At 39.1% G+C, this 258,655-nt stretch overlaps 5 protein-coding genes across 5 annotated transcripts; 2 read left to right on the top strand and 3 right to left on the bottom strand.

The window, feature by feature from the left end:
• Positions 1 to 24,070: 24,070 nt before the first annotated feature.
• LOC108673725 (homeobox protein DLL-4) lies at positions 24,071 to 27,128 on the bottom strand. The gene is made up of 4 exons (XM_047885183.1): positions 27,119 to 27,128; positions 26,742 to 26,985; positions 25,982 to 26,057; positions 24,071 to 25,214 (listed from the first exon to the last, which is right to left on the bottom strand). The coding sequence occupies exons 1-4, from the start codon at positions 27,126 to 27,128 to the stop codon at positions 24,543 to 24,545; spliced, it is 1,002 nt and encodes a 333-aa protein (XP_047741139.1). The 3' UTR covers positions 24,071 to 24,542.
• Positions 27,129 to 67,427: 40,299 nt separating this feature from the next.
• LOC108673724 lies at positions 67,428 to 199,571 on the bottom strand. The gene is made up of 7 exons (XM_018161591.1): positions 199,438 to 199,571; positions 129,734 to 129,885; positions 107,598 to 107,675; positions 92,296 to 92,470; positions 83,894 to 83,965; positions 71,424 to 71,489; positions 67,428 to 67,704 (listed from the first exon to the last, which is right to left on the bottom strand). The coding sequence occupies exons 1-7, from the start codon at positions 199,569 to 199,571 to the stop codon at positions 67,428 to 67,430; spliced, it is 954 nt and encodes a 317-aa protein (XP_018017080.1).
• Positions 199,572 to 214,530: 14,959 nt separating this feature from the next.
• On the top strand, positions 214,531 to 215,838 carry LOC108673723 (eukaryotic peptide chain release factor subunit 1-like). The gene has a single exon (XM_018161590.1). It carries the CDS (start codon positions 214,531 to 214,533, stop codon positions 215,836 to 215,838), a length of 1,308 nt encoding a protein of 435 aa, XP_018017079.1.
• An 8,503-nt stretch (positions 215,839 to 224,341) lies between these two features.
• On the top strand, positions 224,342 to 249,644 carry LOC108673722 (outer dynein arm-docking complex subunit 2). Its single transcript, XM_047885182.1, has 13 exons — positions 224,342 to 224,506; positions 225,054 to 225,209; positions 227,910 to 227,990; positions 228,738 to 229,530; positions 229,892 to 229,998; positions 231,237 to 231,340; positions 231,578 to 231,824; positions 232,380 to 232,531; positions 233,260 to 233,404; positions 233,660 to 233,851; positions 244,837 to 244,946; positions 248,293 to 248,404; positions 248,642 to 249,644. Exons 1-13 carry the CDS (start codon positions 224,342 to 224,344, stop codon positions 248,780 to 248,782), a joined length of 2,505 nt encoding a protein of 834 aa, XP_047741138.1. The 3' UTR covers positions 248,783 to 249,644.
• Positions 249,645 to 254,712: 5,068 nt separating this feature from the next.
• Positions 254,713 to 258,275, bottom strand: LOC108673720 (serine/arginine repetitive matrix protein 1-like). The gene is made up of 7 exons (XM_018161586.1): positions 257,762 to 258,275; positions 257,113 to 257,280; positions 256,496 to 256,593; positions 256,044 to 256,199; positions 255,655 to 255,777; positions 255,095 to 255,144; positions 254,713 to 255,013 (listed from the first exon to the last, which is right to left on the bottom strand). Exons 1-7 carry the CDS (start codon positions 258,273 to 258,275, stop codon positions 254,713 to 254,715), a joined length of 1,410 nt encoding a protein of 469 aa, XP_018017075.1.
• Positions 258,276 to 258,655: the final 380 nt, after the last annotated feature.

The following is a 258,655-nucleotide window of genomic DNA, read 5'->3' as shown; positions in this document are numbered from 1 at the left end:
CCTTCACGCATGGGTAATTATGTACGAGTATAAGAATGGATGTTGTTTTGGTTGATTTATGTAAATGAAAAATATTCTTCATCTCTGAATGAGATTTTCCCCAGAGACTTGGCAAAGTATAAGTGCCATACAAATACCAAAGGCATAGTAAATATCGGGCCACACTTATTCCAAGGACCCAGTAATGACTGGGCCCAAGGACGTATTGAAGTCTGGGCCTTACTAATACCGAAGACTTTGTAGAGACTAAGCAGGGTGGCCCAGTGGTTACAGTTCAGAGTGCCAAGATTGGCGCAGAGAGGCGCGGGTTCGAACCCAGCTCTATGCGCTAGTTTCAGGTCAGAATCGGCAAGGGGGCCGGGCGGTTAAGCGCAGCAGAATTGTAGCAGTGAGTTGTGAGTTCGAGACCGCAAAATGCTGTAAATGTTCTGCGATGTTAAGAATCGGCGACAGGCCTACGGCCTAATAAACGCTGAAACCGCTATTATTATTATATATTATTATATGCCTTCGCATGGCCTCATATGGCCTCATGTGAGGGCATGTGAGCACTTGCCCTCATGTGACCTAACATGCCCTCACATGCTCTCAGGGGACCTCACATATCCTCAAATTACCTTCAACGCGTCTACTAACTACAAGCCCTCATTGGTAGACTGGTACCGCACAAAATGCGTTATATATATACGAGAAATATTAGCGAAGGTCTAACCTAATTCAATTGCCGCCCTCAATGTGCCTCCTCCGGATTGATCTGCCGGATCAATTTCAATGATCCGCTCCTCCGTAAACCTCGGACGTTGCTATTCACGCCAACTTGCGGAAGGCGGGTAATGGATCGGCGTCCGGAGCAGTTGTCACATACGTCCGCAGTTTTCATGCTCACCCTCGTCTCCCCTCTCCTCGCTTCCCTCTTTTTTTCTTATTGAGGCTTTTCTCTTCATCATCCCGTTTTTCCCTCTTGTTTCTTTCATTTTCCCTATAGACGCTCCTTACTTTTCGGTCACTTATTACCCAAACTTGCTCCCTCATCGCTTTATCCTCTTCTTCCATCTATTTTACTCAGCTTGCCTTCGTTCATATTTTCCTTTATTTTCGTGTTCCGTTTTATTTTTTTCCAACCTCACATGATTGCATCATCGGTCACCTAAAAAGGAATTATGTTAGACCTTCGATGATACTCATTTGATTTATAACTTATCTTGTCCACCACAAGAGCGTTTTCTGTCTACACATGATAGCATGATTTGTTGGCCTGTGAAATTTGGCAGTATTGATAATTGATTTTTTATAACCCGACTAAAAACCAACGATGCAGCACCAATATTATGAACCAATTAATTTATACAATTTATGCCTTGCGTATTTCCTTATACATGTCGATTGGGGATCCGCAGTCCGCGTTGGAGGCCATCATGTGATGGACAAGCCATGTTCCCAATGATATCATCAGGCGATGGACAAGCTGTGTTCCCAAAGATAACAATAAACAAAAGCTACTCGATAATCGGGATCAATTGCGCATGCTAATGCTGGGGTCGTTACTGCCATGTCGGCCCAGAGCTTTCCCGTGTCCATGTCTGCCTTGCTGTCTTATGTTCAAAATTATGGCCGATGTGTCGATATGTTGAGTGTGATATGTTGCTACGTGAATGGTGATATGTTGCTATATTCCGAGTGATATCTTCCAGTGTTGTGGGCAACACGCCGCTATGTTGTGGTCAACATGCCGTTATGTTGTTGCCGATATGCCGCTATGTTGAAGGTGACATATCTGCTATGTTGTAGACGCTATTTTTAACCTTCCTCCACTCCTGGGGACGAGTCGCTGTCACGGCGCCCTGTCTCGTCGTAAACGACGTTACTGAGATTGCATGTCGTTAATACGCCGCAAAAACGAAGCTAATCTTACGACAGATCTAGCGTTTACCGACGCATGGCCGCTTATAATGCGCCTCTTAACTCGCATCGTAAACTGGCGTAAACTGGCCTGCTTGCGAAGGTGTTCGGTGTGATATTTTTAATTTCGTTAAGATATATAATAGTTGTATATCTTATTCTCCGTCAAATATGACATGTCTTCCTCATAAAGTTATGTTTTCTATACACGAATAAGCCACATAAAGAGGATATGTCATATGTAGTATATCACAACTTAATTATATGAATAGCTCGCTTTTTAACTAGTTTTCTACTCTTTTTATCTATTCAGAGACTACTTATAAGTAAGGGAATTTCCAACATTTATTCTACTTGACCCTCTAAATTGAGAGTTTTTACGGCACTTAGATATTGTAATTAATTTATTATTTTTATTATTATTTCATGCATATTAACATTTCTACGAGGCTACGATATTCTATTCACAAACTCACTGGCTGCACAAGACGGCGTTGAGGCACAGGCGCCTCATCAGCGGCCGGCTAAAACGCGCCTCTCCTGCCGCGCCTGCTACACGCCGGAACCCGGACTCAGGGACACGGGAAGTTTTCTGTCCGCGTTTTGAAAAGCCAAGAATTTCCGCCCCAACTTTAGCCCTACGGAGGGGTGGGGGTTCATAGGTTCTTGCAGGGGGAAAACACTCAAAGAAATATGGGTGACCGTAATGAGTTGTACGAAGATCGTTGCATGAGATCCTGCGTCTGGAAATGCAACATATATAAGCAATAGGTAGATCTATAGGCTATAGCTAGGTTGGTCTATAAGCCATAGGTTGGTATATAGGCTTTATATGTAAACTTTTATGAAATGCCTGTTGTACTTACGACGCGTGAGTGATCGTAAGTTCCTATATGAGGCGTATAATAATAATTATGAGCGTTATGTTAATATTATAACTATCGTACAGACCAAAAAAAAATGTTATTAATAAAGTAACAATAAAAATTCAAGCTAGTGTATACAAGTATCTTTTTTATATTTAAAAACGACTTTGGAGATACAGAAACATGGACAATCGAAATAATGTAATTAATGGAAAAGAAAGAGACATCGAAGAGAATAATTGAAATAACATGGAAGAGAATAAAGTGGAACGTTAATCTTGATGAAGGAACGTCGGGTGATAACAATAAAAAACTTGCCAAGATGGCTCGGTTCTTTACGCTCTTCATTCAATGGGAAAAGTTTGGACGCGTGAGCGACGCTGCAACTATTGGGGGAGTTGCGACCTAGGATCTCTAGAGCAGTTATCCTACTAGAGCACCCAGACCTCCTATAGAGAACCTAGGCGTCCTAGAGCACCCAGACCTCCTAGAGCACCCAGGCCTCCTAGAGCAGCCAGACCTCCTAGAGCACCCAGACCTCCTAGAGCACCCAGACCTCCTAGAGCACCCAGACCTCCTAGAGCACCCAGACCTCCTAGAGCGCCCAGACCTCCTAGAGCGCCCAGACCTCCCAGAGCACCCAGCTTGTTTAATTAAAATGACATTAACGTACTTTTAATGGCGTACCTTAAAAGACGTGAATAAGTTCCAAAACGTGCGTTTCATGACGGACCTTTTTGGGCGTGCGTTTTATAGCTTGCGTAAAACTGTAACTCTAGTCAATTCGTTATAAAATTGAAAGCATCGAACGTCAAATTGTGTTTCAATTTTGTTAATTGAGACGCACATAAAATTGGTTTCCACTATAATTTGCCAAAAATGTCAAGGAAAAATATAGGATATAACGGAGCAGTTTGGCATTTAAGTATTATTATGAGTTATCGTTGAACGAACATGCAGTGCACCATGGCGTCTTGAATAATTTCTCTTACATTGAAATGAAACATGTATAGCTTGCGCATTAACTCAGCAGATGTGTTGGTCTTTTATTTAATAATCGTGCGTAATCATGTGTACTATATTTAATAATAATGTGTAATTATGTGTAATGTATTCAGTAATCATGTAACCAACAACCATGTAACCATGCAACCAAAAACCATTCAACCATGTAACCAGCAACCATGCAACCATGCAACCATGTAACCAGCAGCCATGCAACCGTGTAATCAACGGCCATGCAACCATGTAACCAACAACCATGTAACCATGTAACCAGCAACCATGCAACCATGTAACCAACAACCAGGCAACCATGAAACCAGCAACCATGCAACCATGTAACCAACAACCAGGCAACCATGAAACCAACAATCATGCAACCATTTAACCAAAAACCATGCAACCATGTAACAAGCAACCATGCGACCATGTAACCAACAGCCATGCAACCATGCAACCATTTAACCAAAAACCATGCAACCATGTAACAAGCAACCATGCGACCATGTAACCAACAGCCATGCAACCATGCAACCATGCAACCAACAGCCATGCAACCATGCGACCATGTAACCAACAGCCATGCAACCATTAACCATGCAACCATGAAATTACCACCCCACCAAACAGTCACGGTTGGCAGCACCAGCCGCCGCCGTTTTGGGGTAATTTCCCCGAGTTTGGGGTATTACAAATACGTCGCTTGCCCCAATATTGACTGGTGTGTGTTGGTCGTGACGCAGTCAATGGCAGCACGACACGTCTCCAGAGCCTCATTAAATATTAGTGCGTCTTCTAAGTCTCATTAAATATTAGTGAAGAGAAATCCCGAGAAATTCGCCGCCTCGTCCAAACGCTTCATTGAGAAGCTCGCATCTGAGGTGCCGCCGCGCGCTTGTTTGCTTGGGGCGGCCCTTTTTTCTTTATACTTCAGTGACAAAAATTGTGATAGTTATTATCAGTGTAACTGTTTCGTTAATTGAACTTTCATTTAAATCGGTCATTATTAGCTGATATTATGTGTGAGCTTTCATAATGTGATTCTTCAATATTAAAATTTAAGAATAATATATGATAATGTTAAATATTCGAATATAATATAATTCTTCAATAATATAAGTTTCATTATTAGTTTCACTAAATGGAAAACATACTGGAATTGACCAACAGAGGCAACTAACGTAAACGGTAAGAATGAACTTCGCTTGCCAGGGTTTTTTATTTATATTTTCGATGCCTTATCCTCTTGTGTAGATAATTTTGTTGAAAGCGACAACGATCGTTGGAGGAGAAGTTTGGAACTGAACGCGTCTATCATGGAGGAGTCAACCTTGTTTGTTTTAACAGATATTGATTATTAATGCTCCGAGTTAAATAAACGTTGAATTAATTTGGAAAGTCATCACTTAATTTCCTCAATCCATAATATGAATCGATCAATGATATATATCATTCCATCAATGATTTCCATCAATCCATCAGCGATTACCGTAAATTCAGCACTAACATTCATCAACCCATCAACAATCTCTGTCAATCCGTTAATGACGTCCCTCAATCTGCCAATAATATCCATTAATTCACAAATCCATCAATGATATTTATCAATCCATCAATGATTTCGCTGAATTCATCAATGACATCCATCAAATAATCAACAAAATCCTTCAGTCCATGAAAAATATTCATCAATTCATCAACGACATCCATCAATTCATCAGTGATATACATCGATCATCAACGATGTCCATTAATCCATCAACAAAATCGATCAATCCATCAATGACATCCTTCAATAATATCCATCAATGATATCCATCAATGATATCCATCGATGATATCCATCAATGATATCCATCAATGATATCCTTCAATGATATCCATCAATGATATCATCAATGATATCATCAATGATATTCATCAATGATATCCATCAATGATATTCATCAATGATATCCATCAATGATATCATCAATGATATCATTCAATGATATCCATCAATGATATCATTTAATGATAGCCATAAATGATATCATTCAATGATATCCATCAATGATATCCTTCAATGATATCCTTCAATGATATCCATTAATGATACCCATCGATGATATTCATCAATGTTTTCCATCAATCCGGCAGTGATATGCATCAATTCATCAATGATATTCATCAATTATATCCGATAACTCATCGCCGATACCCATCAAACCGTAAATTGAATCCATCAATAGCACCAAAATATCGTGCCGGTTATCTACAATTATTTTAGTAAATGTAAAAAGTATTTGTCTTTGAAATGTAATTAGGAATTCAGAGCCGCATGAGCCGCAGGAGCGGCTATATTAGGAATCCAAGACGCAGGCAATTAGGAGCCGCAGTTTCAGGAACACAGGACGCAGGCAGGGCGTAGGATCAGGAACACAGGATGCAGGCAGGAGCCGCAGGATTAAAAACACAGGACGCAGGCAGGAGCCGCAGGAGCCGCAGGAGCCGCAGTACCAGGACCGCAGGACGCAGGCAAGAGCCGCATGAGCCGCAGTATCAGGACCGCAGGACGCAGGCAAGAGCCGCATGAGCCGCAGTATCAGGACCGCTAATGCCGGAAAAATTATAGACGCATCATCGGAGGCCACTTAATGCCGGAAAAATTATAGACGCATCATCGGAGGCCACTTAATGCCAGGAAAATTATAGACGCATCATCGGGGGCCACTTAATGCCAGGAAAATTATAGACGCATCATCGGAGGCCACTTAATGCCAGGAAAATTTTTGACGTATCATCGGAGGCCATTTAATGCCAAGCCAGGAAATCAACAGACATGAAGCCAGCGGATATTTGGTGCTAGAATATCGTGGCATTCATGCTCTTGATGTCCATACAATTAATAATATTTGGTATTTGGGGACCAGTGATCAAAATCGTGTTAATTGAAGTATTATATACGTGTATTTCCCATTACACATTTATAGTAAACTGGCGGTAATTTCAGAATATATAAGTTCTATTCAATATACTGTTTTTTCCTTTGTTTTTCATTGTCTTTTCTCTAAAAATTGGAATTTATGGAAGATTTGTTGGTCGTTTCGATCGTTGGTTTCCATTATACAATTCTGGATAAGAAAAAGGATGTTCGCCAACTTTTTGCTGAGCGAGTTAGCAGCAGCGTCGAGGCCATGATGAGGTAAGGAACTTGTCACGTGACTTGCTTGTCGGTACCCTAGAATAATCTGAATTTAACGTAATTATCATATACAATATTGTCAGTAAATTCTTGTTCTCGTCTGACCCAGTGATCTTCAATATTTCGTGCACTATATTCAATAACTTTTCAGAATTGCAGCTGGAGTCATTGTTATCTAAAACTACCATTGTGGGTCAATATTTTACCGGAAACTTTGCCAATTCTAACTATCAAGGCAACGAAATATAATATATTTAAACTATCTAACGATTTCAAAATTATCTTGATAACAATATATTCCATTCGAATCATTCACACCGCAATGTAAAGGCCATCCAAGTACAGGACCAGCGGCCACCTGAACTTGGATTTCGGCCCATAGCGCGACGGTAATTTGTTGAAGATAATTGGTTTAGTGGGCCATCCGCTGATGACTTAACCCTCAAGGGTTTAACAGCGGCTCAAAATAGCCCGTCAACTCAGAGGACAGAGGCAGCCATTAAAGCCTCTCTACTGACTTGCTGAATACCGCTCCCCCGCACTGCTGAATGCAATAGTTAAACATTAATTCTAGAAATTTTATTGAAAATGTTTGTTTCTTTTGATGGAACGATTGAGTTTTGTTCAAGTAGGTAAGATGAGTGAACACCGAGAGTCGAATATCAAATTTCAGGTGACTTCAATTACGATCATCGTAAGTTCCAGCTCTCTACATGGGCTTATTGTCCCTAACGATCGTAAATCCCAGCACTCCATATGACCATGATGGTCGTAAGTTGCTGCACTACATGCCCACGATGGTCGTAAGTTGCTGCACTACATGCCCACGATGGTTGTAAGTTGCAGCACTACATGCCCACGATGGTCGTAAGTTGCAGCACTACATGTCCACGATGGTCGTAAGTTGCAGCACTACTCACGATGGTCGTAAATTGCAGCACTACATGCCCACGATGGTCGTAAATTGCAGCACTACATGCCCACGATGGTCGTAAATTGCAGCACTACATGCCCACGATGGTCGTAAGTTGCAGCACTACATGCCCACGATGGTCGTAAATTGCAGCACTACATGCCCACGATGGTTGTAAGTTACTGCACTACATGGCCACGATGGTCGTAAGTTAGTGCACTACATGCCCACGATGGTCGTAAGTTACTGCACTACATGGCCACGATGGTCGTAAGTTAGTGCACTACATGCCCACGATGGTCGTAAGTTACTGCACTACATGGCCACGATGGTCGTAAGTTAGTGCACTACATGCCCACGATGGTCGTAAGTTACTTCACTACTCACGATGGTCGTAAGTTCATGGCTAAGGGGCTCAGTCTTATGAGTATTGTGGCTGCTCACAGTGAAGGGCCCTTGTGGGGCCCTAACCTCTGTTGACTGAGACCTATACCGGTCATAATCTCGCTGAAGGGCCGAGGCCTTTTGAAGAATGTGATCGTCATGTCGGGGCCTTGATATGGCGGCACTCGACACGCCTGGTGCCGTAATCCTGTACTCTGATCCTACCTTCGATCCTACCTAACTTTTAGGTCGATTATAACTGATAATGTTCTTAAAGTTTCATGATGATTGGGAGTTTGACCTGAATTTTATGAGAATTTTGCTTGAAATTAGCAGACATTACCAAAGAGCTGGGGAGGGCATTACTCAGTGCGTATCATTTTACGTGAAAATAATTTAACTAGTCTGGTTAGACCTAATCTAATTATATTTGATCATAGGTGTAAACTCTGCGTAACATGATAAAGTTAAGTAATTCACATGAATTATTACGTGGCGTAATTTGCCCGCGAGTGAAGCGCGTAAAATCAAACCACGAATATAGCGAAAATCAAGCCATCGAGTCTCGGGTCTCAAGAGCAAAATTGAAGCCTGAATTTCTTGACTGTATCAGGTGCACGAGCGAACCAAGTGACTTTCAGGCGCTCTCCTCGTCGAAGTCTCAAGAGAAAAAGATCGCGGCTGAGTAAATATCGGTCAGTGCGCAGGCTTGTTTAATATCAGACTCATGGTAATGAGCTTCTCGAGCCCATGCCGTGAGCGCTCGAGTGCCGTGCTCACAGATGCTCAGGCTTGGCATTTTCATTTCGGATTTGTCATATGCGCGATGTCACTGCTCATGAAATTTGCCATATACGCGATGTCACTGCTCATGAAATTTGCCATATGCACGATGTCACTGCTCATGAAATTTGCCATATGCGCGATGTCACTGCTCATGAAATTTGCCACATGCGCGATGTCACTGCTCATGAAATTTGTCATATGCGCGATGTCACTGCTCATGAAATTTGTCATATGCGCGATGTCATTCCACGTGAAAATTGCCACATGCGCGAAAGTAATGCAGGACTGTGAAGCAACCATGTGAAGTAACCTTGCTGCAGTGAAGTACCCTTGTGAAGCAGGGCTGGTAATCATGGCAGTGAAAAATCCAGTGAAACTGGGCTGTGAAGCATGGCTGTGAAGCAGGGCTGTGAAGCATGGCAGTGAAGCAGGGCTGTGAAGCATGGCTGTGAAGCAGGGCTGTGAAGCATGGCTGTGAAGCATGGCTATAAAGAAGAGCTGTAGGGAAGTGTTGGAGTGTAGAAGTGTGGGTGTATGACTGTTGTTGTATGACTACTGGTGAATGAGTGTTGAAGTATGCGCGTTAGCTCCATAATGTATGCGCGCGCACGTTTCGTCCACCACTGCATCACCTCTCACCAACCATGCGTACGAGTTCATTCTGTTGTTCATAATGCTATTCCTATCAGAATGACGGAGAAGAGATAGCAGGAATACCAGATAACCTTCATCAATATGCAATAAAAAGCCGTCAATGCTAAAGCTAAACTGAATTAGAAATATTTGAGAGAAAAATCTCGTTTGCTGACAGATTTTAACATTAACGTTTCATGCCTTCTAATCTTCATTTGATTTTTAGGGAAGTTTTGGAGAACTTCATCGAGCGAGAGTCTCAAATGTGCTCTTGAATTGCTATAATTAAGAACAATATCATATCATATCATATCATATCATATCATATCATATCATATCATATCATATCATATCATATCATATCACAGTAATGTCGGAGCTGAAGAGTAGGCCTGATGTGGCCTGTCGCCGATTCTTTTCCTTTTCGTGCCTTGTTCACAGAAGATCTAAAATCGTGTCATTTGACCGGATCTTTTCATGACTGACGACAGTTTGAAGTAGCTACTAGACTTCCACCGGGTTCTATATGGTGCTAGGCATTTCAAATCTGAACATATATTTTTCCATAGCTTTATCTAGTCTGTTCTTGAACGCGTTCATACTCGGAGCGCCAACGATGTAATAAGGGAGGCTGTTCCACATGTCGGTGACTCGGAGCGAGAAGAAATGTTTTCGCGTGGATGAGTTGCAACGCATTTTTTTTAGTTTATAGCCGTTGCCCCTGGTGTTGGTTCTTGTTTCAAATTCTAGTAATCCTTCGGGGACCTTGTTTAAACCGTGGGTATATACATGTGTACTTCAATGAGATCACCACGCAGAAGTCGATAAATGTGTAAAAATTTACTTGAAATTTTCAAAAATATTTAAATCTTAGTCTTTAGAAAATAGTAGATTGACTGGGAGCAGCAGCGTACTCAGGCTATGAGTGTTCCAATCGTGGAGGGTTGCCATTTATAGTTTTTGGCATTAACTGTTCCATGCGTGAATTGTTTCCAGTTATAGTTTTACTGGCTATAACTGTTCCATTTGTGGAGGGTTGCCAGTTATAGTTTTACTAGCTATAACTGTTCCACGTATGAAGGGTTGCACGTGTAAACCCATGCCTTTGTACGGCTGCGCCCACACTGACAAAGGCTGCGTTTGTGTAAGGGAGACTCGCGTAATTTGTCAAGCGCAGCGCGCGTCTGGACAAAGTTTTTCAAGTGGCGTCAGTGAAGCGTGTCGAGATTTCCGACTGAGATTGTGTGCTTAGATTTGAGTCTATATTGTGTTCAAAGACTCCTTGCTAATATTTTATGGGAGTTGTAGTAGAAATAATTTGTTATGGGAATGTCCTATTGCAGTAATTTTTTATTTATTCGCTAAGTGGACTTTCTTATGACGATAATATTACACATGTTTTCCTGTACGCTTACAGACATTTTTAATCTTAACTTTTAAAGCCTAACTTTAAAATAACTTAACTTTAATCGCGTTCGTTGAATTTTCCTTCATATTTTTGTGCCTCCCACACAACAACAATAACAGCAAAAACGTTTATCAAAAAAGTTTGCCGTGAATACATTTTTTGGAAATCCAGATTTTGCGTCAACTCTCCGTGTGCTGTTTTTCTTTCACTGATGACGAAAGCGTATATTTTGTTTAAAGGATGACGCGTGCAATGGTTTGAGTCGCCTTGAAAGGCAGGTATTACAGCCCACGCTATTGTAGTTACCCAGCCAAATGTGATCACTTAGCACAACGGAAGCTCGGTAACGGTAACGTAAACCCACACACCAAGAAAAGATTACCGCGTCAAAGAGTTTCTTTTGTACAACAGCTTGTCACTCGCGCCTCTGTGGTCATGGTATGAGTGTACGTACCATGATATATTATTATTTATGTCCTTATATACTATATATGTATATATTGTTATTATACTTAATATGGTAGGTTATTTGTCATACCTTCACTACGTACATGAGTTGCAGGTTCACCACCAAAAATTAATGCAGGGCTGGGGAAGAAATTCGTTGCTATTGTTGGTTAACTCGCGTGAAATCAACGTACAATTGCACTGCAATATTCTACCATTGTGGGCATTTTCCGGTAGACGGGCCACACTTCCGGCCACGTCTACCTGCCACGTCTACCTGCCAGGTATACCTGCCACGTCTGCCTGCCACGTCTACATGCCACGTCTACCTGCCAGGTATACCTGCCACGTCTTTGCCACGTCTACCTGCCACGTCCACCTGCCACGTCTTCCTGCCACGTCTGCCTGCCACGTCTACCTGCCACGTCAGCCTGCCACATCTACTTGCCACGTCTACGTGCCACGTCTGCCTGCCACATCTACATGCCACGTCTACCTGCCACGTCTACCTGCCACGTCTGCCTGCCACGTCTACATGCCACATCTACCTGCCACGTCTACCTGCCACGTCTACCTGCCATGTCTACTTGCCAAGTCTACCTTCCACGTCTACCTGCCACGTCTACCTGCGACGTCAAATGCTGAACCACTGACGACAAATCTACCTCTTCTCTATTAAACTGCTTATTTCTCGCTCGTCTATTAACTTGCAGCAGGAATTGCATTGAACAGCGATTTTTAAAGAATAATTCCAATACAGGTAGAAATAGTATTATGAACATTTAGCTGCTCGCTGAAGCCTGTAAATTGTAAGCAATTGTAGTTTGATCACAAGTTGTGCAGTACAACACTCAATGGCATTGCCCGCAAAATTAAGCAAGGTGTTGATAATATCGAATCCAATTACTTAAATTTTACGAATTTCTCACAATAACGTCAATTAAATTAACTCAAATATAAAAAAAGAACAATTATTTCAGGTGTGTCTACCATTTCACAAAATTCACACTCAAGTTGTTTTCATATCGCAAAATTAATCTAAACTGTTCTCAGTTCACTATAATTGAATAATAGATTCTCTACGTAAAGTTAATTAAGCTGAGGTTGTTTCAACTCGCAAGAGACCAGACGCGAATAGCCTAGTTTAATTTGTGCGTATAATACGCTGTCGACTTTATAAGGGGAAAGCAAACAAGGGAAAAGGCTTGTCAACAGCGACTAAGGAGAGCCCTTAGTGATGTGCACGCAACCCCGGCCCTTGCATGCCTAAACCCTGATAGATATAGCCCTTGTACCTGTTACAAGCAGCCATTAACCCTGCTACAAGCAACCCTTAACCCTGTTATAAGCAACCATCAGCCGTGTTATAAGCAGCCCTTAACCCTCTATAAACAGCCCACAGCACTGTTACAAGCAGCTTTTAACCATGTTAAAAGCTGCTCCTAATTAACCCTGTTGCAAGCAGCCTTTAACCCGTTTATGAGCAGCCCTTAACCGTGTTATAAACAGCTTTGACCCTTAGGAATAGCCATTTTCATCACTAACATCATTCATTTCATCACTAACTTACATTGTTAACCATTACTCTGTACTTAACTTTTTCCTCGTCTAGCATAATATATTTGTCTAACTTTTGTCAACATATAAACAAGTGTTCATATATTTTAATATAATTATTCATATATACTGTATACTTTACCCTGCCCCTCTAATTTTATTAATAGTTCATTTAATCAAACCAAAAACTTTTTACCGTAATATTTGGGGGTCCTTTAAGATTCAACTCCAGCAGCCTTTAGAATCGGTCCCACTTTTAGGAAGGAGACTTTCATTAATGCATGTTTCATTAAAAATAATGCCTGCTTTGCTCAAAAATTTATTATTAAATAACTTTAATAGGTTCCTAACCATGAGGGCAACCCCACCAGCCCTTAGAAGCAACCCCAACAGCCCTAAGGGGCAACCCCACCAGCCCCTAGAAGTAGCCCTACCAGCCTTTAGAATCAGACCACTAGCCCTCAGAGACCACTCTTAAGCTATTGGATTTCAGCCCTGCTCAGTTGAACCCTTAACCCTGTTCAAAACAGGGATCTAATCCCTATCAGTCACGCCCCTGAATATTGTGCAAAGGTTAGTCCTTGAACATATTAGAAATAACGCTTAGCCCTGTAAACCTTGAATTATTAACCCATTTATAATGATCCATGAAAACTTACTGAATTACTTAATTGATTCACTTTAAATACTGTATCTGAAAAAATCATGATGTTAGCTTACTCATTTAGAATTCAATTCCTCACACACAACATTCCTATTTCTTAATTTTTCCCTGGGCCAATACATGTTATATGTTCTCGCTCTTTTAAAATAATTGACATTTATCCAGTAAAGAAATTATTGCGATGTGTTCACGTTTACGTTCCATCCTTCCGCTCGATAAAATTCTAGACCAGATCCGCAGTCCGGCAAATGTCCTCTTACATTTAAGTGATAAGCCAAGAAATTTCTCACGGCCAAGAAAAACTTCTTGATTTATCGAGATAAACGAAGAGATTTCCCGTGACTCGAGTCCATGAAGAACTTCTGAAGCGGAAACATCTTTTCTCTTTAATAAAGGCTGGAGTCTAGCTAAACCATCAGCTTAGGGTAAAGATGTGCCGCACCTACCCTACAAATGGGCTGTTTTTACACTCCCAGTTGTTTGAGGGCTAATTTTACAGTTTAACGTAGAATTCTGACTAGTTTAAACGGTAAATGCAGTTGTTTTAGCGATCAGTGGGTAAATAAAACAAAAAACCTCGAAGATTTTCATTTTAAGGATTTCTTTTCCCAAAGTATTATATGAGAAGAAGGTTAAAAAAATTTAACGTAAATAATTTGAACCCGTAAGTATACGGCCCATTTCCGCCCCACCCGTGAGTGTACGACCCGTTTCCGCCCCACCCGTGAGTGGACGACCCTCCCGCCCCACCCGTGAGTGTACGACCCGTTCCCGCCCCACCCGTGAGTGTACGGCCCGCCGGTCTGCCCGCGGGCGTTCACGGTCCATAAGGCCACAAAAGACGCCCCGGAATCACACCTTGTAGGTGAGGGGCAGCTTCTGTATGGCCGTTTAGAGATGCTCTACTGTCCTCTTATCAGACTTATTCCTTAGACATTACTGTACAAAAGGCTGTTCACAGTCAGCCTTTGACTGATCTTCTGACTTACGAGTGATCTCGCGACGTACGACGAGCTAAAGCGGATCTTAGTTTTTATTTCCGTGGCCTAAAAAAATGTCTTCTAAATAAAAGTCTTTTAAAAGTTGATGAATTGATAGAATGATGAGGAATTGTTAGAATGACATATGTCGCCGATGACTAAGTCACAGTCTCGAACTCTTGAATTGTTAAAAAATATAAAAATTAAAAAACAAAGAGTTTTTACAAAACACATTATTTAAAAAATCTTCTTACTGGTTTGAATGTCTAAAATGTATTGAAAATTCGTGAATGAATTCGTAAATAAATGCGTGAATGAATTAGTTCAATGGAATATAAATTTCGAAACTGTCGGTATTTTAGATCATTGTGATTTCTCTCAAGATTATTAACCATTATGATGATTTACGATCAATGGAGTGGGCGAATGTTAGGTTATGAATGAAGCTCATAATGATTGGTAATTCAAAAAGTGAATATTTTTCGTATTTTGATGTCTAACCAAAGAATTTTAACTCGGTTGAACTTAAATTCATTTCTACAAAAGACACATAGAAGAATATTTGAAAATCGCCGAATACTTAAAAAAAATTTAAATCACCGAAATATTTGAAAATCGCCGAATTTTTAGCATTTTTCTTGCATTATTTATTGATTGGCAATCATGGATCGAACACATTGCATCAAACCGTCTTCCTTGCTTCCGATAATTGATACATCTAAACTCTAAGGCAAATTTAGGGTGATCTACTTATTATAATTACCATTCAAACTCTTTAGTTTGTAGAGTACTCTCATTGAACAAATCTCTTATAATTACCATTCCAACTCTCATTCAACAGAGAACGACCTTGTCTTATGATATGAAAGAGAATAAAGTTTTCTCATTGAAATATTTCATTTTGTACAGATTTTAATCAAAAATTTATTATGATCTGCAAATATTTTATCATAAACAAGATGTACGAAATATCCCGACATGTTTATATCTTTAAAATACATTTTCGAATATCTACCTTCATATTTCTAGCAACCGGTCGCAAAACACAACAAGAATAAATAATTTTAACAAATTATGAGAAATATCTATAGAGAAATGTAGGCATATATGCATGGTTATTAATGTAGCTATTCATAAACGATGCGTTGTTACTTTTAACATGAGTTAATGTATCCAATCAATTCCCTCATTCAAATAAATTTTTTTCTTCCGTTTATCTAATATTCGAATTAAAGTCGACTTTATTTACCGATGGAAATTTATAACAAAGTTAATAGAATCTTCAGCTAAATTCCCGTAGACTTTCACAAGAGATCGTCGCAAGTTGTAACTCGTGATGCACGCTCAATTTTCACAGTTTGTGGACGTCCTCTACGTTAACTAAGAACTGTCATTATTATTTCATTCATTTTTTTCATAATATTAATAAACTTATCGCTGGATTGATATTGGAAGCAATCTTAGTTTCTCGCATCTCCACACGGTTTTTGAAGTTCCGAATACAGTTAAATCGTATAGATGATTATGGAATCTTTATTACAGTAATATAGAATATATATTGCTGAAATATAAATACTATTGCTGGTCGGTAACTAATAATGCAGCCAGACTTAGATATTCAGGTCTCAGTCAATTAACGCAGTAGTTATGCAGTACTCAATACTGCTTAGCACTGCTATTTTTGTACTGCGCTTACGTAAGTATTTCACTAAAAAATCTTCCATCAATTCCTTAATTCGTAATAACATTTCATCATTCTTATTATTAATTTGTTTTTTATTTATTCGGACCATTTATGCGTTAAACTTGAAATTAATCGCATTATTATAAGCTTCGTGAAAGTTGTAATTGCTAAGTCTTGATTTTTTGGAACTCTTGATTTTAAGCGCATTAGAAGGATAAAAATAATTTAGAATTAGAAGAAATTTGATCATTTATGGTAATCTTAGAGTTCTCTATACTGCAGATATAATTCCTAATTTAATACGTTGAGACATCACGTATTTACCTAATTTTTTTTTGTGCGTCATAATAAAGGTATCATGCAAATGAAAGCATTAAATATTGCATACTAATGCAATGGTTACTAATTGTATAAATTTATAAATAACAGTTGCAAATAGGAACCCTTAAATGCAAGTGAAAAAATTACGATGAATTCTCATATAAAATTTCACGCCGAGAATTTTACCCTATTCAAAAACATAGCATTATTTTTCTTTTGTATTGCTGCTCTTTATTTCAAAAGGAATGGAAGGGGAATTTATTTTGTGATAAAAAGAAGGAAATGGAAACCCATAGAGCGGAGTGCCGGCCAAATCACTCGAAAGTTTCTTTGAAGTGACGTAAACTGAAGCAGGATGCCTGCTATAAGAGGCGACTTTAAAAAGCTTCACTGGGTCTTTATTGCGTCAAATCTCATACGGAATGTCGTGCGTACACGGCATGAAGTGAGTTGAGTTTGTCCGTGCCGTGAATCGGTGTTAATTCTGTTCATTTCAGAATGATTTTAACAGCTGACTGTCCAGACAGTAAGACATAGTTCGTTAAAATTGCCTTATAGTTGACCATTTAAAAATTGGATTGAAATATTAAATTATTCATTTACCATTCTTCAAATTTGAAAATTAAAAATCTTATCCAGTGATTATTCATCAATTGGATTAATCAACTAACTTATTATTGCTTTGTGGACATCCCGAACTTTGGATATGGATATTTTTTCAGAAAAAATACTTCTTTCTAGTTCAACGGTCTTTATATTGCACTTTCAACCAATTTTCAAATTTATTCATTAATATTCAACAGTACGAGCTTCTGTAATGAGAATCGAGCTCAAAATGAAACATATGAACTCATTTACATCCAGCCAATCTACTCCAAAAACAGTTCATAAAATTTCCGAAAAATACAGACATTCTAACCATAAAACAACATACTCAGTTCCAAATGTATATTTTTATTGATTTTAAAATGAATATATATATGTTACTGGGAAACGTTCAATATTTTTGGCCATGATCGGGCAATATTTTAGCAAGAAACGACCATATTTTTAGATGGGTATTGCCATAGGTTCACAAGGGAAGCAAGGCATACAGTATAAGCAGTACCCATGGCATGACTGGGGCATGTATCATAACACCTCCTGGGCACCATACCCATTGTGCTATTGTGCTCCTATTACAACTGCACAATGTGCCCACCAACCCTAAACACCAAGTGAACTGCCAGCCTCCCTCAATAACTCCCTGCACGCCTCCTATGGAGCATATGGAGCACATGGAGGGCATGGAGCATATGGAGTACACGGAGCACATGGCGTGCATGGAGCATATGGAGTACACGGAGCACATGGCGTGCATGGAGTGCATGGAACATATGGAGTACATAAAGTGCATGGAGCATATGGAGTACATGGAGTGCATGGAGCACATGGAGCATATGGAGTACATAAAGTGCATGGAGCATATGGAGTACATGAAGTGCTGGAGCACATGGAGCATATGGAGTACATAAAGTGCATGGGGCATATGGAGTACATGTAGCGCATGGAGCATATGGAGTACATGGAGTGATTGGAGTGAGTGGAGCATATGTAGTACATGGACCACATGGAGCATATGGAGTACATGAAGTTGATGGAACATATGGAGTACATGGAGCATATGGAGTACATGGAGTGCATGGAGCACATGGAGCATATGGAGTACATAAAGTGCATGGAGCATATGTAGTACATGGACCACATGGAGCATAAGGAGCACATGAAGTTCATGGAACATATGGAGTTCATGGAGCACATGGAGAACATGGAGTACATGGAGCACACGGAGCATATGGAGTACATGAAGTGCATGGAACATATGGTGTACATGGAGTACATGGAGCGCACGGAGCAAATGGAGTACATGAGGTTGATGGAACATATGGAGTACATGGAGCACATGGAGAACATGGAGTTCATGGAGCACATGGAGCACATGGAGCACATGGAGCACATGGAGCACATGGAGTACATGGAGTGCATGGAACATATGGAGTACATGGAGCACATGGAGCATATGGAGTACATGAAGTGCATGGTGCATATTAAGTACATGGAGTGCATGGAGCATATGGAGTACATGGAGCACACGGAGCATATGGAGTACATGAAGTGCATGGAACATATGGAGCACATGGAGAACATGGAGTACATGGAGCAAATAGAGTGCATGAAGCCCATGGAGCATAGGGAAAAAATAGAGCGCATGATGAGCTTGGAAACAGACAGTAACACATGGAACACAAGGGCATATAGAGCATATGAAACAAATGGCGCACATGGAGCACGTGGTGCACCCCTTCGAGCACATGGAGCACATGGAGCACCTCTTCTAGCACATGGAGAACTCGGAGCACCCCTTCTGGTAAATGGAGCACATAGTGCACCCCTTCTAGCACATGGAGCACCCATTCTAGTACTTGGAGCACATGGTGCACTCCTTCTGGCACATGAAACACATGGAGCACATGGAGCACCCCTACTAGCACATGGAGCACCCCTTCAAGCACATGGAGCCCCATTCTAGTACATTGAGCACATGGAGCACTCCTTCTAGCACATGGAGCACTCCTTCTAGCACATGGAGCACTCTTTCTAGCACATGGAGCCCCCTTCTAGTACATTGAGCACATGGAGCACTCCTTCTAGCACATGGAGCACTCCTTCTAGCACATGGAGCACTCCTTCTAGCACATGGAGCACCCCTTCAAGCACATGGAGCCCCCCTTCTAGTACATGGAGCACATGGAGCACTCCTTCTAGCACATGGAGCACTCCTTATAGCACATGGAGCACCCATGATCTGCGTTTACAAAGAGTCTTTCTCGCCTTGAGCCTCCACCATGACAGAAAAATTGTCAGAAATTTAAAAATACCGAAACTCTGAAACTTTCTGTACCAGCAAATATTTTTCATTTGAGATTCTCGTCGTCTCTGGCATGTCGGGCATATACCATGAACATTTTGCGTGTATGAGTAGCAGGATGTTTAAAGTGTCGAACACATTTTTTCGCTTTGTAATTTTTGTCTTCACTTCCTCCCACACTCTACTTACAGTGATCAGTTAAAGTGTTAAACTGATCCCTTTATTTTATCCCAGAAAAATATTCAAGTTGAAATTCCCGTTGAACCGTAGACTAGTTGCAGATCGTCGTATGGATGTTCTTTATAACTACTTATATTTTTAAGTAAGCTAATTAGATTAGAGTCCAAGTTCATGTCACTTTGAAATATAGAAATATTTTGGTCTTCTATTGTTTGTGATTGCTGGTCGCTATAAAGGTTTCTGTCAAAGGTGTTGTGTTGGTTATGTGGCAATTCGTTTGTCAATCAAGATTATCAGAAATCTTTAATACATGTAACTGGCCGCCAATTGTTGGAGCTGGATTTTCACGCATAAATTTATTAATGTATCTCATCTCGTTTTCCGTTGTATTAGGAGGTAACTTAAAAATTACTTTAATAAATTAATTATATTCTCAATCCATGACCTGCAAATGACCAACTGGGGGCCACTGACTCTACACAAAAATTTTCGATGAGTAAAACTAAAATTGCATAATCCTGCCACTGTCTTATTATACGCGACACGGTCGGCCAATCGTTGGCCTCCCATGTGACACCCATGATGTTTGGCTAGAAATTTCCCTCGAGGCGTGTGGACGAGAAGTGCGTTGACAGACTTCATTTTGTGTCATCATCGGCGTGGGAAATTTGGAACAGTTTTTCCCAGGGATTTTGCACGGAGCTTAGCAGCGTCAGAGAGTTGCTGAGAGGGAACGGGGGGGTGGGAGGTGTGAGTGACGGGTTGATTCAGGCGAGAGTTGAGTCAAACGGTGAGTAGAGGGTGATTCAGGCAAGAGGTGAGTGATACGGTGAGTAAAAGGGTGATTCAGGCGAGAGTTGAGTGATACACGGAGTAAAAGAGTGATTCAGGCGAGAGTTGAGTGATACGGTAAGTAACGGGGTGATTCATACCTGAGTTGAGTGATATGGTGAGTAGGAGGGTGATTCAGGCGAGAGTTGAGTGATACGGCGAGAATAAGGGTGATTCAGATGAGAGTTGAGTGATACGGTGAGTAAAAGGGAGATTCATGCGAGAGTTGAGTGATACGGTGAGTAGAAGGGAGATTCATACGAGAGTTGAGTGATACGGTGAGTAAACGGATGATTCAGGCGAGAGTTGAGTGATACGGTGAGTAATAGGGTGATTCATGCGAGAGTTGAGTGATATGGTGAGTAAGGGGGTGATTTATGCGAGAGTTGAGTGATACGGTGAGTAATAGGGTGATTCATGCGAGAGTTGAGTGATATGGTGAGTAAGGGGAAGATTTATGCGAGAGTTGAGTGATACGGTGTAAAGTGTGAAGATGTAATTCTCATCTACTTGAATAATTAATGATTAGGAGGTGATGGAATGTATACGGTGGAATGTGTATAAATGAGTGATGAAGAACATTGTGAGTACATTCACGTTTGTTTGATATTTTAATCTAATGGAAATATAAATAACTGACCTCAAATAAACTCTCATTGGTTATGAATTAAAGAGTTATTTATTAGGCGGAGATAAAATTAGCAGCAATTAAGTGCTGCTCATCCGGTCCCATACTTTGGAATAAATTTTTTCTATGGCCGACATATTATCGGTTGCTCGTTTAATATTTTATTTTTCATATGGAAAATCAGGCGGATAAGTATTGATAATATTCCAATATTTGTAATTAGTTGTCGCAAATATCGTTACACTCATTCGCGGCCGTGACTTGTTCTATTCGTGATTCGTTAGCCAATAATTCTTTGCAGTCTCAAATGATTCGTTCGTATTCGTAATTGTTTTCTTTGTAGATGGATTAGTGATTACGAATGGCGTACACGATCTTCAGTACACACGTACGAACAGAGCACATTGTGCAGCACAACTGAACTGTGCACCGCAGTCACACCGCACCATTGTGCACTATTGTACTGCGGTGCAGTTATGCGTATAATTGTGTACTATGAAGAATTATAAAGCGTGTCATTGTACAGTGTCCTGCATCACTGCGTGTCATTGTACAGTGTCCTGCATCACTGCGTGTCATTGTACAGTGTCCTGCATCACGGAGTGTCATTGTACAGTGTCTTGCATCACACGCTGCGTACATGAACATGCGACGCCTCACGCACACAGGAGGCGCACAGAGGCCATTGTGAGGCGCTTGTTACACGCCTAATGCGCCTTTAGAGGCGCAATGACGCGAGGCGCCGCGGCGGCGGAAGCGCTAAAGGATTTTCTTCACGGACGCGTCTTAATCCGCGGCCGCGGCGCGGATTACCTTCTATTTAGCGCCTTTTAAATACACTCATTTCCTGGGTTGGTGCTGGGTTACCCATATCGATTACCAGCTTTTTTATAGGAGTGATTAGGGTACTGAATTCCAGATACTGGATCAGATACTGGGGACGGTATCACGAGTACCGTTACTAGCTGCCATTAGTATCGGTACCGCGAGTACAGTTACTGTCACTAGTATCGGTAGCGCGGGTACAGTTACTGTCACTAGTATCGGTATAGTATCGTTACTGCCACTAGTATCGGTGCCGCTAGTATCGTTACTGCCACTAGTATCGGTGCCGCTAGTATCGTTACTGCCACTAGTATCGGTGCAGATCGTTGTTGTGGAGTTCATGTACTAATATTTATTAAATGTTCTAGCCCTTTACTGCTATTTAATGGATTCTACGTCATTTCTTTATTCGTATCTTCAAATATTATATCGTCTCTGAAATCAGTTTTAAAGCAATGAGTTTTTCCCTAACTGTTAAGTGTAATTTTTTCCCATAAAAAACGTGCGTAAAAGCTCGCTTAATGCTTATATGCGTCAATATTATTCAGTTTATATACAAGAAAGGGTAAGTAATTAAAAAGTATTTAACCATTTGCTTCAATTAAATTAAAGGCATTCAGTTTACAATTTTAAGCAGGATAATGAAATTATTTCCAGAATTGAATATTTTATTGAGCGGCTAAGCGGTTAACAATAGATTGCGATTGTACAAGAGAGCTAAGCTTACATAGACTAACGACTGTACAATTAGGGACATCAACCGACTGTACAATTAGGGACATTAACCGACTGTACAATTTGTGAAGAAATGTGCAAATTCTAATGCAAAGCAAATAGGAGCTCGACAATTTCACCCCACGTACGTGCGTGTTTTGCAATTTCAGCAAATGTTTTGAAGCGTTTTGGATTGTGCAAAATACCGCTCACATTTTCAGCGAGACGCTCTAACTATGATCAATTTTATGTCGAAATTTCTTAATTCATCGGCAATTTAATGTCAAAATAAAAATTTATTTTAAAGTCTCAATGTCAATCTACATTTTTTTCACGTGTAAATTGGCAGTGCTCCCGGAAACGAGGCAGTATATACTGGGATATGAATATTATTCTGGGAGTGTATATACAGGGCTTAATTAGAATGTTTTTATCATAGGTGCATTATATACCGAGAAAAGATCTATATAATAGTTAAGCAGTATTTACTGGACTTTGGATATTTACAGTAATGGTGCATTATACAGTGAGTTTGGAATTTTTTACAATATTTTGCCAATATAAACGTGGCGATGGATATCTACATGATTAGAGAAGTTTTATTCCAATAATGAATGCAGAATTTATCCAGTATTGAAGCCATCAACATCGACGCAGACATGGAAACAAGTCTGCCTTCACCATTTTGTCATTTTTAAATTATTGTTGTACTATTGTTATAACATTGTCGTACTATTGTTCTATTATTGTCACTGCAAATCAATCAGCAAAATAATGTAAATTTTTATATAAATTCATATCCATTATCCACCATTATCGTTCCTTTACCAAAGGCGTTATCAGGAGGTGGCGTGAAATTCATTTTAGGTAATGACTGACATTTACCCCACAATGTGCCACAACTCGTAAAATGTGTAACACTATAAAATATTTGTCACGCATCACTCTTCATGGCTAAGAGTTCTTAAATACAAATGCTGAAAAATCTTTAATAACGCCAACGTGTTTTGTGCACCAAAAAAAGATTCTGCGCACCATTTCATGAAAAAAAATATTAGTGATGGCACAATATTAAATATTATAGAGGAGTTCATACATTTCTGATGTATAACGCATTCTCACAAAAGAAAAAACTTCCTATAACCACATAGCGTATAATTTCAGCGGATATTGAAATCATTTACATTGCCATTATTTGAAAAATAAAGTAAAACTTTAGTGGCTTGCAAAATTTTCCTGAAAAATCCGGCGGAGAATTATAATTTTTTGGAGAGATTATAGATGAGCTTTTATTTTCTCATTTTTGTACGCCGTTGCGTCCAATTCCAATGCATGTGTTTCAAACTGGCGGCTCACTTTTTCATTGAAATTACTTTTTCATTGACTTTTAACAACAATTTTGCAGATACTTTTCAATAGCTCAAACTCCTTTCACTGACAAAACGTTCCTAAATATTCCGAAATTTCTGAACATAACTTCTATATTAAAATTTACATTTGCTAAAGATCCACAATAAAATTTTTCCTGAGCTCTACTGCGGCATTTAATAATCTTTTACACAAATCTACTGATTATATTGTGCATATAAAATCTACTTCATTTGCACAAATATTATTTTAAAAGTCAACAGAATTTACAAATTATGAGATGATTCCCATGAGCATCTTAAAAAGTGAAGAAATTCAAGAAGGATTTTCATCTTCAGGCGTTAGGGCGTCCTCTTGATGTCACCATTTGGTTGGGGAAATTGGTCGATCGCTTGGGGAAGAAGGGGAGGAACATTTAATGGGAGTGAGTGCTTCATTGCACGTTTCCCCAGCCGATGGGGCGGTTATGTTAAGGGAATTCGGCAACGAAACGCAACTTTGCAACGTGGACGTTAAGAGTCTGGAGGACGACGACGCCATCGAGCAGACGGGCGTGAAGAGGTTTTGCGTTAACGAAGAAGGGGAAGGACAAGATAACGAAGAGAGGGAAGAGGGAGGCAAGGTAGCATGTGGTAAAAGATGATGATGGGGGAATAAAAGCGAAGCTGCTAAAGCAGGGTGTAGCCCCGTAACCCCAGGCAACCCTGAAACCGATAAAGGGGAACAGTGACGCAACACCGGGGAACCAAACAACCCTGAGAGTAGCCCTGGGAACCCTACAGGGGTCGATTGTAGGGACAAGGATGAGTGTAAACCTAGAGGGTTGGTGTCTGGGTGGAGGCTGGTGCCCAGGGTTGTAGGGTTGGGGTTACACTGAGGGAGCCCTGATGCCAAGCGGTCCCTGACCACAAGGGGTAACCGCCTTAAGGCCAAACCTGAGCTCAAGTAAGGGCTGTCAAGGCCTGAGGAAAAGCCTTTTTCGCGGAACAGCTTCTTGGTTTTGTAGCGGTGGTTCTGGAACCAAATTTTAACCTAAAAGAAAAAGAAGATTTTTTTAATTAGTATTTTACGCAGTTTCGTTGAGATTTATTCAATTATTTAATGTTAAATCCGATTAAATATATTAGGGGTGAATGTTGTGAATCGTTTACTCTATGACAAAATTACTTACTAACCAGGTCGAGGAATTAAGAATTGATTAATATTTTAAAATAATATTGTGTTAAACAGGCGTATATCCTGACGCAGTTAAAATTTAGTTTCTTCAGTCATTAAAGACTTTACAGACTTTAAATTAATAAAGGGAAATTAGCGGGCCTTCAGTAATTAATTTCGTAAAATATTAAGAATTAAATCATTCATTCATGACGGGATTAGTTATTATATGATAGAAGGATGACGAGTCCAATAATTTAGGAATGAATAATCACTATTTTAGAGCTCGATAAATATCATTAAATGTTAAATTATATAATCTAAGAGGGTTTAGTCCTTCTCAAACAATTATTTTCTACGCCGAATTAATAGGGATTAATTCGATTAATTGACAAGAATCAAATCGTTCAGTCATAAAGAGATTAATTACTTTGCATTATAAGTTTGACCAGTCAAATTATCAGGTACTAAATAGTCAAATAACTATCTGCCAGATAGCTCAATGGTTAAGGGCTCAATTATATATCTATTATAATATGTTAAATTACATGAATACTTAAGGGCTCAAATAATCCATTATAATATGTTAAATTACATAATCTTTGAGGATTATCTAATTGTAAATCCCCAAGGTAGCAGGTTACCTGCGTGGGCGTCAGGTTAATCAGCGACGCCAGGTGCTCCCGCTCGGGCGCTGACAGGTAGCGCTGCTGTCGGAACCTGTTACGGTGAATACCGGTAACGTGGTGAGTGAAATACCGGTAATGTGGTGAGTGAAATAACGGTAATGTGGTGAGTGAAATACCGGTAATGTGGTGAGTGAAATACCGGTAACGTGGTGAGTGAAATACAGGTAACGTGGTGAGTGAAATACAGGTAACGACAGAAAAAGTGTGTTACTATTCGGTCATGATGACCCTTAAATTTTCTGAACTTAGGTTAGTGGCCGCAACTAGCAGCTGGAAAAAACTTATATTGTGAGTGGCAGTGGAATGACAGGTAGAGTACTTCTTTTCTTGCTAATAGGTCTGCACCATAACTTCATAAACTATACCAGACTTTACAGACTTCCTCTCGAGCTCGAATGTCTGCACCACAACCTCACTATACCAGACTTTACAGACCTCCTCTCGAGCTCGTAGGTCTGCACCACAACCTCACTATACCAGACTTTACAGACCTCCTCTCGAGCTCGTAGGTCTGCACCATAACCTCACTATAGCAGACTTTACAGACCTCCTCTCGAGCTCGTAGGTCTGCACCATAACCTCACTATAGCAGACTTTACAGACCTCCTCTCGAGCTCGTAGGTCTGCACCATAACCTCACTATAGCAGACTTTACAGACCTCCTCTCGAGCTCGTAGGTCTGCACCATAACCTCACTATAGCAGACTTTACAGACCTCCTCTCGAGCTCGTAGGTCTGCGTCTTGCTGAAGAGTATGCGTCGCTTGCGCTTGCGACACCGTCCCTCCGTGTCCAGCTCGCCGGCCTCGTCGTCAGTCTCGCAGAGTTCGTCGTCGTGCATTTCGTGATCGTCTTCTTCGTGGAGTTCGTGGTCGTCCTCCTCGTCTTCGTGCTCCGCGTCACGCTCCGTGGAGTCCGCGGCAGCTTGCACGGCTCCATTTGGAGATAGCAGCTCCTGATCTGGAGCATGGAGTTCGAGTTTCACGTTATTGTCTCGCGTTGGTTTATTTTAAGCATCTTAATTATGGCTATGTTGCTTCATTGTTATATTATAGTACCATGTGGTGATGTCATCAACACACTTTAGTGTCACTGGATATCATCATAAAGGTGATGAATAATGATATTCATGTATGGCAACGACTATTACAATCACACTAGTCCCCCGCTAGTCCAATAGTAGTCTCACACTAGTCCCACACTAGGTCCACACTTGTTCCACACTAGCCCTATATCCCACCTAGTTCCCCTAGGCCCCGCTAGTCCCCCCAGTCCCCCACTAGTCCCCTGTTAGTCGCCCACTAGTCCCGCACCAGTCCCCCGCTAGTACCCCGCTAGTCCCACACTAGTCCCCCGCTAGCTAGTCCCATACTGGTCCCACACTAGTCCCGAAGTAGTCCCGCACTAGTCGTCCACTAGTCCCGCACTAGTCCCACACTAGTCCCGCAGTAGTCCCGCACTAGTCGTCCACTAGTCCCCCACTAGTCACTGCCCAGTCCCCCCTAGTCCCCACCTAGTCCCCCCTCATCACGTCTTCCCCACGGGCTGGGGAGGAGGAGGAATATGAGGATTAGAAGCATTCAGTGATGATAATAATGTCATCACGTCTTCCCCACGGGCAGGGGATGGGAGGAATATGAGGATTAGAAGCATTCAGTGATGATAATAATGCCGTCACGTCTTCCCCAGGGGGATGCGTGGTATAAAATTATACTGGTATCATGACTCCCTGGTCTACCGTCATTACTGGCCCAGTGTTTACAGTTCAGAGTACCAAGATTGTCGCAGAGTCGCGGGTTCGATCCCAGCTCTGTGCGCCGGTTTCTGGTCAGAATCGGCGAGGAGGCCGGGCGGTTAAGCGCAGCAGAATTGTAGCAGTGAGTTGCGAGTCGAGATCGCAAGAAGCTGTGAATGTTCTGCGACGTTAAGAATCGGCGACAGGCCTACGGCCTACTAACGCTGAAACCGCTATATTATTATATTATTTATATTATGGCTCACCTATATTATACCAGTAGGTATAACGTTATACTGGTATCATGGCTCTCTGGTATAACGCTATTACTGGTATTACGGCTGAGCTACATTATACCAGTATACTTTATACTGGTATAATATCATAGCCCAGGAATGCGAGGTTCAGAATGTGTTGCTGTAGTTGTATTTTCCGTGCGGGCGAAGTTTTGTTTCATGGGAAAATAGGAAATTGCAGAGAATGGAAGAAGAAAAAGAAAAAAAGAAACAGAATTAACAGTTGATGAGTACTGATAAATTTTGTACATTAATCTTCTCACCGGTCTAAAATTGACATTATATATAACATAATCCATGGAAATCTGTCACACTCCGAACAAATTTGACACCTGAGCCCAAGCTCCCTTTGAAAATAAGAACAGTGAACTTATCATTCCCGTAGATGATATTTTTCACTCAAAGAATTCAAGAATATCATGTGTTATAAAAAAGAAACGAGGAATTTAGCCATACTGTGCGTTACTGTTCACGAGACCAACACAAATGAGAGCCTCATAACAACGAATAATTAGAAAGTCACATGTCGAAAAATAATCCAATTTCTTCAGCTATTATTAAAATAATTGAAATTGTCTGAATGATTATCAAAACAAATATAACTCTCAATTACGGTGTCTAAAAATTTCTTGCCGCTTACAAACCAGCTGTGATGTACAGCGAAGTTAAAACTGTCCTTCAAAACAAGAAGCTCTCTTTTTTCAATTCTTAAATTAAATCTTAAAGGAAAAATAGCTGCACTAAAATCTATCGTTTATAAACCGCGACGTATTAAGAAATGGTTTGCCTCATTGCAACCGTTCGTCCGTTTTTATTAATGTTTCTGTTGTGGCGCTATTCAATATAACTTCTGCGAGTGGGTATGTTCGTATGACGTCAAGAATGAAAAAGATTCACTCAATATAAACGGTTTAATGTAGTGTAATACGTTTTTATATCAATCTGCCGCATCTCAACTCTTATGGAGAGCAACGATTTAATCGCGAAGCTGTTAAGAAATTTGCGAGCTAAAACCATTTTTCTAATCACGTCGAAATTTAGTATAATATAATATAATTTAACAGTATAATATCATGTATGTAAATATAATATAATGTAATAATCGTGTAACACGTGCGTATATAATATACTCACGTGTTACACGATTCTTTCATCAATCGAGTCCGGCATCATTAAAAACATATCGGCCAGGCGAAGTTAAAACATTACAATGTAAATAAGGTGTGAGCACAGTATGAAATATGATGAGGTAAAGATTTAGTTTTAACCGGATTTTAGATAATGTGCCATATTTTCAAATGTATTTGAATATTTTTCAAGATTCAAGGAATGACTGCTACTCCTAAAATGGATATAGTAACAAATTCTAGACGCTAGAACAAATTCTGCACCTATATTTCACGCAAATATCAGTCCAAGTTAGTGTGTTTGAAGCTTGGTGCCGCTGGACCTGAAAATTTATTCATAGTGGGAGAGTATGAAAGGATTGTAGTAAAATGAGGGGAAAATTATAACAAAAACTTGAATTTTATATTTAAATTGTTATATGAATTTGATTTGTGAGAAAAAAAGAGAACTTTTCACATTTTGTAACGAGAATCTCATAGGAATTTCGTGGTGAAGAAAAATGTGAGACTGTAAAAGTCTTGAATCAATTATATTGCATATATCAGTTTTATTATAATTAACGGGATTCTTAACTGTATAAATTATCGATCCCAAGCCACGCCTGGGACAGAATTTTTATATATGTTAAACATTTTCGTTGAATTTAAGCTTTATTTTGTGTTTCTTATACCTAGGTACTCTATGAATTTTGAAAGCTGGCATGTTTTATTGGACAATGGTTTATAGTGATCGTCTCATACTAGGATCAAATAAAATTTGATATGATCGAATAACTGCCACCGTCTCTTATCCCCATGGAGCTTAATCGTTTAAATGGACCTGAAAGTTTGAGGACATCAATGCAAATTAACTAGAGGGTAAATTTCAAGCGAGGGTTCCCTTAATACCCTCTTTTTTAGCAAAATACTGTAATCATTTAGAGATTTATGCTTAACTTGGTTTTAGTTTAACTAGAAATTTTATAATTCTCTTATGGTACGTAGTGAATTTAAATTAACATTTTTTAGCAAGTTAGATATATTTGTCACAATTTGCGTTTTGAAAGCTTCCGGCGTATATATGAAGGGGGGACGATACCTATATATATCGCGCCATTATATATCATGTGAAGTACATTTTTTCGCAGTGGAGTTCTGTGACCTTTGTAGAGGAGAGTTAGTTTAAAATATTTAAAGTGATCTTCATTTTCGTAGTTATAGATTTTACCTGAAAATAAAAAATTCAATTATCCATTACATTTTTAATAAAAATTCACTACCTAAACGGGAGTTTCATTTGGATGTAGGTATATGAACGTGTTTTACTTCAATTACTGTAAAATTCTTTTCAAATTATCAATTATATCCGTGATGATGCGGACCAAGATGTCGGGATTTAGAATAACGGAATTTTCAAGTTACAAGCATTAACATATCCAGAGCATGCCTGGGCTACCCTCCTCATAAAATTATAAATAAATAAATAACAATCAGCAATTGCACATTGTGTGAACTTCCATGATTGTGATTTGTGGCAGCAAATAACACTGTACGAGGCACTTGGCAAGAACAACTTGACCGACAAGCTAATGTCAGGAGAGTTCAGTAAGGCTATCATGCTAACTACTACAACTGGCCTACTGGCTACTGGCCTCCCCATCACACGTACACTGGCCTCCCTATCACACGTACACTGGCCTCCCCATCACACGTACACTGGCCTCCCCATCACACGTACACTGGCCTCCCCTCCCCCATCACACGTCACTGGCCTCCCCATCACACGTACACTGGCCTCCCCATCACACGTACACTGGCCTCCCCATCACACGTACACTGGCCTCCCTATCACACGGCCAAATTTAGTCTTCATAAAACACGAAAAATATTACTGATAATTCCTGATAAAACAAAAAGACTGACTCAGTCAAACTTGAAGTGTTATTGAAAATTAAAATTGAATACACTGAACCGAAATTAGATATATAAAAATGAAGAAAACCATTCAATGAAGCAGAGAATGAATCTAATCGAACCAGAAGATGAAGCGCAAGGCAATGATAAATGTCGACATCATGAAGATGGTCTGCATTAATCAGTTATTTGGTCATAACCCATGTTGCCCTCACCCATGTTGCCCACACCCATGTTGCCCTCACCCATGTTGCCCTCACCCATGTTGCACTCACCCATGTTGCCCTCACCCATGTTGCCTCACCCATGCTGTCCTTACCCATGTTGCTCTCACCCATGTTGCCTCACCAATGTTGCCCTCACCAATGTTGCCCTCACCAATGTTGCCTCACCCATGTTGCCTCACCCATGCTGTCCTTACCCATGTTGCTCTCACCCATGTTGCCTCACCAATGTTGCCCTCACCAATGTTGCCCTCACCCATGTTGCCCTCACCCATGTTGCCTCACCTCATGTTGCCCTCACCCATGTTGCCCTCACACATGTTGCCCTCACACATGTTACACTCACCAATGTCGCCCTCACCCACAGAAAAATTAGTTCCCACTTGCATGTTCTATTAATTAAAAATCGTTTTGTAATTTCATGTTTAAAATAATCAAATTTTTGGTTGTGATAAAAGTTACACTAAACTAACCATCAACCACAATTGTTAATCGCAACACTATAACAGAGTCGAGCAAAACTGCATTATTGTATATCTATGTGGAATATCTCATAGTTTCGACAAATGCTGAGTAAACACCCGTTGGAAATAATTGTTGACGAGGTACAGTCTTACCATTCGAAATTTAACCATTTGCGAAAGGAAACATGAACATTGTATTTGATGCAATCACTTTTATTATTATTATATTATCACGAAAGTATAGCCTTGTAAACTTGAAATAATGAACATCATTTAAGATACTTTATCATAGAGATATTATCATATCAATATGGCTTGGAACCAAGGTCTAGGATATGCCTAAATAAACGAGATTTGTGCGTTTTGGTTGAGGACAAATCGTCCTGAAATATTGATTTAAGTAATATATCTTGCCGTCGTGACCACATAAGTTTTGAGACGATGTCAAAAATTTTGAAACGGTGTCAAAAATTTTTAAGCGATATCAAAACTTTTGAAACTATGTCAAATATTTTGAAACGACGTAAAAAATTTTGAAAAGATGTCAGAAATTTTGAAATGTCAATAATTTTGAAACTATGTCAAAAAATTGAAACTATGTCAGAAATTTTGAAAGGATGTCAGAAATTTTGAAACGATGTCAAAATTTTTAAAACTACGTCAATAATTTTGAAACGATGTGAAAAATGTCTCACGATGTCAAAATTTTTTAAACGAGGTCAAAAATTTTGAAACGATAAATTCCCATGTTAGAAATGCATGCACACTTGCTTAAACTTTACATGAGCAAAACATTCACCATCAAAATATAATTATCAAATCCCTCTAAATTATAATAAAAAAAACTGTAGCCATCATCAACGCCCTCGTTGCACGGTTATACAATTGTAGATGCAAGCACATGCTCTGCCTTGAATGCCTTTACTATAGGGCGTAAATGTCTTCACTAAATACCACAAATTATTTCAGTATATTTCTTGAATGCCTTCATTAAATTACTGCAATGACTTCAGTATATGCCTTCCATGCCTTCACAAAATGCCTCTAATTAATGACTTCAGTATATGCCTTGAATGTCTTCACTAAATACCTTGAACGCCTTCAGCTATGATATCCTTCCATGAGCGAACTATCACATATTTTGACTATTTTCTAAATCGGGTGAAGATTATAAGTTTGTATCTATTTTTTCGTATGTTTTATGTTTGATTTGCTTGATCTGATGCTGCATCGGGGAGACCGCTTCAAACTTGGAAGCTGATTTTTTAACAATGTTTAAGTACTATGAAGTACTTTATCCTATATCGCTTGTTAGTCCAAAGTTGCACCCTGGGCTCGAAAATTCCAACATTTTAGAATCCCGTTTCCACTAATCTCGCTATTCCCGCAATCTCTGATCTCGTTAATACCAAACCTTGTGTCACTCAACAGAAATAAGACCCTTTGAAACCCGCATGTCTCACAAAAGACTCCCATTTACTCTTTCTTCAAGATTTGGAAATAACGATTTTTATCTGTAAAATTAAATTTATATTAACTAATTTCGAAATAAAATTCAATTTTCGATCAAATCCTTTTCTCCTTTTCCTCTTTTGATCCAATCCAAAATGAATAAATTTTCAGGCCCGGGTATAAGCCCCTGCATATGCGGCACCAGATTTCAAATACGCGCACAAATATATAGTTATAATAAGTATGATTATCTTGCAGCAATACCTGTCAAATATTTTTAAGTCGTATTGAGCTAAATTTTCGGAACAATAAAATAAAATTACTAAGCACAAGCATCAACTAAAAAATATCCGCGTTAAGCCGCGGTTACGAGTCGTGATCGGGCAATAGATTCCGACGTTACATTGGAGTGGACATGCCATTGTTTTGGGTGACACTTAACTCCATCTTTTGTTTTTTATTTCACCACCACCGTCCAGTTTTTGACCAAAAACCCCGAAGAGTGCCTAATGGGCAGGGTTAGTCCACCGTGACGAATGGACTCACCATTACTTGGATGTGCAGCGCCGTGCCGCCCCTGAGGTTAGCTTCACTCGTGGGGGGCGAGGAAGTCTCCATGGGGGCATTCGAAACTAAGGGTTTCGCTATCATAAGCGTCGCATTTGACACTAAATGACTAGATGCGTTCGTTATTAAAGTTTTAGATGCATTTGTTAGTATGGGCTTCGTGACACTCAACGAGGACACCACAGCACAAGGCGTCTCAGACACAGGGTTCGCCATGCCCGCCGCGGCTCAAACTGGTTCCAGGGCTGGGCGGTCGAGCCGACATCCTTGCCGACGCTTCTTCCAGGCGGGGCCAGGACCTCGTGAGGCGGAGCTTCGGTGGCTGGAAACCCTACACGAAGAGGGAGGAGGAAGAGGATGAAAAGGATCTGTTTATCCTTTGTGAGGGATGTTGAAAGCATGAAGCTTAGTCATGAGGATCGCTGGAGCAGAGCCCAGAGGGCTTTAGAGCGCCCGCCTGAGAGTCTCTGAGGAGAGGAGAATCTGGTGCGAAGTGGACCAGAATTGCCGACACGAGAGTTCTCTTCAGAGAGAAGAAGAGAGGAGCCGAGGATCGAAGAAGAAGGGACGAGCTGCCGACTGGCCGAGGCTGGCATGCGCCATTGTCTCAACATTGGCTCAATTTTGTCCAAGTTCTTAACGTTATCGCGAGTTCTGTTATAAACTTTCGATTGCCGTTTCTGCTTCTAAATCTGCATCTGTTATGAATATTTTCATGAAATTTTTGGGTGAATTTCCTGGTCGTCAAGATAAATTTTGACAACCCTCGGACTGGCGCTGGCAACCGAGGGGAGACTTCAAGAAACTTTGCAGGCTGGGCGGAGGAAGCTGTAACGTTGCTGCCGTTGATGATATGTACAGCAGACAATTGGGTCTGCTATGCGTACAGCAGACCATTGGGTCTGCTATATGTACAGCAGACGATTGGGTCTAGCCGACCACCTACCTAAAAAAGGATATCTGTTTCCAGATAACGGCGGCTGAACAGGAGCGTTGCATATCCCTACAGTTGGTGACAAGTTCTGTTGGGCCTTGAGGTAATTAAGTGGCAGAGCGGTCAGTTACGAGCATACAGTTGGGCCTTGGAGTAATTAAGTGGCAGGGCAGTCAGTTACGAGCATTTTGATTGGGCCATGGCCCGGGAGGTAATTAAATGGCAGTTACGAGTGTTCTGAGGGTAATTAAATGGCAGTGCAGACAGTTATGAACGTTCTGTTGGGTATCAGTTAGTTACCAAAACTGAGCGGAACATAAATCCATTTCATTTAACTTTAGGAAATTACGAACGTCCATTTACGGGCAGGAGCAAATTCAAAGTAATTTAAAGTGACAAAAAAATAAATTCGTTAAATACTACTACATGAAGATACGACAGTTCTATTATGCCATCGAATTCTTTATGTACGAATGTAGAAATATACGAATGTTCGGTTTTGCGCAGGGATTCGAACGCTCTGTAAGGAATACAAATTCGTTGGCTGGAGCTGCGGCACGCATGGTAGTGAGTTTGCATGGCGCCATACACGCAAGCAATAGACATTTGTTGATAGATAACGGATAGCAAGATTAGATTATGGCATCTATATTAATTTCATCTGGCATGTTCTTAACGGTGATTTTGAGAAATGTATTTAAATTTTCGGTATTTTTTCGCCTAAAAAATGTATATGTCCCAATAGCAGAGCAAATTGCGATGAGGTCAACCTGAGTGCAGTGTACCACGTACAACATAGAAATCAGCTTGATAATTTGAATTTATTGTAATTTTGATCTATTTTGGTGGTCTAATGAAATAAAAAGAACTTGATTCAAAATACATGTCAAAATCAAACCTAATAATTGCATAATATTAATTTAATAACCAATAATGCTTCGAAAATTAATGAAAGTAAGCTTGGTTGGCTGAAATTTGAAATAAGTAAGGAAAAAAGAACCCTTGTCAAGCAGATTTCAGGAAAACCTCAACTTGATTTCAATAACACAATACAAACCCCAGTGTATGTCAGGTTCCACAATCAAACCCCAGTATACATGAGTACGGATTGCGCAAACCAAAATATAAACACGAGAAAAGTTCAAAACCAAATCCCAATATATGAACAAGGTTCAAATCAAACGCATGTGCCTGAGCTAGGCTCAAATCCAACCCATGTATATAAGCAAGGTTCAAATCAAACCCCAGTATATAAGCAAGGTTAAAATCAAACAACTATATATATGAGCAAGATTCAAATCAAACCCAAGTATATAAGCAAGGTTTATGCAAGTCAAACCCATACAGAATATATTAACAGGATTTCAACCACTAGAATAAGGTTGACACAAACCAAAGATTTCTACTCTAATATGAGCAAATTCAAACCCCACGTCACGATGACGTGGAGAGACGGCGGCTCTGACGCGCGTCCTAATGAACGCCTGTGAGGTGTCAGCGGCCTGCAAGCGATCTGTTGACCCGGCGACAATACACCGAAAATCCAACAGATCCGACGGCCGCGGCACCAAAAAATTACATTCGAGTAGAAAAAATTCGCTTAAAAAACACACATGAATAGTTTGATGAGAAGAAGAAATTGAGGAAATACCTTCAGATTTTTGAGGTCCAAATTAAAGCAGTTTTACCGATTTCGTTCCTTTAGAAATATTTCCTTAATGATTTAAAAAGAGTTTGATCTAATGACAAAGCGACTCAATGAAACAACATCGGAGAAAAACTTTTTGAGTGTTCGCAAATAACCGAAATTGATGACCATTACTATACAAGTGGCTTCGATAATTATTTGCCAATTATAGAATGAAATCTAATGTAAAATACGAGCCACTAATGCATGGCTGGGCTGTTTACACCATGTAAATCATCAATTTTATTGTCTTCTGCCACAAAAACCCTACTATAATTATACACTTACTTTGCATCCCCGGGACCACTAATTGCAGAATCTCGTCTATTTTTAGTTTATCACTTGGGCACTAATTCTTGACCTATTGGGACCACCTGGGCTACTAATGGCAGGCTGATTTGCACCACAGTGCCAATAATGGCAGGCGTTGCACCACTCGAGTTATTACTGGAAGGTCCATTGCATCAGCTGGGTTTATGATGGTACCTATTGGTACAACCTAAGCCACTAGAATTGGACTCTTTGCACCACCTAAACCACTAATGGCAGGCCCATTTCCCCACGTGGGCCACTAATGGCAGATCCATTGCAACAGCCCTGAGCGGGCAGGCTGGTGGCCGCAGGATCAATTACGTTCGAGTTTGTCAAGTCAACAGAGACAAACACCGCCAAGCTCTTCACTCTGCGCCCAAACGCAAACTTTCCGCCTCAAACATCGCTGCTTCGTCACGGTGTCTGAGCTGGGCTGTGGTGTGCTGTGCTTCTTCCAGGCTGTGCCGGCCTGTCCTGGGCTGTGCTGTTTGTGCCGGCCTGTGCCGGCCTGTGCTGTGCCTGTACCGGGTTGTGCCGGCATGTGCCGGGCTGTGCCATATATGTGCCGACTGTGCTGCGTCTGCACCGGGCTGTGCCGGCCTGTGCCGAGCTGTGCTGTGCCTGTGCCGGGCTGTGCCGGGCTGTGCCATGTCTGTGCCATGTTTGGACCGGGCTGTGTCGGCCTGTACCGGGCGGTGCCGGGCTGTGCCATGTCTATGCCGTGCCTGTACCGGGCTGTGCCGGCCTGTGCCGTGTGTGTGCCGGGCTGTGTCTACCCCGGCCTGCGCCGTGCGCCTTACACATTAGGTGCGTCAAGTGAACTCATAATATACGCTTGACGCAGATAAAAACGCACTGCGCACAACGCAAACTATTAACAACATGCACGTATAATAAGTCAGACACACCCACACACCCGCACTTACCACGCCACAGCTAATACACCACACCACACACCACACAGCCAACATGCCACTCACGCGCCATGCATCATACGCCAGAAGATAGCGCCCACTGTCGTGCTCAGCGGACCGTGCTGCTGATAAGGCGAGGTCAGTGCCACACCCGCCACAACGCCCCGTACTGCCGCCACAGCGCCACGTACTGCCGCCACAGCGCCACGTACTGCCGCCACAGCGCCACGTACTGCCGCCACAGCGCCACGTACTGCCGCCACAGCGTCACGTACTGCCGCCACAGTGGCACACACTGATGACAAATGCCACACTCTACCGTAAATAACATCGTTCCAAAAGTGTTCATGTGCGGTTACTTGTATGCTCAAAAATGTGTTTTTGGAGTACGGCTCCTAAACACATTCTACCTCTCGGTAGAAAGTGTGAACACCTATTATAACATAGACAAGCTGATACCGGGGCTGTCTCATTCTTTTCTTTTTAAGTAGTGAGGCAGAGACAGACGATCATGGATTATATACACAGGATACCGTCAAGTCTACTCAAGGAAACACTCCTCACCTCGCAGCTCCACAGAAAAAAAGTTGAACAACCTCATTCCCTTGTTGAGAGTGATCCCTCCTGTAAAGAAGAACTCTGATCATAGCACTGATGTTCAAAAAAGGATATTCCGCATAGTCGACGTCTCTTCTGACAGTGAAATTTAAGAATCCTATAGGCTTTGTTTACATATAGTTCTTGACCCGAACGGTTATCATTTTCCTATGGTACATGACGACATAACTTACCCTACTCTTCATTGAGTAAAGTCAAAGGTAGCTTATGCAGGTAGTACAGCTCCTGTATTCTGAAGATCCTTGACGCATCAATATGGGAAGTACATACGGGAAGTATTCGGGCTTAAAGAATACGATAAATAAGTTTTATTTTCGCTGTCCCGCTACTATACTTTCCCTGCGCCGTGACTACATAATGTCTAATGTCCCAGCGTCAGGAGAAGGAAGCCCAGCGCTGGGACAGTGACATTACAGGAGTGCAAAAGTTCTCTTGTTCGAAAAGTCACCTTAACCACTTAACCACCCCAGGCGTGGTCTTTATCTTGCTGCAGTTATCGTACATGTAGTCTTATGGGTGAATTTAGGTGAGTAAATGACTACGGTCATTAAATTTTTCAATTGAACCAAATGCCCACATATAATAATTTGTGGGAATATTCCTGCGTTATTCGGAGTTTTGGTAAGAGTTTACTACACATTTAGATCATTCGTGAGTATCAATGGTTAAATCATTGGTAGAAGCCATTTGTATGTACCATTCGTGCCGAGACTTCGTGTGGATGATTTCTAAAAATAATCAAATTCGTGAGCCTGGATCATTTGAATGAATAATTATTGTGGTATAGCCTTTCTTTAAAGATAATACAAAATAAGGAAAATTAAAACTGACTATGGTTGCCTCGAAAGTTGTCAATTAAAAATGAGTTCAAAATTTTAGGAGGCTCGTTTGCCAGGAATGTCGATTGCATCGCACGACCCTGATAAAACTGAGGGTTACCCTCACCCATACCCTCACCCATACCCTCACCCATACCCTCACCCATACCCTCACCATACCCTCACCACAACTGAGGGTTACTCACACCATGCCCTCACCACAACCGAGGGTTACCCTCACTCATACCCTCACCACAACTGAGGGTTACCTCAACCATACCCTCACCACAACCGAGGGTTACTCACACCCATACCCTCACCACAACTGAGGGTTACTCACACCCATACCCTCACCACAACCGAGGGTTACCTCAACCATACCCTCACCACAACCGAGGGTTACTCACACCCATACCCTCACCACAACTGAGGATTACTCACACCCATACCCTCACCACAACCGAGGGTTACTCACACCCATACCCTCACCACAACAGAGGGTTACTCACACCCATACCCTCACCACAACTGAGGGTTGCCTCAACCATACCCTCAAAACAACTGAGGGTTACCCACACCCATACCCTCACCACAACTGAGGGTTACCTCAGCCATACCCTCACCACAACTGAGGGTTACCTCAGCCATACCTTCAAAACAACTGAGGGTTACCCACAACGCAAAAAGGCTATTTCAACGCACCAGATCCGTTCAAAACATTCAATTTTAGCACGAGGTTTCAGAAAGCCGTTCGTTTCTTCCAGGCATTAGGCATACCATTCGGAAGTTGTTACAAAACATTTATAAAAAAAGAATATCAAACATTCGAGAAAACCTCCAAAAATACCTCTAAGTCACGTCGAAAAATCTCTTAAACGTCTCTTAAATATATTGAAAGACCTAAAAAAATCATGAATAAAAAACTTTGTTCATCGCAATAAATATGTTTTCTCCCAAATATTTCCGAAACAATTTCCTCCTAAACCTCGCACAAGGAGTGCCTGGAAACGAGTAAAATCAATACATAGATCGCGGGTCATCGTAAAACCGACCGCGTTGTTTTTTGCAGGACCATTTAAAGGAATCCGGTAGTTGTCGAATTACCGAGCTTACGTTAAAGTGTTGCAGAACGCGCTGCAACTGTTGAGTTAATTCTACACTGTCACCACGAAATCATGAGTAGATTTTATCGATACCTTCTCCGTATAATCTATATCTTGTCAATCTATACCTTGTCGAATTTATTTTTATACGCCACATTCAACAAAATTTAGTGTAATTTACGTCCGCTCGTGCTGTGTTCTGAATGAATAATTTTGAGATTTACACTTGATTTCAACTCAATGAAAAATCGTCTACAAAACTCAACTATGAAACATGTGGGGATGTTTCATGTGTGTATGGTGGGGAATATCGTATTTAAGTAACGGCCCATCAAGCACTTATTGAAAGGTATAAAATATTCGTAATTTTGATTCTTGAATTTAAAAGCGCAATTTCAGCGATCGCAGAAACAATTCAATATAGGTAAGTTGAACCTACGTCTGACAAGCATCGCATTTTCAACCCAAACGCGACGATGCAGTGACGGTAATCACCGGCCAGTCTCACACGTCCGCGTGTCGAAGCCGTAATTCCGTTTGCGCTAAAATGTTTGCCCACAAAAAACCAACAAACATTTACCGGGAGTTTCTTTTTCTGCAACCATCATTGTTTTACGACTATGCGGATTGCTTATTCGTGTTTACTCGCGTGCCTGGCAATAATACAAAGTAATTCGCTGTGTGAATTGCAGTACAGCTAAATTGACGTCACACATGATAAGTCTTGCGGAGACACGCTTTTCTTTGCGGGATCAAACGATCATATAATTAAATGGCCATGCGATCCGCGCCGTGCAAACTTCCGTGGAGTTGTGCAGGTTTTGTCAGCCGCGTGACTTGCATGTATAACTATAAACTTGCACTAACGTTAAAATAATGTGGTGCGAATAACATTGTTGAGAAAGTATGAATTTACCTACGTTTTATGTTATATATGAGTGTAGGAATAATGTCTTTATTTCTGTTCATTATTTAGGAGCCGAGACAAAACATGCCGTGAGCATATATCTAAATCATTTTCAATATTGAAAACGTTTATTCCCACTTAAAAGAACATAACTACATAACATTATCTATGAGACAGACAACACCGTCATGTGTTATCTATGAGGCAGACAACACGAGCGACATAATATCCCGATATTAATATGATAAATGCCGGCATCGTGGCGATAGCGATGGTCATGTGTTCAATGGACAGGAAGGACGCGTGCTCAATGTTATCTGTCCGCCGCGTGGCCGCCGCCGCTGTCCATGGCCATAAAAACCTCTAGGCCTCGGCCAGCGTGTCATGTTCAGTCATGTCCATGCTGACGACGGATTTTACTCCTAATCATGTTTATGTTGGCATGTTGTTTTTAGGTCATACTAACAAGACACCTTTACGTAACCAGTATTATTTCAACTAGTGCTATAGTAACTAATATTCTAGATTGCTTTCATTTTTGCCCAATAGATTCACTTCATATTTTTTATAAAGTAGTAAACGAAACCTTTTTAGTATTTACAGTAAGGCATTACATTAGAATAATTTTATTAGTTTTGGCGCTTCTTCATAAACCAAATTATATTTTTACGTGATATGATATTCGTATAAATAATTTCCATATTAGCGGGAATTTTGAATATATCTTATTCAATAATATTTATCAATACAATATTAATTAAAATTTATATATTGCTGCCGTGTAAATACCAGGCAGCAAAAGTGCTGCACCACATCTTCCAGTATTCAAATATGCATCGTTTAAAGATGACGCAGAAATGCCCTAGCAATTATCGGACACTAATTAGAGGCAATTAGCCGTGCTTTGTTTAGTGCAGGATAATTGACTCACTACCGGGAAGGTGAGTCAACAAATCTGCACGTGGCAGTTAGTGAATAAACGCAGGGACGTTCACGCGATGCACGCTCGTCTGACTCATGTGGCAAACGATGAGTGAGTCGGTGAGTCATGCTATACAAGTAAGTTAATAATTGCTTAGCATTCAATTAGATATTAAATTATTATTATAACTCATGGCACTGAATTGGTGAGTGAATTAATTGCATCTGTTCGTTGATGCAAACTTCTAAATGGTTCGGAACGTCGATGTATACGTCTAAATTTATACGATGTATATGTCGATGTCCATACGTCTAAATGGTACCGTGTCCATACGTCTAAATGGTACCGTGTGTCCATACGTCTAAATGGTACCGTGTGTCCTTAAATGGTACCATGTGTCCATACGTCTAAATGGTACCATGTGTCCATACGTCTAAATGGTACCGTGCGTCCATACGTCTAAATGGTACCGTGTGGGGCATTCTTGTGCCACGTTATTTTCATACTTTTTTATTTATCTGCTAATCCTCTCCTTTTCGCTGGTTATTGAGAAATTTATATATATTCAAAATAAGGTATTATTTACATACTGCAGGCGCAACAAAGTGAAACTTTCCATTTGACCTAACTAAGGCAGATGTCTGCCAATTTTATCTTCAATGATATCTATTTCATAGCCCACTAATGAAAATCGTCACCGACCCACAGTCATTTTACTATTCTTCAAGTCAACCATTTATTATCCCTCATGCTGGTTTACCCCTAACCATCACACTACATATTTAGACACCCTCGTTATAGACAATATCTTCACACCGTCGGCAGACTCTAATTCGGCTCTGCCTAAAGACGCACGGCCGCATTAAGGCCGCGCGCGGCCCTGCCGCGGCCAACCGCGACATCGCTTAGTTAGGCTAAGCCCACACGGGGGGGGGGGTNGGGGGGGGGGGGGGTTGGTGGCGACAACCCCTCCGTGGTTTTGCGCTCCCCTCTTGGGGGGCTGGGACTGGAAGCTGCAGGTGATGCTTGGAAATGAGCACCAGCACCCAGCACAAGCAACAACTCCCATCATCCTACACCAGCACCAGCCCCACCAACATCCCCAGCAACCAACACCAGGAACAACCTCAATCAACCAGCACTGGTAGCTCTAGCTAGCTGGTTCACTCACAATTGAGTGAATGTTAAAAATTGATGCTTTGGCTGGCATTTTTGCTTAAATGTATATGAGTTTACGAACCATTCACGTAACTCAGTTAAATTCTGAATAATACAATACAAATAGAAATACAGTAACAAATAGCATTGTTGTTTCATAAAAGGTAAAATTGATATTCATAATCAATATACCACAATTGGCAGAAACATTATTTTCCCGTCAACAATTCACTATTATGGAACAAGCAACATTATTCTTCCGTCAAGAATCAACATTCCTGTTCCATCGATTATGACCACAAATAACATAACAAATGCAGGACACATAAAAACATAACAAATATATCGGTATGGGAGATTTTTTGACAGTTGAAAATATTGGAGTTTTCATTTCAATTGAAGCTCTAATACGAATCCACAGTTTGTTAATTCAACCATGGAATATAAAGAGCATATAATTTACAATTAATACAGGCTTGAAGATACAAGATCCTTGTAAGTTGGCCATACCGTTTATTGTTGCGGCAGCTCTGTAGGATGTTTATCATGTATCGCCAAGCATTGATCACGATTTATCGCGTGCGTCGCGCCACTGATGAGTATCGTATGATCGATGAGAACGATGAATCGCTGAGACGTTCCCTCCGACCACACCCACCCACTCATCAGAACCTGGCGCTTGATTTTACCCAAAAAAGTCCCATACTGTGTGTAAGATTATAGTTTTTTGTTATTGCCGTCAATCGTTCGAAATTGAAATCATGTTGGTATAGCTGGAGCGCTCAGTATAGTTAACATTTATTGTCTGAATTGTATTTTAACAACACTTCTCTTTAAATTCACTTCTTGTTGTTTGTTTGTTTTTTTTTGTTTGTTTGTCTGTCTGCTACAAATCTTATAACTGATATTTTACACACTTCTACCTCTCCAATCGATCGGAAAATTTCCACAGTTGCGTAAAGTCGGAGGCAATGCATTAATTAATTGATAGAATAAATAATTTTGAAAAAAAAATTATCTTTTTATTTAAAAAATGGAAAAATTAATTTTTGTAATATTTGATAATAAAATTAGAAATTCATTGTACATGTGTAACATCGGACACAGTGTATTTTTAGAATTGTTGTCATTAAAAAGTAATTTTTAAACGCATATTATTCATTTTGCACTCGCGCCAGCTTGGAGCGTGTTTCACATTGTATGTTATGAGCTGGCAGCAGCATTTGAACTGCATGCTGCGAATGCAATGGCAATGGATGGCTGAATATTAAGTTTTGGACGTATTTTGGTAGTGTTGCTGTGAGGGCAATGTTGCTTTGGGGGCACTGTTGCTGCGAGGGCAGTGTTGCTGTGAGGGCAGGGTTGCTGTGAGGGCAGTGTTGTTGTGAGGGCAGTGTTGCTGTGAGGGCAGTGTTGCTGTGAGGGCAGTGTTGCTGTGAGGGCAGTGTTGCTGTGAGGGCAGTGTTGCTGTGAGGGCAGGGTTGCTGTGAGGGCAGTGTTGTTGTGAGGGCAGGGTTGCTGTGAGGGCAGGGTTGTTATATCAGCGATTGGATTTATATCGCCTCACCATTTGAACTAGTTAACTGTTTTGGCATCTATGTACATTTTTCAAGTATAGTTGTTTAAAAAATTTACTGCCTTCGTTGAACTTGCTCAACATTGCAACCATTGATGAAACGAAGCCGATGTGTCTACCATTATTTAGTATGTGAAACCAATATCGATCATCTGAAACTAATATCTATTTTTAATATCGAAAATATTATCTAATATCTAAAGTATTTTCCTATCAATAGTTCATAATAATAGTTTTGCTCTAGATTTTCTCCCCTGATTACAGAAATTAACGTTCTTCTTGTTGTATTTATTGTTCAATCACTACAGTACTTATTCAACCATTGTTTTTGTGGCACAACTTTTTAATGGCCAACGCCCTTCTTTTCCCATCAGGTTTAAGATCAGGATAATATTATCGGTGGCCATTCATCAAAAAATAGGCGGCCGCCCTGGTTCGCCGAAGTTTTTAATGTTAATGATGCATATCTTACGCGGGCTTTGTTAGACACACTGAACATGCGAGGATGAAGCCAACGGGCGGCGTAGCTAACACTCATGAGTGTGAACCCTGATTGTGGACCCTGATTGAGAACCATGATTGCGAACCCTGATTGTAAACCCTGATTGTGTTGTTGCTGGTGTTGTTGCTGGTGTTGTCGCTGGTGTTGTTGCTGGTGTTGTCGCTGGTGTTGTTGCTGGTGTTGTTGCTGGTGTTGTTGCTGGTGTTGTTGCTGGTGTTGTTGCTGGTGTTGTTGCTGGNTCACCTAACCTTCCCTCACCTAACCTTCCCTCACCTAACCTCCCCTCACTCAACCTTCACTCACCTAACCTTCCCTCACCTAACCTTCCCTCACTTAACCTTCCCTCACCTAACCTTCCCTCACCTAACCTTCCCTCACCTAACCTCCCCTCACTCAACCTTCACTCACCTAACCTTCCCTCACCTAACCTTCCCTCACTTAACCTTCCCTCACCTAACCTTCCCTCACCTAACCTTCCCTCACCTAACCTCCCCTCACTCAACCTTCACTCACCTAACCTTCCCTCACCTAACCTTCCCTCACTTAACCTTCCCTCACCTAACCTTCCCTCACCTAACCTTCCCTCACCTAACCTCCCCTCACTCAACCTTCACTCACCTAACCTTCCCTCACCTAACCTTCCCTCACTTAACCTTCCCTCACCTAACCTTCCCTCACCTAACCTTCCCTCACCTAACCTCCCCTCACTCAACCTTCACTCACCTAACCTTCCCTCACCTAACCTTCCCTCACTTAACCTTCCCTCACCTAACCTTCCCTCACCTAACCTTCCCTCACCTAACCTCCCCTCACTCAACCTTCACTCACCTAACCTTCCCTCACCTAACCTTCCCTCACTTAACCTTCCCTCACCTAACCTTCCCTCACCTAACCTTCCCTCACCTAACCTCCCCTCACTCAACCTTCACTCACCTAACCTTCCCTCACCTAACCTTCCCTCACTTAACCTTCCCTCACCTAACCTTCCCTCACCTAACCTTCCCTCACCTAACCTCCCCTCACTCAACCTTCACTCACCTAACCTTCCCTCACCTAACCTTCCCTCACTTAACCTTCCCTCACCTAACCTTCCCTCACCTAACCTTCCCTCACCTAACCTCCCCTCACTCAACCTTCACTCACCTAACCTTCCCTCACCTAACCTTCCCTCACTTAACCTTCCCTCACCTAACCTTCCCTCACCTAACCTTCCCTCACCTAACCTCCCCTCACTCAACCTTCACTCACCTAACCTTCCCTCACCTAACCTTCCCTCACTTAACCTTCCCTCACCTAACCTTCCCTCACCTAACCTTCCCTCACCTAACCTCCCCTCACTCAACCTTCACTCACCTAACCTTCCCTCACCTAACCTTCCCTCACTTAACCTTCCCTCAATTTAACTCACGCCCTCTTTGCCACGCCGTTGCCAGCGGGTGGTCGAGGGGTGAGCCTAAATGAAGTTCCCATGAGGGAGAAGAAGCAGTTGCTTCCTAACATATTGGCAACACAGGCTATTGGCGCACTATAATCCATTCACTAATACTTCTAGTGGGTAAATGATCCATATGAGACTCTGTGAATAAATTACATTGTATGAAAGTGAATACCTTGCCCCGTTATAAAATATTCTAGAGGGGGAATTTCAGTTAAAAAACGCTTCATGGCGGTTACATACTCTGCCCACTCATGACCGCCTCATCCCATACCCCATCCGATATCCCTCACTTCCTCATCCCTAAAACCCGAATCTTCTCGCCCCATTCACCCTCATCATTCAACACCCTTGCACTGTTAGAAAAATTACCGTTAACGGTATTACCGGCGTTTCAGTGGCCGGTCGGCACGTGAAAAGAAACACCGAGTTGCCGTTTTTATTCTAATTTAACACTAAAAATCCGGAAAACATCTGATAAAAACGGCGAAACAGTTTATTTTCACGGGGCGACCGGCCACTAGAACGCCGGTGGGACCGTTATTTCTAACAGTGTGCCAACCTTCCCCACTCTGCTCGCTCTCCGCTGGTCCATGGGGAGGGAGGGGAGTCCCCAAGCCCCACCAGGGCTGCAATCTCCCCACAATCGCGCGTCTGATTTGTCGTCAGGCCTGCAGACGAGCCCCAGGGGACGTCGAGACGCCACCCTTCGTCCCCTGCGTTCGCCGACGTTACCTACGTCCCCTACGTCATCGACGTCCCCTATGACCTCGTCGTTACTCATTTCACCTACGTCATCTACGTCATCTTTGTCCCCTATCACCTCGTCGTTCTCACATCAGCTACGTCATCTACGTCTCCGACGTCCAATTACCTAACAGTAAATGATTCATACATCTACATCAGTGCAGTGTACTACCGTTGCTGTTTTATAGCATAACACATCAGTAATAATGATGAATGTGGAGTCAACAGCGGAATTCGTTGGTTTAGCCTTCGGCGCGAGCCAGTCAGCAGTGACTCATTGATGGTCTTTACTTGAACTTCACTCTCATCAGTAATACGATTACGACTGTACAACGGCAACAACTGTGCACTGTACAACTACCACGGCAGCAACTGTGCACTGTACAGCTAGTTCAGCAACTGTGCGCTGTAAAACTAGCACGGCAACAACTGTGCACTGTACAACTACCACGGCAGTAACTGTGCACTGTACAACTACCACGGCAGTAACTGTGCACTACGTACAGCTAGTTCAGCAACTGTGCAGTGCGCAACTACCACGGCAGCAACTGTGCACTGTACAACTACCACGGCAACAACTGTGCACTGTACAACTACCACGGCCGCAACTGTGCACTGTACAACTACCACGGCCGCAACTGTGCACCGTACAACTACCACGGCTGCAACTGTGCACTGTACAACTACCACGGCCGCAACTGTGCACTGTACAACTACCACGGCCGCAACTGTGCACTGTACAACTACCACGGCCGCAACTGTGCACTGTACAACTTATGACCTTATGACCTTATGATGAGTTTAGGACGTCGCAGTCCACGGTCACGCTGATGCGCCACGGTCACGCAACTACCACGGCCGCAACTGTGCACTGTACAACTACCACGGCAACAACTGTGCACTGTACAACTACCACGGCAACAACTGTGCACTGTACAACTACCACGGCCGCAACTGTGCACTGTACAGCTAGTTCAGCAACTGTGCACTGCAAAAATCACAGTTTCTGTGAATTTTTTAGCTATCCAACAGTAAGATTTATCTCAATCAATGACAATAAACAATAAACATATAACGGTAGGCATTCAATGGTTAATGAAAGATATCAATGGTTAATAATAAATCAATGTTCAGCATTTGGCGCAATTAAGTTCGCACTTTTTTAATTAGCTTCTAAAATATTGCAAATCTTCATTCTGAGTCCTGCTTTGAAAGGCTTACACGACTACGAGCAATGACTGCGGAAATTAGTTTTGTTTTAATAATGGTAATTTGTGAAAGACCCAGACCCGTTGAGTTTTTGAAAGCCTTTTCTCGAACAGTTCCATTCATACATTGATGGTGATAATCCTACGTTATAGTTTATTCTGGATGATGTTTCCACGTAAAAAAATTTGCACAACAGGATAAAAGCCTTAGCATGTTTTGCAGATGGAATTGATATCCTAACTATTTTTGAGACTTAAGATCAGACGTCAAGTTTTCCTATTTCCATCAGAATACCTCAGCAGATTTTCGTCTTGAGATCCGTCTAAATTTTGCCGCACGCTTCATGGGCTTCGTGACATCAAACGTGTACGCTTTCCTAGCTTCTTTCAATGATTTGGTCGAAACATGGGCGTTTTATACGCGGCCAATTGATGCCAGTCGCCTCTCTTTTCCAGCTTGAATGACGCGGTGCTGTTTGCCCTGCTAAACGCAAGCTAATTTGCCAACAATCTTCACAAGTCAAGTGACATCAAACGTATACGCGATTTCAATGCTGCCTTTGGCAAGCCTATACCACACAATTGAGCTTTTGTCCGTTATGCACAATATACGCGTCTCGGATACGCGTAAATGCCTGCACGAATGTGATGACGTGGGCTTCTCTGTGTTACAGCGACTGTGAAATTCGTGCCTGAATTGATGTGTTGCTTGCATTATTCCATCTTGTCGGTTTATACCGTACGAATAACACGGCAGGAGGAAGTATACATGCTAACTCGATGTTTGTTTTCATACAAAATATTGGATGTGTTATGCTGTTCGCTAACGTCAAGGTTTCTGAATATGTTTAGACATTATTCAGTAATTTTTTGCGGTAATATTTATGTTTTTTCGTTAATCTAACAATTGAAATAATGATTAATGATTATTTTCCAATGAATTACTTTTAAACGATTTTCCAGTTCAATCAAGAAGCGCTGTAGGGAGGACCAGGTTTCTGATGACTCTGTGTAGTTAGGCATGTATGAGTTGTATTGGATACAACGTATGAATAAAATATGAGGCTGTATGGTGAAAAAATTAATTTTCATTTAAAAAAATTCAAATTTCATTTCTGTAGGAAAACACTGAACGAATTCAAGCTGCTGAAACTCAGATCTTGTTCTGAGCTTTGAAGGATGGGACTTGCTGGCCGATAGCAGACGAATAGAAATATAACTCTTAGTTGAGTTCCTTACGACATAACATTAGGAGAAAAACCTAATCCATTAAACAAATATGCTTAGTAAATATGGCGAATAAAAAATTTGCTTTCAAGAATTTAAAGCAAAGAAAAGGCCAAGGGAATACACCATATAATCACCTTTTGATGAAGATATGGTGAATTTTCATCGTTTTTAATTTTGTCGGCATGTACGTATACTGGTCGTCTGCTGCGCTTTTAAATTCTCAGTGAACTTACGCTTCAAGACGACTCAGGAAATAAATTATATTCTATCATAGGAAAGCAAAATAAATGTATGTGAGTTGACATAATTGGATTATCAGATTTGTTGGAGTTATGGGTGAGAGTGAATGGAGCTATTGAAGGCGAAGCTTGACTTGGAGCGCTGGAGTGGAAACGACGTCTCCAGGGCCGTTCAAAAGAAGTCCGTCTTGCACCAGTCTTCTGAAGCCCGTGGGAACGTCGTGATGTTCGGCCTCCACACGTACGTATGTTTCCGCACGTATGAACACGCAGTTACATTTTTTCGCAGGAAGCTTTGTTTTAATCAACCAATGTTTTTTGGTTGTCAACTCACGGATCATTTAAATTTTTTATAAGGTTTAGTTCGAATCAATCTTCCTAATATCGCTCATCTACTCACGTTTAGTCAAATTAATTAATTAAATGTAAGACGCTTCAGAAACACCGATCCCTAAATGACTCTTGTAGCTTCATCATTACGCCCCATAAACACTGTACCCTCAACAACTCTTGTAGAGTCATTGTTATCATTCATAAACACTGTACCCTCAACGACTCTTGTATAGCTTCATTATTACTCCTCATAAACACTGCACCCTCAACAACTCTTTTAGCTTCATCATTACTCCTCATAAACACTGTACCCTCAACAGCCCTGAGGTTTCGCCGAGATCGCTGTATCTCGACAGCGCCGCCCCACGGCCGCCCCACGGCCGCCCGACGGTCGTACCAGCCTCCATCACGACCCCGCCGCGCACCCGCCCAGAAAATCGTTACGGCCGTTGGCCTGCATTCAAATTCAAATTCAAATCTTGGTTACAATCTTGCCAGGGCTATTTCCGGTCGAGGGCTGGAACACGACCTGCTTCCCGTGGCTGTGCTTTCCCTACGGCTTAGCTTGGTATACGTACGAGGTCTTTTGCATAGATAACGCCTTAACTTGCTCAGGATAATTTAATAAGACTCGAGGGGAGCGCGTGGAAGAGGGGAGAGTCACCCTAAGACTTGATGGATTAAGTGGTTAGGCCATAATTGAAGATCAACGCAGGGGGAGTTTTATTAGATGACTTTATTGACTGAGAAGCGTGCGGAGCGACCATAAAACAAGATGTTCTACAAGTAATGCAACGAATAAAGCTGTTAGACTACAACGGTCACGCTCCAGCTCCCGGTAACTGCAATCTTGAACTTTGAGATCAGCATAAGTGCATACGCAAGAAGAGTGAATGCTTCTATATAGAGATACGGGTTGTGCATCTCATTCGCCCAAAGTTAGTGTGTGCGTACGAACTATGAAGTCTTCTAGGTTCTATAGACGGCAGACATACTGTAAGTTAACTTTGATTCTACATAACAAAGGGCATATTGAGTTTTACCGTTGATTCAATTGGCGAACATATGGAGTGCATGTTACCATTAGTTCCAATGCAGGCGTATGGAGTATATGCTTGCTTTGATTCTATTGTAAAACATCTTGAGCCAATGTTTTGCATTAAGCACTTTTAAGATAAAATAATGAATAAGTTAAATGCAAAACACGTAAGTTGGACTAGAAATGATTAGATTCAACACGTGTATTTAGGGACTAGTAGTTAATTCAAACAACAAAATTTATTTCGCATAAACAATACATGCATTTTGGGTTGAATGTATGAATCTCAGGAGTATTTACAATTCTAAACTAGATCGATGTATGCACGAGTGTGTTGACTTACTCAGATACGAGTAACTCCAACATACAATTAAAAAAATAATTGAGAATGTGTCCAAATAGCGATGCTCTTCTCGCCTTTTTGTGGGTCATTCTGAGCCAGTTTGAAACAAAAAAAAAGGCCATATGAGTGCTAAGTACAGTAATTGTGTTAATATTTAGATAATATGGCACACGCATTTTCCTGAGTGTAACACGTCCGATTAAATATGTAGCAGTTCCCTCTTTGTGATGCAACCAACCAGGGGCGAGTTAAGGTCGGCCACATGGATGGCCCCCGATAAAAAGACGGAAATCTTCATAATATGAGGGGAGGATCGAGACGTTTTTGTTGAGGGTAACCGGTGGTGATTAAAGGTAATTATCTGCTGCATTTCCTGTCATTATTCTGTTAACATTTCCGAGGGAATTAGAGGGCTCTTTGGATTGAGGAATTATCTTGTCTGCGAGGGATAAGAGAGGTGTAGATCATGGTGACATTTATGGCTGCACATGGAGATGGCTTACCTATGTAACCTGTTATAACCTTCCATATGTAACATGCATAGTCACGGCTGTATATGGAGACGGCTAACGTGTATAACATGTTAAAACCTTCCATATATAACATGTATAGTCATGGCTGTATAAGGAGAAGGCTAATTTGTATAACCTATTAAAACCTTCCATATGTATCATGAATAGTTATGGCTGTATATGAAGACGGCCAATTTATATAGCCTATTATAACCTTCCATATGTAACATGTATAGTCACGGCTGTATATGGAGACGGCTAAAGTGTATAACCTGATAAAATCTTCCATATGTTTCATGTATAGTTATGGCTGTATGTAGGGATGGCTAACTTGTATAACCTATTATAACATTCCATGTGTAACATGTAATAATTAAGTGAACTTGTTCTAGTGAGAAAAACTCTAGAAGTTTGAATATAAAATAATATTTTATTTATTTACTGCGATAATACAGAGATAGGATGGCTATCTCAGTACAATTAAAACTTTTTGCTACTGAATATCATGAAAATGTATCAAAAAAGGTGATTCATGACAATATTACTAATTAATAAACCCGCTTAGACCTCTGGTAAACTAGTTAACAGTGGTGAATACTGCATACTGTAAGTATCTAAACTCAGTATCTAAACTTTGATAATACTTATAAAAACATTGCATAACGTAGGAAAAAATTCAGTATTCTATTGAGTATCAGGTAACATATTAATCCCGACGTTGCTTTAACAAATTAATAAATAATCCCGATTATTCAATGTTTACATAGCAGTGCTGAAGTGACTCGTTCAGAGGAGATAAAAAACTGGTCTCTCGACCAGATCTTTTTATAACTGACATTGCATGGTTTTTGAGATAGCTACTGAATTTATAATTACTCAGGCTGTATATATATGCTCTCGCATAGCTTTATCTTTGTTTCCTTTGTCGACTTCGCAATCATAATTCTCTCGTTGCAACCATGTCTATAGCATGCCAGCAAGTAATAAAGGAACTACCTAATGCAACTCGTATATTAATTTGAACTCTTAATCAAACCGAATCTTAAACATGTATGAAATGTAGTTTCATTTAGAAAAATTAATTTAATGTGCAAAATTCCAAGTTATGTTGTATTTATTTCTTGTTTGCATATCTCGGTCATTAATTCTTCAAGATTCTATAAAAAATCATGTCCATATGAAACAAACTGGTTTTTCTGAGGCTTGCCTGAAGCGCCCTTGTTAAATGCAGCAATATATTCTTGTAACCTAACAAAAATAGTAAATAATAATTAATAAATAAAATGGTCAGCACGACGTAGCTTGTAGCAGATGATCATTAAGATATCCTATATATGCATTCATCGAATCTTCTTCAGAAAGCTAGTGAACGTTTTTATTTAGAACATAATATAAATAAAGAAATATAATTTATAAAAAAGTGTATTCACCATGCAAACAAAGCGGTATCAGAATATCACCAAGATAATTAGGTATCAGAATAACTGATAATAAAGTACCAAAAGAACAAAGTAAGTCCGTTTGTCCGGATCTGCTTCAAAAGTATACTGCTTTCTATATCAGCCTGTTAACTTGCTGCTTTACACTTTCCACCTACCGAGCTACTTTGGGTTAACCTGCAACATATTACACACAACCTCTAAAACTAAGCCAGGTTAACTTGGTCATTACGTTATCTAACATAAGGTTAAGACGCCAAGTTGATTTTTTATAAATAATTACAATCAGTAAAATTATTATTATAGGCACTTATTTATTATATATTAAAATAGTCAGATTACTAATTTAATTAAATACAATTATTAAAGAAAAAAATTAAGTATTTATCAAATGTCTTTAAAATAATTAAAGATTCTATCATTCAAAAATGAAAATTATAAATTAGCAAATGTACCAAATATAAAAATAAAAAATATAAAAATTATTAGTATACACGTCGTGCCTACACGCGCGACAGGCAGGCAAGTGCTGTGGTGTGAGCGTCGCTCTGTTGCTGCTCATTGCTTTATGATCCTTGCATGTAGTGGTGACTAGTGACGGTAACTGGCTGTACGTGGTGACTAGTGACGGTGACTAGCTGTACGTGGTGACTAGTGACGGTGACTAGCTGTACGTGGTGACTAGTGACGGTAACTGGCTGTACGTGGTGACTAGTGACGGTGACTAGCTGTACGTGGTGACTAGTGACGGTAACGAGCTGTGCGTGATGACTAGTGACGGTAACGAGCTGTGCGTGATGACTAGTGACGGTAACGAGCTGTGCGTGATGACTAGTGACGGTAACTAACTAGCTGTGCGTGATGACTAGTGACGGTAACTAGCTGTACGTGGTGACTAGTGACGGTAACTAGCTGTGCGTGATGACTAGTGACGGTAACGAGCTGTGCGTGATGACTAGTGACGGTAACGAGCTGTGCGTGGTGACTAGTGACGTTAACTAGCTGTACGTGGTGACTAGTGACGGTAACTAACTAGCTGTGCGTGGTGACTAGTGACGGTAACTAGCTGTGCGTGGTGACTAGTGACGTTAACTAGCTGTACGTGGTGACTAGTGACGGGTAACTAGCTGTACGTTATGACTAGTGACGGGGACCAGCTGTATGTGGTGACTAGTGACGGTAACTATAGCTGTACGTGGAGACTAGTGACGGTGACTAGCTGTACGTGTGAGTAATGATGGATAACTAGCTGTACGTGGTGACAAGTGACGGTAACTAGCTGTACGTGGTGACTAGTGACGGGTAACTAGCTGTACGTGGTGACTAGTGACGAGGACTGGCTGTACGTGGTGACTAGTGACGGGTAACTAGCTGTACGTGGCGACTAGTGACGGGTGTTATGAAGGATGAAGATTATGAGGGATTATCTAGCTACCGTACGAATAGTGGCTAGAACCCTAATCCTCCATAGTCGCAGTAGTTTACAGCAGTTTGATTATCTCATGAAAGTTAAGAGCAGTAAGATTATCTCACGGCAATTAAGAGCGGCACGATTAATAATCATGCTGCTCGTATAATCATTGATTATATCTCAGGGTAGTTGAGTGCAGCGTGACTTGCAGAGCTGGCCCCGCGATGAAGCCATCACGCTCAGTGTGAGATCAAACACCAGCCAACATCTGCCCTGTACAGCTCATGCTTGGTACGGTTCTGGTTGTTACATTCGATGGGGGTGGTTGTGTGGTGGTTGTGAGGTGGTTGTGTGGTTGTTGTGGTGGTTGTGTGGTGGTTGTGTTGGTTAGTGATGTTGTTTGGTTTTGATAGGTACTTGATAGTGGTTGTTGTCTAGATGCTGTAAATGGTTATGTCACGTCGTGGTATTTTATTTTTATTTATTTTTGTGGCATGCGCTTAGCATGCGAATTTCCAGGGCTTAAAGGTTAAGGTTAAAATAATAGGGATTAGACGTGTTGTTGTTGTGCGGCGAGCACTAGACGGATGACAAGCGTTGTCCGGGCGTCAAGAGTTAGACAGATGGCAAGCGTTGTCCGGGCGTCAAGCGTTAGACGGATTGCAAGCGTTGTCCGGGCGTCAAGCGTTAGAAGCATGGCAAGCGTTGTCCGGGCGTCAAGCGTTAGAAGCATGGCAAGCGTTGTCCGGGCGTCAAGCGTTAGACGCATGGCAAGCGTTGTCCGGGCGTCAAGCGTTAGACGCATGGCAAGCGTTGTCCGGGCGTCAAGCGTTAGANTATTCGTACGGTAGCTAGATAATCCCTCATAATCTTCATCCTTCATAACACCCGTCACTAGTCGCCACGTACAGCTAGTTACCCGTCACTAGTCACCACGTACAGCCAGTCCTCGTCACTAGTCACCACGTACAGCTAGTTACCCGTCACTAGTCACCACGTACAGCTAGTTACCGTCACTTGTCACCACGTACAGCTAGTTATCCATCATTACTCACACGTACAGCTAGTCACCGTCACTAGTCTCCACGTACAGCTATAGTTACCGTCACTAGTCACCACATACAGCTGGTCCCCGTCACTAGTCATAACGTACAGCTAGTTACCCGTCACTAGTCACCACGTACAGCTAGTTAACGTCACTAGTCACCACGCACAGCTAGTTACCGCTGTCTCTTATACACATCTAGATGTGTATAAGAGACAGGTGCTGTGGTGTGAGCGTCGCTCTGTTGCTGCTCATTGCTTTATGATCCTTGCATGTAGTGGTGACTAGTGACGGTAACTGGCTGTACGTGGTGACTAGTGACGGTGACTAGCTGTACGTGGTGACTAGTGACGGTGACTAGCTGTACGTGGTGACTAGTGACGGTAACTGGCTGTACGTGGTGACTAGTGACGGTGACTAGCTGTACGTGGTGACTAGTGACGGTAACTAGCTGTGCGTGATGACTAGTGACGGTAACGAGCTGTGCGTGATGACTAGTGACGGTAACGAGCTGTGCGTGGTGACTAGTGACGTTAACTAGCTGTACGTGGTGACTAGTGACGGTAACTAACTAGCTGTGCGTGGTGACTAGTGACGGTAACTAGCTGTGCGTGGTGACTAGTGACGTTAACTAGCTGTACGTGGTGACTAGTGACGGGTAACTAGCTGTACGTTATGACTAGTGACGGGGACCAGCTGTATGTGGTGACTAGTGACGGTAACTATAGCTGTACGTGGAGACTAGTGACGGTGACTAGCTGTACGTGTGAGTAATGATGGATAACTAGCTGTACGTGGTGACAAGTGACGGTAACTAGCTGTACGTGGTGACTAGTGACGGGTAACTAGCTGTACGTGGTGACTAGTGACGAGGACTGGCTGTACGTGGTGACTAGTGACGGGTAACTAGCTGTACGTGGCGACTAGTGACGGGTGTTATGAAGGATGAAGATTATGAGGGATTATCTAGCTACCGTACGAATAGTGGCTAGAACCCTAATCCTCCATAGTCGCAGTAGTTTACAGCAGTTTGATTATCTCATGAAAGTTAAGAGCAGTAAGATTATCTCACGGCAATTAAGAGCGGCACGATTAATAATCATGCTGCTCGTATAATCATTGATTATATCTCAGGGTAGTTGAGTGCAGCGTGACTTGCAGAGCTGGCCCCGCGATGAAGCCATCACGCTCAGTGTGAGATCAAACACCAGCCAACATCTGCCCTGTACAGCTCATGCTTGGTACGGTTCTGGTTGTTACATTCGATGGGGGTGGTTGTGTGGTGGTTGTGAGGTGGTTGTGTGGTTGTTGTGGTGGTTGTGTGGTGGTTGTGTTGGTTAGTGATGTTGTTTGGTTTTGATAGGTACTTGATAGTGGTTGTTGTCTAGATGCTGTAAATGGTTATGTCACGTCGTGGTATTTTATTTTTATTTATTTTTGTGGCATGCGCTTAGCATGCGAATTTCCAGGGCTTAAAGGTTAAGGTTAAAATAATAGGGATTAGACGTGTTGTTGTTGTGCGGCGAGCACTAGACGGATGACAAGCGTTGTCCGGGCGTCAAGAGTTAGACAGATGGCAAGCGTTGTCCGGGCGTCAAGCGTTAGACGGATTGCAAGCGTTGTCCGGGCGTCAAGCGTTAGAAGCATGGCAAGCGTTGTCCGGGCGTCAAGCGTTAGAAGCATGGCAAGCGTTGTCCGGGCGTCAAGCGTTAGAAGCATGGCAAGCGTTGTCCGGGCGTCAAGCGTTAGACNGCCTCATTGTGGCGTGAGACTCCCTCGCCTCATTGTGGCGTGAGACTCCCTCGCCACATTGTGGCGTGCGACTCCCTCGCCTCATTGTGGCGTGCGACTCCCTCGCCTCATTGTGGCGTGCGACTCCCTCGCCACATTGTGGCGTGAGACTCCCTCGCCTCATTGTGGCGTGAGACTCCCTCGCCTCATTGTGGCGTGAGACTCCCTCGCCTCATTGTGGCGTGAGACACCCTCATGACCTTCATAACTAATAATCTTCATCCCTCATAATCTTCATCCCTCACAATATTCATACCTCATAATATTGATCGCTTATAACCTTCATTCTTCATAACCTTGATACCTCATAACCTAAATACCTCATAATCTTCATCCCTCATAACCTTCATACCTCATAATATCCATAACTCATAATCTTAATCCATCTTTATCTTCATCCCTCATAATCTTCATCCCTCATAACCTTCATACCTCATAATCCCTCATCCACCATATTCTGCATACCTCATAACCTTCATACCTCACAAAACTATCGTACCCTCCTTTCATTACCCCAATCATCATTACCCACTAACGACCATCGATAACCTCTAATAATCCTCAATACTCCTCTGACCCCATTGCTTTTACTGGTACAAAATCTCCTAATAATTGAAGACAAAAATAAGAAAATTCCGTAAATTCTTTAAATTTCTGCCATTACTTATAACCCTCGAAGACTGTTCATAAAATGAACTATTCAGTTAAGTCTCTAGTTTCAGCAAAAAGGAGCCTTATAACATCATTTTTCTCGTCTCTTTCATGACTACCACAACCAACAAGAAAAATAATAATCATGTAATCACCTTTTCATTAGCACCATCTTGACTTCAGTAATATATTCCAACTCAGTAAAAAATCATGTCCTTGGACTCCTTTAATTAATGACTCTATCATTACATCTTCGCGACCCTCGCAATCCTGAAATAGACAAAATTTGTACCTCGAATCTTATAATTACCTACATGTCTATACAACTATGTAATCAAAGTTATAAGACAAATTATCTTCTTCATAACGAAATAGCTCGTTATATAGATTATAACCAACAAAATTCTATTCTAAGCCTTACTCACATCTCTGACAATCCTGATTACCATCACGACCATTTAATGCAGCCGTCATAACCTTCATTGCCTCGTGACAACGTAATCCCAGTCCTAATAATCCTCGTAACCCTGAGATCCTTAATAACCTTTATGACGCTCAAAATACTGGAACAATACATGGTAACTCACATAAATTCAACACCGAATAATCCTCTGATGACTCCTCACCATCCCCTCATAACCCTTGAATAAACCCGTCATGACCCCTTCACAACCCTCTGATAACCCCTCATCACGATATCATGACCCATCATGATAACCTCTCACAGTGACCCTCATGACCCTCCTTTATTATGACGGTATTCTGATGACCCCTCACGACCCCTCATAACCCTCGGATAACCCCTCATTACCGCCTCGCAATACTCTGATAACCCCTCACATCCCTCCATAACCCTCGGCCAAACCCTCAGAACCCTCAACCGTGCGCTAATCGCGCCGCTATCGCGCGCAGCGTAACATTCAGCGCCAGATTTACGATGTTCGTATCTGTGACGCGCTACTACATCGTATCTCACGACGCACGGTACATCATGGCACCCTTAAGCCCTTGCTGCAACCCTTTAGGGCTCAGTCAGGGTCCTTAATCGAGACTTATCGTGTGGAAGAAGCCTTAAGGTTCACGCAGGACGAGGGTTGTAGATGCCTTGTGATGGTACGACAAGTTTGGCGGTTTAGACAAGACTTGAATTACGTGAGTTTAATCGTTCGATTTGTGCAGATCTTTTAGGTGCCCGATCAATACCGCACCATTTTAGGAAGAATAGTTGCATGCTTTTATGGTGACGGTATTCAGGTAAATAACTTTATTATAACTGGATTCGGGCAAGTCATTTAGTATAACGGTATTCAGGCAATTCATTTATTATGACGGTATTCAGGCAAGTCTTTTATTATGACGGTATTCAGGCAAGTCATTTATTATGACGGCATTCAGGCAATTTATTCATTATGACGGTATTCAGGCACGACATTTATTATGACGGTATTCAGGCAAGTCTTTTATTATTACGGTATTCAGCCAAGTCATTTATTATGACGAGATTCAGGCACATCATTTATTATGACGGTATTCAGGCACATCATTTATTATAATGGTATTCAGGCAAGTCATTTATTATAACGGTATTCAGGCAAGTCATTTATTATAACGGTATTCAGGCAAGTCATTTATTATGACGGTATTCAGGCAAGTCATTTATTATGACGGTTTTCAGGCAAGTCATTTATTATGAGGGTATTTTACATTACTCGTGCGCACAGCACTGAAGTACTTTGACGTTATCGTAGAACTGTTATGGTCAGAACTATAATGACAGAATTTATACGATTTTTATAAGTGTGTTTTTATTTTTGATTTATTTTTATTTTTGTTCATTTGACTAAATATTTCAAGTATCGTTGTCAATGATTAGTGCGCAGAACTAATTTGGTTAAATGCAAGACCAGTATAACACAGTACCTACAGGCTCAGCACAAACATGCACTAACATGTACAGGCTCAACTCGAACATACACTAAACATGTACAGGCTCAGCACGAACTTGCATCAACATGTACAGGCTCAGCACGAACTTGCATCAACATATACAGGCTCGTCACAAACATGCATCAACATGTATAGGCTCAGCACGAACTTGCATCAATATGTACAGGCTCGTCACAAACATACACTAACATGTACAGGCTCAGCACAAACATGCATCAACATGTCACGGCGCCAGCGTAACATGCGTACGCCGCATGAGTGGCGCTTAGTCGCAGATTGTGTGGCCTGATACGCACGGCCGGCGGCGGCGTATCGCGCCGCTGTCGCTAAGCGCTAAATTAGCGTTGAGAGTTACGCGCACGGTGGTGAGGGTGGTGAGGGTGATGAGGGTAATGAGGGTGATGAGGGTAATGAGGGTAATTTGGTTACAAGGTTAATATGGTTATGAGGATAGTGAGTGTAATGAGGATTATGAAGATTGTGAAGGCTACGAGGGTAACATGGTTTGAAAGTAGTTTGAGTGATGAGTGTTATGATGGTTATGAGAGTAGTTTGAGTGATGAGTGTTATGATGGTTATGAGAGTAGTTTGAGTGATGAGTGTTATGATGGTTATGAAAGTAGTTTGAGTGATGAGTGTTATGATGATTATGAAAGTAGTTTGAGTGATGAGTGTTATGATGGTTATGAGAGTAGTTTGAGTGATGAGTGTTATGAGTGTTATGAGAGTAGTTTGAGTGATGAGTGTTATGCTGGTTATGAGGTTATGGGGTAATGAGTTTGCGTGTGTGAACTGTTTTCGAACGAAATTAGATGATCCTGAGATGGATGAATATCGTTCCAAGAAGCTCTCTTCACTCGCAAACAATGTTTCTGCACGCCGGAAAAATACCGGAAAAAACACATTCGTACCGACATGAGAAACTTTGATACACAGTCACGTAATTGAAATGATTAAAGCGCGAGTAATGATGGATTGAGCCAAATTTATTGCTAAATTTTACCTATGGCCTGACACGATTCATATTTGAGACACATTAGCCAATGATCAAACTCCGGCTCAACAGCCCATCCATATTTCAACCCATATCAACACTCCGGCTCAACCGCTCTTCCATATTTCAACCCATATCAACACGCCGGCTCAAAAGCTCTTCCATATTTCAACCCATATCAACACTCCGGCTCAACAGCTCTTCCATATTTCAACCCATATCAACACTCCGGCTCAAGGGCTCGTCCGTATTTCAACCCATATCAACACTCCGGCTCAAGGGCTCATCCATATTTCAACCCATATCAACACTCCGGCTCAGGGGCTCGTCCATATTTCAACCCATATCATCACTCCGACTCAAGGGCCCGTCCATATTTCAACCCATATCAACACTCCGGCTCAAGGGCCCGTCCATATTTCAACCCATATCAACACTCCGGCTCAAGGGCTCCTCCATATTTCAACCCATATCAACACTCCGGCTCAAGGGCTCGCCCATATTTCAATTCCATATTTCAACCCATATCAACACTCCGGCTCAAGGGCTCGTCCATATTTCAACCCATATCAACACTCCGGCTCAAGGGCTCGTCCATATTTCAACCCATATCAACACTCCGGCTCAAGGGTCGTCCATATTTCAACCCCTGGTCCTGGATTTGACAATCAGAGGTTGCGTGTCGCTGACCATAAGATTGGTCCTGCAATCTTGAGAGCGTGAACACCGGCATATGGATTAGGCATAAACGTGACACAGCAATCGCGTATGAACGCAATGAATGAGTGCGTGTAGAAATATGCGCAGCTAAAGAGTGTGTGTGACATCATACGCAGCGTAGGAGTGCGTGTACAATAATACGCAGCTACAAAGTGTATGTGATATCATACGTGCTAAAGATTGTGTGTAAAATCATACAAAGTATAGAAGTAGGGGCAAATAATGCCCAGCTAAAGAGTGTGTGTGACATCATACGTAACTAAAGATTGTGTGTGAAATCATACGTAGTAATAGTGCGTGTAAAATAATACGCAACTAAACAATGTGTCTGAAATCCTACAAAGTGTAGGAGTGGGTTTAAATAACGCCCAGCTAAATAGTGTGTGTAAAATCATGCTTAATTTAGGAGAGCGTGTAAAATAGTACACAGCTAAATAGTGTGGGTAAAATCTTGCTTAATGTAGAGCGTGTAAAATAATACATGGCTAAAGAGTGTGTGGGAAATCATGCGTAGTGAAGGAGAGCGTGTAAAATAACACGCAGCGCATTCGTGCGTGTGAAACCATGCTCAGCGTAAGAGTGCATGTGAGGCTCGTAAGAGGCTTGCGCAGGAATCGGCCGGCGGTTGGCCGACCTTAACCCGACCCTGAACTGCCAAGCCAGCCGCGCGATCATGCAGAGGCTTCAGCAGCCTTCAGTCATGAAAGCAGGTCATTTATAACTTTGTTAAATGAAAGTGATAGAATTAAAACAATAAAATTAAGTGATAATATTAAAGTAACAACATAAAAGTTATAAAATGAAACCAATAAAATGAAAGTGATAAAATCTAAGCAAGAAAATGAAGTGATAAAATGAAAGTGATATGATGAGTCCAAAGCAATCAGCAAGATTTTTATTTTGCTGTAACTGCACAGATTGTCTGAGAAGACTCGTCCAATAATTCCGACTTAATGAGATTATTACGAAGTCAACAAGCTGCTTTACGGTAACAAATCACCATACTGCGTCACGTTAATGGCCTCATTAATTACCTCATTCATCACCCTCTTAACCACAACAACTTGGCTCTCAACAAGCCCATTACGTGCAACTACTTGATTGTCCTTCAGCGCCCGTCCCACTCGGGACCACGACGTCATATTTAATTGTGGTAGCTGACGTAGCGGCGATGGCAGGACGTCAGCCTAGCTTATGGTAGCTGACGTAGCGGCGATGGCAGGACAACACTTTAGGTTATGGTAGCTGACGTAGCGGCGATGACAGGACAACAGTTTAGGTTATGGTAGCTGACGTAGCGGCGATGACAGGACATCGTAGCAGCGATAGCAGGACAACAGTTTAGGTTATGGTAGCTGACGTAGACCCTCTTAGTCTAGACTCTAGCGTGTGGCAAGGACATTTTTTGTGCAGCGTTATCGGTGTTGGTGCCGTACACTTCTAAGTGAAATATATTCAATACTGAGAGCTATATCTCCCTATGTTAGTGACTTGGTTTTGTTATATTAGTGACTTAGTTTTAGGCACCTATATGTAGTAGCTGCATTAGTTTATGACTCGTCATAAAGATATAATATGAAATTATAGCTTCGACGGGATGATTTACGGATCATGTTTCATCTTTCATCACGGCTGGATGCAATGGACAATAATCTTGGCTCATCGAGAATTTCACAAAAATTTATCGAGGAACATCCAAATAATCATTTTGTGACAAAATGAAGCGAAAAGACCAGCCAAAATCCACTTTGTGAATGACAATTGTATCAATCTTAAATTTTTACGGTCGAATTGTGCCGGCATTGGCAATATCATAGGCAAAATTATAAAATCGCTTGCAACATAGGGATATAAGTACCCCAGCCCACCTCGGTCCCCAAAGGGGGGGATTAGGGGAGCAGCTGCTGCCCTCGGGACCCCGCCTGTACAGTTAACACTCGCCTTGCTTAACCTTTACTCGATCGTGATTATTAATTTCATCTTGTATCTCAAATTTCAGCGACAATAATTGTGTTTTGATGATTTTTTAAGCATTTCAGCGACAATAATTGTGCTTTGATGAATTTTTAAGCATTACTTGTGTGCCGAGAACCATTAACTTTGCGCTTTGGCCTTTCAAAATCAAAATTCTCATCAAAATTTCATTTTGATAGGCGGTTAGGCCTATCAAAATTGTCAGCCTTCATTCATCTCAGAACCTCTCTTTTGTACGTAGTATCGCAATTTTGTTTAGTTTCCGACCCTCGAAGAGCAACGTAGTTATGTTCAGCCGCTCAGCTTCTTGAATCATTTACCTATTGTTCTGTAAATTCCTATACGTTTTATTTGCTTTATATTCGTGATATGTCAATCTGTCAAAGTTTGGTTGGTCCGATTTACTGTTTCCATTATTGTATATCGTTTTCCTGCACTCTAGGCAGGTCCACGGATTAATATTAAAGTAAATTCCAACAGCCACGAACACTGCACGCTTTTTATCATAAGCCAAAATGGCGTTTACAATGCCTTGGCATTGCCATTTCTTATCCTGACATTATTATAAGATGTGTTACAATCCTCAATACCCCAACTCAGGTATAGAATTATCGTATTCCTCAAGCAAGTTATTTCATTATATTATTTATATTATATATTATATTATTATTTACCCGAGGAATAAAAAGAAAAGATTCCCTAAAACACCAGAAATTACCCTACTCCACTCGCACATCATCCCTATATCCCCCTTCAATAATTGCCTAAAACACGGCGTTTGGCCTAATCCACTTAAAGCAGTCTATGTATGTATAGTTCCGCGCCATTAATCTGAGGTCGTTGTTCACTAATCCTATGATGGGCTCCCCTCTCTTCCCCTCTTTTCCCTCTAACTTTTCCAATATGTTGCCGCAAATAAAAGCCATTCTCGACCAATTTTTCTAATGCCGTCAAGACGAAGTTCGTGTAATGCGTTCTGTTGACATCGCCAGATTGAATACATGGTTTGGGGGTCCCATAAAAACGGTGTAAGCAGGATGTTTCATTCACTCACTCATAGGAATAGCGTTAAAAAGGCAACAATTGGTGTAGGTGATCTTGGCTCATTGAATATTCAGAGCAGTTTCTGGTTTGCTGATGCTACAAGGGAATCGGGTTTTGACATTCAGGTAGGAATAGCATTAGAATGGTATCATTCGGCAGGCTGTCTGCATTACTTACTCGCCCGTCGGAATGACTCTATTTCCCGGCGCTAAATCACTTGCAGAAAAACACGGACGTCTTCAAATTGCTCAAGAACTGCGGACGATTGAAAAAACGTATTTTTTCTCGGTCTGCCTAAGGCAGGGAAGTGTGCATCTGACATTCATTATTGAACTGATGCTCTATTGCCGTTTTTTACTTAACGAAATTAGGCTTCGAGCTTTTTGCTATATATTTCTGACGTCAAGACGTGCCTTTAAAAAATATTTCACCTCTACAACCTCACCATGTTTTCATCCTTCAGTTGTGTCCTCCTCAACACATCATCCCTCAGTTCTGTCCTCCCCAACACATCATCTCTCAGATCTGTCCTTCCCAACACATCATCCTTCAATTTTCTACTCCCCAAAACAGCATCCCTCAGTTCCGTCTTCCCCAACAAATCGATCCTCATTCATTGATTTCTCTCATAAAATCATTCCTCAGTTTCCTCGCAGAACGTAAATTATTCCCATCCTTGCCCTCATCATCCCACTGTTCCATATTTTACAATAAATTCTCCTTTTATTCCAAAATTCCTCTTCAAATCCTCATTCCCCTCTTCCTCAGACAGCAGCCCTCGCGCTGGGACTGCACGACGTAGGAGGCGCATCCTCCGGGTGGCGGATGGAAGGTACACCGTCAGGTGACTACTAGCTTGGGCCAACGCAGTCTAAGGGAAATACACCCGGACAGAAAACCACTGGCCCTCCAAGCCTGGGGGTTGGGCAGAAGGCTAACAACCTACTCCCAGAAAACAATCTTCTTACAGAAACAACGGACGGCATATTGCAAGTAAACCAGGGTGGAACAGTGGAACAGAGGTCGCCAATATTGGCCCTACCCTATGACGGCGATGGATCAAAGCCTTAGGGAAGCCCAGCGCCCGACAAGATCTCTAGCGACACCCAAAAATATTTTCACCATCGGTCATTGGAATGTGAGTACAGGGAAGTAGCTGCAGCACAGATCGTAAGCGAGATGAAAAAAATACCAAGTGGATGTGCTGAGAAAAGGAAATACCAAGTGGATGTGCTGTGAGAAAGAACAGTTCTACCAAGAGCTAAAAGAAACATTAAATGGATGCATCAGGAATGACATCACCATCATCATGGGAGACCTCAATGCTAAAATTGGAAATGACGACAGTGGGTACAAGAGGACTATGCTGGCGTTTATGGACTGGGGATGCAGAATGATAATGGAGAAAGAAATGTGAGTTTTGCCAGCTTAATGGACTTGTGCTAACAGGTGAACATGCTTTAGAGAGTTGGTTGCATTGGTTGCTAGAAAAAAAGGCTCCCAGTAGAAATACGTGCAATAAAGCATGTTCACCTAGGTTGCCCTGGATATAACTGTTATAAATAAGTTCCGTAGTGATTATATAATGGTTCTATAACAGTTATATCCAGGGCAACCTAACCTACATATATTATTCACCCACAAGAACGTCCACAAAGCAGCATGGGTGTCGGCAGATCAAAGAGTAAATAATCAGATCGACCACCTCCTGATCAACGGTAGGTGGAGATCGTCTGTCCTGGACACGCAGTACAGAGGAGAGGCGCTGATATCAATAGCGATCACTACTTGGTGAGGACACGCATCATGCTGCGCCTCAGTGGTGAGGACACGCATCATGCTGCGCCTCAGTGGTGAGGACACGCATCATGCTNAAGGCTCCAAGTAGAAATACGTGCAATAAAGCATGTTCCCCTAGGTTGCCCTGGATATAACTTTTATAAATAAGTTCCGTAGTGATTATATAATAGTTCTATAACAGTTATATCCAGGGCAACCTAGGAGAACATGCTTTATTGAGAGTTGGTTGCATTGGTTGCTAGAAAAAAAGGCTCCCAGTAGAGATACGTGCAATAAAGAGTGTAGTACACGTCAACGCGCCCACGCACCTGTACCGTAGTGCGCCGCGCGGTCCGGCTTTGCGGGGCGCTTGCCCGGCGACGGCGACGCGGGCATCGCTGCCCGCGCCGCGCCGTTGCCCCTGAAGGATGGCGGGCATGGTGGCGGGTGGTGGGCGCTGCCCGGCACCAGCAGGCTGTTGTGGTTGTAAGTGATGCAGTTGTTGTTGTTGTTGTTGTTGTTGTTGCCAGTCTGGTCGACGAGCGAGTCAACGCTGGCAGAGCGACGTGGGGTGCCAGAGAGGTATTTTCTGAGGGTAGAGCGAGGGTAAAGTGAGTATAGAGCGAGTGTAGAGTGAGAGTAGAGCAAGGGTAAAGTGACAGCAGAGTGAGGGTAAAGTGATGATGGAGGGAAAGAGAGAGAAGGGAATAAGAGGGAAAAGTGATGCTAGAACGAGGATGGAGAGGAAAGTACGATCGAGTGGTGGTAGTGAGGGAGTTGAGTGGTGCGGGAGCGAGTGGTATGATGATGTTTGATGGGGGCAGAGGATTGCTAGTTACGAGTTAGAGTGGTGATGAGACAGCGGACGGTAGTGTAGACGGTTTGAGAGAAATTCAAAACTTATCACAAAATAAATGAATTGAATCATTCAATCAGGTAACTATGCAGGTTTTTTTTGGTCCTGCTCCATGCTACGATTAGAGGGTAAGGCAACAAGTAAGGTTATATAATCTAGGGGCCTTGTAAGTAAATTTATAATGTATTCTGCATTGTTTGTAGCGTATGAAGTGAGGGATCAATTGACGTCTAAAATGCTCATGCAAGGACTGAAGTCAGGGCTCAATTAACGTCTGAAATCGAGGACAACGACTACTCTGTTTATTACAATGTTTTAAGTTCGTACACAGTTAATTCCAGCATTATTTACGTCGCTGTCTGAAGTGAGAGGTCAGTTTACGTCTACAATCATTAGAGTAACGTCTGAAGCGAGGCATCAACATCAATGTCTACTTTGTTTATGACAACATATAAAGTTAGTGCTACAGTGTTTATGACAACATCTAAAGTTAGTGTTACATTGTTTATGACAACATCTAAAGTGAGTGCTACAGTGTTTGCGACACAGACTGAATTCAAGGACACGATTTCCCTTCAACCGTCGAATCGTTGACCGACGTGTTATAATTCAGCGTACATTTTTCCGTTAAACCAAAGTCTTTTGAACGATTAAAACACTTCTTCATATTATATACCATTATTCAAGCAACGAAAAATTTACTATTGGGCAGGTGTTAATGCATCTAAATTTTGAGTTTTCATGTAAAGTTCATATAATGGGAAACAATTAATGACATTTTATTAAATTAAAATTTATTGGATTGAAAATTTTAAAAGCTGCAGTTCCCTCGCACACGTGCACCAAGTGATACGCGATGCAGCTAACAATCTTGGGGAAATAAATACAGGCTGATATATCAGAGAAAGAATTAGGTCCTATCATATTATCGCAGTTAATCCTTTAAATTTACTCCACAGGATTCAAAGAAAACATGTCGATGGCAAACTAAAATGGAATGTTTTCGATGTCCTCTTCCCGGGAGTTCATGTACATGTGAATGGGAGGCGGAGAGCATTAAAATAAGCAAGCCAAATAAAACGTACATGAAACAAATTGCATTCGGAACTTTTTCGAAAAACTTATATAAATAAATAGTAAATTGAAAATCAAATCTCATATAAATTCATTAAATTTGTAGGTAGGTTTAGTTGGGAATGCCGCGGCGCCTGAATTAGGATGAGTTAAAGTGTTAAACGAAGAACCGTCAGCTGAGGATAGCTTGATCATTGATTAAACCATCTTTTAGGCGGCAACTCTGGTCGAGTAAGACTACACAAAAGGAAGAAAATCGGAGAAAATCGATCGAAATTTTTACTTGAACACGCATTGAAGGAAAAACAAAGAAGTTAAAAAAATTGTTTAACTTAAGAGGAAGCAAATGAACGAGCACGAAAACAATTGAATATGTAAAAACAAATAAATAAACAATGGTTCTTGATAAAAAACTAAAAGCAAATGCCAACTTATAAGATAACAAAGAATGTTCTACAAAAAAATGAGTGAATACAGGAATAGAAGCAATGAACAACTCCCACGGAAAAAAGTCAAGCAGGTCAACTCTGCAAGGACAAGCTGGCAAAAACTAAAGCAAGTGTGGAATTAGAGAAAAAAATATTTACAACATGCTAAGAGCATTCCAATTGTAAGGAAAACTGCAGTACAAAAACTAAAGCAAGTGTAGAATTAAAGGGAAAAATATTTACACATGCAAAAAACATTCCAATTGTAATGAAAATTGCAGTACATGCATACCGAAGGAAACCGCACTGTAATTATCTCATAGTTTACAATAATACATACATTAGTGAATAGGTAAATACGTACAAGATTCAGTAACTAAAACAAGAAAACCTGGAAAGAAAGTGAAAAATCATTTCATAATGAAATCCATTGAGCGCCAAAGAACCGAACCGGAGTAGCAGCAGCAAAGGTCTTTTTTAGGTGCTGAGGAGGTAACTGAACGTAAAGATTGTGTGTACTGTAACTTGAAGATTTGCAATGAACTATCGAAGAAAAAGTATATTCGATATCTTTGAGTATTTTTCGATGGTTCTCACAGTATCGCGTGGAGAGAGGTTAGCAAGTATGACAATAAAAGGAAGGCGTCTCTGGAAATTCAAAAATAATTTCGTCGGACGTACGTAGTACTCACTCGTTCGGCTTGTCCTGTAACATGATGGTACTCACTTGCTGGCCATAACTAGGTTATGAAGCCATAACCTCGGCTCATGTAAAGAGATAATGCCGGCCACAAAAAAAGAAGCCGGGAAAAATTGTCAACAATTGAACATAATTTTATAGATAGTGGTTTTGAGTGAAATTCTATTCCTAATTGAGTCATTAAAGTGGAAGTGATGAAGCTAACCAGAATAAATATATTTATATATGTCGTTCCACTATTATAGGCTCATAATAAAAGTTTATTTGAATTAGAAAAATGGTCGTAAAAATTATCGTGAAAGAGACCGCTCAGTGACGACAATAAAAAACACAATCCACGGTTCGTGCAACATGCGAACAATGGAGCGAGCAACAGAGCGCATTCGCGAACGTAAACGGCGAGTGACATCACAGTCAACATGCCGATGACGGTCTTCTGGACGACTGGACGAGCGATGGAAGGGCGTTAATAGAGAAACTGGAGTTGCAGCTACTGGGAGAACAAATTTTTCTCGGAACATTGATCGAGAAGGCGAGGGTGGTCAGGAATGGAATAATAAAATAAGCTAATAGGATGACAAAATAGGTCATTACTACTACTAGGCGGATTTTTATTTGAAATATCAGAAGTAAATCTACAAGAGGAGCATTCACAATTACCAACATAGCTGTAGTTAATACTGGGATTGTTTAGGAAACAAACATCCCCAAGCGATGGCTCAGCCCCCGCTCATTTTACATGGACTAGAGTCGCTATTTTCTAGAGCAATAGCAATTCCTGAGAAGGCAATCTTGTTGTGAGGTCTTATCTCTGCGCTAATGGGGCCTGGTGTGTCACCGCCTATACTTCGCAGTAGGCATTTTATTGCGAAAACGTTCAGGGGCGTAAGGAAAAAAGTTGCGCAAGAACAACGGAGTGCTAAAAGCTTCTCGGAAATCTAATATTCATAGAAAAATATTACAGAGTCGGCTATTCCCGTGGGTGCGTGAGGTGGGACTCAATAAACAATAGCTGGAGTTGTACTTGGATCAACACGAGATCTCTGGTCAGAGGTCTGTGCAGAAGGTGAGGGAAGTCACCTTAACTAAGTAGCTTTTTTTGCAGAGTTATTAAAAAATATATTAGGAAAACTTATGGACACTAAAGATGTTGAGAAACATCAGGAGGAGCAGTATGTTCTGTGGAGGAAGTACATATATTAAATGAATATCATAGGATGGACAAGTAGGAGAAATAATAGACCACACACCCGCTGGAGGCGTCCTTCCAATACAGCTGCTGGTGGGAGGGCAGCTCATTGAGACGCAGGGACCTCCTGTGGGAGGAAGGCGAGCTCAGCCATGAGAGGTCATCGAATGTGTCAATTAACAGTGCATGGAGAGGTCATGAAACACATCAACTCTACATCGTGGGGCCAAGAATTACATCAACTCAGCCTCGCGGAGTCATTACACCCATTAAATCAGCCACATGTATTCATAAAATACATAAACTTATTGACCAGGTGCCATACTTTCAAAACTCGCTAAGTGAACGTAAGTACTTACGCTCTATTTTCTTGTCTACGATTGGTGGATTTTGCTTGAAAGGCCGTCAATGATTGGCTGATGAACTTACGATCTCTTACCTTTTTTTGAAAGTATGGGCCCAGTTGAGCCGAGATTTGGATGTTTGCTAGATTTTGTGCCGTAGTTAACTTGTTGATTATAGTGTTTCACGTGTTTCGTTACACAATGCAAGAAATATTTTTCTGAATTTTGCGATAAAAATTTTCAGTGTCGCCCATGTCGCCAACTGTGAAGTGTTGGATGTGTACGGATGTATGCACGGCTGGGGAACGATGCTCAATTCAGATTTAATTCGTTAAAAAAAAAAACTTGCAAAAGAGGGTCGAATATATTCATTTGAATCCATGTCGATGCTACCGAAAACAGTTTTTGAATGGGAACGCTGATGAACGTTAAGTGCTCAATTAAAAAATGTTTGAGAGGTCGTCGTAATAGAGCTGGCTGTACATCGGTGTCATGTGGCGTTGTTTGCGAGTAGGTCAGGCATCGCGGCCATTTCCACTTATTGATGCATTTCAAAGCTCATATAATTATTATGTGATGTTCAGCAATACCAAATAAGTTGTACATTGCCAACACTCAACGATGATTAGTGTTTATGAAGGTAGTATCAATCCTAATTGTTCCAATAGTAAACTGTAAATCGATCATACACGTTCCATGACGTAATGCATCAGTTATCAGAATGCAGATAATCACAAAGATTGCACTTGTTGATTGTAGTCATACAGTTAAATGTTATTTATGACGAACGTTATCAATTTAATTGAGGTGGCGGCTGGTAGGCAAGATAGAGTGCGGCAGAGTTTGCTGCTAATTGGGGTGCGTGACTTCGCACTCATGAGCGTCTATCCCCCGCCGGGACTCAAATCACTTCATTGTTCGAGTGTCGTGTGTCTCAGTGGGTTGCTAGGCAAAAGTGGGTCAGAAATAGCATCGAAAATATAATAATATATAATGCATGATAATAATTAGGGTGTACAAGTACAAATCTTGTACTTGATAATAATAAGATTGTCTGATAGTATTTTGCCTTCATGTTATTTATTTTGGGGAATACTGCGAGTTTAAATTTTTAAACCGAATTTCTATCTAAATTAACGTATGAAAGTTTGCTGAAAATGAAATATTGTAGCTAATTTTTCTAGTAAGCAATAGAATTTTGCTTATTGAGAACAAAATCAGCGGATGAATCCGCTATTATAGAGACGCGAATGGTAATACTCCGTGCAATCGAGCACGCTACATATCTCAACAGCGGCTATGAAGGGAAACCCGTCATGGAGTTCCGTGCAATGATCTGGGCAGATGAGGTCGATTAGCGAGGCTAGTACGCTGACCTTAGCACCGGCGATCACGCTCGGTAAAATCGTTACAATGAGTTAGCGTTGCTAGCAATCACCATGTAAATGTCTGGCTTCCTTTGAGCCCGAGTGTATAATTGTCGATATTGGCTTTTTTATTGAACAGTGATAATCAGATAATGCAAATGATGAACTGTTTGTCTAGATGAAAGCTTCAAGGAAAATATATGAATCACTGGTCGCTTAGTTGCGTAACGATAACGAGAGGAGATTATTTATTTTTAGTAGTTAATTAATGACACTTTCATTAAAGAAAGTGTCATTTACTACAGGTGACGTATCGGTTCTAGCCTGGGATCTAGTATAATTAATTAGAGCATTCAGTGTACACGCGAGACTGTAGAAATTACACAATACTATGTAAAGTTTAGTTATAATTAAAATAATTTAGAGCGAATAATCAATTACAATTTTTTTAATTTGTGTCAAATTATTAGCGTATTCATCCGCTGATTTTGTTCTCAACAAGCAAAATTCGATTACTTACTAGGAAAATAAGCTGCAATTTTTCATTTCCAGCAAACTTTCATACGTTAATTTAGATAGAAATTCAGTTTAAAAATTTAAACTCGCAGTATTCCCCAAAATATAAATAACCTGAACAATAACTTTCCGGATACATTTTTGGCATTATAAACATGATCAAATTTGTCAGTGTTACATCGCGTAGTTCTCGACTAGGAATTTAATTATCCTGCCGTACTGAGACAAGGCGGGCGCTTACAACGTCTGTGTTCATTTGTTTGGAACGATTGACAATCAGTCGGGGGTTTATAAGAAAGAAAAGAGAAGCCGGGGGCTCGCTAACTCGGTTTGACAGACCACCATTAAATCTGAGGAACATTTAGGTTCAAGAGTTTGTATTAGGACAGGCTTCCCATGAACATGATCATCGTATCAGGTAGGTATAAAATATTTAAACACCGTGTGTCTAAGTTTGCAATGTAGAAATGAACGGATGCCATTGTGTATAGTTTCGAAAAAGTGTAGGCCATGAAATTGATGAAGTGTTCGGCATGGGTGCAGGGATGTGCATTTACTTCATATATGGTGGCGGCTCATATGGATATGAAAATGTTCAATGTAATGTCTCAGGGTAATCCAAGTAACATTTACTGCACATAATGAGGATTTAAGTAAGGTTTTGATGAAGTATTTGGCGGTTTTTAATTGATTGATCACGGTGTTATGTAGTCAAATTGATCACGATCAGGTAAGCTTAGCCGTTTGGAATCTGCGCGTGATATTTGAAAACATGGATTTAGTGTTTTTTTTTGGTTTTCTCTTAGCGGTTAAAAGAAGATTAATAAAAATGAGGGGTTATATTTTCGACTCGTGTTGATGCGACTAAATTTAAATTTTTGCGTGACGGTCCCCTATAGCGACGTCACTCTATTAGAACGACATTATTCATCAAGATTAGAAAGTATTGTTCGTTGAAGTTTTCCTTAATTTTTCTTAATACATCGCAGAATACGTGCATTGATTCATAAAAAAAGAGCAGCGGTGACTCGACCCTGGGTACCTGTGAAACCGAGCTGTCCGACACTTATATCAAATAAGCCTTTTACAGCATCGTTCAATCTATAGGTTTTCACATTTGCGAGTCCAAGATCGACTGTTGATCATTGTATTAACCTTTTATTTATTTTGGCATCAATTTTGCATTATATTTTGTTTGGATAGAAGTCAGGTAAACGTGAAACTTATTAGTTCATTTGTTAACCCTGGTAACATAAATGAAAGCTGAACTAAATCAGAGAGCATTTAAAATAGGCACACTTATTGGATATTCGGAATACAGCGACGCATGAAAATAAACAATATTCAACAAACAATACACATAAAATGAAACCTTATTACGTGCAGAAAACCTGAAGGGAAAATTTATATTTTGTAAAAACATCCGCTCTGGGGCATAGTTACCTCTGCTGCAGTGACGTTATAGGGAAGAACCATATAAAATAACACAACAAAATGCATGTATGAAAATGCCAATGCAATTACATATAATTTAGCTTTATACTTAATTAATAACATCAAAGACACCGAATACTTTCTTCGACCTAAACAAGAGTTTCAATACAAAGCTTAAGTATTCATTTATAATATACAATAAACATTAATTAGCCCATCTATTAGGGTGAATGCGTTGCGCAGCGGATGTGCAATCTATTTATAAGAGTAACATAACAACAGCAACAAGAGTTTAGCTTGGCCCACTTACTCAGCAGCTTCACCGTGTAAAATACGTGTATTGTAGTCCTACTGGCGTGCGCTTTGAAGTAGCACAAAGGTGACTGTAGCTCGACCTTAATTAACTATCATGACTTTGGTATTCCGCACTCCATAGTATAGCAGTGCCAGCCAAATCTCTTGCTTGGTTGTTATTTTGCTCAAATACGAGTATAATTTATACATACATTCACAGTTCACAATCCGCTAATTTCTACCTTAAGTTAGTGCTTCTGGACGGGTCACATGCAAGTTATGATGAGTGATACAAATATTAGCAGATGAAATTCTAAGACATACAAAATGGAGAAAGCTAGCGTCATTATATCTTGCTTTAAAGTTTATGTAATGCATCGTTATATGCTGTTTGTATAAGAACTTGCAGAGGCAATTCGTGTTGAGACGTCGTACGAAAAAATAACGTCAAAGTTCGTGGCTGAACACAGAGAAGCAAGACATACAGTTTACCTTTGTACACATCAATGGGTTTAGGAAAAATAATGGTCGCACCGAGCCACAGAAAAACCAATATTACAAAGCCACGACCAGACAAACAGCGTTCCATAGAGCGCATTAAGAGGAACAAATATTAATTGTGATACTACATTATTACCGAGTATTATACTCAGTACGTGATCGAGTTGCACGGTTTGGTTCAATTTCTGGTTGTCAGCAACGCGAACTGGTTTCGTGTTTTTCTGGCGACCGAAAACTGAGCTTAGTTACGGGGCGAGAAGGATTCGACCAATGAGGTCACAGTGTTAGGGAACGCGTTTCAGTATAATAATTTCATGAATAGTTAGATTACGTGTACTGTCTTATCGGTTTTTGTGTGAACTATTACGTGACCTCGTGTAGACCCGCCATGTGCCTTGTCATGGCTGTGTGATCTACCACGGAGCGGTGCTCCGAACCTAGGACATGATTACGAATTAATAGGCAAGGGCTAGAAAGACACACGGTTTAAATTTTGTTTTATTTAATATAAAGCTCATGTATTATTATGGTTCTTTATTTCTCAATTTGATTAATCCTTTATTTTCGATCATCGGTCAAATGTTTGGGGTCACTGAAAGCATATTTATTGATTAGTCCTTAACATCAGGAACATTCTGCACTTTTTTACTCCAGTCAAATTAACAATTGTGAACGGATTTTAAAATTTCTTCTTCGAATATTCGCTTTTCGACTTCATCTCTTCAAGGATATAACATTTATATTAGAATAATATAAATTTTCATTAATATCATTAATTGCAATTATTGTTACATATGAATTCATGTTCCAACGTAAAATTGCCTATCAGTGAAGAGAACAAATAGAAATCAAGCCAATCATGTATATGATGGAATGCTCTTTGTTTCTTTTTTTTTCAATTAAGAATTATCGTTAGAACCTAGATTCAGTTTGGGTGAGTGGCTCAATGCCGCGTCATGGTGAGATAATTATATTTTTATTAACAATACGCTCGCGCCACCGCAGGCACCCGGGCTGTTTTTGTATTTTGCGATATCGTTTGAGAGCAAATAAACTATAAAGCTGAGTCGCCAATAAAATTGGCAGGTTGAAATTTCGTTGTGAGGGACAATTGTGTTTGAGGGACACGTGTGCTGTGAGGGACACGTGTGCTGTGAGGGACACGTGTGCTGTGAGGGACACGTGTGCTGTGAGGGACACGTGTGCTGTGAGGGACACGTGTGCTGCGAGGGACACATACTTTATCAAGTTTAGGGATACTTTATCAAGTTTAGGTAAATATGAATGTATTGTGTAGGCAGCTATACTTTTGTCGTAGACTTGCAGCTGCATGGCGGTGTTGCGATTATTTTAGGCGAATATGCAATCAACTAATGGAGAATAAAACAGCTATTAACGGATGATAGAACGCTTATCTATTAAATTATTCTGGGAAGGCATCAAAGTTTTGAGGCGAAGGGATATAAATGAAATAAAATAAGCACTCATCCAAAGTTCTACTTCCAGGTCAGATAACAATTGAGGTAGTCTCTCGAGTTTCAGTTTATGGAAGCACGGGCATTCAGCTCATGCCCTTGAGGTACGGCGGCCAGTGCTCGAATTTAAATTTTAGAAATTGAATTATTTAGACACTGTCTGAATGATAAATATTCAGACATAATCTTCTCTGACGTACTTTGAACTTTCCGGAAATTATACCAAAGAAAATATAAAGTGCATCACAGAAAGATTTTCTTTTGCATATTTTCGACAGTAAACGGTTATTTTACTGAATTTATTTATTTGTTAAAGTCTCTGAGAGTTTTTAAATATTTTAAGTACCCATTTTTATAAAATCTCTAACAATTTCTGAGATCATTCTGATCAGAATGCTTTCTACCACTTTGCGTGCAAACCACCATTATCATTATTGCTTTCCAGTTGGAAAATAATGCGATTGCTTTCAGTAAATTATCTTTTAAACTTTTACCATGATGAACAATTTTGCAAAGGAACAGAATTGGGAAATAATATCAGCACTGCAAAATAAAACGCTCATGCTCTGTCAGACAAAGAGCTGGACAAGCGAATTGAATAAATGTGGGCAATAGAGTACAACAGTAGGAATCTCCGAGTTATTCATTAATCATCTGAATGGACCTATTTTCCTTAAAAGAAAGTATTTCTAGGGATATATAATAACTCAGACTGGTTCTAATTTTAATTTTCAACGCTTCTCCTAGAATAGAAACCTTTGTATCCAAGATATGAAAATTCGTGAATCACCTGATTTGAGTAGGTATCCAACATTTGAGTATCCAACGTGATTTGAGTATCCAACATTTGAAAATTCGTGAATCACCTGACGCACGTAACCAGAACCTGTTAAGGGTCCACTACAGAAGTGAAAAAAAGTTGAACAATTATTTAATTTCTTAATTAAAGCAAGATCAAAGTGTACTGTCTGCCAGTATCTGCAGTGCAGAGTGCAACGTCTTCAATGATGCAGTGCCATTGCGCTCCGAGACTCTGAACTTTATTCTGCTGCTCCAACTTTGCAATCCTCTGAGATTTAGAATTCAGTGAATTATTCAACGCTACTGGTGATACAACTCGGAAAATTTCGCGTAACAAAGCATCCGTCATTTGCTTAGGAATAATTTTTGTTGGAAGTTATGGAAGGCGAAGATTGCTTTGATGCGCCGGATGAACGCCACCTACGAAATAAATATTTACCGAGGTGCTGTACTCTGCTAAAAAAAATATCATGAAAGTCATGACTTTAGATCTCTAATCTGGCTACGAGCGCCAAGGTTCCAACTTGTGACTTAATGAGCGAGCTTGGAGAGCTTGAGTTGCGTTATTATGAATACATTTGTTAAAAGAAAATCGGATTACAGTGCAGGAGAAGCTGCATATCTCAGAAACGAAAATCAGGAAGTGTTAATGTTACAATATTTATCATCTTGGATATGCAAGGGAGCTGTAGTAAAGAAATAATTCGTGCAGCGAAGATATACACGTTATTGTGAGGAAAATGACTTGAAAAGGTGTACATACCGGTCTATATAGTGGTGAGATTGTGCAAGATTTATGATGCAGATTTATGAATTTGTCGAGATAAAAATGTGAAATCTGCCCTAGAATCTAATGGTAAAATTGTGCAAATGTCATCAAAATATGGCAACAAAATTGCGTAAGCTGCATCAGGTTTTGGCTATGAAACTGTGCAATTATCATGAACAATAGTAATAAAATGGTGCAATCTATTTTGGAATATAGTTATACAGTTGGGCAATCTGCGTCGCAACAAAATGATAAAATTGTGCAATATGCATCGGTGCATAGCAATGGAATTGTGAATACTTCATCCAATTATAGTGATACAATAGCGCAATTTACATCGGATTTTAGTTTTAAAACTGTGCAATATGAATAGGAATATAGCAATTAAATTTTGTAATCAGCACTGTTTTCTGGTTATGAAATTATGCACTTATACACTGTTAGAAAAATTGACGTTAACGGTATTATACCGGCGTTTCAGTGGCCGGTCGGCACGTGAAAAGAAACACCGTGTCGCCGTTTTTATTCTAATTTAACACTAGAAATCCATAGAACATTTGATAAAAACGGCGAAACAGTTTATTTTCACGGGACGACCGGCCACTAGAACGCCAGTGGGACCGTTTTTTCACCGTTTTTTCTAACAGTGATAGCATCGGAATATAACGATGAAATTACGCAATCTGTATCGAATCATAGTGATGAATTAAGCAATGTGCATCGCATTCTTCGTATCAGAATATATAAGAGAAGCATTCGTATCTCATTTGATAATAAAGACTACTAATTGGCTGAGCTGGTTACTGGATAATTGAAAATGTACAATTATTATTTGTGAATAACGCGCTGCAGCGAAAATGAGCCAATTTGTATAATTACTTGTGTATGACGATTATCGCCAAGCACTAAATGATTTAGTTATTAGTTAATCATGACTGACAGTACACAAACTGGAGGGTAAAGTAAACTTGTAAAAAGTAACGGAGAACACTTCCAAAGTCATGGATACCCTTACGATCGTTATGGTGGAGAGCTGCGCACGGATCACATTGTAAATTAAGCATAATTTATTTATTTATTGTAATTTTAGTGGCACGTAAGGAGACCCGTTTGTAACGTAGTATAGGTTCCTCTTATTTCATCAGTCCATTCTGCGAGCTTTGATGTCAACTTTGGCATTAGGTTGACTCAAGTCTGAAGGTGATAAGTTTTTTACAAACAAGAGGAAGAGGAACGCCAAATAGCTGAAGATTGACTTAAATAGATAATGAAAATCGTATTGAAAGAAACACAAGAAATGTATAATTTAATATAGAGTCTTCTAATAACAACACAACATAAAATCTTATGTAGATGAGAGACTGAATTTTCACAGAAGCCAAGGCATTCACGATCGAAAAATAAACGCTTGTTTTAGATATCTAAAACAGTATAGTACATTAGAAAGTTATACAAAAAGACAAACACGTGATTTATAAACAATTTAAAGTGAAGAACATGAGTTTAATTCGAATATCAACCATTTATAATGTTTCTCTTTATACCAACTTGAAATAGGTGAATGAAATTAAAATAATCAATTGAAAGTTTTTTTCTGATCAACTAAATGTCCTTGAATAACATTAAAATGTTTGCAATTAGATTGTAAATTATTAACATCCTTTAAAAGTCTCGTAAAATTTATATTACCCACACGCGTTCCAATACCCGGCGAGATCAGGATGCCTATACATGTTCTTCACTATAAATATTACAGACTGTACTTTACTGTAAATGGGAAGAAAAATGCAGTGATCATTATTTTTTCGAAAAACGTTTAAATTCGGACGAAAAGACGTAATACTTCATACGGAGCTAAGAGTGTTTGCTAGGAAAATTGCTTGAGTGTCGCAGTGAAGAGTTAGTCACATAATAGAATAGAATAGAATAGAATAGAATAGAATAGAATAGAATAGAATAGAATAGAATAGAATAGAATAGAATAGAATAGAATAGAATAGAATAGAAACATATATACGTCAGTGGACAGAGTAAAGGATGGGAGGATGAAATTTTGTAGGAGAAATGTGCGTAGTATTCAACGACGGGTCTTGGATATAGTTCACAAACATTAGAACCGTCTAACATTAAACAAATTTTAAGACAAAACAAGGATTGTCGAAGAAAGTCTGAAAATATGGAAGACATTCGACAAAAGATTTTTGGGTCAGGCGCCCCCCAAGGAAAGGTTGCTCGCTGATGGAGAAGCGAAGAGCCTCATGAATAGGCAATCAGAATCGAACGACGAAGACATATATTGACATTAAAAGTCATGGAAAGTCACGTACGAATATAAAAGTAAAAATTATGATTTTGCAGAGGCCAAAAGTCATAGGAGTCAGCAGTTTAAAGGGCAGTAAAAGCATGATGTTAAAGAACCCATTGAGTTTTGTAATTAAGTTTATTACTCGGATTCGACTGACTGTTATATGTTAGGTGAAGTTGAAGTTTTATGAGTCGTATATGAGGCGAGATTTAAATTTTTATCTGGATGAGGTTGGAATAAAATTTAGCAAGGCTTCGGTCATTATATGAGACGGTAAAAATTAACGATAGTTAAATTTTTCTTCACTTGATATTTAAATATAGATCGAAACCGCCAGCGGTATAATTTCTAAAAAATTCTAAGCGGTTTGTTCAGTATGACATTTTGAGTCTGTTAATTTGGTGCTGTTGCAGGTTTTCAGCTCAAGTATAATAAAAGCAGATTGGCCTATACCTATTCATTTACTAAGAACATGTATAAATGTAATGATTTTTGGAGCCACGAGCAAATTTTTAGAATTAGTCATTAGATAACTATTGACCAATTAGCGGGCCAAGATTTCTGATAATTACCAGTCAATGTAGAAGAATAGACAGAATTTTAAGAATATATGAATTGTCACCGTAAGAATTAAGCGAGATTTTTTGCCGCTGTGCACTAAACCAATATAAGAAGACCGAATCTGATTGTTGAGCCCGAATCTGTTGTTGTTGAACTGATTGTGATTTGTTTTGAGCACAATCAACAAATCCCAGGTGCCTCAATCATCAAACCTTCAATCATTTCCCTGAGAGGAAATGGGCACGGCTTCTGTCATTTGCGTCGCTAATCATGAAGGCGACAAGAAGACAACCTGAAAGATCTGACGAGGGCTGCACTGTCGCCCCCACGACAAATGAACTGCAAACAAGGGCAAGTCAATCACATGAAGACGCTCGTCTGCGACGTGAGTGTCTCTTACGAATGCGTTCATTGAAGTGATTGGATGTAGGAAGGAAATGAGGTGCCACCCCATTTTCTGTGTTCATATTCAGGTGCTTGAAAGAATTTGTTGAGGATTCCAGTGATGTTTCCAGCGAATGGCATTGAATCTCAAGTTTAAACTAAAATGAAAAAATTGCCTTTAAGACGAGATGTGACAGGTCAACTAAATTAACTAATGAGAGTTTGTTCGGATAAAAGTGAAATGCACTTGCGCATAATGAAAGCAAATACGAGAGAGGGTATATGATGAGGGCAGGAGAGAAGAGTTTTGAGCATTGGATCTATTGTGTGATGACACAATTTTAAATTTAAATCGGTATTGTTGTGCTACACACACAATTGAGCACAAGAGAACAAATAAAGGTAAGAGGACGGGAACCGAGTAAGAGAAAATGGAATTCCAAGAACGCGAGTTTTTAATCTAGAAAGCAAGAGAAGGCAGAGCAAGGGAGGGAAAATAATGCGCATGTAGGGCAAGGGGAAGGGCTGAGATTTACAGTCCGTTCGAGCGGACTGGTTGGAGTGATGGGCCGGAGTCACACTACGCGACTGGGCTAACTTTGCTCCTGAACTTTCTCGAGAGAGAAATAGTTGCATTTTATCCTTGTCGTACTCTTAACTAATTTAGAGAATGTTGAAGAACCCGTACAGAAACTGAACTGCGTAAGGTGTTGGAGGAAAGATATGGGGTACATTTTCCTTGTTCCAGAGCCGGGCAAGGGGAAGTAAAAAAAAATTGCAACTAAGACTTCGTCTCAAACTAATATCAAATTTATTCTTGGTTCAAAATTGTGCACTTTAAAAAAATAACCCAATCTGTGAGAGAAAAATACTGCTTGAAAAGCATCATCAAATTAATTCAGCCTAATTATTCATATCAATTCATTGATGCCATTTTGATGGGCAAATATATTATTGTGAGGTTATTAGTTAAGTAGCGTCGAATTTTTCATTTTAGTCAATAGAGAAGAAACGAGGCAAGGATTTGAGAATGCATGCAATGTGTGATATCAGCTACTAAATTGATACTTATAAGAAAAGAAACGCAAAATTAGCACTTATGGATATATTGATTTCTTTAAAATTTCAAAATGACAACGAAATTTGGTATTTAAATTGAACATTCGGATGAATGAGGATTCTTAAATTCTGGATTCATTAGCACGTCTTTGCCCTATAGGGGTCTAAAAAGCTTAACGGCAATTTTTCATTGCGATTATATTGTCCAGTTTGCAAGATTTAGTTCTGTCTGATGGAAACTGCTGATAAAAACTCATGTTCTACTTTGACTGACGATAAATTTTAACGTTTGCAACTCAAATATCCTTTTTTACCTCATCAATATTAGAGTAGATCGGAATGAACTGCTGTAACGCAACACTATGGGAATTTAGTGCAGGATAGCGAGAATTGTTCCTGCTACAAAGAATAATGATGATAATAGGAATGGAATGAATGAAATTATGAATAATTTTGTTTTGTCAATCAGTTGGAGTCAAGTAAGATTTGTTGTGCGTCAGGGAAAACACAGAGCGTGAATTCAGCTCAAACGAAGACAGATCTGTAGGGGCCATTTCGGGTCAAGAACATTGTCATGAAGATGGTACTGTTGAAGCATAAGTATGCCAGAATACTTGTGCAGTTTTGCAAATCCTACGTGGACAAAACAAAGGGTGGAAAGCTCAAGAAGAAAATACTGGGCGGTGAAAGTGCAGCAAATACATTCAGCGGCACTTCTGACCTTCTGTCCATCGAGAGAGACACTAAAAGTTCCTTCATGCTGGACCGCCGCGACCCGCTGCCACCTGGAGTCCTAATGGGTAACACATTTGGCTCGTCAGTGGGCGGTACAATAGTAAATTTGTTCTCAGTCCAGCCACGTGAGTCAATAATACAATAACATTGAGACAGAGTAGCACAGGGCGGTACAATAGTAAATTTGTTCTCAGTTCAGCCACGTGAGTCAATAATACAATAACATTGAGACAGAGTAGCACAGGGCGGTACAATAGTAAATGTGTTCTCAGTTCAGCCACTCGAGTCATTAACATTAGGACAGAGTAGCAGAATAACATATGGCTTACAGCTAAGCCAAGTACCTGTTGAAAAATTGGCGGGGTAGAATTAATGAATTATTAGAAGTTCCTTGCAGTATACGTAGTGATGCATCACTTTTGAATTAGAAGTCAAATAAAGGGTGGACGTTTCAAGTCAACGCATAATACACAGCGTATACGAGTATACTTAAAATCATAAGGAAATTTTTATCCCAGACCACCAGCCGGATTATGGTCTGTAATAATCATCAAATGATTCTCTGTAGAGAATCATTGCTTGATGATATCCTGAGCCGATGCCCTAAGTGATGACCGCGTACACTTTCGATATACTGTAACATCAGGACTACATCTTCAGATGAAGATGTCGCTGAAGATGGCTCGAAGATGTCGCACCAAATCGTCATTTCGCTGCGTAGGAGAGTAGAGAAATTCCTACTAAGATGTTCATCCTAACAGGTTAACCGGTCATCCGCTTGAGCTAACGCTACAGTATAATTACTTACAACGTAAGCATATATAATTACTCTTAATGTTGCATCGCAACCCATGATAAAATCTACTATCCGAGCCCGTACGTATTGAAATGACTATTCGTTTTCAGGTTAGTTACGCTTTTGGCGTCGCCTGAGATCAAGGTTTTACAATCAAGCGTTTTCGCGTGTTATTGCAGTAGCCCATTAAAACAAGTCGGTACCGTATTAAAACGATTCATTGTTCAGTGTCGCAGTAATTTCACTGTCAGGCAGGAATATCAAAGAATATTCTTCACTACCAAGCGACAAAGTAAAAAAATGTCACAGCAAATGTTTATATTATCACAGCCAACGTTTAGAGTACAACGAAGATGAAAACTGGAACACCGAAACACAACATCGATTACCACAGAAGTTCTAGCGTTCACAATCTCTGGCAGGAAATTATTCAAAGTGGACGAGGCTTGACAAGGAACTCGTTACATCAAAGGATCCTTGGCACGCACCGAGCAAAAAATAATACAAATAGGTGCTGGAGTATTGCCAGTATTTGTTGATATTTAAGTTAGGGTTCTTAAGAGAAATAAGCACCATGAAAATTTAAATAAATTAAAAAATTAAGGTTAAACTCGAGTTGGTTCATTACATACCGTAATTCTTAAAAATCTATTTTAAATTCTCTCCTGTGATGTTCATAGCGCGTTTCGTAATCTTGTTTTGAAATGTCATGGACTGGATTTATGTAATAAGAGCACATGTATGCTTCAACCTAAAATTATGTACAAATTAAAAGGAAAAAGCCAAAAAATCAATATCCTCATTGAGAAAGATTTGTAGTTCAACTCTACCTTCAATTCCGTAATTATCGAATACAAGTATAATCAATTTGCTCAACATTAACTCAGAAAGTTACTGCTGAGAGGATTGCACACTAAACTGAGAAGTGTAACAAAAGGCAAGTCAGAATACGAATATGTAGAATAACATATCTGCTTAAATTTCAAGTAGATAAGGATAAAATATGGTTATTAAACTAGTCTTCCGCCAACCTCTGAGTAATATGATTATAAAGAAAGAAACACCGAAAGTGCAAGCTAAATTTCTACTGAGATTTCTACGCCGAGCAAAAGTACGTTACACTGCTCGGCGTGAATGCGTACTGATGAATGAGGAGGATGCGCAAGTAGGTTTCCAGTACGATAACTCATACTTCAATGCTTCATATTCTATAATAGAAGCTGCTTGACACAATACCGACTTACGCTGATGTGTTCCGCACGCCAATATTTATAGACCAGAAACCATGACAACAGAGACACAATATATTTACACCTGAAAAAAGTATTGAGTTTCCAATTGTTCACGAAGAAAGCCTGAAGATTAACATTCGGAAAGTATTTAATGAATAAAAGTTTAAATTCCTCTAACAAAGTCTCAGATGCCTAGTCAAAGTATAGAAATTAACAATAAACCACGTTCCTAATGCAGGTTAGACTCGAGACCATTTTATCACATTACTTTGATATGAATTTATTCATTTGAGAAAATATCAGGCGTTCAGAAAACCACGAGCAAGAAGATATTGCGCAAAAATGTCAAATTCAGATTTCAAAGCATAGAAAGTAGAGCAAATTTGAAAGCCGCTGAGCATGAAGGCTTGAATCTTATCAACATAAAAGAAATAACAAGCCATGTATGCTGATGCTTGAACTGATAAGCGCCAACTTTCGGACAAAAAAAAAACAAGCCTTCAAAAGCCTTCAGATTTAGTGGCATAGGGAACAATAAATAAATTACTATTGTTAGGTGCTAGTTCCATGGTGAGTTTGAAACACTTTTTTTGAAGTTGAAGTATTATTAGCTTTCAAATTTAAAAAATGGTTCTTTATTTACGCGTATAATGTTCTCCCTGTCCATAGATTTATGCGACTGTCTGTAGATTTCACGTGAAGTTAATCTCAACGCGCATCAGCGTACGTGGGTACAACTTAACTCAACTTGTATCCAAGACTTGCATAGCATGAAGGTAGCAGTTGTGCACTGCCTAATTGTCCTCCTCATTCAGCCTAACCCCCCCTAAAATTTTGATGCGTGCGCGGCTCGAAAATAGGTGCCGTCTATGACTCGGGGAGCACGTAAATCAGCCGCTCTATGTCCGCTTCGGCTTAGGGTTTCGAGAGCAGCCTCTGGACGCCTTGCCAGCTCGGTATGAATCGGCTCGACCTACCCTGCTCATACTCTTAGACGAAGGAAAAACCAAGCAGACCGAGAAAAAACTTTGCGCTGATTGTATAGCGACTATTTGACCGAAGCCTAGGTGGTCCCCGAACATTTACGCTAAGCAGTGGAACTTTCCTGCGTTCTATTGTGACTTCAAAAAATTTTTGCTTTGACTTTTGTCGTTTCCAACATTCCAAATTTCAGAATACCTTCATATTATCAAACACACGCATAGTTTAATACCGTATTTAGTTCCAGTCTATATGCGATGGTCAATGGTAATTCGGTCTGCTTGTGCAAATTTTCAGTTTCCATGGTTTTGTTGTGGCAATTAATGTCTCCTTCGTAAATTTCGGTTGTGATCATTGGTTGAACTTGTGCTGCAAAATTTCTGAACTGCCAATGGATCTTACTTAAAAACGATATCAGTAAATATATAATGAACTCTTGCGGCATTTTCTTTGCTTTGTAATTCTCTGTAAGCTATGTTATTTTAGTTAAGTTTAGCATTTTAGTTGGACCCTGAAAATATCCTGAAAGTGTCATATAAGATATGTTGTTCTCTAGCTTCTGTGACCTAGAGAATTCGTGTGAAGATCAAGCTTAATTTATATACATACTTTTTATTTTAAGTGAAACGGACCAATTAGTAATCTTCGTTCGCGCAAATAATTATTGAGAGAGCACCATTTAAACATATGCATTTAAGCACACACTTATATTAAACACATCCTGGTTAATTGGATTCAATTAGTCCTCGGATATAATATTGCTAATGATAATTAATTCTGCATGATTCTGATGAATTTCTCTTATTCTAGTTATTCACCGTGATCTGAAGCGTATTGTTTTTAATTTAAACCATTTAGATTCTTTTGAAATCTAGTATAGTGATTTTATTTTGGAACTCTTGCCAGCAAGCGACTGCTGTGAAAACACAATAAAAGATAAAAAAATGAGAACTTCTGATTGAGCTGATCTTACAAAATAGTTTAGGCCTGTCCAGCTCATATTAATTTTGACCACGAATTCCTGACCTATGAACGCTGTACTTATACAATTACATAATCCTCTTGTTTTACGCGAGAATAAGTGAATTTGGTCTTCACTTCTCAATACACGAGGCTCATCCGATCTCTATATGACCTGGCGATAAAATCACGGAACGACCAGCTTGCAAGAGGGTGCCGGCAAGTTAAAACGCCATTTCAGCACCTGCTATAAGGCGTTTTATGGCATTCATAATAACTTGCTTCAATCACGCATCAAACTTCGTGAAGATGGAATAAATTATAGAGCTACTAGCTACTCTGTGACACGATGTTGATGCACAGTTCATACATGTTAACGACACTGATGTTTTCTTCTCACATTAAATACTGGCTTTTGTCCAAGAAATAGACCTGTAAACTCTAAACACTGCTAAGACAGAAAGCCCAGTGATAAAAAAGCTCAGCCATAGCTACACTACACCAGAGTCGGGCATTTTTCCAGGCACAGCAATCATACACTGTAGTGATGCAAAGGAATTTGATGAATATAATGCTATAGTAACACTTAATAATGAACATCAAGCCGCTCGTGAGTAGAGGAAGTTACTGCTTCTTCTCATCACTAACACCATTGAAAATTATAGTCGTGGTTTAGGTGGCCACAAAATGACCGTGGCATAGCTATTTCTGTTTCGATTGTGGATTTCGAATTCGTGGAGCATTGACTAGCTGAAGAGCGCATGGTTGTTTTAATGAATAATGATGTTTGTTTCTTGTATCAACTTTTACTATTTTTTGAAAATTTACTGCAGTGTGGCAAAATATAAAAAATATTCCCTGTCTTTAAGTTGTGATCACTTCTGACTTTTAGTCGCACAAGTTCGCGCCGTCTCGTTAGTTTTGATTATTGCTCATTGACGTCGAAATGAAGTTTATTTATGAGACATCTTTTTTTGCAAAGTATGTGGGTCTCTTTTCAAAATTTCTGAAAGTTTTCAGTGCTTTTATCGACAGCGATACATTGAATAGCTTTGGAAAATTTAATTTTAACAATCAATTCCGTCCATTTGAAGAAGTTTGGATGTTTTATTATTTTAAAGAAGTATGAGCGTGTTAATGCAGCTTTATTGTCAAGTAAATTGATAATACGCTGGCATAAATCGCAAGCGATGAAAATTACATAAATATCTATCATGGATATTACATTTTATTTCACTATGATTACGGTTTTTATTGAATGTAATTGTTTATGTAGACGGTAGTCTGTAATCTATTTTGAAAACATCACCGGGACATTATATTCAGAGTACAATTGTTTTTGAGAGACGTTACAGTTCACAAAATCCTCTCGAACTTTCCCAGTTTACTGACTGAGCATTACTTCACTAACTTTTTGAAGCGTCATTTCTCCCGATTTAGTGCCGTTTTGTTCAACTAAGTTCAATTTATTCACTTTCTTCATTTTTTCAAGTTACTATTCATATATACAAATATTCCTTTGAGCAGTCCACAACGAAATTACGGGCAATTTAATCAAAATATTCAATTTCCCTTTACGTTGCGATGAACTTTCATTTAGGTGTGGTAGGCTGCCTATATGTGCTTTTGGATGAGTTAAAGAGTTTACGTAGCGAAAGATATTCTTACATGATATCCTAAAGCAATTATGCATACATTTTACCGGCAGAAATCGACTGCCGGTAAATTGGTGAGTTTTTGGTGGCTAAACATTAGTCATTTTGCTGCCGCCTGCAACCCGAACAATATTTTCAAAGAGCAAAAAGAAAAATGAAAGGTTGTGTATGAATCTAAATTGCTGTAGACCAGGAAAATGCGTGGAGAGGCTTAATAAGATTAACAGAGACTTGATGAATATGAAGTCATGACATAGACACGGATAAGAGAGATACCCGGTACCTGGCGAGAGCCTTCCTAGCCTTTTGGCTGCGCCTGAGGGTTGAAGCCAGGGTGAAAACCGAGGGAAAATAATAATAAGAATGAAATAGAAGGTACGATTTTCGGTTCAGTCATAAATCCGGACATAAGAAAATAGACATTCGAACATCAACTTCTCATCCGAATATTAGGTAGATATAAGCTTCTCTGGACCAATATCTATAATCGGTCCTGTTCGATTATAAATATAGTCTATTTATTACTGAAATTTACTTTCACTCAGTCTATTTATTACTGAAAAAATTCACATGGAAAATATACCGGGAAATGCATTATGAATTTAAGACTTGAGTGCACATTTCGTCGAATTTGTTTCCTCACACTGTTGAAGCAACCAAATTTAAGTACAGTTTTACAGTAATATCCCCCAGTCTTCAAATTATCTAGCCCTCACAATTAACTTCCTGACTATAAAACTTTTCAGGAACGTGCACCAAATTCAATATTAATTAAAAAAAAACTAACTTGAATTATAACATGAATGAATAACACGTTCGTTGAATCGGTCTAGCTGGTTACGTTCACATGCTCCGCTCAATATACTATCATAATCATTCAAAAATTATTTTGTTACGATCATAATCTAAAGGATTCGAAGCTAGGGATTAGTGAGTTGCATTCAAGTGATGATCAACGCACTCGAGTTTATGTTTCATCATTCCCCTTAGAATATTTTCACTGGGAACCTTATTTCTAACAGTTATTTCCAAGGGAACCTAGGGGAGCCATACTTTACTGCGCGTATTTCTACTGGGACCCTTTTTTCTAGAAACTAATTCTCAATAAAATAGGGTTCCCTAGGTTCCCCTGGAAATAACTGTTAGAAATAAGGTTCCCCTTAGAATATTTTCACTGGGAACCTTATTTCTAACACTTATTTCCAGGGGAATCTAGGGGAACCATATTTTATAGCACGTATTTCTACTGGGAGCCTTATTTTCTAGAAACTAATTCTTAATAAAATAGGGTTCTCCTAGTTTCCCCTGGAAATAACTGATAGAAATAAGGTTCCCCTCAGAATATTTTCACTGGGAACCTTATTTATAACAGTTATTTCCAAGGGAACCTAGGGGAACCATACTTTATTGCGCGTATTTCTACTGGGAGCCTTATTTTCTAGAAACTAATTCTCAATAAAATAGGGTTCTCCTAGTTTCCCCTGGAAATAACTGATAGAAATAAGGTTCCCAGTGAAAATACTCCATCAAACATCCCCAACGATGTTTCAAGTTTATCGCAGTGACGGGTAAATGTTACAACAATCATAACCATCATCTAAAAGGCGACAATGATCTTATCGTTATTTTTAGGAAATTATTACAATTATGTTTACTATATCTTGAAATGTTATTTCTAACATGCCAGTCAATACTTAAACCTTTTCCTGATTGAACATTTAAAAAACATTTTGTAGCTGACGACGCTCCAGTTATAACAAGCAAAGCCAATAAACAAAATATCTACAACGGTTCAAAGCGAGTCAGTTAATTAAGACATTGAAGTTTATACAAGCGGCGTGTAGATCCAAGTCTTCAAACTTCAAAGTTTTAAGGAGTCGAACAAGCTCGTGTGAATCATACAAAGCGCAGAATTACGAAATATTTGTGCAAAGCATTATTTATAATTTGTGCTCAGCTAATGTTGCATTAGACTCAACAAAATTATTGTTTTATTTGCAAATGTTTTGGTTAACTTTTGAATGTCCTGCCATTTGGGGCTTTTATTTATATAAGGTTTATAAGTATTGGTTTGATCTTAGTAATTAAAAAATAATTAAAAGCTGTTTTTTAGGTCATGATAGTCACAATTGAGAAAGTTTTATAAGCAGAAAGAATCGCTGCAATATAAGATAAGAAACAAATATTGGGAAGGGTCTCAATCAAAGGGTCAAAGGGTAAATGTGTTATGTCCCTCAGTTTGGTCTAAATCTAGTTAAATCTGCCTAATCCAGCCCTACATTACATGAATTTCATAGTCAGATTTTAGACTAATTCTTTGAGGATTCATTATACCTTCAAACTGTGAAAACAGCAAGTTAAGCATCGTGTCATACTTATTATGTCCATTAGTCCTCTGTCAGTCGATGCACTTATTTCCTGTTCATTTGAAATAATGTGATGTTGTATTACACCTCCAGACTTCCTCCCCTCACCTCTCGAGGGAATGCAAGCTCTCCCCTCCCCAGCCTCCCTCCCCTCACCTCTCGAAAGAGTGCAAGCTCTCCCCTTCCCCAGCCTTCCTTCCCTCACCTCTCGAGGGAATGCAAGCTCTCCCCTTCCCCAGCTTCCTCCCCTCACCTCTCGAGGGAATGCAAGCTCTCCCCTCCCCAGCCTTCCTCCCCTCACCTCTCGAGGGAATGCAAGCTCTCCCCTTCCCCAGCTTCCTCCCCTCACCTCTCGAGGGAGTGCCAGCTCTCCCCTTCCCCAGCCTTCCTCCCCTCACCTCTCGAGGGAATGCGTCCTGCGCCTGTACTCGCCGTCCCGGCGGGGCTCCTTGGTCAGGAGGCGCGTGAGGCGCTCCATGGGTCCTGCTGAGGATGAAGATCCTCTGCTGCTGGGGGCGCAGTCTTCCTCGCCCCCCACCAGCACCCGCATCTCCCCCTCCTGCCCGTCTTCACCTGCAACAGACAAGAAATGTTGAAGTGTACTATGAAGCCAGCGCTCTGAACGCTTCCTGAAGAAACTCCACCTTCACCTGAAAATCAGAGGCCATACTTTCAAAACTCGCTAAGTGAACATAAGTACTTACGCTCTATTTTCTTGTCTATTATTGGTGGATTTTCCCTTGAAGGCCGTCAATGATTGGCTGATGAACTTACGATCTCTTAACTTTTTTTGAAAGTAAAGGCCCTGTACAGCATCTTAGCTTCAGTCTTCATCAAGGAGGGTAAAAAATAAATGTTAAATTGATGAAGCATTTCGTAACCTATCTTGCAAAATCATACCAACACACAGAAAAGGTTACTACACAGCTGAAAATGTTATAGTTAGGTAGTTGTGAAGATTAGAAGATTGCTCTGAAGAAAGTAAACGCTTTGAACAGCCCCCTGTCAAGAGAAAATTTTCTTTATACTCGCTGATGAGCCCGTGAAGTTTTCTTCGGCGTGCTGTTTGCATGAGGCCTGTATGTTGTTTGCTTCTCCGTGTGATTCAAGCATAAAATTCATGGAAGTAAAATGGAGAGTAATGTCAATTTTCCATTTCGGCTTTGCATGAGAATGAGTAAAGTATGATTTGTGATTTTTAATGCCATTCATAGATAAGAACTTCAGTAGTGGATTTTGTGAAATGATTGAGCTTTATTCACAGCGTGGAAGTTCTAATTCCGAATTAGGTTCAACGAACAATTAACCGTTGCAAAAAGTCCAAGACGGGAAGAAAGGGATTAGGATGCTACACGTAAAATTTTACCTCGAAATGAATAAGTCGTAAACTAATACCATCAAGTGCATATCAATAACGGTGGCTGCCAAGACACGACGGTTACAAAGACATAACAAAACTCAGCTGAACTTGTGGACTCATATAATTAAATAGAAACTTGCCTGAGCTTGAACACAAGATTTGTTGCTTATCTTTTAAGATGAATAAGAAAACACGAAACAGACAAGTTTTAGGTTTGCTCCAGCTAGATGTCGTAGTCGTTTTAAGGAAGAATAAAGCTTGTCAATTAGCAGCAAGACTCACTGTATAATGCGGCCGAGTGCTTCAATTTCTGCGACCTAAACAGGCTCTTGAACAACGTAGAATACGACGAAGTACGTTTATTTTTAGTCACATCATCACTCAGGCTTCGGCGCGTCAACACTTCGAGTTGAGGGGTGGCGGTTACGCCGTGGTAACTATCCGGTCGAATGTGGTCACTGACTGTTACTACGTAGGAACTATTCGGTCGGAAGTGGTCACTGACTGTCCTCCTCCTACTCAACGAGCCTGATCTACGTCGGGAGCAAGGTTTTCTGACGCTTTGGTTTCGACACCTAGCATCGTAAGGATCAATAGAGTTGCAGCGGCTGAGCTGGACAGAACCAGTGTTATGGGGAGAACTACGAGTCGCGTGGGCGTTTGAATCAGGCAGAGACTTGAGGTAATTCTTATCAGTAGGTGGCACCGACATTTCCCGCAAGCTGCAGGATTGCTTTTCCGTGACGGAGCTTTGAGTTGATTCATATGCCTGACTAGCGGGTGTAATTGAATCGGTTCTGGACGCAGGGCGGTCCCTCCTCGGCCGAGGAGGATGAGAAGAACGCCGAAAACGGTTATTGTTACCTCGACTTGTGACGTCATTAGACGGACTTGCGACTTCAGATGTACGGTGGTCAGAACAGATACTAGTTATTGTCTTATTATCAGTTTCGAAAACATCATCGCTGAGATATGAGTCAGCACCATTGACGGGGATTGCGATAAGGCATTTACCAATGTTCGCGCGTATGCATTCATGGTTTTCTGGTTTGCAAGAAATTTCACGCCTATCATCGTTATTGTCTGCGCTATTATTGCGGTTATAAACGCTTTTGCTATACTCGCGAGTCCCATCACTCTCATAAAAAGCCGATTTGGCTCGCCGCAGGTATGGGTACGGCGGGCAAGACCGAGGCGATCCGTTGCCTTGAATGCTGCGGCTGTCCTGAGTTTCCGAGTATCTGTGTGAATCTTTAGTTCCTGAACGGCTGCTCGCCATCGTAGCCTCAAAGTTTACTCGTGGTTCAATAACTTGAAACTGAAAAAATATAAAATAAAAATGGAATGTGGTAGGTAACGTAGCTATAAGACACGCCAGTAACAGACTGCAGGCACCCCTTCTATAAACAAAATCACACGTTCGCACTTTATGATAGGGCGCTGAAAGATAAAGGTTTGCTGAAGTTTATTTATCACCCAACACCAGGTTGAAATTTTACTTTGGATTTGTCAAAAATTCTCTATTGATCACGTCTTTAAGGTGAAGCCAGCTGACTTTTTCATGTTCTGCACAAATATCTGTTTCATATTTAATGCAGAGTTTATTATGTGCATTCTGCACAGGCGTTCGAACATTCGAACGTATTTATGCCCACCAGAAAATGCAAGCAAGGTACAAGACCATATCTGCTTGTTAACTGCTCCCACACGTTCGAAGGAGCGAAGAAATTTATCTTATCTAATTTTATGATAGGATATTAATCCATTTCCTTACGCACGAAATATATTATCAGATTTACGCATATCGGGACAATAATGATTCTCAACTGAAGTCTAATCTATATGATAAGATCGTGATAGCTGATAAGCCTCTACTTGTCGCGTAATGATAAATGGGCTGTACTTACATTCGGGGAAATGAAATTATAATGAAATTATTTACCAATACTGACGTAGACCGAACACGACTTGAATTCCGCATTGAAACAACGTCGATTTCATTTATAATAAGTTAGCAATTTTTTCACCATTTGTTCAACGTTTACATGTATGCCAAATCCATTTTGTTGCGCTATAATAAAATTTAAATGTGGAATTTACTGATATCCGCTTACAAAAATATTTTTCAACATGCAATGTTATAGATAAATTTCGACCACATTTCAACGTAGCTCTGATTTCAGCAGCACTAACATATGAACTTGACTACTGAAAGCAATTCAATGCACAAGAACCCAAACATAATGTGGTCCGATTAAGTGCCCGATTACGAAAAAATTGTTCAATTTGCTTTATTTTCATACAATTACAGGCTGAAAAGATAAAGCTAATATAGCCAGAGGAAAAAAACTGTCCTTTATGCTTTGCACCAACAGAATTGAAGTTTGATAAACATATTAATATATAGAATATAAAAATTCTAGAAGGAATGAGGCAATGTATAAAGATCAAGTTAGGAGGGTCATATACATGCATTCAACCAATGTAGCCGCCATGAAAAAAAATCATGTGGTGAAATTGACTTCTTAAATATCGCCATGAACCTCCTGTATATTGGTACCTACAAATAAACATCAACTGAGGCTTTTGAATTCATAATTCATCATATCCTTTATAATTTTAATTTTTTTCTTCGCGCCAAACTTAAGAGAAAATTTTTTGGTTTGAAGGAATGGATGTTATGTCGAATTTTTTCCGAGCCTATTTATTACAATATAGTGTTAAGTAGCAAACAATCATTAAAATATCATTCCAATTGCATTATTTAAAACGAAAATTCATGCTATTTCTAAAATAATCCACACAATTTTATATGTTCTGCTTCATTTAACTATGTTTTCAGGCTAACTTTTCAATGAATAGATAAAATTGAGCTATACTCTTGTTTAATAGAAAATAAATGTATTAAATTTTTAACGTAATTAATACGCGTTCGTGGCAAATTAAGTACAATATCTTTTAATGATGATATTAGATATTAAAAATATTAAAGAATAAAAAATACTTCAGAACAACTAGTTTGGACAGTAGTGTTAACGCGTACGACTTTTGTACATCAAAAAGAGTTAATCCATATCTAAACACTAAAGATTTATGGATTGACGGAAAAGTTGATGTCTAGGCACCAATAAATAGATTTAAAACATGAAAGGTACCAGGGCAAGGGTTACTAAATTTATTACCGTCCTGTTGAAAAATTTCATTTGTTATAATCAAGACAACAGATCGACGTGGAATGTAATAACACGTTATCTCCAGTTTTAGAATGAAAACAACCAACCTTCAGCACTTCCACTGAATTTGTTATAAAATGTTTGCTGTTAAACTTAATTTAATTGATTAACAAAAACGGGATTATTGTTTTTCTTTAATCTTATCTGGGATCGAGCCATTTGAATAAGAGATACAATTAATGCTTCCTTGAATAATAAACATGTTTCCGAGATACTCTAAAAAATCCTAAAAGTGTGGAAAAGATTTCAGGTTGTTGAGTATTTGACGCTGAATTCTCTGATCACAGCATATATATTAAAGTATTAAACCTAGTCGCATCATCTCCTCAAGAGGAAAAAGACAGAATTTGTACGGAACCTCTTGGTGACTTGGTTAGACAAAATTGTCTGAATATTTAAACGTTAGGCTTTGGATTCATAACTATATGGCTATCCTTTGATTCCAGTTTTTAGAGTCGTGTTTTGAGAACCAGGCTGCAAGAGTGTCGATCCTCGGTCCTCGCATATTTAAAATAAATTATAGCAAAATATCTTTTCCGAAACAACAAATATATAATAGGTTTATAAAATCAATGCCTGCTAATTTATCACCTATTTTCATTACCCGATCTTCTAGTAACAAACAAAGTAAACTACGTAATATCAGATGTTCCTCCGCTCTGATATTCCTTGCAACCTTCGCATTATGACATTTCTCGGTTCCTAATTCGTCCTTCTTGTTAATCTTTACTCCAATCCTTTAAGATGAGGATTTCCGCTCGTAAAAAAATAAAGCAGCCCATCTTTCGTGCCCGTGCAGTCAAAGAAGTCTTGATCGATTGAGGCACAGAACATAGGCCAAAGCTACACATGATACTTTTTCCCTGCGGTTTAAAAGTAATAAATACTAACAAATAATAACAGGAATGCGTCTTTTTGTTTTTTTTTACTTATTTTTTTGATTGAATGAATAAACTTGAGATTAAACGAGTTCCTGCTATTTCTTGTATTTCTTTTGGCCCCACCAAATTGCTTGAATCAACAGACGTATAACTATCAACTCATCGCACCCTTCGTATATTATGGGTTAGAAATAATAGGCTGATATACCAAACAATTTTCTCTTTTTTGACCTTTTTTATCCTTTGATCCTCACTATAATCTGCGTCGTTGCAAACTTCACAGTTTGATCGATCAAAATTCTATCTAATTCTCCCTGTTTACGTGATTATTCGTTGTTTTGACATAGATTTGACGAGCAACATTAATCAGACGAGGAGTTTTTCATTTGTGTTGTTCACAGAGTTTTCCTTGGTATAAAATAAGCCTTCATTTATTATTATCTCAATCTGAGGGTAAAGGTAGAATTATTTTGTCGGTGTAGACTGGATAGCGAACTTGAAGCTGAGAGTTTAAAATTCACATGATAAAACTGAAAATATTACCTAGCTACTCAAGACGTAATGTCCTGACGTATTGATATATATGGTTGACATTTGCACAATAATGTGACCTCGTCGCTTAGTTGTTTTTTGGGTCATGTCAGGCTTCGACTATGTGAAATCCTATCACTGGAAAATAAACTTGCCGATTAGCTTGTTGCCGATATTTCACATCAGCTAAAAATATTGTTATTTACAGTTGTACTTAATAATTATAGGGCTTAACATAACAACTTACTCATGTAATTTGCTGTAAAATTGGTGTTTCTGAATATACCAGATGAAAGTGAGTAAGTTGACTTTCGAGTAACTTACTTAAGCAAGTAACTTACATGGGGTAAGTTGCTCTGTGGTTGATAAAGACAACCTCGTTTACTCGTGGTCAAACATTTCTGCACTGAGGATACGAGGACCGACGAATCCCTTGGACTGCCGAGTTACTGAAACTAGAGTTGTGAGGTAAGATATTTTGTTGTTTTAGTGATTACATTTATACTGGACCAAGAAATATTAAAAGATTTGCTTTTCTTGTCATGGTGAGAGTAACACAAAGGCGATTACGAATAAATTCTATCCAAAGAGGGACTCTGTTAGCGAACGTGGTGGGATATTTAGTTTTGTTAAGAATAAATTAAATTTCGCATTTTGAGATTTAGTTCGCTTTGATTGACGTAGCCTCGTTGAGACACTATCAGTGCATGATAAATTCATTGTTTCGAGATCCGCCACAGAGGCACGTGTTGTGTGTTGACATTTTGTCGGCTAATTTTGCGATGAGAATTATGTGTCAATACAGCGGCAGGTTTTTATTGGTATTGGTGTTTATTTATTTTATCATGAATGCTATTATTTATACTATGTCTATTAGGTGAGGTGGATTACAATGAGACACGGGGTACATTGGTAAATGTCAATTATTTTATATATTCAACAATTAAATTGGACAGCAGTAAAAGGAATTAATAGCACACAAAGTTAGTAAGTGCATTAGTTGACGTGGCAGAGAGACGGGTTGCCCTGTCCTGCATTCCTGAGAGAGCAATATTTCATTTTAACGTAATCTAACTAAATGTTTTTCTTTACGAATAAAATGTAAAAAGAGCGTCTATTATGTGAAGTAAAGCTTGAATGTGTGAATAATTGTTATGTTATACGTTCGAAATTTAATTACTTAAGATAAATAGTCACTTGGTTTATTAATACAAGGATGGGCTGGTGGCCGAATAATTTTAGACAATTCGTTTGGGGCACACTGGGACAGTGTCCACGGCCTATAGGTCCTCCTCAGTCTGCAAGCTAGGACCTTCCAATCTGAAAAAGAAATTAGCCGTTCGCCACCAAATATACGATGAAAAATACCAGTATCATCGTCATCTTCGTCAAAAGGATAATTCCGTATTTTACGTAATTCAACTAAAGCAATAGACGAAGAATTACTGCTAGGGAAAAGTTCAATATGTCTTTAAACCACGCACAAAGAGAACCACAGCTCCGTGATTACGTTCTATAGTAGAAATTGGTTTCACGGCGCCAAAAACATATTGTAGGCACATAGTCAAAAGACGAAAATGATGAATATGCAATATCTTCTTGCGTCTTGGAGAAATCGGAAATTGTTATATTTCATTATGCAGCAAATTTTGTATCAGTCTATATGGTAAACATTAATATCATTATCAGCAACCCTTCAAAATGTGGAACAACAAAAAGAGAAAATTCTTACCTGAAATTCGACTACAATTTCAAGGAGTGTAAAATGTCCAAATGTATTTATATTCTATTGTATTTTGTATTTATATGATTTTTAGCCTATGTAATAATTCCAATCATTGCTGAGATAGTTAGACATGAAATCAAGGATGGAATCCATTTAGCATTTCGTATTTTAGAAAGGAAAATAATTGTGTAATTTTTCAGTGATTTTTTGTTCCATTCTACCACTTTTTCCCCTAGTTATTTTTTTGTTTCTCGTCATAAACTGCTTTTCTAGTTTTAGACACAAGTCATTAACAGGATCTATTATGCGTTTTTCAGAAAGGCTCAAAAAATAGGACAGGATCCAAGGGAACATACGGTTTATATTTTTGCACAGAGTGATTCATGGAAACTTTCTGTTCTGTATTTCGCGCCAAGCAGTCAGATGTTGTAGGAAAAGGGCGGAGAGTATTTCATATGAAAGGCAAAGTCATAAAGTTTTGTGTCCTGCTTAATCAGTGGCCACTATGCATTGGACAAGTGAGAAGCGTGCGTTTGCTGTCGAGGCGTACTTTTCTAATGTCCGTACCATTATCGCTACTCAACGAGCATTCCGTTCTCGGTTACGAACTCATCCTTCTGGTCAGGTTTCTGATCGGAAATCGATTGTTACGTGGGTGGAGACATTTAGGGCAAGTTTACAATGACTGTACAAGGACCATAGCTCGTTTGAAGAACAACATACGCAAAGCAATCGCCAACACACCCGTCAATATGCTTCAGCGTATTGAACGGAACTTCAAAAATCGACTAACTGAATTCATTGACAATGGGGGCCCTTCAATTGTTCGATGTCATCTTTAAAATCAGCGATACAAAAATCCAGGTAATTTCTTGTCAATAAAATTTATATTGTAATGATATCTTTACTATTTATTTTTTTTTCATTGAGCTTTCAGATCCGGAAGTTTCCGCGAATCACCCTGTATTCAGAATTGTTTATTGTTATAGTTTTGTTCGTTATTTTCATTTATCCTTTTTCATGATCAATGGTTATAAAATGTACAAAATGTCGTGAGAAATAATAGTCAACTTTGATGTAGATCCTTTGGTGAAATAATTCGATTTGAACGGAAAGCGCTACTTGTGTCTATGAAAAGTACTATAGGCATTGTATCGCATTTCGAGAGGTCGTTTCTTTTAATTATTACTTAAAATGTGCTCTTCGGTTTGAATTTTACTTCGCTCAAAATTCGTGTAGCTCTAGAATTTCAGTCAACTCACAAACTGAGAAATTGTTGAGAGACGATAGCAGAAATATAGAAGGAAAGCAGTGTGGAGATTTTGTTGGGAGCTGTGGGGAGATTTTGTGTGCACCGAGTCAACACTGAAATGAAAAACAAGGAGCGGCTTCCGAAAAAGTGGAATGCCCGGAGTTTCTGCAAACTTGGGCAATGACAAGATTTCAAAGAATTTATTACTGTTATGCGAATGATTTTGTTTTAAAATCTTAGATTTTAAACATCACGTGCATATATGCACTTTATTTCATTTCATTTTGTTACATATTTATTTTATTCTTTCATACGTACAAAGGCCAAAAATTAATTACGTATCTCAAACAAAATTAGGGATCCTTCTGAAAAATGACGCTTCCATGTCCCAAACCAAGACCTTTTATATTTACAAACCTTCCATTCAAACTTAATGACGACAGAAATATGTATGAATGTTGGGTACAATTAAAGACATCAGGTTATCAAGAATAAATTAAATCAACTGCTTGAAAGGAGATTGCAACCTTAAACCTTAACGAAGTTATCCTCATTACATTATGAGCTTCATTTATGAAATTTGACTAGCTGATTGGCCGCTTCCAATTTTAAAAGTCAACTTGGTTTCATAGGTCGAACTAAACCATGAACATTTGAACTCTGGAAGCTGATAATATTTATTGGCTCATTTTCAAAATTTATGTTCATAGTTTACGACATAATCTTCATTTTAAACGGAATTCGGGAAACCTCAATGCTGATAAGTCGAGAAGAAAATTCTGCACTCGACGCGATCCACGAGACTTATTCAGCTAAACAAACGCACGGAAGCTGAATAACTCTCTGAACAAACGCGAGTCATCCAGCTGAGTTACCAAGTTATTGATGGTCTTTTCCAGACTCTGATACATTTATTGTATATTTTACATGATTGTGAACCCTTTGAATCAGTTTGTAGTTGAAATCATAAGCTCCCGTGCAGAGGTGGGCATTATAGCGCGCTACATGTAGCGGTAGCGGTAGCGGCGCTATATTTAAGCAATTGTAGCGGTAGCGGTAGGGCCCGCTACATATTTAAGTAGCGATACGAGGTTTTGCCGCTACAGCGCTACCGCTACATATATATGTAGATAAAGCCTTTAGATTTTACTTAATAGTATAAAAATATTATTTAAAAACTAGCATGATACATAGATAATATAAATTAGAGAACAAAACTGTACGAAAGATTTCGGTGTAGTGTGGTCAACCTCAGCCTGTTACTAGTGTCAACATGTTAGTTGTTACCAGAGGTGGGCAGTAGCGCGCTACATGTAGCGGCCGCTACATTTTCAGTAGCGGTAGCTGTAGCGGCGCTACATTTAAGCAAGTGTAGCGGTAGCGCCCGCTACATTTAGAGCATGTAGCGGTAGCGGTAGCGGCCGCTACATTTCAAAGTAGTGCTGCCCAGCTCTGCTCTCGTGCCTGTAGCTCATGAAAGCTACATTAGAGCAAGAGAAGATGAAAATTGTACGAACAACTGTACTCGTATTTCACAGTAACTGTTCCAGAGTCGGCCATGAAAAGATGACATGAGGAAGAGGCATGATAATGACTTGACCATGGAAATTAAAATGAGAATAAGCTAAATTTTACCGGATAAATGCTAATGAGGCTGCTAGACTCACGAAACAGTGGCCAACTATGATATTTAAAATAGAGAAATTATTGCTGATGGCGTTTACGATGGAAATCATATGGCTAGTGATAGCGTGTTCATCATTTACGATGAGGCTCGAATACGGCGTGCTTACCCTAAATATTGTTGGGAAAGAGCCATAGCTCAGAACGGATAATTTTTCCAGTTATTTCTTCTGTGAAGAATTGAATCGTAAGTCAACTGTTTTAGAAATAGACGCGGATCCCATGTGACGGATTAACCTATAACACTCGTGGTATACCAGTGTTCTTCATTTCAAATAATCTCAAGAATGAATGCAGTCTAGCACAATTAACTTATCAATTAATTTTCATTTCAATTAATTGTCAATCGGTTTTTGTTTGAATCCTATTTAATTAATCAAAATATAGGGGGAGGTATTTATGTCTTGATTTTGAAGCTGAGTGGTAACAAGTTCATTCTGCTTCATCACCCGAGTTGTGATACGTGGTTTGGACGTAGTTATTTTCTTCGTCTGTTACAGCGGCTGGCAAGTCATTTTGTGTCGAGCTGAACTTGTGATGTCCAATGACATCACAAGTCGATGTAACAATAGCAGTTTTCGGCGTTCTTATGCGAATTCTAAACGATGATTCATATAAGCGGGATTACATATTATGGTGCAATTGCTTCAAAACGACGTTGCAAGCATGACGCTGCATCATTAGTAAACCTATCATGGCCCCCATGTCGTGAAAATTTGTTGTTTTTGTTGATTCTGACACAAAATTCTACTTCTATCGCCTCATTTTCCTACGATTCGATACAAAATTTAGAGTTAGGAACCTTTTTGAAAAAGCTCTTCATCATGCTAACGATTCAATTTTATCGCTGAGTATTAAGAACTAAACTGTACAGATGAGGCATAGAAATCTATAATAATCCAAATAAATACAATACAATTAATGTTCTTACCATTTCACGAGGTGGTTTGGCCGAAATGATACCGTATACGTATACCGCGATACCGTATACGTATTCCCCCAAGAGTGGGAACTTCTTCCCCATTCAGGCAGACGTACTCATAGGCTTCATAATCATAGACTTGCCAATTGCTACTGGTTCTGCCATATTTATATGACAATATCTAACCACAATACATTTGCGTAACTAGCATATCCTACAGTGTCTGCGATGAGTATAAAATGGTCAATAATCATTGCAAAACCTAAGAAGTTACTGAAGTGATGATAATTCCAATTTGAATTACATTTTGATATTAATGTAAGTCAGGTGAAAGTCTTCTCGTTTCTCTAATAGAACTCGCACTAGTAGATCGTGACCCAATTCAAAACCTTAAAAGCAAATTCATGTGATTTAAATTACCAAAACAGAGTTGATTGGACTCCTGCGCTTGGTATACTTTTTTCCATTCGAGACGAGACGAGACAACAGGGTTTGTCCCGGCAAGCAATAAAAACTGGGACAATTTTCAACACTCCATGGGAATTTCTGAATAATACCGAGACGAGACGTTCCAGATAAAATAGGAATTTCAAAATTTCCCGGAATTTTCATGTTTAATAACGAGACATGACGAGACACAACGGACATACTGTACAAGTTAATCCTTAATATATAATTAGAAGAGTATATTGTTTCAGACATTATCTTGTCAACATTTTGTCTGTTTACAACGTTACAGGTATATTACTATGTAAAATGACATCGCTCATCTAGCAAATTTGACGGGCCTGATCGAAATTGAAGACATAAATAATTGTTAGAAACAAGCAGCGAGAGGAATTATTACAGATTTCCACATCATTTTGTTTTCGATTAAAACAAAAGAAAGTACGCAACTGAACAGCTCCCAAGTCCCTCAGCTCTGAAGGGATTACATGTAATTTAAAACATATCTAATTAATAGCCAGTTCCCCTCAAGGAATCGACTCAAATTTGTGCGTGGCTTCGTTTTCGATAAAAACTACGGTCTGTACTACTCTTTGGTGTAAAATTAAATGCCCGAGAGGTCGACTGAACAAGTTCGGAGAGCATTAAATGGCGCGTTCTATACTTGGTTGGGACTATTTACTCTCATCTGCGGTAGCCTGCAGGTGGTGATGGCATAACAGACTTTGTCCAATCATTCACTGGGGGGTTAACTTTGGCTTTGGTCAACCGACATAAAGATTTACGACGTATTTGTCTACTATTCTCATATAAGTTTCGACATTTGAAATTCAATGAAGCCTCAACTTCACTGCAGATGTTCTCAAGTTCGTTAATGCCATATCAGAGTCTGTTTCAGCCGGCATCTTTTCTCCAGCCTGAGAACCATCCAGCGTCGGCACGAAGAAGGGGTCTACGCATGACCGATGTGAGTTGTGAGTCCATTTTTGACCTTGTTGATATCGCCAAAATGTTTGCACCGGGTATTGGACTGGTTAATACCTCGGCCATCATAAGTCTCGCCTGTACTTTACTCCTCAAAATATTTCTAGTTATCACTTCTGATTCGTGGCATCTTGCTGGTCCTGTGAAAGCCCATCCCAACTCTATAATACACCTAGCGGCTGACCCATCGACACTGCGTAGCCAACTCGCGATGATGCCATTAAGCGTACAGAATTCGTGTGGTTCTCGTCATATGCTCGATTAAAAGCGCAGCAACAGCATCATTCACTAAGTATTCAGCCATACATAGTCAAATCTGCACACTAATTCATCTGCCAAATTAGTTTGGCAGCCAAATGTCGCCGAATCCGCCCATGCCTGGCCAGTGCTCAGAGCATGATGGTACATTATATCCGGGGCAGTTGTGGTCTTCGGCAGGCGACCCCTCAGGAACAATCAAGGGCTAACGTGGTATTCCTTAACCACGCGGTCGCAATGTTTGGCTTTGTTTTCGCATCGTAAGGAATATCTTGTTTCGCCCTGAATATTTAAGACATGCCGTGTCTCGTTACGTCATGTCCCGTTTAAAATATATCTGTCTCGTATAGTTTCGTAAATACCGGGACACGAGTTTTAAAGTTCGGGACACAAATCCGGCCCGGTTCATCATTTGATGAACAAGGAAATGATTGTTATTTTATATAACCCTATGTCTCGACTAATTTTATTTTCTGTCCCGTTATTTTATTCCAGGTGATTTTTCGTTTCGTCCTGGTTGTTCCGATTCATTTCGAGCCAATCATTCCGAGACGCAAGAGTCTAAATTTGATCGTAGCTTTTCATGCTCGTGAAAACGAAAATTAAGATCTGATTCTGAAATACGATTTGTGTTCAAATTTGGTTCCTGCACATGGCCAGGGTACAGCTAAGCCAGTTTATTTTCATATTATATAGATAATTTCTTATTTTCCTATCGCTGGCTTCATCAAACACGATTCCCATAATCACATGTCGGCATGAATTATAGCGGAAATTATAGGAGTAAATTCTATTTTAATCCATCGGAGCGAGATGAACTGAAAACGCGACATCGATGACAATTTCCCGATTGCGGGCAAACGAATAATTTTTTTACGATATTCCAACGCAGTGAAGGGTGAAATATAGGTGGATGTCAATGGAAGAATTGTTTGCGATGGCGAGTAAAGGTTTGGAAATTCGTACAACTTGTCATTATTTTTACAACACTTCCCTTTAACTTCACTTCTTGTTGTTTGTTTGTTGATCTGCTACAAATCTTATAATCGAAATTTAACACACTTCTACATTTCCCATCGATCTGAAATTTTGCGCACTTGCTTAAAGTTGGAGACAATGCATGAATCAATTGACAGAATGAATAATTTTGAAAATTAATTTTCTTTAAATATTAAAAAACAAATTTAACAATTTTTTTAATATTTGAAAAAAATTAGAAATTCATTGTACAGTGTAGTAACAACAGAGACACTGGATTGTTTCGAAGTGTTGTCTTTAAAAGGTAATTTTTATTTAAATGCATATTATTAAATCTCAGTCTAGTACTCATTGCAAGAATTAGAGAGAAAACTTCGCATCAAATACTGCAGGGAAATCAGTTTCAGAAATTCGATCGCTATTCTTAGGTATAAGGCTTAAGTGCTTCTGCGCTACAAACATTTTCTCGTTACAGCTGTATGATCCTTCTTGTTACAGCTGTAGGATCCTTATTGTTATAGCTGTATGATCCTTCTTGTTACAGCTGAAGGATCCTTTTCTACACCTTTAATGAAAACTTTCCTGTGGGCTACAGTGAGAAGAGGTACGTCCTTAGTCAAGTGACGAAATAGTATTTTATTGATGCTTTAATGGGCCATCGAACACATTTCAGTCTCTAAATTCATAAGCATGGAAAGTTCTAGAGATTCTAAATTAATTGAAATGCCAGAGAACAGACTAATCAATAACACAATAATTCAGCTCATTTGCCGAATTGATGGTGGCAAAATTTTGACCGCTTATTTACATCGTCACACATCCAATATGGCTTAAACAAGACAGCGTTATGTTTAGTGTTACGCTTTAGTTTAGTGCTATGTTTCGAGTCCGTTACTGCTATGTTTCGTGTCCTTTAGTGTTATGTTTCGTGTCCCTTTCTGCTATCTTTCATGTCCGTAACTACAAGCATCGTGCCCAATCAAGACTGAAGACATATAGAATGGAATAGAATAGAAGTGTCGGCACTGAAGAAATAGACCCATGGCCTGTTGCAGATTCTTATACCTACTTATCTTGACTTGATTCTACAAGGGATCCGGTTTTTGGAACCCGATCTTTCCATAACTGACGATGGATTTAGATAGCTGCTGGACTTATTGCAACGCTCGTAAGGTGCTAGGCATTTCAAGACTGAACATATGCTCCTGCATAGCTTCGTCTAGTCTGTTCTTGAAGGCGTTCAAACTCGGAGCGTCAACGATGCTATCATGAGGCTGTTAGCTTATAAGGTAGTAAGCTAGTAATTAAATGGAATTTGCATAAACATGGATCTCGAAGGATAGGATAAGTTCTTTTTCGCCTTAAAATATATAATAATAAAGGAATGGGGATATGAGAGGAAAAGTAAATGAAGTGTTCGTAGGAATAGCATTAGGAGAACTCACAGTCTGCTGTGACAGTGACCAGAGGGCGCAAGAAGCAGTCAGCGGGAGCAACCCGGTGAGGGGAGGAGCCTTCCTCGGCTGGGAAGAAAAAATATTATTATTATTATTATTGTTATTATTAAATTATTATTTTATTTTAAAAATTATAACCAAATTATTATAACCAGAGATGAAGTGAGGGGAAATAAAAGTTCTGCGAATTCAGTAGAAAATCTGAAAATAAATCTAAGGATAGATTGCGAAACATGCTACATTGACAGAGAAACTTCAACTGTTTGAAAACAGTTGAAGTTTAAGCGCAATTAATCATGCTGATATTTGGGTGGAAATTATATTTGTCTGGATTAAGTAACTTTACCGTTTGGATGATGTACCTGAGGTGTAGAAGTAAACAAGCGATTTAAATTTTCTTCGGAAATAAAAATGATAGACGCTTAAATCATAGTCATGATATAATAAAAGTTTCCTGATTTAGTAATTGATAGAAAGGCAACGAGATAAACCAGCTGGATTTTGACGATCTTATAAATGAGGGACCATTGCTCGTACAACCGTATAATTAAAAGGGTAAATGAAATTTTATTCAGAGGTTGGCAGATATTTTCTGTGATGAATAAATTTTCTGACATTTTTTACAGTGCGTACTATGAGATTTTTCAAGCCGCCGGTCTGTAGGTTTTAAAAGGTGATCAATCAATAACGAAAACATCTAGTGTAAAACAGACGAAGTATAGGTTGACCCACTAATGTTTACCGTAAATATGCAGCATGTAAAATATTAGATGGAAAATGTCACAGATAGAAGCAATTATTAATAACAGAGAATATTACTCAGGATCATCACAAAGCTTACGCATGTAATTTGTTGTTTTAGGTTACAGGCTAATATTCTATGAAAATAGCATCGTACTAAATCCATAAAAAGAGCGATGTATGTAGTGAATGATGAAGTTAGGTATCAATTTTATGTTATAGCAAAAACGTTCAATAAAAATAAAAAATGAATTGAAATGAACTAGTCTGGCGACTTCAGAAAACTTGAAAAATATAACTCAGTACTCACTGCAGTGAGTGACAGAGAGCGCATTTTCTCGTCGACGAAAACATGAAGTCGCGGACGGACAGACAGACGGGCGGACAAACGGACATGGCAAGCACAATAGTGCATTTTTTTCTTAAATGAGAAAATGCGCTAAAAATCAGTCGCCCAAGGCCGCCCAAATAAGGCCACCGTTACAGCTCTCGGGGAAGGACCACACGAGAACGAAGAGGCCATCAGAGAGTTGGCCTAGGACGTTCTTTACGAGAATTTTGCGATGCTCTCCTTATATACTTTCGATGCAAAAAGCAAATTCATCCGAGGGAAGGGGGCCTCCTCTTCTATCGGATCTTCATTCACGAACAGAAAATTTTTCGTGTAGCAGAATTTTAAAATAACAATAACCAGATTTAGCTGCAGTTAGTTCCTCCATCCAATTGAGCCGCATCACCAAAGTTTTGGGCCTCCTTTACTAAGTTCGGACTAAGTTTACCGGACTTCTTGGAGTCAATAATTGTAAATCAACGAAAACAAATTTCATTCTGGCATTAGACTTGCAGTCGAGGAACTTTGGCAAAGGTCATTACTGAAATAAGCCGTACTCGTTCCCGTTGGACGATTGTTCCTTTTCAAGGAAAAATTCCACCCAAAAATGGCTCGAGTTCCTTGTTCCTTCCCTCATATCCTAAAGAGAATAATTACCATCGCTAGACTTGACTGTGACCTTGGCCTGTTAGGAAATAAGCTTTCCGGTTTTCCACGACAAGATCAAGAACAATTGAAAGCAAATTTAAAGTCAGTAATTGAGTATCCTATTTCGTACTAGTAGTTTGCTTCGAATTCGATTACATATCTACCATCTCTGACATGGTGCAAACATTAGTTAGAGACGGAGGAATTGATTGAATATTCTCAAAATATATGTTTTCCTGATAGTTTCTTCGAGCCCGACTCTAATATTGCTTTCTAATTATTTCTATAATGAATGGAAATAAGAAGAGATAAAAAGCTAATTTTCAAATCTATAAAGAACATTAGGTAGTTTACTTAGGAAGTAGTGAGAATTATATATGAGCAATCGCCCTCAAAAAGAATCTATGATTATGTTTTCTTTATGGTAAGTAGTGTTTACATGTATAGCATGTATAGAATAATAATGATTGTAAAAATTACATCTGCATAGTGTTAGTATACGAGTTGTATGCAGTTTCATGGATTACGATAGTTGTGCTTCTATTCATATTTGATTATGTGATTCTGTATTTGACCTCGTTATACTAATTATATTTTAAGGTAATTTAATCATCATGCTTTTGGTATACTTTTCTCGAGTTGAACTCAATTAATCGTGATATATTCTCTGTTAAAAAATGTCCTTGGTCGTACTAAGCTACCGCCTTTTGCTGCGGTTAGCGGTGAGGAACACCGCAGCTTATATCTTTTATCTTCACAAAACTTAAATTTTGTGCAGCCCGGTTATTATTATCGCGAACTTTCCTACCCGAGGAAGAAAAAATATCTCGTTATATCATGCAATTAAAATTTATCACATCCAAAGTAATTTCTTTGGCAATGACGAGCTAGCCATCAATCCAAAATCGACCGTGTCCAACTGACGTAAAATGAAGTCAAGCTCGGCTATCGATGCCGACTCAACGACTCAGAGATCGAGCTTAATTCTTATTCCTGTCACGAAGCACGACCTCTATTACCAATGACGAGGCTTGACAAATATGAGCAACAAAAGAATTCAAAACAGTGTTTTATGTTTTAAACAGTTACCTTATAGGCTTAAACGAACGAGTTATTGTACGATAAAAAATATATTTTACAATGATGCGTATTCACAACACTGTGGAATGTGATAAATACTTGACTTCTTGACAGCAGATTATAGCAATGTGTGTGACCTACGACTAATGACACGGTGCAAAGAATAATCCTGATCTTTATTGTGAATTTTCAACTGTTTGCAACATGTCCAATATGATAGGCTGTATTATTCAAGTTCCGAAGTCTGGAAAATGCATTGATCGTATACTCCAGAATTAATTAGCTGAGTTAATCAAATTGTTACTGTTTGGCTGGGAAATGTTGATAAGCAAGAATCTAAAGCGAAGAATTCCATATAAATATCGAATCCGTCGAATGCTCAACTGAACGTAACATTATTTTAATAAGCCTCATTTTTGGGGTTCATATCTGTAGTTAAACTACTAGACGTAAATACTACAAGACGCAAGTATTACAAGACGTAAGACGTAGTAAGTTTAATCATTGCGGGTGAATGGTGAAGCAGAATAGCTAGATTCATTCGTCGAATTCGTATAACAGACTTAACTTGAGATAGCAATGCGGCTTTTGAGTGCTGCTAGTACTTTTATTGAGGATTCCTGAACACACTGCGATCGGATTTTGTAAATTTTTGCTTTCCATTTTTTATTCTTCACATCTTGATCTGAAAATTTGAATTTTGAAATTTCCCGGATGAATATCGAGCATAAATGCTAAGCAAGAACTGGGATTTGGGAGCTGATTTGAAATGGATGTAATATTGCCCGGAATAGCGGACGCTGAATTCGTCTTGCTCAGTTGTCGTTCGCTTCAATTTTTCGCTTTAATAGCGCTTAAATTTTGGCTTCAACATCGCGCTTCAATTTTTCGCATTACAATACTACCGGGCTTCAATTTTTCGATTCAATATCGCGGTTCAATTTGTCGCTTTAATTTGAGCTTCAATTTTTCGATTCAACATCGCGCTTCAATTTTTCGCTTCTATGTCGAGTTTCAATTTTTTGATTCAATATTGCTATTCAATTTTTCGTTTCCATACCGCGCTCAAAATTCTTAACGTGATTTATACGAGAACTAGCTTATGCTAAACTTAGAACACTGTGGAAATTAGTTGATGGAAGAACAAAGGCCCATGGACAGCTCAGAGCGTCTTCTGTATCCAGCGTTTTATCTTCTTGGCAGTTTCCTCTTTGAAGATTTCTTTGAAAGGCACAGGGCCATTAAAACGTGGGCGTGTGGTAGGATGGAACATCGTAAGCTCCTATTTTTAAGCTGAAGCGTATCAAATTTAATACAGCTCCTAGCCATAAATTTGTCCCCAGTGCGTTCAAAAAATTAAATGCAATAATATATGGTAGACTTTTTTTAAGCTGAAGCGTATCAAATTTAATACAGCTCCTAGCCATAAATTGTACTCCACTGCGTTCAAAAAATTTGATTTAATAATAAACGGCAGACTTTATCATTTAACATTGTTGTTTGCGAGGTTCGTCTCGTAAAATTTTTGCAGCCAACTTGATGTTATGGTGCTGATTGTTATGAGGAATTTTTTAGACTTGTACCCATTTTTCAAAATTTTCGGTCGTTAACTATAAAGCTCTGTATACCAACAACTAACCTCTGAATACGTACGAATTTCATAATGTGTATGAGATTTACTCATATTACTGCACCCGCAAGCCGTCCGCGCTTCAGAAAAAAATTTAACTCATTACTCACTGCAGTGAGTGACAGAGAGCGCGTTTTCTGATCGACGGAAACGTGTAGTCACGGACGGACAGACAGACAGACGGACGGACATGACGAGCACAATAGTGCCTTTTTTCCATAAATGAGAAAATGCGCTAAAAAGGGCGTCTAAGAGGGCCCAATAATTGTCGAGCAAAGACACCGCGCCTTTGCTGATGGTAAGCCTCTTTATTAACCCTAAAATTTCGAGAGCTATTACAAGTACTGAAAAATTATTTGCGCATTAGGAAACCCCAATTAACAGCTAATTAATCAAAGAAGTCCTCTTACTCTTGAAAATCAATTTTTTGGTGAGTCTAGGTGCCATCTTGATTCTCCTATTATGTTCTTCTAATTTTTAATAGTTTTTTTATGCCCAAAACAATCAAATATTTTTCAAACTCTATTTACACATTTTTGTTGTTCTAGGATAGATTAGTTGCCTAAAATAAGTTGGATTAACGAAGTATACTGAGCTACTGACTTGAAGTACACTGAACTGTACTGAGCTACTTCTGTAGGGCGAAGTGTAGGATTTAAGCAACAAGGCGCACACGAAACAAGTTAAGTACGAGTTCTGACGCCTACTTGACGGAAGTTGAAGTGAAGTTGAAGACTAACTTGGGAAAAGTTACCAAAACTTGTTTGCATCAATGCACCTCTTGAGGCAAGTTAATTGCTAGCAAACAAGTAAAGTGAAGCCGGCGGAAAAGTAGTTAGGGTAAAACTGAATGAACGAGAGCCTGTTTTGATTTTCAGGATAAACTCAGCGTATTAGAGCTGCAATAAGGCGCGTGCAGCTGCAGCGAGGGAAAAAGATTGCAGCGCTTTTTAGCGCATTTTCTCATTTATGGAAAAAATGCACTATTGTGCTCGCCATGTCCGTCTGTCTGTCTGTCCGTCCGTCTGTCCGTGACCTCAAGTTTTCGTCGACGAGAAAATGCGCTCTCTGTCACTCACTGCAGTGAGTACTGAGTTATATTTTTTGAATGAATATGCGGCATTGAGTGAGAGCATCATCAAAGTGAAGTGAGTGAAAACCCAACTGTTCATGAAATCCTTAGCTATCGAAAATTACGACATTATGTCGGTAATTCGCTAGCTAGATAGTTGCTACTGCGGTATTTGGTATAGACTGCAATGAAACTTTAAACGCTGGGTTGACAGTTTAGTTTGTGTGTCGTCATTACGAAAACTTCATCAAAGACCAAAGCACCGTGTCTACAAAGGGACTGCACGTTATAAAATATGAAGAACCAGAAGTAATTGGCAAGTCTGTGGTTATGAAGCCTTCGCTCATCCATGATTACGTCTGCCTGAATGTAGAAGGAGTTCACACTCTTGGGGCAATACGTCGGCCGAATAGTCGAAGGTTTTCCCTTGAACCCGTTCCTACTGAATTGATATTTCATGGTATCTATGCCATGTAAGCCAAAGCCCGGCATAGGTCCGAAAACGGTAGCTACCATAAACTTTCCCTCAAAATAGTCATCAAATCTAGTTCTCCAGTGAATTCTATCAATAACGTTGGTATGGTAACGCAATATACCCTGCCATTGACCTAATCAAAGATTGCCTATTATTGTCACGGCAGCTGCAATTGCAGTTCGATTGCCAATCACACATCTCTTGGGAGCGCGCAGATATTGATTGAAAAGGCTCGAGATTAATTGCAATATTCCGGTGTGCCAGAGAACAATTTGAATCCAAATCTTGAGGGCCGAATGTAACTTCGGCTTCCGGCTCGAGCCTTCGTTAGACAGTGGTCTCAGAAACTTTTACCTTATTGTACGAGAAAGTTCGTATTTATAGAGCAGATGAGGGAGTTAACAATTGTCTGATGGCTATATTATGCCGCTAGAATTATCTTATAACTGTCCTGTTGCGATAAATATGGCAAAAATATGAAATATCTCAAGATCTTAAATATGAAATATCACATGATATGGACAAGAAATGTTAATTCACCAAGAATAGTCCCATATTATCTATTTTCGGTTCTTCCTTAAAATTTTGATACTTTCGTGAACATTGATTGAATTGATTCCGGGTAATCTTTTATTTTAAGAGATTTATTAATAAGATTACACGAGTGCGCGAACGGACAAAAGAGATAGGTTGTAATATTAAGGAAGGATTCTTCCGAATGTTTCGCAAATTCTTTATTGTAATGGGAATGAAGCGGTTTTCGAACTATTGCAATTCTGCGTTAGGTTTCGCTAGGAAATTACTATAAAGATTAAAAGACTTGTTACCAGAATATAAATTAAATTAAGAAATTAATTCAAACAGTCTGTAGATGAAAAATTTGTTAAACGAGCAGTTTTGGAATCCTTTCCCGTGGAAAATTTTCCCCGTCATTAATAATTTTTTGCCGTTCTTTGTTCATTTTTATTGCTTCGATTTCGACTTCTGTTCATGTTGTATTAAGATGTTGTATTCAGATGTATTCAGATGTATTCAGATGTTGTATTCAGATGTTGTATTAAGATGTTGTATTCAGATGTTGCATTCAAGTTTCGTAGTATATATAGGTAGCAGTTTCAGATAGGGTTGGATACGAGTCACATCTCCAGTCTATTGACCTTAAGTTTATTCAATCTTTATCTTCGTCCAACGAGTAGTTCACGTGTCATTTATTCACCTGGACAAGCCTCAATTAACTTCAGCCTGCGCAGTAACAACAGCTCCTCAACTTCTACCTTTCTTCTTAATTAGAGCTTCACTATAATTTTATTTGAATGAATATGCTATTTATTCCTTAAATTAATTCACTCTCCTTGTTTAATTATTCTATGGTACTCTAAACAATTCAATGATCAGTTAATTATTGATAACTCAAGTTTCAACTTTACTGTAAAGAGGTTCAAGTGTTGGCCGAGGAACACGTTTCCTCTGCTGTGACTCACGTTCTTCACCTCTTAATTCCTTTACTTACCAAAGCTAAGTCTTCAACTATACTTTTCTAAGTTTCGTCTAGAGTTCTTCTTTTTACTGATTTCTTCTTTATTTATTACATGCCACCTTCTAGCAACGTTAGCTGACACATCAGAATCTTAGGTTTGTAATTCCTTGTAATTCTTTTTTTGTAATTCGTTTGTAATTCAATTTTGTAATTCGTTGCTTTGCCGTTATTTGTGCCATATTTTTGATTGAATTTTCCCGTCAGTTAGTTAAATTAGTTAATTTTTATTTGCAGATATAAATTCACACCAAGGACTCGCCAGAGTAACGCCTATGAGAATTTTTTTACTGGACGACATATTTTGCAACCACCTTCTTTTCTGCAAGATTAGAATTGCCTCGTCCATTCTGTTTATATATTATCCAGAATATAAATATTCGAATTAAGCCGCCTTATACGACTGGCCTCGTCAACGCCAGTTGCATTGTCATATCTTTATTTTCAATAAATATCAGCTTACTCAATTCTTACTCTACTTTTGTCCGATTGTGTGAGTCAATCGTAATTCCTCACTCGTCAATCACTCAGTAATAACTAGAGGAGAAAACCAGAAGCTGAATCATTCTACGTATCTGTTACGATACAATAATAAGCGAACCTGGCGCTGGCGTGATTTTAGCTCGCGTCCTGAGACGTTCTGCGCGCTGACGAGCGATGTTTGTGGAAGAGTTTCAACATGGGGATAATGACTTATGAATCGCGCTGCTTCGAATAGTGCTTAAAGAAAAAAATTCGATCACCGACACCGAATGATCGACCAAAGCCTGATTTTTTACGAATTAAGGAGTGGCATCAGATGGCACAGAAATTGAAGAGAAGCAACTAGTTCGAGATTCGGAGTGTTGATGTGAACTGAAGCCAAGTTCAATGACCATATTGAGGAAATAGTTGCGCGTGGGAGACAAAGGATGGGGTGGATCTGGCGGACATTTCGAGCGAGAGAAGCAGCACTAATGATTACACTCTTCAGAGCCCTAGTGTTACCCAATCTTGAATATTGCTGCCAACTTTGGTTGCCACTCAAGGCGGGTGCATTGCGGAAACTGGAGGCAGTGCAGCGGACCTTCACGTACAAGATCAGCGGCATGAGGGAGCTGGACCTGAACTACTGGGAAAGGCTGAAACACCTGGGACTGTACTGGAGAGGAGAAGAGAGAGGTATATCATACTGTACGCTTGGAAGATGATAACCGGACTGGCTCCCAACTTTGAATGTGAGACCTCCAGAATAGTGACACATTACAACGATAGGAGGGGCAGGCTGTGCAGGGTTCCCCCATTTAATAACCGAGCCGCGGCCAGAGTACAGACTCTTCGTGAGGGATCACTGTCCGTGGTGGGACCGAGGCTCTTTAATGCCTTGCCAAAAGCGCTGAGAGGAGGGGAGTTCACCCTTGCAACATTCAAGAGACGACTGAACAATTGGTTGAAAAAGATCCTGGATTGTCCAGTAATGGGAAACTACCCTCAGCAAGTGACAAGCAACAGCATCTTGCATCAGCTGGCCCAAAGGAGGGCAAAAAGACGGAACACGGCCAACGTCCTCGGGTCCCGGAACACGTCCAACAAATAGACGGGACCCGAGGGCGGGGTGACCTGCCTAGCGACAACTCTGAGACGGGGGACGACGAAGGCGGAGCATCAGCTTAACCGTGGACTACGAAGTTCTAAACTCATCATAAGGTCATGAGGTAAGGAGTGTCCATATAGCTGTTTTTATGTTTGGTGACGTTAAGAGAATTCAAATTATTTTTTAATTTTTTTTAAGAGAATTTTTCTTATTTTTGTTATTTGGTTAAGAGAAATCTACCTTGCTTCTTTGTAGGTTCATTTCCGCATACAAACTCTCCTCCACAACTGTGATAGAATAACTTCTAATCAATACATTTCGACGAGGCCTCGTCGTGGCATTTAAAGAGCGTTGCCAATTGACCAGCGCCTGCCTTGTATCGTATTCAAGCACACGCGTCGCATGCGCACGCAAAACACACGACACACATGCACACATGTGAAGCATGAACACATGTGTACACGCACACGCGATGTATGCGCTCTGGGGAGGAGGGCGGCGGAATGTAATAGGATTCAGTCCAGCGATGCCTAGGACAGCTACGCCGAGTCATGTTACAGAACAATCTGCTACAGTTTACGCTACAAAATTATGTTAAAGAATTGTGCTACATCTTAGGCTACGGTAATATTCAATAATATTATGCTACAGCATCATGCTGAAGAATTAGACTGAATCATTATGTTACAGCAAAAAATATATTTCCCTGCATTTAGAAATAGCATCGTGCTATAGTACGCATGATGCAATTAACAATGAACTTGTAACGCACTCATCACATCATCTCGTATCCCGTGAACCCATTCAAGTCCCTTTGGTTCTGCAGCTCCGTAGTTTCTTACTCAGTGGCAGGGCCGCAAAAGAATTCATATTCTAATAAAATATTAACTTCGCTTAAGCACCAGTCATCTCTAATGCGATGCGTAAATATAGGGCTGATCCCTGCGCTATGTCCATATTCAAAGAACTTTAATTCAATAGAACCAACTGCCGAGTATATAAATAATGAATTCCGGTGATATAATGGAAGAGAAATAAACAAAAAATATAACTCAGTACTCTTTGCAGTGAGTGACAGAGAACGCATTTTCTCGTCGACGAAAACGGGGTCACGGACGGACGGACGGATGGACAGACAGACAGACAGACGGACAGACAGACGGACGGCCATGACGAGCACAATAGCGCCTTTTTTCCATTAATGAGAAAATGCGCTAAAAATAGTTGGACATCTTTAGTAATTTGTCATATCTGTATTTAAATATTTATCGAATTTCTGTGTGATAATATTTATTAGATGCTCTGGATAACTATTTACTATAGTCCATGTATTCATTGCACGTAAGAGCAACTCGTGCAACGGTTCTAACTTTGTGCACGGAGAAGTTCTGAGAGGATCAATACACGATGTGACTATACCGGGACGCCATAAGGAAGGCTCTTTGCCCTTTGTTGTTCTTGAGCACAAGAGCGTCTAGCCGACCAAATGCGCCTCTTCTGGACCTTGCATTTATTCTATTTGTAAATAAAGGCTGGTTAGAGGAGGATGTTTCGGCTGATGACGGACGGCTTAACGTTTGGCACTATCATTGCTTGGCACTATCATTGCTTGGCACTATCATTGCTTGACACTATCATTGCTTGGCACTATCATTGCTTGACACTATCACTGCTTGGCACTATCATTGCTTGACACTATCACTGCTTGGCACTATCACTGCTTGGCACTATCACTGCTTGGCACTATCATTGCTTGGCACTATCATTGCACTTACGTCGCGTGATCTTGTGGTAGTTGAGTAGGTTAAGGTGCAGATTGCATAAAATAACTAAATTATGTGCCTACATCAAACAAAGAAAAAAAATATATTACCTGACGAGGCCTGAGTGTGTGACTGGATGCTTTAAAATACGTGACGAGGCATGAGTGATGCTACTTCGCGAATCTCTGACACTCAACTGTTTTCAATTTTGAAATGTCATGCGTGCTGTTTTTTCATTAAAATTACACTCAGTTCCTGAAGAAAATTAAATAAAGTAAGTTTATACAACAGAGCAGAGCGCTAGTCCTCGCCAGCCTATATCTAAAACACGAATGTCAGAAAATAAGTTAAGGTTCATAACCTAACGTTCGAAAATTTTCAAACCTTAATGATCTAATTGCCACTAAAATACAGGATTGCCTACGATTAATTTTATTTCGAGCGAATCCATTACAGTGAATCACCGGATAACGTGTAATACGTTACAATTTAAGGTTATATGTGTGTGTTAATGGATATCATGCTCTAGCAAATGATATTATTTCTATTATATAAATATTCACCATGTGAGTGAATATATTAAATGAATCATAACTCAGTTCTACCGTTTCAAAAAATGCGTTTTCACAAGACGCAGCAGCGCACTGCATATTTTTGTGGTATTTACACATGTTTTCTAGTTGGTTGTAGCAGCGGCTGAGGCGCTTGTTAGCCGGAATTCCTTCGAGCAAAACGCCGTCTGTCCCCAAGCAGCACTTCCTATATTGACAAGGCGAGAGCCTGGTGACTGATCAAACATTTTTAATGTCTCCAGCAAGCCATGGAAGCTTCAGACGCAGGCACTTCAAGGCTCTACTCCAGGCCTTGCTGCAGGATATGGCCGATGTGAGCCTCAAAGCGACTGGTCTATATAGGCGACATTTATGCTGACTGTGCTGACATGGGCCTCTGAGTGAAAGACGGTCTCGATTAGAGAAAACATTTAATAATAGTCCTGTCAAGCCCTACCCTCAGGCGAAATTTCAACGTTGATGTTTCCAAATCGATTATGCAATGTATTTGGACCAAAAATATTTTCTGGAAGTTTAAATGAGAAAATGTTTATTGATATTATATATTATTTTATTAATCATAAAATGAATTTTATAGTTTTTCAAAAATATTCTAATATATATTATATAGAATATTCTAATATAGAATATTACCATGACTATTTCAGGTATAATTTTCTATGAGCAAGGAAACGGTTATCGCAAGAATCTATATAAGCTCACTAGAATATTTCTCTCCTAAGGCACATCTAAACTACAGATAATAAATGAACTGCCATGTGAGCTACGATAGAAAATAAAATTAGTGACTTAAAGGTCCAAACCAAAAAGCTATGTGGAAATTATATGAAATAGCGATTACAAGTTGTTTGGTACATATAATATAATAGTTTATTATAACTATAAAAGGGTCGGTGTTGAAAATTAGGCCAAGTTTTTTCAGCCGTCGATTGTTGTTCTGGAGTTGTTCTCCTGATCTACTAACTGGCTTTTTGACCGATCTTTCCCTCACTATCGTGAAGCTAAGTAGCTGCTGAATATTCACTATTCTGTGAGGTGGAGAAATTCTGCTCGATATATATACTTCTGCAGAGTTTAATCTCGTGGGTTATTTAACGCGTTCATGCTACAGGAGCTCCAACGATGCCAGCAGGGATCGAGTCTGTTCCAAATTTCGGTGCCACAAAGCGGGTAGAAATACTGAGGCGTGGATGAGTGAGATAAGGACTATATATAGATAATCCAAGCAGTTTTAGCGTAATAAACTCGCGTCTAAATAAGAATATAGTCAAAGGACACGCAAACACTACTGCTAGTTCCTTGAGTAATATGGAGTAGAAGCCATCAGGTCTATATGACAGGCTGTGATTTGATCAGAGCGACAATGCAATTGCTTGAGTTTTTTGCTCAATGCAATTGCTTTTTTTTGCTTCAAACTCGGTAACTTGGAGTCCACTAGACGTACCTCACTTAAAAATGCTTTACGATTTTGCGTGTCATTCTTGTGATGGAGCCATGGTCACATTCTCTGATTCATTCCCGTTTTAGTATAAGCTCCAACGAAGCAGGACCTGGTTAAATCTTTTTCAATAAAATCTCCTGACTTGGATCTAACACCATGAAGTGTTAATTTTGATCTTTCGATCCAGGCACTCATCAATACATTATTGTCGTTCATTTGTACCTTACGACATGATGAGCATTAACTTCAGCGCCTAAAAAGCAGATGTTTCCTAGACAACTTACGAGCACATTTATGAGGGCTTAATATCTCTAACTAATGCCACCGGTCCCTGCGTGACTGACTATATACCACGTGCCAGAGGAGCGATATCTTTGTAGGCGAAGGTCGCTAGTAGACTTTGATTGCACACGTATCAAAGGGAGTCTCGGGTCTAGTCTTAGTCCCACAGGTCCAACTCAAGCTTTCTTCTAGGCCTTGAGTGCTAATGCATCCAGTGTATAAGCTCTAGTTTAGGAGAGTACAGTAGAATCCAAATTTGTCTCTGGCCCAATTCAAAATTATTGACCTATCCTTGACAATCGCTGATTGAAGCTGTGAGTGGAAGCATATCAAACACAAGCTCTGTTATTTGCATGGAGCTTAAGCATGGGTGCAAAGTCCTCATAAAGATTTTTAAAATACCATCCTTGGTCTAGACCTGGAGTTGAGAAGTGTACGAAATTATTCCCGGTGTTGACCTAAATTATGGACGTATTCAACACCAGCTTCGATCAAGTCCCACAGTACTGAAACATTCAACACAATTTCAAACTTGCCTAAACATTGAAACTTGAGACATTCAACACAATATTGAGACATTTAACACAATATTGAGATATTCAACACAATATTGAGATATTCAACACAATATTGAGACATTCAACAAAATATTGAGACATTTAACACAATATTGAGACATGCAACACGATATTGAGACATGCAACACAATATTGAGTCTTGCCACAGACTTGCCCAACACAAGCTCGCTTATTGGCCTGCAGTGCAGACCATCCAACTCAAAGTATTGTCTTTGCCAAGAAGTACAGATGTATTCAACCCCGGCTTTAACCCAGGCTTGCAGTGCAGACATCGTTACATAAAGACTTCCGGCCAGAGTAAATCATCTTGACTACACCAGTTGCTAGGAGCCTTTCAAAGAGGCCAATTCGCTTCGTATTGTTATTAAGGATTAATTAATGTTAGGATGAGTCGTTCACGCAGAGACAAGCCTCCTGCGGGGTTTAGATTGAACCCGCAAATTACTTTGAAGCTCCGAGCCGCGACCCCGACATCTTTATAAAGCAAATTAATCCCGACGTAATTGGAAGTTAGCTTGGATAATGTCGTCTTAATAATAACGAAGGTAATTAGCAATCACGCACCTGGAAAAATTATTATTCCTGCGCTTAACCTAATTTTTGCTCATATAATAATTGCGATTGGTTGGACAAGATATTAATATTTAGAATATTATTAGCGTCACGAAAATTAAGATTTCAATCGCTCGAGTGACATCGTTAATTGGTGCACGTTTTATCGTTGTAAATAACGTTCACTTATTTTAAGTTAAATTTAGTGGTCATGCTCAGTAATACTTATAGTTTGCAATTTAAATAACCACCGCATCAACCAATTTTGAGTGCAAATTAAATCCTTATAATTTAATAACTGATCGAGATAGAAATGAAATCTGGTTAAAAACATGTAACATGAAATGCCTGAACATAATATGTGGTTTATGGAAAAAAATGAACAAAACTCAATTAAAAATATAAATAGTGGAGTATGGACCACTACATTCAGTCGAAATGATGCAATTTAAACCGAAATTCAAAATTTACATTCCAAATTTAAGTTTAATATCACTTTCAAGGCAGGACGTTCAATTCAATGATGAATACTACTCATATGCGGGAAAACGTAAAGATTCCAAGCTGCAATTATCACTTCCATCATTATAAACGGCGTATTCTACATAACATATACGTATTCTACATATTTCTCGAACGTCTGTACCTTCAGGTAAATATAGCATTGATTTCAAGCAGAAATGTCTGAGAAGTGCGAGCCCTGCCCCTGAACTAGACCGCGGCGGTGTAGGGTAGCAGGCAGGCTGGTAATGAGGCGTTGGCTCGTTAGCATCCTTAATGAGAGAGCCAGAATGGCGTGCCCCAAGTTATACTTAACCAAACATTATTATTTTTTTACTGGATGATATTTTTATGTATGGTAGTTTTTATTCGATTATTTTCATGCGTGTAGATGGCTTGACTGATATCACGATCGATGTTTGTCGTAAATTAATAATTATGGCCGGGATTTCTGCATGAATTTCTTACCAAATGGCTTTGGTAGTTAAAAAATGTAGAAAATGTTGCAACAAGTAAACATGAACTTCATAAAAGCATGAGATAAAACTAGCCTAATAGCTTTATTCCATATTTACTCAGAGGTTAGGCGGTAAATACATTACGTAGTTATAATATTGAAAGAAATCCATGGTTTTTCATCTGACTTTTTGAATCTCACTAATTCAACAGATTAATATAAGAAACGCGTATGTTCACATGCACGCAGAAGAGTGTGGCTCCGATGTAGCACATGAAATACACAGTTACACAGCTCAATAATTATTCAGAACACACTGCGGCATAAATACGTCATTTATTACCAAAATAGTCCTGAGGCGCAAACTACTCAAACTTCATCCAAATAGCCATTAGTCACAAACAGCTCATGCATATATTTTACAAATCGTCTTGTGGCATTAAGAAATAAAGTATTACTCAAACAGCCCTGTGGCAACATTATCTATATTGCCAAGCAGCCATACATATAGATCTCAATTATTATCATCATTATAGCTTTTCGACATAAACAACTTGAATATAATACGAATAAATAAACAGCCTATATATTAGGCGAATAGCTCCTATAATATATAAGTACCGTTGAAGCCTCATAAGCTAAAATATCGTCTAAGTATCCTGGTTACCTGAAAATCTCAAATATTACACGAAGCAGTTAGAATTTTTTTGTTATCGTTTGCTCAGCAAATGAATAATTACAAGCAAGCAAATCGAATTACAAGCAAGCAATGCGCGGGCTATTCATTGTAGTCGCATTCAATGCTGGATTTCGAATTATTAGATTATTTATGTCTGGCAGAGTTTTTCTGGGTTCTCCTGGAATGCAATTTTTTTCGTACCAAGTGCAGCAAATCAGTTTAAAGCAATTAAACGTTTAGTTGTTGTTTTCTGCTAATTTCATTATTATTGTATAAATGGAACGATAAATTGGCAAATATATTTCGCATAACTATAAATATATGACGGCCACAAAACATTAACCACAATTTTCATCACGCCTCCCTTATGGTTGCTTATTAAGCGCGAACTTTCAGTTAAAATAATTTCATTTTACATCGATCGTCCCGTACTACAGATAGTGCGTAGATATATCAAATTTAAAAACTCGTCTGAAACGTCAGAAGTTTTCCCTACCAAAATTGTCGAAGCGGCCGGGATTTCATACAGACAAGCCGTATTTCTGTTTAAAAGCTCGAGCCGAGTTCCCGATATCGACGGCAGGATGTAACTTCGATTATTCAGCTAACGCTTGGCGGCTGAACGAGAAATCGGTCGCAACCTCGTGGGTGACATGGCTGGAGGAAGCGAAGGAGTCAAGATAAAGTGTTAGTGAAAAGAGTGGATGGTGAGAGCGAGTGATTGTAGCGAGAGATTTAATGGCAGACATACTTTGAGTTGTCCGACTTTAGAAAAATTAATAAAATAACTCAGTACTCACTGCAGTGAGTGACAGAGAGCGCATTTTCTCGTCGACGAAAACGTGAAATCACGGACGAACGGACAGACGGACAGACAGACGAACGGACAGACGGACATGGCGACCACAATAATGCATTTTTTCATAAATGAGAAAATGCGCTAAAAAGAGACTAAATTCTCTATTTAATCTTAATAAATTCATCATTCATCTTTTTCTGTCTTTTTTTTTTGTAAATAACTTTATAACGAAAGTACGAATTTATTGATAGCTGATCAGCCCAAAGATTCCTTAATAGTTGTGTTTGTATCAAGAGAGCAGACCGTTGAGTGGCACTTAGGCCAGCTGTCGTCCGCATTCAACAGTGATCAATTGATGCCGATGAATGGAGCAAAGGATGTATTTTTTACATTACAAGTTTTAACCGATGTCACGCAGGTTAAAAAACCGGGTGAATGAGGTTGAAGAACTCAATGATATAGCAGATGACGTGTTAGATGTGTGGGCAAATGAGTATATCACACGCCGACTATGTAAACAAACTAATGTTTTAGTCGATAATGTTTTTAATGAAAGGCCGAAAATTTATTACAACAAGAACATAGCCAATTGTTCCGCGACGGATTGGAGCGTGAGAGGAGCAATTGAAAGTGAAATTTTAAACTTGTTTCCTTTGGTTACGAAAATACGACGGAAACAATATATATTTCAGAATTTAGCGAAATTCTGGTTGCTCAATGACTATATAGAAGCTAGGAGTGACAGTTTAATTAAGGAAAGTGAGGGTCGACTATATATTACGCTTGCGGAAGATAGGCTTAGATTCGTGAAGGACACGAAGTAAATCTATTTAATTTAATCATTTGATCTCCAATCAATTGCCGGAGGATTATTTCTCAAACAGTTCAATTAGAGCTGAATTCATGAAATGTCATCGAAACAACGTGTTTAATTAATAATGACCGTTTCAAGGGTATTATGTTTGTAACAATTGTAGCATACGCCCCCCTCATTTCCAAGTATCTCTTATCGCTCAATAATTTTCGCATGTAACCGCGCAAGTCAAAAGGGAAATACCAAAAAACCCACCAATCCAAAACCGTCAAATTTCATGATTGAAAATTGAAATTTTAATTCAAAACTGGGACTGAAGCACGCTTACGTCCGAGAAGATGAAGCAAAAAGCTGCATGAGCGCGGCTGGAAGAACTTAATATTATATAGCTTTACAGAGAAGAAGCAAGAAGTGCAGCCTGAGGTCAAAGTTGAGCTCTGCACTCCGGTTTCAAGAAATTAGCAATTCTGGATTAATTTTACCCTGCTTTATTACAGCTTTGCTGAATCTATATGCTAGAGACTGTTGGTCTAGATGCAGTAGGTCTGGAGACCGTAGGTCTAGAGACTGTAGGTCTAGCGACTGTAAGTCTAGCGACTTTAGGACTAAAGACTGTAGGGCTAGAGACTGTAGGTCTAGAGACTGTTGGTCTAGCGACTGCAAGTCTAGCGACTTTAGGACTAGAGACTGTAGGGCTAGAGACTGTAGGTCTAGAGACTGTTGGTCTAGCGACTGTAAGTCTAGCGACTTTAGGACTAGAGACTGTAGGGCTAGAGACTGTAGGTCTAGAGATAGGTCTAGCGACTGTAAGTCTAGCGACTGTAGGTCTAGAGACTGTAAGTCTAGAGACTGTAGGTCTAGCGACTGTAAGTCTAGCGACATTAGGTCTAGAGACTGTAGGTCTAGAGACTGTAGGTCTAGCGACCGTAAGTCTAGCGACATTAGGTCTAGAGACTGTAGATCTAGCGACTGTAAGTCTAGCGACTTTAGGTCTAGAGACTGTAGGTCTAGAGACTGTAGATCTAGAGATTGTAGAGAGAGACTGTAGGTCCATAAACTGTAGATCAAACGACTGTAGGCCTAGAGACTGTGGGTCCAGTGACTGTAGGTCTGCCGACTGTAGGTCTAGAGACTGTAGGTCAAGTTACTGTAGGTCTAGAGGCTGTAGATCAAGAGACTGTAGGTCTAGAGACTGTGGGTCTAGAGATTAAATTTAAATTTACCCTGAGTAAATGGATGTCGGATCAGGCATTATGGACCGACCGCAGCAATATATATTCTTCTACGAAGAAATTATCGTGGCGTCTGGTTCAACTGAACTTTGAGGGCACATTGCGTATTGAAAAAAAAACTTTGAATAAATGTGATGATGAGCATAAAAATGACACGAGAACGTATAAAAACGGATGAAAATGACAATAAACAACACATTAAAAGGCTCTCCATGTGGATATATGGAGAATAATAATGATTAGAATGAGCATGTGAAACGCGAATGATATAGTATTAGTCAAAACTATCGACTTTAAAAAACGTTGAAGTTCCTTCAAACAATTATGATTATCAATGCCGATGATCATTAAATAGCATGATAGGGAAAAAGTTATATGAGAGTAGAAAATGTTTTCATTTTTTATGTCCAAAACATTTGGGACATAAATTATAATCGAAATGAATAAATAATGTGTACATTCAGATTTTATTTTGGATCTCTTTACGAGGTGCAGCAATATTTCGATCTTCTAGATTTAGTCCAAGGCATGCAAAGTAGGCATTATTTTTTTCAAAAATTTCAATCAAAATTTGCTTGGGTAAGAAATACAGTCTTCGTAGTGAAGTGAAATTCATGAACGGATCTTTAAAAATTTCTAATAGAAATTCACTTAAAGTTGTTGGATTGCACTGAATTTGTGAATTTGTGAACGATTGCGTCTACAATTGGAATTGGTCAATGCTGCAAATTGGAATTGGAATTTTGGCTCAGTCACTGCAAATATTACGGATTTGGAGTTTTGAGAAAATGACACACACACGTGTACACTATATTGTGTACACGTGTACAAAAACTCGATTTTTGAAAGCTTGCGTAGCACTTGAGCAAAAAATATGCTCTCGCATGCGCCAGTCTCTATTATGACTCTCAATTTTTACCTTTTTTAGTCAAAGGCCTTAGAATTTACCTTTATTAAAGAGTTAGCTTCGCAACTGTTAGCAATAGGAGAATGTGCTGGCTGAGAAGTCTCCGGAATGAAATCGATATTTTTTAGAACGAGTACAGCGGGAGAGAGGATGCATGACACGCTGTTTGCAAGTGTTTTTCATTCCCGGAAAAAAACTGTTCCATCTTTTCATCGTTGAGGTCAAGGTAACGCAAATGAATGGCAGATTGTTCGTCGTCCCACGACCTGACACCTGCAAAAAAATTAGATTCAACAGCGAATCCAACCCCGGAAGCTTCACATGTATCTAGATAATCAAAAACTCGCATAGAGTTTTCTGAAGAAAAACGATCCCCGCTTACCGTAATATCATAAATAATGTAAATAGAGGTTCTGAAGCTATTAAACTTTGTCATCATCTCGGAATTTCTAGGGGAAATAAAGCTGAATTTTACTTTGGTCCCGATTTCAGAGCTCATCTTCATCCACTCTCTCCATCTCGTCATCGTCTTTTCCTAAGACAAAATCACGACCACATTAGCATTTATATAGAGGGACTGACGGCCTGGCAGGCTGGCGTGCCCTACTGCGCCTCAAGCCACGATGTCAGCAGCGCCCGCCACACCTCAGCCCACACGCACCAAATTCAGCCTCATTTGATGCCCACGTGATGATATGCGAAAGATATACCCACAGTCACGTGATATGCTATACGGCATACTTTTAGCCACATTATATGCCTCACGACATACTCCCATCCACATGTTATACCGCAAGATATACCAACAACCCCACGATATGCTACGCGATTTACTCCTAGCCACTTTCAATGCCACACGATATAATCACAGCCACATAACATGCCACACGATATACTCGCAGCGACATGACATTCCACACGATATACTTCTAGTCATGTGACATGCCACACGATATAGTCCCAGCATATGGCATGCCACTCGATATACCCCCTGCAAAATATACCAAACGCTATACTTCCAGCCACACTTTCAGCACATCTGTTTCCCTTTCGTCAGCTACACAGGGAAGCCCGGTGCCATGAAAGGAAATTAAATTGAATTAAATCTGAATCGTTTAATGTAAATTTTACAGAATTACATACTTTCGACGGTTAATTATTAAATAAATTATTAAGTTATGTCGCCTAACTCTGCTAATTATTATTAGTTCTTAATTGATTATTCCAAATATTCCGTTAGGGTTGATATAGAATCCATTAAAATACCTGCAGCTTGAACCGGCATTGCCCGGGTTAGATAAATGCCGGGTAAGCCGACGAGATAGATAACGAATTCTGCCAGTCCGAATACTTTCACTTCAAAATCTATGTCCACTATCCAGATAATTGCGAAACAAAAAAGTATTTAAAGAATGCCTTGTTGCAACCACCATTTAACACGGAATCCCTTTAGATCACATTTTTAAATTCGAAGCAAATTCAAACTTTTTATGTTTAAATCGAATTTAACCAATCAAATTAAAATACGCATTTTATTATCATAATTCAGCGTTTTCCCTCGTAGTCTTGCCAAGCCCTGAATATGATTCAACCACCACAAATAATTATTCAAATACATGTATTATTCCGACACAAAAACACGTTCGAACAGCAGCTCTATATTTAAGACACTTGGCTTTAAACATAAAGAAACGCGCGAACTTGAAAAAAATAATCAATAGATTATTCTATTTCGTACTGAATTAGGAGTTCCTATATGACAGATTGATAAATAAGCACCGATGCTTCTCCATTCTTTGAGTAAACAGTCTCGGAAGTGCCGCCATAACGCTCCTTCAAATCGCTTTTCAAGGCTCCCGGAGTGCTCCATAGAGATGGAATCGTTCCAGAATGCGGCAATTCCAGGATCTCTAGTGCCAGGATCGTCTATGATTATTGCCAGACCGGAATCTTCTGTGTTTGCGTACTCTGGACAACACAGTTAATATTTCCATGCTATTGCTGTGGCTAGCTTATAGCGGCCTATATATAGTTGAATAGAGTTACTACCTGGCGTATTATGCATAAGTGGTACAAGTTACATTACTACGGTACATGATGATAACGTTATCGAACTCCCACTGTCTCTTTAACTTTAGATAATTCTTGTGAAACTGAATTGGCAATTCATCCTGAAACGAGAGTTTTAACCGACGTAACAATGTAAAAAAATATAACGCAGTACTCACTGCAGTGAGTGACAGAGAACGCATTTTCTCGTCGACGAACTTGAGGTCACGGACAGACGGACGGACAGACAGACAGACGGACATGGCGAGCACAATAGTGCATTTTTACCATAAATGAGAAGATGCGCTAAAAATCATAAAGAAAACGGCCTTCGTGGTGCAACTAGCGCCAAGTTTCAGTATCATTCAGGGTAACATTTGACGCACGTATCTCCGTGTAGTGCAGCGCACATACCTTTGTTGTTGAGGTGCTGCGCGATGTCTGCTGTGAGGTGCACTGGCACGACGATCGCCGGCAGTGTTCGGCTGCGGTACAGCGGCGCTGGTTTGCCTGTCGTCGCCCGGCCACCGCCACCGCCGCCGGCCGTGGTGGCCTCCCGCGCAGAACTGCACACAACAAATGCGTTGGAAGAATGCGTAACAAATACGTAACATGCGTAACAAATATACATGGGGAGACATGATATATACAATGCGTAACAAATATACATGCGTGATATATACAAATATACAATGCGTAACAAATATACGTGCGTGATATATACAAATATACAATGCGTAACAAATACGTAACATGCGTAACAGATATACATGGGGGACATGATATTTAAAAACAATGCGTAACATATATACTCGCGTGATATATAAAAATGTACAATTCGTAACTAATATGCATGAGTAACAAATACGCACTACTTGTATCAGGTGCATGGTATCACACAACACTTGTATCAGGTGCATGGTATCACATGACACTTGTATCAGGTGCATGGTATCACACAACACTTGTATCAGGTGCATGGTATCACCATTGAACCCTTAATTGATAAAATAATACGTCATACTGTATTGCTAATTTTAAATTAGAATTAATCTTATCTAAAAAAATATCTAAAATTGAACATATATTGTGTTATGTTACTCAAAGTGCAATAGTAGAAGTAGCAACAATATCATGGTAGATCACACGCATTGAAAACTAGTCTATAGGCTATATGAGAGTAAAATTAACAATATATACTAATGCACTTTGAAATAATTCTCTGCGAACAAAAAAATATATGCATTATGATATTAAGACAATTACGTTTGTATTATGTATAAAAAAGTTCAGCTAGTCTTCTAGTCTGAGTCTCTGAGTTACACGGCCGAAGTAGTTGGACCACTCCTGGTCCACTGCGGTAATTATGCGGACCAGTAATAAATGAGTCCTGCAATGAAAGAGTCAGAAATATCCTATGTGGAAGCCAAATCGACTAATCGTGCGAATAAACAATCGATAAGCATGGAGCTTACGATTAAAACTCACGAAATATATGGATGGGTAAGATAACAAATATTTTTGTTTGTATTTGGTGGGTTTTGCTTTAAATCCGTCAGTGTTTCACATGCGGAGCTACGGACTCGTAACCATAGTACGGAGTTACGGCCAATAGTACGGCCCCAGGGCTACTGCTCGCAGGTACGAATAGAGTATCCCAAGCCTCGATAAATGTTTGAAAAAAAATTCCAATGTACTGCCCAGAAAATCGGTTAAATATTGGCACCATGCATGCGTCGGAGGCGTTCGTGGAACAGCGCGGTTTTGCGCCTCGCGCTCAGGCTGGGCGCTAGAGTAGCGCGGTGAGGCAGGCTTCCCGTCCTCCAATATTGCAATCCAATATAGCAGCTGCATTGAGCTCAAAGAAAATCGGTTGTGTGCCTCGGCACCCCATGAGCGCCGGTGTAAGCAGAAAGTATTACTCATAGTCGTCGTCTTGTACAAGAGCTTTAAATTTTACGAAAACCTTTTCCACATTTACTTCAGCCATGTCATATGCTAAGGCATATCTTTCTCTTTAAGCGCTATTATGCTTACAGAGTCTGACGTTGACATTGACGAATCGAGATGTCAATTGGTTTCATTTAAATGTAAACTCAATTTCGTTCCTCAGCGTTAGGTAAATAGTAATAATTTTCGTTGAATTTTTGTCACTTAATTTGAACGCTCAGGGCGTTGCATATGAGTGAAAGTATAGCTAAGAAGACGAAAGAATGAGAGATGGGGTAGCTATATGTTACAGCGAGCATAAAACAGTTTGTTGCCTAAAGGTTACGCAGGCGCCAGTTAGTCAGTTAGTAAAGGTTACGCTGGCACCTGACGTGTAATCTTTGTGGATAATTTTTATCTTCGAGAAACTTGGATTACATGAAAATTTTTTGGTTTGGCGCGCCTAGAAATTCTATACATCTTGAGCGGTGAAAAATTGTGAGTTTTTAGAAATTCTCTCAGAATAAAACCGGTTAGCTATAACGAATGATGCTGCACTAGATTGCAGACGCATTTTTTCACAAGTTTATTGATTCATTTGGCTTACAATTCCAACAAATATGTTGTGGTGCTAGCAAAGTGGGAAGAGAGGAAGAGGTTGCACAAGGAGCCAGCAAGAGGAAAGTGGAAAGGAAATGATAGTGAGTGATGAATAAAGGCGCTGAGCGCATAACTAATTTGCTCGTGGCTGCTGGGTATTAAGTCAGTTGAAAATATATGGAATTATAAGGCTGGTTAAGGTTTGTGCGGATTAATGACGATGGACTTAATCATCATTAACGATTACAGTGCCAGTGTGAAAATTCCAGTTTTATGCACTTTCTTTATTTCCATGCTTTAAACATCTTTACGAATTGTGATTAAAATGTTTATTTTATCATTCCTATTTTTTCTAGGTTCCTATTTTAATTTTTCTTTTCTTTTCGTCATAATTTTCATTTGTGGTACAAGGATTGCGATTGTTACAATAAAGGAGTTAATTACTTTTAAACAAATATAGTTAATCGCGGGTTGTAGAGTAGGAAATTATGATTCCATTTTAGGTAACACTTATGAGAAAAGTAGGATGAACATATCATGTGGGAGAATGTAGTTAAGGATAAGTTTTAGAGCTACGCGGATGCAGGTGGTGAATATTTAACGTAGTCGTAGTGGGACCGGCCAAAGGCAGGACTCAGTTCGAGGCTATGTGGCCATTGGTGCAAGCGTTCGTCAAGCTGTGACAAGACGAGCGGTCATCGAAGATATGATATCATACACTGTTAGAAAAATTACCGTTAACGGTATTATACCGGCGTTTCAGTGGCCGGTCAGCACGTGAAAGAAACACCGTTTCGCCGTTTTTATTCTAATTTAACACTAGAAATCCGTAAAACATCTGATAAAAACGGCGAAACAGTTTATTTTCACGGGGCCCCCGGCCACAAGAACGCCAGTGGGACCGTTTTTTCACCGTTTTTTCTAACAGTGTAGTGAGAAAGTATTATTAAATAGCGAGGAGGTGACACTGGTTTAGTGGAGATTCAAGAGTTGACCAATAGTCTGTATCAGGCAGAGCTAAGAAATAGCGACGCCACCACGCAAGAGAGCCTTCAACCATGCTCAACATATCGTTTTTTAATTAATTAAGCTCTGACGCCAGAAAACTTTCCATCAACCCAATTTTCAAGCTCGGACCCCCATTTTGTGCAAGATCCAACGTCCCCATAGAAACCCAGCACTAACTCCACCGAAGACTGCGAGCCTAACTTTGCACGACCGTGTGTGTCATCGAGGGAACACGATCCCGAATATTCACGGGAAGTCCATCCTTCACATGAGCGCTACTGAATTTATTCACGGGAACTTCATCCTTCACACGGGCGCTACTGAATTTATTCACGGGAAGTTCATCCTTCACACGGGCGCTACTGAATTTATTCACGGGAAGTTCATCCTTCACACGGGCGCTACTGAATTTATTCACGGGAAGTTCATCCTTCACACGGGCGCTACTGAATTTATTCACGGAGGAACTCAACCGAGTATACAAGCACCGTAGAGAGAGTTCACGCATGAGACTGCAGCCGAGAGCTTTGCACCTGACAGGTTCTGGTTACAAACTCTAGAATTTCTGCATCTTGTTGTCTGTACTTGGCCTTCAAAATGTATCTTTAAAAATTTCACTATATTTCTATAACCTTTTTACTGATAATTGTTCACTGTAAATTAAATTGAGGACCACTACACGACACCAATTGAGGCCACTTTAGAAAAGCTAGATTCAACATCTGCCACACAAAATTTAAGGCCAGAGTTATAGCTAAATAAATCTAATTTGTAGCGCAGTATATATCATGCACAAGTACTTGTTGACCTTCGGAGATAAACAATAATTGGTAATTAATCGTCGCATTGTGAAGGGAAGTAGTGATTCGGACTAAAGGCTTCAACAAGGGGAGCAATAAACTAGGTCATTGTCACGCGACTCATCGTATTAGATCGCTGGATTGATCGAATAAAGCCATCACATAAAAAATAAAATGTGGAATTTATTCCATAGAGAGAGGAACGATCACCTGAAATTTAAGAAAATATCTTCCTATTTAAGTACGAGAGCATAATAAGTTCAATAGTTTTGGTATTAAAGGAATACATATGTGGCAAATTTGTCTTTTGATTCATGAATAGGAAACGACGTTAATATTAACAAGTAGAGCAGCAACTAAGTGCTTCGTTCCACAAGTTAAGGAAGCGACCGAGATTTTGAAGGTAAATCGTATTCCTCCTACGAATTCATCGTAGTAAAATATCACCATAGCTACCACTGGTAATTTCAAGATCAAAATTTTTTAAAATAAGCTTTAATTAAAAAATTCCCAGCTTTGTATCCCTGCAACCCAGTAGAATGTCCACTGCACTGACCGTACTGACACGCACTCTCTCTGTTCGCTCAACTGCTATGTGCGGACACGCAACCTAGAATAATAAATAACCGGGCCTTGTGAGAGGTTGGCTACTCAACAATTACTACGCACCTATTTTATTCAATTCTTGGAAAATTCAAAGATAAATTCACCGTTACTATTTACTTGAATCAGACGAAGATTTGTCAAAGATTTTAATTTGGAATGCAGGGACCTGAACTATTGGGGTCATTCCTGGTACAAATCGAGCAAGCAAATGCTCTATTTGTATCTACTTTGCAGAAGCAAATGTTAACAGTTTTACACGAGATCTAATACATTTTGGGCTCAAGCGTTTGCACTCTGAATGACGTCAACAATCCAACCAATGCTGAAATTATTCATAGTTCTGCATTCTCGTAATATAATTTTTTTTGTTGGTAAGTGCGGAGACGTGTTTTGACTGCTGCCTGTCCACGGTAGTCAATACCGTCACCGAACCTGCGGCGTCATGCAGGCACGCGATAACTTTTGCAAGTTTATTTTTTTTCAATCCACCTTGTCTTTAGATGAAGTTTGTTATTTGTGGTTACATTGTTCATGCATGCGTACAGTGGTGTGTACTTATGTTAATTAAGAATAATTAATGTCCGTCTTAGAAACATTCTATTCGTGTAAGGATGCTTTAATGCGAGGATTAATTGGGAACTACCGTCTCTTTCTATGATCGTATCCAATTGAGTCCAACTATTGGATATAAAAGTAGATGTTCGGGTTAGTTTGAAAAGTTTCGTTCCACCAAATTATTTAAGACACGCAGCAAACTTCCGTGTTCTGAAGCACATTGTCAACCAACACAACAGTCGGAAGGCCAAAACTTGAGCGGCGACGGTTATCAAATAGTCGATATTTCGTAGTTGCTATTTTAGGTCAGAGCAGTCGGGCCGCACGCGATGCTTGATTTAATTTCAATTGCGTCGATAAGAGAAGTACTGAAAGCCCGTTGCTTTTCAAGCAGCGGTGAGCAGCGAGATATGAGGCGACAGAAAACAAGGGCGCTCAGCGGACGAGGCTTGCATGCTTCAAAAAAAATCATTATAGAAATTTATCGTCGATATGTTGACAATGGCCTTCCTCTTGGGGAGCATTAACATGTAATGATATTTTAGACGCGAGGTATACAATTAAGAACTTTAATTCATCGTTATTACGGCCAACTCTCGAGCATCAAGTACATTATTAAATCGTTTTTATGTTGAATAGGAAAAGCTACTGTTGAATTCTTCTCAAGAATAATTCACAAATGAATATATTCAGCACGGGGATAAGTTGTTTCAGATTAGCCTGAAAAGCGGCGTTCATGACTTTTAGGTACACCAGTGTTCGTAGGGTATCTCGGTGTAAAAACGACTGCATGTTCAGTATCATGGTTCGGGCTGACGACCATTCGCTGCCTAATTTATAAATTAAAGTGCATTGTGCTTCTAACCCTGCAGTGCATAATATGAGTACAAGTGCATTGTGCCCCTAACCGTGCACTGCACAATATGATTACAGTGCATTGTGCCTCTAACCCTGCAGTGCATAATATGAGTACAAGTGCATTGTGCCTCTAACCGTGCACTGCACAATATGAGTACAGTGCATCGTGCCTCTAACCGTGCACTGCACAATATGAGTACAGTGCATCGTGCCTCTAACCGTGCACTGCACAATATGAGTACAGTGCATCGTGCCTCTAACCGTGCACTGCACAATATGAGTACAGTGCATCGTGCCTCTAACCGTGCAGTGCACAATATGAGTACTGTGCATCGTGCCTCTAACCGTGCACTGCACAATATGAGGGGACCCATATTGTGCAGAGGGGACAACATGAGGGGGTAAGAAATTAATCGCAGCATTGCACGCACACGGCTGCTTGTAACGTTGGAAAAGTGGATGACTTCCCGAGGGAAAACTTTCAGAGGAGGAAGACTAAACAAGACGAAAACTTTTAACACTCCATGGCGACAATCGAAGAAGTGCCACAAAAGCTTGAAGGTAAATCAGCATCATAACATTAGTATAAGCAGAAAGTATTTCATATAAACATGAAACAGAGTAAACTACGAGAAACAAGTACCAACTTGCGATCTCAGGTAAGCGGAGATAAGATATAAAGAGGTAAAGATAAATAAAAACATGAAGAGATAAAACGGAGATAAATATTGAACCATGAAACTAAACTGGAACGAGGATTGAATGTAGGGGAAATGGTAGCGAGGTTAGGCTTCATATAATGTACGAACTAACGCTTGAATTATGCGTCATTTCAGATTGCATTATGGGTTAGCGAGGGTAAATATAAAGGAGACGGAATTAGCAGGCAATAACTCCCTCAGAGTTCGTCCACACGTGGCGTCTCACGTGCCTGGGAGGCTATTACCGTGGCTTATACTTGTACTTATGGATTATACTTATACTTACTATAATTTCAGCAGCTGTATGTATCAGCTCGGATACACGCAAGTGGTTCCTGGTCTATTATTTGTGGTGAGCGAAACATTTTCACGAGATCAAATAAAATTATTGCCAAAAATAGGCGGTTTTATTCTCAATTTCATTAAAACTTGCATGGCACAAACGAATTTTAGGAAAAAGGATGCTGCCGGCTACTCCAGGAAAATGCCTTCATTTAACCAATACTAGGACATTAGTTCAACGTTATCAGGAACAGATAGTCACAATAATTTGAGCATTCCATTATCCCAAAGGCCGTTTTATTGCAATACATTGCAATACATACATTTCTTAATCAAAGAAAAACCACTGACACTAACGTGGAAAAAAGAACTTCTATTTACAAAACTGCACGAAATCGAATATTTTAACTTTCGAGTTATATTTTGATAAAAATCACAATAAGTTAATGACTGTCTTGCGAGGGACCTGCTAAACTAATACCATTTCAGGACATCTATCCGCGGACCCTACGAGCATGAAAGATTTTGGAAAATTTACACAAACCAAGTCAGACAAGACAAGTACAGTACGTAGAACAGAACCTAGTAATCAACATACAGAGGTGAATAGAATGTCAAACCTAAATTGCCATAATGTGTAAGTTTACATCCATTTGCCCCCAAATGAATAACCTTAGTCAAGAGGCCTCACTCCCAATTTTCTTGCAACTCTTCTTACATTTTTAGTTCCAGCCTAAAGAAGTGCAGGGGCTTAAATTATACAGAACGGGTAGCGTTCCTTGGCCTGCTAACACTTGGCCCGCTGCAACGGCAATATTGCAGAAAGTTGATAAATTTTTCTTATAATGCTTAAAAAGGTACCAAAATTATTCGGTGCGATTTATTTCCCAATATTTATATCCAACAACTTGATTTCTGCAACCTTTACAAAAACACGATACCATAAAAAACGGGGTTTCAGAGAGACATAAGTGAAAAGCATCATACCAGCACAACTGCACGACAGTCTATGATCCACACCAATAATAGGTTGACATATACGTCCCAAATCATCAGGATAACAGAGACTTACCGGCTATGCCTGTAAGTCTCTGTGTGTGTATTCAAAATAATACACGACTCAATAATTGACCTACAACAAATTGAAACTAGTCATTCACAATAATTAAGTAATGACTGGCAGAATTGCTTCTATAGGCTGAGTAAACGCAGCTTTATGACCATCATTTTGTACTCCGTTCACAATATGTAAATTGTAGAGTTCGAACACTATATTCCTCCTCCACCACTGCCCTTAGCTAGCGACTCTGGGGCAGACGCCATTACTGAACTGAAAAATTATTCTCATCAAATGACAAATTAGTTTTGTGGGTTATGTTGGTGTTGAACGATTTGGTTGCAGATCATATTTGTCTTTTCTCATCAGGAATAATATTGGGAAACAAACTTAAATTAAGAAGCAGACCATTTGTCAAAGACTTGTGCCGTCTTTGGATATAATTACGCGTTTTTAATAGAGGACCATACTTAAACGAGGGCAGTGCTTGAAAAAGTTGTCTCTCGACTCCTAATTTTCTTTCCATTACGGATGTTCATGACCGTTTCACATAATGCATGAAATGGGAGGTTAATTTTTTGTCATGTTATGTCTTGTAGTTTTTATGTAGTGACAGCCTTGCGGTCTCTGGCCCTGCTGAATTACAGCAACGAGTGAAAGGGTAACCGGTGAAGGGTAGGAGATATGGAGGCAGAGGCGTGTGGAGAGGCAGGCCAAAGAGAGACTCGCGTATCCTGATTTGTGCTAATGAAGAATTCTCAGACGGAGTGACAGACCAGCACTAAAAACTCCGATAGGATTTGTCTGACTCCCAAGACGGTGCATTCATAATGATGTTATTAATACATTTCGAACTAGAGCATCATTTTAAAATTTCAAAATTTGGGCATCATTTTGTAATCAGCGTAGAATTTTAAATGATCAAAGTGACTTTTAGGGATAGAGCTCCATATATAAATTTAAGTTAACTATAAACTCAGCAGCTTTGCGTGTGGCTGAATCAGAGTGAAGTGCATTTCCTTGTCCACATAAGATTTTTGAAACAAAAGTAGAGAAAATAAGCGAGAGCTTCCCTGGCTCCGGGGACATTCTGAAATTATTTGTCGTTGAAGAGAGCCAAATCGCGTTCTATTCAGTCTCTCTGAAATGTTATTATGGAGGTCCTGATCTAGCAAGTTAAAAAGAACTTTGGACAGGAGAAGGATTCGGCAAATTTTGGTCTCACTCAAGAATATCCAGTTGTACGTGGGCATTGCTAAATAAATTCGTTTAAACTTGGTTATTTAACAATTTGGCCTTTCATCTAGCAATAAAGAGTATCTTTGCATACCTGTCCTATTGAAATTTAGGGGGGCTGTCAGCTTCTGAATTAGGGCGCCTCAAGATATATTTGAGCGTAAATTAGCGTCGCTTTACGCTCTGGTTGAACGAGTTCTGGTTGAAAAAGTTAGAGGCGTAAAATCCTAAACCTCTATACCTTCCTGTACACCAACGTCCAAGCTGATATACCTTCACCTTAAATGTCCCAAATGGAGGTTATCCCCAAAGGTAAACTATGATGAGCCTTCACGGGCTCATCATAGTTTACCAATCATAGTTTACAATTCTACCTAGTCAATACACGAGCAATAAATAATTAAATAAAACCTTCTAGAACCACATTCAAAGAAAATAGTAACACAGTAGAATAATAGTCTTAGCAAGAATTAGGGGCTGGTACCTGCTGAAGATGCGTATATTATATATAGGCCAAGGGTTACGTGGAAGGTAAAGCATGATGATATGTTGCTACTTCGGTTGCCGGTGCAAAACTGAGGTGAATTGGACGTACGCTGCAGCATCACCTGGCAGCTAGTGAAGGTAGCAATGCGTTCGAAAGTGGTAATTTCTTACACAATAACCATCATGCACTTGAATGAATTATGGATGAAAATTTATCACGTTATCTCAATTGTCTCAGTAAAGCTTTGGGTGCTTCTGTTCATACAGTCAATTGTGTGCAGAATTTAAAATCTGCAAACGGATTTCAATATTCAAGGTCACGGAACTGATGCGTGAGGCGCATGTGATGATGGTGCCCATTTTGTCAATATGTATGCTTTTAATTGAAAGTGGCGTTCATTTTTGCGTTGTCAGTGACTAATGTTCAACATAGGTTGAGAGTGAGGCACGCGTAAAATTATGAGAGAACCCTGGGAGGCCGTATTACTCTCATTATTCGCTATTAGAAAGTCAATTGACAATAGAATGTCCCCAATGACCTGTTATTTGCTGAAGTGGGCACTGGAGGAATTAAATTTGCTTAATTTAGTGCGCAAATTATGCAATACAGAAATCGAAATGCGTTATTCGTGTGAGACTCTGCAAATAATTGTTCGTTTCCGATGAAAGTGCTTCCATTAGCTAATCAAAGCGTTAAATTCTTACTCATGTGCTAACAACCATTAAGATAATGTCATGCAGAAATTGCTCTCTGGAAATTTCCAGTTACACAACACGTGCAAAGTTTCCTAATAATTAGCTCTTAAACACAATCGAAGAATATTCTTCATTAGCAGCAATTGACCTCACATGTTTTGAATAAATAAAATTTGATTTTCTTTAAGTGTATTAATATTTAAAAAAATTATGCTCGCCATGATACTCTTGTGATCACCACAATAAAGGTGCATGACCGCTTCCATTTGGCATTTACCATACTCAAAGTTTTTGTCAGCCATTGAGAAAGAATGTAAAAATCTTCAAGGGTTTCCTAGCCGCATTCCAACCGACATTAGAAAAACGAAAACCCGGTTATAAACATTAACTTTTGTGAAATCGTAGTTTGGAGGACAATAATGATGCCGCACCGGTGAACCAAAAAATAACTTCATAATTGAATTGATTCGTTTACAATAGATAAGAATGTGACTAAGAGAAATAATTATAATATGCAATTTGTCACATTACAAACTTAAAAGGAAAATCAGAGATCTATGTGGAATCACAAAATTAGTACGGAAAAAATGTTTATAACGAAGTAGTGGACAATTTTGACTTAATTTGCAAGGATTATAATAAAGTTTAACTCTTTGCACGTCCGTTCTCCTCATTTGCAGGGAATTTCAGCATGTGAAGTTCCTGGCGAGATGCGCATGAGGGATTACAGTGTTTCCCGAGCAATATTATTATTGATAATTGCAACGGCCATAATTTTTGATAGAAAACCTGATTCCAATCATTGAAAAAGTAATTAATGCTGCAGGTTAATGTGCGGGAGAGTTTATGAGTTCAAGTGCAAGATTTAATTTATTTTTACTATTCAACAATCAAGCTTCCAGTAAGCAAATGTCTAAATTGAGTGTTGAAGAAAAAGAGATATATTGACAGAGACATTTAGACTTTCAAGCAAGCAATTCACAATCCTCATCACCATTGCCATCAAATTACTGTAGAAAAAAAGCGCAGGTACATTGAAAGTTCTTAGAAACTTTATTTTTATTGAAGCTCACCAATTAAAAAAATTCCCCCCTCACTCCCTAATAAAAATCAATCAGAGTCCTGACGGATTGCTTCTCATCCCCCAATCAACCCAAACCTAACCCATAAACCCTGACAACCAAATTATGCGCAGATCGTTTATCTTCATCTTCTGCTGTCTTTTCCTTTTCTCCTTCCTCTGTCTGACCATTCTGTGCTACCTCTTGTGTTTTCATCACTTACCTAGTGGCACTGCACCACCACCGCCACCAACGAACTAATATTATACCCGAACAAAGCCTTATTTATTAATGTGATCATGAATCCTGGTCGCCAGGGACTAAAGGTCCATGTAAACGGTCGAGAGATCGACGGAGGACTAATGCTCGCCAACGACAGGTTTTCAAACAAGGTCTTAGTATAGAGATAGTTTGACGGTACATTAATAAATAACTTGAACCGCATATTCAATTAACTGTTGGAGCGCCGGTATTGAGATAGCTAGTCTGCAGTTCAGAAGCGCTAGCGCGAACAAACTGCAGTTCCGCAGACTCTGGTGACGGTCCAGCCTTGAGCCGGCGCTTGTATGAGAGCATCAACAATGTATGAGAGCATCAACATCAACTCGTGTATGAGAGCATCAACAAACTACAAGTAACAGTCACGAGTTTGCTCCTTCAATTAACACCTAACATCAAAACTACGGCATCACAGTCCGTGATTCGGCCAGAAGACAACATGTGAGCCAACAATACATACGTCAATGATGGAGGCGTCTATAACCTCAATCAAGTACCGAGCATCGCGCACCAATTATCGATCACCAGTACGGCCACAGTCAACAGCAGCAGCGATACGGCATTGAGCCGAGCGTAACATATCAGCTGACGTCATGCAACCATTCTGAAGTAAGTGGTTATTAACTCTGCTGGCATGCTGATCTTGGTTATATTTACAAGTGGCGAGACAGAAATACTGTCATGAATAAGGCGGTTGTGTCAAACTACGGATACGCGGAACAATACATCAGTCGCGCAACTCATCGGGATTGCACAACGGACCAATGTTTCCCGAACGGTTTTTGTGTTTGCCCAGTGTTTAAGGACATTCTAAGTGATTGCTTTAACTCTTAGGTTGTATATAATGAGTGAAATTCTGAAAGAATAAATGTCGTGTATTATATCTTCGTCGTTAGTTTGCCTTAATAACAAATTGATCAATAAATACTAAAGCAAATAATGGTGAATTAACTAGACATTTTACTTGATTTTAACCTCCAGTTAGAAATATATTCTCATGTCTTTGTATCTTACGGCTGTGTTTTTTTTCACGCTATTTCTGAAATTTTCCTCAGTATAATTTTAAAAACAAGAAGTATTTTATTTTGTCTCACATGTACTTTTGTCCCTCGTGCAATGATAACGCTACCTAATATGTTGCACTAGAAGTGAGAAGAATTTCAAAAGAACAAAGGAAGAAAAAACCATTTAGTGAGCCCAGTAAAACTAATCCTAAAATGAGTTCCACATTGTATTGTTAAGTGCTTAGAAGGTCAAATGGATTCTTTCTTCTACAGAGGTTTTCGAATTCTTTCGTCGTTTTAACAGTGTTTTTCAATGAGTAATTCGAAGCACAGATATATCCGTATAGACTTACTTGCTTTACTAATTCCTCAAAAGAAGCTACTTCACTAAGGTTCTAATATTAATTTTTCGTATTCTAAATTTTATTTTTAGTAAGAACATAAATGAGTTCCTCGTTGACAAAAAAGCAAACGAGCGTTAGATTTGTCATCATTTTTTTTTACACAATATTTGAAGCAGGGAGAGTCAGGAAGGAGTTGTTTTGGACCTTAGCTGAAAGATCATATTTGAAAAGGGCACGCGGAGGCTGACTGTCGCTTTTCTCATTAGGCCCAAGGTTCAAAAAGAATTTTAAAGTTAGTCCTAAAAAGTCTCTTCTAATGGAATGCCGGAGAAGTTTCCGAAGAAAAATCTTGGCATCATCGGAACAGAGCATCTTCCTAAGTTGGAACGACGTTGGGAATGATGACTCGAAACAAAGCTTAAATAGAATATACTCAGCGGCTAATACTGTACAACATAGAGATGCTAGAGGTACTACGAAAACTAGATAAAAACCACCACCATCTAAATACCAAGAGAGAAATTGGTAAAAAACACAAAACAAAGAGACAAATGGCCACCACAGATGGTCTGACGGGACGTGAAAGGCTTATGACTACTGAAAAATTCAGAGCAAGATGGAAAGGAAAACAGCAACAAAACTGAGAAATTCCCGCAACAGGATTATACATTATTCAGTCTGTGCATGTGAGGCGGCAGCTCTCAAATGCACATTTCTAAGTTATTGCCCCTACAGATTTGTTAGTCTCGATGCTTTAAATTGCGCATGAACAATTATTTTACACATTCAATGATGCTTTAGCCAAGATTATAGCCCATATAAAAATTATTGGTGGAGCATGGATGATTATTGCTAGCTATAGGTGGATTTTTAGGTGGAGCACCGATGGCGCATCGATGCGGCGTCGATTGTGTGTCTGGCCTAAGTTCCACCTCTAACCTGCTTATGGCTACCCTAACCGAAAATCACTTCTCCAATAACTACCCAATCGTACCGGTGGCGTATCGATGAGCCATCGGTGGCCTCCTCTAAAATGAAGTCGAAAAAATGTTTTATGTTAGGAAGAATCCCATGCATTTCACGCAATTTATCACACTTCATCGATCCACTCAATTTATACTAATTGAAACAAAAATTTGACTTAATTGATCACAATATTTCAAGCACAGCAAGTTGATGAACGTGAAAAATTGGAGTCGCCATCATCTTTTGAAAAACATTATTTTTCGAGGAAAATTTCAAATTCTTCCTCGGACAACTTATATCAGGAGTAGTCTGATACATGCCCATGGGGTTAACTTTTAGCATGTCAGTTATACTCGTACCTACCAATATATGTTGAACTTTCTCTAAATTTACTTTAATCAAAGTCTTAAAAGCCAAACACATAGAACGAGGTCATGGTTTCGTTTTGATCTCGAATGACAAGTAACCTATTATCTTCTCTCAAAATTTGATAAATTTTAGTGGCATATGTCTTCGTGTGTACTGTGCAGTCTTGGCAAGCGGTTATCGGTGGTTTACCAGAGATTTGCCTGCAATAGGCCATTTGTGATTCAGACCGTATAAATCATTGATGATTCATCGATGACCTCGCCTATACTCACCGCTCACTTGATTTTTTTGGTTTTACCGTCGATTTTTAACAGATGGGGCCGCCCATCGTTACTCATCACGCCACCATTAAATCTACCTACGCAACCTATATAATAATGTCGATGCACGACTCTTAATTATTATTTTAGAGTGAAAGAATATCAAGTTGAAATTTCATTTCGCTATTCGTTCACAGATTTCATATTTAACTACAGTAACGAAGTGCTTAGAATACTTTCTTAATAAGTTCATTCTAAATACAAAATTTTACAGCTCGTTAATCTTCCGAAAATACTTTCTTATATATATCGAAAATATGAAAATTTTCTAAGGAATTCCATTCGATCCCGAAATCATATTTTAAAAAAGTGGAAAATCAAATATGCATGAAAATAAAGATATATGCTTTTCGAAATTGTGAGTATCGAACTCCTGTCTCATACTTTTTCAAGTAATCATGAGAAGCATAGAAGTGGGAGCAAGGATTCAGATAGTCGTAAAATTTTCGATCAGAAATGAAAATGTAATAATTTTTGCGTATTTTTTGCGTAAGTTTCTTGTCTACAACATTTTCCCGCCGGCTCTCTTTATCTGGTGCCCCAGCAACATAAATACGATTTGAATCAGTGACAGCCGACCATCGTCATTTGAGTGGCCGGCGTGCATCCACCTTTATTTTTGACGCGTTCATGGGGATCGATGTTAACTAAGTTGGGTACCTGCTTTAATGACAGTGACAGCACGCGACTGCGTCGTCAGAAGCCTCCATATACGGGGGAAATCTTTAATATTTCAATAATTTTTCATCAATGGAATTTTTACTCATGCAAACTGAAAGATCATTGAGTGTACGCGGGAAGATCATTGTTTTTTGAATATCAGAAATACCATATAAGGTGCGAATCTTTTGACGCACAGATCCACCTGTCTGCTAACGCCGATATGAAGATGTATTGATTTTTAGCCAGTAAATTTGCAACAACAGGAACTGCGCAGTGTGCATATTCAAATATGCTTCCATCTGATACTCAATATCTGTAAGCTGCATTTTAAACCTGCGTCTTTTTTAAACTTCCCGTTCTCAAACAAGACAACCTATAAGCCGAAAGTTTAAAACCACAGAAGAAGATGTGTACTCGTGAGGATACAAACAGTCATGAATCTGTAGAATATCTGCAAACATCAGTGACAAGACACATACATACTGCCTATAGCTCAAATTCAACGATGAATAAGTTTAAATCGCTGGAAACCAAAAGTCAATATGAGAGGCACTGATATACGCCTCTGATGAAGTGTACTGCTGCAGCAAGACTGCTGTACACATTACACTTATCTTTTTTATTTACTTCTAGCCTCCTCTTCCTCTTCAATCTATTGACTGGTTAGGTTAGGTTACTCCTAGCCTTCTCTTCCTTCTAGCCTAGGTTAGGTTACTTCTAGGTTAGGTTACTCCTAGCCTCCTCTTCCTTCTAGCCTAGGTTAGGTTACTTCTAGGTTAGGTTACTTCTAGCCTCCTCTTCCTCTTCAATTTATTGACTGGCGTATTGTTCGCATTGTGTGCTGTTCACTTGGTTCAGTTTACGTCGTAAATGCGCTTCTCTATATATATTTTTGTTAGTTCATATCATAGCAAATAATGGGGCGTATTAGCAACAAAAATTAGTTTTTGTATTAACTAACTGCCCAATGTACCAATGATCTCCTAATTGCAGTAAAGATTCGCCATTTAACGTTTGATTTGAACATTAGTTCTCGTGCTTGTTTTTCCACAGATTTTGAAACAGTTTGCATTGTTAAGGGGAGCGTCTACCCTAAAATTGAAAATTTTCACTTTTTCGGTTTTTATACTCATTTTAAAGCTGACATTCTGCCCTATCCAACGGTACCACTGCCATATCTGTACGTTGATTTATGTACACGAACAAAAATGTCTTAGAATTCTGTTTTACATATGTGTACCAAGTTTCAGAGTGATCCGTTCGTAAATAGCCGAGATAAATTTTAGGGTAGACGCTCCCCTTAAAAATATTATGCCTACCGCTGAAATACTTCATACGTTCATTATTCATTTTGATTAACATTTTCAGTGCCGAATATATTCCTTTTGGCTACAGATATGGTAGATTAACATGCTTATTCGTATCAATGGATTCGTTGCATTTGTGTGAATCGGTTCCACCATTTATTTATATTCAGCCCAAGTTCACGTACGTTGACCCCAAAACAAATTAAACTGAGCATGAAGCATAGTGGTATGATCAATAATAAATAATGATATGATTATGCTTGAGCTTGAACCATAGAATGCACAATGGTTTTATGAGATAGTCGACTGTTTACGCCCTGAAAAACGTCGGAACAAATAACATTAATATCTAGCTTTTTAAAGATGAGTTTCGCCGTATAGGGCATTTAAATGTATATTATATTATAAGATTGTGAAATGAATGAACTTATTAGGCCTAGAAAAATTTATTAATAGTAAGAAATTGCATCGGTTTCGAGACACTAAAAACGACCCCTCAATTTGTGTTCCATTTCACCTCTGCTCATAAAGTGAAAGTTCTACAAATTTTCTGCTTGCTATAAGATGACTTATTTTAACGACTTTCTATTAATTCTGTTCACTTTTAAATTTTTCAAAGCAGTCAGTAATTCATCGGCTGTAAGTGCCTGGGTTTTAATTAGAGGCCAAAGCTTCAATTAAATTTTCATTCAGTTAGGCTCAGGCTTCCCTCTGTTCTCCAGCCTCATCTTCTCTTGAATCCCAACTCCAACCCACTTGAGGGCACTGCGTCGTCCCAACGACGGTCTACACTTTCGTCAACCCTTCTTCTTGTGCCGAGCTCTCCTTGCATTGACTTGTGTCAATCACTCCTATATTAGTGTTTTTGTCTCGTTTTTCATTAGCTGCATTATATTATTAAAAATTTTAAGGGTGCTTAAGCCCTACTACAAATTCTTTATTTACTTGACTGCATGTTTGTCAATTCAATTTAAATGATTACCTTGGCACTCTCAGTTTCACAGAACTTGCTATTCAAAGCGATATGTGAACACTGTACAGTACACTGAGAGAAATTGATGGGTCTGGATGACCCACTTAGATGAGTTAACCACGTCTAAATAGCGATGCCCTTTTTTGACTCACTTGCACTATTTGTGGGTCATACAGATCTATTACTGGACCTTTAAATTTCAGGTGTGACTCGTCTGTGGCGCCATACCGCTTTTGACGCCACCCGTAGCACAGGTGGCGTCACGGGTTTACATTTACAATAAACATTACCTTAATTTTAGCATTTGTTCAGTCTTGAAATGCCTAGCAAATTACGGACCAGGCAATAAGTCCAGCAGCTATCTCAATCAATCGTCAGTTATGGAAAGATCGGGTTCCAAAGGCCGGATCCCTTGTGAATCAAGTCACGAAAAATTCAAGACTCGGCAACAGGCCATGGGCCTATTTCTTCACTGCTGACACTTCTATTCTATTCTATTCTATAAACTTATTTGCTGAGCAAGGAAGGTTTCGAACTTATTCTACGAAATATTTCCTAATCAAGGTATCTCAAGCTTTTTTTAATTGTTCATAATTCTTTAGCTCGTCAAGTTTTATTGCTTGCCAACAAGCCGCGTCTAAAAATTGTCAAGGTTTTCCTCTTCAAATTTCAACTTTTTCGTTCTTTTCTCTACTTAAAATCACAAGCAAGCAAATAAACTGAGACCAAATCAAATGACAAATTAACTTCAACACATTTTTACCGAAAATGTTTTAGAAACTATTTCCAAATCAGTTCAAAATTCAGTGCTATAAAGTTGACCGACTTGGAACACTAAATTTAAATATTTAGCAAAAAAATCATAACCAATTAATCAATATAAGACGCACCAAAGTTTAATTTGAAATTTTTTAATTTAACGGGAAAACCTCCCAACATTTTTTATGTGAATAAGAACTGTAGACGCTGTGACAACCTTTTATTTTTTCTTAAATACAGAGATTCCAAAATCCTGAAGTCAGGAGTATCATTGACGTAAGCTAAAATTTTAAAATCTCTTTCGGAATCCGGTATTTTGCGGTGTTCTGCACAACATCGAATGAAGGGGACACACAAGAAAGTTTCGATAACTCCTCAGTCTCTGCTTTCTTCCTTACGTTCAAATTTAATGATATTCAAACATTGTTACACTGCGGCTTTTGAATTGGCTCGAGCTTCTACTCTTCGCATTCTGAATTGAATTCGTGCGAGATAATTTTTCTGGTGTTTCCGCAAAATCACGTTTTCACTCAAATTGAGAAATTCATGTGGAAGCGGTTTACGTGTAAAAATTCCCTTGCATTCTAAAATTGTTCCTGATGTTCATAGTTGGACAGTTACTTATTGTTCATTACTATATACTCTAACAGTGCTTCTAAAAGCTCTTCAAATGTATGAAAAATGTCCGACGCAAAATATTTTCTGAATATTAACCTATATGTATTATTGAACAATGGACAGTACTAATTAAAGCGTTCACGCCGAACAACGCTATACTGATCGCTTTAGATGATTTACATTGTTGCTGCGCAGTCAACAATTCTAAATCGAAATAAAATGTAATTAAATTAGCAAGGCAGAGATAATTATAATTCATGCCTGATAAGCCCTTCAACGTTGTGCTGGCCGATCAGCAAAAGATTTTATTTTTATTCTGACAGTGTGCGAGTTGATACTCGAGTGTCCAATTAAATGTTTAATCATAAAATCATTTTCGTGATAATTAGCCAAATGAGCCTTTATAATCTTTGGAATAATCGAATTGATTCTTTAGTGCATAGGCAACCTCATAGCTGGACACGATAAATGCAAGCAAACGGTTGATATATGATGGAGAAGGAGATTAATACATGAAATATTAGTTAAAACATAACGAAAACTGATGAATTGTTATAACAGTAAACCATGCCTCGCACAATAAATTGGTGTTTTTCACATAAACCTCATCTACGAGTTCTGATACCTAAGATTTGTGAGTATAAACTTTTGCTGGATCAATGTAGGATTAACAATTTCCTCAAACAATGCAAATGTTAAACTATAAATTTGCATACATTTGCATTACCCTAACTACTTCTTGCCCCGAGGTAAAATCGGCAGCTTCTTAAGGAAGCAGCAGTTTCCCTGAGCTCGTAATCTCAATTAAAAAACATTCTTTTCCTATTGAGAAAAGTTTAGGAATGCTCCTATTTTTCTTTGCATTCAACTAACTCCTCAAACTTTCTTTGACGGTTTAGACTTTACAGCAATCAGGAACACCAATTGACAATTACTTGGTTTAGCTATTCAAATGACTGGATTGTAAGTTCATGCAATAATAAATGGAATATTCCCGGTACACTGAATGCATTGCTAGTATGGTATGCAACTTTATTCCAGTTGGGCGACAAAAAATAGTTTTGAAAAGTCTCGCCATCAGCAGTCACATATTGTCATTTGTGGCAAATATGCATCGCTTAACCTCAATTTTTCATGCATTTTCTCATTTATGGAAAAAAACGCTATTGTGCTCGTCATGTCCGGCCGTCCTTCTGTCTGTCCGTGACTTCACGGACGGACGGACGTGAAAATGCGCTCTGTCACTTATTGCAGTGAGTACAGAGTTATATTTTTTAGATGGTGCGCGTGCTTGTACATACTTGGACTGGGACTATAGAATGGAGTAACATTTCGTTAAGTTTATTTATAAAATTGCTAACAACGCATGTGATAAATCCAGTAACTTCCAATAAAAAAATTCAAATATCCCTTGACCTTTAGAGCATCCGGCTGCTGCAGAAACGGTTATATGATATATCATGGGCGGTTATTAAATCATGAACGTCTTACGATCAACGATGAAATATTGCCCGGTGCTTGTCATAAACCTTCCTGGCAAGAGAGGGGACATAATAGTCTATACCAAATTCATGTTGCGGCCCATCGATTGAGCCTATTTTTTAGTGTCGTTTGGACTTTTATTGAAGCTAAGACCATCACACCAAGTTCGCTTGTAATAATAAGAATTAGGAGAAAAGATAACGCCCATTTAAGGTATTCTGTAATGCCCATTTGAGGTATTTTATAATGCACATGGAAGGTATTTTGTAATGCCTATGGATGGTATTTTTTTAAGCTATACTTTGTTGTAGTGCGGGCGTTTCATGCGCAATTTAAGACAAGCAAAACACGGTTACAAAATTTCAACTTGTTATTTTTCAGTCTCGAAAAGTAATAAATGTCTGTCTTTTAATAACCAGAAAAATCTTACCCCCAGTACATCTTCCGAATATATTTTTTCTGCCAGTGCATCAGTAGCATCAATAAATTAAAGTTTCATAGAACGTCTGCAATGTTAACAACGTCAGAAAGAGGATTAAATCAATTCAGCCACGTTTTTGGCAGTAACAAGGATTCAAAGAATCTAAAACGTATGGGACTAAATGCACAGATTACGCTGCGGATGAGCTACATTCACAACTACACTCAACGCTTAGGAAGGTAGCATGCATTCCGACAGCTTCCATTCAAGACTTTTAAAGCGGTTCCTGCGAAATTTTGTCCTGCATGAATATACGGATTCAAAATCAATATACACGCTCTCTTATGTTACTTTAAATTCAAGGTCCAATATTCAGCCAAGAACATAATTAAGGTTTATTAATGCATGTTTTAATGTTTCCTCTCCATTGCTTTAGTACCTTACAGCTAAAGTTTGTGTTTCAAATTAAATATAATAATAATATACAAAAAATAATATAATAGTAGAATAATTATTATTATGTTATTATTATTATTACTATATAATTATTATTCCCGCATCTCTGCTCCAATTCTGATACTCTGAACTCTAACCACTTCTTCTCAACGGGAAGAAGACCTCGTCGTCGAAATTGCGTCTAACTCAGCTTAACTTGACCACGTCAAATTCTTTCTGAAGTTTGGATATAAGTTTGGCCGGTCCAAAGGCCTTCAGAATGTTTACCCCGGGAAGAGGATAAAAATTTTCTTTGTGGTCCAAGGAGGTGGACATCTAAAGTAGGCCCAAGCCCATTTTATTTCGAGGACCATCGCTTGCTTCAAATTTGATGCGTGACAGTTTACAGAATAAAGACTAAATGGTTTGCTGTTGTGGTGAGTTTTAATAAAAGGCGCTGATGGATTTTCTGTCCCCGCTTGTATCTCGTATTTTTGTTGACAGACGAATTTTTTTTGTAGATTTTTGGTGCTCATTAATTGTCATATGGTGTCTTAAATTTGTAATACAGTTTTCACTGTCTTAGCAAAGTAAAACTACATTTTAGTAAGAAAGATTTGAAAAAAATAAGCAAAATAAAGAATTGTTCATCAAGTCTATATAGTGTTTTCTTTATTTCTTCGCTCGATTAATGTGCGCTGCTATATCATCTTTTCGAGTCCTCTTTTTCAACACCGTCTCATATATTATTCCTTCATTCCAGAACCTGTTTGCAACTCATCAATGAACAAGATATCCACGTATTTAATTTGTTTCCATGGACTGCGCTGCAATTTCCCGGAGTTTCTCGTCTTGTCCGTTAAGCCAATCACAGGAAAGCTCTTGCCTCTGTGGCCGCGACCTACATCAGCTGATATGACATATCTAATATCAGGTGGCTATTGAGTCAGCTGATGACTCACTAGGGTCATTATGCCCAAGATAGAAGAGTCGTTATACCTTCGCATTAACGTCAGATGTCGAGAGCACCAGACGTATAAACATCTCTCTCGCATCGTTCTATATGTTGGGTCGGCGTATAATGTAGGCGGCTTATACATTTCATACGTTATTTATCCTATATTTTTAGCGCATTTTCTCATTTATGAAAAAATGCACTATTGTGCATTTTTGCTCGCCATGTCCGTCCGTCCGTCCGTCCGTGACTTCACGTTTCCGTCGACGAGATAATGCGCTTTCTGTCACTCACTGCAGTGAGTACTGAGTTATATTTTTTCATAATTTACTGAGCATTTATTTTTCTAAAAGGCTTTAATTCATATATGTACTATAAATTCATGCAGTTTTAACGATATTGTCGAATTAAACATGTAAGAACATTTCAGCACAGCTTTATTAACAGCTTGTGCAGCTTTGTAAATATCCAGGCAGTTAGCCATACATCACACTTAATAATTTTTAACCCTACTTGAAATTGATTTGACCGCTGTCTGGTCCTGATCTTCAGATTAAAATTTCAGAATTAGTGCTTTAGGCTCAGCGTTCAGCGTAGAGCGAACGTTTGTAGGGACATCCAATTTATAAGCTTAAGATCATCAACAATTGAAAAATTTTAGGAGATAAAAGTAATTAGGCAAAATAACTCACTTAACCAAGATGTCTTAAGCCCGTTTTTAAATAAATACATTACTTATAACTTAGATAATATAATAGAACTTACTTCTACCACATCAAAATCAACTCTAATCATTCAACGTAGACGGTAAAAATAACATTTTGAACTTTCAAATTACAGTTTGAAGTCTTGCCCATAGTCCTAGAGTTATTGCTTAAATTAATAAAAAGTAATAATAATAATAATAATTGGAACAATTTTCCGACAATTCGGCAACAACAAGTGATTCTTCAACTCCTGAAGATTTTAGACTTTAGTGCGATATGAAAAAAGGTTTACCATGAACTGTTAACTGTTACTGAATGATAGGATATACAGTATATTATTAAATTTACTTTAGAAATAATTATATCAATTCCAATATCTGAATAATAACACAGCGACAGTACAATATTATCAATGCAATACGGAATGCAGTATAATTTGAGTTACAGGTCCGGCAGCTGACAGCGGTAAGGTCTACCGCGCCAGGCAGCTAGGGAACTCCATGAAACTTGATATCGCATTATTTCGATCATTATTTCAAGCTCAGTTTCATGGTCAGGATGTAATTAAATTTTTATTAGATACCAATGTATGAAAAATAAATACAGCAAGATAAAAATAGAAAGGAATGTAATTGTAATTATGCTAGAATGTAATTATGCATGCATGTAATTTGAAATGGCTCATATAGATGCAGTCGTGACTGCTGAATCAATTATTCTAAAATGCAATTATTAATGAATCATTTTAGACTAGTTATGACAATGGTAATCGCTGTATAAACTCCTAGGAAAATTTCGAAAACGACACTCCTGAATTATCGCATTATATTTCTATACATCCTCCAAGATTGAAAATGATTAAATATATAGTAATACATTTGAGTCATGTGCACGAAATTCAATATTGCAGAATATCGGAATTGGTCGCGAACTGATGCAGGCATGAGCACTAAACTCTGCCAGGTAACTCGACGTTACCTGTAATATAAAACCTATGCCGACACACCCAAGCTACTATAGCCGATACATCCAAGCTAATAGCATACACATCCAAGCTATTATATTGCCGATACATCCAAGCTAATAGCATACACATCCAAGCTATTATATAGCCGATACATCCAAGCTAATAGCATACACATCCAAGCTATTATATAGCCGATACATCCAAGCTAATAGCATACACATCCAAGCTATTATATAGCCGATACATCCAAGCTAATAGCATACACATCCAAGCTATTATAAACTGATACATACAAGCAATCTACAGGCCAACCAAATCTGCAGTCCGCAGAACTGCGAAAGCATCGAGCGTCTGCAGCTACGCACAATTAGCAGTGTTCAACTTGCAGGTTCAAGCGAAAATTCATGAAATTTATATCTATATTATATACCATTATACTAAAGCAACATATTGGTTGAAAACTGAATTTTTCTCAACTATCATAAACTAAAATTTTCGTTACTTTACTGCAATGAAATGTGACTAACAATCTTCTTTGAAAGGTGACTAACAATGCAGCTAAATATTTATCGTTATTCTACAATATCGTGCTTGAAAAAAAAGCCCCTCTCATGTTGGGACATGCGACATGTCGTGACTTCAAGAAAGAAACTTGACTCTCGGTTTGAGAGACTACCGCGCTACGAGATATTGGACGAGCAGAAGGTTATTCTAATGGCAAACAATGTCATCATGTAAGCGGATATTAGTTCTCATTTTATCTCAACGAATTCTTGAGATGAAATTAACCTCAGAGGTCCATACTTTTTGAAGTTGTATGCAAGTTTCGGCTAATTATATGTAAAGAAAGTGCATGTTTCTTCATGCCAATTTATGCGAATGAATTCAAATGGGAGAAATAACAATGCTTATGAAATCACAGCTCACAATGGACGACGTAAAAGTAAATTATCCAGAAGTGTTCAGCAAACAGTAATTAATGGAGCGATGTGAAAATTTTAATATTTCACCTGATGTATTATAGCTTGCTTAGCATATCACATTCGTAGTAATATGCGAAATATCCTTACTTAAATAAGGAGCTTCTATAAACCAGCGTTGTTAAATGTAAACTGCATTCTACGCTGTAACGTAAACTTGTATGCCTAATATACTGAAGTCTATTGTCAATCCTGCATTTCGTTTCAATTCGTTCCTGAAGCATAAAGTCTCAGTCATGCCAACACGCTTCAGAACCTGCATTACTTTAACTTTTGCGTCACGAACGTGGTGAATGCAGCGATTGATGAACGCCGCTAAACACATCTTTTGAAATAATAAGCAAGCTAATTAAGTTCTAAGCGCATCATATTGTCTCTATCTGATATGATTTCTTGTCATGTAATATTTTAAATTTAAATATGAATGGAACAGTTCTAAATTCTTCTTCGAGATATCATCTACCTACAACGTAAATTTCTCTGTTATTTAAGTGGATTCACATTAAAGTGGATTAAAGTGGATTAAATTTAAGTGGATTCACACAAACTGGAGCTAAAAGCAGTCCAAAAATTTGGTAATTTCAAGAACTATTATAAATTTGCAAACAATTCAATTTGTAATTAATTTGTGCCCTCTCAGCAACACTCCACTGCTGTGTATTATTAATACCGCATATAATTACTATTTTATGAACCACTTCGTAAGGTAAAAGTATAAGCAGATTATCTCGGAGTCATTCGGAGGTGATAGTTCCCAAGGTTCAACTTAATGTCTGGCATGTGAAGAAAAGAAAGAAACAGATTACATTTCCTTAAATAATAAAAATGAGTTGTACCGAATGCTGTATCACTATCTTTTATGGTAGCATAGGTGACAGCAGGAGGCGCGCGATATATTTTGACATATAATTTTTCTCATAGGAATAATAAAGTTAAAAATAAAAACGATTTTAGTACTAATTCTAGAACCATGCATATCTAACATACGTGTCCAATGTTCCCAAGAAGAAATGCCTGACTTAAAGACCTCGATCTTTATTATCCGGATTATAACATTATTCCTCTACCCCGGATAAGTCAAAAGTTGTTCAATTAGCGTGCAAATATCTTCGATCTAGAAACTTCATGTTTTCTGACTGTCGTAAGCGAAAGCTGAGTTGACTCACATAGGGTTGTATATAACAAGAACGCAACATTCTGATATAAAATAACACTACTATAAAACCGTGTATAACGACAGCATATCATGGAAATATGTTCATATGTGGATGTATTTCACACAAAGAAACTAACTACAGAATATTTACAAAGAAAACTGTATTTCTAGGCCGTGAAGGTACAGGAGCCGAGCCAGTTGTCTTAATAGTCAACACTGGGAAGTAACTCAATTACTGATATAAATTATTGTACGGAATATATGTACAAATTGTATATGTGAACACTACAACTGATATTTCACAAAGAACTACAGATGAAAATGATTTGGTCTTCAAATGTGAACGATTTCTTTCCTGCTATCACAATAATTCTCAAACTCAGGTATTTGAATTTCGGAGTTCAAGTCTCTATTTATCGACGAACCAAATTGAATTAACTTTTAGATTCGGAAGAAAGGAATTAAATTTATATTACCAACGTCATGGTTTGCCATTGATAGCCATAACAGGCTGTGGAAATAAATTGCGAGGGATATATGCCTTTCGGAGGCGCAGATAAAATCCAGGAGTGATGAATAAAGAAAAATTGTTTCTGAAGGTCATTTATCCTATATCAAGCGCAAAATCGTTTAAAATAATTCATCACAAAAAAAATAAGCTCAAGCTGCAAAATGAATCAGGGAGCACAAAGTACTTGCAGCATATAAAAGTATTAAAACATTTCCGTTCTCATAATAAACTATAATAAACAGAAGCCTTTCAATGTCTAATGATGAGCAATACTTGCAACACACGCATCAGTTAACAAACGTTGCTCTATACGTACGTACCAGGATGCTCTATAGTACAGGGTGTACCAGAATTAACTGACCCTTTTAATTTGTTAATAAATAAAAAACTAAGAACGTTATGAAGTTGAAACTTGTTTTATTTAAAAGAAGAACATTTTTATGGTAATATTGTATCATAGTTACGTCATTATCCTGTATAGCTTGCTAAATTTGTGTTTAATTATCAAGCCTTAAATTTTCATCATGATTCGCTACAGCAAAGAAGAAAGAACGAAAATTCTGCAAACCTACATCAGGACGATGTCAATAACAGAAGTTCAACGTGATTACAGGATCCATTTCAAAACAAGAATCAGTCCTTCAAAAAACACAATTAAATCTCTTTATCGAAAATTTGCGATAAAGAGATTTTATCGAAAAAAGCAACGAAGAGAAGAGCCTTATTTTGTCAAAACAATTGTGGTGGGCATTTAAAAGATATTATATTTAAAAACTAGGATACAATATTACCATAAAAATGTTCTTCTTTTAAATAAAACAAGTTCCAACTTCATAACGTTCTTAGTTTTTTATTTATTAACAAATTAAAAGGGTCAGTTAATTCTGGTACACCCTGTATATACGTACGAGCATCCAGTAAGGAACGCAAGATGTTTTTCGCAACCATAAATTAAGCTATAACTTGAAAATGATGATGAAAATAAAAAAAAAACATTCAATGGCTAGATATTTTTTGCCAACAGCTACCGTGTCATGACAAATCCTTTGGAATATTAAGACTCCTCAACCAGTTCGATCAAATAATAAATATCGCTTGATCACATCAAGTGGAATTTAAGGATTTGTCATAAGTAGCCATGAGCACATTAGAAAAACTCTTTCGTCATTTTGTTTTTTCGTTGTCCATATATGAAGCTAAATAGACAAAATATTCGCGTGAGAATTCCTTGAATATTCTTTTTGAAATAGTAGATATGGGCACAATATTAAATTTCGGTTGTAGAATGTGCGCCAACTGATACAAGTACAAGTAGGCGTGTTGATACAAGTTGATACAAGTAAAAGTCCGAAAACTTATATGATCGTTGATCAGCGAAAGTTTTTTGCGTTGCCTGATTTCTGGTGCAGCTCACAAATTGAAAGAAGCACGAGGCAGGTTTGTCAGAGCTGTATCTCCCATATTGTTTTATTTACATTTTAGGGGAAACAAATTTATTTACATTGAGGGGAAACAAATTTATTTACATTGAGGGGAAATTTACATTGAGGCCGAAGGAATAGCTTATCTCCTCCCTCACTCAGTGAGCGAACCTCAAAAACGCCTGCGGTTGCCGAGTCAGCGATTCCTCCAAATGAGAACAGGGAAAATTGTGAAGAAATGTCCTTGGCGAGCGACGCAAGAAATCTTCTGCTCGCACAACCCAGTCTAAAATTGCGTTGAATTATGCATTTAATCCAATTCAAGAGTAAACTTTTCTTAATATATGAAAAAATTATGTTTCGAGGAGAAAAAAGCTTGGATGTCACGAAATAAGAAATATAAATTAATGGAAAATCTCATTCATTTCTTTTAATTACAAGCATAGAAATGCTTACGAATTCTGGATATAAATTGGATTTAATTTGTATAGTATTAATATAGCAACTGAACTGTTAGTGGAGATAAATATCTCTCTCAATTCGTTCTGATAAGTAAAATTCAATATACCAGACTCAATAACGAAAGATTGCTGATGAATGCCAGGTTTTGATACTGATTGCGATACAAAATCTTGAATATTTTCAAATCCATTTCAGTAGGCTTATATAAGATGAATATTTTATAACTTTCTTCCAAAATACCGGTGTATGTTCGATTTTGCGATTAATGGGCTCATTGGAAATGAAAGCAAGGAACGAAGTTTAATTGTGATACAACCATTTACAATTTATTAGATTCCGAAACAACTTTAAGAATTATTGGTAATTCGATCATTAAAATCATGGTGATTCATTGCTTCAAATTGCATTACTTAGAAGGTCCGTCTACGTATATTGTTCGTAAGAGGTCTTACTTTAAGGGCACTGGCTTCTATATCTTAAATACTATATTACTACGTAACCCAAAACAAATCGCTGAAAATTAATGTTATTTCATAAACAAATCTTTTACTTCTCCTGACATAACTTCTGACGCTGAAAATTTTAGCCGAAAGGAATCATTAGCAAACGGAAACATTGCATTTAATTATAGGACCTGGGGGTATCATTGCAACTTACGACAGTGTTATCCATCTGCAACAATGTCATTGGTAATTCTGTGCCCTCACTGTGATGTATTCAGCCTCAGCATGTACGACGCTGAACAGTCTCTACTCTCCGAGGACTTGTGAACTTCGAAGTAAACTCACATGCGACTCTTGATTCGTCCCGATTTTTTTTTCAGTTAAACTTCCCATGATATAAAGAAAAAAATGAAATAAAAGTAACGGTTTCCTTCATACACACAACCGTTATTTGAACCTCTAGATGATATGGGCTAAGTTTTTAAAACCTTGTTTCTCACTTAAAAACGTAAGGTTTAAAAGTTGCTAGAGATAAGAAGGAACAAATTTTTAAACTTGATTACTGCCGCTATAGGTGATTTACGAAGTATGTGGCTTGTGGACAGTGGTATGTACTAAAGTAACGGACTATTAATTTTATTCTCTTCAAGGGCGAATATATGTTGATTCAGACGAAATTGCACAATTTCCGAAACATTGAATTACAATGTCCCCACAAAGAAATCAATATACTATTAAAATAAACTTTCAATCTGTAATTTTACACTCAAATGGTCCTTAAAGAATGCCTGAGTCTTACGTTGATCTATTTTAAAGCCATTTCGAAGTATAACATGACGAATAAAATTTGCCATCTACTCAAGATCCATGGTTTAACTTCAACCATTATGAAAATCTGCATCTTTTATCTCCTCTTTAGTGCTCATGCAGATCTGCTGATGCCAGCGTTGCAGGTCTCTAAGCTGCGGTGCTTAGCCTCAGTTTGATGGCAGGAGATGGGTTATCTGCGAGCCGCTTGTGGAATATTGTAAGGCAAAAATGATGCGTAAGAAGACTTTGGGCTGCGCATAATGTCCGGGGCGAGCGGCGGATCGAGGATAAAGTGTTTCTCGAGGAGAAAATAATTAACGGAAGTGAATCAAGAATAATTTAATTATTAAATATACTACAGAGAGTTACAGAGTACAGAGAGTATTACTCTACAGAGAGTAATACAGAGTTTAATTACAGTAGTTACAGATTTTACAATTATATTATATTAATTAAACCGCGTTGACACCAAAACGATGATCAAGATTGTTGTGGCTACGAGGGAAAGATTATATTTATCGAAACCAACTACTGCTTTGCCGCTGAAATGTAACGAAATTGTACAAGCTTCCAACGCAGGAAGAAATTCTGTGACCAGATTTGAGTATTTTTTCGTGTTGTAGAAGCATACAGCGTTTAGTGAACACTGATGTTATTATCATGTACGTTGATCGGCTGCTTACTTTGAACCAAGTTACGAAGGATGTAATCTTGTACTTGTACCATGCATTGAGTACGCGAAACCATGTATTTGTTCGATGCACAACAAACTGTTCAGTTTATTGCTGAGTTTTTTTCCTTAACCACACAAAATGATCCAGCGAGAAAATGACCATTGCTTGACAATTTCAAACATAAGTGTAATCTGCTGCGAAGCCTTTCAGTCTTGCATTAACACGTTTTCCTTTTTGGTACCAGCGCTAAATGCTTCCAACGTGCGCAGTCTTCAGAATTCACGCTAACCGCTTTTGTTCCACTCAGTCCTGCAATGACGTCGCTCAGTTAAAAAAAGTCGGACAGGGGCGAGGCTAGGTATGTATATTTAAGTGATTGTAGACAACTAAAGCGACTAAGTAAGAATTAAAAAATCGTTAACGCTGTTTAATCTCACGCCGATACAATTTTTCAAGAGGTTTTAAGTGACGCTTTACTAAGAAATCATTGTGAAAACATTTTTTCCAAAAGAACCAATTATTTTTGGACTATATCCCATCTGTCAAAAGAAAGACACCATTGATTAAATCTTTGACTTTTTGATTAGGATCAAAGTCTCCTGTGAACGGTTTTCATTTTCAATTTTTGCTGTGCTTTGTTCATTAGTAATTTTATCAGTCTAAAACTTGATTTTATGATAAAAATATAGTCTTATTTCTCTGCTGTACGAACTAAACAGAAAAAGCTAGCGACAACATGCATCCCCGAAGTAAACGGATCTTAAAATTTTCACAGAGCAAAGTAGGAGCTAGACGATGCACATGTAAGCAATTAATTATAGTACAGCACTGTTAGGTCGATGGATGAGCTGCTATTGTTTCGTTGCTATATCTCGTTGGACCACCGCCATCTGACACATGAGGTATAGCGGTCTCTGCTGGAAAGTACAGCCCCGTAAGCGTGTATGTACCACGTTTATATTTCAATTTGTTTAACAAATTTTGCGGCATAAATTAAGCTTTTTAAGATTAATTTCAATGATAATGTCTATTTTAGTTTTTATTAAACTCATTGCTTTATAATTACGATGGAGAACATATGACATATCTCAAAATTTGGGACAGAAATTTAGTTTTCCCGCCACTGTTTCACGTTACCGAATAAGTTACAAAGTGAACATTATAAAAACTTGCCGAATTATTTTTGTTTCCATAGTGCTTTCAAAGTCATGATGCGAATCCCAAATAAACTACCATTCGTTAACTACGAATTCTTTTAACCCAGCAGGCATCTGACGTTGAAACAACGTTGATTATTGGTTGATTTCAGGTTGAAATTTTTAACAACCAAAATTAAACGTCATATCTACGTCGAAATCTGACCAACACTAGAAGGGACGTAAAACAACCTTATTCCAACGTTGAAGTAACGTCGATATTGGTACGTTGAATTTATACTAATTTTTAAACGTAGAATCAATGTTAATATCAGGTTGAGATGCTGAACAACCCAAATTATACGTCCAATCAACGTCGAAATCTGATCAAAACTAGAACGGATGTAAAACAATCTTATTTCAACGTGGAAATAGCCTCGATATTGGTACGTTGAATGTTTACTAATTTTTAAACGTTGAATCAATGTTGATTTCAGGTTGAAGTGCTGAACAACCAAAATTAAACGTCATATCAACGTCGAAATCTGACTAACACTAGAAGGGACGTAAAACAACCTTATTTCAACGTTGAAACAACGTCGATATTGGTACGTTGAATGTTTATTTATTTTTAAACGTTGAATCAATGTTGATATCAGGTTGAAGTGCTGAACAACCAAAATTAAACGTCCGATCAATGTCGAAATCTGACCAAAACTAGAACAGACGTAAAACAACCTTATTTCAACGTTAAAACAATGTCGATATTGGTACGTTGAATGTTTATTTATTTTTAAACGTTCAATCAATGTTGATTTTAGGTTGAAATTCTGAACAACCTAAATTAAACATCCGATCAACGTAGAAATCTGACCAAAACTAGAGCAGAAGTAAAACAACCTTATTTCAACGTTGAAACAATGTCGATATTGGTACGTTGAATGTTTATTTATTTTTAAATTTTAGCTTATTTCTATTGCTCATGCACGCGAGCTGCCGTGGTCAAGGTTGCTAAGGCGTCGCGCGGTCTCCAGCGATCCCGGGTTCGAATCCTGCCACGGACGAAAAACAGGTTGGTTCTTCAACGTTGATTCAATTAGAGAATTTGACGTTGCAGCAATGTCTTAGTAGTAACATTGATTCAACGTTGCATTGTAACGTCAGTACGACGTTTCATGAGAGACGTTGCTTCAATTTTCATTCTAAACCTATTTTCACTTCGATCTCAATGTCGTAATGCGTAGTTGTTTCAACGTCGATTCAACCATAGAATTCAACGTTGCAACAACGTCGTAGTAGCAACATCGATTCAACGTTGCATTGTAACGTCAGTACGACGTTGCACGAAAGATGTTGCTTCAATTTCCATTCTAAACCTCCTTTCACCCCGATATCAATGTCGTAATGTGTACTTGATTCGACGTCGATTCAACCATAAAATTCAACGTTGCAGCAACGTCGTAGTAGCAACATTGATTCAACGTTGAATTGTAACGTCAGTACGACGTTGCATGAAAGATGTTGCTTCAATTTTCATTCTAAACCTCCTTTCATCCCGATCTCAATGTCGTAATGCGTAGTTGATTCAACGTTGATTCAACCACCGAATGCCTGCTGGGAACGTTTTTTATCGAAATATCAAGTCAGAGATGTTCACAAACTATGTATACCCGCTGAACTGAGCAGTAGTAATTAAACGATTTTCGTAAATCAGAAAGCAGGTAATATCTCTGGAATCTTTAAATATTTAAGGTTCACTATCACGATAACGAAGCATCTTATATTATATATTATTGTGAATAATTTGCGTTTTATACACTTCTTCAAAGTTAGTACATCTAAAGGGAGAATACATTGCATACTTGTTACGTTTCAAGGAATGCTGCGTATTACCAGGGAACACCTATTATGTTGAAAACTCTGCAGTCGCAGTCGACTTAATTGTAGAAAGACAACAGCAAAACTGGTTTTTATCTCCATAATTAAGTTATCCTAATCATAATACCGTGATGCCATAGTATCAACTATGAATGCTTTTAGTTTTTAACAAAAAAGTAAGATTTGAGTTGGACACGACTAAACTTTCATGTGTTTGTCTCCATCTACCTTTCAGTAATTTTTGTTAAATGTACTCAAACATCTTTATACATAATGCTTTTTTGATCAGGTATATTTTGCAGATATTTAAGTGATTTATACTTGACGTGAGGATTATTTAGTACTGCCAATAACATGCAACAACTTTTGTTTCTAATTTGTGAGAAATTGGTCGACATCGATGCGATGAAGCCACGGATCAGGCATTCCAGGCGTTATTGTGCACGTAGCTACCGGAAAAATTTCCCTGTGTAGGTTCCGTCGTCTCTCTTCTGCAATAAATAAAGGATAGACAAGCCTCCGTACAATTGGCAAGCCAGTTCTAAGATACTGAAAAGGAAGGATTGACAGAATTTTAGAAAATATTAAAAAAATTTATTGTGATGCAGTTAAATTCGAAAATTTTGATTACAACGCGGCTAATCTAATATGGCAAGCAGTTCATCTCTTAGCAGGTGAAACGTCCAATTCCTTTGAGATGAGAATGTTGTGCTAGAAGAATTAGGAGAAGTTATATTAGTTTATGAGGAGTAGTTTTCAATCAGGATTGTGAAGAGCCTGTTGAGTCGCATCCAGTATCGCAATTGTCACTGGAAACATATACGAGACGGCAGTTGCTTGAACGAGTCATCTGCTAATAATCTACACCAAAATTTTAAAACTTATCTGCAACAAATTAAGATTATCATTCAGATAATTACATTCATTTATGAATGTATTAAGGGGGACGTTGTGAAGATGTCTTGCTCAGGTTCAGAAAAACAGACGTACGAGAGGTAACATCGATGTGTTCGATTGCTTATATGCATGCGAAGTTTCACAGTGGAGAGGATTTCGCTGAAATTCGACCACTTCTTAACACACACTTGAGGTCCAATTGCACTCGAGTGAATGGAAACAGGTCGTTCATGGTCTCGTAAGGCGTAGCTAAAGAAGTGTGTGCGCAGGCACAAGTTCTCAAGCGTAACGCGAAGAGGATCTCTCAGAAAACTTTAAACTCTATACTCGAACATTGGAAACATATCAAACCCAATATTTGCTCTAATTTCCTAAAAAATCATGGAATTTGAAGGACGAAAACAAGACAATAATTTTTTGTCATGCAGCAATTTGGATGCTTGTAAAGAACACTTGTATTTTTCTTCCTTGAAGAAGCCTTTTCGCTGTAACGTCTGAATTCCACGCGTTGCATTGAATCCATAACTACAGAAAGCTCATCACGCGTCGCATTGAAGTTCTTTCAGGTGCCACAAAAACAAACGCGTCCAGCATCAATACGTTAAATACATTGTAGTGTGTCCCTTAGACTAAGAGTCATCGCTCAGGTCGCCGCCCTGTGGCAGTGTGGCCTTTGAAAGCTTAAGGTGTTATTCAAGGAGCCATGGGCTCCTTTAAGGCTTTAAGGCACCTAATAAAGTTTGTTGCCACGCCTAGCTGTTGTTTGCCAGGCTTTACTTGGGCCAGGGACGCAAAGATCTGCAACAAATGTTGGCAAGAGGAAATCTTTTCTAAATACCGCGAGTGTTATCACGCAGGCAGCGCAACAAAGTTAGGTTGTGAAGAAATGTGGATACAAGTTCCTTCCCTACATTTGTTAAAGATGCAAATTTATTGCTGTACATGTAGTGTCTTATAACTTAATTATTAAGAATGGACTTCTTGCAGCGAAACAAGGAAAGATTAGGGTATAGCAGAATTTTTATGGCTTACACTTCGGTAAAATTTATCAAAATAAAATAAGATAACCTAAATTTTTGTCTAAAATAATAAGCTGAGAATAATGCTCGCTTCCATCAAATTTTTTTTAGAAAAGTGTGCACCGCGTGTCTTCCTGTGACCTGGCGAAACGCGAACGAATCTCGCACGGGTCGTGACTTAACTCACTCGATGGTCTATTCAGTGCCTCCCATCGGCCTCTTGCCGTCAAGTAGGTATTACTCGCGATACACAGCTTTTCTTATCTTCCCATCAAAATTGAGAGACTAGTCACGGTCGATTCGTTGATTCAACAGCGTGGTAGATGACATAGAAAGACTTTCTTGGAAGATTTCAATACCGCGCTTTTTCACGACCATGAAAAGGTGCGATCGTCGTATGGTTGTGAGCCAACGAATGACTGGAAGTATTACGGGTTGGTGGATAACTGATATAACTTGAAATAATATACGTTTAAAAATTACTTTTTAAAGACAACACTTCCAAAGAATCCAGTATCTCCAATCTTACAGATGTACAATGAATTTCTCATCTAATTTTCGAAAATTAAAAAAATTACCTTTTCAATTTTTTAAATATATATAAAATTTTTTTAATATATACATTTTTTTCAAAATTATTTATTCTGTCAATTGATTCGTGCATTGCCTCTGATTTCACACCAGTGTGCAAAATTTCAGATCAATTAGACAGGTAAAAGTGTGTCAAATATCAGTTATAAGATTTGTAGCTGACGAAATTATTTTTTCAATTTTTTTAATATTGAAAAAAAAAATTGTTTTTAATTTCTAAAATCATTTATTTTGACATTTGATTCATGCATTGTCTCCAACTTTACACAAGTTGGCAAAATTTCAGATCGATAGGATAAGTAGAAGTGTATTAAATTTTGATTACAAGATTTGTAGCAGACAGACAGACAAACAGACAGACAAACAAGAAGTGAAGTTAAAGAGAAGTGTTGTAAAATAGACGGAGTGGTTTCGATAGTCACCTGCAATAATTGTGCAGCGCCGAGTTATGTTAGTTGGGCTTATTATAAGAGGAAAGAGCTCATTCATGCAGCTGCACCACACGGCTCCTGGGTGTTTATTCTGTTAAAATTTTACGAGTCATGGCTTTGAGCATATGCGCGTAAATTTCGTTACCTCTTCCCCATTTCTGAAGACGGCTCAACTGAGATCAGATGAAACTGATAAAATCAGAACTTACTGTACGGCAGCATATGCCTCAGAGTGCCTGCAGCTTTGTAATATCCTGTACTAATTTGTTGGATATTATTATCCCAATTAAACCTTACTACACAGTCACTTTCAAAGATTTAATATTAGAAAATTATTCTGTGACTGTGGTCCACCAGAGCGGCCCATTATTAGTCTATGGTCCATGAGAGCGGCAGCGTATGAGCACCGGACATGAGCGTCGCGTATTTCTGATGTAGCTTCCAACTACACCGTCACACACTCGCATTCTCGATAAATAGTCTGGCTTGGTAAATGGATTGGATAATTTAGAATCTGTAAGATGAGTACGTACGTTGAACTCAAAATATTGTTCAAGCACTTATGTTTATGAGACGTAACAAATGTCTTTTAGGAAGATATGGAATCTTGCAGTGCGACAATAGCTACGAACGGCGTACCTCAGCCTCTGCATTGTAGTTGCTTGATAATGTCTGCCCCCAGATTGGTGAACCGGCTGTTGAATGCTGAGGATGAAATAGGCGTGATGTGCATGAAAGCTTGAGCTTATTTTCAAACAGATGAACGTGCCTAAATTCACAGCTGCATATACGTGCATAGCTTCATGACAGAAACCCGTATCACTGTTTTATAACGCCGGTGAATTGCGCTGAATTTTCTACCGAGAGTGAGGTCAGCCATGAACCATAAGCTCTGTCAAGAGCACTACATGAGCTCTAGTGTGTACAAACTTAGTCAAGGATCTCGAGTTATGCCTGGACCAATGGGAGATCCGTCATGCACCATGAGCTCCGGCAGGTGTTTTAATGAAGTATGTTCTGCCTAATAGGGTTAATATGACTAATTATTTATACCTGCTTAAAAAATTAATACATAAAAAGTCTTTGAGAAAAAGAAGCAACTGTTTTATATAATCTATAATTTTCTATTATCTGTAACAAGCAGTTAGAGATTATAGCGGATTGAAATGGACAAACAGGTTGCCAAACGAAACGGTTCTCTTAAATCTTAGCAATCCTTGGAAAGTTACAATTTGGAATATCACAGAAGTGCGTTACTTACCCAAGATTCTGCTACGATCAAAGGTTGTCATCACAGAACTGCCACACATCAACCCTAAACATTAGAAACAACAGACTCCTGCACTGCGGCTAATTCCTCTTTGGTACGTAAATTGGTACGTAATTATCAACACTGACACTTTTTGCTTCGAGTTATTCAAGAGGCCGATTTTATTGAAAGTTAAGCTTATTTTTAAGGATAACAATAGCACTTGTAACACGAAACAAAATCAAATGAGGCACAATTTGCTCGTTAATATAGGTTTGATACAAAGTTAAGGATCACAGTGTACTGACTAACACGTATAGCGTGGTTTATTGATACTATCGTGGCGAGTATCAATAAACGGCGAGTATCAGAAACGTATTGCCGACCGTAATATGTGCCATGAATTGGATTCGGCGTATATAAGCTCATGCAACTCCGTCATCAGATCTTTTATGATGTATTTTAAAGCGGTAATACTGTTTTCTTGTGAATAATGCGCTTGGTAATGACTCAACCACCTTAGCCAAATGAACGAATCGCAATTCAATCACAGGCGTCTAATATTGTAGTCTCTTTTAAACGGTACGAGTCGGTTAGGTTAGTCTCTTTTAAACCATACGAGTAGGTTAGGTAAGTACGCTATCAAATTACAAACTTCTATACAATGTAACATAGATTATAGCCGTTTCTGAGTGGCGTTTTCTTTTGAGTTTTGAAAAATCACAGAAAAGTGCAAAATATAATAATTCAGCACTGGTGGCAATTGAACCAGAGGGATGAATATATACTATAGTAAATTATATATTTCGGCACTGACGGGATGTCTAGGTCATCTCAATATTATATAACGAAACGATTTTGAGTGTTCGACCTGTTTTTTGTGTTGTTTTATACACTAGTAATTATTGCACGGCACTAAAAATAATTGAAAGCAATAACGTTGTTTCGATGATTTGAAAAATTCTTGAATCTATCCTTGTTCAAGAGATGCTGATTTGATCAGTTAGTTCGGGTTGTGTTAACTCAATCGGAAGGAAGTTCATCGTTTCTGCAGCCGATCAGAAGAAACGTTCATTATTGCACCCATAAAAAAATATTGCAACTTCTTTAATCAGATCTATTATTTACGCGAAGGATTCCACTGCTTTACTTTGCTTGTAGCTTCCCAGAGGGAGATCACGTCATCATGTTGAATGTAGGCATAACAATGCATGCTAGTTTCAAAATTAATTACAATTATATCAGCATTCTTCGTGCTTTAAAAAATTATACAAAGTAATACATTTCAAATTATATTAATTTGGGAAAAGTATCTTAATTCTTCTCTCGAAAGCTTCTAATAAATTTACTTCTAAATGCGGCACATTCGTTTGCCTACATTATGAGATCGACGGAGGGAGCACAAAGCGAAATGTTTTCTTTGCAAGCTAACATCAGATCTTCGAGCAGCTACGATCTCAAATAATAAATTTTCCAAGTGGATTATGAGTTGATCAACGGCAATCCGAGAAAAATGAGTAATCTATTATTATTTACTGATTTATCTAATAGATAAAGAAACTTATTCACATTCGAGTTTTATACAACTTGAATATATTTCGGGCGATGAAATTTACTTAAAAATCCTAATTGCAGGCGATACCGTGCAACAGTTTTGAATAGATGTCTACGAAATGAAAGATCTGACCTACAAAAGATTGGCAGACAGGCTTTATCGGCCAACTTTGAAGCAAAGCTAAATTTGTAACGGTGAAGCGATCGAAGAAAGAAGTCGAGAGAGCTCAGAGGGTCTAAGGAACGGTCAACCATCACTGGAATGAGTTCAGCGAGGCAAATGCCTTTCGGAATGATATAATGGAACCAGAGGAAAAAAAGGAGACGAAGGATAAATTTAAGAGTGAAATCGGTGAAGCAAACATCTTCTGGGCGATTGCAATGGAGCGTCCAGGCGTTCTGTATGGCCCGACGTTCTGGACCTCTTGAAATATCCTGGCCTCGAATACACCAGCCTTAAGTAGTCCACGAAGCAAAAATGCTGCTCAACCAAAGCACTGAATGGCCTTCGATTGTGAAGGATGCAGTCAATTCTTACAATAATATCTGAACGGGATGAACGGCTTCAAAATTGAGATTGGAGACACCGGGCAGAATATCCTAGCATAAGTATATGCGATTAATTAGAATTAGAAAGCCCTAATTAAAGGTGTCGAGCAGAACGAACAAAGGCGCTCTAAAAATCCCCAGACCTGCGTTGTTGTAGTTAGAGACTCACAGCCGACCGATCTAACCGAGCTGAGGATCTACTTACAGAATTGCTGTGGAAGAAAGCAAACAGAACGACATGAGCTGGGCTAGAGGAGCCAAATAAAGACATGCAATATTGTGATTGAAGACGCTGAGTCAGTCTACAAAGCCGTTATCGATGGTTCATCGAGGATTTTGTCGATATGTTTTAAATTCGTCTGTAGGAAGTATTAAAATCACATGATCGCTTGAATCGCAAGTTATTCAAGAATTTAACTGCAAATAAAACATCCAAAAATTTTACGATTTCTTTTGAGAGAAAACGTTTATCAAAACGTTTATTATCAAAACGTTTATCAAAATCAAACGTTCATTATCAAAACGTTTATTATCATCAGTATCAAAACAAAACAAAATTATCAGTATCAAAACGTTTATTATCAAAAACTTAAAACGCATGTAAAAACTATTAGCAAACTAAAATTCACATTGAAGATATGAAATGAAGGAAGGAAAAAACCTATCTGTTCACAATTTCGAAGTGTTACAAACTCTAGGCGGCATTTAAACTTGGCTTTTGTTTAAAAATATACAGGGTCTCTAAAATTCACTGGTCAGAAACTCCGGTTCTGTAGACTAAAACTCTAAAATCACTATAACGGATACCGGGACGTTGCACTGCTCGACATCAACGCGTACCGCTGAATTAGGTGGAAGCGCAAGCCGGTTTCCTGTTCTAGAACTCCTTCCCTTATGCTCCGCCAGCCTCGTATACAAATTGCTTCATGTAATACCGACATACGCAGATATGCGCACTTCGCACAACTATATTAATCGATAAACATCTACGATCGCGTAAGAACAGAGAGTATATCATTATACGTAAAAAATAATTTTAAAATTGTTCACCAGTAGCTAATATATAAAGATTTACATATGAGAGGTTTTTAAAGAACAAAGTTTTCGACTTTTTACCCATAGTCTCAGAAGCGGGACCAAAGTAAGGAAAAGAACAATAAACAGCATTCCTATTGTCACGTTTAGAAACAACCTCAAAAAATTGCTAAAAAAAATTCTTAATTTGAGTAAATACCACTTGCGACGGAACCCCATTTAGTGAGAAGATACAGCGTAAAAATTCCAATTCAGAGTGTATAGCGTCTCGAGGAAGCTTTACAAACTGCTATTGATTAGGAACTGCAAAAAATAAGTTGTGAATCAATGGGAAGCTATAAGATCATAAAATGGTGAGCACAGCTAGGCGCCACGGTCTCGATTTTTGAACCTTTGGCAGAAGCAACGAAAAAAATGATTAGTCAAATTGCAAAAATTCTCACTTTAAGGCTCCTATCGTATATGCCCAGATATAAAGACCACTTCGATTTTTATTGTGTACTAAATTAAGAATGGAATCATTTCAGTCATGATCACGCATCGATTATGTAAATTACTCAAACAAAACAGAATCATGTAAAATAATCAAACTCTTATATAACTTATATCTGTCTTTCCAATTCTTATGTAGTCGAAAACTGTCCAATCTGTTTGATTTAACGAACGATTTTAATGTAATTTGCGCTGATTCGAAAAACTTGCATCCCAAATTTCGGTGCAAATAATATGCTAAGCAACGAGTATTGAAGCAAACTTGGAATGGTAAATTTTTTTTACAGTTTTCATGAGTTGCGTTGCGTACCTTGAATATATTTTTACGCCATCCATAAGGTTGGAGCAAAATTACTGTCGCAGCATTTTATTTTTATCCTGGCGTGGGTTTGCCGATTCGTTTACTTATCTAAAATGATGAGATTTGAATGTTTAAGTTACTGTTTATAGAATTTTAGTCTCGCATCAGGCGATGTAAAATAAATGGGATGAATTGGTCGATACAGAATTACCCTGAACATTATGCGCCCTACCTTGAATTTGTTAATTAATCAATATGGTTTTAAGACAGCAATTCATTCTGTGTATGCTATTTAAGTGCTTTCCGTATATATTGCTCTAGATTCACCAATTCAAGGGAAGTGACTCACTTAAATTTGCATTCCCCTCAGGATTGCCAATATCGCCTATTGCTGCTCGTTTCAATCTCGACTCGGCGGCAACTTGAATACAATTTGGACTGCGCCGGAACGAAGAGAGTTTGTGCGAGTTTGTGTCCAATAGGGAAGTTTGGCTGCTAATGCAAGTCCGAGTGTCGCGACACGCATTTTGCGCTCCTGTGATGGTCCCAAATGTAAATAATCGCGCTATAAGAGCGGGATCGAAGAATTGGATGATTTGATGAGACAGTTTCTGTCAGCTTCATGCGTTGCATACACATGGATCGGGACAAAACGTTGCAGGACTGCTGTTGTGAACAAATAATGTATGTTTTAAAACCTTTATTTCAACTGAAGTTGATAGTGTGAGAACAAACTGTCGTTTTAAGCTTTATTATTTGCATGTGGAAGTCTTTCTATTCACGCAATGAAGAATTATAATATAATGAAACAAGTAATTATCCTTCGCTACCGACTCGTTTACCTCCACTATCTTCAAATAGCTTTTTCTGCTGCCTTTCCTATACTGTATTAATACGTTGGCTGGCAAATGATATCATCAGCTAAATCATTCAAAGCAACTTAGACTCATGGTACTAGTTATATTTTCAGTTCCAATTAGCCTTTTTCAACACATTAAAGGTCCAGTCATAATCCCAGTCCCGCGCCGATATGCCCTTCTTCTAAGGTGCTAGTCTCATTTTCGGTCAAATGGCCACGCGGCACCGTCCCCAATACCATAGAATTGTTGGGTCTTATTTAAGATGCTTGTCTCATTTACAGTCCCAAAAGCCCCGCAGCCTTGTTCCATATCCCTAGGAGTGCAGACCCATTCAAGGTGCTCGTCCCAACCCCAGTTCCCGGTCCCTGCCTGATTCCCAGTTCCCGGTCCCTGCCTCATTCCCAGTTCCCAGTCCCAGCCTCATTCCCAGCTCCTGGTCCCTGCCTCATTTCCAGTTCCCGGTCCCTGCCTCATTTCCAGTTCCCGGTCCCTGCCTCGTTCCCAGTTCCCGGTCCCTGCCTCATTCCCAGTTCCCGGTCCCTGCCTCATTCCCAGTTCCCGGTCCCTGCCTCATTCCCAGTTCCCGGTCCCTGCCTCATTCCCAGTTCTCTGTCCCTGCCTCATTCCCAGTTCCCGATCCTGCCTCATTCCCAGCTCCCGGTCCCTGTCTCATTTCCCGGCGACACCGCCATTCCAAGGCGACATTTTTATCTCATGGCGCCAAATTGTTCACAAGGCCCATTAATTGCTAACTTCCGAGAGAATGCTTCAATAATATTACTCTATGGAAACACTGCAATATTGTTGCTGGCTGCCAAACTTGTGATGTCGATGCGGAATGCGAATGTTAAAATATCAATGCAGGTGGCCGATGCTGAATAAATGATGCGGATAGCAAATACTGTAATATTGATACGGAAAGTGAATATATCAATATCGATGTGGGTTAATGAGTGTTGCAATTTTGATACCTTGAGCGAATGTTGCAATAATTATAGGGACAGTGAATGTTGTAATGTTGATTCGGTTTATAAGTAGAGTCATATTTATGCGGATAGCGAATGTAGTAATATCGGTCCTCGTGTTGACAAGCTAAAGAATCAAAGTTTTGTTCATACATACGATGGCAAATTAAATTTTCAATTAATAAGTAAATGTAGGATGTTGTCAGCAGTTTTTCAAATCCGTTAGTGAACTAATAATGTAATTTGAATATTTCAATTACGTATATAATAATCTATAAGTATGTTTTTTTCAACAGAAATTAATTTGCTAATAAGAAGGGTTAAAACGTTGAAAAAATATGGGAAACAAAACAAGATTATTAAGCAGATGGTCTATAGGTGTAGCTAGTCAATCATAAGTATCAATAACTCAAATAGAAATTACAATATCAAATCGTAATCAAACAAAATTAAGTTGAGTTACAGCAAATATTGATTGAGATTTCGACATTTAATCCAAAACGATTATTTTTCTCTTCTATCATCAAACCAGCCGAATAACGATGACAAATATTAGAGTTCTTTATAATGACGGAAACTCTTTGTTTCAGATTCTTCATTGAAATTAACTCGCCTCCACACAATTGCCATTACAGTTACTCTTTAGTAGCATCGCAATGTGATGATCCATAATGTACGGTGGGTGGAACAGACGTCAGAATGTCTACGTGGCATGTATAATAATCTCAGAGATGACTTGAGGCTAATCGAATGTTCACTATTACTGTTAATATGATTATTTATTCCTATTTCTCAAATTACTTATAATTTTTAATTCCCAGTATTAAAAGTAGAAATGAAGACATTTGCCACCTTTCAGTGATCATTAATGGCCAGCCCTAGAAAATTTCTCATATATTAATGAAGAGAACAAACAATTGAAGCATAATCTTGTGCCACGGTCAGCAACAATCAGGTAAAACTTTACAAGTTATTTGATGGCTACAAATTACATATTCAAATACACAGTATTTATTTCCATCAAGTCCCATAAATTTTAGAACTTAAAGAATTAAATGCGAGAAAATAATGCAAAAGTAGCGAGGCGTCACCAAAAAGAAACATCTTGTCAAGCTACTTAGAAGAGTTTATGCATTCTCAAAAGAATGAAGCTCGAGCAACATCAACAGAGACATTAAAACGGGAGCGAGTGCCGCAGCAGAGTCAAGAATGCAGACAAGTTCGCATGGCGGCGCCGGCATGAGGAAACAGAGACACGAGAGCCGTTTATAGTGATACGACGCTTATATATAGTGACACGACGTTTATATATAGTGACACGACGTTTATATATAGTGACACGACGTTTATATATAGTGACACGACGTTTATAGTGACACGACGTTTACAGTGACACGACGCTTATAGTGACACGACGCTTATAGTGACACGATGCTTATAGTGACACGATGCTTATAGTGACACGACGCTTATAGTGACACGACGTTTATAGTGACATGACGCTTATAGTGACACGACGTTTATAGTGACACGACGCTTCTATTGGCACAACAGGAAATTACTTTCAATATAATACAAATGATTAATAAGCTGCACTAATACTATTTTGGTCCATTTTGTAAAAAAATTTTTTTTAAATTGACTCAACTTTGAGATGCTCGATATGCGTCACGATTACCGAAAATGCTAAAAAGATTCACTGACCTCAACCGTTTCCTTAGTTGAGTAAATTTATAATAATTGGCTTACATTTATAAGGTTCAACGATCCTTAATTCAAGTGCAGCTTTTAAGCGAATTTACCCACGAATCGCACTCGCTAAATAGGGAGTTTCTGGATAATTACTGCCAAGCATTGTTAATGAAACGTTAAGGAACGGCCGGTCATTGATCATTCAATTGTTACTGACATCACAAATTTAAACTAAGTGAACATTGCTGCTACTAATTTTTTTAGTACTAATGTCAACTAGAAAAATGTTAAATCGATGAGTGTTGTCATTCTAGGAATCAGCATCTTCATCAAACCAATTCTCGCTCATAATGTGAGTAAAATTTATGTATGCAAGATTCAATTGATTGCCGTGGACGTTCATCATCACGTGTCCAGAATGGAGAGAGCTGAGAGAGAAATATAAGAATAATGAATTTTCCAAGCGCCAAAATAAAGCCGATGTCTCCGTCGCAGAACTTCAAGGAAGCCTTTTAGTGTTCACCGATTTTATCAGAAGACTATTTAACCACAGAATTTACTATTTATAATGAAGTAAAATAAAGCATAGTTAGCCATTTGTGAAAATTGTTTCGTGTGTTGTATGAAGCCTATACTAATGTGACTTTCGTACCATCGCTGTCGTGACTCGTTTACAACTATTGCTTCACTTTGACTTTACTTGGGGTGCATTATTGATTCATTTTGGCTTTTATTTGGTTTAAACCGGCTTCACTCTGGTATGATATTGGAGTCTCACTCTGGCGTCGTTTGGTATTTCCCATGACTACGCCTATACTTTGCTTGAGCCTCCCCTCTTGCCTCCATATGGATATATGGAGGCAAGACCAACAATATATATTCACCAACGCCACCATGAGCTGGCGTTACAACTTTGCGGTTATAAAAATAAAATTTATAATAAAATCCATGTTATAATAAAAAAAAATTAAATTCATAAAAATAAATCCGTGTATGATGTACACGAACGCCGAAACACTTCAATTTACCGAGGCTCGACGTGAAGCTCAAAGATGACAATTTAGACGTCACTCGGCATACAGAATCATCATGAAAGACTAATCGTCGACCTGAGCTTAAAAGAGCAGTCGCGACCAGGCGCCGAGGTCCAATTACACTGACTGACTGACGTGACTCATATCCTATCCATATCCTACTGTCCTTTCAATTTCTCTTTCCTCATTTTGACCACTCTGTGCCAGCTTTTATATATTTCTTCCAAACTTTCTTAGTTGCACCGCTCCACCACAAGTTTAAAAGAGATCACTAAACGTCTGTCAGATGTGGAAAAATTTCTCAAAATGACCATAACGAGCTAAAATACTCACTTTTGAAAGTTCGGATGAACCTCTGAAGCTACTTGTTGTCGCTGTATTACGAAAAGTTTATCTCCAAGTCATCGGCGAGAAACATGGTATAGTACAGGGTGCTGTAAAATGTAATATGATTTGAGAGGAGACTCCATCTCGCACTGCTCATTTTTCGCACAGATAACAACTTCGGCACATTATTGCTGTCCGTCCTCATTTTTAGCATGATTCAGTACATAAATTGAACGGGAAATGCCGCAGAAATATTTTTAAAACTTCTCTATTGTGATATACGTTTGAGTTGCGAGCTCCTTTTGTCTTTTTTTCAGTGAAATTGGACTGACCGGTCCGAACAACTCTTTTAATTTGTAAGCCACATCATCAAGGCATGAGCCGTCTTAGCATTCAGATCATTTTATTACATTAAACCGAGAACTTTATTTTATCATATAGATATTGCTTCCCTTTATTCACTTGCTGTAATAATTTGTAAAAAAAATATTCAAAGAACTTTCAGTTGAATGCCATTGAACCAGAACAAATACGACATTAAATGATTCCAGAGTGAGTGCTTATATATCTTCAGCATGAGCAGCAAAACGGCTCCAATGTGAGCAAAATACGGCTCCAGCGTGAGCAGAAATACGGCTCCAGCATGAGCAAAAATACGGCTACAGCGTGAATAGAAATACGGCACCAGCGTTAGCAGCGATCCGGCTCCAGCGTTGTCAGAAATACGACACCATCGTGAGCAGCAACACGTCTACAGCATGAACAGCTTATACGGCTCTAGCGTGAGACGCACTGGCGCTAAGAGCGCCGGAGTTTCATCCGCAACTTATGGGGATTGCTAGACCTGCAGCGCTCGTTTGCTTCGCCTTTCTTTTACACTCCCCAAAGATTCATCTTTTCACCGCATTTCCACTTCCTTCCTCTTTGAGGGTGTGACCTCAGGCCTAAAATTCTGGGATTAGACATGTGACTTTTGGAGGGATATTTATAAAGATGGAGAGGATGAAAAGATGTCGCTGAAACGGAGCATTACATTGGGTTAACCAGAATGGGTCGGCAGTAGTGAAAGTGAAGCAGGTAGGTAGCAAGGATGTTGTTGCGAAGAGAGTGAATCAAGTTGAAGAACTTGCAATTAAATAGCGTCGAATAGTGAAGAGTAACGATTAAAATGGTTGGGAGTTGTGAAGAGCAGTGAAAGGGCGGGCAGAGCAATGTAGCAAGAATAGCAAAGCAAATGTGGGAGGAAGGAAGTTATTTATAGTGCATCAATCAGAGGGAGTGTTGCAATGAGGGGAGACCATGTAAGAAAAAGCAGAGACTCCGTGGCTAATATGGAAGGGCTGAGGAGGGTGGTGCTCTGCCAGGATATTAGTTCACGTCTCAAAAAAAAAAGCGTTGATTGTCCTCACTGAAACAACTCATTTCCCGTACGGTAAACTTTGTCTCCTAATTAACCTCGTCAGTTAAAGGATTTAAAGATATTATGAAGGAATGGACACATTATGTCAACTTGGAAACGAGGTTTTCGTCCTGTAGAAAATTACTGGTGCTTTTTACTATTCAATACGTATTTGTCAAGCAAAAAATATTTTTAACGATTTAGTCTTCACGAGAAAATAAGTGGGTTTGTCCGGCTGATGTTTGTTAAAGTTGGAAATTTATGTACCTTGATATAAAAAAATCCATTGTTACACAGAAATAATGAGTATAATGTTTCAATTCTTGGTTTTATATATATGAATTTCCTATAAGCCAAAGATCGTCTGGTAATTGCCTGATGGTTTAGAGCGTTTAGGCAGCTCGGTATGATATGAATAAATGGCTGATCACAATTCCTAGGTCAAACGAGTACATCGTTTGCTTTGTCGCTCGGTGACTTTCATAGTCAACGGTTTCATCGAGTATATGGCCTGATCAAAAAGAGGATATATGAAATACCGTAGTGTTATAAATGGTATAAAAGGTCAACGGAGTTAAATCTACGGAAGATTAATTTTTCTCTTTACAATACTTCCGTGATTGTTCGGAAATAATTTGTAAACTCTAAACTACCAGGTAGCATTTGGTTGGAGTGTTATGAATATGGCAGGCTAAATTACGAAGTTGTTCACAACGATGTCGACTTTTTGTGTCCATAAGCGAAAAAACTTCTAACAAGCACACCATTTCAGCTATTCAGCAAAAGTTAATGTGTAAAATTCAACAACGGAGCAAAATAAAATGCATTAGTTCTTATAGTAACGTAGTGAGAATTGTAGCAACTAAGTTACGAAAACGTGAACAACACCATGATCAGCTGGATTTATCCTTACAATTTATTTGAGAATAATTTAACGAGCCTAACAGGATATAGACATTTATCGTCATGAGTTTTCATGAGTGAAATCCTTTTAAATGATTTCTCATGTATTAATTGCGTATTGAATGGTTAGTTAATTTTTCGAATAGACGGAATTAAACAGTGTTGTGAGAATTTGTGCTCCGGCACCCTGAAAATTAAAAAAAGGAAACGAATTTCCCCGTTAAAAATCGTCATGCAGTAAATAAGTTAATTAGTTAAGAATCTCAACAAGTAAGTACAAACAATGCCAAATGTCATCACTGCGACATCATCAACAAAGTGAGATTGATTCCACGTAACACTTTCGTGCCAGACGGGACTTCTCGATTCCGAACTACTAGGTACGAATAGCATTGGCGACGGTAAGAAGAGAAAGGGTTTAATCTTTTAAGGTGAAAGACAATTTTCAATCATTTGCGTGATAAGGCAAAAATTCAAAGAAAATTTGCAAGAATTTGGCAGTCGACTAACAATTTAGAGCACGCAAAATTACTTCTAATTTTTCATGCTACTTTGAATAAATTATGGTTTTAATTAAAGGAAATTTAATTCAAACTGCAGAGAAGCGATTGAACTCTTAGGAAGGGATTCAACCTTAAATGCGTGCCAATTCTCTCTGCATCTCCGTTCTTTCTCTATTAAAAATACGCAGAATACTCTTCACAATATTTATATCTTTAATAAGCTCAAATTCTATATTTGCACACTTGATTGGATCATCGTAACGCGTAGATTTGATTAGGAACATCGTACTGAAGAGCATCGTTCCGAACGCGGGAAAAGGCCTGTTGTTTCATCTCGACGTGGCGGCTTAAAAGAAAATTTTTTGTGAAAAAGCAAGGGCTTCATCCTCGGCACAATCGAACTCATCGGCTAACTTCTGACAAAACTGGGGAGGAGAAAGGACTGTTGGGATACGAGGGATAGAAGTTTTATCTAGTAGGAGGATATGCAGGAAAAAGTTTTTTTTTAGGAGGCTGGGAGACATAAATATCCATCTCCTCATCAATACTTTCGTCTCGTATGCTGAGGGGCCCATAGTTGTCTGGTTGACATCGGGGAAGTAAATGGAATGTAGCTTAAATCGAGCTTAAACAATTATACATGTAATAATAAAGTAAGTACAATTTGGAATGTTGGGCATGTTCAGTAGCGGCATCTAAGCATAATTACAACCTTAAAATTTGTTGAGACAAATAAATTATTGAGCTAGCGGTAGATGTGGAGTTGATAAACGGGAAAAAACAGCAATGGGGAAGCCAGAGCGGCTGTGAGAGAGGATGGGCCATAGAAATGAGGTAGGAGTGGGCCATAAGCAAATTAATTACCAGCCCTCATAGGCGCTGGTCTCCAAATTGTCATCGAGTCTAGAAAATAAATCGTCCCTCATTTCTGCCCGCCAAAAGTCATTGCCAAGTTTATTCAGTTGAGTCTGAAAAATTTGAGGTTCGATCGCATTGCAACATTTAACAAAATTAAAATAAGAAGAAAAGGCAATTAATTAAAAGATCGGTTATAGGAAGATTATGCCTTGAATAAAGTGAATACGATTCACTAATAACGTCTGATGACACAATTTAAATAAAAAATTATGTGTAATTCAGTTAAAGACCGGAGAGTGGTCTTATCAGATGTTTAACAAATAGTCTTTGATCTTATACAAAACCTGCGTTTGAGAAAAAACTACTTCTAATTAAAATGTTTGGATTCGTGAAAGAAAACAGTGGATTTGAAGCCGGAGAATTAGCGAGGTTTTCAAAATTTTTATATTCCGAATTTTTTCCGATTTCATACCTAAACTTTAATTGATGCGACTTGAAAAGGAATTTCTTCAGGAGATTTAGTATGAAGCATTTTGCGGAAGGTTCCATCCAGTCATATTTTTCCGTAATAACTAAAGCCAAATGATTCTAAATTTGACTCCAAGACGGACAATGGAGTAATTAATTTGCAGAAATATTACTTACCGGCATACGTAAAGAAATTCAGAAACTTCGGGAACATGGACGTGAATGTTGACGTGAGTTCGAATGGATTTAAAGGGAGGAAAAAATTAACTGGAAACTGAATGCATGCAGATTAAACTTCACACGAATAAATTCCAGGTCGAAGAATAAAAGACACCGGTTAATAAAATTTCGATTTGGTTCACAGTACACACACCTGTTCATTGTGAAGGCGCTGACCAAATGCCATATACAATGGCCACTATTTCGAAATTCAGGCTCAAGCAATCAGCAACGTATGTACGTATGATTCATTATATGGCTTGCAGATATCTAATATTTCACACCTCAACCACGATATGGTTACTGAATACAAAGGCAAAGAGCGAAGCGGTCAGCTAGCCGCTTTTGTTATTGAAGGGAAAGGCACGCATGCTACGCCGACCATACAACGAATAAATGAAATTTTTATGTTTTCCATTGTAAACGCTGTTGCTTGGCGTTTGTTCATCCCGAGGCGATTGCTCGCTCGCTAGCTCGCAAAGAATTAAATACGGGTGCCTGGGCACTGTGAACTTGGCTTCGCTAGCGCAACTTGCGCTCATGTGAAAAAAAAACATTTCTTAACTAACTGCTCACGAAAAAAGCCGTTTATTTTTAAAAAGCGTCAATTAATGAGCTGCATGAGAGGAATGATGGAATGGACGGCATACAAATTAAATCGGTCTATTCTCGCGTGAAAACTTTTACCGTTACGTTTCTCTTTCAACTACGATTTTGTGATTTTTTTCAAAAACTTTTTCCAACTTTAATAAAACATCATATAATAGAACATCATCTGCTAAACTGCAAATATTTTTTGAAAATCATTTCTCTTTTCAAAGTTAGTTCCTAATTTTCGCTGTTTCGCCAATTGTAAAAACCGCGATTTTTTCGCGCAAAACTCGAAGACTTCAAATAATTACTTTCATTATATTGCCTCCATAACTCGGTCAAATTTTTGGATAGAATGAATTTTTGAAATTGATTTTTTTAACTGACTGGCAATTGGTGTTTCCCTAATTCACATTTACCTTTTAGTTCGAAAATCTGTTCAATGAAGGAATACGTAATTAATTATGCAATGAATGAGCATAAGTGAAAGTAATTAATGAGCATTTAAATTATGTATAGATCTCAAAAATACTTCAGAATTGCAGAATTTGATTTAAAACTGCGGTGCATAATTAAATAAGTAATATTAGAGTGGAATATTTGAACATGTGCATACAACGTATCAGAATGACAGATTAATTTGAATATATAACTTGGATCTTATCATTCTAACTTTCAGATATGGACCAAAGCAAGAGACCAGCAGCCATATGCATACATTGGCTTTATAAACTTCTTTACTTCGAAAGCACATGAATGATCATAATATGAAATGTATTTTGAGGTATTGCATTTATCATTATAAAAGTCATAAAAAACATCAGTTAGTTTTGACAACAGCTCGAAATGCTAGAAGCACTGAACACAGATCACAAGCGAATATTAAATTCCTCGCTTCTGAATGGCTATTTAGCGACATAGTTCTGATAATGACATTTATGAAAAGTCTTGCCTATGCCAGAGTATGCATGTGTTGATAATGCCATAAATCTCTGTTCTCACGCATCTCGAAACTACTTATGCGTATGTACAGGGAATTCAGATTGTACTCGTACCTTCCGATGTATGATAACGGTGTGGAGAAAAGAGTATATAAAATTCAACAAAAATATAAAAAACCAAAATAGTCAAAATTTTGTCACTTAAGGATACAGAACTTGTCTCTGTTAACGAGATATCTCTGTCTAGATACTCCATTCATTGTTATGTATCGGAACTTTTCATAGAGCTTTTCATTTTATGGGTGGCATTTTTTCCGTACGAGAAATGATCAACTTTGAGCAATACATCGAGAAATAACAATTGCGACAACGCATCATCAGACGTAGGAATTATTTAGAACGAAAAGAATGTAACCCATGGTGATTAGGTCAAATTTGGTTTATAAATTTCCTAAAACAAGCCTTGGTTTTTAACAGGGATCCAAATAAGTGTGAGTTTTTCACCTGACACATGTGGATGCACAGGAATGTCCGGCACCGCGATTAGAAAGCAGTAGCGCGTTGAAATAGAGTTCTAAGCTGAGATCATTCATATATTGTATCAAAATGTGTTTTATATAATAGTTATTTACATAATGCGTAAAACAGTGACCATATACACTATTCACAATTTTAATTATGAAATCTCTTAAAATCAACTGAAATCATCTCTTTTCTTGGATGGCACCCTCTTTACGCAAGAGTGCAGGGATAACGTGACAACATACCAATAAAATATTTTATCAAATAATGTCATATGAAAATTGTTCATCCTCACTCGAGGGATCAGCCATCGAAATCTTCATGAGAAATTTGTTTTGAAGTAAACACATGTTATATAGATGAATACCAATAAAAATTCCTTTTTTCAAATCTTAGCGGTGATGGGCCAGGGCAATGAATGAGCAACTATATATCTTTGATATGCTGCCTAATTAATGCAACCCTGATTAAGTCGCTGATCAAACTCAATGTATTTCAGATATTGAAAATCGTGAGAAAATTAGAAAAAATTTCCAATCTGATAAAACTTGGAAAAATTCTAGTGGCAATGTCTATAAGGACATAAAAAACTGTTGTTTTGTAAACTTATGGCTTCATGCTTGAATTTCACGAGAATGAAAAGAAACCAATGTTGCTAAATTTTTATATTTTAATTAGTTTAACAATGTTAAGGAGAAAATATCTGATCCAAGAGACAAGTTGAATTATTAAATGGTTATCAGTAAAACGTATGGTATAAGTGGCAAAACAAGAAGTGTGTAATTATAAAGAGGAGGAGAGGGAAAAATTATTTCAACAGAATGCCAGCTTGTCTGGATTCGCATTCAGGCTTTCAGCAAAGTTGATAAGCCCAGCTTTGGACCACCAATTTGAACAACACTCAGCCTTGAATTGAACGCCTAGCGTCGTTCCGTAATTCAGCCAATCAGCCGCGGTAAGAGCCTGCACGCCTAACCAGTCCTCACCACATCATTTTATTTCGAATATTATGTGCTTTACAACGCCAAATATAGTAGCGAATACCTTAGAGCGCAGTGACTGTCCATCACTAAACGTGATGTACTCTAAACTACATTCATCTTACTGATCACGCTTAACCATGTCTAATAGCAACAACTTAAGACACTTTTCGTCTAGGCGACGGCAGTACATAAACGCCGTATGTGTGAAAGGCAGTAAAGTTCTAACATGACCAGAAGCCAGTCATGTCCTGGGTACGTAATTGGAACACGTGGGAAACTATTTCATGATTCGTACCATGGATTAGTTGAAGAAGCCCTGCCACTTTTTAAACGCCATCAGTTAAACTTGAGCAGAAATAATGGATTGTAAGTGCAAACATCATCAGGCATAGGAATTGTGCAATATTACATTGCAGCCTCTTTTAAATAATTTAAGCATCGGACTGAGCTCTTCACAGTGCAGGAGGTATGTACAGACTGACTGCATTTGTGAACAGTAGCAGTGTACAATATTGTATGATCTGCGATGTACATGTACCAGATTTGCCGAACAGTTTAGACCGTCGTTGAGCGAGTGCTGTCAACGTAGTTACGGCAACAGCCCATTGTGGTGAGCCGGTGGCTGCTGACATATTATTCACACACTCACGAAAATACAATCTCATCTTATGAGCACAAGTGGACGATATTTGGGCGTAACCACAAATTGCACAACATACGCTCCACAAACGGCTCCAAGTTACCTACCAGCCCTAAAATCTGACCAAAATTTTTCATTGGGATGATTTCTGATTGATAGAGAAATTTCACGGGAGTTATTGATAACTTTTCTTCGATTTAATTTCAGGCAGATGTTTAGGAAAGGTTTTTAGATTTGACGACAAGTGATATGAAGGTTTTTCATATTTGTTATGAAGCTTTCTCATTTTTAGCGGCTCAAATTTGTGAACGAACGCAGTTGCCTCGCCATGCTTCAAAGCTAAAAGTCAATGTCTCGCCTAGTGTTTTCTTTATTTTGACGTATTTGTAATTTACAAGGCAGGAAGTGGCAAGTTAATCAGCTATGACTAATGAAATTGCGATTTTACTGTACCCTGTCCCTTCCTACATTGAGGATCTGCAATGGAAATCGAGACTTTTTAAAACGACGGGTATTGTAGTATAAAAGATGCATACAAATTTTGTAAGCATTTTTGTTCCACGTGTCGAATGCGACTTAACGCAAAACTCGACTTGGCAAGAGCTCCGACAGCTACTGTCGTGCATTGCACTAGAATCAACAACACAGTGAAGCTACATCAAAAATTATGAAACATATTTTTCGCCTGGCCAACATCAATCAATTAAATCTCCCCTAGCGATCAATTTATCCAATGCCGTACAAATAACAGCTGGTTCTTAGAAACAATTGGAGTCATTGATGTGTTTTCAATGCCGTAGATAAGTGAAGATGCTTGATTGGAAGCTCGTATTTTGCTTTGTTGTGTTGTTGTGAGTCATCACCTCACGCAAGAAAACATATGATTCGTCATAAAAACATAGCCCGATCGTAGAGCCATTTTGATTTCGAGAACGAGATATTGTAAGAGTTCAAAAGATAATAATTTAGATAAGGATTAAATCAGCTGGAGCATAACTACGAAATTATTTCAATTGCAAAAGTAAAAATACCTTGGCTTAGCTGTAGCCACTCACTTTCGGAAGACAAAGCGGTGCCGTGGAATATGTTCCTTTTAAGTTGCTTGCATTACTTGCCTCTCCTAATTCCGTGTTCTGGGTCAAGTGTTACGGACTGAAGTCAATCAATAGAGTCTACGGACTTTGCAACCAGTAATTGAGTAAATCCGCGGGGAACCATCAATAATTGCATAATATTATTCAATGAATTTAATGAATAGTCTTAGCAAAGAACTTGGGCAAAGAATACTTCTCACTAAATATTAAGAATGCGCAAACTAAATTTTCTGTTTAAATACTTCTATGCGCACGTGAATATGAGAGTACTTTCGAAGCTACAAGCAACTATGAAGATTGAAAAGAAGTAATAATTTTAAGGAAAAGTTAATATTTTAGTTAATTTTTCCACAAGTACGCATAAATAACATTGTTCGCTTTGAGAATATGTAGAGATTTGCAAAAATAGTGAATTTCCTTCTAATTATAAATTCATTAAACGTCAATAAAAATGATATTTTAATTTTTTCCGTGATGACCAATAAAATGCTCTTTATTAAAAAAGCTCCAACCGCTCGATTCTTCACTAGATAGTGCAAAATAAAGGCATATTACAACATTATAATACCAAAGAAAGATACTATAACGCGCCATCAAGCATGGCATGCCGAGCGCCAAGTTTCACTGCTTGTTCGAGTTTCATTGATTAATTTTATATATTAATATTTTTGAAAAGGTTGGTTACATAGCACATGTGCTAATCCGCGCTCTTTTATCCAGCCATTGTTTCACTGGTCTGATCTTAACGCTGCAGTGTACCTCCATCAGGTGAGTTGTACTGGGGCCATACTTTCAAAACTCGCTGAGTGAACGTAAGTACTTAGGCTCTATTTTCTTCTCTATGACTGGTGGATTTTGCTTGAAAGGCCGTCAATGATTGGCTGATGAACTTACGATCTCTTAACTGTTTTTAAAAGAGTGGCTTGAAAGGCCGTCAATGATTGGCTGATGAACTTACGATCTCTTAACTTTTTTTGAAAGTATGGGCCCAGGTCTCTAACTACATCAACCCAGTGATCGGGGAACAAATTACTCGCGTCGACCACAATGTAATGAATTTTCAGCACACGTAAAATATTTTCGTTATCATGCTCCCATCCTAATTTTGGCGACCAAATTACCAGAGCAAATGAAGCCAGTTAAATTGTTCAGAGTGTGACAGCTCTGTATTTTATGCTGAGTGTATTCTACTAGTGAACTAAAAACTGTAATTCATGGCAAGTTTCTTATTTCGTGAGAACTTATTTTCAGCTCTCCTAGCTTATACAATAAATTACAATTAAGTTGGGATTGTAAAAGTTTCAACGGAAATAATCTAAGGAGCACAAATTAAATAATTTTCTTGGCGTTTTTCCACCATTTGATGCCGGCACCTCCTGAAGTGGGGAAGTTTTAATGAGATATTGATTCCGGTCCTGAAAAGATTTGGGCTAGAGTGCCCTGCGGAGTGCAGCTACCGCTGGTCAGCGCTCATTAGCGAGGCGAGTGGGGCGCTGTTAAGACGCTGGCCTCTCGTCATCACTCTGGCGTCAACCAAACTTGGTGCACGAGTCCAAGACTTGGACTCAAACCCCATAGCTTACAAAAACTCGCTTCATGCACCGGAGAATGAGTTAAAGAAAATCAGCGTGAGTTGAAAATTTCTTTTTCCAAAATAATTTGTGAATTTATAGTTAGTTATCTTGAATATTATAGGCATATAGAATAAATTCAGATGCAGTAAATAACTACGATTTAACCCCGATCTTAGGCTTCGAGACTTTTCTTAAAATAAAAAATAAAAATACATAAATAACTAATACAAACTAAACAAATGAACACATTCATAAGCATGAAATCGAAGTATTCACAAAAACTATTCCACAATTTTTATCAACAAATTGATATCGCATCTTAGCCGAACACATACCTCCGTTCTGGCATTCCACGCAACAATAATCATCGAACCTTAGCATTCCGCACATCTCTTCTGGTGAACTCTACAATAAAACTACATACAATATTTAGAATAATAAACCATTTTTTAGCGAATATTACCGGATCACATTGCATTAAGAAGACAAACGACTTCTATCCCAAACAACGTGCACATAACTACGACTATTGAAAACTGATGACTAATTTCATTACATCAACTCCAATGGAATTTTAGATTACAGATGAATTTCGGTGTCGGAAAGGCTGTCGCTTAATTGCCATTGATTGTTAAAAAACGTGCACAATAAAATATTTGCTGCCTACTACCTTTCATGTCAAAGTCACTGATGAACGTTGCGCTTTTTTACCTATTGACGTATCGAGCGCGTGTTTGCAATAAGCGAAGCCTCGGCAATTACTGAGATTGGCGTCCCGGTAATGGATTACATTTGCATAGCACGACATATTCTCTACAGCCTCGCCACTCTAGACCGTCGCGGCGCAGCGCCGGTGATTGCGAGCGCACCGAGTGCTGCAATCTTGCTTGAAGAGATTGAACGTTGCATGAAAGAATTATCAGGGATGACGATGCACAATAGTTTCAAACAATTTTAGTAGTCCTTAAAAGAAGAGTCCTAATTAATTGAAGCAATTAAAAAATATAATTTACTTGCATGTTTCTGTTTAAAGTTGATATTAGTCTGTATGAAAGAGTCAAATGAAGTCATTCAGACTACTATAAGTCAAATGAAATTCAATAATGGAGGTTGAGATATCATGTTCCGTAGAATATTTGATTCTACACTACATAACATGTAGAATTAAACTAATGGTACAGTGAATCCTGTTACTTCGTGATGTAATGACAGCTGTAGCAAAAAAACATTCCCAATTGAAATAACGTCAGACAGTAAAAATGTAACGCATGTGCTTAACTACCAATAATGAAGATAAACTGGATGAATGGACAAGAACGAACGGGGCAGTTTTTGAATTGACAGTTTCATTCATTATTAAAATCAAATTTAGGAAAGGTTACTACTTTCAATGAAATAAGCTTCAATTCTGAACAATAGTTAACAGTCTAGTTCGTGCTCTTTCCATCCTTTCAATCAATCATCAAAAGTTATTCTCCTTGCTATTTCCAGGATACCAAACAATAATGAAAGGATGTCAGTTCAGTTCTTAGTGTTGCTAGCCTCGCAAACTATACTAAATACACGAGATACTACAGGATAAAAAAACGAGGTACTACAGGATAAGAAACTATTAAGTCTGCTGCAGCCATAAAATCTTTTCGATTTGCTTAAAAAAACTACTTAACTGAACTACATCGACATTATTTGAATTAAAACGTCCTGCGTCTGATAAGTATTAATCGTTTATTAATTTAAAATTACTTTCCGATGAGCTGAAGCTGACACTCCTGTCATTACCGAACGACCCGCCGCTTACAACTAATGACCCGACATTAATTATACCTCCTATGCAGAGGTAAAAACTATGAAGCAAGAATTAGATATTTCTTTGCCATATATTCTATGTCTATTTTTCAACTCGATCTTAACACGATCAAGTGAACAAACGTTGAGGTTTAATAACTGGTGCCACGGGATTGCATCATTCATGTAATTAATCAATTCGGTATTATGTTCATACCAAGTAGAAGAGCTAAGCTAAATTGAATTCAATTATCGGCCGTCATAGCGTACACGAATTTGAATCTGAGGTCTGAGGCTGAGAGCTGGGAACACCGACGCCGACACGTTGCGATGGAAACGCCGCTCAGGTCGATGCGCCGCGTGGCATCTGAACTAAGTTAGCGCCGCTGAGTCAGAGTCATCGTGTCAGCGCGACCGAGTTAACGTCACCGAGTCAGCATCATCGAGTCAGCGTCATCGAGTCAGCGTCACCGAGTCAGAGTCACCGTGCCAGCGCTACCGAGTTAGCGCCGCTGAGTCAGAGTCACCGTGTCAGCGCTACCGAGTTAGCGTCACCGAGTCAGCGTCATCTAGTCAACGCTACCGCGTCGGCATCACCGAGTTAGCGTCATCTAGTCAGCGCTACCTCGTCAGCGTCACCGAGTCCATGTCATCGAGCCAGCGTTACCGCTTTAGTGTCACCAAGTCAGCGCTAGCGCTTCAGTGCTGCCGAGTCAGCGCCACTGATTCAGAGCGTATAATTCGATGCGGTCGAATCATCCCAGTCGAGTCGGTGCAGTTGTATTCCCACTGCAGCGCCGGTATTGTGCCATAACACGACCGCCTGATTGTCCGTCATGCATGCCACTATATGGCCGCCTGTTCATCCGCCAGTCGTGCCATTGTGTGGCCGCCTGATTGTCCGTAATGCGTGCCATTGTATGACTGCATGATTGTCCGTCATGCGTGCCATTGTATGACTGCATGATTGTCCGTCATGCGTGCCATTGTATGATTTCTTGATTGTAAATCATACATGCGTGTCGCGAGGATGTCTCCAGGCTGTGGGATCACACAAGCTCATGACGCCGAGACCGAGGCTGACGTTCCCATCCCAGAGTTCTCGTGCAAACCAAGCTGTAGAAATGATAATTGCTGAAAATTTAAACTGCCGCTCAATAGTGGGTGTCGGAAAATGAAGCACTCTTTCTTCGCTTCATAAGAAGCAAAGACATTAAAATTGATGAATATTGTTAATCCAAAATATAGGTAAGGGAATTTGTGCACGTTCTCTCGAGATGACATATATCGAAAAACTATTTCAATGAAAATGATTTGTCGCATCGGGACTAATAATAATTCTTGACAATAAATTAATAACTGAAAGAATAGAAGGATAAAATTAAATTGATAAAATTCACTATACTAGAATTATCAAAGAATGACTTTGGTAATAATATAATACCGGAACTCTTGTTAATGAAGGGAAGTCCTGCTATGCGGTGAGCTGCAGAATTTGGGAGCGGCAGGGGCGAGCTCTAGCTTCCCCGCCCTCCAGGGAACACTCAAACTAAAGCTGTAGACCTCTACCAAATCCTGTCTGTAAACCGAATATGTTAGACCAATAGTGACGAGCCTAAACTTTGTTCATGTGAGGCCTGAGAAGTGACGAGCCTTAACACTGTTAATTCGGGGCCTGGATAGTGATGAGCTTAACCCTGTTAATGCAACGCCTTTGCTTTGTGAGGAGCTTGCGAGTTAATGAGATGCCTGCCTACTTACATCTCAGACGTCTAATTTTTCAAGTGTTGCCTTGCGCCACGTGAGGATCTTAATTCATATGTGAGCAGTGAACGATAAAGTCCTCATTAAAATATATAACGGTAAAATGTGGCTGCTCGGAAAACGGGATGCATTTTCTGAAATGTTTTAGAACAAAAAAATGTTTTAGTTGTAATATAGCATCTCCCAGAATTCGACATTTACGATGCCATTAACGTTAGTGAACGGAAGTCTTTATTATAATTCCTCTAGAACTTCTTGAGTTCTATTGAGGATAGATATTTATTACAAATGTTGACCCTGCATTTCACGAACTAAAACCAATTTTTCTCGAGCAAAAATGACTATCTATAAGGCGAAGGCTTCAAAATCGACATTAGCGTGCTGCAATTAAATTCCGGTGCGTATGACATTTGCTTACACAGTCATCACATTATAAAGCATGTATGTACTTCTCCTACATCGCGCATGGTCATAACAATGTTTCTGTGATCGGTAGACGCGAAGCCAGGAGATGCAGTAAGCTCTTCTTATTTGACAAGCCTCTTCTAGAAGCCTTCTAATGCATTATCTTACAACACTTCGGCACAATTATCATTTTATTATTAGATGGCAGGATTTACTTGTTTACACACGTAAACAAGTACCGTCATCTCAAGAAAAGTTCTACACCCTGATAATATAAATCAACGAATTCTTTGGTCATCAATTATTCTTTTGCAGACAAAAACTACGAACATAAATGTCTTCCTTAGATCATCAAAGCGTTATATTAACAATCGTGGAGTCAGCGTTGCAGATTAAACCCTTTGGCTTTTCGCAGATTCTGAACACCGCAGAATTTACACAGCTTCTCGCGGTCTCGTACCCACAACTCACTGCTTCATTTCTGGTGCTTTGAAGTTCAACCACTAGGCCATCTTGCCTTAATTCACGGGGTTCATAACCTAAATTTTAAATACCAAATTTAGGTAAAAAATATCTCGTAAGGTATTGTCTATAAATTCTTACATGATATTGCATATGAATATAATTTTAGTCCTTCTAGTCATTAGTCTTTCTATATTAAATTACAGCCCAATGAGTATTTTGACACATGTGTCATCTTGTCATGGCTATAATTTTAATAGCCATCACCCAAGCAGGAACAACTGGATACGAGACGTCGTCGAACTTTGTTTGCTATCTTTATTTTTTTGTAAAGTACGGAATGAGGCTCTCCACATCATGTGGCCTAAGCCCATCATGTGGCCTATGTCCATCATTTGGCCTATGTCCATCATTTGGCCTATGCCATCATGTGACCTATGCCCATCATGTGGCCTATGTCCATCATTTGGCCTATGCCATCATGTGGCCTATGCCCATCATGTGGCCTATGTCCATCATTTGGCCTATGCCATCATGTGGCCTTTGCCCATCATGTGGCCTTTGTCCATCATGTGACCTATGTCCATCATGTGGCCTATGCCCATCGTGTGGCCTATGGCCTATGTCCATCATGTGGCCTATGTCCATCATGTGGCCTTTGCCCATCATATGATCTATGCCCATCATGTGATCTATGCCTATCATGTAGCTCATCAGCCGCATGACGGTTGAGAGGCTGACACTGTAGGCTTAAAAAACACTGCAGGCTTAAATACAAATACTATAATGCATTTGCCGAAGAAGCCCACGATGAGTGCAACTAAAACGACGCCGAATACTTCACAGAAGGCAATATTTGTGTGTCTGCGTCAGAAATTTAGAGCTATTAAGCTCTAAATTTCTATCAATGTTTAAAATTTCATAAAATCAATGCTTTGTTGTGCATTGATTTTATGCGCAAATTAGTTTAAGGGGAGTTTTTTACATATTTAATGAGGAGTGACGGGCTGACTTTGGATGCAGCATTCAGACTGTTCTATCAGCTACGAGGATCGTAGTCTTGTTGGCGCCGCGCGGGTCAGAAGTGAGGCCAGAGAAGAACAATTTATTCGTGATATCAATCATGATTAGGATGAACAGTCTTTGTTTATGAAAGAAATGCTAGAATTTTTGTCTAATTGAGCATCATCACGCGGCGGCATGACCATCATCCACAGCACATGGCCAACATCATACGGCAGCATGACTATCATCACACGGCCTGCTTGGCGCCATCATTAAACGGTATCATGCCCATCATCATACGGCAGCATGACTATCATCGCACGGCAGCATGACTATCATCATACGGCAGCATTGCCATCATCACATAGCAGCAGGACCAGCATCACAATCTTTCACTCTCATCGAGATTCCCAAACTCGGGAGAAAGTGAAAGCTGTTCGTGCTCTAGTGGGCGTGGCGGCCGCTCGCTTCACGATACAGCGTTTTTTCACGAGACAGCGCTCTTCGGGACACATGTGGCCTTTATTCATGACACATGTGGCCTTTATTCATGACACATGTAGCCTATTATTTTAATTGCGCCTCGGGCCGGCGTTCACAAGATAGTGCTCGCTTCGCGAGACAGTGCTCGCTGTTCGAGACCTCGCTCGCTTCACGAGACCGCGCTTTCTTCACGAGACCTTGCTCGCTTCACGAGACCGCGCTTGCTTCTCTTCTCGAGACAGCGCTTTCTTCACGAGACAACGCTTTCTTTACGAGACAGCGCTTTCTTCATGAGACAGCGCTTTCTTCACGAGACAGCGCTTTCTTTTCGATACAACGCTTTCTTCACGAGACAGCGCTTTCTTCGCGAGACAGCGCTTTCTTCGCGAGACAGCGTTTTTTTCACGAGACAGCGCTTTCTTCACGAGACAGTGCTTTCTTCACGAGACACCGTTTTCTTTCACGAGGCAGCGCTTTCTTCACGAGACAGCGCTTTCTTCACGAGACAGCGCTTTCTTCACGAGACAGCGCTTTCTTCACGAGACAGCAGTCTTAGGTATCGACAGAAGATTATCTTCAGTCCGTCTGCCTCATGTTTTATTCCTAGTGGCACCGTCTCAAGAAATTCGCAGCCAGATGTTACAGTTGGCTGACCCATAAATCGATAAATATTAATTTATGCTAAGTCTTGACGACGCAATGTTAAAAAACAGTGAATCGTCAGTCGACGACTTTGTCTTGATATTATTACTACGTAGAAAATAATAAAAAAATGATTTATGATATCAATAGTAGAAGGTGTGACTCTCGTTATGCCGAGTAATACCACTCATCTTTTATACGGGTTCGTCATTGGAGACTCATTCGATCTAGGCAGTCATAAGAGGATTAAGTTTCGTAGACCAGCTATCGCGTCATCTTCGTTACATTTTATTCATAGAGGCGTGAATAAACTAAGCACGATACAGCGCTGATTGCTTGTTTTACGCTTCTATACGCCTAAAACCGTCCTTCATATTTAACAGAGAAGCACAGCGGAAATGAATTCATGAGTAGTATTCGCTGTGTACACGATTCAACCAAGAACTCGTATTATGAATTGGGTCTCATTTAATTCCATTAATTGAATTAGGCATTAAAAAAGTCTTCCATTGAAATCGTGATTCAAATCGGTCGATGTTGCTGCCGAATATAGTATTTTACACGATATACCATAGCAATAATCAATATGGACAGCGCGCACCATTGGCGCATAACCATCAAGTTGTGGGGAAGTATAGCCACCCGCAGGCAACAAGACATTATAGTTTACCCCTCGATCACGTACGGGCACGATCGAGGCACCATCTACCCCCAGTGATTTTACCAAATGTTTGGATGCCTGAAATGATCGAATACCAAACCAAAGTGGCGAACTCAGAAAAGGCATAGATGTGCTTTAAAGCATTCGGGAGCTGAATAGGTGGGAAGCAGAATTATAATTGTATATATTAAATTGTTGACAGTTGGATAAACAAAGTTACTAACAAAATTCATTACCAACATAAGTTCATATAAGTGTCCAGATGACTTCAAATTCCAGTATAAACTGACACCGAATCCAGAAGCAGCTGAGATACAATCCAGTTCCAACATTTATCAAATTTAGTGATAGCAGACTCTTTAATTCAGTTTCAACTGAATTAAAATTTTTGCCTATCAAATTTAGTGGTAGCAGAGTTCTAAATTAAATTCCAGCTTAGTTTAAATTCTTTGCCGCTTTGCTTGAAATTTATTTACAGCTGAAATGTAATTCAGTGCCAGCTGTGTGGTGGCACAGCGACAGCTGGAAGGGTTTGGTGATGCAGGCCGAGAATTTCCCGGCACTGAGCAGCTGCAGTCCTCAGGTGGACCGCCATCGACCGCTGCGCTCGATCAGCTGACAGAGTTGGCCATCTGCCAACTCCCGGCGATGGTGGACAACCCTTGTGCCATCCACACATCTGGCACAATAGGGCAACCCTTGTGCCATCCATACATCTGGCGCAATAGGGCAACCCTTGTGCCATCCACACATCTGGCGCAATAGAGCAACCCTTGTACCATCCACACATCTGTGCATCCCTTGTGCCATCCACACATCTGGCGCAATAGAGCAACCCTTGTGCCATCCACACATCTGGCGCAATATAGGATAACTCCTGCAGCATCCAAATATCTGGTACATTAGGAAAATTCTTGTACTGGTACAGTATTTGATGTACACGGAGGATAGCAATCGTCCCAACAATATTCTGGCAAATATGGAGGAGTGTTCTGTGTCACATTCAATCACCCGATTCAAAGGTGCTAAATTGTGCTACGTACACTTCGAAATTGTGCTATAGATTTAATTGAGGTTCTTCAATCATCGTCTGAAGCACGAATTGTACGAACTTTGAAGACAGCATGTGTGAAGGTCGAAAAGAAAACTCGACCTCGAGTTTCCTCCTCCTGGCCATACTATGTTAAAAAAGATTCACTGAGCATTTTATAAATAAAAGATTGTGTGGGTCTCTGCCATGGGTTTGTGTATGTATGAATCTCTGCCGTGGGTTTGTGGAACAATTTGGGCGCAGAACAAACACTCGCACGCATGCAAATTTGGCTGCGCAAACCCAAGAAATTCACACAATTTCGAGGCCAGAAAAGACGAGGCATCGGCCGACAGCTTTCATGGGCAGCAAATTATGGCGCCCCGGGCTAGCGTGTACACGTAAACACCCACAACAAATAGGATTAAATCTGAAATTGAGGCAGAAAAATTTACGAGCTTGTGCTCGTAAATTTGTAAATTGTGATTCATCTTATGAGATGATGATCGTTGAGAATTGTGCCCATAAATATTTATAATAACCATCATTAATTCAGACGTCCAATCTGAATAACAGCCTCACATGGATGTGATGATTCCGAGAGTCGCTTGCATCAGTCAAGGGCCAAGAATTTCAACCAATAAATCAAAATTTCAATAAACAAGACAAAGATGTTTTATGCCGTGTTCAATGAACAAGACAGAAAGACGCTTCAATGAGGACGACATTATACTCGTATGTTCTCCGGTATCTTATTGTACGCTTTGCCTCTAGGACCTCTTTGCCGTCACCCTGTTATAAATTATTGTGTTCTATGTGGGACTGTAATGGTCTTCTGAAAATTCTGGTGCCCTTTTGTGCATAGCAATGTCCTGCTGTATATTGAGGTGTCATGATGCCATGCTGTTCGCAGTATTACTCCGCTGCATGGCTTCCTGAAATGCATAGTAAAAAGCATGGGCGCGACCACACAAATGGCATGCCCTCTATTTGCGTGAAGGAAAACATATGCTTTTTGAAAGCTGAGCGAACTCATATTCACAAATTATTCAATTTTATTCACTAAGAATGACTAATAAATGAACGTTCGCAATTAAAGTAAATAAATCACACAAATGGGAAACATTGAAATAAAATAATTATCAATTTGTTTCTAAATGGAACAATCATGTTCTCGTTCGGGTGGTTGAGAATAATTTTACGTGAAGCTTGCTACAATGGATGATGCACATGTGCTCCTGAGCAGTTAAGTAAATCACGGCATATCTCTAGTGAAGCTAACAGCAACAGTCACAGTATTTTCAGCAACAGTTATTGTAGCTCCAGTGTCAGATGCTTTAGGTCAATCCCCAGATCCTTTTAGCTCCATTACCAGCTGTTGTAGCTGCAGACCCAGCTGTTGTAGCTGCAGACCCAGCTGTTGTAGCTACAGACCCAGCTGTTGAAGCTGCAGACCCAGCTGTTGCAGTTGCAGACACAGCTGTTGTAGCTGCAGGACCAGCTGCTATAGCTGCAGACCCAGCTGTTGTAGCTTCATCACAATCTGTTGTACCTTCATAACCAGCTGTTGTAGCTTCATCACCGGTGGCTGTAGCTCTCACATGAGTAACTGTAGCTCGTACCTCAACAGCTACACCCCCGTACCAGCTGTCATGGCTTCATTTCAGATATTCTCGCTCCATCGCCAGCTTTTGTGGCTACGACGCCTGCTGCTTCAGCTTCCATGTCACCAACTGTAGCCCGAGCAGGAGCTACTGTAGCTACAGCAACAGCTGCTGTGTCGGCAAGCTAAGAGCCAGGCTTGGTAATCTATTAGCGTCACTCTGACACTCATTGATGCGTCTACTTAGAACCGTGGCTGTGTCAGGCGCCGTCGAGACACATCCATGACACAGCCATGACACAGCCATGACACAGCCATGACACAGCCATGACACAGCCATGACACAGTCATGACACAGCCATGACACAGCCATGACACAGCCATGACACAGCCATGACACAGCCATGACACAGCCATAACACAGCCATGACACAGCCATGACACAGCCATGACACAGCCATGACACAGCCATGACACAGCCATGACACAGCCATAACACAGCCATGACACAGCCATGAACGAGCTGGTGGTCTGTACCATTATTAAAATGTTGGTCTATTCCATGAACGAACATGGTGGTCTTTACTATAAATAAATTGTCATTATCCATGAAAAAAGTAGTGGTCTATTCCATGAACGAACTGGCGGGCTCTTCTTTGATGGAAGTGATCTGCTGCTGCTTTCTGAATAAGTAAGAACACTCAATAGACTCGCGCTTGATATTCATGAATCAGTTACGAGTTCAAATACGTTGTACTTCTCAACAAGTTCTCATGGAACCCTGACCGTGTGTAGAAAAATATACTGTTTATCACATGAGCACCTCCAGAGCAAGGTTTAGCTTAAACGCACCTAATATTGCTATATCAACTGGACCTGACACCCAAATATTAACTCTAGCTCAAACTTGCAACTATAATACAATTCTCAAATATTACCAGCACGTTTGCTGGAAATTCAGATTTCCAGTCAAAAGTTCAAAAAAAAGTTCCAGTCAAAACTGTTACTTCAAACTCAGTTAATGCTATAGAACCGATCATATGAGCTTGAGAATCTAACTCTAGTTTCAGGAATTTGTTTTACTTCGAATATTTTCCAGCATGCATTTCACAGCTAATTTCATTTTATCGTGAACTGCTCCCACACCTAAACTATCACATGATATTTTTTTTCTAATCGGGTGCTGTTTTTAAATTTAATTCAATTATCTATAACGATATGCAACTGGTCTAAATTTTACCATGCCATGTAGTAGTAATCCTCCTCGACCAGAAGAAAACATCTGCAGAGGCAACCGATGGTGATCTAGATTCAATATAGGGAAGGGTCGGCACATTTTAAAGAATACGTTTAAATTAACTAAACGCAGTTAGGGCTCAATGTCCCATATGTGAAAGAATGCTATGAGCATCTGGAACAAGCGTTATGAGAAATGAAGCATTAACAAATTGCTTCAAAGCTCCGTCATACGTCCAGGAGCTTATTCAAAACTTCAACTTCCTGCGGGTAAACTTTAATGCCTTTCGCACTAACAACATTCCCGCCAATAAGTATCAATTAAATTCCTGCACACAAAATAATCTTTTGTCCCTAATTAATCTTCAAGTCACAGTCCTACATATATTCAATTTATAACGTTCATGGAAGAGACCAAAAGTTTATTAATGGTATAGACCACCAGCTAGGCAATGGAGCAGACCATAGTTTGTTCTTGAAAAAGACCACCAGTTTGTTCATGGAATGCATCAACAGTTTATTATTGGTACAGACCACCAGTTTGTTCATGGAAGAGACCAATGGAACAGTTCATTCACGGCACAGACCTGTTAACATTTAGAAGACTGCATGCAAAACAGGCCAACATGGAACTCAGGAACTCACCATCGCGCTTTGTATAAATACGCTTTGTTTGCCCCCAGTTGTTCATTTAACTTACGATAAAATTTCCTTGCTAATTCTGATTTAATTGCGACGAGAAAACACCATCTATAGTTGATATGGAAGCGCAGGCTTCAGGAACCGCTCTAATTAAGGACCGCACTTGCTTTATTTGAGCGGTTTCTCAAAAGCAATTAGGACAACCAATTTCTATGCAAATAATATTTAATGAAATTATTTGTGAAATTCATAGCTACAAGAATTGAATTTTTGTTTTGAAAATATTTGGCTTTCTATTTTTTATTTGTCATTGCTGAAAAAAGAGAACGAAGTTTAATATCGATGTTTCTGCATCAACAAGTAAATAAATGTCACTGACAAACTTCCTGATTTTATACAGTGATATCCTTAATTTTTTGGGAAAACTTTTCACTTGACAAAGAGCGACACCTTACCTTTTATTTTAAACCATCTCAAGTGTAACATAGTTAACATACTAGGTTTTAATTATATCGTTATTACAGTACATCGTTTCTATATAGTCAGGAGAGAGCCAACGACCAGACCAGAGAAGATATTTCCTCTCAAGTATAAAGATTATGAATCAACACAATGAAATGGAACGCGAGACAGAGGTATACTTCAGGCAATAAATGCTAGAATTATCTCGTTGTCATTTTGAATAATCAAGAAAATTGAGCTAACTTCCTACATACACCTCAAACCATCGTCAGACAAAGCTAAATTAAAGCAAATATTGCAATGAGACTAATGTTAGGATACGGAACACTTGCCTCTTCATCTTGGCCTTCTTCCTCCTGAAGGCGCGCTTCACTCTGATGAGGATGAAAGCCGCGGTGCCGAAGCTGACAGCGGGCACCCTGCGTGAGGGCGAGCCGAGCTCCCCGTCCCTGCCGCTCTCCGCCATCACGCGCGTCGTCAGCGCCACTCACGACCGTCGTCAGCGCCACGCACGACCGTCGTCAGCGCCACGCACGACCGTCGTCAGCGCCACGCACGACCGTCGTCAGCGCCACGCACGACCTCGTCGTCAGCGCCACGCACGACTGTCGTGCGACGAGTGGCACGCGTCACACACACTACACGTCTCTCGCTACGTCTGTTACTGACGCTGCGTCTCCGGCACTGCTGTGCAGTGTTGCTGCAGTCAAGAGACTTTTTATTTTATTGATAATATGCAGTCTGGACCTATGTCTTTTTCTTTTAATTTATGGATAATATTAATAATATTCAAGGTAATTTATCCGAGTCACTAATATTACGATTATTCATGACCAATAGTCATGAAAAGGAGTCTTTGATTGACGTCGGAATGAGATATTTCAGATACTAAATATTTAATCGAATTTTATTTATTTTCTCCACAAGTAGATTGTAAAAACTAATGCGTAAACGAAGCGGGCGTAAACTTGTCTTTGCTCGATTATGATTTGTATATAAATACTTCACTTTTAATTCAATCCGTACCAAGCACCACTTGAATAACTCACTTTCTCGCGTATGATAAGATCATATATTGCAAGTACAAAGCCTTTATGATAATTTTCGTTGACGTTGGAAAAAATATTTTATCACTAATGAGATTTTCTTTCGTTAAACAACACTTAGACACTTAATCTTCGTACCCACACAACCAATATTCACAACAATAACTCTCGCACTCACTCGATGTTAATTCGACTCGTACGAGCAGAAATCAGGAAACAATGCACATTTAATTTGTATAATCACTCTGATCACCGGTTCATAAATCTGAAACACAATTAGCGATTATGTATCATGTCATAAAGCGATTATGATTAGTATACACAGTAGACGATCAAATTTGATAAAGAATCAAAATTTTAATTGGTCCTTCCATTTATTATTTGTGCAGAAAAGGAAGGAACGCTAACGGAGGCCATATCAACCAAATGTTGAATTTCAATTCGCAAGTCAAGGGCAGGAAATGAATTTAATATATTCCAATGTACACATAAAAGCTGTCAAACGTAACATCTCTTTTCAAAAGATCATAGCAATTATGTATTAGTACATTTTATTTTTTGTGCATTCCAATTCGGCAGGAACCAATTTAACCTTAATAAACCATTTGGAAGAATTAAACGTCTCACAACGAAATTCTTAAAATTAATTTGTAACAATCATATTTGGGAGTAATCTCCTTCGTTGACGATGTCAAGAAGACAATCTTATCCCGTGCATATATTTCAATCAGTTTGACACGTAGAACTGTAATAGAATGCCACGACAAAATTCTCGAATTGCAATTAGTGATTGTATAATTTATAGCGTCGACATCATTTTTTACAAGTGACCAATTCCCTTCATAGGGATTTCAAACATTTAGAAGATAAAGATGTTCGATTCGCTATAAAGAACTGAACACGCACTGTAGTACTGTTACTGGTGTTTATCATAAATTTTTATGACAAACGAATCATCCAAGTCATACAGGGCTATAGCGCCCAGATGAAGGCATCTTTACTTAGGTTGACGATGTGGGATAAAGAAGTTCCAATCACCAGCAAAAAATAACAAACGTTTAAGTCATGCGAGTAATTAGTCCAATTTCACAAATTATAGCATTTCATTGGCTCAAAACTATGTAAAACGATTTGTATAGTTTTCTTGAACATATACTGCTAAGTTTATGAAAGATTCATTCATAAATAATCCAGATCATTTAAAATGAAATCATATTCCACAATTTTTTGGCTTGAATTTACATGCGTACTGTAAATAATACTTAAAAAATTCATGGTAACATTGATTCATGACAAAAATATGTAAAAGATTCTCCCACAAAATGTTTTACGGTTTCAAATAATGTTTAGTCGTTACTACGTCATGATCCTTTATGCTAAAAATTTTTGCCTCCTTCTAATTGAAAAGCACGGAAATCTCAAATTTTTCCACCTATCGAAAGTTCTTAAAAATATCAGGATTTCAATTGGAAAGTGACAACATCAATTAGGAAAATCATGACTAGTATAAAATTGTAAGTGTGTTTAAAGAGTATTTTAATGTTCAAATGTCGGGCTTTTACCGAATATATATGCTGAAAATAAATTATTGATGAATGTCACAATTATAACAATGTTGTACAGACCGTTAAAATTAAGAATAAAGTTAGCGGAAAGGAAGTACAGTATGAACACGAGGGCAGCATATTCATTTGTCGTGTGGAATGCCCCCCACTGAAAAGATGATTAACCTTACCCGTGAGTAAAGTCCATGACAGTGAACATGCGCTACGTTCTTCTAAATTAATGTTTAATGTAATGTGATATTGTGTGCGATAAAGTTTATGGATGTGACCGTTGTTTTTAACTGGTCGCTGAACCTAGGTTACCACTATACTCACGACAACCGAGAAGAATTAGCGTTGGAACTGAAGATTATAGCTCGAAATGATAAAACTCACAATATCTCGTTTGCTTTTTAAAGAAACATTTCCTTATTTATTGGTTTCCGATGCTCGGGTAGAAATAAAATAAAAAAGTATTCATCTGCTTTCATTTTCACGTGTAATATCCTCATAGTTGTTCTGCTCACTTGGGGCCGAGATAGAAGCTTTCCTCTTGAGCCTGTAGAAAATGACGAACTCGCATCAGTTGCAGGTTGAAATCTCACTTTTATGAATTCGTCGATAGCCGAAGCTCTCTGGCGCTAGCAGCGCATTTGGCGGAGCTTATGGGAGCTCAACAGCTCGGATAAGCGATGCATTTGTTCTGAATGCTTTAAAAGAATCGGAAACTTCCTCCCGTTTAGTTTACCAGGTCCCGAACGATTTAGGAAAGTTTAAATGAATAGTTCTCTCCAAACTGTGCTCTAATAATTTTTATATCTTCATGTGAACCAAGTGAGGTACTAGAGAACCATTTCTTTTGTAAGCAATAAAATAATTCATATGAACTTTGAATTTGAAATTGTGAATACTCTAAATCAGCTGCACTGTTCAAATGTTCATTATTAGTATAGCTAAATCATTTGTAGAAGACAAACATCCAACACATGCAGAGGTTAATAAATAGCAACAAATATGAGTCTCGTGCAGCGGAGCTTCACATTCATATACTGAACCAATTATTTGAATTTGTGTACCCCAGGATAAGGTCGTTAACACAGAGTGCGTGCTAGTAATTATAGTGAGCTAAACGCTGTTACTATCTATACTGATGATAGCGTGCGCGCCAGCAATGCCCTCGCTTTATTAACCTCAGTAAGTGCGCACTACTGAATACAAAGGCATTACCCTCAACTTCATGTCTGATTTAGACTTCACTTATAAATAATTATTAATACAGTAATATTTAATAAATAGTTACTTCTCTGTCATTTATAGCTCAAATAGAGGCAATTGGAGGGTTGAAAGCAAAGTAAATTTAATTCAATTCTATTTGAAGATGAAAACGACATATCATCTTGTTATGAGGAATCTGAAAAAGTCCAATAAATTACTCCCATTCTCCAAGATAAGATCAATGATAGGGGCTCAGGTGGTGGTTGATCAGTAATATTGGACAATAAGTAATTGTATTAGCAGAAATTGGCGCAAATAAAATGAACTTTGCATGTCATCAACAAATTGGCACGCAAAATAGGAGTCAAATGAATCCTATTCAAATGATTGAATTTACTTCATATAACGTACGCGAGAATTTCATAACAGAGAGTTGAGTTAATTCATTATATCTGCACCGGAAACTTCCCGGGGACCAGCTTCACCATCAGTTTAAAAATTAAAAGATTGCAAGCGCAATAGAGAAAAGCCAAGCACCAAATTAATTAAAACCTAGGTACTGAAAAAATAAAAACGGATCAAGTAACATGGAAACAAATTGCTTTAATGTTTTTTCTACATTTTTTAGTTAATTTTTTTCAAATTATTCCAGCTTCTGGCCACGGTGACCGGAAAGGGTGCGATGAGGTCCGCCTTCTAGGAGAAAGACCAGACAAGCAAGATCGGGTTGCCCAATAAAGGAGGCAGCGGAATGCAGAACGGCAACCTTGAAGTGCGTGCGATGCTGAATGCGTAGCCAATGAAAATCGTTCTACATCAGAGTTACGCGATCGTATTTTCATTTGGCACACACGAATCGCGCGTTAGTCTCCGTTACTTTGTTAACTGCAGTTTGTTGAGTGCTGAGATCCACAGAGCGGTAGCACAGAAACGCTGCATGAGACAGCACCAAAACACTGCACGAAGCAGCACAAATTAAGGCACTACACGAAGCAGCACAAAAGCAGTACACGAGGCAGCACAAAGGCAGTACACGAGGCAGCACAAAAACATTAAATTTGGCAGCACAAAAGTACAGCACGAAGCAGCACAAATGACTACACGAGGCAGCAAAAAAATTTACACAAGAGAGCACAAAAGACCGACACGAAGTAGCACACAAGCATTACACGAGGCTTCACATAAGCACTACTCGAGGCAGCACAAAAGCACTACATCTATTACGACAGCAATTTGCGTGCAATGCAGTCATGGAATGACTGTCAACGAACAACGGTTCACTCAAGACAGAATGAACTTCATCAAACTTCGTATTATCTTCTTCCTTCATTGAAATGTTTGTGCCAAATGGAATTTTCTGCGCTACCACCTACAATGGCACAGCCTCAAAATGCCTCCTCAACTATTGAAAATATCTGACGACAATTTAACGACGGGCAAGTTCAATATTAGACGAATTCACGACGTACCAGTTAGCTGTTAGAAGATATGAGTTTGCCACGTTCAGTTCGTAAAAAGACAAAGTTGCAAAGCAAAAATTCAAAGATAGAAAAGTTTACATTAGTATAAGTTCAAAGATCGACAATTTTACATTAGCATCACTTCAAAGATTGACAAATTTTCGAGCTTGCGAGCCATCAGTCGTCGGCCTGCCAATCCATGACCGTTCCATTCAGGCTCAAACTAACGAGTTACGAGAAGGAAATTAGCTGTTTGTCCAAAGATCTTATCAATTATTGAATTTGCTAATGCAAATAAAGTTCATATTTATTTTAAATTTAAACGTTTGCAAGATGTTATGGCAATAAAAATTCATTCAGTATATATCTTTGACGATAAATTATTTAAACATGTCAGTTTGATCCAGTTTTAATACACTGCATAATTAAAAAAAGTCAGAACACATTGGATCTATGGTGCGCAAGATGAGCAGCACAACACACACACCCCGACAACTCAGGGGCTGCTGGCAGTCATCCTGCAGGGAAGAGGTTGACAATGAAGACAATGAAGACAAGGTGGCGAAGATAATTCATTTTTGAAGGCAGCACTCGCTGTGCCATCAGTCCTTGTCCACTCCCCTTGGCCTCCACACTTGGCCGCGTAAGAGGAACTCAGTCGAATTTACGTTTATGGACAAGGCTTTTAAGCAAGTATTTGCGGTTGCAATTTAAGCAGGGACATTCGTATAATTAAACAGAGAAGTAGTCATTGTGAACAGTTGCATAGGCAAAACGTATCATGATAATTGCGTTAACAAGTTCCAGGAATTACAAGAACAATTTTAATTCATTAAAATAGTAAAGACAACCGACCATGATCAATTAAAAAATAATGTACCGCAATAATCATTACGAACACAGTACATTAAAAACTCAATTCAATGTTAAATAGTTCATTAATCTACGCTTACCACAGTGGTTACAGAAGTTCTTGAGAAAAAAAAAACAACTCAAAAAATACACAGAGAAAGTTTTACTGCATTGACAATTTTCCTCCTAACTTGTAAATTCAATTCCAAGCCGTTAACAGACTGATTAAAAGCCCGACTAGAACTGGGGAATGGAGGGCTCGTTGACGCCAGCATCCATCAGGGAGGAATAGGACACCGCTGCCATCATCTCCCTGAATCATTGAGGCATTATCGGCGGCCTGCCAATCCATGACCGTTCCATTCCCTGCACTCAACCTCATCCAACGAAGGCAATAAAATCCGAACATCGGAACGCGTTTCTACACAAGGAAGCATTTCTACGGTACGGTTTCTACACACGGAAGGACGGTGGCAAGGGATATTCCATCTAAAAAGGCGAGCAACTTGAAACTTTGCAAGATGGATCGAAGTTTATGCTAGCACTCAAAGTTCTCTTGTTAGGAATTTATAAATGTAAATTATATATACATTGGTATGTCTAATAATACATTTCATCAAATGATCAGACTCACATAAAATTTCATTTACATTTTTCAATTTAATTTTTAATTTGCGGGAAACAAAGCTCAAAAAAGAAATGTGGTTTTTAATGGAATTCGCAACTATTTGAAGAATGAGTTTGATATCAAAATGTTCGACACATTGTATCCTCTTCGAAAACGTTATCTTCGCTGATGCAAATTGTTTTTAACCGAGAACTATTTAGAAAAGCACAGAAACGAGAGATTATTTCCCATAATGAATCAAACTGTTAAGAACTTTGTAGTTGGTAACAGAAAACAACAAATACAGATGTGCTACCGATCTCAGAACAAGCCAACGCTCACAGTATTGCATTCAAAATTAGTTCGGTGAATGCACATGAGCGGCTTTCAGCTGTTGGCAAGAGAAGGATCTTCACAAAGACGATGAAGATTATGCTGCCAATCCCACAACTGTTCAGAGTAGACCAATAACCCGATCTCTTGTTCACGCGCATCTTAAATTTAAATGTTAACATCTTGGTTACTTCATTCCACATGCCTAAGCAAACCTCAGCTATTGTCGGCATTCGCAACTCCTCCGGATTACCAAGTGCTGGGTTACGCAGCTTAAAAGCGTTGCTACTGCAGCCGTCTACAAACGGAGCCAACTATTCCAATCCATACCAACTGTAACTATAGTTACCAGGGGCCATACTTTCAAAACTCGCTAAGTGAACGTAAGTACTTACGCTTCATTTTCTTGTCTATGATTGGTGGATTTTGCTTGCGTGGCTGTCAACGATTGGCTGATGGACTTACGATCTCCTAACTTTTTCTGAAAGTATGGGCCCAGGAATGTAGGTCAGCTTGCACTGATGATGGTTCCTTATATCAGTAAACAAAGGTTTAAACAGCTCAGTACTCATGGTACTATCGTACCTACCGATTAAACAATGAACTACTTTTACTGAAAATCTCTCTATAAGTTTTTACAGTGCCAGAAATCATTAAAAAACGAAATTCCACGTAAACGCGGAAACATATCGCTAGCCTGTATGCAATAATGATATGATAGCAAGACCTGGATTGGTATCTGTAGTACGCTAGTCCAACGGCCTCATGACCGCCTTCATCCGCCGTAGCTTTTCTCAAGTTCTCTCCGAACGTCACAATTGTTAAAAGATTCTCAAAACCTCTTCTTACATTATCCTGACGTTCGTTTCCATTCTTTTTTGGCATATGAGTCCGTGCGATACGTAAAATATCACTCATGACCTGGAGCGATGAATATTGGTGCTTCTCTTGTCAGTGGACAACATTGGAATAAGAATTCAATAGTAATTGGATGAGTAAATGATAAAAAGCTTCGTCGCTTGGCCACTGAATTGGAAGCGTTTACTCAAATTGAATCTGAATAAAAAAGAATCTGCGATAATCCATATCAGAACGCATCTCTCTCGCAATAAATGAAAATCCTTGGCTGATTTTGTTCCTTAACCGCCCATTTCTAATACTTGAGTGTCACAACTAACCAATTTGTTACATTTAACTAATGTCATGTTAACAGAATAATCCAGTGGGAAATGATCCTTAACTATGGTTTTTCAGCGACCGGACTTAGCGACGGGCGTTCATGTTTCAGTCACTTGTACGGAAATTTTTCCCGGCAGCGGCCGGTTACTTTTGGGGCACCTCGGGTGCGAGATTTCGGTTACCGAAATAACCTTGCGGCACCGGTTTGGCTCCCTCGCATCGGTTAGAATTGGGCACAGGTCTCCAGCAGGAGAAAACTCGCGTTCTAACCGAGGGCGTGACCTTGCAGGGCAGTGTTGGAGGTCAGAACTCATGGCGGAGCGTCGCACACACTCCCACGACAACAGCCGGCAAGCTACTGATGCGCAGCTGTTTGCCTGCAGGCCGCGGATTACCCATAGAAGTTTTCCTGAAAATATTCCTTAATTTCGAAATATTGAGCTATAAACTACTGATATTTCCATGACTTTTATTGCCTGATAAATGTAGAGACATCCGCTTAGGTTTTCATTCGCAGATAAGCGGATTCAAAGCTGGGCCGAACTGTGAATGGAATAATAAATTGGCAAATTTGAAAGATGTTTTACGATTCTGATAGAAAGAGTTGTGCTGAAAATCGTACACCATTGATTTCTTTATGCCCACAGGGAAATATATATTTCTCCAGGAAACTATATCTTTCCACATGGACTCTGATAACACGGAAAGCGTTCAAGCCGGCAGACATCATAAGGCTGACTCCACGAGTCGATTACGTGGGACTTCACATAATTTTTCGAATAAAATCGATGACGATTAGTCGTTATCGATTTTACGGGAGCTGGTACCAATTTTCTAGTACCTCATTCCCACCCGTGCGTAACTTCGAAGAAAGTAAACGGAAACTGGTACCAATATTGCAGTACCTCATTCTCACCCATGCGTAACTTTGAAGAAAGTATACGGGAGCTGGTACCAATATTCCAATACCTCATTCCCACCCGTGCGTAACTCCGAAGAAAGCATACGGAAACTGGTACCAATATTCCAATACCTCATACCAATCCGTGCGTAACTTTGAAGAAAGTATACGGAAACTGGTACCAATATTCCAGTACCTCATACCCCCCGGTACGTATCTTCGAAGAAAGTATACGGAAACTGGTACCGATGTTCCAATCCCTCATACCCACCGGTGCGTAACTCCGAAGAAAGTATACGGAAACTGGTACCAATATTCCAGTACCTCATTCCTACCCGTGCGTAACTTTGAAGAATGTATACGGAAACTGGTACTAATATTCTAATACCTCATTCCCACCCATGCATAATTTTGAAGAAAGTATACGGAAACTGGTACCAATATTCCAATACCTCAAACCCACCCACGCGTAATGTTATAACGAGAGTACGAAAACGGACAGCAATGTCCTTTTGGCGGGTGAGTGAAAATAAATAGTCACTTCAAATATCCTTCAGAAAAAAAAAACACTACTGTTACGTTATCATGCCCCTCCAATCACCGACCGTCTGATCAGTTTTCCATTCATAACATCAGCCTGTATTATGCCTAGAAATAAGAAATATTAAAATGTAAATGAAAGTTTTGACTGGGAAAACGAAGTTGATGCTCATTTCGTATTTTTTATAGGAAAGTAAGTAGCAATATCTCATCAATCAATTATTTTAATTAAAGGAAATAGACTTATGCTGAAGTGAAATAGTTACTCTTTTATATTTGAATGTTTAAAGTTGAATTATATACGCCGATACGGCATTATATTTTTTCGAGCAAAGGCTGTATTTATTAGTTATCTAACTACGAAATACTTTTGCAACAAAAAATTCCAAAAAGGCACACGAGTTATACATTTTTAATATATTTTTGGATTCCTCATATTTTTTTTCTGATTGCAGAAATTTGAATATCTGCATATCTGAATGCGTGCCTCATAAAGTGATACTCCACAACCTTATACTTCGTATCGTAGAAAGATGTGTGAGGAAACTAATACTACCATTTGATGACCTCATACTTACTAGTGCGTAACGTTGTATTGAGTGTATGGAAACCGTCAAACTGGCATAGATATTCCAGCGTCTCTCACTGACTCGCAAGTTCATTCTTCAACATGGAGTTCTAGAAAATACATCATGCCACAGATGTAACGATAATGTTAGTATATTACTGAAAACGCTTGTTAATATTGCCACGCGAAGACAATCGTTTAGTAAGGAGTAAATGTTTTGAATGCCACCCTGTCAGTTTTAGGGAAGTCGTTTCTCCAATGGCCCTGAGAGGGATTTATTCCATCTATTTTTGAATGTAAGCAAAATTGAGAATAGATATTCGATATGCTTCAGGTCATTGACCAGCATTGGACCATGTACATACGTAGTTCTATAATGGGCTTATAGACGCCAATCACCTCAGAAAGAACATAACTTCACACACGTGAAACAATCTTTAATAAAAAGCAACGAACCATAGGACATGTAACCTTGAAATCCTAAGGCTTGCTTGTCGAAGACTCTTCTGATCCGTGTAGATTTGACGTCCCCCTTCTCCCTCCTCACCATCAAGATCACTAGCACCTCACAAATTGGATCGCGGCCGAAATTGTTCTAGGGCCGATGTACGGCTATGCTTGGGAGCGGGAGTTTGCTCTTACGATTCTTCCCTTTCGTTCGGGGCAATTTTTGGGCGAGCAATTATACGCTTGAAGATTGCTAGAGGCATGTCATAGGAAAGATTTTGAAAGGATATCATCCACGTAAGTCCGCGCAAACTTCATCGCTACTTAATTTAGTTTGTAAACATTTGACGAGATTATTTTATAAGGTAAATATTTTAATACACACGCTGCTTTCATACACGATTGCAAAGGGGAACAAAAATAAATGAAATTTAAATATACTGTAGTCTTTCATTATATTAATTTACTGTAGTCTTGCAGGATTTCGAAAAATTTTTGGTACTTTTCAATGAATATTGATGTGTTCCTTTCGAAAATTGTAGTTCGATGGTAATTCGCGTCTTACAAAAACATGTTTATTCAATCAAAACCGGTAGAAAATAAAATACAGTTATATTATGAGCAATATATATTTTCCTTATATGTATACATATAAATAAAATCTGTGACCATGGGGTAACTGACGGAGAAGCGTAGACCAGGTAACATTGGATATCCTATGCATTGATTTATTAATTTAATGATGATGCAAGAGATGTTCCAAGTGCTCTTCGGTGAAGCTTCGTATTCGCGCTGCCGCGGAAATTTTAGAAGAAATAACTAGAAAATAAATAAATAACGATAAAAATAGTATTAGTTTGAGCCTAAAACGGATGAAAAACTCGAATTTTTTATATGTAGCTTTGGGAAAGCAATACACGATTGACGAGAAACAGATTACGAGAATTAAGACGAGAATTAAGTTTTTATTTTTAATTTATATATCTGAAGAAAAATATTGTAGCCTGACTTTTTGCGACCCATGAATTCAAAATCCTGATTGTATCATGTATCCCGATTTTTTTCGTATATACGAACAGAAATAAATAAAGTATTATAGTGTGATGGTATGAATCCTAATTCACGTGGCATTCTTCAATGCAGATGCCTTTGAAGCGTCGTTAATTAGGCTGGCCAATTATTCACCGCAAGACCAAGGCTGATGGTGGTCAGCAAATCAGTTCAGTATCAGCACTCCAGCACGTCTCGCCGGCCGTCCTCTCACCACCACATGCCTGAGATAAAAACAGTTTAAATAAAACTGCATTATATCAAAGATCGGCCATGAGAGGCTTTTAATTTGTTATACTCAAGAAAAAATTGTCATTTTGATCACTCTGTTGCTAATACGTATCTTTCATGATTGTTGAAGATACAAGATTGCACGATTGATTAGGATTTACGACACAGTAGACACGATATTCGATGGACCTTTGAGTCGTGTGCCGCTGAATGAGTTCTGAGCAGTCAAGAACTGTCGGTCGATGCCGCTTTACACGTCATCACCGCGTATCGTCGCAGTCTGAATGAATAATTTCAGGCCATGGTGGACGATCAGCTAGTTGAATACGCAAGTAAACGATAAATTCTGAGTCCTTTTTAGCGCATTTTCTCATTTATGAAAAAAATGCACTATTTTGCTCGCCATGTCCGTCTGTCTGTCTGTCTGTCTGTCCGTCCGTGACCTCAAGTTTTCGTCGACGAGAAAATGCGCTCTGTAACTCACTGCAGTGAGTACTGAGTTATATTTTCTTAATATACACGAGACTAGTTGTGCATGAGATATTCACGAGACTAGTTGTACAAGCTATTTTCACATGCAATGCAGTTAGAAGTGAATCCACTGTAACGCAGGGACCCTTGTTTCACCGAGATGATAAAAGCAAGTCGGGGGTTTGAACTATGGGTTTTCCGTGAGTTTACCGTTATTACCAAGTCGTGAGTAGACTGTGATCTTTTCATTCGTGTCGAAAAAGTTCAGTTCGTCCGAAATTTCCCAAAAACTGATTGGAAGTTTTTTGGAAGTTATCTCGGCCTCAGTCAATCTTAATGATCTACGATTTTTGGTGCGTATTGTACGTCTGGTAATAGAAATCGAAGAAATTGACTGTTACTGGCCACATCATGGATTGGTCGTCAAATAATGATCAAACAAATCTCTTGCGCTATAACATGAGAGAAGTTTAAAGGAATATCACTATTTTCCTAAATTTTGGAATATACATTTTAGATGTTGCTTGATTTTGACGAAACTGCGGTGCTGTCGGGCAATTTTTGCTTGAATCAAACATTATTCAAGTTTTAATGTTTGTGAAGCTCTAGGTTCAGCGCGATCGGGAATCCAGGTGTAGCTCAGGGTCGGAATCTCTGAATCTCTGCAATATCAGATTTAATGGAGCCACCTTAAAAAATTGGGCCGATTTATTAGAAAAAAAATCATTTCAGCGTGTTGGGAACAATCAATTTATATTTTTAGAGTTATTATCTAACACTTGAAAAAGCGATGCTTCTTATTTTTCGCGCAATCGAATCATTTCATACGATTAGTTCATAAATTTCAAGAACCTCTTTGCTAATAAGCAAGTTAAGCCAAATACTGAAGAATAAGTTTATTCTCAAGTTTTTTTTTTCAGTTTTGCGTTTGAGTTGGAAGTTCAGAGATAGAGTTTCTACGGGAAATTTTAGCTTATTTTTACGACGTTTGGAATAAACATTCACCATTAGGAAGTAAAATTAAGATTTTGTGATGCTCAATGTTAAAATTTAGTAGTGAGCATGTTTCTGTGTCGCACAGTTATGGACTCAGCTCTCGCTGCCGGTTAGGAGTAAAAAAATTGTTATAGTTATTGATAACAAAAGTTGTTAAAACAACTTTGTCTTTGATCTTTAACGAGTCGCTTTAAAGAACAGCTTCTGCCTAACTATACTATTTAGACATTTTCTCGTGAAGAAATTAATGACATTTTTGCATGAAAAACTTCAAGAATTTTATCATGAACAACTTCTTGAGTGAAGCCATTAGCAATTGCAGTCGTAACATTGTTCAGGAAAATGGCAATTAAATTAACTTCTATCAGTTCTCAGCATCAGTATCTGAGGAAAGTCTTCTTCAAATAAATTCGAGAAGTGAAGTAGGCGTCAGAATTAACGTAACATTGAGGCGAACGTCAGACGACTTGTGTGCTTAAGTACAAAATTGTATCATATAGTTTCGAATTCAGTGGCTTGTAACGCAGCGGTGAACATCTGATTTCCACTTCAGATTCCCTTGGACTACGACTAAGGAATGAGATCAATCAAATTGAGACAATTTCTCGTTGAATTAATGCCGGTCCAAAAAGAAGCCGGTAATCCCACTGATCCGTATTGCATCTTCAGAAGCATGATGGAGCTTCTCGTTCGGTACTGAAGGTTCTCGATATTTTCCCGTATAGAAGCTGGTAGCCTGAGTACTCATAAATATGTAAGTCATCGTACCTTCTTATTCAAATTTTAACCAAACGGTCAATCTAGTATGGAAGATCAAAACCTGCCGCATAAAGTCGTAAGCAATCACGAGTAGAAGCTCGTACGATGAAAATTTTTTTTTTCAATTTCTCCGCCACATTTCACCGAAAACGACCATAAGTTGTTATGTAAATACGTAGCTTCCTTCCAGAGTAACCGCGATGTATTAATTAGCCGGATATAAACTTTAGTATGTATCGAGATTAATTATTCGAGCTTAGAGCTGCAAGTCGTCGTATTGACGATTGTTTTCAATTTATTAATATATTTATTGTTTTCAGTTTATTACAGCACTTCTCTTTAACTTCACCTCTTGTTTGTTTGTCTGCTACAAATCTTATAATCGATATTCAACACACTTCTACCCCTCCAATCGATCTGAAATTTTGCACACTTGCGTAAAGTTGGTGACAATGCATGAATCAATTGACAGAATGAATAATTAAAAAATAAATAAAAAATTTTCATATTAAAAACACATATACAAAAATATTTTAAATATTTAAAAATAAAATAAGAAATCCATTGTATATGTGTAAAATCAGAGACACTAGCCTCTATAGAAGTGTTGTTTTTAAAAAGTAATTTTTAAACGCATATTATTATTTATATATCTTTGAACGCGAATTTCTCCTCGAATGGCTTTTGTCATCCACGCACCGTAGGGCCTGCTGGCAGAAACCCTGAAATATAAATGTAGCTTATGCGATATACGATAGATAAACTTGCCATTGAGTTCTCATGCTCGATTGTTTCTACTATATGGTCAGTTTTTATTTCAAGTCAAAATTAACCTAAACTGAAATGAATGCATTCTTATAGTAAATAAACTACATTTTGATTATCAAGACAAATTTCATGAACAAATATAATATATTTTATAAACATGCCATTAAGTCTGCTAGTTCTGAATAATAATTTTCTAGACTTTACGAACAAATCTGAAGTGATTCAAATTTTTAATATGGCTTCTCACAATTCGAAATGGTTGGGTGATAACGCAACAAAAAGTATCAATTATACCAAAAATAAAGTGCGGAATGTGGGATTAATGAACGTCATATAAGCGAGTAAATAATAAACAAGTTTTTAGGTATCCAAGCTACTATTAAAATAGCCTTCACATCAGTTCGGCAGTTTCTAGCATTATCTGAACACGATATTTTCGAGCAACTCCTACCGGTGTAATGACGATGGAAAGTGACGAGAATCACTTAGAGACATGGCGTCTGCGACGACGGTTAAACTTGATTGAGAGTCTCAAGCCGGCGCCCAACACAAGTGTTTTCACGATACTCATCAGGCCGGACGACCATATCACCAAGATCAGATCAATGCTTGCTGATGAACAGGCTAGGTCTTCGAATATTAAGTCGGACACTAACAGAATCTCCGTGCAAGATGGCCTGAAAATTATAATCGAGCACCTCAGAGTTCAACGCCACTTACCGAAGAATGGGCTTGCTTGCTATTGTGGTACCTCTGTTTTTGACCCTAACTGCGATAAATCCATCAAATTGAAGATGTTCTTTGAACCTCCAAAACCGATCACGAGGTTCATTTACGACTGTGGGTTTACGTTTCACACGTCAACGTTGCGCACTCTCCTAAATGATGAACAGGCAGTCGGCTACATTGTTATTGACGGCAAAGGCACTTTGTTCGCCTCGGTGCGTGGTAGCGTGAAGGATGTGCTTTTCAAGATGTCGGTGGACCTTCCCAGGAAGCATGCCAGAGGAGGGCAGTCGGCCGCCAGGTTTGCTCGGATTAGAGAGGATGCCCGTTTGATTTACATCAGTCAAGTATGCGAGAAAGCTGTTCAAGTGTTCATCAAAAACAACATACCGTGCATAAATCAACTGATCATCGCAGGACAGGCACATCTCAAAGATTGCATTGAAAAATGCCCTCGCTTGGACGTACGGTTGAAGCCCCTTATTTGCTCTATATTGACCGTCGACTACGGTGGTGAAGCAGGTCTCAACGACGCAATACGGCAGAGCATGAGTCAGCTTGCAAGCATCAAGTTGAGTAAAGAAATAACTCTCATTAGATCATTTTTCGACCTCCTCTCCCGTGGACAGGAAAACCTTGTGGCATATGGACCTGATGGCGTAACTGCGGCTCTAGAGGAAGGTGCAGTAGAGACGGTGATTGTCTGGCAAGACCTTGCTCTAGTGAGGTGGGTAATACAGAAGGATGACTCAACTACTATCGTGGAGTACTTGGAGACTGGAAAACATCCAAAACATGAAACATTTGTGGTAAAGGAAGACGGAATTTCTTTCGTGGAATGGCTGGCAGACCACGTGAAAAGCTGGGGATGTAAGCTGGAGCTCGTGTCTGATGCTACCCCTGAGGGGGCCATGCTGGTGGGTGGCTTCCGAGGTATAGCTGCTCTACTCAGGTATTCCAGAGAGCCAGCTCCTAACCTTCTCGACGACTCGGACCACTGTTTCGACCTGGACATGAGCCTCTGCAATTTGACTTATTGAGACTTGTGAGAGAATCCTAGCTCCCAACATGATTATAAAGAAGAATTCAAGAGTCAGCATGACTGGAGTCGCTAGTTTTGAAAATAAGGTACTACGTGTTTGTCAAAAAATTCAGAGGCATGAAGGAAATGAGGTCTCTGTTTTTTTTCATTTTTTTCGTATTCGCTAGTGAATTCGTGCTTGTACATGCTGACTTAAATCCAACTCTGTGTGAAAGTTATGGTAATTTATGAATAAATTAAAGACATCTAAACTTAAAGCTCTATTTCTATATCTGAATCCAAAAGATCATATTTTATTCGAACAAAGTATTGCTTAAATTGAATTTTATCAAACCAAGAGGCTCGTACTATGAACAATGGTGATAGCTGGCGAACATTTGGCTTTAATTGTAATTAATTTCATTTAAATTATCCGATCAACATGTCCAAGGATGTTCAACACGACTGTTTGTAATTTGTCTGTTTTATTTTCTGTAAATGTGAATGAGTTTTTTTTTACTTACAGCGAAAGGTTTTTTTTTTCATTTTCGTTTCAATATGAACATTGCTGTGAATATAAGATTTTGACTTCTCGTGAATTACGGCTAACTGACTGCGCTCAGTTCTCATTTTAAGCTATTTTTTCCTTTGTGTCATTTTTATGTTACAAATTCAAATCGGCCTGTATAAACGCATTTGTGCACATTTTATGTATTTTATGTATTTCTTTCTAAGATTACAGCGACTAAGAAGCATAATAAGTTCATAATCACCCTCGAAGAAATCTCTGTAGAACACATCGTTGACTTGTATCGGAAATGAGCTTAGGAAAAGAATAAGAAGTAAAATACATTTTTCGAATGTATTGCAATTTTTGACTAAAGTAGACTTTTATTTAGCCCCTCGAGTTCATTACCACAACAACTTTTCTTCACAGCCATCTCTCCAATTCTCATGCATTTGCCAAGCACAGGGCAGGAGTAATGCGGCAATCGTTAGGATTATGAGATATTAATTAGATAAGACTGGTGGTGTGATTATTTATCTAGACTTAAAAAACGAGTGAAGCAATGTTACGACCTCCACCGTATGTGGCAAGAGGCTTGCCCTTTATGCGATAATTTCCTAAAAATGATGTAAACTATCGAAGATAATTTGAGAGATAAAATACCAAATTTGTCCAACCAAGCTTGCAAAAAAGTAATTATTTTGTTCCTTGCCATTAAAGAGCTATAAACACAATGAATTCAACCGAATTAAAAATAACGAAACAACAAAAGGGATGTTCATGAACAGCCACCCAGGTTCGCGCGAATCTCACGGTTTTCTAGATGCATTCTGATTGCCCTTCGTCCAAAGAATCATGAACATGTAGGCACAGTTATTGAATCAGAATTAATGAAATCAAGAAAGCATAGAAAAATTTGCTAGTATTTCTGATCAATATTTTACTACATTACTGATAATCTGAAGCTCTTCGAATGCAAGATAAAGTCATTTTCTCCAGCACAAAAGTTTTGCTGATATCTTCTAAAATTCCGCATAAATTGATGAAGCGTAGCAGAACAAAGTATTATGCGTTAAATTTTGCTGTCAGTTACTACGCGTTTTATCACATTCTCCTCGAACTCTTCGCGGCCCAAGGTATCGGAAACTTTTTTTTTCTACACACATCAGTCGAACGATATTTGTATTGTTGGATACCAGTACGTTAGGACAATTAAATTTTAGTAGCTTTTTATGATGACAAATAAAAGCACTGATGAAATTTTGAACAGTAAAAGAAGCTTCAGATTGAAATTTGGAGCATCGAGGTATAATGTACGGAGGTTATGCACACTGATTAATGCTCTCATTCACAGCTACGAAACCGCAGACACGATTTACTGCTTCTACAAACATTCACCGGCAAGCATTGAAATATGCATGAATTACATTTTTTGAATTCATTACAATATAGTATATGAACAGTGTCAGAGTGTGATGAATTTACTACGGAATTCTGCATATTGAACAAGTAAAGTTCATAATATTGAAATTGCGATAGAATGAGGAGTTGAAGAATGTATTATTTGAGGCGTGTTTTTAAGCTAAATAATGTTTTGGTATGAAAATCATAGTTACATTTTTGCTGGAAATAATGTATTTAATAAAAGGCCATGCTCTACTCCACTTTTATTCGCAATTCCCATTAATATTAAGACTTTGTTCGTGTTTTAGGACCTGTTTCTGTAAGCTGTCATCAGAAAAGCTTGCTGACTGATTATATACGTAACTTTTCGGTATTTTCATCTCTGCGCTCTAGCAAAAAACCTTTAGGGTATTCCTTCACTAAGAAGGTTTGCCCCAAATCCAATCGTTCATGATATAACACTGGGATTTTTCTCTTGTTTAACGATTTATTTATCTATATGAAATAAATGCACATTGTATCCCTACAGCAATGATGGAAGAAAAATTTTCGCAATTGTATTCATTGACTGGACAATTTATGTAATATGTAATATACTAATATTATTTTTGAGATGCCTATTTATTTCAAAATTTAATCTCTAGTGATCGGTATACCAGGCATCTCTCTATAAAAATTATTTTGTATATATTCGTTACGAACAGCTTATTACAAACGAAAATTAAGAAATGGGGTTACAATTGCCTTATGTAAAGAGTTCCGCTGTGGAAACTCTGAGGAAACACTGATTATAAAATACTCAGCTGTCCCGTATAAGACCGATGTCCCGTTAAAAGACCGGTGAGAATCTTATGATTGAAATACGATATAAACTCGTAAAAGGGATGAGTCACTGTTGCAATGTATTTGCTTACTCATGGAAGGATAATAACTTAATAAAATTGATACGCAAAGATAATAATTGAAGTAGAAATATGATTTAAAGAGGAAGTCTGCACAGTCGCAGAGTTAGCATTTTTCTATCCGAATATATTGTACAAACGGTTAACGATCTTTTATCGTGATGAGGGATTATCGAAAAGCGTAATTAGTGCGATGTCATTAACAAATGATAAATTTTAACAATTCAGGCTGGTAAAATTATGATAATGGAAATACCCGCCTGACATAAGGGAGGAGAACGGATAAACAACTGCCATATTTACTCCTTTAACCAGAATTTACCATAATATTTTGTAATAGAGCTGATTTTTAACCTTAGTTTATTTGAAAGCCCCCAATACAAAAATATTTTCCCACGTTTGCGCTCACAATATTTTTAATAGAATTATTTTTAAATGGAAGGTTTGATTAATAAACGTTCGGCCCACATAGGCTCTTGAATGAATGCGTTGTTCAAGTAAAATAAAGGATTAATTTTCAGCAAATTTGAATTGATTATTCGATTTATTTACTATTCAATTAATGAAAATTACTGCGAATATCTTGATAAAGAATGTCATCAGCCATTTAGTAGAGTTCTTTCTGACTAATCTGTAAAGTTTCGTTGCCTGCATGCACTACATTTCTTTCAGCCATGACAAGCATTTGCCCGCAGTGTCGTGCGAATAATTGCAACATAAAAACATAGTGATAACATAACAAAACATAGTGATATTGGCGCTGAAGTGTAGGCCTGATGTGGCCTGTCGCCGATTCTTTTCCTTTTCGTGCCTTGTTCACAGAAGGTCTAAACTCGTGTCATTTGACCGGATCTTTTCATGACTGACGAAATTTTGAAATAGCTACTAGACTTCCACCGGGTTCGATATGGTGCTAAGCATTTCAAATCTGAACATATATTTTTCCATAGCTTTATCTAGGCTGTTCTTGAACGCGTTCATACTTGGAGCGCCAACGAACATGACAAACGAGATAATAAATAAATTAATTAAAAACATCTAGTGAGCAGCTTGCTATTGATCACCCACCGGTTTCAGAATCGGTGACGTATTGATGGCATCAAACTGAAAGGGCACAAAAACGAAGGAATATAAGATAATGATGTTACCTCGCTCATGCAGCCTCTCCACTGTTTTCTACGGATTTCTCACAAAAAACGACAGAGAACAACCTTGAAGAGAAACCACGCTATTTATTTAAAATTCTGCACATGTGCGGAAAAATCTTCTGTGGATGAAGGACGAGCATATCACAATTTATGAATATTGAAGGACGAAATCAATGGTCAATAATTTCTTTATTATGTTAAATTTAAATATACATTTTTTTTAAGAGATTGATAGCATAATTGTTAGAGATTCTTTAGGCATTAGCCAGGATATTGTTCCGGTTGGGGTCATTAATCAATTGAGGTCCAACAATATGTGTACATGAGGGATGAGGCAAGAGTTGCTTATTTGACGGACACCTCTGACGTCCCCTAAGGAATTAAATGCCATTCTTGGGGTATATTTTTGATTACTCCACTTTGGTTAGAAATTTTCCTGATGACCGATCTAGCTTTATAAATTTAGGTTTCATATAAATTTATTTTATTAATTTATTTATTCACATTTGAATTTGTAACAAACGAACATGGCTGTTGCAACATGGCTTCTGCTGCTATGGAAATATAATCGAAAAGTGTTCCGTCTCTACATTTCATTTATAACTATAAATTAAGTCACTTATATACTGATTTTTATGTTTGCTCAAAATTTGAAGTTATAACTGCAATTCCAAATTTAACGCCAATAAATTATATATATAGTATTGCACCATATGGTTTGAATAGATTTTTGAACCTCGTAATGTACTTTGAGATATTTTCTCTAATGTCCAAAAGTATTTATGAAACCGATTTTTACAAATCTCCCTTTTTATTTGTATTTTGGCAGTAAAAACCATTATAAAGGTTTGATAAGCGCCTTTAAATTGGGGTCAGAAGGGATTGAACGCTGTAGCAAAACTGAACAATGACAGTGCCCTCTAATTATTTGCATCGGTATTGCAGGCTTACGAAGTGATCGGAAAAACAGGATTTTACCCATGCTGGCTGTACATAGTTACAAAATAATCTTAACGTTGTAACAATCTTAGTAACAACGTTTAGTTGAAAATGATATTGATATTTACACAGCTACACTCAAATCGATTGTGATGTCTTCTCCATGCAGCGACTGCTTGCGATCGATTTATTAGGCGAGTTAATGAATTAAGTATGGATTAGGAAAACACTCATATCAGATATAGTTCCTAGAAACTATATAAATCATCTACTATATTTATTGACGACTGATACTATACGTACGACGAATGTATATAGCTGGGTTCCTGGGTTTGAGATTACAGTACATGTAACGAAGCATGATATAACCACTCAATGAAGGAACAAATCCTTCTCCTTGCGAATTATTTGACAATAATAAACTCGATATTTTCCGCAGAAGTCAAACTTCGCAGGACAAGACTCCCTTTGATGTCTAGAGAATAAAGGTAGAAATGCATTAGTTCGATAGTCTTCGTTGTCGGGAAAAGATTTAGTCGCTATCAACTTCCTTCCAAGCGTTCTAATACATCTCATTTGTGGCTTTGGAAGCATGTTTAGAAAAAATATTCATGAGAAGATGTGAAATTTTTTCGTTCTTGATTGCTTGATTGAACAACGAATCATCAGAAATTGTAAAATCTAATAGGCAATACGTAAGTACCATATCGCATATTACTGTAGATCATCAACTTGCGGTAGTAATTTGAACGGCTTTTAGCTATTTTCGTTGGCATACGATCTATTCACACTGATGATGAATGTTCTGATTGACATTGATAATAATTATACGTTGCTGATAAAGAAATAGAACGAGTCTATTGAAGAAGTGTAATATAACAGTCTGATGGCATTAGTTGTTCGTAATATTTTCAAATTATCGAACAGTCTAATAAAACATTTTCATCTTATCAACGTATAGAATGCTCAACTGCGCTTTTACTATTTAAATAATATTTTGTGGCAGATGTTAATGCAAACATCGCATATTGAAGAATGCGTGGAGATTCTCAGATACGTTTACAGAAGAGTGCAATACTGTCATATAATAATAAAAGAATATATAATATCCACTCAAAGAAGAATATACAATATAATACCAGAGATTTGAATATTTTGGAACTCAAAATTTTAAGGAAATGATCACTAAAGTTAACAGCATCCTATCCTGTCTTTGTCTTATGCAGGTCTGGGTTAAGGATTAAATCATATCGGGTGATTGATCACATGTGAAGCAACCGTCATTCAGATTATATGACCATTCTCTAATATTGGTCCAGAAATATTGAAATTATTGACGGTTGCAATACTCGTACGTTGCATGCTCCGCTCTGTAGCTGCCCTCAGTTACGGTGCTCGTTTTATGAGTAGCTTGTCCTGTTAATAGGAATCTAAATTAAAGTATTTTCCAGCTTGTTCTCCAGCATCCCAGGAAAAATTTATGACGCGAAATTAATGGACCTAATAAAATGATATTTTAGGGAGGATTTGCGCTCATTTACGCTAGGTTTCGCTTTGAATGAACTTATAATCAAAACTGTTCAGAGTGAAACAGAACCTCTAATATATTTTTTATTGTTTTACATGCATATCGTTGCCATGGCAGCGTCGTTGTCATGGCAGCGTCAACGTTGCTATGACAACGTTAAACACCAAAGCGCCGTGCTCGTGTTCAAGTTGCACAACTTGGGATCAATGAAATGAATTAGAGACAAACTAGTCGCAGTGTGCAGTGAATTTCTTGGTAAGTTAAATTAGCCGTCAGAATAAGATTGCTTAATGTTAGCGGTCGAATTAAACTCAGTGGCAATGGGCCTATAAGCCTGTACGGCTTCGGTTATCTTATTTATATTGCGCGAATGGTGACACGTTACATACTTCTTCATTGCTCTTCTATAGCAGTCGCAGCGAAAACTAATATCATCTATCTGCAATGATCAACGAACGTTTTATCGCGCTTAAACAGATACCCTTTCTCAGCCAGAAGTAACCTCCAGTGTTATTGTGTGTTACCTTAATAATATTGCTCGGTATGGGTAGTTTGTTTTGTGCAGGGTTTCCAGGGTCTATAGGTCGTGTCTAATAAACCACTATTTTGCTAAGTGTAGTCTCTATGATGCATTTGCGGTGCGTTGGTTTGTATAATATAAGTCATCATTGTGCCACAAACGCTGCTTCCACGTGTACAGTGGATATGTTTACTGTAATCAGGTATCAGATCCCTGAGGTGTACGGTGAGTGTAGCTTCCTGTATGCATTGCGAGGCGAAATAATCGCCCGCACATTGTACCATGCTTTAGGCATAGATTTTAAAGATATATTTTACAAATTCAATATCGAGATGACCAGTCAAAAATTGGGTATTTGTTTGAGCAATGCAAACCGTATGTATCATGCAAATCATCGGGTACAAAGAAGAGTGCTTATAATTGAAGATAACTGAACAGGAAAAAAAGACGAAGTATTTGATCAAAACTTTTTTCGGACGCTCAAACTAGTGCATTTCTATAACTAGTGTGAAGCGATTTCATAGATAATGCCCAAGTGGAGAATTTCTACTCCATTCATGCAGCAGGCTAGCAGAATCAAATTGCATTTAAGAATGTATCGGCAATCGCATTTCATGCTCGTGCAACGGCAAAATGCTTTTAGCCAAAGTCATGGTAGCCCTATACGCTACCAGGCTGGACATGGCTTCAGCCCTCATCATCAAGGACGACTCTCGATCTAGCCATCAATTGACAAAATAATGAATGTATATATATAGAGACTTTTAAATTAATTGAAGAGTAATTATAAGTTTTAGTGAGTACGTTTTTTCTTCTCTGGACTTGTGTCATTCCAAAAATTAAACATTTTAAGCGTTTGGGTAATGATTTATAAGTAACATTATAATAAAATGTCCTAAAGAAACCTCCTATTCCAGCTCCACCGAATATGGAGAAAACTATAAGTGAACTGTCTCTGGGAATAACATTCTTGTCTCTAACAAAACCTTCATTGAATAACAATCTGAGAATACATTTACTCTTATAATAGGGGAGGGCTGTTGGAAGAACGTAATTTCCAAAAACTTTTTTGCAAGCAATGAAATAACCCAAGCTGTATGCGTTGGTGAGAAAGAAACTTTTTCAATTTTTTAAAACCGTTACAGGTATTAGACATATTAATAATAATTTTCGGATAAATTTAGATTAGGTAACTTGCCCACAGATAATGAGGCTGATGAGGTGGATCGATATCATTGAGTTAGTTAATAATATGAGTGCCCGAGCGAAAAATCTTGAAGTTAGTCATGCACGAGCCGACTGAGGCTAGCTAAGGACATGTAGATATAAAATTTAATTAATAATTTACTAATTAAATGTAACTATAATATAGTGTAATAAGCGCTGCACTAGGAGAATATTTGCATGGATCAGGATCATAAAATAAATTATTTATTGGTAAATCCAGCAAAAATATATATTGGTAAAATCCCTCAAAAGTTGAGGATGCACGAAGAGAATGCGATCCATTACGTTCATTAAGATTGTAAATTTAATTTTTTGCCGGCCACTTCTTACTGTATTGAGGTTGATGATGCACGGAGAGACCGAGGGAAGCTACGTCCCACTCGACTGGGATGAGGAGGTGGCGGCCAATGAAGGGGAGCACGAGCTTGGGGACGAAGAAGATCTTCATCACGTCGACCTGCAAGCCGCCGAGCAGCAGCCACAATACTGGCTGGTGCATAAGCTGGTCAAGGTGCAGTCACAGTCTAAGATTAGTGTTATTAATAACGGTGTTCAATGTGCATAGCACACAAGCTGGTCATGAGTTATGGGAGACTCAAGGAAACAGAACCACCCTGATTAGCTGACATGAATCGATCGAATGAACATTGAGTTGATGAAGAAAAACACGTCGCGCGGTTCTAACTTAGAATCTTTATCTCACCGTTCGTGCCTGAAGGGACATATTGAGCATCGCGTTTACCGGTTGAAGTGTAAACAAATCGCCATACAAGTAATGATGCTAACATTCATTATAGCTTATTGACAGCAGCTTAAAAAATCCCCTATATAACAAAAAAAAACGTTTAAAAGCTCTGTGTTTGGGAAATACGCCATTTATTGAACCATACAACTCAACTGCAAGATGCGCGAAGATGATGAAAAACCACAAGATGCGAGTTTAGCTATCGAGGACAGACGTTCTGTTTGGCCTCAAAGAGACTAGACGTAAAATGACGACTGCAAATAGCGATATACAGACAGTGGCTGCTGCCGTTGACGAAATTTTAACTGGGCAGTACCTGAAGGTGGGAGATGAGACCTGCTCGCTGCTGGCGCTTGTTGGGCTCAAGGAGTTGCCGCTGACGCAGGACGTCATACAGGCCGCACTGCAACGGTCGGGTGGAGTGAGCGTCCTCCTCAACATTCTGCGTACCTGTAGTCTCAAGTGTGTGGTGAGTGTCATGTGTATATTCTGAGCCTGCAGTTTCAATAACAAAATGTAATTATCCACGTTTGTAAGAGACTATTTCTTGCTCAACTATTTTATTGGTAACAATAACATGAAAAATATCAGAACATAAGTACATATATGGATGACTTAATTTGTTGAGTTACTTCTAAGTTTGCGCAGGATCGTATAGCACTACCATAATCGGGAGTTTATTGTTAGACAGCTGTTGGTCACCGTGATGCTGTGCACAAGGCTTGATAAATTTTAATTCAGTTCACTCCAGTACAGCTTCAGGAATGGCTCTCCAACATAAAAATAAGTACTAGCATTTACTACGGCTGCATCCAATCGTCTGTATGCCGCAGGAGTGCAGCGGTAGTGCCGGGAAGACCACTTGGGTGCCGTTTCTAGAAACAATTATTAATGACAAATAAAATGCACTTCTACTCAAGGTAATATCAATGGTGATTGAAAATTAAAATGACATAACAAACATCCTAAAACCTATTACACTACAACATATAAATTACTTCCATATACAGATACAAATTGAACCTTTATCCTCTATATTGTTGAAATGAAACCTTAAGGGTTTCTGACCGAAGAACTAACGTCGGATGACGAGATTCGTTCTAAAGACACGTCAACGTTGTTGTAATGACGGTAGTTTAAAGTTTGAATTAATTTATATCGTAACAATATGGATTTCATCTGATTGCGTACTTCGAACAAAAAGTAAATTTAATCAACAATACTCAAAATCGTGTTGTGTCAATGTAGAATTACGGTCGTATCTCTTCTCCTGGATTGAAAATCGGACAATTCCCAACATCGATTTGATGTTGATAGCTAATCAACACTGCAACCGTCATTTCAATAATGCTTGTTGTTGATTGCGTTGTGGATTAAGGATTTTGAAAGCTGTTTAGTAGTTATTAAAATTAGATCGTTTCAAAGCAAGTTTTGCTCACACCAAATAAGTGTCTTGAAAGTCAGATTCATTTGTCATTCCATGTAATGATAATTGCGAGAATATGTATCATATGTCAACCGATTTGCAGCGCATTTTCTCATTTATGAAAAAAATGCACTATTGTGCTCGCCATGTCCGTCTGTCCGTCCGTCTGTCTGTCCGTCCGTGACGTCACGTTTTCGTTGATGAGAAAATGCGCTCTCTGTCACTCACTGCAGTGAGTACTGAATTATATTTTTTAGATTTCTGCACGTAGTTTCAAACGAACGATACCAAACTTCACGGCTCAATTAAGTAAGATACCCCCTAAGTCTCCGATTTGATCGCGTAATCACTCATATTGGTGAAATAAATAGATAGGTTATTTTGACTATGGTCAGAAATTAACATAGCAAAAAATAGATTGAAAAAATCGGAAAAATAGTGAACAGTGGAAATTGGCCTAATCCACATGCAACTAATATACTGTACGCGTGGCGAGTGATCTGTAACACGCATAACATGTGGATAGTATAATAAGGTTAGGATAATGCAGTGGATTATGTGATGTAGGGCAATGGTTCATCATCTTTTTCGTGCATCACCTTCTATAGACTAGTGAGAATTTTCACGCTCCACCTGTCCATGTGACTCAAACAATAATGCTGATATATTATGATATTAGTCTCCAACTTCATAGATTTTTCACAGCGCACCAAGTTATCTTAAAAAATAGGAATAAATAGCACCAAATAAATATATAAGCAGGATAAAATGTTTTTTACCCATTCCCCTCAAACGCTTGCACGTACAACGGAAAGTAAACTCAATTAGTAAATAACTGTTTTCTTTAGGATCCCTGAGAAGGAAACCAACACAGGAATTTCAACAAAAGTAATGACAACAATTAAAGACAGTCTAGCACTGCGCTCCTTCTCAGAATCGGGTTGATGCAAGGTAGCGAACACTCATATCATTGAACTTGGATCTGCATATTGATCTGGAAGAGACGCTACAGGTGAGAAGCCTAGTTCACAGTAACACAAAGTGGCAAGGGAAAGCAGGATGTACTCTTGGATGTACTAGTGGATGTACTTATGGATGTACTCTTTGCCTATAATGAGTGAATAATCTTAGTTCAAGCCAATACAAAATCTACCCGATGAATGAGCATTGAACTGGCTTAATAATCGGCTTGGCTTGACCCAGCAGGTACGTCTGTTGGCATAAAATGTGATTACAAAAGCTCATTGTGTAATCACATTGTGTGAAGGATTATGCACAAGTAATTATTGTTCAGCTGGAACAGAGAATTGGATCCAATCATTGCTTTGCACTGCACCCGGTGGAACCTTGCATCCTGTTGGAACCTTGCATATCAGGGACCCCGTACGACATCTGCTGATCCAGGACACCTACAACCCGTCTTCTTTCTAGTTTTCCTTCATTTCGTTTTCTATTCAAGTAAATGTTTAGAAGTTTACTAGTGATTCGATTTGCATCTCGTGACGAGGCCAGGTTACGTAGGTGCGTTTGCGGTGGATGCATTGCTGAACTAACTCTGAACCGAAATTGGGATCTTCGATCCAAGCTTCACTTGGATTACCGGCAGAGTTGTATTCCTGATTCCTGAACAACTTCGTTCCAAAAATGCGCATGTCGAATTATACAAATCGGACGTATGGCTGATAACATGTGCCATTCTGCTAAGATAAATAATAATTTTGAGTTTATAATGTTTTGTTTCAGGTGGGATCACTGCAAGTTATAGAAACCGGCTGTCGTCACCCTGCTTTTCGACACGCTGTTTACCATCTTGGAGGCTTGCAGGTAAGTTGCATTTGTACTGTAAATGTGATCCATTTTTTTATAATCATTTTAAAAGCATACCGGTATGTGTAGAAATCAGACCCTATCATATATAAAAATACCTAAAATAATAGATAATAATAAAAACAACTAATAAAATATATATAATAACATATAAAATCAGTGGGGTGAGTGGCGAACTATTATTATTTGAATTTGAATTGCAGTACATGATATAGTACATTTATCGAATTCAAACACGGGAATTATCATAAGATAATACGTAGATCTAGAAGTTCCTCTTTAATTAAAAAAAATGTCTTCTGATCTGAGTACTTCTTAATTAGTGGGGGCCTCGTTAATTTGACAACCAATCCACGCACCCGATCGAATTCGGGCGATGCTCACCAGAATATGTCGAAAAAACATAACGACACAGCACATCGTGTAATTTTGGCCAGTTATTCTGCTCATATGTGACTGCGGCATTTTCTGATGGATCTGAAAATTCTTAAATTTATGGGAGATGTATGGAGGTCTTTGAATTTTATGGTACCATGAATTTTTGAATTTTAACTACGTTTAATTCGCAAAAAAAAGAAGTAAAATGCTTAACTGCTATGTAATAGAGCTCAACTAGATGCGATGTACCTAACAATCAAGTAGTTTTTAAATGTGAAGTAATTTGTACTTACTGGATGCGGTGAAAAAGCAGATGCCACATGTGTGCGGTGGAACAGCAGATGCCACATGTGTGCGGTGGAACAGCAGATGCCACATGTGGGCGGTGGAACAGCAGATGCCACATGTGTGCGGTGGAACAGCAGATGCCACATGTNTTCAAGTTCTACCATGAGCTGTACTTTATCATCTAAAGATTCAAGTTCTACCATGAGCTGTACTTTATCATCTAAAGATTCAAGTTCTACCATGAGCTGTACTTTATCATCTAAAGATTCAAGTTCTACCATGAGCTGTACTTTATCATCTAAAGATTCAAGTTCTACCATGAGCTGTACTTTATCATCTAAAGATTCAAGTTCTACCATGAGCTGTACTTTATCATCTAAAGATTCAAGTTCTACCATGAGCTGTACTTTATCATCTAAAGATTCAAGTTCTACCATGAGCTGTACTTTATCATCTAAAGATTCAAGTTCTACCATGAGCTGTACTTTATCATCTAAAGATTCAAGTTCTACCATGAGCTGTACTTTATCATCTAAAGATTCAAGTTCTACCATGAGCTGTACTTTATCATCTAAAGATTCAAGTTCTACCATGAGCTGTACTTTATCATCTAAAGATTCAAGTTCTACCATGAGCTGTACTTTATCATCTAAAGATTCAAGTTCTACCATGAGCTGTACTTTATCATCTAAAGATTCAAGTTCTACCATGAGCTGTACTTTATCATCTAAAGATTCAAGTTCTACCATGAGCTGTACTTTATCATCTAAAGATTCAAGTTCTACCATGAGCTGTACTTTATCATCTAAAGATTCAAGTTCTTCCATGAGCTGTACTTTATCATCTAAAGATTCAAGTTCTACCATGAGCTGTACTTTATCATCTAAAGATATAAATAATCTCTGCCCGTTGTGCATTGCCACTTGGTGCATCGAGCACTGCTTCCATTGCGTGAATCCTTTCACAAAACGAGGATTTTCGCCGGCCCTGTCACGTAATATTTTTCATAGAAGATGGAGGTTTTTCATTCACGGACATATTATATAACAATATTTTTCTTCGATCACCTCTAGCCTCAACTTTCACAGGACTCTACATATATTCAGAGCTGGGCAGCGCTACTTGAAAATGTAGCGGCGCTACCGCTACCGCTACATGCTCTAAATGTAGCGGGCGCTACCGCTACCGCTACACCCATCTGGAGATATTGGTGATGCTGCTTTTCAAAGAAGCGTCAACCTTCCTGCCGCATAAACTGCAGCGCAAGCAGTCACTGCATCCAACTGCAGCTGCCACTGCTTCTCTGCTACCTGAGGCAACGCTGCTGCACAGTACCAAGGTAATCTGCTCATATTACAGTTGCTATCATCATGCCATTAATAATTAATCTAAATTCTGCTATTTTCGCTTTCAGAGGCAAAAGTTTAGAATAATGACAACTACATTAACCTAATGATAACATATGTTTACTAAGTTTAGGGCGCTGAGCGAGATGAAGTTTATTATTTCGATATTTCTCTCTAGATTAACCCGATAGATTTATTTGTCAGGTTTTTCAGGCCGTAGAAGCTGTAGTGACACGTAAAGGCTCTCGACCCGGCAATAACGAAGTTAACAAGGATGAAGAATGATAACAAATATTTAACACGACCTATATTAGAAAATCCGACACAGGCCCAAGTACAGAATTGAGTTATCGTAAATAGCACGGATTAACACTAAAATAATAACTCAGACGCAGATCTAAACACAGGAATTGGACAGAGTTATGGTCAATAGATGACTGACACACACTGGTCAATCTCTGCTAAAATACCCGCCTCTACAGAAATGAATGAACTGCCTAACTTGAGTTTACCCTAACTGATATATCACCGGGTTTAGGACGGAGACACCGGACACTAAGGGCTGATTGACTTCTCCATAACTTGTTCTGCATTAGTTATTGTTAATCGACGGCCTCGCGGGGAATTTTCACTGTTCCCTTTACCACGTTTTACTGGTTTTCACTTTCAGAGCTGTTAAACAGTTAGGTACCAATTAAACCCAGTTTAGGCAAGGGCTTTATGGACTAGTTTCCAGTGCTCCTATAAGAATAAATAAGAAAATACGGCCTCGCGGGATCTTCGTGACTCCTTGGCTTAGCGTCACCTTATACTACGGCGAGAGTTGACAGAAGATTCTCTGAAGAAGGTCATGTCGTCGTCGATTCTTCAGAGTCGTCATCTGCTGTTGTAATCTCCGTAATCTTCGCTCCAGTGCAAATCGGTTTCAGCGGGTGTCTTCAGAATACTGTCCTCGGTCTTATGCTGGTCACCAAACTTGCTTGCAACGACGAGACGTACATACGTGCTGTCATCTATTTTAGAAAGCAATTGAAAAATCCTACCGCATCCATTCTGTGGCTGTCTGGCTTATGCTGCCTGGTGAATGTGAATACTCACCACCCGCGCTGACTATGTATTTGTTGTTCTTCAACTCTACACAGTGCTATAGTTGCGTTTTCGGTATTTATAAAGATAAATTTGATGGTGCCAACATGGAGATTTCCATTTCATCCGTGGTCGTTGTTGGCAGGATGAGGGAGGAAACAGTGATGCTTTGGAAGGACAACAGGTACAGAAGACAGCAGCGCTTGGAAGTAGAGCCAGCATCACATTAGCCATAAAGGACATACGGGGGTAAGTTACAAATTAATTTTTAATCCCTTTAGCTAAAAAGGCACATATTGGTTATATATTATGGTAACATGAGACACATATTGGTATTAACATAATGCAGAGACAGGAGAGCACTCTCCGCAATTCGCCATTATAATATTTTCATAATATTCTAACTAGTGTTTCACATACTGTATACAGTATACTACTACAAATTCAACCCTTTATTTTGCCATGATGTAGTAATGACTGTGACAGAGACGGCAGCGGCGATTCTAATGACGGGGAGGTTGATATCGATGAGATTGGTTTGTCTGAAGCCGAACTCAGAGCGCGGGAGGAAGCACTTGCCGAAGAAGGAGGGTACCTGAAGCCCAGCGACTTGTTGGAAGCCATCACGGCAACGCTCTGGCATGTGGTCTGCTCACCTCAACATGTGCAAGCTCTGTACAGTCTCGAAGCCATTCCTGTATTAGTCTCCCTACTGGATCATCCAAGCGAGAAGGTGAAACTTACATCAATTTTTGCTCACATTTCATGTTAATTGGTAAATGTAGTCATCTCTGGTCATCGGCCAATCATGGCAATAGTAGTGGTTCATTTTGTTTATTACTTGAACGACCTACAGCCGATTGGAACAGGTGTTACCTAACAGTAAGTTTATATCTCCAGGATTTAGGGACTTTATTCTTTCTGTGCTTCTGTTCCTAGCATTCAATTGTATATTTGACCGCCATACCCCATATATTGTGATTTCTATATGTCACCTACTTCTACATTATGGCCCCGAGTATTTCTAGGGGTTTTCTTCATCTATCTGCAGTACCTGTAGTCATTGTGATGACCGTCACATATTGTTTTCATCTATGAATTCCATGCTGAGGTTGTAGTCATAGTTATCTGAGTTTTTTTTGTTCTCGTCGTGGTTGCCGAAAAGTTGGTGTACCAAGTTTTGCTTTGTTTATGATAAAGAACAATCTTTGTGGCGGGAATATCGCAATGTTTGAATAGTTTTCGTGGGCGAAGGACTAATCACGAATAAAATTGGTATTATATTCAGGTGGTTAGTCAGGCGGCAGGGGTGCTGGCGGAGGCGTCTGTGGTACCGGAATGTTGTGAGCAGCTGGTGTCAGGTGACGGAGTGCGTAAGCTGGTGCTGCTACTTCGGCGTACAGCTCCTCATCTACTGCTCAACGTCACTAGGGCACTCAGGTGGAAGTTTTTCTATTCTCTTATATAACTCTTATATAACTCTTATATAACTAATCTCTATATAACTTTGCTTGCCTTAGTCTCTTGACAATGTGTAGTCGCTCGTAGGATAAATTTATCGTACATTACTTCAGATATTTGGCTCGCGATCGAAGTTACTAAAGCGTTCATCGCGGGTACCATGCAGATTTTATTTCAATGTAGATATTATTATATTGAATGTATGAGACAGCTGCTAGAATGCGTTCTGCACGTGCGGCATCAGCAACATACCTCGGATGCTACAGCGTGACCGGCATGATACGGATGGGAGTGGTCACATTGTGTTATCCAGCACGCAAAGCTCTGATGAGGGCCTGAGTCTCAAAGACGAGTTTAATTATGATGAACGAGCTAAGTAAATTTCCTGTATATGATACCATGGATCTCAGCAGTAGAGAAGTACATCAACACAGAAGCGTAAGGGATAAATAGCAAAACTTTCATAAAGCGCTTGTTATATAAACGCATTTTTGTTTGTTGCATTTTGATCATACTCGAGACGATCAGAGTGGGGATGATGTAAAAATTAATGAATTGATCGAAGATAGCAAACTCAATGGCTATGTAGCACTGATTACGACTGCTTGAACCAATAACACTGAAGCGGGTATTTGGTGGGACAAGTTGAACTGGTTTCAAGAATTAAGATATTACGTGGCGACTGAGTCTCGGCGTTTATTACACAGGTCCTGCGCTCTGAGTCGTGAGGCTCTAGCGGCGATGCTGGAGCAAGATGGTCTTCGTCTCCTGTGGTCGCATCTCAAGAGCGACGACACGCGTATTCAGGCGTCAGCCGCCAGTGCGATCTGCACCTGTCTGCACCAGGAGCCGGTCTGTGACTACTAAACATGCTCCGGGGCCATTAACACTATTCGATTTGTCAACGCCGAAAGAACTATAGCGAATTCTTCCCATAAAGCGAATAAAAATTAAATTTTTACGTTGTTCCTAAGTTATCATTAAACTTCTTTCCATAGTGCCTCGAAGATACTCTCATATTCCAGTCTTTCATTCGACAAACATGGCCTGACATTGAGCTAAATTTGCATTGTCAAGTCATTGTGTGCGCCGTTCGCTGCCCCGCAGTCGGGGTTGGCCGAGGAAGTGCGGAGCCTGGGCGGTGGCATAGAGCTGCTCGTGGCGCTGCTTGAGAGTCCCAGCGAGGCTGTGCTGTCGGCGGCATGCGCTGCCATTGCTCGAATTGCCGTAGACCCTCGGAACCTGGCCATCATGACGGACTATGGTGCCGTGACCTGCCTGTCCCGACTGGCTGTCAGGGTGGGTTTTAGTCTAATTAAACGTAGTTAGTTCTAAAATATAAAGACATTAAATGGCGAATTAATTTAATATAAATTAACATGATTGGTGTAATTATTATTGAACGCTCTTTAATTGTTGTCAATCACTGATTCGCAATTTGAATTGCCAGGTTCAGTTAATATTCTTATGTGTGCCCGGTATTATGTATTTACCAGGTGATAATGACACTGTAGCATCTGGTCCCTGCTCCACTTGGTAATGTTTAGTAATCCTTAAATCCCCAATTACATACGAGTAATCGCTTCATTGCATGACCATAAACTAAATAAATAACTCTAAATGTGTTGTCATTAAACTTAGTTACAATTAAAAACTGGATAATAATTCACTTAAGGAGATAGCCACTTAAGGTTAAGGCACCACTTTCATGCGTCGGCGACGTTTAAGCGGGTAACATAACCGCTGTTAAAAGAACAGCTACAAATTTACCAGTCATATTTCTCTATGGACAAGATGACTATTCCAATTGGATATTAGCAAATTATTTCATTGCATCGCAAATAATTTTTTTTTCAACCTTACAATTTTTCTGTATAAAAGCATTTTTTTGTCCGATTTTTTTGGGTTTTGTAGGAATAGTTTGTTTCGGAGACCAGCTCCATCATAAGTTAAAATTGTAGAGAATACTGGTACATTCAATTGAGAAAGGTCAAATTCACACGAAAGAAATTAAAAACTAAGCACGGAAAAAACGGTTCAATGAACATAAAAACCATTTGCTTAAAAATTTTAAGTGAATATAGACTATAAACGTTAATACAACAATTTTCCTTCAAAAATATGAAGAGATGTCAAACTTCTTTAATGAAAAGAAGCAGTAATGGAATTGAGGACTTTGAAATCGTTCTTCGCATTTCATGAATAAGATTTTCAATGCACAGGACATTTATCAGACGATCTATCAAATCAGTGCAAAATACAATAAATGGTTTTTCTATTATTATCCTCAGTAACAGTTCCAGCATGTCGTTTAGACAAGTGTTTTTTTTTTTTATTTTAGTAGACCTTAAAATCACAGGAATCCCATTTCGAATGGGAAACTAACTCTTGCTAATCGAGAAGCAACCATGCAATCAAATCAGTCTCGGTCATGCAGAAACTGGACGACGTAAGGTAAATTTTCGTATAAAGTAATATTGACAAATAAAATTTTCGTATAAAGTAATATTTTCGTAAAAAGTAATATTTACAAATTTGTAGACGCAGCTTATCACCTTAATTTTAACACCATCTACCTGAAATAAATAGGATGGGAGTCTGTACAGGACGTCCTTTCGAAGCTTTGGTAGTGAATTGGGTGAGTGGCGAACTATTATTATTTGAATTTGAATTGTCTTACATGATATAGTACATTTAGCGAATTCAAACTCGGGAATGATGATAAGCTAATATGTAGATCTAAAAACTAACCGTCTATCACGCACCCGATTGATTTCGGAGGCTGCTGACCAAAATACATGTCAGAAAACATAACAACGACACAGCACATTGTGTAATTTTGGCCAGTTCTTCTACTTATATGCCACTTAAATACGATTGGGTAATCAGATTTAATATGACGGCATCTGGATCTTTAAAATTGCAATAAAATAAAAGGCAATTTGACAATATTGAGGGACGTATATTTCCAACATAAAAACGTCCCAAAGTGTGTCATTCATGATTCTACTTCCGTAATAAACACGATCTGAATTGGCATCATAACAAACAGAAAATGATGCATTTTCTGAAGGGGCTGAAAATTCATAAACTTTTGGGAGATGTATGAAGACTTTGAATTTGATGGTACCATAAATTCGCGAACTTCACCTACGTTGCATTCGCAGAAAAAAGACGTAACACGCTTGACTGCTGGGTAATGGAGCTCTACTAGATGAGATGTACCAATCAAGTACCTTCAAAATGTGAAGTAATTTGAACATATTGTGCACGGTGAAAAAGCAGATGCTACATGTGTGCGGTGAAACAGCATATGCCACATGTGTGCGGTGAAACAGCAGATGCCACATGTGTGCGGTGGAACAGCAGATGCCACATGTGTGCGATGGAACAGCAGATGCCACATGTGTGCGGTGGAACAGCAGATGCCACATGTGTGCGGTGGAACAGCAGATGCCACATGTGTGCGGTGGAACAGCAGATGCCACATGTATGCGGTGAAATAGAAGATGCCACATGTATACGGTGAAACAGCAGATGCCACATGTGTGCGGTGAAATAGCAGATGTCACACGTGGGCTGGAACAAGCAGATTAAGCATTCCTTATTCCTTAGTATTTCTTCGGGATGTAGCCGTCCCAGGCCATGCACGATGGATAACCGCCTCTGACATGAGCAGAAGTATACGATATATTTGCGTGGTACAGCAGTAAATGATATATATATTCACGGCTGAGAAATAGTGGATACGAGTGTGAAAAGCTGTATTGGACAATGTTGTGCGATGGTTGACTAAATGCGTGCTGTAGTGGATGATGCAAACGGTCCCACAGTTACGAAGATCTACGTAACTGTGAGCCCCGTAAGATGGCACTCGACATCAGAGACACAAATGCTCTTTATTTTTGTGCAGGCGTTGCAACAGCTGGTGCAGCATCGGGAGGTGCAGGTGCGAGGTCTTGCAGCTTCGGTTCTGGCAAAGGTCTGCCGTCTGCCCGGCGCGCGTAGCGTCGTCATCAGGAGCGGCGCCGTCAGCGTAATTGTCAGTAAAGGTTGAGCTTAACTTGGCAGCTGCTGATCTAAGCAAGCTTAGCAGAACTAAATCTGGTGTAATTTCAAGTTTTTAAAACCCAGATGCAAAACATGGCGGGGGATCTGTGATGATCTGGGGTGCTATTTGACCTATTTCTTGAGAATCGGCAGACCAATGATTTCTCTTCATAGAAGAATCAACAGTCATAATATTCTAGCGACACTCACGGGTACGAGACTGTACATAAATCAGGTAGTCCAAGAAGGCACAGAGCACTGAACAAATACAACAGAATAATAATAAATGAAAAATGAAACAGAAGCCGGCAAAAATTGAGCTGAATAGCACTGATAAATGGATCACTCAGGTGGAGCTGCTAAGGCTGGAGCCGACGAGCTCGACAGGGGTGGGTGGCGGCGTGACGGCGGCGGGCGGCGTGGTGTCTGCGGCGGCCATGGTCCTTACGGCTGTCGAGGCGGCGGCCCGCGCAGTGTGGGCGCTGAGCGGCGCTGCTCAGGGCAGGGCAGAGTTATTCAGAGCCGGCGTGCTCACAACTCTGCCACAGCTGCTGCAGTACAACAGCGCAGTGTTGCAGCAAGCTGTTATTGGCTGCCTCGAGCAGTGTCTAGTCGAGGTAAATCTCTCTACAATCTCCATACTGTATCATATACTTTCGTCAGATAACCACGGTGCTATATAACCATTATAATATTTATAACCATATCACCATTATATAACCACGGCATAACCATTATAATTCCAAATTCAGGAAATCCAAATTAAATTAATTTAATCTCAAATTGCATGGGATTTGTTTTTGCAATTTCAACCCTGTTTTATCGATTTGATGTGAATAAATTTAAACTCAAGAAAATATGCATTTAAGGATAAAGTTTGATAATAAGCGTTTTTCCATACCCATTTAAGCCGGTATACCGAGAAGCGTCGGATAGATCAGGCCTGACTTCCTCCCTCGTGGGCTTCCTGCTACACTCGTCCCCTCGTCTCCAGTGCCTCGCAGCGCAGGCCCTCGCCAAGGTCAGCACTTCAAGTTCTACCATGAGCTGTACTTTATCATCTAAAGATTCAAGTTCTACCATGAGCTGTACTTTATCATCTAAAGATTCAAGTTCTACCATGAGCTGTACTTTATCATCTAAAGATTCAAGTTCTACCATGAGCTGTACTTTATCATCTAAAGATTCAAGTTCTACCATGAGCTGTACTTTATCATCTAAAGATTCAAGTTCTACCATGAGCTGTACTTTATCATCTAAAGATTCAAGTTCTACCATGAGCTGTACTTTATCATCTAAAGATTCAAGTTCTACCATGAGCTGTACTTTATCATCTAAAGATTCAAGTTCTACCATGAGCTGTACTTTATCATCTAAAGATTCAAGTTCTACCATGAGCTGTACTTTATCATCTAAAGATTCAAGTTCTACCATGAGATGAACTTTATCGTCTAATGATATAAAATTATAAATAATCTCTGCAGGGTTGTGCATTGCCACTTGGTGCTTCGAGCACTGCTTACATTGCGTGAATCGTTTCGCAAAACGAGGAGTTTCGCAGGAGATGTTACGTGATATTTTTCATAGAACATGGAGGTTTTTCATTCACGGACATATTATATAAACATTATTTTTCTTCGATCATCTCTAGTCTCAACTTACACAGAACTCTATTAAACAGCTCACGCTAGTTTCCTCGAGCCGTAGGTATATTTTGAACGCAATCATTAAAATTCAATGACCCATGTCTGAAGTTCGCCAATCGAGTACTTGAAATGTATATGAGCTCCTCAGTTCGAAATTGAGTTGAAACTCGTCACTTGGTCACTTTAGTACTCAGAGTTAATCCTAAAAACCGTGCCTTCATTTACCTTAAAAATGATTTCTTCGTTACCATTTAAAGAGATTTTTGAAAAATATATTCACTTACTTTAAAACATTAGTCTCATCTACTATTATGGATTGAAACTAGACTATTATAACTTTGCTTGCCTTAGTCTCTTGACAATGTGTGATCGGCAGGCCAGTCGCTCGTAGGATAAATTTATCGTACATTACTTCAGATATTTGGCACGCGATCGAAGTTACTAAAGCATCCATCGCGTGTTCCATGCAGATTTGATTTCAATGTAGATATTCCTATATTGAATGTATGAGATCAGCTGCTACAATGTGTTCTGCACGTGCGGCATCAGCATCATTCCTCGGATGCTACTGCTTGACCTCGGATGTAAATATTAATGAATTGATCGAAGTTAGCAAACTCAATGGCTATGTAGCTCTGACAACGACTGCTTGAACCAATAATGTTGCAGCGGGTATTTGGTGGGACAAGTAGAACTGGTTTCAAGAATTGAGATATTAAGTGGCGCCTGAGTCTCAGCGTTTACTACACAGGTCTTGCGCTCTGAGTCGCGAGGCTCTAGCGGCGATGCTGGAGCAAGATGGTCTTCGTCTCCTGTGGTCGCATCTCAAGAGCGACGACACGCGTATTCAGGCGTCAGCCGCCAGTGCGATCTGCACCTGCCTGCACCAGGAGCCGGTCTGTGACTACTAAACATGCTCCGGGGCCATTAACACTATTCGATTTGTCAACGCCGAAAGAACTATAGCGAATTCTTCCCATAAAGCGAATAAAAATTAAATTTTTACGTTGTTCCTAAGTTATCATTAAACTTCTTTCCATAGTGCCTCGAAGATACTCTCATATTCCAGTCTTTCATTCGACAAACATGGCCTGACATTGAGCTAAATTTGCATTGTCAAGTCATTGTGTGCGCCGTTCGCTGCCCCGCAGTCAGGGTTGGCCGAGGAAGTGCGGAGCCTGGGCGGTGGCATAGAGCTGCTCGTGGCGCTGCTTGAGAGTCCCAGCGAGGCTGTGCTGTCGGCGGCATGCGCTGCCATTGCTCGAATTGCCGTAGACCCTCGGAACCTGGCCATCATGACGGACTATGGTGCCGTGACCTGCCTGTCCCGACTGGCTGTCAGGGTGGGTTTTAGTCTAATTAAACGTAGTTAGTTTTAGAATTTAAAAAAATTAAATGGCGAATTAATTTAATATAAATTAACATGATTGGTGTAATTATTATTGAACGCTCTTTAATTGTTGTCAATCACTGATTCGCAATTTGAATTGCCAGGTTCAGTTAATATTCTTATGTGTGCCCGGTATTATGTATTTACCAGGTGATAATGACACTGTAGCATCTGGTCCCTGCTCCACTTGGTAATGTTTAGTAATCCTTAAATCCCCAATTACATACGAGTAATCGCTTCATTGCATGACCATAAACTAAATAAATAACTCTAAATGTGTTGTCATTAAACTTAGTTACAATTAAAAACTGGATAATAATTCACTTAAGGAGATAGCCACTTAAGGTTAAGGCACCACTTTCATGCGTCGGCGACGTTTAAGCGGGTAACATAACCGCTGTTAAAAGAACAGCTACAAATTTACCAGTCATATTTCTCTATGGACAAGATGACTATTCCAATTGGTTGTTAGCAGTCATTATTTCATAATAAGAATATTTATCCTTTCTTCTACAAAGTATTTCCTTGCATCGCAACGTGAGAGCAACGCAATAATAATTTTTCAACCTTGCATTTTTTCTGCAGAAATGCATTTTTATGTGAATTTTTCGTGTTGAGAAGGGCTTGTGCAGTTGTGTGTCGTAAAAATTTCTGCCTCTTTGTCCGCTGTGGACAGGACCTATGAAAATGAACAACACGGTCCAAAATTTGGAGTCCGACTAATTTTTTTTACTGAAAGCGGCTTATTTAAACAAATAAATTTACTGTAATAATCAAGGTAAAAAAGAAACTTTACTATTTACTGACGGAAGTTTGTGAAACTTCGTACACATTTGTAAAAGAGCAAAAGAAGAAAATTTTGCATCTATGAATTTAAAAAATGAAAGAAAACGTGAATTGCATAGAAAACGGTAGAAGTGGCTTCCCGTCGTTTGGGTTTGCAAAAAGCCCTCCCCCAAGTTTTTTCTTATTTAATCCATACCATGTACAAATCAGAAAAGAAATCTTCCTTATAGAATTGAAAGAAAATCAAGAATTTAAAAGAAAAGAAAACGTCAAGTAAATTCGTCATATCACCACTAAAAATGTTCTGGAGACCAGCTCCATCATAAGGTAAAACTGAAGATAATACCTCCATTTAATAAAAGTTAGATTCACACGAAAGGGATTGAAAACTATTTACTGAAGAAAAACGGTTCAAAGAACATAAAAACCATTCGATTAACAATTTTAAGTGAATATAAACTATAAACGTTAATACAACAATTTTTCCGTCAAAAAATATGCAGAGTTGTCAGACTTCTAGAATGACAAGCACCAGTGATGGAACTGAGGAATTTGTAATCGTTCTCTGGCGTAGTCACGTCACATTGTTCAGCGCAAAGGCGCACAGCAAAATGGAGCGGTTGAGCAGGAATCCGTTCAGCTAGGGGCCATACTTTCAAAAATCACCAAGTGAACGTATAAGTACTTACGCTCTTTTTTCTTGTCCATGTTTGGTGGATTTTACTTAAAAGGCCGTCAATAATTATTGGTTCATGAACATACGATCTCTTAACTTTTTTGAAAGTATAGGCCCAGAACGATATCTCCCGCCCTGGTTTCTACATCCGGAAGTACGGATGTAGAAGTTCCGCGACGTCATTCCGACTTCTGTTAACGCGCATAACTGTATTCATTAACCAGGAAAGAACGCATCAGGCCAGGAAAAACATCCATATACCTGAAAAAGGAACCTTTATTGATGACATTATTCACCAGTATCACATGCCACTAATGCCAGTTATAATTCTACAAATATTTCACGAATAAGATTTTCAATTCACAGGGCAATGTTCCAGACGAGCATTCGAAGTAGCGCAAAATACGATAAAAAGTTTTTCTACTATTAACCTCAGTAACAGTTCTAGAATGTCGTTTAGACAAGTGTTTTTAATTTTTATTTTAGTTGACCCTAAAATCCCAAGAGACCCACTCCGAATAAAAATATATCGGATTAATTCAAATTTACAGTGCATATTGAATGTGAATCGAATTCTATAGCCGCGGCGTATAGAAGTTTGGAGAGCGTTCAATCCAAAATGAAATGAACAAATGCTAAGGAAATTTTGCCCAAGCCTGTAAATTATGTCGCTTTGCGATACACGAAAGCTTAAAAACAACAGTAAGATTTAGTAATTGTAATTTCTAGCTAGTTTTTGTTTAGTTAAAATAGTTTAGTTACTGGAAAAAAAGAAAAAAAAATTCAACAATGATTAGTTCAATGGCTTAAAAGACCCCAACAAAGTACGAAACTAATTTCTGCGGTATTTTCACAATTCTATCGAAGTTAATTTAGAGAAATGGACAATAATTTTTCTAACAAAAGTTTCCATAGCAACACAGAAATAAATATCAGATGTTAATTTATTTTTCAAGAATTTGAGCGAACTCTTACTAATCCAGAAGCAACCATGCAATCAAGTCAGTCTCAGTCATGCAGAAACTGGGGGACGTAAGGTCAATTTTCATTTAAAGTAATATTTACAACTTTGTGGACGCAGCTTATCACCTTAATTTTAACACCATCTACCTGAAATAAATAGGATGGGAGTCTGTACAGGACGTCCTTTCGAAGCTTTGGTAGTGAATTCGGAGCAATATGTGGTTAAGCATGAAACCCAACTCTTCTAAACCGTGGCCCTAAATTCGAATCATTAGGGAGATCGCTTCAAACAGAGCCAGATGAATTATTGAGTCACTTCGGTGCCTTTTAAATGGATAAAAACTAAATTTTCAAAATTTTGGACTCGATTATTTCTCACTTCCCCAAATTTCCATTTTGTCGTTCACCCGCGACACATCAAAGGCCAACAAGTCAACTTTATAAAGGACATTCGAGCAACTGAACATTCGAGGGCATTGGTGCAAACTCAGTATGTCATTTGGTTTTCGACTGTAATGATTTTTATGAGGTCTTGATAAACAGGTCTAAAGTTAAATAAAAAAATAGAGACTCTAATTATAATATCGAGATAAAATCAGATATAATTACAAGCCGTGCAGAATAAGTTTTCTTCAAGTCATTATATTTTCCCTCTTTGTGACCGAAGGATAATGAATAGTTCAGCGGCTAGAATACTATCAATATTCCCTGTCGTAATGTGAAGCGTGCAATATGGTGCATGGACACTACACTGTCTGTCATTTCACTGACGATATGCCTGGCTAGCGCAGCTGATGCAGCAGCGAGCAGAGAAGCCACAGCCGAGCTACAAAGTCGAGTCACCAGCAAACAAACATCAGGTTTTCTACTCTAGTCCAAACCTTATTTCTCTACTTATATTTTTGCGGTCATTTGATTATTACTTGCAGAATCGCTGAATACTTTTTTGCCTCCTTAACTTTCATTCACGCAGTACGTTTTTTACTGCTAATGACAATCTAGCATTTGTGGAATCTCAAAGGCAGCTGTCTATTGTCTTATTGGATTCTGAAGCCAGTTTTTTTTGTAGCTATACCATGAACTTTGTCACTGGTAAGAAGAGTTCCGCATTATGACCTCGTCTCTCAGAGGCGTCGCTTGGTGGTTCCTCCTTATTTTATGCGCAGGCTATGTTTCCACTCTATATATTGGCTTGTTTTTGATTCAGCCTATTTTAACTCTTTTATCGGGATATTTTAAATTCTGATTTTTCTTGCGCATTAAAGTTTATTCTTTGGATAGAATAATTGCTGGGAGGACAATTAAATTGGGCACAAGCTAATTGATTACGCTTGCAATTTTACCCGCTTGCTAAACTTCAATGAGCGTAGAATTGGAATAAATGCTTCCTGCATTGTATTATAAAATGTCTGTTACACCGCATAGACGCATCTCTGGCTAATCCCTTTGATCACATGTTTTAATTTTCACTGTAATATTTTAGATATTAGTTGCTTGAAAGGCTCACTGTGAAAGAGTTGACGCGGTGTTTGTACAAGAGCTAGAGCGAATTCTTGCTAATTGCGACGCAACCAACCATGCTTTCAAGTGTGTTTTATGTAGTCATGCACAAACTGGTGGTAGTATAATAATATTGTTTATCATATTATTTGCCGATCTTTTGACTGAACTAAATTCGTAGCGGAACGAGTTCATTTATATTCATTCCAGCTGTTAAAAAAATAAAGTCCAATGTTTTTTTCAAGAATTAAAAAACATTCTGATGGATTAAAAACATTTCAAGAATAAAAAACATTCAAAAATAATTTCCGATTCTACCTTAATCACATTGTTTTGGGACATTTTAATTTTTCAGATTTGTGGGTCTGAATTTCGATTATAATGTGCGCTAGACAGCCTCAATTCTAGGTCCGACCTCTGTGGAGTTCAACAGCAGAAGAGAGAGCTTTCTACCAGTTCTTTCAACATTGAACCGGAATTATTGCAGATCTTACGTTGCATTTCCGGCAGATCTTAAATTACTTTCCAATCGTGGAATTGATATTTTATGACAAATGGTTTAAAGAAACGTAACTGGATCGAAAACTATCTTAACTCTACCATTTTCGGGAAATTTTTCTCGTATTCACTCATTTTATTTAGATCATCGTTTTTTTCTTCTAAAATTCTTATTGCCATTAACTATTTAAATAAATTTGTGCATTCTTTATTAACATCGATTTTCTTCGGGGATCTGTGCAGGAGCCTATAACATTGAGGCGGGGTGCATGGGAATTCCTCGAATCGTTTACAATTATATAATTATCGACAAATTATGATCATATACCTGATCTAATACATCAGTTATGTTCTATTTTTTGTACAAGAATTCAGATATAGCAATAACGAATGATAATAATTTGTGGTTGGATGTGAAGTCGTGGTTAAATATGTTCAATTGCGGGCATAGCGATACATGTACTCTCTTTCTTAGATGAAATAAAACGGGCAAACATTGATCCGTAATGAAATATAAATGTTTTTTTTTTTGCCAGCTTAACCTATATGTATCAGACTGCTTTCAGTGCTGTTTGGAATTAATCATTATTTTGATTAAAAATAAAGAAGCACTCTTGTCCAAGTATTTGTTGCTCTTATAGCTACAATAAAGTAGATAGAGGGTCATTTTGCAGTATCATAACAATGTTTGTTAAACTTGTTAACTTTACACTAGCACACAAAAATACTGACAACAGCCGATGAGTGGCGTTGTGAAGAATTTTTTCGTTGACAGGAAAATAGCACCCTCCGGCCCTTCTTGGCCGAAGCCATCGCTGCTTGCTGCATCTCCCGTGACACTGGACTCTTGTTTGGTCGGGCTGGCGCAGTCGCTCCACTAGTACAGTGAGTACCAAAAGAGGCGCCTATTGTTCTAATACTAATTAAGATACAAGGAACCGAACTGTATAACCATGGACTATTTTTAAACTCTATCCACCAAGTATAACATATCTACCTGAGATCCATGTTTGCGGTTATCGATAAAATTCATACTAACGTAGAATTATTGCTTTTCGGCCTACACTCAAAAAGTACCTAATATTGATCTTAGAGATATAGTCTCAATTTAAACTGGTTTCAATTCGCTAGATCGCTCGCTAGATCGCAATTGCAAAAAATCTGTTTGTTTTAACCTGGAGTTTGATAGTGGATCATTAGTGCTCCCGTTTATAAGAATAATTAAACTATGCTTCTTAATTTATTGTTGAGCAGCATAGATACGGAGAAGCAACTGCTTGCAGTCTACATCGCACTTGTCGGGGAAGAATGCTACCCTATCACAATCGATCCTGTCTCTTAATTAGCGAGCGTCAGTGATTGCAGCCGAGGTTAACATGTTACATTCACTGCTAAAACATTGTGCCAGAAATAAGCCTGATCGCACAGTGCTCCCCTTCCCCCGAAGCTAATAGTGATTCCATTTCTTGGTGCCTGGACTCTCTAAGAGCATTATTTAGCAGCCTCTCAGAAGTAAGTAGGTGTCTCTAAAAACGTGTGACTTATCCATTTTCATACCTCAGTTGCTACCAATTTCTGTATATATAACTGTACTGCATCATTTACCTGTGTTTTCGCTCCCTCCCCCTTCCCTCATCCTCATGCCTCCTCCGGCAGAGGGCGTCCCTGTTTCGAACCCATCCCGGGAGGCAAGACGAAGCAACCCCCATCATCATCATCATCACGACCTCGACTTTCATCTCATTCATCACGTCACCTTCTCATCATTCTACGCCACATCATCAGCTCATCACCCTACGCTTACAACTACACAGGGCAGGCAGACACCACCAAACACATGCAGGGCGGAACCTCATTAGTACTTAATAAATATAAAGAATCCCCCAAAAAATCCTGTTTTCCCTAAAATGTATGCTAGGATCCAACACAACACAAATCGTCCCATGCATCAGAAACAATATCTAGCACAACACACATGAACAAAAAGAAACCAATTCCGCAAGCGCTGGTAAGACATTCACCCAGAAACACACTGACAATGAAGATTTTGACCCTGATCATATCTGCATCATACAACATCATGTAAACAATTACAGACACTTCATTCACTCGTACAATTACGACGACCTTACCCGACTCCATCCGGTAGACTCTACATCAAAACATTACAGGGCACACTAAAACGTTCAAACAGAAAACACCTGGTCTCATAGACATCGCTGCCCTCCTACTCAAACACTTGATCCATTACGTGTTATTATACGAGTACATACATTTGTATAGTCAATCACTCCATATCCACTGGCTATGTCCTCAACTCATTAAAACACGTCATCATTATCTTACTCCCTAAACCAAACGCACACAACAATAAGTCCATAACTAAGAACCGATTTCACTGTTAGACATTGTAAAGGCATATTTCCGCCCAACTATTCTTTCCCTACAGTAGTTAACGTCTGTTAGCATTGCGGAAAGGGAATCAGATGATGTTTTCCCGCGCTCAACAAGTGAACTACGTGAAACATTGGTATAATTAGGGAAAGATAGTGAGGATTCTTTGTTTGTTATACCTAAATTGTTTGCTTTTCTAATTGAAATAAACATATTTGGCTATGCTTGACAATTCATATTTATTTGGCATTCTTCAACAGGTCAGCCCTATACGGTTGCATCTCCATTCCGCAAGTTATCATCTTAGTTTTGTTCCCTGTCTTAATCATTTTCATTTTAGAGTTTGTTATCTCTGTTTGAATTGTTCTGTAAAGTATAAATTTTGCGTTTCCATCCTGCATCTCACCCCAGATAACTGCATAGAACCTGTTTTCTTGACAGATATACACGGAAAACTTTTAGACAGAATACTAAACAACGGAACATACGAACACTTCAACATTCGCAGCACGCAATTTACAAGACAACAATTTAAGGTTTCAGGAGAAACAGAGGGACACACACAGAATTAGCCACATTCCAAGAAACACTCTCCATATGCTGAGCATAAAGACATAGTATGCTGTAATGTGACCATATCCTTAGATAAGGTATGGCTCATTGGACTACAACACCAATCCATTCAACTTAATCTCCGCCCGTCGTTTACAAAAACACTTCAAGTCTACTGCACAGACAGAGGAACATCTTCAGAAGGCAATCACATGGGTCCTTCTCATCAACTCCCCACTGGTGTCCCTAAAGGACTTGTCCTTCCATACTCTCTACAGCTTCTACGTCCACGACCCCCACCCAAATCCATGTGAATAAATTTGAATGTGGACAAATTGTGTGAATATATAGATTTCATATTTATGAATAGGTTTTGATGTATAGTGCACCATTAGTTATTTTTCTATTTCATTAGTTGAAGAGTAGAGAAGATTTGCCGAGTTTATGGCGACAAGGACTTCTTGAATTTTCTAAACATAATGAAGCGCAAGTTACTAAAGCCAAAAAAAGTGCTGGGGATGATCAGACGCTCCTGCGAGAACCTTGATGCAGAAACGATGACGTTTTGTATTATGTGTCTCTCTCGTGCGCTGCACTTTGAATGCGGAAACGCCGTGTGGTGCAAAAAAGGATAATTCGAAGCTTAAAGAGCATGTCTCTTGAAAAAATTAACGATTATGAAGCTTTCAAGTCATTATCGGTGTCTGCTTGGCGACCACATCGAAGACTTCATGTATACTCATGAATTATACGAGATTCCAGAAGAATTACTAGAATCTGAAATAAGTACCAGTACCAAAGACCACAGTTAGAAACAAAAATAACTGTGGTGCAGCTCATATATGTGACGATAATTCTCGCTTCGTCACGAAGTATGGTACACTCAGGTACAGACTCCCTGATGGCATTGTTGATGTTCCGAATATGCACGTGATCAAAAACAGACTAAGATGAAGAAATGCTGAGGTATACCGTATATGTTTTGACTTGAAGTGCCCACCTCCTCAAAAAATTGTTGGATGTCCAGTAGCTACCCAGCTACAATGTCATTTTTAGATATAACTGGTCAAAAAGCTAGTTCTCAGATCTCCAAAGAGATAACACATGAACATTGTATCGGCAGCAGGCCCAACTCAGCTTATTAATCAATGCCGATGTTGCTATATCATGCAATGCTATGACAATCGCCCAGTAGTTAAAAGCAATTACTTGCTGCTCAAACATCGTTCCATTAAGGATTTAATATGGTAAGATGAATCATACTTTGGCCACCTCATGCTTTCAGGTACTTGGAGACGAGCGAAAGCCAAGTGAGACGGCCTACTTGCCGGGCTCTCCATCGTCTCTCTCTTGAGCCCGAAAACTGCGTGACACTTCATCAGAGCGGTGCAGTACCAGTAAGTTTCTTAAATCAGTAAAAATTAATGTATTAATCGATAAATTGTTTCGGCCTAACATGCAAAATTGAGAATCATTCAATAATGTGGATATGTTTTAATAACTTGGATTCACTGCAGTTATACGAACCATAATGTACTTCTCCGTTCGTGATAAAATTACATTCTTATCACCCTCCCTTTTCTCACTCATTTTGAGCATTTTCCCTTTTTCTCACTCTCTCTGTCCCAATGGAGCTTCTGCTGGAGATGTTGAGTTCTGACGACGACGTCGTTCAAGAGGCGGCAGCTGATTGTCTCCGTAACATTAGACTGCTAGCGCTGCGTCGATGTCGGGGCAAGGGCGTTATCCCCATCTTCGACTTTAATGCTTGTTAAGTGTTAACCGGCATTGATTCACTTATATCTTTTTCGCTAGGGTATAATAAGGGCCTCTGCTCATTTGGTGTTTTTTCAATTTTAGACAACCCATCGTCGATTTACCTGAAACGAGATTGCATATTCAATGTTATTGCTATATTAGCATTAAAGTTTCATTTGTTGATTAGAATCTTGTCTTGTGATCAGAAGCAAAACATTGCGAAGTATTTGACGCTATGGTTGAAAATATCTATACGCGTAGAATTTTAGAGGCAACAAAATGCAATGAAACTCTTTATTATTATAACCGAAACATGCTTTGAATTAATGTCATTTGAAGGGTTGAATGCACATCTGAGGTAACCCTGCAAAATCGGCACATCAGCCCCAGTGCACGAATAAGTAGGGAGTTACGGGCGCATCAGCGCGCGTTGAGTGCGGCCTAAGAATGTATAGAATGTTTTTTTTGGTAAACATTTAACGACTCTAATCAGCTTATGTTTGCAAACCTGTGTTATTCTTTTGGTGTTATGCTATACGCTAACATTTAAGTAAACGGAAATCATTTTGCCTCTGGTAATTATCACTATAGCCCCGATTTAGCTAGACTTGACGAGCAATTATCTCAAATTTGACTCTATTTGAAGTTGATGAAGTTAGGATTTTAACTTAAATTCTCTGTTATGATTCTGCCTGACTAAAACCAAGCTTTCTCTGACAAAAATCGGCCGGGAATAAGTTTTTTTAGGCTGCAGTCTTGCGAATAGAATCACTGCAGCTAAGTAGCGTAGGGATGTTTTGAGAATGGGACGCCTGCCGTGCTTCGAATGGACTATCATGATACCTTCCCTCAATAAACATAGCCTATAACACTTCTCGACTAACATTATCAGCCGCAAGCCACCAGACAGATCACATCCATTGAATAATATCAATCAGCCCACAGGAAATTAACCTGACGTATTTTCAGATAGCATAGTTCTGTTCCAAAATTTATCGTCCTTCGACAAGTGGCCGTTCGACCGAGGGCTGGTTCGACCTACGGCCTAGATACGTACTGCTTGAAGTGTTGAAGGCTGCGTTCCGGAAGGCAGGAATCATGATGGTCCATTACATCCAGGGCAGTAGTGGTCTTCGGCAGGCGACCCGAGTATAGTCAAATTGCCCGCAAACGTGTGATAAGCACGGTTATTAACTGAAATCATGAGTCACCGGAGGTGAAATCTGCCGACTTCCGTCCTAACAATATCTTTAAATCAGTACGTATTGAACATATATAACAATAAGAGTTCAAACTCAACTACCAGTCTTTTCAAAGAAAGGCCTAAAAACGTATAACTGTCAAATGTTCATTATGGTAATATTTCCTCTTCCTTTGCCTTGGCAATATAGTTATACCAGCGCCTCATATTATCACACCTCATCGCTCATTGGAAGCAATAGATTAGCAATCGATAAACACGTTGGCGGCGATTGCCAAGTCAGTCCGTTTGCCATACGGGCGACAGGTTCACTCAAACTTGTTTATCTACAGTAGTTCAGTTCCCCGGAAGATAGCAAAGGTAAAAGTTGTGTGCAGCTTGAAGGCAGCAATTTTTGAGTGAGGAAAAATGTCATCACATCAAAATGTAATACTTGGAAAACTGAACATGTAATGATTTAATGATATTAAAGAAAGTATAAATTAAAAAAACGGTTAAATAAATACGAAAAAGAATTTCAACTAGGGTACTGGAGTCTGTTATCCGGATCATCGAATCTGATAATATACCGTAATCTGGGAGTGATTATAGACAATAAGCACTACTTCAAGGAGCATGTCACTCAGTGCACAGCAGAAGCAAACAAAGTCGTCGGTATCATTCGCAGAACTTTTGATCACCTAACCGAAAAGACATTCGTTCAACTGTTTAAGAGCTTGGTACGCCCACTTCTTGAGTACGAGCACTGCGTGTGGCAACCAACACACGAGACTCTGTAGTGATATAGAAGACGTGCAGAGGCGAGCAACAAAACTTTTGGCATCATTAAAAGACAAACCCTACTCAGATAGGCTCAAGACCTGCATGGCTACTATGACGTCTCACGCCCGAGTTTTGCAATAGCTACAGCAAGAGACCTCCGAGGAAATTCTCTCAAACTCCAAAAGAGCCACTTTAGACTGAACATTAGAGGTAATTTTTTCTCTCAACGTATTATCACAAACTGGAACAGCTTGCCAGAGAATGTCAGAGAACCATCTGTGGATACTCTTAAGAGTCGCCTCGATAAACATTGGCTTCATCTGCCTACTCTCTATGCTCCATCATGCCAGAACTAGACACCAACATTTTTTTTGCAACCCAGCCTCCCCCGCATTGTGCTAATAGTACAAAAGTTAGTAGTCTTGGAGAGACGAACAGGCCTCTGAGAAAGGCCGCGAGCGTCTAACTTGTCAAGTCAACACCATAAGCTATCTGCTCAGCCGCAACAAGTGTTTCCGCAATTTTGTGATCACACTCGAAATGTTAGATAAATGCAATACAAGCATATAATAAAATATAGAAGAGGAATATGACCTGTTTCTGTGGATAACTGTGTTAAGAAAGGGTCAATGTAATCAAACACAGGAAAGGAAAATTGTCCGAATGTTTCAAACACAGGGGAACAATATAGCGTGTTTAATTTGGTTAATTATTCGTCAAGCAAGATAAATAAATGCACAGTAAAAATGATAGAAAATTACTCATCTTTTTTTAACTAACGTTTCTGGCGAATAATTTAATCAAAATGTGAAGGTATTAGTCTTTTTCAATTTAATTTTTGGTATATTTCTGGTATTTTGAGCTAGGTAATCTGGCAAAAAGTTGGCAACACTGGTTAGGAACTTCGAAAGTTCGAAGTCCGCACTCGCAGTGTCTCCTGAGCTCTGATCGGTTTTGCACGTCTCTTCTCTTCTAAGTTCAAGGTCTTGGAGGTGAACGCTAGCTAATATGAATTGACGTTAGGCCTTTAATCATTTGGCCCGAAGTGAACTTAGTTAGACTGTCAATATTGCTTTAACTCATCGACATGCAATTGCAGTATCTAGCTGCCTAGCTATACGATTCTACTAGCTATTCGTGGAGCAAAACATTATTAGCGTTTGTACCGAAATGTCTCGGGCAGGTCCCCCGGCAGGAACGTGCTAGGCATTAGTATAGAAAATTTGTAGGATGAATGTAACACAGCTCGATTGCAATAGATTTGGACGGCCGAAGTTACAGCGCCTGTAAAACTGTTAGTTTCTTGAGCACGATTCTCCTCTTTAGGTTCCAGCGGACAGCATTGTGACGAAATCTCAACTCTCGTTAGGGTGCCACTTGCTAGTAAAAGTTTCTCTTGATTAGGTATGTTTGGACGATGTCGCAACTGCTTAGTCATCTATACCATTCATGATCATCTGTGACAGGTTTCTTGATGTGCTGCGACCTTCATAATCGTAGCTCAACAGTCATTTGCTAAGTATAAATGCTTCTGCACGTCGTTCGTCGGTAGGATTTCGGGTGAGGGGTTAATATACCTAGGTATGTAGCGCTAGACGCTGGTCGTCGGTTGTTAATGATCTCGTGAAACGAATAAAAAGTCGTAGTCTTCAGAATAAAAATACAGCCTCACTCGTATACTTCATCTTGTAGTGCAAGACGCCGGTCCAGTACCGTCTTGGTATGACATCTGAACTGACAAGTGAAGACTCGTATTTTTTTTATAGAATTAAACTAGCTTTATTAGTAATTATTAAATAGCAATGACAGCGACACCATTGCTACAGAACTGAAAATTTCAGTCACCTTATCGCAGTGTTAACGTTGAGCGACTTAACAGATAGGTATTCTGCATGATTTGGATTGTTAGAACCGAGTTGTTAGTCACCATTATCATATTAAGAGCACTGTACGCAAACGGTGATATCTGGCTTGAGAATATTCCCGCTAATTCGTTCATACTTGAACGTAAAGTGTTTTCTTTGGTGCTGAACTAAATTGTGTGGATGTCTAATGATCATTATAGATATTTGATCAAGATGTTCTCGACGTCGAGGAAAGGATCGAAGCTCATGATGATTTAAAATTACCGTTGATGCCGTTGAAGATTTTAAAATTTAGACAACTTCTGGAAAACTCGCGCTTCTTGCTTCAGTGGTCGAGATTAGTTCTGCCCGTTTCTTCGGAAAAATGGCCTCTTGGTGCGAGCGGCACTCCAAGCCTTTGTTTGTTGCGAGCTATCTAGCAGGGGCCAACTGAAATAAAGCATTTTCTGAACGATACTCACCGCTCTACTGCAACTGTTCAAGTTTGCCTATATCGGGCTTTGAAATTTGCTCTCCGGAGTTAGTGAGCAGCACCTTAATTGCAGGCATTCCTTACGGTAATTCGTCGGTTGGTGTATCGGGATCATCGAAGGTCGCTGGTTAGTGTAGAGACCACAAGAAATCCGGCAACTTCTACAGAGAGGGACGATCCGGTTTGAGGGTTGGGAAGCCATACCTGCTGGATCAAGTTCTATAAGTATGCGATTAAATTGTGCAGCGGTTATAGGCTTTAAAATGGATTCTACTCGGCGTGTGACGTATTTTATAGAATAGTTTCAGAGTGTTTTGGAGATAACCTAGAACCACCTGGCTATATGAGTACATACTGTATGTACGCGACTAATGGAAAAGTTTATTTACTTAACGACTTCCTGGGTCAAATTGGTCGCTCAAGTGCTGCACAAAGCTCCATCCTTGGGATAGACGCAGCGGCTTTCTGGTTCAAGTTGGAGCGACTGATCATAGAGAAGACGTGAACGCGTTCGGACGAGTCCTTGCGAGCCCCAATATCGCCGAAATTACTTATTAATAACTTCGGGGCAGTGTGACATTCTTGACTGCCTATTCTCGTATTGACCGTTCTTTAAAAGTCTGCGACTTTATTAATCGGGAATCGCGGGTCAGACACTAGAATGGCGAACGCATCGTCAGGTTATCGTAGTCGTTCTTGTACGTCGGCTTTAACATCATTTCCTTAAATTTGCGATCATCGCGGGAAGGGCTAGAAAGGTCATCGTCCGCATAACACTCATGTCGGGCGCGCAAGATTTTGCTTTTTGCATTTCATCACTGGTCGCTTACGGGCGTAATGCTCATGATCCATGCTAACCTTCAGCACCACAGCTGTGCAGGCAGACTCTGCATGCCTCCAATCGCACAAGTGACCAAATGGGGGAAGTGCCTTGCATTCAACGGAGATAGATCGGCAAATTCCAATACGCGAGCAGTGCGCCAGTCAGTTGGGTGAGCAGCTTTGAACAGAGCAAGGCGGTCCTTGAACTCCTCTGCCTCCTGCAGAACAGGCTCTAGCAGCATGGCCTCTGTCGCCATTCCACAAAAGTCAATCATCTGCATAAACGCTGGTCATCCCGTATCCCTCCAGAACCAGCTTAAAGCAAGCTTGCATCTGCTTATGCAAGGGCGTAGCGTCGAGTCGATCATTGGAGGAAAAGGGGCTGGAGGCTGAGCAGGCTGGGGAGGATTGGGCGGGTTCGGGCCGGGATTGGGAGAATTGACAGGCGCAGGGCCAGCATTTGGGTCAGGTTCTTCCTGAACCAGGTAAGCAGGGTTAACCTCCATTGCACAGACCAGAGCGTCTTCGGCAAGCAAGGTTGAGTCCGGAGCTGCACATAGGTTGTTCTGGACATTTGCCCAGCCAGCGACACCGAGCAAAGGAACCAAACCGGCATCAGTGTCCTTTATGTTGGTGAGCAGACAGTTGTTCATGCTCCGCCAATAGATTGGACCCTCCTGATGAGGTACGTCTTGTTCTCCACTGTGATTGGCTTGTGCATGCACAACACCCCTCCTACTGCCAGGAGAATCATGGCAACTTGTCCACTCTCAAGTGTATCAATGTCGATCCCGTCTCTCCTCAATTCTTGACCGGTTTTGGTCTCTACCTCGGTGAACCATCATCATTCAGCTCATAGTACTGCTGGTAGCTTGCTTCGGATAGAGGCACGTAGAGGTATATCGCACTCATAACCTGCTCCACAGTGGGCTCCTCCGGAGCGGACGCCAGGGTGGAGGCGAGGCGAGGCGAGGCGAGGCGAGGCGCCAGCGTGGAATGACCCTCACCTTGGCGAATTTCTGGACAGGAGCAGTCCCTTTTGCGCGATCGTGGAGGATGGCTCGAACACGGCGGGGCATGCTTGCGGTGAGGCGTGGTCTCTTCTTGAAAAGTTGAGGTGTGCCTCCTGCGAATTATGGTCGCAAATTATGGAGGCACATTTTCTGCGAATTATGTTCGCACAGCTCCTTGAGCTGCCCCTCCTTACTTCGCGCTCTCTTCACTTGGCTGTTGATAGTCATGGCGCGTGACGCGGACCTGTCACACACAAAATAAATTGCATTTGCATGGGTTAAAAAATTTAGGGATAGTTTGCGAGGGATTTGAATGACAAATGACAGACATAAAATGGAGTCAACAGCAGGTAAAAGCCGAAAAATTTGCTATTAAACAAACAACTATGAAATAGGAGATGAACACCTGAGAGTTTTCTCCGTCTCTCCAAGAGAATCGTGCGACACAGCGCACATGAAGGCAGTTTCTCCGTTGCCTTACAACTAGCACTTAAGAATGCGGCCGCTTCGTTGTCTTCCTTGCGCTGTTTGCCCAGCATCTTCCAGGTCTGGTACTCCGTGCTCAGCTGCGCTGTTTTCTCAAGGTACTCTGCTATCAGCCGCCATCTGAGTGATCAGTTTGTTCTTCCGGAAATCGATAAAGGATCTGAAACGTACGAAATTGAAACTATTAGATGCATTCATCGTAGGTGGCATAGTGGTTACATGAACAAACAGATTAAGAGATTAGAAAAGAATTGTTCGTTTCACGAACCGGCCTTTCGAAGTGGCAATTTCTTATGGCTGCTTCCCTGGCGAGGTGCGTCATCGTCCGGCGGCTGCGGCTGCTGCTCACAATGGGCTTTGCCTCGTGCCGGCGACAGCGGGGCTGCCATAGCTGTAGGTAGAAAAATAAGTAAATTTTAGCAGCAGGTAGGTTTTATGCTGCTGCTCACAATGGTCTTTGCCTCGTGCAGGCGACAGCGGGGCTGCCATAGCTGTAGGTAGAAAAATAAGTAAATTTTAGCATTATTATAATCAAAATACAGGCGGCAGCGCGGCTGTCATAGCTGTAGGTTGAAAAATTAGTAAGTTTAAAAATATATATATAAACGAGTAAAAGACAAGTCAATCAAAACAGAAGATTTTTCATAAGTCACGAACCGGCCTTTTGAAGTGGCAAATTCTTATGGCTGCTTCCCTGGCGAGGTGCGTCATCGTCCGGCTGCTGCTGGTGCTGCTGCTGCTCACAATGGTCTTTGCCTCGTGCAGGCGACAGCGGAGCTGCCAAACTTTCCTAGTCACTGGAGCATCCTCTTGCTGCACCATCAATGCCTTCTTCGTTAGCAGGAACCTGCTGCTTAGCACGATTCTCATATAACACAGCCATATCTGAAGGTAATTTTGAAATATCTCTCGGGGGAGTACAAAGTTCTTGCGGGGGGGGGGCCTTCTCCTCATCTTCATACGGGTTTGAAGAAACTGCAATATACGCCTCCTCTATGGTTTCATCCGGGGTTGAAGGTGCGCTGGCATGAAAAATAGCCTCATAGAACTTTTTGAGGCCAATGTAGGCCTTTTTTAGAAGAAATATCGCAGAATTCGTTTAGATGTACAATTGGAGTATAAAGTTCTTGCGGGGGAGCCTTCTTGAGCGGGGGAAGTTCTTGCGGGGGAGCCTCCATTCTAGCTCTATTCTCAGTATTTTCATAGCCTGTCGCCGAAGATACACTCTGAAGAAAATCCATTTCTGAAGGTAATTTTGAAATTTCTCCCGGGTTGAAATTTCTCCCCTGCAACAGTTGTTGATCCCCAGGTTCTTGATACAACTCTGTTGTGAGAAAAGAAACATTTTCGTTTGAGGAACGAAAACAATCTAATTAGAGCTCGGAGTTTTAGGCTGTTTGCTTTTAACATTTTAAAGCTCTATTTGATCTTTGGTGCTGTGGGCCGCTTAGGGCGCTTATGCTGTGGCGGGAATCATTCATTTTCCGGAAATGGAAATAAGAATAACTGAGAGAAAAGGTGCCTCGTGTTAGTAGGGCTTACCGAAAATGATGCGGTAGCCATTGTTCCAGGGAGCGTTGTCGCTGAGGAAATCTTTGTACTATAAAGAAGGCATGAAAATAATAGCTGCATGATAAGACTTCGACTAATAAATTGGACAACAACATTCAATTTAAATTTCTGATACTAGTAAAATTATTTAAAACAATGAATAAATTTTTCCTACCTTTCTCCTCTGGGCGACTGCTCTCCTCTGCTAGGTGCTGCGTCACCGCCCTATCTTTTGGTGCATTGCTGTCCACCTGCTTCTGGACAGAGTGCAGGTTTAGCGGTGCTAAATCATCTCTCATCGTCGAGAGTCCATCCGGCTCTGAGTGGCGATCGGAAAACCTCCCTGTTGCAAGAAAAAAACCACACATATTTCTATAAGAAGTTTATAAAATAATATAGAAATGAAAAATCTTACCTATTAAGTTGGTCAACAACATACTATGGAGAAATTTCAAATTAGATGTACATTGTTTTACACTTTCAGGCCATCGCGTTCTATTGTTATAGTCCGTGCCAGGTTCTATTGCAAGGGGGGAAATCGACCACATTGGGCGCAAACAATAGAGCGGGCTCGTCCCTGTTCATTCGAACTGGGATGTATTAGACATTAAAGTTCTACCCGGTCGGCTCACTATGAGCCCCGGAAGTTTGCCTGGGCAAAAATTTGGAACAAGACGGAACTGATCAAAGCGAGCAGAACAGAACTGTGACTGAGACTACCACTACAAACAGTACCTGCGGTGAAAGATAAAAAAAGAAGTTCAAGTAAAATAGAAAATTGAAATAGAATGGAAGATTATTGAATTCACAACGATCATACTTACTTTCGTCTGTGTACTTCCCAAGCTTGCGACGTTGGGGGGGCTTGAGACACTTGGGGGGCTTGCTACGTTTAGAGGCCTTAGACGAATCCTCCTTAACCTCTTCGTAGGTGCACATCTTCTTTTTTCGACGTTTGTTGGCCTCAGATGCATCCTCCTGCACCTCTTCGGAAGTGCACATCCTCTTGCTACCTTGTGGGGGCTTGCGACGTTTGGTGGCCTCAGACGCATCCTCCTGCACGTCTTCGGAAGTGCACATCTTCTTGCTACCTTGTGGGGGCTTGCGAATTTTGGTGGCCTTAGACGCATCCTCCTGAACCTCTTCGGAGGTAGGCGGTGCTGATGATCCTGTAGATGAAGGATATTTAGGTGGATCCGTTTCAGCAGCATCTTGCCTGCTTTCGAGACTTGGCTTACCCGGCAGCTTCTCCATCTGGCACGTAGTCAGCCCAGGTGAAGTAGTCGTAGGTTCATGCGAGCTCGGTGGATGGCTGCTGCCGTCATTACAAAAAAGCATATCCTTGTTTGAGAGAGAGGATCGTAGTCCTCTGCGTGTTTTTCCCTTTTTTACACTTCCTGCTGAACTAATAGTATTAGCTAAAGAAAGGGGGCAGTTCTTCGAAGTATCCATCACAATAAAAATTATGGTAATAAAAGTTCGATACCTGGAATAACACGATGTCTGGAATAAAAAGAAGAATAAGGCATGAAATAACTAACAAAATGATACAAGGGATGCATCAATACGACCGTAATCATAGTAATCACGTATGAAATTTACCATCAAGTACATAATGAAACTTTCACTAGTTCATTAGGAAGTGGGAATAAATAATCATTTAGAAGGTTCCTCCCGGTTTCATTCCGGCGTGAAAAGGGAAATGTAAGGAATCCTAC

The sequence above is a fragment of the Hyalella azteca genome, unplaced genomic scaffold (assembly GCF_000764305.2).
Source record: "Hyalella azteca isolate HAZT.00-mixed unplaced genomic scaffold, Hazt_2.0.2 contig17243, whole genome shotgun sequence".
Taxonomy (NCBI): domain Eukaryota; kingdom Metazoa; phylum Arthropoda; class Malacostraca; order Amphipoda; family Hyalellidae; genus Hyalella; species Hyalella azteca.
This window is presented reverse-complemented; position numbering and strand designations above follow the sequence as displayed.

Bases quoted from the DNA above. Each gene is read 5' to 3' on its own strand.
- LOC108673725 (XM_047885183.1), bottom strand. The intron at 26,058-26,741 runs GTCTGTAAAGTC...TCACCGTAACAG, and splicing joins ACCTACGAGCTCGAGAGGAG to GTTCCGACAGCAGCGCTACC. The intron at 25,215-25,981 runs GTAACCTGCTAC...TTTTTCTTTTAG, and splicing joins TTAACCTGACGCCCACGCAG to GTTAAAATTTGGTTCCAGAA.
- LOC108673724 (XM_018161591.1), bottom strand. From the start codon at position 199,571: ATGGCGGAGAGCGGCAGGGACGGGGAGCTCGGCTCGCCCTCACGCAGG. The intron at 83,966-92,295 runs GTGAGGGGAGGA...GTTACCCATTAG, and splicing joins AGGACGCATTCCCTCGAGAG to GACTCCAGGTGGCAGCGGGT. The intron at 71,490-83,893 runs GTCAGAAGTGCC...TTCCTCCCACAG, and splicing joins TCTCTCTCGATGGACAGAAG to GAGGTCCCTGCGTCTCAATG.
- LOC108673723 (XM_018161590.1), top strand. From the start codon at position 214,531: ATGACGATGGAAAGTGACGAGAATCACTTAGAGACATGGCGTCTGCGA.
- LOC108673720 (XM_018161586.1), bottom strand. From the start codon at position 258,275: ATGCTTTTTTGTAATGACGGCAGCAGCCATCCACCGAGCTCGCATGAA. The intron at 255,778-256,043 runs GTTCGTGACTTA...TTCTACCTACAG, and splicing joins TTTGCCACTTCAAAAGGCCG to CTATGGCAGCCCCGCTGTCG. The intron at 255,145-255,654 runs GTTCGTGAAACG...TGTGTGTGACAG, and splicing joins ATTGCCACTTCGAAAGGCCG to GTCCGCGTCACGCGCCATGA.